Source organism: Balaenoptera acutorostrata, chromosome 9, assembly GCF_949987535.1.
Source record: "Balaenoptera acutorostrata chromosome 9, mBalAcu1.1, whole genome shotgun sequence".
Classification (NCBI taxonomy): Eukaryota; Metazoa; Chordata; class Mammalia; order Artiodactyla; family Balaenopteridae; genus Balaenoptera; species Balaenoptera acutorostrata.
In genome coordinates, this window is record NC_080072.1 from 65,158,237 (window position 1) to 65,443,769 (window position 285,533).

The 285,533-nt window shown below is 38.7% G+C and overlaps 1 protein-coding gene, 1 long non-coding RNA gene and 1 other non-coding gene across 17 annotated transcripts; 1 reads left to right on the plus strand and 2 right to left on the minus strand.

Annotated features, from left to right (window-relative positions):
• Positions 1-6,896: 6,896 nt before the first annotated feature.
• On the minus strand, positions 6,897-114,736 carry PICALM (phosphatidylinositol binding clathrin assembly protein). Of its 13 annotated transcripts, none has more exons than XM_007168495.3 (23): positions 114,180-114,736; positions 82,133-82,275; positions 78,721-78,796; positions 75,422-75,524; positions 59,639-59,732; positions 55,031-55,142; positions 53,307-53,413; positions 50,945-50,986; positions 47,543-47,628; positions 45,547-45,670; positions 45,138-45,274; positions 42,853-42,956; positions 37,451-37,600; positions 33,620-33,700; positions 29,088-29,195; positions 27,409-27,525; positions 27,286-27,316; positions 27,006-27,105; positions 23,584-23,607; positions 22,138-22,197; positions 20,539-20,643; positions 8,960-9,062; positions 6,897-7,689 (listed from the first exon to the last, which is right to left on the minus strand). In XM_007168495.3, the coding sequence occupies exons 1-22, from the start codon at positions 114,307-114,309 to the stop codon at positions 8,970-8,972; spliced, it is 2,127 nt and encodes a 708-aa protein (XP_007168557.1). In that variant the 5' UTR covers positions 114,310-114,736; the 3' UTR covers positions 6,897-7,689; positions 8,960-8,969. The 13 variants fall into 13 exon arrangements, with proteins under 13 accessions (XP_007168557.1, XP_007168569.1, XP_007168563.1 ...); XM_007168507.3 differs by having other exon boundaries at positions 27,409-27,540; XM_007168501.3 differs by lacking the exon at positions 37,451-37,600 and having other exon boundaries at positions 27,409-27,540.
• On the plus strand, positions 114,720-203,009 carry LOC103001869 (uncharacterized). Of its 3 annotated transcripts, none has more exons than XR_009009164.1 (3): positions 114,720-114,859; positions 117,794-117,904; positions 199,870-203,009. It is a non-coding gene; the product is annotated as an uncharacterized LOC103001869 (long non-coding RNA). The 3 variants fall into 3 exon arrangements; XR_009009162.1 differs by lacking the exon at positions 199,870-203,009 and adding an exon at positions 145,087-145,573; XR_009009163.1 differs by lacking the exon at positions 199,870-203,009 and adding an exon at positions 121,164-121,278.
• Positions 198,079-198,151, minus strand: TRNAA-UGC (transfer RNA alanine (anticodon UGC)). Its single transcript has one exon. It is a non-coding gene; the product is annotated as a tRNA-Ala (tRNA).
• Positions 203,010-285,533: the final 82,524 nt, after the last annotated feature.

The window sequence follows — 285,533 nt, forward strand, 5'->3', positions numbered from 1 at the left end:
TCTTAAAGAAAACTCTTCCTTGGCCTGTATGCCCTCTGCTTATTGTCCTTTACCTTTTTTAGTTCATAACCAAGCTTCTTTGATACCTCTACATTCTTCCCACCTCCTCGATTCCATGTAATGTGTCTTCTGTCCCTGCAATGCCTGGGTATAGCTAGGGGTAGGGTTTAAATTCCTACCTGCTCAGTCCAATGGGCAGGTCTGAGGCTTTATTTCACTGGAGTTGACTATTCCTGACTTCAACTATGTCCTTGACATCTCTTTATTGGTTATTCTCTAGTTGACTGTTCTTTCCTGGTCTCCATTAATTCTTTTTTTAAAAAAATTATTTATTTATCTATTTATGGCTATGTTGGGTCTTCGTTTCTGTGCGAGGGCTTTCTCCAGTTGCGGCGAGCGGGGGCCACTCTTCATCGCGGTGTGCGGGCCTTTCACTGTCGTGGCCTCTCCCATTGCAGAGCACAGGCTCCAGACACGCAGGCTCAGTAATTGTGGCTCACGGGCCTAGCTGCTCCGCGGCATGTGGGATCTTCCCAGACCAGGGCTTGAACCCGTGTCCCCTGCATTGGCAGGCAGATTCTCAACCACTGCGTCACCAGGGAAGCCCCCATTAATTCTTTACTACCCTTTAATGGAAATATTCTCTGGGACTCATCACTGAACTTACCCTTACTCCACACAGTTGTTCCTTTGGTAATCTTGATCACTGTGACGTATTCTTCCACATAAAGTATTTTCCATACTTTGGGTTAATTTCTTTAGATTTCCAGAAATGGGATAACAGGGCAAAGGGTACAAATATTTTTATGGCTTTCTGAAAGGACTAATTTACAGTGCCCCTAAGAATGATGAGTTGCTAGTTTTCCCTCCCAGGAGTGATAGGATTTGTACAGTGAAAGGGCCCCTTTCGTGCAAAGGGGCAGAAAACTCGAGTTCTATTCAGTGAAGAGAAAATGCCTGAGCAGAAGTACCTAGAATAGAGGTATGAGAAAAGCTGAAATTGTTGTAGACCTTGAATACTTGATGAGCATTCAGCCACACAAGCACACTGAAGGATTCCAGTAGTTAAAGTGCAGGACTGAAGGGGAGGGGCTGGAGCCAACCAGACAGATGAATCCAGCATGTGATGGATAATCCCCACCCTTCTCTGGAAGCTACAAATTGAGGAGAAAATTGTCAAGTGTGGAAACTTCGTGAAACATGTATGGTAAGGCTTGCGATTGAGAAACTATGCCTGAGAAGCTGCTTGTTAATTGTGAAACTAAAAATTCCTGTGGGTCCTGTAGTTTCCCCTAACACAGGACAAGTTTCCTGGTGATTTCCACTTACCTTCTAAATTTCGTATGAAAGTAGAACTCCTGCCAATGAGTGGGAGCCCCTCTTCTCTACTGGGTAACCGGTAAGGAATCTTGTTCTCCTAAGCACTTCAGATCAGTATTCCTCCTGTCTTCAGTGGAGACTCCTTCCCTCCACCTCATTGTCAGCAGACCAACCCTTCCCTGAGGGTTGAAAACATCTCTTACCTTTGGTTGGCTTGGGAACTGGCAGAGCTTGGGGTAGTGTACACTGGCTTCTAATCTGGAATGATAACAGTAAAGATCTGAGTCTCTAATTGTCTACTATCTGCTGACGTAAACTAATCCATGAGACTCACGTTGCTTTGTGTTGCAGGGATGGGGCGGGGGTGGCTTCAGGGAGGAATGCATTCCATTAATCTGACTTCTTAGTCTCTGATATGAACAATTCCTATTTTTAAACTTATGTGCTATACAACAATTGAAGTCCCCTAGCTAAAACCCAACACCCAGGTTATTTACCTGGGTAAATTTTCTAAAAGTATAATTACTGGGTGAAGGGTAAGAACTCTCAAGTCTTCTGACAACCTATCACAAAAAAAAAAAAAAAAAAAAAGGGGTGTACAGGTTTATATATACTCACTTCAGCTTTAGATTAGCAATCAAAACTCTGTGTACAGATGCTGTTTGACAGGCAAAATGGCATCCTCCATAACAGTATACAGCACAGTGGTTATGGCAGACCTGGAGCCAGACCACAAGGGCTCAGGACTGCAGCTCAACCACTTAGTTGTTAAGGATCACACAGTAAGTGACTTACCCCAGCTGCTAGACCTGTACCCTTATCTATAAAATAGGTATAACAAAGGTGCCTCCTTCACAGACTTGATTAAACGAACAATCTGTCCAAAAACACTCAGAACAGCCTTACACTTGGAAAGCACTGTTGTTTTCATTTGAATTTTTCAGTTACTACTAAACTCTTTTCATTGGTCATTAGTATTTCATCTTTGGTGAACTGTTTTTTTAATCATATCCTTCCCCTTTTTCTATTTGACTGAGATAGTCACCCGTATTTTTCTTCATCTTTATAGTTTACATTTATACTTAACTCACTTGGAATTTATGTTGGAGGGAATTCCATCCCCCTTCCCCAAATAGGTATATGATGCTAGTAAAACTGGCTTATATAAATACTCTTTCGAAATGCCATCTCAATCACAGAAACACCTATTAGGTTTATTATTTGTATGAGAAAAACACTTGTGTTTCTCCTTTACTCACACTTACAACATACATCAGATGTGTGGGTTTTCCACACCAATTTTAGCACAAACCCCATAGGTTACGGGCTCAGTCCCACAAGATTGCCTCCCCCCACCCGACTTCAGAGGCCAATTACAAGTCCGGGTTGTCACCTGTACTCCTGACTGATCAGCTATAAATCAGGGCTCCTGCGACCAACCCCCTTCTTGGTTTTGATAATTTGCTAGAATGGCTCACAGAATTCAGGAAAACACTTAAACTTTACCAGTTTACTGTATAATAAAGGATATGATAAAGGATACAGATGGACAGCCAGATGAAGAGACACTTAGGGCAAAGTCTGGAAGAGTCCCGAATGCAGGAGCTTCTGTCCCCATGCAGTTGGGGTGCAACACCCTCCTGGCACATGGATATGTTCACAACCTGGAAGCTCTCTAAACTCCTTAATATTAGCATTTTTATGGAGGCTTCACTCACAAGGGCACAACTGATCATTAACTCAAGTCTCTAGCCCCCTCCCTCCTCCTGGAGAATGAGGCTGTGGCTGAAAGTTCCAAGCTTCTAATCATCTCTTGGTCTTTCTGACCGGCCCCCATCCTGAAGCTATCCAGGAACCTATCAAAAGTCGCCCCATTAGAACAAAAAACACTCCTATCACCCAAGAAATTCCAAGGGATTTATAAACTTTGCGTCAGGAACTAGGGTCAAAGACCAACTATTAGAACAAAAGATGCTCTCAGTGCTCGCCTATCGCTTAGGAAATAATAGGGGTTTTAGGAGCTCTGTGCCAGGAACCAGGGACAGAGACTATGTATTTTCTATCATTTCACATTATGCTATTTCGTTCGTCTTCCTTTTATGTCAATATGACACCAGTTTATCGTACCTTTATCAGATGAAGCAAACTGTCATTCCTTGATTTGTACTTTGGACCCATAGTGATGCAAATTCTGTCCACCATGAATTCCAAATTCTACATTTCAATATAGTTGTCAAAAGGTCAGCTCCTAGCAATAGCTGTTCTGAGCAGCAAACACTGGCGCGGCCATTCCTGCACCTGCCTCTGAAGACTGCTGGCTGGGCTCCTTGGGATCTCTCCCTGAGTCTTTCCTCTCCTACAGCAGTGCCTCTGCCTCCTCCAGGTACATGGCATCTGCCATCAATGAGTAATCACACAGAAGTGAAGAGCTTTTCAGTTGCTACCCTACTTCAGGACAAAAATGATGAGAGAAACGCAGATTTCACTGCCTTTTAGGACGCCACTGAACTAGATGGCAGTGCCAGTGCAGTGTGCTTGATACTTCCATTTGAAGTGTTCTCGAAATGTCAAGCAAATCAACTGCAAGTTCTGCACATCAGTGCAGACCCCGGAGTCCAGGTTCATGAAGGAGAGAGGGGGCCGCTTACTTCTCTTTTGATATTTCTTTGCCTACACTCCAAGCCAAGGTCACAGTAACCCAGTGCTTATTTATCAAGAGTACAGGACAGCTGCCAAGTGCCCAGGATCAAGGCAGACGGGCAGGCGCCTGACTGCAGAAGGCTCAGACAGGTTGAGGTTTAGCTCCCCAGGTGATTCTCGCACGGAGACTTTTATTTCAAAACCAACTTTGGGATTAGCTTTTGTAGCAGATAAAGGAAAAGCTCTTTGGAATGAGAACTTATTAGGAAGTGAAGTTTCCATAAAGCTTTCTCCTTGCTTTTCTCTCCTTCCAGGTGTATGCCTAAAACCAGTTCAACCTACTCTGCCTCAGAACGGTCACACCTGCCCCAACAGTAACACCACAGAAAGACCTTAACTTTTGACAATGTGGGTAGTTTCATACAGCATAAAAACTACACCTGCATGCTACATCAGTAACCAAGGGGACATTTCCTAAGTGCTTATATAGCAAAATTAGACTAAAATACTAGCTAGAGACTTAGAAAACATTTCTGATTGGTGACACACTAAATAGAATGCCACTTCTTAGTAAAAGCAAGGAATCAGCTTGAGGTTTTCTGAGAGAGACTGCATGGAAGATGATACTGCAGCCTCTCCATTCAGAGCCTATTCAGACTGCAGAATTCTAGGTGTAGTCAGACCCACGGAAGGTGGCAAATGTGACAGAACAAAGATCTAAGCTAGATGCAAAGGCCACTGATGGAAGCTGTGGAGCCATCTTTTCTCGAGGATAAGACAGATGAAGTTCACCTGGCCGAATGCTGTGGCCTTTCCATACACTGTGAGCTAGCCACTGCTGAACACACAGGAACCACCTTCCCCGGAAGAGACAGATTCTGTTTTTCTCCATGGAGTGCTGGAGAATAAGCATTTACATCAGTACTCCGAATTCTCAAGAATTTGGAAACATGTTTATTAGTGACAATAAACAGGAGAAGAGCCTTGGAATTACTTTAGTTCAAGGAGAAACTTATCCCATAAAGTCCTGCTTTCCAGGGGTAATGTTTTGTTGGCTCGTGGAGAAGTAAAAGATTCCTGCTCTAACATAAGGCCTCTTCCTAAATATGGACTCTCACAGTCAATGGTTAAGAAAAGTATATCTTAAAAATACAATGAACAATAATAATGAGATGTTAAAAGAAAAAATTTTGCAAATGATCTGGGATGGGTTCGCTGCCCTCTGCTAACAATCTTAATCTCTTTCTGCAGCCACTACCAACTTGTTAGCTGGGTAGTAAGACGGTGGGGGCATACACAGGTTTATAACCTGATTTAGTTATGTATTTTTTAATGTATTCAACAGCTGACTTACTTCACTTGTTACATTTTGATTAAAGTTAACATGCTCATGTGTTTTGTGTTTTTCCCTGTCAATGATGTCTGGGCATCAGAGCAGGAGGTGGGAAGTATGCTTCATAGGAGAAGACCATCTGAGAATAGAGAGTGGTCATCAGGCTAGACCACAGAGGGAAATAATTCCCTTTTTCAGTTTATGCACAGACAGAACAATGGACCATGAAACAAAGACCTGACTCCAATGTCTGTTAGCTTGTCAACCTGAGCAAGTTCCTTATTCCAATCTGTAAAATGGGTAAAATGTGGATAATACTAATCCAACAAGCCCAAAAGTTTGAACAATAAGATGGAAATGTTTATGAAGGATTTCACAAACTTGAATATGTTGAAAAAAAAAAAATGTAGTATAAAAGGAACAAGCCATAGACCTCAAATATAACATCCACTCAAACATCACCAGGAGAGACAAATCAAAATCTGTGATGATGTTAAGGAAGTTAACTTACAAAAGTACATTTTCCAGTCTGTATGAAAATGGTTTAATAACAGTGAAACTTAAAAAGTGGTAAAATTAACAAGGTATATTGGTTAAAGACTATTTTTTCCAACCATGGCAAATAGTATGCAGACATTTATCAATGCAAAGCTTTTAGTCCCTCTATCATGTACTCTGAATCCTACTTACTATTCAACATAAAACACGATACAGTCAGAGGTTTCTTTGGCAGACATAATCACATGCATCAATATGTCAAATTCAAAGCATTTTCTCCCTTAAACTTACCTGACCGAAGGCATCTGATCAAAAGACAAAAATGAACAGTTTTAATAAGCAGTTCAGTTTATCAGTGTCTAGAAGGTAACAAAAGTACCAAGATCAAGCTTTGTGGAAGTTAAGTTAAAAGAGAAATAAATTTTACATTTTATTAAATCATCAAATATAATCACTTGGGTATACTTTTATTAGCAAAAAAATAATAATACCAATGATAAAGAAAAGAGGAAAAAAGTAAATGTGCCTCAGACCAGAATACCATAACAAAAGTTTTGTGGAAGCTGCATTTTATTTGAAAATCCACCCATTTTTGCTAACATACATTTTAATATTGTAAACAAAAATAGAATCTGCAGAGACAATGCAACAAGTATGCTTAACTCATGTACAGAATTGCTTTCCTACAACAAACTGTCCTTCTTAAGGCCCCTCTCAACCCAAATGTTAAGATGTATTTACACAAAGCACCGATCAACAGTGCAGCTTAATTCTTCGTTAACTAAACTCTTGGCTAGACATTAACTTTAAAGATACTATTTCCCCTTTTTTAAAAGGTACATGATCATAACATGGCATGAGCCAAATAAAAGGTTCAAGGATTTTGTCCCCTCCCCTCCCCCCCATTAACACCTCCTAGAGTTTTACTGAAAAGAAGGAAAGTCTTGAAGTGAAAGCAATTCCTCACATTCATTTTGGAAAGGCCCTAATGTCAAATGGAAAATAATGACATGCCAAGCACAAAGCAGTAAAGTTCCTTCCCAATGCACTAATGCTGAATTTAAAATGTAGTGCTTTTCCCAGTTCTGTGAACTGTTCCCTTGCAAAATCCTAGGCACAGAATTGACTATAAGGATTAATGCATTTATAATGCTTCCCTAAATCCCATAGAAACTGAGAATTCTTAAGCGATTCAGACCTATGGACTTGCCTTAAAATATTTAGTGCTCTGTATGTCAGCTGAAAAGCATTCTGAATCAGATTCATTCTTATGGATAAAAATCAAACATACTGTGTACATCCATACTCATTTTCATAAGGAGGTTTGATACAATATTAATGTTACGTAAATTGATAATCATAAATAAATACAAATACTTAAGGAATGTCTACTGCAAACTGAATATATAATTTTTTAAAAGAAAAGTTAATTTTAGTTACTGTTTCTGTATCTGTGAGGACTGGAGAAAAGAAAGATACTGTATAATTAAGAATTATGATTTGATCCCCCCAAAAGAGTCCTGTTGCATTACAGTAAAGGACACAGCTCTTCTCTCCAGGCAGCTTTTCCAAATACAAATTTCACTCTTTCCAAATAAGGGCTTTTCTTGGTAGGTTACTGATTATGGGTATTAATAGGAGATGAAAGAACTGAAGAATTAGTCACCAAAAAGACAGTCTGAATTCATGGCAATTCTTGGCTTTATAAACTGTATTGATACGTTCTCCTATAGACTAGTCCCAATTTCCTTCATGGGCCTTCATTGGGTTACTGTAGCATTCTAATGAGAGTTTAAGAGACAGCAGTTTGGATTTTGCTGGAAGTAAGTATTTGCTGCTTGAGCACTTGTCTTTTTGGAATAATTCCATTCTCTTCCATCTAGTTACATAAACTGTATCTGGGGGGGAAAAAAAAGAGTGTAAGTTAATTCACTGCATTGTAGAATATCTTCTCATAAGTAAAAATGCTTTGTGTCTCTTACTATTCAACTTGCCTGAAGTGTTCATGGCATGCTTATCACAAACCCTGATTACAAAACGAAGTTAGTATTATCAGCTTATCGTGAGCCAGAATTCAGTATTTGAAGCATAATTACAGGAACTTCCAAATATCTTTCTAATTACTAAAAACCAAGGGGTATGGGAAGAAAGAAGATGAACGAATGATTTTTCCATGACAAGTTCAGAAAATCTCTCCATGAACACAAATATTCCACATAAAAATCTCATTTAGGCAACAAGCAAAATTTGAAATATTATTTCCAAATATTATAATAAAATCAGAGATAATTAAGGGAACAGTAATATTATGTTTACTAAAAATTTCTTTTCTAATATAAATCAAAATCGGAAAGATCTACAAAAGAATACTTTTCAATAGGGTGTCAACTAGTCACTCAGATATTTCTTCACTCATGATATCTTTATCCTTTAAACTGCTCATCCAAAGACATTACTGAAATAGATGTGCTAATAAACTGTTGTCAAATCAGAAGAGTACACTCTCAAAGATCCAGAAGGTGTATCTACACTGGGGGCTACGGCATCAAGAAGAACAAATGACATTGTCTTCCAGGAAAAGAGGCAGTGTGGATCAAAAGCAGAATCTTTCTATCAAAAAGGGCACTAAGTATTCACTTGCCTTTAATTTAAAAATATATATAAGCTGTTTTTTTGGAAAATACTACTGTTTTAAGATAAAAAAGGCATACATAAAAATATAACCCTTTAAAGAAATTGTTAAAATGGATTCTTCACAATGAATCCTGGCCATTGAATCCAAGATGCTCCTAATAAAGCTTGAATCCAGTGCGTAAAATTGTGTTGTTCTCTATAAATCTTTTAAGACTGAATAAAACACCCAGTTTTTAACGGGTGGTGTTTGAGCTCATCCATCTGTTGTGCACAGTGGATGCTTATGTGTACATATGTGAGACGGTCCTTTGGTTTCACATCTTCTAATAATGTTAAAGATATTTTCCAAAAGTTCTTTGTCCTTATGCCCTGTCTTGATCTATTCTTCACCTAAAGAACAGAGGAGGAGGAGGAAGAGAGGGAACCTAGAGTCCTTTAAAGAAACAAAGGAGAAGAGTAAATTGTGCTTAATGTTTGGTAATTTTAAAAAGTATTGATATTTAAGTCCCCATCTCCCCCAACAAGCAGCAATACCTAAAGTGATTTATAAGAAATCCTCCAAAGAGAGCTCTGCAAAAGGGTCCTTTCCTGAAGCTCTGTGAGGACTGGGACTGGAGGGGCTGGATGCTGCCGACAGCTGGGGGAAAAGAAGACAGAGAGAGGGGGAGAAAAAAAGATCTCAGAATGACAGAACATGAAAGCAGGAAATGTAATGAAAGAAGAAGTGGTTTTTGTTTTGTCATCTTTAATAAATATAATGGCAGCCCTTGCAGAAGGTGGAATTATTAAAACAAAAGTTTCAGTCACACATCAAGTTAAAGGGTATCCAATGGCATGTGTTTTTCAGAAAACAAATTCTTGTTTCTGAATTCCAAAGGAATAAAGTCTTTTACCCGAAAAGGTCGAAATAAGCTGACCCATGGTTAAGACTGTTATTGCATGTGTGTGTGGGAGAGGGGAAGACGGGAACCACAGCCTAACTGTGAGACACAGAAGATGGCTTCCTGTGTCCAGGCTGTCTGTCAAACGGTGTGTCCAACCTGACCTCAGTCCACACCCAACACATCTAGCTGCAATACCCTTTCCTTCCTTCCTCATAAGAGGTGGAAAGTCCTGTTCTCAGTGTTCACACTTTTTTGACATGGAGTTGTCTCCTGCCTGTTTATCTGGACATGCCACAGCTGATGCTTCTACTCTGGGAGGTAGAAGGAGCTTAGAGGTTATCTGGTCCAACTACCCGCATACTGCCCTGAATATATGGAATACTTAAGATGTTTGGTTCAGCTTCCTGTTAGAATACATTCACTTGATTCTTGGAATTTGCTCCTGTTGTTTAATTTGAATATACAGTAAGGCAAGTAGACTGCTGAACTCCATAACATATCTTTAGTATCCCTAAAGTACCAAGATGTTGACTTCATATATGTATCTCCTTCACCGAGCCTACTTTAAAAGTATGTTAAACCAAATATGAGCCATTTTAGTTTGGAACAAACTTTTAATTTTTTCCTACTCCTCCTGCATCAGATTGCAGAGGCATGCAAGCACAGGAATGTTCAACTGAGCATTAAATCAAAGTTAAGACTAAGTAGAAATAGTTTCAATTCATACCTCAACATTTGAATTCCTATAAAGGATTTCAAGGCTCAAAATCTGTCTTTGCTGGGTCAAAGTGATCTCATTTCTACCTTTTTATTTTCTTAAGAAAAGCACTATAGAGAATGAAGAGCCAATGAGTTTCCAACAAATATTACACCCCACGTATATGCAATTTGTTATTTTGGATGCCAAGATTCATTTACAGGTTTAGAAATCATCTTCAGTTATATTAGTGGTTGAGTCATTTTCTTAATCCACACCTTGTTCTCAGAAATAAATGTTCAAAGACAATGGGAAGAGACAATGGAAAAGTTGATGGAATTACACAAGCAGTTACAGATGGGAGGACAGGACAGCAGGTCTGGGTTTGGAGATTCAAGTATCATCCGTGCAGAGACAGAATAAGGTGCAACTTAATTAGAAAGACACTTCCTCCTCACCTTTCAGACCAACCAGGATGACCATTCAGAAGCGAAATGATTTTAAGTAAAGTGATCCCTGAGCCGGAGGGAGTTTAAGATTAACTGGGTTTTTCTCCAAAACAGGTTTTTTCATTTGAAGTTAAAAAACAACAACAAAAACCCCCTGCTTACTGCAGATAGATAACCATCCAAAATCAACAGTCTCCCATGAGAGCCCCACACTAACACATCTTCTTAAATCAAATTTTCATGAGGGCAGCAGTCTGAAGACCTGACAGTCTCAGAGGAAAATGCCCCTGAAGAATATGGTCAAAGGGAACACCATAATTCTGTTCTTTTCCATATGTGTGCATACTGCTGGAGAAAAGTCCCGGAGGTTTAAAAACAATGTTGAAGAGGATCAATTTTTCTTGAGGGAAAAAGTGCTAGTTTCTAACTAATACTTCTACTATTCTGTTAAATTGGCAAAATAAACACATACATATGTCTTCTACCTATAAAAAACATGTAGCTAAACTAAAACATGAGAAAACAAGACTTAATATCCCTGCAGTAAGTTTCGTATCATCAACACCCATTTCAAGCAGACGAAACCTTGGCCCAGAATGGACTGGCTGACTGCAGAGAGTGCCAAGGACTGAGCCATGGAGCAGCCCTTCACCAGCTGGTCCCACCCCTTCCTGGCACCTGTACCGAAGCATAGGCACATCATGTACTGGTGAGAAGGCAGTCAGCTCAGCGAGTAAATAAGGAAGCAGAAGGAACGGAAATATACTGCAATGGCCCAGTTAATGCTCAAGGAAAGAAGGAAGAACAAAGTACACAAAGGAGCAACAGGATCCTGGTAGGTGAGAGGCAGCAGGATTTAAAGAGCCTGAGAAAGTCACGTTAACCCTCCTTTACTTGTAATTCTTGGGAGTAGATTAAAGAACACGCAGGGTTGCTATGTACTGGAGGATAAGGAATTTAAAAAAAGAAAAAATCCAATGACCATCATTAATTACAAAATCACCATATTTTACAAGCCAGCATAAGACAAATTGTACCTGACCATTTCAGTAAAATTGTACTACAAATATGCCAACACACAAACACACACACACACACACACCAAACAAAAGAAAAAGACTTTCACTCATTTATTTCAAGTAACATTCTCTATACCAAAATTCCCACAGAGCTTAAAAATTAGTACAGCTATCAGTTTGTTCAAATTAAATTGACCTATCTCACAACTAAATATGCCATTTAAACAAAGCAGTCAGTCTCACTAGTCTAATACAGACATACTTAAAGTCTTCTCATTTTATAGGAAAATGAAATACTGAGAAGCAGTGAAAGAAGAGTCGCATATAAATAAAAATTCTAAAATGTACAAGTAATTGATGATGGCAACCCTCAGTTGACATTCCTTCACCCCCTCCCGCCACTCTAATCAACCTTTAAAAAAAAAAAGGTTGAAATAGAAAAAAAAAAAAAAAATCTAATGTTACCAAAAATCTTTGTTTTTATCTCCAGAGCAAAGATTTTTTTTTGGCTGTAGTGTGTGTTTAGTATAGTAAAGACGAGAGTACAGAAATCATAAGTTAACTTTATAAAAAAGCAAACATACGGAGAATAAAGGAATTTTTTAAAAAGAATTCTATCAGTACACTAAAAGATCATAAAATAAAAATGGTTACTCCTTCATTCTACTCCCATTCAACACCAAAGAAAGAAAATTTCATGTTAGAACAGGAAAACAGCATCAGTCTCAGAAAGTGAACCTAGTGCAATTGAAAGCTTATGGGAGAGTAAAAGACTGGGTATTTAAGGACAAACTTGGCTGTGCTTAAAATTCTTAGAGAAGAAGCACCTTTGCCACATCTTTACATTTGAGTTTGAATTCAAAAGCCTGGATAGCAAATAGCAATGCTGGAAAGACTCATTTTGTCTTTGTTGAAGAAGCAAAGTTAACATCTTAGGAAAAAATGGGTATATTTCCTTTGCCTGGGATGAGAGAGCACAATTTTATGGAAAGATGGAAAGGAATCTAATCCTGGCTCTTTTGTAAAATGAGGTTAAGAATATCAAGACCCAATACCCACATCCCCGTTAATGGCTCTCTTGAGGATTAAAATATACAAAAAGCACCCTGGCATATGTTAGTCACTCAAATATTAGTTCAACCTTCCTTACCACCTACAATCAAATGCTCATCTAGTCTTACATAATAGGACCCACTCTGTCTTGTCTGTGTTGCTCTTATAAGAGTTCTTATTTTACCATCAACCAGTCACTTGTGCTTCCATTTTATACTCACCTTTAGGCTCCTCAGATGTAAGAAACATATTCTCCCTGTCTCTTGTTCAGCAACTAGCAGTGACTTACACATATTATAAGCATTCTATAACATGCTAAATTAAAATGTTTTTTGGTGATAAAACAAGCTCTGTATAAAAATGGTCACCAAAGTGGGATATTAGAAGTATTAGAACTTCCCTATTAATTTTTACCCTTTTAAAATGTCTATTTTTACATGTTATTTAATGTACATAACATACTGTTATAGGGATATATAAATATAAATACACTGAGGGTACATGCTTAAAGAATATTTTCCTGGTATTGCTGTGCAATGGAAACATTTTAGAAACCTCAAGCCCTACTTAATATGATTTCACAGAGATGTCAGATATAAAACTGAGCACAGAAAGGTATGTTGTTTTTGAATAATGTTAGACCATGGCCAGACCACTGAATCCAGATGCATAGGGATATAAACATATAGTGCTGCATTCCAAAATTTTATACTAAAGATAATGCTATTCTCAGCTGCCTCTGTAAAGTATGGCTAAAAGAGAGGACTTCTTTCTCTACTGCATAAGGTAGAGGGCCTGTCCTGTACGCTGAGTCTAGTGCCTTTTGATAACTGCTTCTTGCGTTTATGCTTAACACAATCCATCTTGGGCTTCTGCCCATCAATAACATCACAAAGTTACGCCAACCTTACTCCTGTCACCTTCAAAGCACTACTTCATCTTGTCTTAGGGACACCAGACAGTGACCTAAGAATGTATGTTGTTTCTAAACCTCTCTACTGCTAGAGTCCACATAACTTAAAACTATTAACATAGGAGTGACATTATTCCAAAATGGCATCTAAGTCATCTCCTTAGAATTATGGCAACCTAAACCGACAAAGAGTTAAAGAAGACCAAATTGGAGACAGGGAAATAGATCAAAAGATTTCCTAAACTCATGGGAGGAAATACTATTAACTGACCTAAGCCAAAAATGAACAACATTTCTGTATATCAGAATTATTTGCAAGGGTAAGAGAAGTCTGTTTAAAGTTCCATTTGATGGATGGAAATCATGAAAACTGGCTCAGCTTATCTGAATAAAATGTTCACTGCTCATTCATATTAGACTCTTACCCCTTGAAAAATAAAGAAAATGAAAAGCTGTAAGGTTTATGTCAACTGGTACATAAGGAGACAAAATAATAATTACATGTGCCTACAATGCACCACTTATTTGCTGTTTATTGAAAATATGGCACTTTGGTTTGGTTAAAAAAAATTTCCAAACTGTGTTCCATCTATGAGCTTGAGGCTACCTGCTTTTACCTGATTTATCTATTGGGCTTCCACTAAAAACGTCTAAGACAGAGTTCCTTAGACTTAGACATTTTCAAAAGAGGTCTGCCCCTCCCCACAAAAAGAGACTTATAAACTGTATTAAATTGGACCAAATAAAAATTTTAATTATTATAAAATAAAGCTTGGTACTTTAGGGTAACACCACCTCCACAAATGCTGAGCCAATTCAGGTGCTGCTGATAGAGTCCTCAAGAGCGGTGTGTTGGGTTCCTGTAAACAATGTCCAGCGTCTACACCTCACGTGGATGATTCAGGCCCTAATGCAGACCGTGCTCAACCAGCCTGCCCCATCCCCACACCCCAGTGACCACCCTAGCCTGTGGCTCTCTGTGAGTTTATCTGATGTCATCAGATAATAGTGAGTCATGATTAAGGTTTCAAAATAATGAACTATGAATTATTATATTTACAATAAAGATAATTTGTAACACATGGGAAGAAATATAAACTGTATTATTATAAATCAGAAGTTGGGAATAGGGACGCCTCATGGAATAGAAACAATTTCTGAAAATAGGGCAACCTTGTAACATTTTCTTCTAAAGACAAAAAAGGTTCCTTATAATCATCAATAAAAAAAACATAAACATCCACATTCTTAAGTCAGTTACAAATATTTTCATTTGGACTGTTCAACAAACTTATAAAGTACACAAGGTAAAAATCACCATTCTATAGATAAAGAAACTGAGGCTCATCGAAGTTACATAGACAACTTTCTCTGAAACACCTGGTTAGTGAGGAGTCGAGCTGAGAGTCTGTTGAACTGTATCCCCTAAAAAGATATGTTGAAGTCCTGACCCCTATGAATGTATTTATGAATGTGACCTTATTTGGAAATAGGGTCTCTGCAGTTGTAATCAAGTTACGACGCGGTCATTAGGGTGGGCCCTAGTCCAATGACTGATGTCTTTGTAAAAAGAGGGAAATGCCATGTGAAGACAGAGACACAAGGAGGACGCCATATGAAAGAGGCAGAGACTGAAGTGCTGCAGCTCTAAGTCAAGGAATGACTGGGGCTACCAAAAGCTGGAAGCGGCAAGGAAGGATCCTCCTCTAGAGAATTCAGAAGCAGCATGGCCCTACTGACACCTTGTTTTCGGACTTTAAGTCTCCAGAACTGTGAGAGATTGAATTCCTGTTGTTTTAAGAAATCGAGTTTGTGGTACACTTTGTTACAGCAGCCCCAGGACACTAATGACAGACTCGAAAGCAGATCTGCTGATTCCAAGGCTGGTGCTTTGCTTTCTCTCTAAACTCTGCTATCTCAGTCTCAACTCAGCTAGAATTCATGGCTATATTTTAATGTACAGAAAAAAGTTTAAGAGTAGAGAAATAATTTTTTAAAAAGGACTTCTCTAGTAAATGTTAGACAGTCTGTTACACCTGTGTGCTTTCTATATTCACAGTGCTGTACACAATCACTGATGTTCATCATGAAGATTTTGCAGAACTTCACAGTCACCCAAGATTTTATGAATATGTTCTAAGTTTTGTTTAAAACAAGAATTAGATTTCCACCTTTTAGAAAAAATGTTCTCAGCAAAAATCTAGTGAAAAGGCCTGGTCGTACATGTTGTCTTATTAACAATAATGGTAAGCAGACGGGACTCCTCGAATTTTTGTTTTGACTGATTTGGGTATGCCCAGGGGACTGCAGAAACATTCTCACCTATGGTTCTAAATCCCAATTCCCAAAGTAAATCCCCTCATGGGATCTTCTACTAAGCAAGGACGAATGAGCACAACACACTGCTGACAAGGCAAAAGGCCTTCACAGAAATGCAGCTGGGCAGATCAGCTGACAGAGAGGCACTGCCAACACCCACAGTTAACATACCAAGAAAGTAAAAAGAACAAAAAACAAACAAAAGAAACTAAACTAAGCCTAAAAGCAAAGAGAGCTATTAGTTCTTATACACAGGAAAGTCATTAAAAAGGCTTTTTTTTTTTTTTTTTGGGTAAGACTTGAATTATTCCAATATCCAAAGCCAACAGTGCCCCCATTTAGATCGGTAAAAAGCACTCACAACTAGCCCTTGTGTCCTTTCAGACACTTAACTGATGTCATACTTAAATTTGGCCGATACAAACAAAACCCAGCAGCCATTTTACATCTTTAGCCACATCCTCCGTTAAAAAAAACCCTCAAAGCCCCCCAATACCAATCAAGAAAACAGTAAAACTTTTAATATGCTTATTTTAAGAATTAAACCCCCAAATGTAACACTCTACTCTATTTAAAAATTAAATCCCCAAATGTAACACACTAACATTCTACTATGGTTTTCATATTGCCTTTGGAAAAACAGATAAGGGATCAGTTTGAGTTTCTCATATAAATAAGTGATAAGAACATAATAAACACAAGCCTCCCCCTCAAAAATCTTCAACATCTAAACTGTCTTATAAACATTCATTAAGAGAATGTTAGTTCATGTCACAGTAACTTAAAAAAAGCAAAACTAACTAGGTTAACTGTCTTCATGCTTAGTAACATAATAGCTGCATAATGCAACGCAGAATGAGTTTATAAAATATTGACCAGCAATGGACATTTCAATTTATATACCAGTAAGTACCAGTAAGATTTATACAAAGCATGAGCGAGAGGGCGTTAAGAGTCCCCACTCTCCCCAAGTTAATAAACACATTAGTAACCGGTAACAGGCAATCAAATAGTGTGAGGAAGCACAGAAGAGAAAAAAAAAGCACTAACCATAGGTATCTAGTGTTTTCCATGTAGTCAAACATCTAGAAAGATGCACTCATGTAAAACATTTAAAAAAAAAAAAAAAAGCTACAACGTTAGGCATGAAACACAAGAATATAATACCCATCTTTAAGCATCTAATAGTTGTGTTAAAATATCTTAAAAAATACAGAATAAGCCAGCACAAAAAATGGGAACAGAATAAGTGTATAGGAAGGCATAATTTCAACACTACAGTGTAGTCTATTAGATTAAAGTTATACTGAAGACCATTTCCTAAAGAACAAAAAAGTCTGAGCTAACAGCCATGTGGAAGGTATTAGCTACTTTCTCGCTAGCAGGCACTAACACAGCACTAAGAGTAATCTAGATACAATTTAGAACACACAACACATTGTTTGAAATACCTCACTAATGGTAATATGATAAATATATGTGGGAGGGTTGAGGTACTCTCAAGAATATTAACTTGGTTCAATGGTAAGTAGGCAAGAGACCAGGAGCTACAAGTTATGCCTTTGGTAAGTAATGGCTCCCAAAAGAAATACTTCAAGGAATAGGAAAGAGCTGGAGAACTGGGAGTTGATTAAAAGATTCTATTTTGATGGTATTTGACTTATATTTAAACTATCATTTACTTTACAATGTACAAAGAGACGTCTCTGCCTCAAGGAATTTTTATTGAAAAAAGAGCAAAACAATGAGAGAACAATTAAAAGGTAATTCATTAAGAAAAATTATTTTGGTTACTACTACCACTGGATGGACAAAATTAATGCAAGGGACTGGCTAAGAATCATTAAAATACTAAAGCATGAGAAAATCTTTCCTACTTCAAAGATAAATAGTTTAATTTTTAAATGATTAAAAATATTCAATCATGAAATTAAAGATGTCTTTATTCTTCAGGTGACAGTCATCTAACATTTTAACTTATGGTCTATTAGCCATGAAATTAAACCAATTTTGAACACTGCTATAAATTATTACAATGGTTATAAGTAAGTAAAAAGATATACCGATGAGAAGCAGAGTAAGTTATGAAATGGTAAAGGTAAGTTTTCAACCAAATTCACTTGTTTGACAAATAATGGTCAAAAACTATTATGAATCAGGCACTGTTTTAGGAACCATGAACACAGAAGTAAACAAGCCACATATAAGCCTGCCTCTATGAGGGTTACCATCTAATATAGGAGCCTCAGATGGATGGATGGATGAACGGACAAATGGACAGACTGACGGACAAACAGATGTCAAGTAGTGGTAAGTTCTATAAAGAAAAATAATGCAGAATAAGGAAAAGAACTTCAGATCTCAGAAGAACTGAAAAGGGACAAGACATGACTAAGAATGGGTAAAGAGTAAATGCACTTTATGACAGACAAAGGACTTCTGGAAAAGACAAACAGCAGCAGAATACTGGATACTTATCGAGAGTCACAAAGGCATGGGAATTGAAGAAGCTGAATATTCTGTTTATTCATTATTATTCTTACAAAGAGGGAGATTCTGTGAGGTAGTTTTTATGACAGAAGGAAAGCCTTACATTTCAGTTATATTAGATTTGTCTCCTCAGATTTCTGAATATGGAGCTGAGATGATACAAATTCTGCCTATAAACGTTTACTCCAGTATCTACAAAATGGATTAAGCTAGAAAGGCAAGAAAAGTTCCAATCTGGGCAAAGGATATAGACTGCAAGAAGGGTGGAGCTAATAATAGCAGAGGAACAATTAATGGGACTTTGTGACAAGACATATGGAAAACAAAGGGGGAAAAGGAATTAAAAGTAACATTATAAAATTTAAGATTCTGACTTTCAACTGATTCAAATAACTGCATAAGGAGAAGACCAAAGCCTCTTTGAGCCACTTTACTGCCACCTGATTTTCTTTTCCTAGTGATCAATTTCCTTCCTTCACAGGTTTTTCTCAATCAGTAATATTTAAAATTAAGTACTCACTTCAAATTTGATTTCTCAACTAGAAACTTATTACCTTAATGTTCTCATTCTCTTCTCTTCTGGTATAATTAGAAAAAGGCAGTTCTATCACTCTTTCATTTAAAGAACCTGGAAATTCTTGCACTATTTTTGGTGTTTCAGTGAAAGTTACATGGATTTCAAAAGGAAACAGGATATAAAATCTGTGTTAAGAACACATGCCAGGGGGCCAGCAATTTTTTTAAAGGTAGATTTTTTACTAAGATTTTTTTTTTTTACCATATTAAAAAAAAACCCCTCATATAAAATGTTTCAAGGTTAAAAGTATTATCCAAAATTGTATAGGATGCTCTTGACAACTACAGTAGTTATACCCCAAATACATAAATATAGTTTATAATCCAACAGGAAGCCCAAGGAATTAGCAGAGTGCTTCGTTGCTGACAAAAGGAAGACAGTACTACTGTAGTGGCCACAGGGGCTGAGTTGTACTAGTAGAGAGGCAGTGTGGCACAAATGAGCATTCGACCAGGAATCAAGGATTCTGGGAGCTAAGCTGCATTTCACCACTTAGTTAACCTTTCCAAGTCTCAACTTCCTTTATCTATAAAGATAAAGGATGATGACAATAGTGATCCTAGGCCCATCTACCTTAAAGATTATTTCGAGAATAAGATTAGATAATGTATGTGAAAGTGCTTGGAAACTGTCAGGCAGCATCCAAGCTTAAGGTAACAATACATTCTGTTTCTGAGACAGAAGCTTCAACTGGATCAATACAAATAATTTTGGCAATGTAACACTGTATGCACTGGCAAGTGTAATACTTATATCCATTCAAGTGGAAAAGGAATAAGTCCATTACCAAACGCTCCCATGAATGTTTTCAAATAGCATTAAATACATTAAGTAACCAATCAGCTGGCATCGGAAGCCAAGAAAGGTGTACTTTAACAATCACATGTCATTATTTCTAACTGTTAAACGATATGGGCACAGCCACAGATATAGAAGGACAAGCTGTCCTATCACTTTACAAGGATCTCGTTCCATAGTATGCCGCCAGAGAAGTAAATAACAGAGAAACTTCGTATCTCCTCTCCTAACCAAAATGAGGAGAAGCTTTTTTCAGATAAAAACAGATTCCCCTGATGCTAACAATGAGATGAAAAAGAAAGTGAGTATTTAGGTGAATTTTCTTGAACTGGAAGAAGGCCTTAGAAACATTTGAAGAGGAAAGTCTTTCCTGTGAAGACATTAGGTCAGCATGGCATTTCAAGCTTTTGTGCCCTTTTGGGGGGTTTGCTTTTAAATATGATCTTTAGCAGCAGGAAGTTATCTAATGAAAAAATAGCATTCACAACTTTTGAAGACTTGTCAAGTTTCACAAACATCTCAAAGGCAACACCTTTATTGTAGCACCATTCAAGCCAAGGCACTGAGTTCTGAGTTCAAGGTTTCTAAGGCCCACAAAGGAGAGCATGTCAGAATCATTATCAGAAAAAAGGTTCCTTAACCTCAGAAAAACGATCCTCTGAACCCACCAACTGTAAGTTATGAAGAATTTTCCAGCTTTAATATTTGTAATCTGCTTGTCCTTTCTTTCCAAATAATCAATATTCCTAAAAACTCTTAGATGAGAAAGATACGCGAAGAAAATAACATTCCACAATGAAGGGGAAAAAATGCTAATAACCTGCTTCTCAAGTTGTATAAAAGGATTTTCTGCTATTATATTTCTTCCACATCAAGCACATTAAAACAGTTACGTGTAGCATGTTAATTAGTACCTGTGCTCCTGATACAGGGCCAAAAGGGTTTGGTGGTCTCATGACAGGCTGGTTGTATATTAAGGTTGGTTGTGTCATTACAGGTACACTTCCCATTTGAGGAGGCTAAAAAAACAAAAAATGTCAAGTTAAAGGATGTTAACTCACATTTTCCTTATTATGCGTAAGTAAACAAGAAGGATGACAGGGATGAACAGTACTAGTACTTTTGCATTAACTCAAAGGGAAAATACCTGTAAATGCAAATAAGACTGACAGCTACAAATTTTTAAGAGTATTTTTTCAATACGGAAAGTCTTTAATGTGCTCATCTTTTAAAGTTTGCAAAAAAAGCTCAACTTTTTCTATATGAGTTGCAAAATTCAAACTATGACAAACAGACTAAATAATTTAGACCAAAAAAATTTCCAAATTTGCCAGCTTTAGACATGGGAAACTTGAAACTACAAAATGGCTAAGACATTTCAAAGCAAACTGCCTTTGTATATCAAATCAAGTTCTTAACGCCATTATGCAAATAAGCACAAGGGAAAATAGTTGATTGTTTGAAGAAGTTTACTCCCAATGGTTCTTTCATTTTATTTCAGACATTTTCAGGGAAAACCAAGAGGCTTAAATTACACACAAAGAGGTTAGTTCATTCTTAAATAATTGAAAATAAATCTCAACCAACCATCTCTTTAAAAATTACCACTCCATGGTATAAAATTAACGTAAGTGACAAAATAGAGTACACACTGACCATATTATTTTGGTTAAAATGCTATATTCTAAAACCTTATCTTTCTGCAAGTTCTATTTAACCTTTTAGGATGACTCCTATTTGTAGTGAGAGATTCATTTTGAGTTTTTTGTGCAGACACCTTTTTTATGTAATGACTACTAATCCAAAAGCTGTGCAACTCCTTCATATGCAGGAAAAGAGCTACAGATGTATAATCAATGAAGCAGCAGAAGCAGCCACAGTAGCAATACCAACGGATGCAGTGCTGCCTCCCACCAGCAACAGTTCCGCCAAGTGTGTGGTGGGCTGAAGCCACTACCTTCATTCTTCTTTATGTGAGTCTATGTATTAAGAGAGTTGGGAGAGTAAGGGCAGTCTAGAATGTGGGTTGTGGGCAACTTAAAGGTTTAAGGACTGTTTCTGTACTATACCAATCATGTCATAGGAAAATTTCTGCAGCCTTTACTAAACTAAATTTACCCCCTACACAATTCAAGAAATATTAATTCCCCCTTCCCCTAAAGTGGTATTCAGGTTATAAGACCTCACTGGTATTAATGTAAGGTCATAGCAACAAAGACTTGGAGTTAACTCATTAATGTTTAAATGAGTTCATAATGAAGTATAAAATGCCTAGCAAACTTATGAGAGGAAAAATAAGCCAAGTAAATACAGTGAACATTAATAAACAGTATTTGTTGTATAATGACTATTCTAGAAATACTTATGAAACCTATGCTACGGTGCAAGGTTCTGTGTTAGGCATTAAGGATATATGTGGCACTAAGTTCTTTCTTCAGTTAAATTGGGAAATAAATGCATGTTAAATGTGAGTCAACCTATTTTCAAAAAGCTGTGTTGGGAAAAATACTTACGATTCCATATCCTATCATGCCTGTTGGTGTAGTAGCAGGATAGGCCATTACAGGGGGTGCCTGACATGATGAAAGAAAAAATAAACAAGGAAGTATAACTCATGTATGTCAACTGAGTTCAAGGAATTAAAAGCTGTAGTTCCACTAAAAAGAATTGCTAAGACAGCTGTGATTAAATATGACATTTGTGTTTGCTAATAATTGTGTCAATTAAAGCTCAATGAAAAAAAGTGTCTTGAAATCAGCGGAAAAGCAGAATTATCAGAAAGAAAAAATACCATTTAACGTTAGATACAACAGTGATCTAAGATTTCAATGTGCTTTTACAAGCTTTAAAAATATTCAGATTTTTAAAAATATTCAAAGTTCTAAAATTTAAAGTCTATCACCAACATAAAAAATGTTTGCCTAGAAAAGTAGCATTACTGAATGTTTTCCTAGGTACTTCATTTTTTGAGCAAAAAAAACCGTAAAGATCCCAAATCAATGAACAATCTGATCTTCCAAAAAATTAGTTTCTAAGGACCTCATTCACTCTTTTCAAATAACTCCAAAGATTTCAAACCACTATGGAGTTATGACTACTTCTAAGAAGCACAAGTTCCTACATAGAGTGTGTATACTAGTATTCCTTCTAATTTATTCCGTAAATTATTTAAACTATCTTCTGCAAAGCACCAATTCGGAAGAGCAATACATTTTTAAGTCTGTTTATGCTTTAAGTCCTAAAAGAGCCATCTACCACTAAGATGTTTAAGGTCCCTTCCACCTCCCACGTTAACTCAAAATATACAATCTCAGCACAGAATCATTTTAGATATATCTGCTGTCTTAACAACATTCCCTGTGTGTGTTATCTTATAATAAAAACTGAAGCTGAGTACAGGCGAAAGACCAATAACACTGTTAAAACATGAAAAAATAACAAATTATATGGCAATTTGAACATACACATGGAGAAGTTAAATGAAGCATAACTAAAGTGAACAGTTAAAAGTTTAGTATTTGGGTGAGCATGTAGGACTTATTGGTCTCTCCCTACTTAAAAACCAAGAGCTGCGAGAGCAGTAGACAAACTGCCAAGTTCAGCAGAAGCCTGTAAGATTTCATGCAATTGTTATTTTCAACATTACCACAATCAACATTTCCCTTCATTCAGAAGTCATCAAGTGCATAGTGGCAGCACAGATACAGACACAGACACCCAGCCATCTGGCAGCAAATGGCAGAATATTAAGCAAGAAAAAAAATTTATATTTCCCATGCCACCATCAGAATCAATTCTGCAACAAACCCACAAAATCAGTAGATGCTAGGAAGAATTTTTGGCACATTGAAAATCTGAATGTGAAAACAAGTAATAGCTAGAAGGTTATGAGATTCTGCTACAGCATTGGTTAACAGCATGCCAATTTATTGCAAAAAGGCTAGTTTTTGGTCACTTACGTATTGTGGAAAATGCATGCCATTCTGTTTTTCCCAGGGAGAACAATTACATAATGCAATAACACTGGATTAGAACAAGTACTTACACAACAGAAAATACATACAGAGCATTTTAGTTCACATGAACATTCATTAACTACCTAAAATCCCTTGTATTTCCAGTATCTAATGGAAGAACATCTATACTAAAACACTATCAAGGTTGACAAGGGAAATTTAGTCTTTGGCATCATCACCTTACTTACATAATAGTTTATCGATTACAAGTGTCATTAAAACATAAAATCTATCAGTAGCATCAACAGTGCAAAATTCAGTGCATCCCATAAACAGGGTTGCATTGTATAATGTCTACCACAGAAAAAAAGCAAGCAGTAATGAAAAGAGTTGGTAGTGTAACATCATTATATATTTTAATAAAACATCAATGAATGTTTAAAATTTTTAAAAATTTAAAAACCTTGACAGTGTTTAAGGATTAATAAAAAGGTTAGAAATGTAAAGAAATGTCAAAAGCAGCAGTTTATCTAAGTAGTGAATCACATCACCAGCCCTAAATGTTAGTCATTAAAAAGAACCTCTATAAAATACATACATAATGTTTTAACAAAATCCTTAAGAGATGATGTACCTTACCATATACAACACAGCACCATAGATATTGCTTCTTATCAACAAATTTTAGATGGTTAGATGCCTATTACATGCTAACAGTCAATCTTAAGTCAAGTGCTATTCGCAAACTTCTAATACTTCATATAGATTAATACTAATTTAATACAAAATAAGAAAATATTCATTGTATTTTTATATCATTTGGATTTATATCATTCCTCATATATTATCAATGTATAATTCACTTCTGAGGCTATAAAATCTACTAACCTAACCTCCTGCCATCCCTAGTCAGAGAGGTGTGTCAGAGTGGGAAAAACACTGGATTCCGAGTCAGAAGGGATGGATTTCAATTTAAATCTGCTTTCTAGTTGCTTTGCACTTGAGGGAAAAAAAAAATTGCATAACTTTATCCTTACAGTTGGGACAATAGCTGCTCAAACTCCCCCAAGAGTGCACTATTTACAGACTCAGGATAGTGTGTGTGTGTGTGTGTGTGTGTGTGTGTAAAAATGTAAACTATTTAAATGCAAGGTTTTATTATTGGTGACGGTAGTGACCACTACCAGAGAAAAAGTACTGATTTAAAAAGGTGGCTAAATTTCAATACTGTTTTCCATTAATGAAGACTGAAACTAATAAAACTCTTTAATGTCATGTAAAACTTTAACAGCACACTATTTTTAGCTCAGCCCTATTAATTTTAACATACAATTAACCCAAGGAAACAGCGAAACAGCACAGTGCTCTGGAAGAGATTTAATAACAAAAAGTAGTTATAACAAGGATAATGTGGGGAGATCAGCTCTGTGCTTTGTAACGACCTAGAGGGGTGGGGTGGGGAGGGTGGGAGGGAGACTCAAGAGCGAGGGGATATAGGTATACATATAGTTGATTCACTTCGTTGTACAGCAGAAACTAACACAACATTGTAAAGCAATCATAACCCAATAATGATGTAAAAAATAAATAAATAAAATGAAAAAATTTTTTTAAAAAAAGAACTAACGCCCCTGAAGGTATATTAAAAAAAAAGTGGGCAAATGGGGATATATGTATACGTGTGGCTGATTCACTTTGCTGTACGGCAGAAACTAACACAACATTGTAAAGCAACTATACTCCAATAAAAAAAATAAAAAATTAAAAAAAAAAGGATAATGGGGGTCTCTAACAACAATAGAAAGGATACAATGTGTGGCTTGTGTAATCAAATGCTGCTTATTAGCACACTGTTGCAAAAAAGCATGTTTCAAATTTTTCTACAAAAAGAAATTGGTTTTCTCTGACCCAGGGAGACTTACTGGATTGGTAAAACAGCAGCTGACCAAGAACAGGGGTACAGCCACAAAACTACTCTGGGGCGACCATACCTTATAGTAATTAAAACCATTAGAATTTCTTCAGTACTAGATGCTAACTCATTAATTATCATATACAATTAATTTTCATTATCATGGATTCTGTATTTGCAAATTTGCTATGCACTGAAATTTGTAATCTCAAAATCAATACTTGTGGTACTTTTGAAGTCATTCATATATGTGCGCAAAGTGGTGAAAAATTTGTCACCGGATGCATTCATTCCCAGCTGAGGTCAAACAAGGTGGGGCTGTGCCTTGTTTCAGCTCTGACATGACGATGACCAGAAGATGGAGAAGTAGGGAACAGTGTCGTGTACTGCAAGAAGCTCTGGCTCTGGGGCCAGTTGGATAGGGCAAGAGTCTCTCAATTCAGGCACCCATTAGTGGGGAGGCCTCAGGCAAGTCACTTAACACCTCTGGCACTCGTTTTCTCTTTCGTAAAATAAAAAAATATATAATCCACTAGAATGAGTTTTTTTGTTTTAGGATTTAAGATTATAATCTATGTGAGATGTGTATGTGTATAGGCATACTCAGTTAAAACTATACTTGCTTGGCTTTTGTTAATACTGTCATATAATTTATATAGTTGATTCTCCTTATTTGCTGCACTTATAGTCTTAAAAGTCACCAGAACACTGAATTAGTGAACACTGCACCATCAGTGCAGCGGTCCCCAACCTTTTTGGCACCAGGGACGGGTTTCAGGGAACACAATTTTTCCTCGGGTGGAGGAGCGGGGAGAGAATGGCTCAGGCGGCAATGCGAGCGATGGGGAGCAGCAGATGAAACTCCGCTCGCTTGCCCGCCACTCACCTCCTGCTGTGCGGCCCGGTTCCTAACAGGCAGCGGACCCATACTGGTCTGTGGCCCCAGGGGTTGGGGAGCCCTGCACTGGTGAACACTGAGCCACTGTTGGGGGAAATATGTGTATGTGTATGAATCTAGCAATTGGTTCAGTGTTAAGGTTATTTATTTATTGTAGATAAATAAATAATAGATTTGAAACCAGCAGTAGAGAATAGTGATTAAGAGAATATGCTCTGAGGTAAGGCTGCCTGGGTTCTAAAAACCCGCCCAATCTCTGTGATCTGGGCGTATTACTTAATAACCCTGTGTTTTCATTTCCTCATCTGTAAAATTGGGATAACAATAGTTACTACCGTGTAAGGTTAATTTGAGGATTATATAAAACAAAACCACATATTATTTGTTAGAATGATGCCTGACACAAAGTAACCTTTAAATAAATGTTAGCTACTAAAATGTACCTGGCAAACACAGTAAACCAAGCTTCCTTTAAAAGAAATACAAATTACTTATATTTCTAAAACTTGGTAACAATCTTTCCACTTATGCCTTATCACTATTTTAAAAACATTTTCATGTTACACATTTACCTAAATCATTCATGTTAGTATATAATGAGCTTTTCCAACTCACCATTGTTGCAGCATTCCAAGCAGTTGTTGGTGCAACCTTTGGTTGCCAGTTAGACCCTCCAGTTAGCTTCTTTTCACCTGGCTGACTCCAATTTACATCACTTTAAATAAATATGAGTGAGAATATTAAGTGTGTGTAATTACGAAGTTTCTTTACTATACATTCAGATTGAACAGAGCATTTAAGATGCAGACGACACGTGTACACATACTTTCTTGAGAGGAAAGCCTAATCAAGCTCTAAATGGCACACAGGGGAAGAATACAAATAAAACACTCACTTCTTAGTGGTTCCATTTCCAATGCCAAGATCTAGGACAGGAGAAAAAGAAAGCATTTAAAAACTAGACTAATTTTTATAAAACAACTTATTTTAAAGATTAAAGAATCCAAAAAATACTTACTGCCAACAAGGTTGGCTAAGGATGAATCCAAGTCATCAGATACTAACTTGTTAGGTGGGAGTTTGGCAACAGGAAGACTCTGGTTCTGAGAGGCCACTGTTGGTTTGAGAAGTCCACCTAGTTCATCAAAGCCTTAAAGTTACAAACAGACGAAATAGGATTTGTAAGGAACTTTATGGTGCTACAGCTTTCTAAAGGAGGTCTCTGCCTTTTCTCCTTGTTTGTTTACTGGAGAAGTCCTCCAGGAAAATGGGCACTAATAAATGCTCTTAAGTGGAAAAAGGAGAAATCCACCATTTCAAATCCCTTCTCTGTGAAAGAGAAGGGAATGGAATTAATCCTTCCCCTCAGCTGACAAAATTTTCTGAAGACTCACTTACACCTGAAGCAATACAGGTAAAAAATATATCTCTGTAACTTTGAAAAAAAAGTTCCTTTTAAGAAATAATATTTTATAGACCTTTTTATACTCTTCAAAGTGGAGAATGTAAGGTATATGTAAAACAGTATATTAGAAGCAAGTGAAAATGAACTACTAGGTTATCTCTTTTCCTGTCTAAAAACAGCTAGCCTAAATTATACATAAGAAATAGCTAAACTACACTCAAACTGCATAAAACCATCTAGTAAAGTAGAACACTGCTTAAAAATAAAAAAATAAAATAAATAAAATAAAATCCCTTAAGGTTCTCTACCAAACGGTAGAAGGTAAAACAAATCCAATCAACCAAAACACCAAAGGACTGAACGGCACAACCCAGGAATACTAGAGAATATGAAAAAGAAAGTCACCAAAAACGGGGGTTTATAAAATATGAACAATTGGTTTCTATTTCCTTTATCCTTTTTCCCAGCAAGATAAACTCAAGAGGAAAAAGTCAAATGCATCAAAAAATATAATTATAAACCTACTAGTGCACAGGAAAAAATAAATTCCTAGTCCATACACATTCTTTATAAGTTTGCTTCTTACTTTTGTATGTATACTTATGAAAACTAATTGTATATTATAAAATTAACAACACCTCAATGTATTTCTTTAAATGGCTTGAGTTTAATTACTACACTTACCACCTCATGATTAAGAATATAATTTGGTGCCAACTTTATAGGAACTCAATCTTTACAAAACTTCAAATTACCAAGATGTTAAATGGAAATTTGGCTCTACAGATTTATAAAGTTCTCTTAAGATGACTAAACAAGCATACTATAAAACAATAAAAAGCCCGTGAACCCACAACTCTGATATTTAATTATTCTAGCTGTTCATTACACAGACTACCTCAACGAGTCAAGGTACCACAGGTCATATTTTCCTAGTTTTCAAAAAAGCCAATTTCATTTCAGTAAAGGTAAAAATTAGAGTAAAAGGTACAGCATTCTACACACAGTCACTAGCAATCTAGCAGTCTAATCTGAGTAAAATCTCTTTTTTTCTCTCTTATTTAATAGCTCTGGGAGAAACAAAATCTACCCAGATTCAAAATTGCCACTAAGAAAAGAGTAAAGGCTAACAGTCCCTTGAAGCTTTCTTCTAGTGGCTGGGGGAAGAGGGACCACTTCTTTGGCTACCCCAATTTCATCTATTTACACATGTTAAAAGGACCATTATCTGTCCTTACACAGACTCTAAACTAGAACATTATAGTAATGTTAATAAAGCAATTTTTTCTTACCCCCAGAATCTACAATAACGTTGGTAGATTTATTTCCAAACACAGATTCAAAGTCAACATTAAGGCCAGCTGAAGGATGTGGCTGTGCAACTGGAGAAGGAGTGAATCCTAAGAAAAACCAAAATGGAAAAAGCTCAATTCTTTAATAACTACATCTACAGCTCTTTAATAATGATGACAATAGAATGGAAAAAGCAGTAAATTCCCACAACAAAAAACAAAGCCAACCCTTCAAGCAAAATGCTTCCTAGACTACCACATCTCTTGTGATTACATTTTCCAAAACAAAATCATCCCACTAAGAAAACTAACAAAAGAGCAAGTGAAGTTGAACTACTAGTTTGTTTCATTACAGAAATAACATTTTTTGCTTATTTTTTACCTTAAATTTGTAAGCTGATGTTAAAAAACCAAACACATCTAAAATTCTAGGATTTTGCATGAAGCCAAATTTAATTTAAGGGATCATTTGGGAATTAAATAAGTATTCTGTGGTGCTTTAAAAAAATATGAGTCTACTTAGTATCCCCCAAGAGGCTTTCTCCCTCTACCTACTCACCTTCCGTATTTCTCTCTCCTTCCTTCCTTTCTCCCTTCCTTCCTTCAATGGTTAATCAAAAGCTATATGGTTTAAGTTAATTTGAGAAGTGACAGGATTCTGAAAGTTATAACCCACTAATCCTTATGACCCACCCCGTGTCCAGATGTTTTTTTGAATATTAAAAAAACAAAAAACAGACTATTTTCAACACCCAACCACCCTCTAACTTCAACTTAACTACTTCCAAAAGTGGAGCTGACATGTATAATCAAATATACTAATTTACCTAACTGCTCTGAAACACCAGAAAATTTATTCTTTCCTGTCCATGTTACACTGATGGTAGTGGCAATAAGCCAACAGACACCCAGCTCATGTTGCTGAAACCAGACAATGCTGAGGTAAACGTTAAGATTTTCAATTGTGTGAGGTTATATTTTGTGAGGTGAGGCTCTGAATTTCCAGAGGCTGACAAGAAGAATTAAAATCATCTAAAACCATTAGGGCTGTCACATGACTTGGGGAGCTTTCAATCACTGAGTATATATCCAAGTAGAGAACAGCCTAGCAAGGATCACAAAGAAGGAATTCTTTTGCTTTGTGGAAGGCTGTAATAAATGGCTCCTGAATTCTCTTCCATTTCTAAATTCTATAAAGTCAGAATGTTAAAAATAAAAAAAGTCTGGTATTAGAAGATTAACAACTATATCATTAAAGAGAAGTTAAACTTTTGAGCCCTAAACATAGACTCTCTCTCTCTTCCTGTCCCAACTTTCTGCTAAAGGACTTTCAGCCTGTAAGAATCTCACTTTGAACTCTTAATGTATACCACCAGGATATAAAGAAGTACAATAATGCTGTACTAAAAGGACTGATCTTAAAGAAAAACAAAAAGTAGGACAAGATTTGGTGAGAAGTTCAAGAAGGTCCTCAAAGCCAGAGAAGCCAAAAAGTAATGACTTATTATTAACAATGACCCACACAAGCTGGTATACATCAATGATACTACTTTAAAAGTAGCATTTTACATCATAGTATGAATTTTTTAAATGTACAAGTTTGATCTTATTCCATAATTATTTAACCCTTAGAATACTCTTAACTCAAAGACACTGGTCATACAATGAGAATACAAGCACTATCAAAACATAAAGTAATTTAGTAAATAAATCTGACCATTCATCAAAAGGTTCCTAGAATTCTATAGATATACCGATTTAACAGCTCTTTGAAATGTATGAACTGTTTAAGAAATATACCATGGGCTTGATGGTTCTTCTGGTAACTCCTTACGAAAAGAACAGATGTATCTACTCAAGAAAGACAAAAATCTATCATGCTTAATTATATGCCCATGCTAAACCACCACACATAGCGTTCTTTAAATCATCTTGGAAGTAATATCTGAGCTATGATATCATTAAACTTTAGAAAACACAGGAAACAATAATTTATAAAGTAAGACAGCATACCAGTTTCTCTTTTCCCTTGCTATCTTGTCCCAAATTCTTTCTAGAATTTGACTGATATCAGAGATGAGCCTATCCTTTATAATAACACAAAAACAACTTCATTACTTTCTGTAAAGAGAGGAGCCATCTCCTGAGGTCCCTAGGGGCACCAATCTGTGAAATTATATTACTGCCTAAAAGTATAAAAGATTTGAAAAGATATAAAGTAATCCAGAGCTAGTACCTCAAATTTTAAAAGCTTCTACATAGCAGAGGAATAAACTAAAAGGGAAATTCTTAATAAATTATAATAGCTGATTAGATTGTCAACCTTTAATTGTTAAAAGTTACTTAAGGGGCTTCCCTGGTGGCGCAGTGGTTGGGAATCTGCCTGCCAGTGCAGGGGACACGGGTTCGATCCCTGGCCCGGGAGGATCCCACATGCCGCGGAGCAGCTGAGCCCGTGCGCCACAACTGCTGAGCCTGCGCTCTGGAGCCCGCGAGCCACAACTACTGAAGCCCGCGTGCCTGGAGCCCGTGCTCTGCAGCAGGAGAAGCCATCGCAATGAGAAGCCTGCGCACAGCAACGAAGACCCAACGCAGCAATCAATCAATCAATCAATCAATCAATCAATCAATTTATATATTAAAAAAAAAGTTACTTAAAGCAAAGCTACAGAACTAATATCACCATTTCAAAAGAGCAGATTTAGGGACCCCCCCCCCCAAAAAAGATGAATAGGCTATCAAAGTTAAGGTTAATTTTATGAAATAATCACTACATTGAACTGCCTAACTCTTTCATTTCACAAAGCCCAATGAAAACGCTGTCACTGAACAGCTCCAGTTCACAGATTAACATTTAGAAACCACTGTACTACAGGGCAAATCTTGAGAGGACAATAGTAAGATGACTGAGAGGTACAAGATGAAAAAGCTTTTGGGACAGAAACGCAATCCAAACACCTTTGAGAAAAATCGGCTGGGTTGTTTAATAGATTTTGGTGGTAGTTCTGTAATAAATAGGCCTCATACTTTTTTGAGAAAATTACTGCTACTATTTATTAAACATTATGCAAGGGCTTTATAGATAGGTTATTATTTAAACCACACAATAACACTATGAGACAGTTATTATTATCCTCATTTTACAGATGAGGAAACTAAGAGATTAAACAACTTATCCAAGGTAAAATAATTAGTAAGTGGCAGAATCAAGACTTAAACCCCAATTTCTTTGATTCCAGAATCTATTAAGGGTTTTTGGTTTATCCTGAGTATTTCATCTTATATAAATTAGTAGGTAGGAAAATTAGTTTTTATTATTATAGCTATAAGAATTATATCTATTTATCAGGACTCTTCAAGTTTTATGAACTTCTTGAGCTTTGAAATAGCAAATACTGGGCTAAAAAATAAATAGCCCTTGGCAATTTAAAAATCTATAAGCAATACAAAAACAATGAGTTTTCAAGATTATATCTGATGATTAAATAATTTAGGTAAGAAGTATACTCCAAGTATGAAATGATCTGCCTACACAAGATAATTGTTTTTTTTTGGCCTCGTCCTGCGGCATGCGGGATTTTAGTTCCCCGATCAGGGACTGAACCCTTGCCCCTGCAGTGGAAGCGCGGCGTCTTAACCACTGGACCACCTGGGAAGTCCCCACAAGATAGTTCTCAATACAAGTAGTTTTAATGATAATTCTGTGTCAGGCATTGTGCTAGATGTTATACAGGCATATTTGTACACCTCATAACAATCCTGCACGACATTATTATCCCAATTTTCATAGTCTTAGAAAAGTTAAATACTTGCTTAAAGTCACACAGGTAAAGGAGTGTAATTGGAATTCACACCCAAGTTCACTGTATTCCAAACATTTTCTTTCTGTTAAATGCCCTCAACAATTCCATTTTTAAACACTTTTAACCATGTCTAATTCTTACTGCCAGTCAAGAACCTCAGTTCTTCAGCTGTGTCAAACTTACTTTTTAATGCCAACTTAACTAAGGTAACAACTCCTATACACAAAAAAATTCAGCTGGATTTTGAGGTCTTATTGCTACTGCACTGGCCTAGACAGAACATATTTGGAAAGATACAGATCAAATTGGTTACACCTTCCTGGAAACTACTTCCCATTTCTATGGCCTTTGCATAGCGCTGGAAAAGCATGCTTCTTTCCAGTATCATCTCCCTTCACCTGTGCCACAACTGTTCAAATCAAAATTATCTGCCATTCTATCAACTAAGATCTATACACAGAGCTTTAAATTCCATAAGCTTGTAATAGTAAAATGTTATAAACTCTTCTGAAAATTTGAAAGTTTTGAGAATGAATAAAAGCAGGAAGATGACAGGCATCCATTCATAAAACAATCATGTGTTTAATCAAGGAAAACAAAATTAAGCAACTACCTGTTCTTCAAAACCAAGTATTTTTTTTTCTTACCAACTCATTTTAAGGAAAACAACAAAAAGAAACCCCTCTTGCATAAATAAACTGATAAATTTTAGAGATTATTGTTACCTACCTCCAAATAAACCAGCTACAGTAGAAGGCTCATGGCACATAAGGGTAGTATTACGATAAGCTTGAGTACCACAAAAAGAATCTGACAAGGCATATAAGGGGGGAAAAGAAAGGACAGGAAAAAAAGAAAAAAAGAGAAAAGTGAGAAAGTGAGGAGGAACAGTTAAGAGTGGAATGGAGTAATTAAAAACAAACAGAAACAAACAAAAACAAACAAAAGAAAAAACAGAGGAGTCCAAGCCCTTGGTGTTCTTCAAATTACAACTTACTAAAAAAAAGCACTTAAGCCTCCATTTATAAGTACTATATTTAAAATATATATAAATAGTATTCACAGCAAATTTTTTAAAATAACCACTACTGTATTTCTTTAGATAAAGAGATATGAACCAGTTGGATTTTTAGTCAATACCAACATGTCTTCCTTCTCATGTCTTCTTTTGCAGATGAGGAAGCAGGCCTAGACAAGGTCACAAACATGGTATAGCTGGAACCACAACCCACTCCCCTTGACTTACAAGCTTCAGTATTCTTATAGCTTTAATGAGGACAAGCTACCAAGTACACTGAGAATCATATCATCAAATCAAGGTCCTCCCCTGGAAGGGTTGGAAGGTATCTACATAGCTAACTCTGATTGTTCTTGGTCGTTCTTAATCCTATAGAGCAGGGGTTGGCAAACTACAGCCTGGGGCCTATTTTTATATGTCCATGTGAGCTAAAAATGGTTTTTACCTTTTGAAAGGGTTGTTTTAAAAAAAAAAAAAAAAGCAAGAAAAAAGAAAAGATGACGACTCAAAGATTTTATGCATCCTATAAAAGCCTAAAGTATTTACTATCTGGTTCCTTACACCAAAAGTTTCCTGACCACTGTTCTAGAGCACTATCCAACAGAGCTTCCTAATAACAGAAATGTTTTATAAATCCGCACAATATGCAGATATATGCATATGATACATTATGGTAGCCACTAGGCACATGTGCCACTGAAGAACGAAAATGTGGCTAGTACAAGCGAGGAAGTAAAATTTTAATTTTATTTAACATTTAATTTTAATTAACCTTTGAATGATGACATGTGGCTAGTGGCTAATTAGATGATGCAGTGCCAGGAATGGCACACCTTGGGTGGTCCTCTCATGCTCTTACTACTCTGAGTAAGAAAGTATTGGAATTTTTATTATACAACTCTACTTCTCAGGAACTTTCAACTTGCACTGAAAGACTTATTAAAAAGTCTACTCTAGGACAGGCATCAACAAACTACAGCTGCTTGTCTTTGTAAATAAAGTTTTACTGGAACACAGCCAAGCTCATGTGTTTATGTCTTGTCTACGGCTGCTTTCATGCTATAATGTCAAAGTTGAGCAGCTGCGAAAGAGATCGTGTGGCTCACAAGCCAAAAATATTTACAATCTGACCTTTTAAGAAAAAGTTTGCTGACCCCTATTCTAGACTAATGCCTAATGGTTTGACATCAGTGGTTTTTAATTTCCCCTTCTGCACTCATTTTCATTAAAAAAAAAAAGTATTTAACAAATTATTTTTCTCTAATGACAAAACTTGGCAGATGTGATTTTTTTAAAAAATATACATCATACTTTCATTTGTATTATTTGCCCTCAGAAAGAGGAAGATAAGGGTTTAAATGAAAGTCTGGGGGCTTCCCTGGTGGCGCAGTGGTTGAGAATCTGCCTGCCAATGCAGGGGACACGGGTTCGAGCCCTGGTCTGGGAAGATCCCACATACCGCAGAGCAACTGGGCCCGTGAGCCACAATTGCTGAGCCTGCGCATCTGGAGCCTGTGCTCCGCAAAAAGAGAGGCCACGATAATGAGAGGCCCACGCACCGCGATGAAGAGTGGCCCCCACTTGCCGCAACTAGAGAAAGCCCTCGCACAGAAACGAAGACCAACACAGACATAAATAAATAAATAATAAATAAATTAAAAAAAAAAAAGAAACATTTGTTTCATTAAAAAAAAAAAAAAAAAAAAAAAAGAAAGTCTGCACTTCCATAAGGGAAAGAGCACTGCAGAGCAAAGCTGCTGTCTCTTGCTTTAGGCTTTGCTCCCACTAGCTGGGTTATCCTGATTAACTTTTCTAGCACTCAGGTGATGCATCCATAAAATGGTAATAATGTTCTGTTACCACTATGAGAGTTGAGAGCTGGATCAAACATTTTCTGCAGGTTTTTGCAGACACTAAATCACCAATTCTATGATTTTAATTTTCAAATGGACCGACTGACCTTGGAGTATATAGCCATCAACTTTACTAATCTGCTTTGCTTTCTGGTCTTCCTCTTGCCCAAATCATAGGCCTTAAACTTAAAAAACATTAGGAATATGACATTTCTAGTATATTCCTCTTATTACAGGCTTTCCTTGAAAAGTCAAAATAATAATTAACTCTCTCACATGACTTTTATATATTTTTACTCTGTTTTTGTTTATATGTGAAATAGCTACAACCTTCAGCACTTAAGGTTACTGCCCTCCATTCTGTCCCCCTTCAGGGGATACAGATGTGACATCCTGAAGCCCATGCACTGTGCTCTGACCTAAAAGATCTAAATATATAGTCCCAAAGCAAAGACGTATCTGTTTCATATCCCCAAATTAAGGCAACTGACTTAAAAAGATACAAACAGCCATATTTACAATATACAGACTATTCATATTCAGTAAATACGAAGAAAAGATAAACCTAAAAAACCACCACTCCAAAGATAACTCTAGTTACCCCTTATTACCAAGCAAAAAGGCACTCCATTTGACAAATTTCTAGAGCAACAAAATGTATAATTTACTTTCAATTAATTTTTATATAATTTTTAAATGTATTACAATATAATAAAGGAATTATTGCAACCAACTATTACACTTTAGAACTATTAGACTAGTTGTATAACTGGAGCACCTGCCTTGAAACTTTCTCAGATCTCCAACTACTGCTTTCTAGTCACCTTCCATCCTCCCCTCTCTCAGATATATCTAACAGAATATGGCCACATGATCTACCTAGGGTACACAGATGACTTTCTGCATGCTGCTTTAACCAAAGATTTAAATTTGTGTCACCTTACGTTGTTTCTTTGAATTGAATAAAAGCAGTTTTCATCATCTTTTAAGGGGGTTTAGCATCTTTTTAGCAGGATTCAAAAACATTTATTTCAGTTTAGTATGTACTTAAAAACTTGTTCTTCCTTGTACAACTGTGGTATGAAATTTTGCCTTTTTACAGATTTTTATACCACAATTAAGGCTATTCAGTCAAGTTGCTTTTCATTTTCTACTTTTCATCTACCTCCAGGCTAACAATGAAATGAGACCCTTAAGATTGGACAGAGGGTATAGTGGGTTTTAGACAATATAAAGTTGTACCATTATTTGAAATTAAAAAGGGGAAAAAAAGAAAGATTCAGAAAGCTAAGAGTGATAATCACCCTCTTTCTCAAGCAGAGAGGGAAAAATATAAGCACACATAAACACGTAACTAAGTTTAAGAGATGTTACTCCTTCAATCAACTCTCCTAATAACCACCTCTCTGAACTAATAAACAGGATGTAGCATGTGATGCTACAGTATGATAGAGAACAAAACAAAGTCCAATTTCAAAGGAAATTTTCTTTCCTAAAAACCTGCATTAAATAAAATTAGGGATACTGGCATAAAAAATCTCACTACACTATTGTTATTTAGTTTACTTTAAAATTTGTTATTAAAATACAAAGTAATTATTGCAGTGCTTTAAAAATAATGGATACGTTAAAAAAAATACTTAGGCAGTATAAACATTAATTGGAAAGAAAGGTTAAATGGTACTTTACCAACAAACATTTCATGAGTAGGTGTCCTAGTAGTAAAAGTGGATACATCTGAAGAAATGGGAGGGTGAACATCACCACTACTTTTTGTGAGGAAAGGATTTAAGCTTGGAATGGCATCATCAACAGCATCTACAGTAGCAGAGAAAGGATCTGTGCAGTCCAAGTGCATTATAGCAAAATGAAGAAAGGAAGTAAATTAATTAGTATTGTAATCAGTCAAAAGATGCAAAGTGAAAAGTAGTAGCTATATTATTATTAATCTAAATGCAAATGATCAAATCTAATCACCAAGATAGAAGAAATGCATTTAACATTATTTTAAAATGAACCCTCAGAAAAAAATACTTATGTGTCCATAACAACAGTAGCATACGAAGGCCAGATCTGCTTTACATCAGAAAGCCAACAGTCATGTAGTTAAAAAAGAAGATATGTAAGAACAAAAATGTTTCTATAAAAGAGCCATCTACCCTGAACTGTGTTCCCCACCCAAGGTGGGGGTGTATCAGTTCTGGTGGCATAGCTACGTTTACTCACATAATTGATATAAATAATTAATTCAAATGTGGAATAGGCAGTATTTCAAAAACCAAAGGGAATTAGGGGTTTCTAACATGTGAATATAAACTCTTGTATAGGTTCAGATGTAGGAAACAAAATAATAAAGACGAAGAAAAGGTCTAATGATGGGAAAGGAATTTTAGAAAAATTAAGAACAGAGACAAAAGACTGGCCATCCCAGCAGACTGGGATTAGCTTTGAAGGCCTAGCTATGAGTTTTAAAGCCTAAATGATTTGGAAGGAATAACGAAAGTATTGTTCCCTACTAGAATGGTACCAAATATGTACTTTATTATCAAATTTAGAATCACATATTTACTATACCTACACCTCATTCAAGATAACTGTCACTGTAATGACTGAAAGCCATTCATCATACCTTAAGTAAATGGGGAGAAGAAAAAATAAAGAGCAGCGAAAATATAGTGTCATAATTTTTTCTCTTATAACACAATTAAAAATGAGAAGATACTCCTGTACTTCCAACCAGTGCCTGTTCTTGCCTCTTCTAGTCTAGTTTCTGGTCCTTACTTAAGAATACAATATTAAGCACTGTATTTTACTCTAAGACTGTATGATAAAACAATAAGGAAGCAATGGCCTAAGGATCAGCTTCTGCAAAACAATATAGGCACACTTTATCCTTAAAGTCAATAAATTCAAAGCTAGTGTTCTACAAATCATGCAACTGCAACTTTAAAAAGAAAAATATCAAGATAATATTGAGGTCACTGTATGAAGTCCTACAAACATATCAAAACTCACTGATGTACTATTCTAACTCAAATAATCATGTTAAACATCTTTCCCACCCCTCCACTTCTCAATAAATGGAACAATGGGGGAAAAGAATCAGAAAAAAATAATTCAGAAATAAAAAGCAGAAAATAGTCAAAAATAAGATTCATTTTTTTGTACTAAAATAAAAATGTAATGATGACCGCTCTAACTCCTTCTTGTATCAGAAAGGAGTTGCGTTAAGTTTAGAGCTGTCCAGTTTGGTTGAAAGTACTACTTTTAAATATTTGATACAGGCATGGAGTTTTTAAAGTACATCATACTTTGTTGGACAAGTAACACAAAACTTCTCTCTGGTTTTCCATGCAAAAGAAGTCATGAGAGAAGTCATTCAAAAAGAGTACACACATTTCTACAACAGATCTATTAGGTTCATGAGAAAAGACATGTTTGGAAAAAGTTACTAGTTATCTGCTATTCTATTGATTGACATTTTTTACCTAAGCGCTTGATATCAATTGATTGACACTTTTTACCTAAGCGCTTAATATCAACTGATTGACACTTTTTACCTAAGCGCTTAATATCAATCATTTCCTATTATTTGAAACGTCCTAAAGAAGAATATGCAGAAATGTATAAGTGAATCTGTATATTTAGATCAGTCAGACAATAAGAAAAACCAGCTCTTAATCTACCTTGACAAAACACTACTACTATGGGTAGCAGATTAACATCATTTAGATTAGATGATGATTTTTAAATCATCATCATCATTTTAAATGATGTTAGTCTACTATACCATAAATGATTAATTCAAATTCATTAAAGACAAAAAAAAGTAGTAATAATGTTCCAGCTGTTCCAACTTAAACTGTACTTATCAGACTGGCAGCTCTAAAATTCCTTATACTTTTAATAAATACTTTTTTCCATTATTTTTGTCATTATTCACTTGAAAGTTTAATTTTATGTTACATTAGAGTCATAGAAAAATAATCCAAAAAATTAAAACAAAAATAGTACCAGTCATATTACAGTCTTGAGGTAAATATTTGATATCTACATTTATTCACAGAAAATTGAGTGTTTTCATAGTGTTGTGTGTCTCATGCCAGCTGAGAGTAAAACAAATTCAACTTCAGAATGCGTCATTCTTTTTTGCCTGAATTAAATTTTGAAATCTTGCTTAAAATATACAACAGTGTACTTAACCTGGTAATACTGTATATTTTTAGATTTGCTGTAACTCAAAGTTTTCATGGTGATGAAAACTGATATCTCAAGATATTAGTATTCAACACCAAGTGCTTGTTTAGATTCCAGACCATTTCTTGAAAAATCAAAGGCTCACTAATAATGCAATGACAGAAACAGGAGAGCTTGTGTTCTCTCTCTTCAACGTTCATTTTTAGGTGGAACCTTAAAATGCCTCTCACATAAACATACGAACTTTACCTCCTCTTAACTCTGTATCACCAACCTAGCTGTGATTGGGAATACACGTCCTTTCTGTGGTGCTTATGATAAGAACTAAATTAAATACCAAATCTGTTGTTAACACCCATTTTTAGCAAATGAGAGCAAGGAAAGCACAGAAAAAGATTTTAGAATTATCAAAAAAAAAAAAAAAGCATACCTTTGTTTTGTCACATACTATAAAAGCATGATGTAAAATGCTACATATTTCAAACGTTCAGGTAAATGGTTAACATCAAAAAAAATGCCTTTTAGAATTTACTGTTATGATCAAAGCTTTTTATATAAAAGATTTATTTATTTATCTTAGTAACTTTAATTTTAAAAATAAAGTAAAAAGTCTTAATCTGAATGTCATGGGTATGAACAATACAATGACTAAAATTAGGAAGTATTCAAAGTTCTTGGCTTAAAATACTCTTCCACTATCCAATTATGGCACAAGTCAAAACTTTGAAATTATCACCAACTCAGAAGCCAAATATCTTTATATGAAATATAAGACAAGATTTCATTCTTCTTAAATTGAGGGGTTTATATAAGATCACTGTCCTTTCCTCATATATAATTGTAAGCTTTTGGAAAAATAGTAGTCAGTTGCTACTGCCTCTGCTCCCAACTTTACTTGATAATACTTCTTTTTGTTTTAACCAGTTTAACAGTGTCACTTGTACATAGCAAGCCTAATGTTAAAATATGGGGGAAATTTTGATGAAAATAGTACACAAACCAAAATAACCTAAAATAGAAAAGGAAATCATGATTAAATGTACTCCCACACTGTATTCACACACAAATTGCCGTGGAATATTTCTTCTAACAGAATATAAAACAATTTTTACAGGCTGAAATTACTTAAAATTATTCTCCCACAGTAACAACAGTCTATCTGCCTTCATCTACGAGCTCAATAATTCCAAGCAGAAACTTTAAATTGTCATTGTTAGAATTAATTGTACATGGTATCCAGACAAAACAGTTTCATAGCTCAGTTTCATTGAAATGTTATATTAGTTCTCATTAAGCCTTCTGTAAAATTTTTCATCTACCTAAAAACACAACTTTTCAGCCTTAATTTTAGAAAAACCGGTTTGTTTTTTTAAAAGGTGAGCAAGCTAAAACTGCTTAAACGGTCATGTTAATCCTACTAACGTTTCCTAAAGCAATTCACAATAAGCAGGAAATAAGCATGTAAATTTTGGCAGATTAAAAATCCTAAAATTGTAATGACCGTTAGGATATTAAGAAACTGCTTTCTTAACCTTAATTTGCTATCTACAGATAATTCAGATAAATAATTCTAAAATATTTACTGACTTTAAACTAGCTTATCATTTTTAGAAATTACTCCCAGATCTTAAGATTTAGCTGAATTAAACTAGCTTTCAAAATCAATTCGTTTTAAAAATCAAGTTATGGCTCACAAAATTAGTCTAAAAATCTAGTATTTTAGTGTTTCACTATTCCTGTTCCCTGCTCTGTCTTGAACCAGAAATAAACTGCCCCCGCAAAAAGAAAATGTCTACTCATTCAACAAACATTTACAAAGTACATGTTATATATCAGTAAGTGTTCTAGGCATCAGGGATATATCACTCAACAAAATATTTTAGAGCTCCTCCCTTCACATAGTTTACATTCTATTATATAAAATATAGTCTTAAGAAATAACTATTAAAAAACCCCCAAAAAGTTATTAACTCAAATCATTAAAATAAAGATGAAAACGTCTAATACACCATAAAAACTCACTAGAACAATGAATCCTGCTATGAGAAGTAAGCCAATCAATTCAGATTTTACATGTGAGCCAACATAAATTTTAAGGTAGCTTGCCATTCTCTAACGGTTCTCTAGACAGTGTCCTTTCTCAGAGTATCTTTCCCTCCCAAATAATTTTTCAGTGTTTATAAAATAATATTGATACTTACATAAATACAAACAGAAGTACCAAAACCAAACAAAGGAAATGATTTGAAAACATACTAATTGTCTAAGCAAAACTGCTTAAAAATTGACATGGACTAGGTTCATTCCTTCAAAGATGCCAGGTCATGATCATAATACGGTCACCTTAAGATCAAAGAACTACTCAAGGTCAGCAAACTTTCCTGTTGGTACTAGGGGAAAAATTCTTTGAATACCAAAATCTTACAGGTCTGAATTAAATCAACATTTTAAATACAAGTAGCATAAAGTTTGTCATGACATTCCTGCAGAGAAGATAGTGCACTGCCTGATAACACCATCAGAATTTTATTAGAACTTTATTAGATGAGTTTTCCCCTCTGCAAGTAAATTTTTTTTCTATACCAAAGGTAAGATAACCATTACACATTTTCCAGTAATAGAACAGAAATTCAACATTGAAAGAATGATTTCACAATTAAACATACATTTGGTCCTTTTTCATCTTCATTAAACTTCATTTCATAATTTAATTGGACATACATTCCAAAATTGCACTTATAAATGAATGGAAATGTCTTCAAGGGGCAAAACAACTTCACTGTCATATTAATATTTTTCAAGTACTCATGTATCAAGTGTAAGGCAAGTAAACCCCACAGAATGGGGAAGGGAGATGCCTATACAACATACAAAGTAGGTTCATTAATGCTTACCTCCCCATGTACTTGCTACCTGAGAAGCAGCTGACATAGGAAGTACAGATGGGTGAAAAGTTGGCTGTTGCAAATCAAGCAGATCATTTGGTAGCTTTGATGTGCTAGGAAGATATTTTGAAAAGATGCTTTATTTATTAGATAAACTTTGCTACATTAGCCACTCCCCTCATCCACTCCAGTAAATAAAAACATTAAAAAGAAAAGTGAAAAAAAAGTCCCAATAATATAAATCTCCAAAGGAAGAACAGGTGCAGCAAGATAACAGTTGCATACCCCTCATGTAACAGCATATTTCTAAGGAAGCCTGGAAAATTATTCAAATACCATATCTGAAGTTTACATAGGATTCAAATAATAATAGCCCTTCTGGAAAGAATCAATGACTTCCCTAGGAAAAAACTAATTTCTTTATTGAAAAGAACCTAGAACCTAAACAACATAATTTTAAAATATGAAACATCATGGCAATTAATTTTTTTAAAAGAAATTTGTTTTCTTACTCTTAATCTTCAAAGAACTTCAATTACATTTGCAACACCAATACCCCTAACAAAGTAAAATACCTGTTAACCTTACCTTTATTGCTTCAAATATCAAACATATCAACAATACATGGAAAAAATTATACATGCATATATGATATAAATTTACAACAAAGCCACCCCATTACACAACTCCAGGGGAGTACTACTTACATAATATATTTCCTGTTATGTGATTAAGGAACAACACAAAAAAAAAGATCCCAGTTTCCATGAATTGAGGCATTATGTGTATCTCAGCATAGATTATTTTTAACTTACACTTATTCAAAAACAAAAGTTTTGAAGACATATCTTTCAGATGTAAAACATAGTTTTATAAGTAGATAAATCAAAATACAAATGCATTTAGTGCTTTGGGGAAAAATACAGAATATGCAATAAGCATTCTGTAATAAGCTGTACGTTTGTCTTCAATTACTATTAAAAAGGTGAAAATGTTGAGGGTATTAAGTGAAATAAAAAGATTAGTTCTTTATCTAATAATTTGTTTCATCCTCAAACCGTCAACATTCTTTTCCATTTACCCCCATCCCGCTACCCAGCTAAGACAGACTTCTTTTTAAGGTCCCTAAGTGAAAAACTTGACACTTAATGGGTTCAATGTTATTGGGGACTAAGGAAGTATTATACAAAAATCAAAACAAACAAAAAGATAAAGCCGAAAGAGAAACACATAGCTAAATTCAACATCTACTAAGACTTTAGGGAGCAGGTAGCAGCTGAGTTAGTAAAAGTTACACTGAGCTGTGAAGGGAGTCGGTAGGTGGAAGGGAACACCATTTAAGGATGAGTTAATAAAATAAACAGCAACAACAACAAAATCAAAGAAAAACAAGCAAACAAAACACCCTATCACTCTCTATGTAGCATTTACCATGCACTAAGCACTGTGTTAAACCCTATACTAGTGATCCTGTGACCCTGGCAGAAATGAAAATTCTTGGGCCTTACCCTACAGGCGGGCTCAGAAATCTGTGGTTTAATAAACCCTCCAGGTGATTCTAATGTTAGGTAAAGACTGAGAACCACTGACCTATACCATACATTATCTTGCTTGGAAACTGAGGTTTAAAAAAAAAAAAAAAAAAAGATTAAGAAATAAATGAACCAGGATTCAAACCAGAATCTGAATTTCAAACTTCTCTAAACCACTCTGAGGTAAAACATAGGAGGAATTTAGAAAAATCCAGTTATTCTAATTTGCCTGGAAATATAATATTCCTATTGTTAAGTAGCTTGAAGTTGGGCTGGTAGGCTTCAATACCACAGAAATCTGGCAACTAAACTCTAATTGTGTTCCAGATTACTGAGTTTAACACCAGGGACTAGAAATGAAAAACATTTAACATCCAGTGAAAGGATATCCTGAAATACATATCATACATACATATCCAAGAGTTATACACAGGGTCTTGAACCATTAGACACTTCACAAATGTGTTTAACTATAGTTAATTTTTTTTACAATGAAACGTTTGCCCAGAACTAACCCACCACCTTTCCAATTGGTATAAGTCTATCATTTAGCCATATCCCATTTCTTAAACATTCGAAATATAAAGTCTATCACTTTATATTTAGCTATTATACCACTACCACCATTTATCACTACCTCCTTTGTGTGAATTTATGATTACAAAATCATGTATCAAACTAAACCTGAAAAACTCTGCAAAATTTCTGTTAGAAGTCTTTAAGCCTAAGTATTCAAAGGTAATCATTAACCACTCCACCTACCTGTTAGAAGAACTAGGGGTAGAAAATATGTCAATGGCTGGTGCAGTCATTATACCTCCTGCTGAGGTGGACACAGGAGAGGCTGCAGTTGTTAAAGAGGTATGAGGTTTCTTTGCAAGTTCTTTTAGGCGCTGTTCCTGTTGAGAAAGGGAACTACCATAAGGAATCCAGAAGCCAGATTTGTTTGTATGGCCTCTGAAAAAAAAAAGCATTTTCTAATTTTGTTTTGATAGCAGAAAGGTATTCCCTGTTTTGCCAGTCATTCAATGTCAGGATGAAAAATTAGACTACTGAATTTCACCCCATTTGTACAAATATTTATTAAATACTGTTAGTCTGTACAGAAGTCCCAATTACTTTATAAACTCCTATACTTGTTTCCCCAAATAAAGAGAATGCACACACCTACCTTTAAAGCTTTTAAACGAGCCTGTTCTTCCTCTAATGCTGCCTGCTTTTCCCTTTCATCCACTTTGGTAAGAGACAGGCCAGTGCTTGCCAGGGAAGAGACTGCGTTGGAAAGTGTTGTCGCCCTAGGATAATCAGACAAAGGTAATTTGGTTTTTTGCCAAACATTTATTTCACTGGTTATGAAATGGTCTAGCAAGCTAGCCATAGAGAGGCACCATAATTATGAACTAAACTTATGGAGTCAAAACGTGTACTTCAGATGAAATATTCTACCCACTGACCTAGAGGATTATTAGAAATTAGTTGATCTACACATACATTCATTTACTTTCTTAAAGTAAGTGTTAGACTTTGGAAAGGGTTCACAGTAAAGGTGAGGGACGTTGCCTCTTCCAAGCCCCAAGGTAGGGAACCAATGCAATTAGAGAAGAGCTCACATACTTCTAGGAAAACCCTGACGGGTAAAAGGTATTGAATTTCTCATAGGAAATGATCTTCTGCTAATTTACAGCCTGGGTTTGGCAGTACTACTACAGAATACTAAAACATAAGTACCAGCAATAAATAATGTATGTCTAGGTATGTTTCCCTTATAATAACACCCAAAGATGTCATTCCCAGAGGACCCACAGGTTCTCTCAAAGGAAGATCAGTTTCATTCCAGTCACTGGTCCATCTGGCATCCCCTTTCTGTCTGCTACCCTTTTGCCAAGCTAGAATATTCTTTTCAAACATATTATATATGCACAATGCATCATCCCTTACTGGTGGATTCACAGCAAACCACCTCACTTCCCTTATATCAAAACCTTATCCAGATCATAAACCCCAACATTTAATTCCCAAATGTTAATTCTAGGCAAAATAAACATGTGTGGTAAAGAATTCTAACAGGAAACTACTCCTCAGTGACTGCTATTAATTTTCCTTTTCTCACACACCAAACACCATTAATTTCTACTCAAAGCACACAAGTGGAAAAACTAAATTTTATGTAAAATCAATTTTATAAATGAGCCAATATAAAGATATAACTCAGAAGACAAAGGAAGAGTAATACTGTTGTGAAGAAATACAAGAAACTCAGAAAATTTTATGTTAAAAAATGTATGAGGTATATCGGTGTACCTGAGCTACCTGGCTATATTTTTCATTACTTTCCCAAGTAATCGGGCCTCATAACTTGGCTTATACTTCTAAAAACCTACTAGAAAATTCAAAGAACAAATCTGCAATTAAAAAGCATTAAAATCCAGTAATGACATTTTCCTTTACAAATTAAATTTTGTTGCTAAAAAAAAAAAGTTCCAAAACAACAATCAAAAAGGAGAGTTCTCATTATACTTCATACAAATTTTTTCTTCATACTGCTAAAAGGAAATCTTCATAAGAAAACATGAGAATTACTCAAGTTACTAACCAAGACAAAAATAACATTACAAGGTCAATAAGCGATGATCTATATTACTTTCAATTTGCTGGTCTTGGTCTTGGAAATCAGCTAAAAGTCTAACAGAATGACTAAAATATGTCCACAATCAACCCCATGAACTGGCATTAGAGAAAGATGATGAAATCTTATGTCAGACATCCTAGGATTGAGTCCCAGAATTACTACTGCATACTTCACAGGGCTATTGTGAGGGTTAGTCAAATCTGTAAAAAAGGCATCTTGTAATTATAATACACCATATGAACCTATGCATTTCATCTTTAAGAGAAATACTGACACTGTGAACACCATTCTAAACCACGTAGTTTTCACTGCCATCATCTTAACAGATGCTGACATTTACTGAAAATTAGGAACTATCCCAAAAACTTACGTGTTAATCCTTAACAGCAACTCTCTGAGGTTGATACTATTATTAAACCAACTTACAAATGGTTAAATCAAGATAAAGGGAAGTTCAATAACTTGGAACTTGCAGCTAGACTCATCTACTTTCTCAGAAACATCACTACTGTTCTTTGCCCCACAAAGAATAATGTACCTGCTTGCAGCTGTAGAATCTTTGATTTTCTTTCCTTCCAAGGAAGCTAAATGTTGCTCCAAAGCATCAAGAAGACTGCTGGGGGCCTAAAATTGTACAAATATTAAGACTTTCCTTTGTCAAAATAAATCAAGTATCGTCTAACACACGACAGCAATAAAAATAAATAGGTATATTCTTCATGATCTAATTAACATTGTAGTTTCAGCCACCTAAGAATGACACTATTATTTTTATTACATAAGCATGACCTGGTAAGGAGTATTAACAAACATAAAGATATAAAAACTAAGATTATGTGAACATGAAAAATTAAGAGAATCTTAGAATTTTCTATATTTAACTTAAATTTTAAATAGAAACACAACCCTAAAAAACATACATACTGTTGAGCATGGTCCTGGTACTTAATAACTACTCACTGAGTAATTGAAAATGTCCAAACACTATTTCTGAATAGTTATTGACAAATGAAACTGAAGACTAACATCAAGGAAACACAAATTGAAATCACTGTGAGATATAACTTCTTACCCACTAGAATAGTTAAAGTTAGATAGACTAGTAATATCAAATGTTGATGAAAATACAGAACAAATGCAACTGTCAATGCTGGTGGGAGTACATCCACCCTTGAAAAAAGCTATGGGTTTTAAAAAAAAATAAAGTTAAATATACAACTACCTTAATTACCCAATTCTATTCCTAGCTATTTATTCAAGAGGGAGACAAACGTTATCTCCACAAGACTTGTTCAAGAATGTTTTAAGCAGCTTTATTTAAGATAGTTAAAAAACTGCAAATAATCTAAAAATTTCCAAATTTTCCAATTTAGAAAATAGATAAACAAAATTGTGGTAAATTCACATGATGGAATACTATTCAGCAATTAAAAAGAATTAATCAATGGTACATTCAACAATATGGACAGATCTCAAAACATTATGATGAGCAAAAGAAGCCAGATATGAAAATAGTTGCATGATTCCATTTATATTAAATTCAAAATCTGATACAAATTATTCTATTAGAATTCAAAATAGTGATTTGTGTGGAGCGGATTAGGGAGTGACTGGAGGGGGACAGGAGGATTGGGGTGGTGGAACTGATTTATATCTTGAATGGGGTGTTGATTACACAAGTTTTAATGGTTATCAATCCTCATTCAAATAGATATTTACCTCAATTTTTTTTAAAGACTAGCTTTAAACCCTCAGTCTACATGTCAAATCTCAACTTAATATGAACAGTTAATTACTTTCAAAAGGAAATCTTTTCTGTGATCTGAAAAGGAATTGTTCACTATTTTTAAGTGAAGCAAATACATCAGTGGCATTCACTTACATCAAATATTCTTTAGGATTTCAGATAGAGTTTCTCAATTACAGGGATCCAAAAACAGTTGGAAGAGACAATACTAGCCAGCTTCTCTGCCAATTATGACCTGAACAATTTCCTTCATCCTATATTTCCTCTCTACATATCAAGACCTTAGCACAAGAAAGATATGGTAGAAAACATTGACTTCTTCGTTGATCTGAGAACACATGTGCACTCCCTCAACCCCAACAAATCAGCAGGCCAACTACTGTCCCAAGAGCTATTGTCGGAGATGATGATGAGAATGTTAACAATAGCCGTTAACATTTTAAAAGCTCCTGTAACAGCACAGGCACTGTGCAAGCTACCTTGTATGTAATCACTGACTCTATGGGAAAGACACTACATATCCATTTTACAAATAAACAACCTGAAACTGAAAATTAAGCAACTTGTCCCAGATCACATATCTGATACATAGCAGGAGCTAACATAGTGTGCAAGGTTTGTCCGATCTGAAAGCCTAGATACTAACTACTATGCTACAGAATCCTAAATTAAAACTGTGGTCATTTAAACTGTACTTTATTTTTTTCTGAAGGGTTTAAGCTGTGCTTACAAATATTAAACTACCTAGTTATGATAATTAATAAACTATTTCCCAAATCCCTTCTAAATGTATCTGGCTATTCTTTAAAAGTCAAACCCACATTACAAAGAGTGAAGGAAATGTGATGCTTCACATCCTAAAAAGAGCTATTTATAACAAACAAAAAAAGAATAAATAATCTCAAATTTCCTCTCTTGTGTTTAACTACCATCTTCCCTAAAGTATAAAAAGCTTTGTTTTAATTCACTTGAAAATTTTCTGAATCATTCAGAGATCATCAATGAAGAGGGAGGGACGGAGGGTCACAGGCTGGCCAACCCTACCCAATCACAATACCATGAATATTAAAGTACAGACACATGATAACAGTCTGGCCTGAGGCTGATGCTTTTTCAACAAAGACAGGTGAAGCTCACATGACAAATGGGGTAATGGCATATCTGAAACTGCCAAATCAGCTTATACTACATATTGTTCAAACAATGCCTCTTCTCACATTTAGCCTACAGTAATGTGCTTAATCTTAATGACGTCAATTATCTCATGTGGGCATATGCAGAAATTTTTTATTTACATACAATCCATAACTAGATCTAGTGCATACTCTTAGCCTGGTGATCAAAGGGATGAATCAGAACAAGTGAGTACAGAGAAAAACAGTAAGAACCTTGATACATAAGGATAGTTTATGCCAGGTACTTTCATTCTTAATACTCAGTCAACAAACACCAGAAAAGGCCAGAACTTCAGGTTTAAAGTTTCCTTTCCAGAAATTTTTAGAAGATAATGATGATAAAAATAATATTATAATAGCTAACACTGAGTACTTAATGCTCTAAATGTTTTTTAGGTATTAACTCATTTAATCCTCCCAACTACCTAATGAGATGGGTATTGTAGTATCTGCATTTTAGAGATGAGACTGAAGCATAGAGAGTAACTTCCCCAAATCACAGGGCCAGCTAGTGGAACAGCCAGGACTCAAACTTAGACAAAGCCTGCTCTCTTAACCCAGCATCATGTTTTGAGGTTTATCCCAATTTAATATATTTACCTGAGTCAAAGAGCCAAAGTGGAAGGTTTAAAACAGGAAAAATAAATCCTGTATAAGATAATTCTCTACCAATAGTATACTGAAAATTTTGTTTTTAAAATACCATTCTCTAAGTTCAGTTCTTTCTTTCTTTCTTTCTTTTTTTTGATAATGATAATGATGAGAAACAAAGAGAGATTAAAGAGAATAAACTAAAGGAATAGTAGAGTAGTGGCTAGCTCCACCAATATAAGAGATGAGTAGATTTTATACGGTAATAGTGTTAGAACAATTGTCAGCAATATATCAAAATGTTAAAATCTGTCAAGAAAAATTACACTGATCTCCTTGACAGCAGGGGCTGCATATTATTCATCTTTGTACCCTTCATACCTAGCAGAATATAGCAGACAGTGATTGGTATTATAACAATACTTACCTGTGAAAGGTCTGGTATATCACCTCTGTCAATTCCAACTTGCTGTAAGAAGAAGCAGCATTGTATTTAATAGATAAAATTACAATAGGGTGTTTTATAAGTAAAATTTAGAAAATGACATTTATGACTAGTACTATGAGCAATATTTTAGAAAGAATTCTTTAAAATTAGAAGAATATTTAATCCCCACAGATATCATTCAGTACTTCCAAGGACTCAGATGTTGTCTGATGGCTCTAAAAGTTCTAACAGGAGGGGAACAAGAGTTGGAAATTCAACAAGGCTATTAAGTTACCATCTCCACATCTTCTAAGCACCTATATAAACTACCTTGTCACAATCTGAAAAATCCATCACTTCTATGACAAAAACATTACACCAAGAATGAGAAAGGCTGACCATGAACAAGTCCCCTGGGGCATAAGAAGAAGTTAAGGAACAAACCTAATGACAATGACTCTCCCTCCATATAGTATGCTTTCCCTGGCAATCACCACAGATAACAATTTTTAAAACCTATGTTCACTCAAGCAGGTCAGGTTTTATACAAATACCAAGTGATATTTAACCAGGATATAACTGTCCCCACAAAGCAATCTCCATACACTTTCATGATGTTCAGGTACTAGGTAATTTCTAGCAAAAAAGATAAAAACCATTCCTATTTATTCCAACACCCAAATTTAAAAATTCTTTTCCCTCCCATGACTATATGACTATTATTTCATTTTCTAATCATTCTCTCTTCCTTTTCTCAACCTCTCAAGGGCCAGTCCCAGAATGATACCAGTAGAAAATTTGATAAAATAATTCATACTAAGATCTTAAGAGCTAATCACTGATTGATATATTTGTCCTCTTCAAACACATTTGAAAAGGTTACTTGCGTCTTTTTTTTTTTTTAAGTATCATTTTAACTTTATTTATTTTTATTTATTTTTGGTTGTGCTGTGTCTTCGTTGCTGTGTGTGGGCTTTCTCTAGTTGCGGGCAGCGGGGTCTACCCTTTGTTGCGGTGCGCGGGCTTCTCATTGCGGGGCTTCTCTTGTTGCGGAGCATGGGCTCTAGGCACGCAGGCCCAGTAGTTGTGGCTCGCGGGCTCTAGAGCGCAGGCTCAGTAGTTGTGGCACACGGGCTTAGTTGCTCCGCAGCATGTGGGATCTTCCCGGACCAGGGATCAAACCTGTGTCCCCTGCATTGGCAGGCATATTCTTAACCATTGCGCCACCAGGCAAGTCCCAGTTATTTGTGTCTTTACTCCAAGAACTAAGGTCTCATAATGAAATTGCTAGCCCAAAGACCACCTCATAAAAGAACAAAAGAAGCCAAAGGGAAAAGCCAACAAATTAAAACTTTATTTAAAGAATTTACTAGAATCATAGCATAAACACTACTTTTTTCTGGTTTTAGTATGTGACTGACCCTAAAGAAATGGGGAAAAAAACACTGATTTCTCCTTGAGAGATACTTTAAATCCAAAATAAATTTCAGTACACTTCATAAAATAGCTGATTAACACCACAAAGCTATTTTCTTCAAAGGTCTTATCATTCCCTTCTATCCTATTCCATCTGCTGCAGAATAAAACATCACTATGGTAATAGAGCTAGGATCACCAACTTGCTAGCTTCAGATTAACTACTTGGATGTTATTCATCAGTTATATGGTCTATTCATCTTCTAGAATTATCCTAGCAAGACACCTCTGGTGGTAATGCATAGAGGGCAGAGAAAGGGAAAACAAACAAAAACACTTTAAGTGCTGCCTCTGTGCAAGCAAGATAATGCCCACAAGCATTACCACAACTACCTTCTGTGACAGTCTCAGAAAATTATTTTTAAACAGATTTGTAAAATTAGATTATTCTATAACCTACGTGAAAACCTACATGGTTTTCATAATCAATGACAAACAATAAATGCACTATATTCACTTCCGAAGGGAACAAAACATTTTGAACCACGTGGCTCCAGCTGCCACTCTCGCTGGAGAAAAGAGACGTGCACTAACATAGAATATTCTCTACCATACTGAATAGAGTAAACCTTCTACAATACATGGCCAATTCCAAACATAAAAGTCACTGCCACCTACCTGATTTCATAGAGAAATAAACAATTTTAAAATAGATTACCTTTCAGTATTCAATACTGAATTAAATATACAGGATATTTTTTATTCAATATTATATCATATTCATACCATAGCACAGAATTCAATATAGCATAGTGATATAATTGAATATATACCTTACTATACTTAAGAAACTTCTTTCACTTGGATATAGACTGATTTCTTTGAAATGCACACTTAAAGACAAAAAAAGCAACTTAAGAGATACAGTCATTTAAAGACAGTTTACCTCTGCAACTTTGAGAAACTCTGAGATTCTTGTCATCCTAGTCAGGAACTTCTTATAGATGTCAAGACCTTCTTTGCACTGGTTCTTTTTCATATCGAAATATTTTTCTGCCAAAAGTAGATGTAAATATACTTTTATTCACTTCAAAATATAACACTCAAAAAGGAAAAAGATTTAAAACAGCTCCAAAGAGATTATATTGATGTCTCAGAGAACACATTCACCCTACAGAAAAAATAGTGTTAAATAAGCTTAGATGTTTAAAGCAAATTAAAATAGAGATGCTGTTATATTAAAAATTAAGAAATTATGACTTTACTCATATTACTAGTATGTTCTACAATATTTCTTCCCTCACAATTCCCTAAATATATACTTGCATGTTAATACAGATCACATTTGACTCCATTTAAAACAGTGCTAACATCTATTTCCAAATATTCTTACTAATGATAAAGAAAGATGGGGGCTTCCCTGGTGGCGCAGTGGTTAAGAATCTGCCTGCCAATGCAGGAGACATGGGTTCGATCCCTGGTCCGGGAAAATCCCACATGCCACGGAGCAACTAAGCCCGTGAGCCACCACTACTGAAGCCTGCGCTCTAGAGCCCACGACCCACAACTACTGAGCCCGTGTGCCACAACTACTGAAGCCCACGCTCCTAAAGCTCATGCTCCTCAACAAGAGAAGCCACTGCAACGAGAAGCCTGCGCACCACAACAAAGAGTAGCCCCTGCTCACCGCAACTAGAGAAAGCCCGCGCGCAGCAACGAACACCCAACGTAGCCAAAAATAAATAAATTAATTAAAAAAAAAAAAAAGAAAGAAAGATGGCAACTTTTCCATGTCCAAATGTCACTTGGAAAGCTAATTTAACTTAATATATAAACAGCAGTAAAGAGCTTAATTTACACCAATCACAGGGTGGGAGACTATGCCTTCCAAAACTTTGTAGAAAAGAAAACTTTCCATTTTTCACTTGTTAAAAAAAAAAACCCTATTTCCCTATCTCCATAGATTAAAGCATCCCTGAATGAGTCTGTGTTAAGCCAGCCTATGAAAAACAAATTTAAATAAATTCTAAAAAAAAAAGTACTGAAAAGGGAGAACAATTACATTGGAATATTTGACATCTGACATTTGATACTCTGGCACACTTTGCAGACTGTTAATTGTCTACTCCAACCAAATCCCATTAAAAAAATCAGCATCTCTAGGCAAAATTAACTGCATTCCATATATACTGAACACACAGTAAAGCACCACATTCCTAAAATGCCTCAAAAGTAAAAAGCATCCTTAAAAATGCGTGTTTAATTATTTTAAAATAATTAGCAATCTGAAAATTAAGTTTAGAAAAAAATACCAATTTTACAGTTAAAGTTCATTTTGGAGTAAATTGTGAGGAAATGATTTTCCTGAGACAGAAAATTCCAACTTAATTTTTATGAAATTTTTGTACTTCTAAAAATAATAAAACTGATAGAAAAAAACAGATATATCTAAAAAATACAAAACTCATCTAGCTGAACATTCTAGTTGTATAAGTATTTAATCACTTAGCATGTGTAGTCAGATATAAAACTCTTTTCTCCAAATTGTTACAATGAATGACTATATCTCAGTGGATTTTTAGGCAGCTTTAAGTAACAACTTAGACAATATTATTTACTATATGACACAAGATAAGAAATAAAATGTTATTAAACTACAGAAATATTTACCCAACAGGTTAATAATTCCTTCATTGTATGCTGCAAACAGTCTAATGGCATCTTTGAACAGGAGCATGAAGGCAGCATTTATTACCCCATTTGTAAGTTCATTGCTATTAACCTGGAAAAAAAAAAAAAAGAAAGATTAGCTAATGTTTTGTTTTAAAATGACAATTACTTCCTTCAAATTAAAGTACAATGAATTCAAACATTTAGGTGTATGAGAGGAAGACACTGATCTCTAGCAATCAGAGTTATAGCCATATAGTGCAAAAGTCTTGATCAAAGAGTTCAGATTTATTTAAAAGCTACAAACACAAATCCTACAACATTCAATTTAGTTCAGAAATAAGTCACTGAGAACAAAAGTACCCTTTAACTCTTGAAATTCTTAGGCTACATCTCAAAAGTCTTTTAAGTTCATTTCAATATTAAATACTTCTAATTGCAAAATAAAGCCCATTTCTAGGTAGAAGTTCACTCTGAGTCATGAAGAATTTACTGAATATTTTTAAATCAAAAAGTATTTATTAAATGGCTACTACAATCACCAAGGCACTGAGTTAAGCTAGGCAGAATATACTTTTTTTTAAAAAAAATATAACTTTTCCCAATATTACAAACAAGCTCACCTTCAAAATGGTTATAATAATATTTCTACCTCACACGGTTACTGGGAGAATTAAATGATATATTGAGTGTAAAGAGCCTGATGCAGTACTTTACAAATAAATGATCAATATTTATTATTATTAGTGAATTATGCTTTAACAAAAAAAGCACTTATTTGTTTACCAAGAAATACAAGAAATACCTTTAGTTTTATCTTAAAGAAAGAATCAAAAGGATAAACCAAATTTATCTTAAATTCCTTTTTAGATATCTAAGTACATGATAGTTACCTTGTTAGGTATAGAAAAATATAAGCACAAAGCTGAACGGTAAGCAACCAACTGGTAAATATTTGCAGAATATCTGACAAGGTTGACTTCCATTATAGAGAGAATTCTATAAGACAATTCACAAAATAAAAAATACATATAGCTAATAACATGTGAAAAGAAGTTCAACTTCACTGATCAAGTAAATTAAAATAATCAAATTAAATTACTGAACTATCCTTTCTTGAGCACCAGACTAGTAGGTATCAAGATAATCAAAACCAAGGTATTATTCTATACAGATAAGGATGAAGAAAAACAGGCACCTATTGACAAGTGAGTGGCTCAACCCTTTTGGAGTGTTAAGTTGGCAATATTTAAAATTTAAATTTCTTAAAAATTTAAATGTTGGGACTTCCCTGGTGGCGCAGTGGTTAAGAATCCACCTGCCAATGCAGGGGACACGGGTTTGATCCCTGGTCCGGGAAGATCCCACATGCCGCAGAGCAACTAAGCCCACGCGTCACAACTACTGAGCCTGTGTTCTACAGCCCACGAGCCACAACTACTGAGCCCGGGCACCACAACTACTGAACCTGTGAGCTGCAACTACTGAGGCCACACTCGGCAACTACTGAAGCACACACACCTAGAGACAGTGCTCCGCAACAAGAGAAGCCACCGCAATGAGAAGCCCACGCACCATGACGAAGAGTAGCCCCTGCTTGCCCCAACTACAGAAAGCCCCCGTGCACAGAAGTTGAGACACAGATGTAGAGAATGGACATATGGACACCAAGGGGGGAAAACTGCGATGAGGTGGGGATGGTGGTGTGCTGAATTGGGCGATTGGGATTGACATGTATACACTGATGTGTATAAAACTGATGCCTAATAAGAACCTGCAGTATAAAAAAACAAACAAAACAACTAATACTAAACTTTCATTGGGTTATTTGTATGGAAATATGTTAATATAAATGTTTCAGACATTACATGAAATTTCTAAAAATCTTATATTTGTATTTGTATGGAAATATGTATGGAAATATGTTAATATAAATGTTTCAGACATTACATGAAATTTCTAAAAATCTTATATTTGTATTTGTATGGAAATATGTATGGAAATATGTTAATATAAATGTTTCAGACATTACATGAAATTTCTAAAAATCTTATATTTGTATTTGTATGGAAATATGTATGGAAATATGTTAATATAAATGTTTCAGACATTACATGAAATTTCTAAAAATCTTATATTTGTATTTGTATGGAAATATGTATGGAAATATGTTAATATAAATGTTTCAGACATTACATGAAATTTCTAAAAATCTTATATTTGTATTTGTATGGAAATATGTATGGAAATATGTTAATATAAATGTTTCAGACATTACAGGAAACGTCTAAAAATCTTATATGTTCTGGTATAATGTTATAAGTAATAATCCTAGTTATTACTTTAAAATGTATATCTCAGAAATAACTACTTTTCTTGTCAACTGCATTATTATGAACTTTCATCAAATCTTTAACCATGGTCATTTTTAAGTCTTTTGTCATTTACAGACAGTTCTGGGTGTACTCTGATGATTTTGCAAATATGTTCCTATAAAAGGGTTTCATCTTCAAGAAATTCATGGAAAAGACTCTGACAAGTACAGGTTTCTGGTAACTGACTGTACTGCTGAACTGAATGAATAAGCATTTTCAGAACTCTAATGAAAAACTGATGAACTCATAAAAGTGCTAACAAAAGATCAAGATGAAAAAAAAAGAAATTAATTACATGGGACTGAGTGAACTGATGAGGATGAGTATAATTTTTGTGACTTTCTGTCTGAATTAAAAAAAAAAAAATCCCACAAGGACTCAGAGGAAAAGAATATACAAATCAATTTTCACTGCAAAGTAAAGGAGCTGTTACAGTGGAGGATTACTGGACTGAATGTCAATATTATGACATAGTATAACTGTGTTTCATGTTTGGTAATTGCAATCATTGTTGCTTTTGTTGTGGTCATCCATGTACAATGCTTGGTGTCAGTCTATTTATCTCTTGTAAAAATAAAATACAGTGTGTGTGTGTGGAAAAAAAAAAAAAAAAAAAAAAAGAAAGCCCTCGCGCAGCAATGAAGACCCAACGCAGCCAAAATAAATTAAAACATAAATAAATAAAGTTAGTATTCCTTAAAAAAAAACATTTAAATGTTTATGTCCTTGAACCACCAAATTCTTTTTCTAGGCATTAACCCTAAAGAAATAGGTTTATAAATGTGTAGATACACTATTATCTAACACACATAGAGTTATGTAGTGTCCCTCCCTCTTCTGTTTTTTTTCTCCATTTATTTTCTGAATTAAAAAACCAAAATACCCTAAATATTTATCAACAGGAGGATCAGGTAAGTTGTTACACACAATGCAGTATAATAGACACTGAAAAGAATATGCAATTTTATAAAGGTACCCACAATAAATTAAGTGAAAAAAAAATTCATGGTTGGACCCTTTCTCTATAAAAACCAAAATAAAGCTCAGTAGTTACATTAATCCCGTCATCTAGACTAGGGGCCAGCAAACTTTTTTGTAAAGGGCCTGATCGTGAGTATTTTAGACTTGCAGGCCATATGGTCTCTGTCACAACTACTCAGCCCCGTTATTACATCAAAAAAAGCAGCCACAGACAACATGTAACCAATGAGCCTGTTCTAAAAACACAATTGTGGACACTGAAAAATAAACTTCATATACTTTTCACCTGTTAAAAATATTCTTTTTTTTTATTATTTGCAACTATTTAAAAATGTAAAAATATTCTTTTTATTATTTGCAACCATTTAAAAATGTTCTCAGTTCACAAGCCTATAAAGAAATACTAGTTTGAGAACCTGTTCTAGTCTATAAAGCACCTTCAGGATTCATTTATTGAATGTTTACTGAACACTATCTATGTGCCACACACTACCGACAATGGGGACACAGCAGGGAAAAAGAAGACCTGGTCCCTGCCCTCCAGAAGCTTAAAGACTACCAACTAATAGCACACCATTAAAGGAAAATCAATTTCAGCATAAAACTGTCACAGTTCCAATCACTAACTTGCACTTACAAGCTCTAAAATACAATGTCTTTAAGCTAGATGCACCAAAAAAGAAAAGACTTGTAAATGCTAACACCTAACATATTACAAACAAATGACAAAGCTGGCAACTTGGTTCAAGTAACAGTCATTAAAACAAAAATCCCAGGGAACACAACATCCTTGGGCAATAGCTATGTAACATGTTACAAGTATATTTGAACTTCCCTTTATTTCTCAATAACTGTCATGCTTTGAGTTCTACAATGCAGACAAAAAGTGAAATATTAAGTTAGCTCATCATAAAGAAAATCTTTATACATTTCTAATATCTAAAAACCATTATCAAAAGGAAGTAGATTTTCACACCAATCTCTTTATCTCTCCATCACTTTCTTTAGCTTGTATACCCTATAATTTGGGCGTTAGAGAAGCACCACCAAAGAAATCAGAGTAAATCTAGAACAATTATAAAAACGGAAAGTAATCTGATTTGGGACCACATTTATAGAAAATCCTTAGGCAAATAGGATATTAGTGTGAAAAAATTAGTCTACGATAACTTGAGAATAAAAACTCTGACCAATTAAAATGATATAATTTTTAAAATCTCAAATTATAAAAGCATTTATGCAATCAACTTACATTAAAATCAAGAAGGGCATCCATTTGATTTTGAATAATTGGTACAGTTTTTAGGAGTTTTTCTGTGTTCATTGTTCTCATAACTCCATCAGCCCTGTTTAAAAAAAAAAACAAAAAACAATTGAGTTTGTTATTAAATCTACATTTTGAACTCCCATCTGGTTCTCTACGTAAACAGAACAAGGTGCTACAAAACATTGCACGTTTTTAAGTCATTATTGAACCTGAAACCTCAAGTATCAATAGAAATCATATAGAAAAAACAAAAACAGGAAACACCGTTATGTCCAATATCAAGGTGCTCCTTTATAACTAAAAAGAAGATGTAAAGCATGAGACATAAAAATAAAAGTTTACATTATATAGCCAAGTTTATACTACACTTTTTACATGAGAAAATCATCTGATCCTCACACCACTCATGTGTGTAAAGGGCAGTTTTACAGATTTTTTTTTTAAATTATAAATTTAAAAAAATCATTTCCCTCAAATCACTAAATAGGACACAATGGAGTCTGCAGTTGAACACAAGTCTTGGTGAGCACCACTTTATTTAAGGTAGTTTATTTGTGACTCAAATCAAAATAAAATTATTTTATTATAAAATAAAGGACAATTTTACCAAGTCATTCTAATCTGGCCATTAAAGTAAGTGATAATTAAGAGGAATGGTTTTTAATAAAATGTTCTGTTAAATATTTCCAAAAACATTTCTTTAAGTATTTCTTTAGATATTTCTAAAAATAGAGAAATATCAGCAGTACCAAATAAACTAGAATTTTACAAAACTGACACCAAAAGCACTAGATAAGAGGTACTGGGGTTAAGGCGCAGAACTAACGCTAAGTGTTTATTATATATCAGGCTCCATATTAAGGGCCTGATGTATGTTTTTCAAATCCTCACAGAAATTCTGTGGACAGCCTTGTCCCATTTTATAGACAATGAAATTTTAGGTTCAGGGAGGTTATGACTATCTAAGTTCAGAAAACGAACTCATTTTAGGGTCAGTATGTAAACCCAGGTGTATGAGACTCCAAAACAGTGCTTTTCGTAACCTTTTGGCAGAGGAACAAGACCCTTTCAAAAAATATACAGGCTTTCCCTAATTTACAAATGATCCATACTTATAAACAGCTGTTCTACCCTAAGCTACCCCTTCAACCACAACTCCAGATACCAGAAAAACAATTAAGCTATGAAAAGCAAAAACAGTGCTTTGCAGGATAAAACAAGAGTTTGAAGAACAAACACTGGACTGCCTTACATAGGCAGCTATTGACCAGCTTGAGTCCAACAACTCTCCCACATAAGATGTGTTAACCCGCGGACACCTATATCCTCTCAGGTATTAAACTACATTGACTGGAGTTTGGGGATAAGGACACGACTCCCTCTTTGTAACCCTTTCTTTATTCTCATACACATCACACTCTTGTTTTATCAGTCACTGTTAGTCCCCTTTTAGTTCTTCCTCCCTCTCCTTGCTGAAGTAATTTTTGACCTCCTGGTCACTTCCCCTCCATCACAGAAGACTTGAATACTGGCTCAGTTTTTCTCAATTAACTTCAACATCTTAACATGCACAACCAATCCAACATCTTGATCGCAAAATCCCTTAACTACAACCCCTATTCCCATAGTCAGATCCTGACCTTAACTGCCCATCCCCACAAGAAACAACATTATTCCTACTCCCACTCCTACTCCCTTACCCCCACCTTAAGAAAAAGACAAAATTCAGACACCTTATCCTGACAATAACCTTTTAACTTTCCAGCTGCCTTGGTCAAGTGTCCCATGGCAAAAACTATTTGACTTTATCATAAACTTCAATGCATCAACCCCACCACTACCCTCATTGATCCCTTTTCATTTTTCCTTCTTCAATCTAGCTTATAATTCCACAGATCATTACTATAATCACTCCCTTGATAATACCCTCTCTTACACCTCTCATTCCCTGCAGTCACCTGGCAAATTCACAATCCTGGGTGAACACACATTTATCTTCTCCATGCCTGTACACATGCAGCTGAGTGCTAGTGAGGAAAACTGAGTAAACTGGTAAAACTACAAATTCTTGATCATCAGCCTCAAATGGGGACTCAGCATTGCCAGCAGTCCTCTTAGCCTCTCTAGTGAATCCCTCCCCTGAGTACTTTCAAACCACCTTCTCCCACCTGTCCTTCTCCACCACTCCCCCACATCCAACACAAACTCTCAGCTCATAACTCTCAAAATATTTCAAACAGAAATAGAAAATGACAAAAAGAGATTGTCTGATTATCTTGCCACCAAAACTACATTTATCTGATCTGCTCCTATTACAATGGAGGAAGTCTATTTCTTTCTATCAAATGTAAATATCACTCACACAGGTCCTTTGGATCCCACTCTGTCACAATCTTTGGTTATCCTCTTTCTCTCTAACACAGCAGTGTCCAATAGAACTATCTGCAATGGTAGAAATGTCCTACACCTACACCGTTCAGTATGGTAGCCACTAACCACACGTGGCTACTGAGCACCTGAAATGTGGTTGATGCAACTGAGGAAATGAATTTTTAATTTTATTTCAGGTTAATTTAAACAGCCACATGTGGCAAACAGCTACCGTATTGGACAGTGCAGATCATTAATCTCTTTTACACTAGATCCTTCCCATGAACATGCAAGCGAAGTCTACCACACTTTAAAGATTACCACACTTTAAACACAAACACACACACACTTGCACTAACCCCATATTCCCATTCAGCTACCACTTCTATTGCATAGTCAAGCATACTTCTTAAAAGAGTTGCCACTTCCTTGCTTTTCATTCATTATTTAATTCACTCCAGTATGAGATCCACCCTTGCCTCTTCATGTTGCCTCTCCAGTGGGTACTTGTCTAACATTACCTGACTAGACTTCTCAGCATCATTCAGAAGTTTCTCTCATTCTTGTAATACTCTGTCTTAGCATCCCCTATATCCCTCACTCCTTGTTTTCTTCCTACCTCACTATCACTTTTTTAGTCTCTTTCATTGACTCCTCATCCTCTACTCATTCTCTAAAATAAATGCTGTGTATCTCAAGATTTTTTTAGGCCCTCTCCTCTCATTCTCTATTTATTCCCTAGGATACTGTCATTCCCAAGGCAGAAATTACCAAACTGCCATTGATATGTTTATATTCCCAGACTAGAAATCTCAAAGTTCCTAGTTAGTATTGTTGAATTGCCTAATTGAAACCTTAACTTATAAAAATCACAGGCATCTAAAAACTAATATTTCAAATACTAAATCCTTAATTTTTAACCACTATACACTACCCTACCCTGCTCCCAAAAACCTTCCCAGTAAAAGGTAACATCTCCCCAGTGACTTAGGCCAGAAACTGTGGGGATGTTTTTTTATTCTTCCCTCTCTCACTAGCCTACACATCATTTCATCCCAGAGAACTTTAAATTTTTCAATTAAGAAAAATCCTAAGTTATCACATGCTTACATCAGACTTCAAAAAACTCAACTCACAATACCAAATGCTTAAATATGATTGACCAAATGCATGACAATTCATACTCCATGTAGAACGCAAGTTTTTATTACTTCTTAAATAGATTATAATTAAATTCAGATACTTGCTTCCCAAATATAAGAGCAATGAATTAAAGGATGATCATCCATATCCTTACTCACAGACAATACCTCTATTATTCTTTCTTTTGCTTGTTATGTAACAATGTCTTGTTACTTTGAACCGTACTAATTTAGAATTCAAGATAATTCAACATGGTAAGTTAACACTATCAAAAAATGGAATGTTAAACAAATAGAAAATGAAGGGACCAATCTTTAACACAACGAACTAAAAAGATACATCTACAGGCAATTTATTGGATCCATTTTTCATAGAACCGTTTAATGTACTATTTAGAAACACCTAGTCACCTTTTCAAAAACTATTAACGTATCTACTATGTTTAGATACTGTGGAAAGTCCTGAAGATATGAATCTGAGTAAGACTATATTGTCTTCATGGACGGACAATCTCATATAGAATCTAACAGAAATAAGGCTTCCTCAAAAACATGATGTTTGAGTGAATTCTTGAAGAATGACTAAGAATTTGCCAGAATAATGAATAAGGGGCTAGATAAAAGAAGTATATTTAAGTGAAAAGTCATTTAACCATACAAGGGTAATAATTCATTTTGATTTTGAATATACTGTATTTCTATTAAAAATTACAGTTAATCTCCACCTCAATTTCTAAATACCAAGATATATTCTAAATGAATCAAAGATTTAAATATAAAATACTGGATCCATAAAAATATCCAATGAAAACATAAATAGCTAGTTGATCACTTTGGGGTAGAAAACCCCGCTCCAAGTTTGCTTAAAAGACAACAGCCATAAAAATAAAGATAACAATTTTTATCACATAAGATTTTTTTTAAGTTTCAATACTGCTAAAAAAAAACCCAGGAGCAGTATTTGTAACCTGTGACAGTTTACTTTCCCAATAAAACCAAAAGCTTATTTGTTAGTTTGCCATGTGCTATAAGCATAACATAAAATATATCATTTAATCCTCATAACAATCCTAATAGATAAGTGCTATTAAAATCACCACTCTACAGATGAAAAAATATTTACAGATGAAATAACGTGGCACTTAAGTCAAGGCTTCCCAATTGTGCCACAGCAGACTACTATGGTACAAATGGGTTATATGTATGCCAACACATTAATGGCTAACCCTTCAGCCTCAAGCGGTCTTCTCCATGTAACCCACTGTCCTGTACAAATAACATAAGTTTGTGTGGCATGATGTGGAAATAGTTAGCAAACTGATGGATATGTAAAAAAAAGATACTTGTTCTTAGGAAACAGACACTGAAGTATTAAAAGCTATACAATGTAAAAAGGAATGAGGTATGTAATCCACTTTCAAATGGATCAAAAAAAGAAGTATACAAACACACATACACAAAGAATGATTAAACAAATGTGACAAAATGTTAAAACCCAGTAAATCTGAGTAATTCTGTATTATCCTTGCAGCATTTCAGGAAGTGAAATTATTTCAAAATAAAATTATTTTTTAAAACTTAACAAGCTGGCAGAAGTATCCTACTAAAATCTTTCATCTAACTGGAGTGAAGCTAGAAATCAAACCTAAATTTATCTGACTAAACAGCCAGTTAGTCTTAAGACAACAGAAAAGAACTGTAAAAGCCCAACAGAGAAGTGGGCAAAGGACATTGAAAGGCAATTAACAAAGCATGAATGGCATTTTTAAAAAGAGAGAAAGAGGCTCAATATCACCATTTAAAAATTAGTTGATCAACCAACATAAAATGAACATCTAATGAGATACATTTTCATGATGATGGAAGAAAACAGAGGAAGAGGTATTTATAACTGTAATTAACTCAATAATCTGGTACCACTTTTATCCAGGGGAATTTAGTATTTTCTAATAAAATGGTAAACGTCTATAACGTTTGACTTGTCAATTCTAAGAATTTATTCTACAGGAAACTTTACTTAATGCAACCAGAGAGAGGACAGACGGAAGAAGAATTACAATCCTGCAGCCTGCAGAATGAAAACCACAATCACAGAAAGACAGACAAAATGAAAAGTCGGAGGACTATGTCCCAGATGAAGGAACAAGATAAAACCCCAGAAAAACAACTAAATGAAGTGGAGATAGGCAACCTTCCAGGAAAAGAATTCTGAATAACGATACTGAAGATGATTCAGGACCTCGGAAAAAGAATGGAGTCAAACATCGAGAAGATGCAAGAAATGTTCAACAAAGATCTAGAAGAATTAAAGAACAAAAATCTAGACGAATTAAAGAACAAACAGAGATGAACAATAAAATAACTGAAATGAAAAACACACTAGAAGGAATCAACAGCAGAATAACTGAGGCAGAAGAAAGGATAAGTGACCTGGAAGACAGAATGGTGGAATTCACTGCTGCAGAACAGAATAAAGAAAAAAGAATGAAAAGAAATGAAGACAGCCTAAGAGACCGCTGGGACAACATTAAACACACCAACATTCACATTATAGGAGTCCTAGAAGAAGAGAGAGAGAAAGGACCCAAGAAAATATTTGAAGAGATTTTAGTCAAAAACTTCCCTAACATGGGAAAGGAAATAGGCACCCAAGTCCAGGAAGCACAGAGAGTTCCAGGCAGGATAAACCCAAGCAGAAACACGCCGAGACACATAATAATCAAACTGACAAAATTAAAGACAAAGAAAAATTATTAAAGCAACAAGGGAAAAATGACAACATACAAGGGAACTCCCATAAGGTTAACAGCTGATTTCTCAGCAGAAACTCTGCAAGCCAGAAGGGAGTGGCACAACATATTTAAAGTGATGGAAGGGAAGAACCTACAACCAAGAATACTTTACCCAGGAAGGATCTCATTCAGATTCGACAGAGAAATCAAAAGCTTTACAAACAAGCAAAAGCTAAGAGAATTCAGCACCACCAAACCAGCTCAACAACAAATGCTAAAGGAACGTCTCTAAGTGGGAAACACAAGAGAAGAAAATGACCTACAAAAACAAACCCAAAACAATTATAAAAATGGTAATAGGAACATACATATCGATAATTACCTTAAATGTGAATGGATTAAATGCTCCAACCAAAAGACACAGACTGGCTGAATGGATACAAAAACAAGACCCATATATATACTGTCTACAAGAGTCCCACTTCAGACCTAGGGACACATACACACGGAAACTGAGGGGATGGAAAAAGATATTCCATGCAAATGGAAATCAAAAGAAAGCTGGAGTAGCAATACTCATATCAGATAAAATAGACTTTAAAATAAAGAACGTTACAAGAGACAAGGAAGGACATTACATAATGATCAAGGGATCAATCCAAGAAGAAGATATAACAATTATAAATATATATGCACCCAACAAAGAAGCACCTCACTACATAAGGCAAATGCTAACAGCTATAAAAGAGGAAATCGACAGTAACACAATAATAGCGGGGGATTTTAACACCTCAACTTACACCAATGGACAGATCATCCAGACAGAAAATTAATAAGGAAACACAAGCTTTCAATGCCACAAAAGACCACATAGATTTAATTGATATTTATAGGACAGTCCATCCGAAAACAGCAGATTACACTTCCTTCTCAAGGGCACACAGAACATTCTTCAGGACAGATCACATCTTGGGTCACAAAACAAGCCTCAGTAAATTTAAGAAAACTGAAATCGTATCAAGCATCTTTTCCGACCACAACACTATGAGATTAGAAATAAATTACAGGGAAAAAAACCGTAAAAACACAAACAAATGGAGGCTAAACAATACATTACTAAATAACCAAGAGATCACTGAAGAAATCAAAGAGAAAATTAAAAAATACCTAGATACAAATGACAATGAACAGACGATGATCTAAAACCTATGGGATGCAGCAAAAGCAGTTCTAAGAGGGAAGTTTACAGCAATACAATCCTACCTCAAGAAACAAGAAAAATCTCAAATAAACAATCTAACCTTACACCTAAAGTAACTAGAGAAAGAACAAACAAAACCCAAAGTTAGTAGAAGGAAAGAAATCATAAAGATCAGAGCAGAAATAAATGAAATAGAAACAAAGAAAACAATAGCAAAGATCAATAAAACTAAAAGCTGGTTCTTTGAGAAGATAAACAAAATTGGTAAACCTTTAGCCAGACCCATCAAGAAAAAGAGGGAGAGGACTCAAATCAATAAAATTAGAAATGAACGAGGAGTTAAAACAGACACCGAAGAATTACAAAGCATCCTAAGAGACTACTACAAGCAACTCTATGCCAATAAAAAGGACAACCTGGAAGAAATGGACAGATTCTTAGAAAGGTATAACCTTCTAAGACTGAACCAGGAAGAAACAGAAAATATGAACAGACCAATCACAAGTAATGAAATTGAAACTGTGATTAAAAATCTTCCAACAAACAAAAGTCCAGGACCAGATGGCTTCACAGGTGAATTCTTTCAAACATTTAGAGAAGAGCTAACACCCATCCTTCTCAAACTCTTCCAAAAAATTGCAGAGGAAGGAACCCTCCCAAACTCATTCTATGAGGCCACCATCACCCTGATACCAAAACCAGAGAAAGATACTACAAAAAAAGAAAATTACAGACCAATATCACTGATGAATATAGATGCAAAAACCCTCAGCAAAATACTAGCAAACAGAATCCAACAATACATTAAAAGGATCATAAACCATGATCAAGTGGGATTTATCCCAGGGATGAAAGGATTCAGATACTATAAAACTCTTAGAGTAAAACATATGCGGAACAGTCTCTGACATAAATTGCAGCAATATCTTTTTTAATCCACCTCCTTCAGTAACAAAAATAACAACAAAAATCGACAATACTTAAAAGCTTTTTCACAACAAAGGAAACCATAAACAAAACAGAAAGACAACCAACAGAATGGGATAAATATGTTTGCAAATAAAGCAACCGACAAGGGATTAATCTCCAAAATATACAAACAGCTCATGCAGCTCTATGTCAGAAAAACAAACAACCCAATCGAAAAATGTGCAGGAGATCAAACCAGACATTTCTCCAAAGAAGACATACAGATGGCCAAGAGGCACATGAAAAGCTGCTCAACATCACTAATTATTAGGGAAATGCAAATCAAAACTACATCGAGGCATCACCTCACACTGGTTAGAATGGGCATCATCAGAAAATCTACAAACAGTAAATGCTGCTAGAGAGGGTGTGGAGAAAAGGGAACCCTCTTGCACTGTTGGTGGGAATGTAAATTGATACAGTCACTATGGAGAACAGTATGGAGGGTCCTTAAAAAACTAAAAATAGAACTACCATACGACCCAGCAATCCTACTACTGAGCATATACCCAGAGAAAACCATAATTCAAAAAGACACATGAACCCCAATGTTCATTGTAGCACTATTTACAATAGCCAGGTCATGGAAGCAACCTAAATGTCCATCAACAGATGAATGGATAAAGAAGATGTGGTATATACATACAATGGAATATTACTCGGCCATAAAAAGGAACGAAATTGGATCATTTGTAGAGACGTGGAAGGACCTAGAGACTGTCATACAGAGTGAAGTAAGTCAGAAAGAGAAAAACAAATATCGTATGTTAACGCACGTATGTGGAATCTAGAAAAATGGCACAGATGAACCGGTTTGCAAGGCAGAAATAGAGATACAGAAGTAGAGAACAAACGTATGGACACCAAGGGAGGAAAGCAGCTGGGGGTGGGGGAGGGTGGGATGAATTGGGAGATTGGGATTGACATATATACACTAATATGTATAAAATAGATAACTAATAAGAACCTGCTGTATAGCACAGGGAACTCCACCTCGCTGTAGAGTAGAAACTAACACAACATTGTAAAACGACTATATTCCAATTAAAAAAAAAACAAAAACAAACAAACAAAAAAACTGCCCAGTCATATGGTTTGGCCCTCTTTAAGCAGAAGAGTGGATCTTCTCCAGGAATCTCTGATCAGATCCCTGGAAGCTAATTTATAACAAAGCCCAAAGCTAATGGCTCCCTATGAGGGCCACAGCAGCATCCACATACAAGGTGTCAAGATGAGGAGTGGGCCTTTGGTAAATCATAGAACTACTATGCTGATTAATCCTTCTGCCACAGTTTTCTTGTTGAAAGCCCTGCCATACATTTTGATGCTGTGTAAAGTTTCCTTATTCCGTATGTCCATTCCTAGGGAGTAAGCCCAAATCTAGTTTGTTATTCCCCCTTATTCTCTAAAACAATAATACTTGTATATACATCTAACATAATTAAATAAATGTTAGTTACATAAAAAAAATGCAACCATATGTAAAAGAATGGTCAGTGTGTTACTTTTTTAAGATAAAGAAAATGAGAATAAATCAAATGTACATCCAGAACATTCTAAAGCCATTCAGAAGAATGAGATGGGGATTTCCCTGGTGGCACAGTGGTTAAGAATCCACCTGCCAATGCAGGGGACACGGGTTCGAGCCCCGGTTCGGGAAAATCCCACATGCCACAGAGCAACTAAGCCCGTACGCCACAACTACTGAGCCTGTGCTCTAGAGCCCGCAAGCCACAACTACTGAAGCCCACGCGGCCTAGAGCTCGTGCTCCTCAACAAGAGAAGCCACGGCAGTGAGAAGCCCGCGCACTGCAACGAAGAGTAGCCCCCGCTCGCCGCAACTAGAGAAAGTCCGTGTGCAGCAATGAAGACCCAACGCAGCCAAAATAAATAATTAAAAAAAAAAAAAAAAGGATGAGATGGATCTATGTGTACAGACATTGAAAATACCTAAAATATATATTAGGGGAGGGAAGCAGTCTTCAAATAATGTGATTATGTAATTTTCTGTGTCCCTTCATACATGTATTTACACACAGAAAACTGATTAGATACACCAAAATATTGTTTCTTTAAGTCAGAATGCTATGTTGCCTGAATTTTTGTAATAGTTTATTACTTTTGTAAACATAAAAATTTGTTACCCTAGTAAATAAAACTTTACTATTTACTACACAAACCCTCTCCAAAACTGAAACAGTCTACTGAGGTTTTTGCCATCATATAATAAATTTCACGCCTTCAATTTATACTCTTATGTTCTATATTTTTCTTTCTTATTTATACTGATATATATGTGTATGTGTATGTATCTGGGTATTTTATACACCCAGATACATACACAAGTTGTGCTATTCTTGAGTCCATTCAGTCACAGGTCCTCTTTGATTCACTTTCCTTTTCCTTAGCATTAAATAAGAGTAATTTCCTTTAAATCAGTGCTAATTACATCGTACATAATCAAGGGCTGTTCTCATCCAAATAATAAAAGTTTGCTCTATTAAATATAAAAATGCAGCAACACTCCTCAATCGCGAAACTGGCCCTTCAGATTAGAAAAAAAGTTATAATTTTTAAAATATATTAATCTGGGACTTCCCTGGTGGCGCAGTGGTTAAGACTCCACGCTCCCAAAGCCGGGGGCCCAGGTTCGATCCCTGGTCAGGGAACTAGATCCCACATGCATGTCGCAACTAACAGTTCACATGCCACAACAAAGGAGACCGCGTGCCACAACTAAGGAGCCAGCAAGCCGCAAGTAAGGAACCCATGAGCAGCAACTAAGATACAGCGCAACCAAATAAATATTTTAAATATATATATATATATATATATATATATATAAATGTGAAATCTACAAATATCTTGATCAGTTTTAACTGAACACTCTTTACAGGAAAGTATTAATATAAACCCAGCTGGAAAGTGGTTTACTGGACAGAATACTGAGGGTTAAGAATCAGACTTCTAATATGATCTCCTCTATCATAATCACCTACAAAGTACCTAAATATATGAAACAAAAATCTGTGGAATTCAGTTTTGGTAGGTTCCAAACTCATCACCTTCCAATTAATTTGAAACAGTGACACAGAAACATTTAAATTCAGCTTTAAAACTTCTTGAATAACTGAGAGGTTACTTTACATTTGTATTAAATTTTTCATTTCAGTCTAGTAATTTAACATGTCAAGAGAACAATTTAAAAGAACATATTAATTGCGTAGATCTTTGGGGTCTGTAAAGAGCAAGGAAATTCAGAAACTCAGAGTACTTCCGCAGAAGCCAGATTCCCCTCAGGGCAGGCCTCCATAGTTACAAGGGTCATCGATGCCCCTTAAGAATGTCTTCTTTCCTGAGGACTCATCATATATCCTAAAAAAAGCCTGTACACCAGACTTTTTAATCAGGTATAGAAGCACCGATTCTATCATTCATGAGATTAGTCCTTATGACAAAAAGACTGTGATTTATAGGGCATAGCAAGAAATAAATTCAACCTCTGCATTCAAGATTAAAAAGAACCTTAAATACAAAACAGCAATGAAAGAAATTACACAAGATAAACAGAAAGACATCCTGTATTTATGGATTAGAAACAATGTGTTAAGACACTTAACACTTCCCAATTTGATCTACAGATTAAATGCAATCTTTATCAAAATCCAGCTACCATTTCTGCAGAAACTGATATGCTAATCCTAAAATTCATACGAAAATGCAAGAGATACATAATAGCCAAAACAATCTTGAAAATTAAGAAGAGAGCCAGAGAACTCACACTTCTCAATTTCAAAACTTACTACCAAGCAACATTCTTCAAGACAAATGTGGTACTGGCATGAGGACAGACATAGATCAACAGAATAGAACTGAGAGTCCAGAAATCAGCCTTTACATTTATGATCAATCCATTTTCATCAAGACCATTCAATGGGAAAAGAAAAGACTTCAACAAATGGTGCTGGGATAACAGAATATCCACATACAAAAGAATGAATTTACACCCATACCTCATACCATATACAAAAATTAATTCAAATGGATCAAAACCTAAATGTAAGAGCTAAAACTACAAAACAGAAAAAACGTAGGAGCATATCTTGGATTAAGCAATGTTTTCTTACACATGATGCCAAAAGTACAAGCAACCAAAGAAAAATAAATAAATAAATAAATTGGAATCCATCAAAATTAAAAACTTACGTTTTTCAAAGGATACCATTAAGAAAGTGAAGACAAGCCACAGGAGGTGAGAAAATATTTGCAAATTATATATATGATAAAGAACTGATGTCCAGAATATATTAAAAAACTCTTGCAATTCAACAGTAAAAGGACAACCCGATTAAAAAACAAGCAAAGGACTTGAACAGACATTTTTCCAAAGAAGATATACAAATGGCCAATAAGCACATAAAAAGACACTCAACATTATTAGCCATCAGGAAAATGCAAACCAAACACGATACACCACTTCACACCCACTAGGACGGCTATAATCAAAGACAGAAAATAACAAGCAATGACAAGAATGTGGAGAAATTGGAACCTGTATACATTGCTGGTGGGAATGTAAAATGGTTCATCTACTTTGAAAAACAGTTTGCTACCTAAGGAGGCAAAAGACCTGTACTCCAAAAACTATAAGACACTGATGAAAGAAACTGAAGATGATGCAAACAGATGTAAAGATATACTGATTGACTGATTGATTCTTGGATTGGAAGAATCAATATTCTTTTTTTTTTAAATTATTAGCACCTTTCTTTAAAATTATTATTTATTTATCCATTTTTTTTGGCTGTGTTGGGTCTTCGTTTCTGTGCGAGGGCTTCCTCTAGTTGCGGCAAGCGTGGGCCACTCTTCATTGCAGTGCACAGGCCTCTCAGTATCGCGGCCTCTCTTGTTGCAGAGCACGGGCTCTAAGCGCATGGGCTTCAGTAGTTGTGGCTCACGGGCTCTAGAGCGCAGGCTCGGTAGTTGTGGCACACGGGCTTAGTTGCTCCGCGGCATGTGGGATCTTCCCAGACCAGGGCTTGAACCTGTGTCCCCTGCATTAGCAGGCAGATTCTCAACCATTGTGCCACCAGGGAAGCCCAAGAATCAATATTCTTAAAATGACCTTACTAACCAAAGCAATCTGTGGATTCAGTGTGATCCCTATCAAATTACCAATGGCATTTTTCACAGAATTAGAACAAAAAATTTTAAAATTTGCATGGCAATACAAAAGATCCCAAATAGCCAAAACACTTTTGAGAAAGAAGAATGGAGCTGGAGGAATCATGCTCCCTGACTTCAGACTATAAAACAAAGCTACAGTAATCAAAACAGTATGATGCCAGCACAAAAACAGACATATAGATCAATGGAACAGGACAGAAAGCCCAGAAATAAACCCATGCACTTATGGTCAATTAATCTATGACAAAGGATGCAAGAAGATACAACGGAGAAAAGACAGTCTCTTCAGTAAGTGATGCTGGGAAAACTGGACAGCTACATGGAAAGAAAGAAATTAGAACATTCTCTAACACCATATACAAAAATAAACTCAAAAATGGATTAAGCACCTAAATGTAAGACCAGATACTATAAAAACTCCTAGAAGAAAACTCAGGCAGAACACTCTTTGACATAAATTGTAGCAATAATTTTTTGGATCCATCTCCTAGAGTAACGGAGATAAGAACAAAAATAAACAAATGGACCTAATTAAATTTAAAAGTTTTTGCACAGAAAAGGAAACCATAAACAACTCAAAAAAACAACCTATGGACTGGAAGAAATGATTTGCAAACAATGCTACCAACAATGGATTAATTTCCAAAGTACACAAACAGTTCATACAACTTAATATCAAAAAAGAAAACTCAATTGGGACTTCCCTGGTGGCGCAGTGGTTAAAACCTGCCTGCCAATGCATGGGACACGGGTTTGTCCCCTGGTCCTGGGAAGATCCCACATGCGGAGCAACTAAGCCCATGCACCACAACTACTGAGCCTGCACACCCTAGAGCCCGCACACCACAACTACTGAGCCCACGCACAGCAACTACAGAAGCCCGCACGCTCTAGGGCCCGCGTGCGGCAACTACTGAGCCAGCATGCTGCAACTATTGAAGCCCGTGTGCCTAGAGCCCATTCTCCACAACAAGAGAAGCCACCTCAATGAGAAGCCCACACACCACAATGAAGAGTAGCCCCTGCTCGCCACAACTAGAGAAAGCCCTTGTGCAGCAACGAAGACCCAACATAGCCAAAAATAAATAAATAAATAAATTATTTTAAAAAATCCAAAAATGGGCAGAATAAGAAAAAAAATTTTTAAAAAAAGGGCAAAAGACCTAAATAGACATTTCTCCAAAGAAGACATACAGATGGCCAACAGGCACATGAAAAGATGCTCAATATCACTAATTATTAGAGAAATGCAAATCAAAACTACAATGAGGTATCACCTCACACCAGTTAAAATGGCCATCGTTAAAGTCTACAAACAATAAATGCTGGAGACGGTGTGGAGAAAAAGGAACCCCCCTACATTGCTGGTGAGAATGTAAACTGGAGCAGCCACTATGGGGAATAGTATGGAGGTTCCTTAAAAAATGAAAAATAGAGTTACTATATGATCCAGCAATCTTATCCTGGGCATATATTCAGAGAAAACTCTAATTCAAAAAGATACATGAACCCCAATGTTCACAGCAGCACTATGTACAACAGCTAAGACATGGAAGCAACCTAAGTGTCCATCAAGGACAGATGAATGGATAAAGATGTGGTATGTATATATATATGGTGTCTCTATATGACAGAATATTATTTGGGCATAAAAAGGAATGAAGTACTGATGCATGCTACAACAAAGATGCTACAACTTGAATACACTATGCTGAATGAAAGAAGTCAGACACAAAAGGCCACATATCGTATGATTCCACTTATATGAAATGTTCAGAACAGACAAATCCATAGAGATATAAAGTAGATTTGTCGTTGCCAGGGTCTAGAGGAAGAGGAAAATGGGAAGCAATGAAATGTCTTGGGATTAGATAGCAGTGATGCTGCACAACTTTGTAAATATACTAAAAACCACTAAATGTACACTTCAAAAGGGTGAATTTTATGTTGTGTGAACTGTCTCAATAAAGCTGTTATAAAATTCAAATGAACTTTGAAAATCCTAGTACAAAAAGTATCTGATATACTTCTTCAGAGAAAAATGAAGTTCACCTTTTAAAACTGGCCTGAAATTCCGTAATTCATAATCAATAATGCCTATGACTTATATTTTAAAATATGCAAATGCATCAGATGTCAAAAAAAAAAAAAAGCAAGCTTAACTCACCCTCTTTTCACTTTTGTGAAATCAAATGCAACTTGTCTGTATGAAACTGCTTTTTCATTTAGATATCTACTATACCGCCTAATAAAGGTAGACATATCATATCCTGTAAGAAAAGAAACAGAAAAGGGTTTCATAAATTATTAAAATCCCAATTAGCTTAGAAAACCAACTCATTTCATCCAATGGTCATATTGTCTTGTTATCCCACCTTCAATTTAGTGATGTAAATTAAGTGACATTAAGATCTCTAATACTTAACATTTTTGAAGTCAGTTACATCATATGTGGCTTAGAAAAATCTTCCCCCTTAGAATTTCACTAAAATAATTCTGTTTTACTTCTGACCAACATTCCTATCTTTTATTTATCAGGAACTGAAAAGCCTGTTTTCTTATACTACCTGACAACCTCGTAACTCAAATTTAACATCCTCTGGAACCACAACCCCACTCCTTAAATCATCAATCAATTTAATAATTTTCATACTTACCAATCTTTAGTTGCACATGATTTAGAACAACTATAACTTATGTGTGCCAACCTTATAAGTAGGAGAGGAAATTACTGCATAGTACAATGAAAGAAATGGCAATACGCAAGTTTAAGGCCTAACAAAAAACAATTATATGAATGTTTTCAACTAAACTTTCAAAATGAATACCTAAATCATTCTAAGATTTTGTTTCATCACAGCCATGAGATTTGAAAACTTCAGCACCATAAAATCTAATCAATATTATTTAAAAAAAAAACAAACTTGTGTTTTAGCTATTGCCTGGCTCAGTGAGGTCTATAAATTTTTGCTTCTCATTGTAAAAGCAGGTCCATTCTATTTTAGTTCATCTTCATCTAACACATTCAACTTTAGTTGTTGATGGTCTCTGCTACTTTAAAAAGATAATACCAAAACAAGCAAAAAAAAAAAAAAAGGAAGAAAAAAAGAAAGTAAAGTAAAGTGACTGGATTTAACGTAATCACCAATTCATTTATTCAGCAAATATTTCTTGAGTGGCTACTAATTTGCCTCTGGAGAAAAATCAGTAAATAGAAAAAGAAAAATCACTGCCCTCAGATATTCTCATAGCTACTAGTGCATTTTATAAGGTGTTACATACTCACATTCTTCAGCTCTTTAGTTAATATTGTTCCCTCTAATCCACTCTACTCCATCCTTGCTAATGGGAGAAATCTCTCTTATCCTTCAAGGCTCAATCTCTGAAACTTTCCCTGAACTCTTTGTGCTCCCATATTATTCTTACTCCAAGTACAGCTCAAAGCTATTACATGTACACAGTGTCTATCTCACTCACCAGACTGGAAGTTTATATTATATACACCCAGTATATATTTAAGAAAATATACCAGACTCCAACCAACAAAATACATCAGCAATCAAAACTACAAAAACACCACTGAATTATATACTTTTAACTACCATTTCAGTCTTACCTTTATAATCTCTTTAGAATATGAGCTTTAAATAAAAGGCCTAAAAACTGTTCTCTACATAAAAGGAATGAAAGCCTTAAAACCTTATCACTAGAAGTGCTTAATTTCCATCTTAAGAAAGTAGAAAATCAGTAGCTAATAAGACACAAAAAACCCACTTGGACATATGCATATTTTCTGCTCTAGAGTAGTGGTTTGCATAATGCTTTCCACAGACTCTTATAGTTCAAATGAACTGAATAAGGGGGAAAGTAGAAACAAAAAGATGAGCAGGCAGAGTTTTTTGCATGTTCCGGAAAACATAGCAGCTCCAGTTTCATCTGTTATATATATCTAGCTTCTATTTAAGATGTTATTTGAAAAAGGGATTCCACTGTTTCATTTTTTTTTTTCCTTAACTATTTAAGGCATTATATGTCCCATTAAAGTAAAATCAACCTTGTAACACTTGGTCCTATGTATAGATTACTGACCTTCCAGAATCTCTGGAAGACTGGGTATTCAATTCATTCTAATTAATACTTCCATCTGCCAAAAGTAAACAAGTATTGAACTGGACAGTTCCTAAACACAAACACAGTTAGTCACTAAATTCCATTGCTTTTTATTGCCACAAAAGCCACAATTCAGGCCCTCATTAACTCTCTACTAGATGACCAAAATCACGACCAGAGCAGTCTCAAGGTCTTTAAGACTTTATTCACTCGAATCCAACCTGCACTGCGCTACGGTGCTTTCTTTATAACACACACTCCCTCTCTCCTCCTCCCTCAACTCAAAAAAGTTTGATGGTTTCTCGCTGCATTACAAAATCCCAACTATATCAAAATCTTTTGTGCATGGTTTTGGCCCCAAACAGCTTCTTGAGGGCTATCTGTCACTACATGTTCTCTAATACCTCATCCTACGTTCTATTCACATTCATTTGCTCTATAAATCTTAAACACCCCATGCTCTTTCTCTTTCACATCCACGTCCATCTGTGTACCTTTGCTTAAGCCAACTCCATATTCTCACCCATCTTTCAAAGCGCAGCACACATCTCACAGATCTCTAAAGATACTTCCCAGTTGAACCTTATTGCTGAGTATTCCTTTAGTATGTCTTAGTACGGTCTTAGTATGTCCTTTATGAGGCTCTTCCTAGAGCTAACATTCTATAATGCTAACACCCTAGTTCTGGAACTAAGTATAACAGATCCCATTAAGACAGAATGTACATGGAGGGTGAGAATACCAGATTACAGCAATTTCAAGTTACTGAATTAAAAGTAAAATAAATAACAGGTAAGTATCAATGAACAATTCATCTGAATAACACATTATGCTTACCTTTGCTACTAAAATGTATGATATTCCCAACCACATTTCTTGGAATAAAGCATAAAATAATAAGAACAACAACAATGAAAGCAGATACTTACATAGTGTTTCCTATTTGCCAGGCATCATTCTAGGCACTTTACATGTATAACTAGGTTAAGCCTCATGATAATCCTACAGGGTGGGTGCTATCATTATTCCTGATTTAACAGATGCAGAGAGTTGAAGTAACTTGCTCAAGTTTATGCAGTTGGTAAGTGTTAGAGATGGGATTTGAATGCAGGCAGTCCAGTTCCAGAACCCATGCTCTCAAACTGCTACCTTATGCTACTTTTCAAAAAGCTCTGGGTGTCAAGTAGTGAAGTCCATCTTTATCTTCACATGAAAATACAGTTTTTCCTTCCCTACAACCCTCACTAAAACATGAGATTCCTCCATAGCACATGTTCTAAAGGAAAGAGTTCAACTCTGCAGTAATCCTCAAATGGGGTCACTCTTGATTTTCTATAATGAATAAGTTGTTTTTACCTTGCAATCCACTTTTATCCAAAAAATTGCTTAAGTTAAACAACGTGTTTCTTGAAGCCAAATACTGAATAAAACGCTGGGGAAAAAAAAACAAAAACAAATTATGTCAAATAGTACTGCCATCTAAGAAACTCTAATTTGAGAATTAGGGGAGAAAGTGGTGGTTAACACATTGCATTAATCTTATCTAGTTTAAATTTATCATCCTCAATCCTCCTAAAAACGTAAAATATATTTTTCACTAGCATGCAGGAATTTATTAAAGTCTAATGCCCACAGCTATGGTATTAAAGTTAAAATAAAAGGAAACAGGCACTTTTAAACTAGAAGCAGTAATTTTGGGCTTTACTATACAGCATATTATGGCTACAGTTAATCACACTCAGATGGTGCCTTTATTTTACACAGATACCTGGTGACAAAAATTTTTATGACTTTTTTTTAAAAAACAAAATATCTGTAATCATACTGGAGTATAATATTACAGACATCCTCTTACCCACTGTCCAGATTAAACACATTACCATAATCACTTCAGACCCCTTACAGAATCAAATTACAGACTACTGAAGACACACGCCTTCAAAACCATTCCCTTCCCTCCCTCCCTCTTCAGAGGCAATGACTTTTCTGAAGTAGGTTTACATCATTCCCACAAATGTTTTTACAATTTTACCACGTATATAAGTATCTATAAACTGTACCTAATTTTGCTTTCTATTTTAAATTTACAGAAATACCATACTGTACTTATTCTTTTCCAATATGATTTTTAACAACTTCTTCCCAAGTATTATCCATTTAATACATGTACATCTAGTTCATTCATTTTAAACAATGTTTGAGCATTTAAATGAACTACTATATCATTATGTATCCATTTCTATATAGATATTTAAATTCTTTGCAATTTCACTATTATTAACAATGTTTCATTGACATCTTTGTACTGGTCTCCCACCTGCAAACATACAAGAGTTTCTCATGATATATACTTAGGGTTGAATTGTTGGGTCAGTATGTGTATGAAAGTTCATTTTCTCAAAATACTGTCAAAACCCTCTCCAAAGTGCTTACCACAGAACACTATCTTAGCTTCCCTTTACATACAACCTCTCAAATAGCTAAAGAAACTCCTTTCGATTTCCTTTAAAAGGTTTACTTTTTTGTAAATGTATGCAGAGGGTTATTATCAATTTTATGTACACCATCACTTGTCTGACTCAATCTTGTTCATCAGAGATCACACCAAACAAACCAGGATTTTGAAAAATAATTTGTAAATCAAAGACTCCTGTTTCATCATTTATCCTAAAACAACCTGTTTCAAAAAGGTGTTAAAATATCCTAAGAAAACATTACACTCTACGATTTTTTATAAGTTCTGATCATTCTTTTTTGTGGGGGCCTGTCCTGTGCATTATAAGATGTTTAGCACGCCAGTAGCATCCCCTCCAGTTATGAGCAACGTCCCTTGGGGATGAAAATCACTCTCCGCCCTTGCCCTATTTGAGAACCACTGTTCTGTGTAATTTGAAACACCATAGTGTAGTGAAATCCTATGCATACTCTCTCACAGACTAATAACACCTGCCAATGCAAAAACCTGAGGGTTGTACAAACTAGCACCAAAAAAAGAGCAGAGCATTGGATTTCTCTTAGCTGCTGAAGGGAAACTAAAGTTTATCTGAAAACCACTACTGAAATGCTACCTTTCTCTTTCTGTCAGTCAACTGTAAGGAATGACAGTCAACTTTCTGGTTTTTTTGCCTTTATAAAGTTTTTGCTTCTGGTATTATCACCTTATGTACCTCTGAAAGTCACCACTGATAGTGTGCCTCTTTAACCAGCATTGTAGTTGGTTATATTTGTGGCTTTTTCTTTTTAAAGAATAAACTATATATATTTTTTAAAAAGGTAAAAAATACATACAAGCCTGAAATTCTTCTGAATAAATGATCATGATCTTAGACAAACACATTCCTGATAAAAATAGAAACTAATATCCTAGTTAAGATCAAAATGCTTCAAGTTACACGGAGGCTAGTACATCCAAATTTTTCTATTGACTCTATATACTGCTTATAATGAATGAGAAAGCAACTGAGTAACATATGTCCTAAAAATGGTCACGTCTGTTATCTAAGTAATCATATTTCAGGTAACGCTTCTGGAACAAATTTTTAAAACTTAAGAACTACAAATAAAATCATTCAATGTGGTACTGTAACAGTGAATCATCAGAAAACTAAATTTCCAGGAAAGAGAAGAATTAAGAAAATGATGGACTATATGATCAATTATGTAGTCATTAATGATGATAAATAGAAAGAACATAGAACATGGAGATGCTTCCTATGGTGTGATATATAAAAAAGGTTAAATATAATATTTTATATAAATTATGATTATAGCTATAAAAAATACTTTGGACAGGACCAGAAAGGAACACCAAACATGCAAACAGATCTGTTGCAATGTAAGAGTTATGGGTAAATTTCTGCTTTAATTCTGAACTCTAATGATGTTCTCTTTGGTATCCGTCAAAGATAACAGCAGAGTCTCATGACTGAAAAACCCAGAATAATGAGTAAAGTGATGGATGTCAGAAAGTCATGTTTATAAATCTGATACCAATGAATAAAGTCCCTCCCCATCTCTGTGGGAGCTATCTCCCAGCAACCAGTGGTCTGCATTTTTCTAAGGCACATACCAAGGTACTAGATTTATCTAGTTCCATTCCAATTTTCTTTTAACACAATTTAAAATATTCCTTTTGACACAATTTTACAAGTATACTAGGCTGGGAAAATCACCTAAGCTAAGAACTCAAAAATTAGCTATCATGGAAAACAAGATGATTCTCTCCAAACATTAAATTGCAAAAGCTTATGCATCTTATTTGTTACCCTTTTTTGGGAAACAAAGGCTTCAGACACAACTCTCTGCTGAAGAAGGCATTCTTCAATCAGTCTCCTCAGCAAAATGCCATCTTAGTCCTTAATATCACAGCCTTGAACTAGGCAAAGAGCGCCTATAGACAACTACATCAGATCAGACAGAAATCTGATTGGGCTATGATAAAAAAGCAAATGAAAATAGACAAACATACAATCTATGCACAAAGGCCTGCAAAAATCAGTGATGCTTACAGAACCCATTTCTAGGCATTAATCTTTGCTTCTTGATTCCATTACTGAAAGTGCCCTGTGCTCTGACCCATTTTCTGCTTTCTGACTTAAAGGCCATCTTTCCTCAAACTGTAGGGTCTACAGTTATATTTCTGTATAAGCACCTTGCCCTTTTTACCTGTATTATTCAGTTGCTCTAGCCATTTCTGAAGTGTCAGTGAGAGAAACAAGCTGAATCAGTCAACTCCCCAGTATACTTGTTAACCAAAAATACTGCTTACCTCATTTCCATACACCATCAAATGATGAGTTGTAATGAGAGATTTGAAGACCACCACCCAACTACTGTTAGTAGTTCTTTCAAATAAACTGTCTGCCAACTGCGGGATGTTCACATTCATCTCATTTGTGCACTGAATTAAGTCTGCAATAAAAAAAAAAAAGATTAATTTACTCTGGCTTTCATTTATTTTTAATGCTAGATCTGCATACTAACAGGGTAAAGATCTAAAAAGAGTGGAGCAACAATGGATAGTTTGCAGAAGTTGTTAAGAATCTCTCAAGAGAACAATTGAGACAGTACTTCTACCTGAGAAGTAAACAGGGCATTGATTAATATCACACAATTGATCAATAATACCAGAAAGTAAATCAAACTCCTTTCACCCTGAAGTATTTTATTTATCTCAAAAGGAACCATTTCAAGGCCTTGAGTAACACTTTCAGTTCTCTTACTACTCATAAACCTTCAGTTACAATACTAATATTATTCATTCCTACATTTTAAAAAAAAGTTTAAAAATTCATACATATGGAAGCATAAATAAGCTGAAGTTCAAACACCTTCATTAATATCCGCCCCTAGAATTCTGTGTTTGCACTAATAGAAAGAGCAAATATGTGATCTGTGAGTGGATAGGATTCTCAGTTTGTTTATATAAAATAATTCTCATTCTTTTCTCCCTTCAGTTCTACTGAGTTAGCTCAGTTTTCACTTGATATCAACTAGCTAACACTGACAAACAAAACTGAAAATGAACTGAAAGTTTCTCAATGCAATAAATTTCCAAAGAAATGATCCAGGAATTCTACTCGATTATTACTCTGAACAGTTAAAACAATGTAAGTTCTAATTTTATATTTTAGAATATAAATAATTGGAAAGCATTACCATAAAATCATCTAATATACAATTGTTTTCGCACCAAAACTGAAAAAAAAAGTTAATATACCTCAGAGTTTCACCTCCAATCTGCTTCAGAGATATTACTGGCAAATTCAATGAAGAAAATACAAAATATGGTCCGATTTAGAGACTTAATGAAGAGGAAGACCAAGAAATGAGTTGTTTTACTTTTACAGTATGCATAAAACAAAGTGTATAAATACCTGTTGTAACTACCATAAAGGGGAAAAAATTAGTTATCTGTGACTCATCAGCAGTTTTGTCCACTTTTAACCTTTAGTACCTAATGATTAAATATGAATTCAAGCGACCTAACTTGGCCGTGATTGCTAGTAAACATCAATGTAACTATGATCATTTATCTGCTTATAATCTTTCAAAAATGTTTGTTCTAAAAGGTCTAATTACTATACAAAGTAACATTTGATAAGCAAATGCATTTTAGATAAGCAGATGCATTTTAGATAAGCAGTTACCCTGGCCCACAATTCCTGAAGAACAAAGAACAAGAGTCAAACGGAATGCCCGTGGAACAGGAGAATGACACAAGGTTTTCACAACTGAGACTACCTGCAACAAAAATTAAATAGTACATTCAACTTGGTCTGTATGGCTCAGCTTCTGATATTTTACTTCTGGTATTTTATAATTTGACCTCTGCCTTCTCTGAAACTTCTTGAATAGTACTTTATACCTGTCCTATGGCACTGAATATATTGTACTTGCCTTATTCCCGAAGATAAATTTTCTGTCTCTCTCAAAATATAATTTACTGGGGGCAAGACCTATCCACGTCTTGCTCATTCTGAATCCTTTAAAACTTCAAGCACAGTGGTCAAGTTCTGAACTTTATAAGAAGTTATATTTCTAGCTTCCTTTTTTCCCATGGACTTATCCTTATATATCTATATTTTTCTATATCCTTCTAGAAACTACCTTGATAAGCTATTCAGTTCTTAAATATACTTTCTCACAATGACATCAATAGTCATTTTACTCCTCAGAATCTTATTTCAGTTTCCAAAATTGAATGTCACAAAATTTCTTGTCACAATACTTGCCCAAAGGTGCTCCTACCTGTGTGTGTGTGTTTATAAACACTCCCTAGAGCCAATCAGTAACCAAGTCTCTTAAACCTCTAGCAATCCCACCTTCTCCTCTCCATCCCGTTATCACTGCCAAAGCCAGAGTTCAGATCCTATTTTTCCTTAACTAGAGGTCACCACTTGCGGAAGCATTCATAAACTGGGGAGAGTGATTATCACGCTGAGGAGTTTTACTGGCATTTAATGTCAAGGATGAGGGAGACTGTCATGCAATGCACAATTAACACTCCACAATTAAAAATTACCCCACCCAACACTGTCCCCACTGAGAAAATGCTGGACTGGTCTCTTCACTTCTAACGATACCTAATTTGGGGTCTTACCACAAATTACCCCTTACCCCTGTGCTCTGAACTGGCCATAAAATGACCTGTAACACAACACTGACTGTCACTGCCTAACCTCAATGATGTCCCAACTGCTTACAGGATTGGCATACATTTCATCTTTGTCCATACCCTCCTTCTTGAACCTTAGCTTCCAACACAGAACCACCTTCCGGTGTTCCGTAATGTACCTTGCTGTTACACAACCAAATCCTTCCATTCTTGCTCATTCTTCAAAATGAATGACGTCTTTTCCTTTGTGAAATCTTCTCCTCCACAGACTAAGGCACCCGCCAAACAGACACTAAAGCTGGTACATAATTCTACATTTTCATTATTTACTTCCACATCATTCTCTTCTTCTAAAAGGAACCTGCAAACACTTTTGTTAGTAATTTCCATACTCTTAATCAGGGAGGTAAGTAAACTGCTAGATTAGTCAGATAGAGCCTGATCCTAAATGAAGCCAATAGTATAGATTTCAGTTTCAACAACTACAGTATTTTGTATATTAGAATATATATATTCTATCTATGCTATATTCCCTTTGTGATCAGCTCTCCTCTCTGCAGCACTTTGCTTCAGTTACACTAATGTCTCCTTTGCAATGCCTCCCACAAGCCAAGTACCCTTACCTCAGGAGCTCAGTACTTCTGTTCCTTCTGCCTAGAATACTCTTCTCCCAGATATCCACACTTCTCTTACTCCCTGGCTTTATTCCTATAGATCTTTGCTCAAATGTCATCCATCAGAAGAACATCTCTAAATATTTATAAAAAGTAATAAAGCCTTAAGGGCACTCCTCTACCTCCATACCCTCACTATACCCTCTTACTCTGCTTTATTTCTCTCCAAAGCACTTATCATCACCTAACTCATTTTAATTTGTTTAATGTCTTTCTCTCCCAATTAAAGTATAAGTTCCATGTAGGTAGGGCTCTATTATGTGCTCTGCTGTATCCCCAAAGGCCTAGAATAGTGCAACGCATACAGTGGTCACCCATACTTTTTGAATAAATACACTTATTTTAGTATGCACAAGGACAGTCGTAACAGGACCATCCAAAATGGTATTTTTTACGTAGACTAAACCAACGATCCACAACTCTTTGCACAATCTGCTGTTCCCAAAAAGTTGAAAAACAAACCTGAGCCCATCGCATGTGAAAATTTTCAATTTCAAGTTAAAGGGGATCTAACAAATAATGGTTTATTGTAATGCTATGAGAACTATATAGTATGCTTTAGAAATGACCACATAAAAACTGAAGGAAAACTCCAGAAGCTGAAATGTAACACTTCACATATAACAGGAAAAATGAGATAAGAGTTCATGTATGAATTCAGAGTAGACCAAAAGCAAAACCAAAGATATACAAACATTACTGGGAGAAAAAATACTGCACGGGTTATACAAACTCTGCAGAACACACTTCCCCATAGTACTTTAACTCAACCAGTCATTTTCTCCAGGTGTAATTTTTCCTCTGAACAATGTTTCTACTATAGTAGTAACCTGAAAATGCTTTTAAGTCTGAGCTCCAACAACTCAGGAAGGAAAATGTTTTCCCCACCTCTGACTAACCAAAAGCAAATTGTTTCAAACAAAAGTCAAGCATATCATGGGAATCTTGATAGCTACTGCTTTTCTCATTCTCAATCCAGATTACATTTCTTAAAAAGCACAAACTTGGTATTAAACTTCCTTTACCAATCAAAAGGCTTCCAAAGTAGAAACTCATATTTTCTTTTAGCTATTTACCTTAAGAATATTAAAAACTGAAAAACCTTCTTTAATATTACATTAGTAACAAATCCTAAACCCTATACTCAAAAAAATAACTACTATATGGCATATAGGTTCTCTGCTTTAGGTAGGTGAGAATTCATGAGGATTTCTAGTATTTAAGGGCAGGGAGAAAATAGGCCCACTATGGAAAGGAAGAGCATTTTTCCATACAGAGACAGCAGAAGGAACCAATCCCTACTATATTAAAAAAATGTTCTCACTTTTATTATTTAATATGCCTCTCCAACAAACAAGGTCTGGGGTAGGTAAAATAAATGTTAATTGTATTAACACAGGTTAGGTGCTTACCCATAGGTAAGGTCACAGGAACTCACTACTAAATATAACAGATTTATTAATAGAATTAAATTTTTGTAAAAGATAAGGGTGCTTGAAAACATATATGAAGTGAATATCCAACCAGCCAATTTAATGCAAGTTTTAAATTTCTAGCTAACTAAAAACAAAAAACAGAAAGAAAAGTAGTGAAATGCAAAAAAAAAAATTTGTATTCAAGGGAAAATGTTCAGCAAAGTACAAAAATTCAGAAATAACTAGTTACCAGATGGTTTCATTAATCTTACAGCCATATTCGTAGAACGGGCCACACGTCTGTATAGACCTCCCCAGGCAAAGTTCACCAACTTTAGAAACTTACAGGACTTGGGGCTGACTTCCACAGCAAGTCAGGCAACCCAGCCAGTGGCATGCACCATTAGCAGAACGCAGAGGTCTCAAGTTTCCATCTAAACAGGCACTCTCTAGGCTATATCAAAACTATGCCTAAGACTATGAGATTGCCTAAAACTCGTCTTTAAAATAAAAAAAATTATATATATATATATAATCATTTAGCCACATATCATTGTCTCTTTCAAAATCACTTCGAAAGATACTCTTTTTGCAACTGCTTTCATAATTGATTTTAGTAACATAAGACTGATTTCGTCAACCATCCAGAAAACTGGAGACACACTCAGTTTGGAAGGCAAATTAAGTGGTTCATCAAATGTTCCTTCACTGATCAGATCTCTGAAATTTCTCCTGGGTAGGAGTACAAATAAAAAGAAAAAATATTCACCAAATATCCAGTAACTAGAGGATAAAGAAAACAGTTTCTGAACTTTTGCTATAAAGTATTGGCACAATTTTTTTCACTTCGCAAAAGTTTGAAAGTATTTAGAAAACATGCAAGCTGAAATCAGACCTCAGCCAAAAGATGTCTGGGAAACAAAATGAACAGTCTTATATCTTACTCCATTCAATTTTTTGTGTAAGGGGTCACAAAACACAGTCCAAATTAAGATGTAACTGTTACAATTTTATCTTTAAAGTTTGTGGGATCCTCTGTGAGAAACATGTTACACTTCACATAACTTCCACTAGAATTCACTCAAAAATACAGTCTTCACAGACTGATTTATACCTTAAGAAATAAATCTAACCAACATTTTAGTTGCATGTTAAAATTAAAACTAGGGAAAGACTCATAAAATATAGAATGCTCAGTACAAGTAATAAGGATTGAATTAATTTGAAAAGAGGAGAGAAAGGAGCATTCAAAGTACTAAAAAGAAGTGACAAAGGTATCTAAAAGGCTTTGATAAAAGTACTATGACGCTAGGATACCTAAGTCACAAAGTGAGTGGACACGTCCAATAATGGAGCAATAGTTCATTAAATGGCAGCAGTCTGACAGTGAAATACTGTGAGTCCAACAAATACATGGCAAGAAAAGCTGAGTGGGGAAAACGCTCACAGTATATTATATCAAAACCACGTTAAAGGGACTTCCCTGGTGGCACAGTGGTTAAGAATCCGCCTGCCAATGCAGGGGACACGGGTTCGAGCCCTGGCCCAGGAAGATCCCACATGCCGCAGATCAACTAAGCCCGCATGCCACAACTACTGACAACCCCGTGCCTAGAGCCTGTGCTCTGCAACAAGAGGAGCCACCGCAAGGAGAAGCCCACGCACTGCAACAAAGAGTAGCCCCAACTTGCCACAACTAGAGAAAGCCCGTGCACAGTAACAAAGACCCAATGCAGCCAAAAATAAATAAATAAATAGATTTATTTAAAAAAAAAAACACGTTAAAGAACAATGCAGAGTAAGATTTCATTTTTTAAAGTCATAGATAATACTACATTTTCTGATATATAGTGTATTTGCCCAAATATGGGATGATGCAAAAAGAATTGAACACTTTCAAAATTACTCAGCAATTAAGTTACATATGAACGTGTAGTTAAAACCAGTATGTAACAGAACTATATCACTGTTATTTCCATAATTTCACAAATTTCAGTAAGCACCTCTCATGTCACACAGCAAACACCAATCCTGTACTGTAATTCATTCCAGACCCTTTGGAGCATACTATGATCAATGGTTGAAAGGACAGCACTGACATGTTCCTTTATTTCCTCAAGGATGTGAGGAAGACGTGGTACAAGAGTTGCATGGTGTAACAGCTGGAAATTCGGCAGCCACTCTTGCAGAGGTAGGCCAATATTTTGAATACAAGCTCAATCTCTCACCATGGTAGGTGAGTCTTGAGGAATCTCCAGAACCCATAAAGAAAGTAAGGCAAACTCCCATCTTACTAAAAAAAAACAAGTTGCAGCTGTAGGAAAAATCAATCTGCTAGCACAACTAGATATGCTATTTCTCTCACCGTGTTTTCTGCAAAATGAATGGACTAAGGATTCACATGTGAAAACTAAGAAATGTAAAGATAACTCTACAATTTGATAATCATATATTAGTATACTTATATTAATAGTATGATAGTATAGTTTTTAACCTGGTTATTGAGTAGTAAGTTTTTCTTTAACTGTTTTTTTTTTAATCACCGTGTAAAAGGAGAGGTTTTTTTCCCCCTTAGAAACTATTCAACAGAAAAGCTGCTATAAATCTTCACAAATTCTCTCATTACCTGGTTTTCTGTTTTTTTTAAACAAAGTTTTTTTGAAGAAGATATTAACCTGAAAACACCTCCATCAGTGCTAATTTCAGGTGCTTATGGAGGCCACCAAAAGAAATCAATTTTTTTAGAAAGAGGAATTAAAAACAAGAGATTTAGGAAGTGTTCGGTGCCTTCAGAACACTTTAAAAACCAATAGAAGAGAAAGGATTGACCTCCTTTACATCTGTAGCAGAAGAAAGAAGTAGAACTAGAAAGAGAATTCCTAAGAGAAGAAAGAATTCAGATGGAACTAGGTAAACAAAGCCATCCCTAAGGTACTCTACATTAATATTTCACTGAAATTTAGCTCTTATGTCACAGATTAACATAAGCCGTTTGCTGAGTTGTCCATACTTTAATTTTAAAAGTTCAAAATAAATTGTTTTAGTTAATGGAATCATCACGTAGTTGCCGTAAAATTTTAATCACACACCAAACATCTTCTTCAAATCAGCTCAACCTGTCTCTTAAAATTATCTATTATTATTTATGCATCTGCCTCTTTACCAAACAATCTGTCACACATAAAAGTCTTACAACAAGAGCAGAAGAAAGTTTAAGTCATGAAAGCGCTACACAGAGAAACATATACTCCTGGAATACTCTCAGAATTCACTGCCACTACCTTCTTTTTCAAGTGAAATGGTCGTTTCCCCCCACCCCACTATCAAAATGTTTTAGCCTACTATGTAAAAGCATTCTTAATATGAAAACCTCTGAAAACCTAAAGCTTTCTTCATGGTGTTGTGGTGTATTCTGCATTCCTACCACTAGATGGGAGACTGTACAGAGAAACAATAGGACTGGCAAGAACAGACATGGGTTCAAGCTTACCTATAAACAGACCCCTTAATTTTGAGACTGCTTAGGATTCCAGGTAATTTCCAAAACTAGACAAGTTTAGTCCCAACCCAGATTCCAAATAAGATCTTAGAGGTGAGGAGAATCACATTTTGGTAAGCACTACCTCAGAGGTAACTATTACTTCTGTGTTAATGTTTAATTTACCAGATAATGTAAGGTAACAATAAAGTTACTTAATAGAATACAAACACATCACTTAATATAAGAATAAAAAAATTTATTTAAATTTAAACAAAATAAAAACATTACAGTGCTCCAACTTTAAAAAAAAAAAAATCACATGTCTATGGTATAAGCACAAGGCATTCTCCTTCCCTTCTTTGAAGATCTGAAGTTTCAGAATTACAATCCCACCTGGAGAAAAGAAAACAAAATACGGATTGAGTAATTTAAGAGTAAATGCCAAAATTACAAATTCTCTTTGTATTACATTCTAGGAACTTAATAACAGTTCATCAGCCCAGTTAAGGAGATATAACCAGGATTCTCAAAAACAATCGAACACTGGATCAGAATCACATAAAACCTGATTTCCTAAGCAAAATAAAAGGTCAACTAGCAATACATTACAAGTTCTGTACTTACCTCCACCAATGCTGTAAACCAGAACAGTCCAGGGCTGCAGAAAATATGGAAAGAATTCTTTCATTCCACTGAGACCAGGAAAAAGGAACCAAAGCTTGAGAGACTCTATGAGTGCAGATCAGAGCTGTCTAAAGGAGGAAAAAAATTATGTGGAGAGGTTCAAAGAACTGGGACTAAGTCTGTAGAAAAGTATGTTATTAGTAAGGGGTGACCAGTGTCCTGATTTTCCTGGAACAGTCCTGGTTTACACCTGTTGTCCCAGTGTTCCATTCAGATAGCATATACACTTCAGATAGCACATACTTTCACTCTTGAAAGTGACCCAGTTTGGAATATAAGTCATATGTCACTCTAGTTATAAGTGACCTAATAAAAGTCTACATGTAGGGCTTCCCTGGTGGCGCAGCGGTTGAGAATCTGCCTGCCAATGCAGGGGACATGGGTTCGAGCCCTGGTCTGGGAAGATCCCACATGCCACGGAGCAACTAGGCCCATGAGCCACAATTACTGAGCCTGCGCGTCTGGAGCCTGTGCTCTGCAACAAGAGAGGCCGCGATTGTGAGAGGCCCGCGCACCACGATGAAGAGTGGCCCCCACTTGCCACAACTAGAGAAAGCCCTCGCACAGAAACGAAGACCCAACACAGCCATAAGTAAATAAATAAATAATAAATAAAATTAAAAAAAAAAAAGTCTACATGTAGCTAAGGAATTAATAGACAATCACCATCTACTCCGAGTATATTTGCATTTTTCTTTCTCTGAGGGCTATACCATTCTATTTTGTCCTCTCATCCCCAACAAAAAACTATGCAAATGATTCTCAAGTTTCTTCTCTGGGGAATTGGAAATACTAGAAATTTTCACCTCTATGTCCAAAAACATCTTTTGCTTAAAAAACAGGAACATAATCTTAACTGTAACCTGACTGTCCCACCATTTTTGTTTTAAGTGATCAAGATTCATTCTTTGCTTTTTTAAAACAAATTCAGGAATCTTTTGTTTCCTTTTATCTTCCACAACGTGTGGCATGGTTCCTTGTACATGTGTTGATATGATGGTATAAATGCTTGTAGAGTTACAGGTGAAACAAAAGTCCATTTCTCCACTCTAAGATCCAGAGGGAAGAAGAGAGAATAAGAGGCAAAAAGTCCTCCCCATAGCTAGGTTAATGTTATTCAGTAACAGCCAACCCCATGTCTAAAAAGTAGGAATCCAAAAGAATTTTAATGGCTTCTCTTAAGAATTTAAATCTGCCTAGACAGAGGGAATAACAAATTGAAGTTAGCCTCTGTGCCAAAGTCTACTCACCCAGAAAACACAAATTCCATGTCCCCAATGCAATTAGAACAATAGAATCTTTATATTCCATCTTCCCACAACTTTGCAAACTTCAGTACGAACAAACAGAAATCCCATTTCTTCTACAATACTCACTGCATGCTATAATATGCCAAATAGTCTTACGAGTTAGAAATATACAATAGTGGACAAAGTTCCTGCCATCATGAAGCTTATATACTAGTGGGAGAGACAATCAATAAACAAATGAACAAAAACATGTCAGATGGTGAGAAGTGCTAAGGATTTGTTAGCCCTTAAGAAGAATGGGGCAGGTGCTTGGGGGAGGTTGCTATTTATACATGATAATCAGGAGTCTTGCATAAAGAGACTTCTAAAAATTAACAGCAACAATGGTAGGGTGTCACCAGTGGCTTGGAGGCCTATGGAACTGACCACCATGATTAATTACCATCTTCCACATAGTAGGGAAGTACGGAGGCATCCCAGTCATTCCACATCACCTATGTGTGCTTCACCCTTACCAAACCAAAGTCAGGCTGAACAGCAATCTTGTTGATTCTGCAAAGCCTCTAGTTTTACGTAGTTAAGTAGAGACAGTGGGAATCTCATTTATTCACACACTTCACAATTAAATCAAAGCAATACGTTCATCTTCAGTGAGTCAAAATGGTACCAGCCATCTACTACAGTTCATGAAGTAGGCATCAAGAGACCCCTCAAAGCCAGTGGGTAACAAAGTGAATGCCATTTCTGAAAAACCTTTTTTCAAACTGATGTAAACAGTAATGACAGATAACCAAAAATAGTAAGCACCAAACAATAACCCACCTACATGGCTTTAAGTTTTGAAATGATGCTAAGTGGAAAATGTGAGCAATTAATATATTATTAACAAATCCCAATAAACTAAAGCCAAAGTATTTTTCCTAGTAAGTTTAAACTTGACCCTTTAAGTTTCTACAGGAAAAAATAATCACTCGGAGTATTTCAGACAAAACATCTCCATTCTCACACATTTCGTCACCATACAACTGTTCTTATAAAATTCACTATAACCCATGTTTGCCTATTTCTCAGCATAAAAAAAAAAAGCTGAAAATTTCATGACAAATGACTTTCTTGAAAGGCATAATATCTTCCGAGATAAAAATCTGCTTTATAAGATGTCAAAATTGAAGATATTACTTTTTTTAACTTAAAAATTCCATGTAAATTATGCAATAATATTAAAGAGAAAAACACCAGTTTGAATCTAAAAATCCAAGCTTTGGCCATTAAAAATTGTTGTTGATCTGAAAACAACACTTTTTCAGAATTATGCAGGAGAATAGGGAAGGAATTTGGTACATTTATTTAAATTCCAAAACAAAGTTATTTGAGTTGTTTAAAAGTCATCAACCGATTAGCTCTTCTATTAAAAGTTGACAGGATCACAACTTATTCTACACAGTTAGTTACGGATTTATTTCCCCTAAATATAGGCTTTAAGTATTTCTCAATACAAGACATTTTGATAAACAGATCTCCGCTGCTAGAGAATTTGGAAACAATTAATTTGACACAACATATATTGTACATAGTACTTACAGTGGGTTTTAATTTAGTTCTGCTTTTATGTACCAACTTCAATAACACTAATAATAAAAGACTAAGAATAAAAACAGTTGATTCTTTCATGCAAATATCTGTATTTAGGTAGATAGATAATATCACATATATTTTCAAAATCCACATTCTGTCTATGGATGGATATCTGAAGAGTTCCTCAAATTTGAAAGAATGTATCTTTCACTTGGTTTGTTATGGTAAGGTAATACAAATCTTAAATGGTCCAGACAAGTAGCAGGGAAAATTTAACCACCTTTCTCCCTTCAATTTACAATACCACCCTTTCACCAGTTTCCTTTTTGCTACAGTGATAAATGCTCCCCAAGTAGCCTTCTACCCAACCAAAATGCTACTACTTTGAAGACTACTATTTTTAGGGTATGATCCTTGCCTAAAGACAATTTTTCCCACCGAAGGTGGGGGGATGGTTCAGGCGGTAATGCGAGCGATGGGGAGCGGCAGATGAAGCTTCTCTTGCTCGTCCACCGCTCACCTCCTGTTGTGCGGCCTGGGTCCTGCTAGGCCAGGAATCCTGGTCTAGCAGGACTGGGGACCCCTGCTATATTGGATACCTTCCAGAATGACTGGGATTGGCCAGTGAGGAGAAGGCATGTCTGTTTTTAGTTCTTTCTATTCCTTTAAAGTTCACTTCTCCCTATTAGAGCTCTTCTCTGACTCCACTTATTTGACAGTCTATCCTAAGTGCTATTCATTTCCAAAATGCGTCGAACAGTAATGAGGGGGATGCTAATTCCACCAATCACTAAAATTCTGCTCTAGGCTCTCCTTCCAACACTCCCATGCATGGCTGAATCCACTTCCATGTGCTAGGACTGTACTGTAACAGGATGAAGTGACATCAGAATAACCAAAGGATCCAGAACCAAATTCTAGATTCACTATTTTACCATTATGACTTCAAGCATGTTAATTAGCCACTCAGTTTCAATTTTGCCATTTTAAAAACAGGGATAGCAGTAATTAATTTTCACAACAAAATATACTGTAAGACAACATACTTAGAGTACCTTACAAGCTTTAAAGCACGATTAAATATTAGATATCATTCATTTTACTTAGTATCATATTTTACTGGTGAGTTTTCCCTCATTTTAGTAGACTATTCCTCCATCACTTTTCCAATACAATACCATGAAACCACCTCAAATTCAAGAACATCTGCAAAACCTTCTTTAGAATGTTTATAAAGCCCAACTTCTTCCACTGAGAAGTGTTAACCAGTTACTTGCACTGGATCGTAAGAGGGGCAAAATCTTTATACATAGGGATTTCTTCATACTTTATAACAAAGTTCTTTCACATCCTTAGTCTTTTGATTTTGTATTACAATAGCCTTGTGACAAGGCAAGGGATGCTTTCTTATTTCCATTGTAAAGATTTAAATACTTGCTTACCTTGCCTACCTAAAGTAACACAAACTAGTAGCTGTGCTGGAATTAGAGTCTTTAAAACAGTATTTTCCACTAGAGGAATGGATGAAGATCTATACATATTTTCCTCTCAATTCTCTCTCTCTTCATTTCACATGGTTTGAGTCTTGCCTTCACCTTCTCTAATTATTCTAAAATTCACACATTTCTTTTTAGCCCTCACAAATCTAATTACTAGCACAGACAGTAACCACATCTTATCTAGTATAGTATATTCTGCTCTTTAGCATCCTCGTTTTCATTCTGACTACAATAAACTGAAGCTGACAGGGTATAAGGAAGGAACCATATCATTCAACTGAAGTTCACAAGGAATGGGTTTAAAGAGTTTTGGCATCCCCATCTCCAAGTGACTCAGAAACTGCAAGCCTTAATTTATAAGCAAGGTTTAAAAAGCCAAGAATGTTACAAAACAAAGTCAACTCACCAGATTTTAGGTGAGTAGGGCTTACATGATTTTACATGAGAGGAACACATAAGGCAGTTTTCCAGTCATCTACCAGAGATGTAATCATTCCCAATTCTAAGTAATAGGAGAAGAGGTAAACTATGTTAAAAAGGGCCTCAAAAACTACCATACCTTCTGGTTGGTCACTGGCTAAGTTAGGAAAACCTAACTCTGATGAAGAAAGTCAAAGAAAAGGCACTTCTAGATTAAGTCTACAAGCCCAAGGATAGGAAGCAGCTTAAGCTTGTCTTAAAAAGGTTTCCAGGGCTTCCCTGGTGGCGCAGCGGTTGAGAATCTGCCTGCTAATGCAGCAGGGGTCACGGGTTCGAGCCCTGGTTTGGGAAGATCCCACATGCCGCGGAGCAACTAGGCCCGTGAGCCACAACTACTGAGCCTGTGCGTCTGGAGCCTGTGCTCCGCAACAAGAGAGGCCGCGATAGTGAAAAGGCTCGCGCACCGCGATGAAGAGTGGACCCCGCTTGCCGCAACTAAAGGAAGCCCTCGCACAGAAACGAAGACCCAACACAGCCAAAAAAAAAAAAAAGAACCCTCAAGATCAATAAAAGAAAAAAAAAAAAGGTTTCCAGCTCCGGATCGGAAGAAACGGTTTTCTCCCAGCAGTTAAACAAGGAGTGTCTCAGCCTCTTCAGCTGCTTTATAAATATCAATAACTTTCTAACTTAGCTGCCAGTTGCAACTCTGTAACTAATTTCTTTTTCTGTAACTGATTTTTAAGTCAGTACTTATGGTTGTTGTTTACTGCCACTCAGCTATGTTTATGCAGTGTTTCTGGGATGTGCTACAGAAATCACCTGCAAATAATGCCTTGGTCCACTCTAGGTCACCAATTCAAAACATTCTGCAAGAATATGAAGAACAAAAATAAAGGAGGGTTTATACCATACCATGCCGAAAATCTCATACTGAATTAATACCTAACACAAATTCCAAACCTGATAACTAATACACAATTACATAGTTCTGTGAAAAGTTACAAAAGTTAATGCTGAGAAAAGAAAAATAAAAAAGGAAATACTGCCTGCTAAACCTTAACTTCTCAGTCATTGAAAAGCTGGTGTTACTTCTAAAAAGAAATGTACAAATGGGAATAAGGATAATGTGGTTATACCTTCCAGATCTGAAAACTGAAGACAATGTGATCATGTAAAGAACAAACCAGATCTCTCCTCCTTGAGTTTCGTACCAAGAGATAAAATGCAGCTATACTGTATCCCTCTTGGATATGCAGTTCTTAAAAACAAATTCACTGTAGAGCAATCCATTCAATTTTGTATTTATACCAATAAATCTTCACACAGGCCTTATAAATCAAAACCAGACCCATTTCCCCACATCTCATCTGAAATAAAGCTAGTAACTGCAATTAGTGAGATGTTTTGTTTTCTAGTCACCTAATATAAATGCTACACATTTCCAAAATCTTGCCCCTCCCTCCCCAAAAATGCTACCTGAAGATAGATAAACTTAGCAGTTAAAAAAGATACCAACAAATATTAAAACAAGTTTCCTAAGTATAATTCATATCGTATACAACTAAAGATTATTCTAAATGATATCAATAAGTTGCTTACTTAAAGTCACAAAAGGTAAAAAGACTGCCAAAAAGACAGATAGCTCACACTGTATTTGACAAGTTAACTCAAAACTAGAACTACACATACATGTACCTGCAAGTAAAACTTTTTTTTTTTTTTGGCTGCGCTGCATGGCTTGTGGGATTTTAGTTCCCTGACTGAACCCGGGCCCTCGCCAGTGAGAGCGTGGAGTCCTAACCACTGGACCGCCAGGGAATTCCCTGATCTTCTCTTAGTGGTGGTCCTAAGTACACAAAAGGTTGCAGGCCAAAAAAGAGTAGGCAGCTATACTCGGAAAAACGGATGTGGTGTTGGTCTGTTACAAGTTCCAGCATTAATAAGTAGACATATGCAACCCCCATCCACAATATATATCCATAGTATACATATACTTCAAGAAACAGTCTCCCCAACAAATAAATAATCTTTGAAACAAAAATAACGCTTAATTTCTATGGTTCTATGAAATTAAAATAAGGGATAAAAATAAGGTGTGAGGCATTAATTCACAAATTCATCACTTAACCAAATAATTTTAAATTACTGTGCAAATGAACACAAGGGGATGGATTGGTGATGCTCCATTATATACCCTCAACTGATCTCCCATTATAACCAACAGCCAATAAAAGCAAGACAATCGCCAGTGTAGATCATTTAGTCTGTGGCAATAGTTAAGGGACCACCACCATCACTGCTTTTCAGGTATCAAATTCATAATCCTAGCATGAACACTATGAACTTATCAGGTGAACCAACTAGCTAAAGACCAAGATCATATCTGAATATTTGCAATAAAGATTCTGTCCAGGAAATGCACATTTAAAAAATAAAAAACTGTTGACTAAAAAAAAAAAAAAAAAAAAAAAAACTGTTGACTAAATAGTTCATTCACCAGCCCAGTATATTAAGTCCATTATCTTCATCAAAGATTTATTAAATATTTACTAAGATATTATTATGCACCAGGCATTCATTATATTCTAGGTATTGAGGATACCAAGACAAAGCAGAGTCCCTGTTTTCAGGAGAAATAAACATGCTCAGGATGCTCTGAGAGTTAAAAAAAAAAAAAAAAAGAAGAAAAAGAAAACAGAAAAAAGAAAATGCCTCTGCAGAGGGATAGAGGAGCAATTTGATTACAACTGCTACTGAAGGCTTGACAGATATGGCTCATCTGACCAACCAGGGAAGGGGGAAGAGGGGAGAAGAGTACTGTTCTCCCTCACCAAATAAGAGCATCCAACTCAAACATACGTGCCCCAAGGGGGCAAACATGAAAGGAAGATAAACATCCTGTGGTCCACCTGGCTGACTGAAGTGAAAAATTCAGAAAAGAAAGCATTTGAAAAATGGTTGGAAAGGCTAATAGGAAGTATTTTATTATCAAGTATTTTAATATTTTACATAATTCACATATTTTTAATTAGAAGAAAATTCACATTTTTGTTGGCCATTTTCTCCTAAAACAAAGTCACAGAAAACAATGCTACCCCCCCCCAATGACAGTAAAATATGTAAGTTAAAATTGTTTTTCAAGGAAAGATGATATATTGGTAGGTGAGCTACTCTAATTAATGGAGAATGAAGCAAAAGCTCATCAAGAAACCATGCTTAATCTTAGCTTCCAAAGCACCAAGCCAAGAACAAAAAAGCTAAAGGGGCACAAATACAGCATCACAGAATAGCAGAGCAGGGAGGCAATTTAGAAAATAAGCGGGCTTCCCTGGTGGCGCAGTGGTTGAGAATCTGCCTGCCAATGCAGGGGACATGGGTTCGAGCCCTGGTCTGGGAGGATCCCACATGCCGCGGAGCAACTAGGCCCGTGAGCCACAATTACTGAGCCTGCGCGTCTGGAGCCTGTGCTCCGCAACAAAAGAGGCCGCGATCGTGAGAGGCCCGCGCACCGCGATGAAGAGTGGCCCCCGCTCGCCGCAACTAGAGAAAGCCCTCGCACAGAAACGAAGACCCAACACAGCCATAAATAAATAAATAAAATTAAAAAAAAAAAAAAAAGAAAGAAAATAAGCAATTTCAGTGAGTAAGGGATTTTCCTAAGGTCATATGGAGCTGGGGCCAGCACCCCACGTTCCAGTTCAGGGCTTATTCCTCTAAAAGCGTAAGAAGTATAAGAAGTTGCTGTTTCCAAATGTAATCTTACATATTTACAGAAATTATATTTCTCAAAGAAAGGCTTTCTCCTAACTATATCCCATTCCCTAAAAGTTCTCTGTGAGCTAAGAGATTCCCCAGATTGCCTGACTTCCACTCAAGGTTCTTCATTGCCATTTAAGTGCTAAATTTATTCTCTATTTCCTTTTATTAGTAATGTTTCCTTTATGTATCTGTATAATAGAGCTAATAAGACTACATATTCAATAGGTTTTTTTAATAAAGATTAACTGTGTTAATGCATGTCAAGTGCTTAAGACAGAAAGGATTCTTTAAATCTGAGCTATTATCCCCACCATGCAGGTTGTGTCCTTAAAAAAAAACTGATTTGATCAGATTTTGTGCAACACTGAAGAACTGAAAGAGTTTCCTTAAACTTTAATAAAATCTCTATCTTCAGATCAAAATTAGGAATATATTATTACTGTTTAGAAGACTTCTTCAATAATTCATTCCTGTGCAATCTATAGACTCAGAAATCCCCAAAACCTTAGATATTGCCACTATTAATACAGTCTACAACCAAGTTAATATGAGATATAAAATCTCATTCTCAGCTTCAAGATCAGCAAAACTTCTTGCCTTCCCTATTTTAACACTGGCAGCAGAAAACAGAGTGCAACTTTGAAAATCAGCTCTAACTATGGTTCAACTTTACCTACAGCAGCCAAAAGCTACCAGGAGATGAGATATATCTAAAAGTCATATGATTAAAATCCATACTCCCTCCACAATCTCACCTCAGACAACTGCTCCAACTATATCTCTCCTTACGCCTAACCTGTCCTTCCTCTGGCCTCAAAGCACCCCATTTACCATCTCCAGTTAAACAGATTCCTTTGTTCCCCAAGCACAGTTCCAGCTTTCCTACCCACAAATGTTTGCTCAATGCTCTTTCCTCCACCTGAAATGCCTACTGCTCCTCCCTAATTATCATTTAAGGTCTATTTCTCCCCCTTATTGAAAGCAGTTATCTCTCTCTCTCCTCTAATTTTCAATGACATCTGATCTGAGCTTATCTCACACTGTCTGGTAACACAACTATCGGTATATGTCATCTTCCTTACTAGACTGAGGACATGATCAGCAATTTCACTTTTAGATTTCTCAAAAATCTCAACACGGTAACTTGTTTATATAATAGACACTCAATATGCAATTGCTAATGAGTATATTAATTTCCACTAGACTAATAAAGTCTTGTTTGGTAGAAATCAGGCTTTAAAAACCTAAAGAAACTAATAATTAATGTATCCTTTGTAGATAAATTGATAGCAATTGTTAAACCACATAAATCAAACATGCCCCCAAGAACCTTATCAAACTTTTCCTCTTCACGCTGACCATCGTCAGATGATAAGATAGTTTGTGTTTAAGTTCATTCATAAATTTGGAACTCAAAAAAACTTCACTTGCACCCAAGCCCACAAAAGCCATGAGATCAGTGTACCTGATTTTATTTATTCAGTGAGCCAAACCACCACGTATAACAACATTCAGAAGTACAACTTCAGATGCCAAAGCTCATCTAGCCCCCTGCACAAATGGCAACAGGATTGTAGATTCCTATCTTCCTTCCCTTTCAATAACCCTACCACAAATTACCAGGAAAAAGGAAAGCGTACTTCTCCAGTTCCGTAACACTGGCATCTAAAGCTAGGAAAGCAGCTAATAAATGGAAGCAAAGGGGATCCTAAAATCAGGATCTGGGGAGAAGAGACCAGTCTATCAAGATAACTCCTGTCCTTACAAGACATTTAAGGGCTCTCTCTCCAACCTCATCTCCCTCTTACTCTCATTAACACTTTACATTCCACCATACAGCACTACTTAAAGTTTTCCCCAAACACATCAAAATGCTTTCTTGCCTTTGTGTCCCTAAATGTGCTAATCTATTTAGGAGGAATCCCTTTGTCCATCTGGCAAATCACTGTTCATCCTTAAAATTCTTGTTACCTCCTCTACGAAGCTGTCATTAACTCCTTCAAAATTACTCCAGCCCCTACTTTGATACTTTATGTAAATAATATTACACATTTATCTCAATTATTACAATTATTTGTTTACACTTTCAACATCAGATCTCACGTTCCTTTTAGAGTAACGATTAAGTGGCATTCATTTTTACATTACTTTCTAGACCTTGATCACTTTTCCTTAGCACCCCATTTAATGCTTCTAACCAGGGTTTTTGCCAGCACTGTTCAATTCAACAGAACTCAATCTCAGAACTTTCACCCCATATTCTTGCTCATAGAACAAGCAAAAGATTTTAATACAGTTTCCTAGATAATTTTACTAAAATAACGTGAAATTTTAAAAAAAGATTTGCTCTTATAATTCTCTTTTTTCCACTCAGGCCTTCTCCAAGAACTATAAAGTCACACAAAATAATAAACTCTTGAGTCTGTAGGTACACAAATGAATTAAGATTTATCTATATTACACATTCAAAAAAAATTAATTTGGATTTCCATAGGCAATTCTCCACAGAGCCCTAAGACGAGGACAAAAAGGGCATAGGTGAAGTAGGTAGTAGGAAGAAGCCAATCAAGGTCAACATCCAGTTCATTCATCATAGCCTATTAAAGACATATACTTCATTTCTATCTTTCTTTGCACTTTACAAGTTTTGCCAATATCTTACAACAAAAAACACAAGCATTTAGCAAATAAGGCCTATAGCATTCTGCTCTCAGGTGTGAACTATCACAGATAACACAAAGTCTAAAATCAAAGACTGCCTGGAATTCACTTACAACACCCATACATTAGCAAATAATACTCATAATAACAGGGGAAAAAAAGAAAACAAAAGCAGAAGAAACATTTGAAATCAAATATACCAATATTAAGTAGGTCCTGGAATAAAAAATATTTTAAGTGTGTCAAACTACCCTAATTGTATATAATCTAACTCTGGAAATTTACTTCTTAACTTCCATAATTCCTCACATTTTCAACCAATAAAGAATAAAAATTTACCTCATCATGGAAACAGAAGTTTAAACAAACAACTACTACTTACAGCAAAGGCATTAATTACCCCTACAGTAATCTTTCTCTTCCTTTATGGAAAAAATCCTAAAACGTTCTTTGATAACACATTAGAAACCCCTCATGAAAATTTCATCCCTCCTTCATTCTTTCAGCATCTTTTTATTACATACTTGCTATATGCTCTATTTAGCACAGTAAAGAGGACACACAAGGGTTTTCTGTAAACACTTACAATTATAGAAGCTATATGTACCCCAATGCCCACTGCAGCACTATTTACAATAGCCAGGACATGGAAACAACCTAATGTCCAACGACAGATGAAGGGATAAAGAAGATGTGGTACATATATACAATGGAATATTACTCAGCCATAAAAAGGAACGAAGCTGGGTCATTTGTAGAGATGCAGATGGACCTAGAATCTGTCATACAGAGTGAAGTAAGCCAGAAGGAGAAAAACAAATACCGTATATTAACGTATATATGTGGAATCTAGAAAAATGGTACAGATGAACCTATTTGTAGGGCAGGAATAGAGACATAGACGTAGAGAACAGACATATGGACACAGGGTGAGAAGTGGAGGGTGGGACAAATTGGGAGATTAGGTTTGACATAAATACACTACCAAGTGTAAAATAGATAGCTAGTGGGAACCTGCTGTATAGCACAGGGAGCTCAGCTCCATGCTCTGCAACGACCTAGATGGGTGGGATGGGGGGGGGGTGGGAGGGAGGTCCAAGAGGGGGGATATAGGTATACATATAGTTGATTCACTTCATTGTACAGCAAAAACTAATACAACACTGTAAAGCAATTTTACTCCAATAAAAAAAAGAAGTACAAGTCATTATGGAGAAGTACAAGATACTATAGAAACATACACACCATTCTGTGTAGACAAAAATAACTGCTTATTGATACCCATGCAACTATGTATTATCTCTTCACACATTTAAACTATACCGAGAACTTTAAAAAAAAAAGTTTGTTGGATTAATTAGTCCATCCAGTTGAAAAATGTTTGCCTCGAATTTTCCATAGTCAATGAACTATTACCAGTACTGGAGAATGCCATCAAGGAAAATTTTTTCTCCCTCACTAATCTCTATTTCCACATTACACAGAGGTAGCAGAGTTGTACCCCATGTAAACCTCAAAAGAAGGGGAAAAACTCAAATATCCTTCATTTTCCTCAACGTCACCTTGTGTCCACACACCATACATAAAATTTAACTCAAAGTTGATCAAACCTAAAAGAGCTAAAACTCTTAGGAGTAGGTGAGGTGTAAATCTGTGTAACCTTGGATTAGCCAATGGTTTCTTAAGATATTATACCAAAAGCACAAATATTCAAAGAAAATATAGACAAACTGAACTTCAAAATTAAAGACTTTTGTGCATCAAAGGACACTATCATTTATTAAAAAAATTATGAATCACTATGTTGTATACGTGGAACTAATATTGTAAATCAACTATACTTTGATTTTTAAAAGGGCGGGGGGGCTTCCCTGGTGGCACAGTGGTTGAGAATCTGCCTGCCAATGCAGGGGACACGGGTTCGAGCCCTGGTCTGGGAAGACCCCACATGCCGCGGAGCAACTAGGCCCGTGAGCCACAATTACTGAGCCTGCGCGTCTGGAGCCTGTGCTCCGCAACAAGAGAGGCCACGATAATGAGAGGTCCGCGCACCGCGATGAAGTGGCCCCCACTTGCCACAACTAGAGAAAGCCCTCGCACAGAAACGAAGACCCAACACAGCCATAAATAAATAAATAAATAAATAAAATAAACCCAAAGTTTTAAAAAAAGGCAGGGGGAACACTATCAAAAAAGTGGAAAGACAAGACACAGGATGGGAAAAAATATTTTCAAGTCATATAAGGATCTAGTATCCAGAATATGTAAAGAACTCTTCCAGCATTCCAAATAATAAAGAACCAAATTTAAAATGGGCAAAGGATCTGAACAGACATTTTTTCAAAGATATACAAATGGTCAATAAGCTCAACATTATTAACAAGATGTTTAACATCATTAGTCATTAGGGAAATGCAAACCAAAATCATGATACATACTGTATATACATATTTAACTAGGATGACTACGATGAAAAAAAATTTTTTAAATACCCTGAAAATAACAAGTGTTAGCAAGAATATGGAGAAACTGAAACCTTTATACATTGTTGTTGGGAATGTAAAATGGTGCAGCTCCTGTGGGAAACAGTCTGGTAATTCCTCAAAAAGTTAACATATAACCACCATATGACCCAGAAATTCTTCTCCTTGGTACATACCCAAGAGAACTGAAAACACATGTTAACACAAACACTTCTATACAGATGTTCATAGCAATACTATTCTTCCTGGATTTAAAGGGATAAACAACCCAAGTGTCCATCAATGGATGAATGAGCAAAATGTGGTATATCCATACAAGGGAATATTATTAGGTTATAAATAGAATGAAGTATTGTTACATGCTACAACATAAATAAACCTTGAAAACATTATGCTAAGTGAAAAAAGCCAGCCATGAAAGGCCATGTATTGTATGATTCTACTCATATGAAATGTCCAGAATAGGAAAATCCATAGACAAAGTAGATTACCGGTTGCCAGGGAATGAGGGTGGAGAGATGGGGGAGTGACTGCTAACAGATAGGTGGTTTCTTTTTGGGGTGGGGGGAAACGTTCTGGAATTAGATACTGGAGATGGTTGCACACAACACTGTGAATATATTTTATGTTATGTGAACTACATCTCAATTTAAAGATTGCATTAAAAAAATCACTTTGCCTCACAATCCCTCTTTTCACATTAGCTTTGGATTAAATGACAATATCTCAAATCAGTCAATACCATGCATGATAATAAATTTCTGCAAACAATTGTTTCTAATACACCAAAAAGGTCTGCAAATCCTCTCCGGTGTGAATACCACCCTATTTACTTTTTGGTATATACTTGAATCACGATAAGATTTTTGCATATTAGATGTACTTAAAATGTTACATTTGTATTTCTCAAGCTTCCACAGGATAACTAACTCTATTACCAGCACATAAAAATTTTAACATACATACACGCACATACACCATGACCCTTGTTCTCAGAGCTTATAAATCACATGAGGAGATCTATAATCAGCAGAAACATGTACATTAAAATACAGCAACTGAGTATACCCTATGAAAGTCACTTGTAAAGTATACCTGCAATCTTTAGTGAGGGAAGAAGTTTGGAAAGCATATCTAGCTTCCTCAACCACGACTTGAAAGAAATGTCCCTTGAGTAAAATCAGGGCCCCTAGCAAGCTTTCAAGTACTAAGTTTACGACTATAAATACCAGCACCAATTTCAGTAATCACTGCTGGAATTCCAAGCATTCAGAGAAGACTTGCAGCAACTCCTACCAGCCCCTGGAATGAACTGATGATCTGGATTTAGTGGTCTTACTATCATGGCCATCACTACTTACCACTCCAACCTTTGCTTACCCTACAAGGCTTCGTTCTAAAACGGTCATTTCTTTTCTTTTGCATCTTGACGTTATCTATTACGTGTACTTTAGGCCATCACTACTACTACTCCAACCTTTGCTTCATACCTCACAAGGCTTAACTCTGAAACAGTCATTTCTTTTCTTTTGCATTTTGACATTATCTATTAAGTGTACTTTATCCTTCCTTATATCTAAAGTGAGGCTGCCATACAGTTATATACTGGAGGCACCCTACACATAGACTATAATGTGATCAGCACCTCCTAGAGTTGTACAAGGAAGCAGCTCTGATAAACATTTCAAATCTAATTCTGGTCCCCTGTTTAATTCTTAAAATTAATTTCTACTTTTAAGACCATATCCTCAAAAACATGCATTTGAATATAGTTTTCAAACTGAGTTGCTGTAACCAAGAAACTTTTTTTCTTTGCTATAACAATACTTTGGAAAAACCACATAATATCTAAACAAAACTAAACCTCAATGCCTCATGGGTGCCATGAAACATAGCAATTTGTTATAATCTTTTTTATCAATGCTACTGAATGACTTCATATATAATTTTGTAACCAGGTGATTACCATTCACTGCAACTAAGATAATGGCTATAAAAACATTATTAAAATATCTACTGGAATAGATCTCTACGGTGTGTCCATACGTTGTTCATGGAATAGCCTGAGCTGTGGCAGGAGATTATGTGTAATCATTCAGTACTTACTGGGCACCCAAAGGGTCACTGATTAGATACTTTGAGAAGAGACATAGAATAGTACAAAAAAGAACAGTTACTATTCACAGAGAAAACACCCATGAACCCAATATATATATAAAAGCATAATACTAAGTACAGTTTAACCAAAAAAAAAAAAAAAAGATATATATATATATATATATGTAAACTTTAAATGGTGATAATAACGTTGGACTGACAGAACCAGGGGGAGTTATTCAGTAACGTCTTTATGAAAGAGGTTACTTTAAATGTGAATGTTAACAAAAGCAAGTTAGTTTAAAGAAGGTTTAAAAGGAAGGATGCATCTGTACTGACAGAGGTGAAGATATTTTGTGTCCAAGGAATGGGATTTGCAAAGGCTGGCTAATAGTTTGAGGGTCAAGAACTTATTTTGGCTCAACTGGTACCTAACCTGCTTGGCTGAAAAGAAATAGCTTAGATATATTTAAAACAAAACAAAACAAAACAGTTGAGAAAAAATAGATCAAGAGTCTCAATTAATGATGGACTCTATCAAGGCCTTTTAGGAAAAATTACATTATTACTGTTAGAGACTCTTTTAGCCCCCCAGCAGTCTCCTTTCCAAGTCATACAGCACATTCTTTCCAATCTACTCAACAGTATGACATAATCAAAAGATCACGTCACATCTCTTGATCAGTCCTACAATGATTGGGCCACTGTTACACATCAAATCAAATCAAAATTACTCTGAGAATTTAAAGGACCACTTACATCTAGTTTCTCTCTAAGTATTCTTTTCTCCCCTCTTCTATACATCATTCCTTAGAGTTGCATTTTTTTACTCTCAGAACCTTTACAATCTTAAAAATTGAAGACCCCAAAGAGCTTTTGCTTATGTGGTTTTTCTCTATTGGTATTTACTGTGTTAGAAATTAAAACTGAGAAATTCTTAAATATTAATTCATTTTAAAATAATAAAGTTCATCATATGTTAGCATTATTCATAAAAAATAACTGTATTTTCCAAAACCAAAATTTAGAACAGTAGCATTGTTTCACATTTTTTCCAAAACTCTTTACTATCTGGCTTAATAGAAAACAGTTAGATTTTCGTATCTGCTACTACATTCAATTTGTTGCAGTATCACATGGCCTCTGGAAAACTCCACTGTACAATAGTGGAAGAATGAAAATGGAAAAGGAAAATAATGTCTCAGCATATGAATATAGTTTCGATTTCACAAATACGCTGAAAGGGTCTTGGGGACTCCCAGGAATCCCAGGATCACACTTTAAGAAACAGCCATGAATAGATAAACACGGTCTATTCATTCTCTAGAATAGACAACCATTACATTAAAAGTTACACTAAGGTGAAAGCCAGACCTGATGCTAGACTACCTGGGTTCAAATCCCAGTTCTCCTCTTCCTGGCAATGTGACCTTGGGCAAATTACTAAACTCAGTGCCTTAGTTTCCTCTTCAGTAAAGTGGTGATAATAATAAAATCTCTTGGACTTCACTGGTGGCACAGTTGTTAAGAATCTGCCTACCAATGTAGGGGGCACAGGTTCGAGCCCTGGTCCAGGAAGATTCCACATGCCGCGGAGCAACTACTACTGAGCCTGCACTCTAGAGCTCGCGAGCCGCAACGACTAAGCCCACATGCCACAATTACTGAAGCCCGTGCGCCTAGAGCCCGTGCTCTGCAACAAGAGAAGCCACTGCAATGAGAAGTCCACGTACTGCAACGAAGAACAGCCCCCGCTCGCTGCAACTAGAGAAAGTATGCGCGCAGCAACAAAGACCCAACGCAGCCAAAAATAAATAAATAAATTTTAAAATAATAATAAAATCTCTCACAAAGTTGTTGAAAGGAATAAACAAGTTTATAAATGCAAAGTGTTCAGTAATGTGAGTGCCCAGCACAAAGCATAAATAAACATTTGTTAAATAAATATAAACACAACCTAGGCATAAACACAAAAAACACGTCTAGCTGTGAGTATTGCCACTATATTCTAATGTAACTTGAGAAATCCTTAATATTCTGATAACCTGGCAAATTACAATTCTGAACATAATTTTTAATACAAAGGTTTAAGTTCATTAAAATTCCCTTTTAAAGGAATATCATTAGTAAATTGTAACTGCCTACAAACAATTCTCCATGAAAAGAACCATATACACAGTGAATATACAAAATTCTGAAAGATCAAATCCAAAAATTTCAATTCTCTAGAGAAATATATAAAGCCATTTAACTGGGAACATACTGAGACAGAACACAAAGTAACGGAAATGCCACTTCAGCCACCAAAAGAACAGGAAAAGCAAATATTAAGTCTTTACTTTGAAAATCTAACCCTACTTCTTCTTGGTAGGGCTCTAACCTCTTGCCAAGAAGTCTTTAAGTTTATTTTACTTGCTTCTTTGACTTTAAGGGCAAAATCACGGAACTAAGCACTTTGAAACTGAAGAAAACAGAAGAGACTTTCTATGTATTAGGGTGAACTTTCACATTAAATATTCTAAATGATAATCAGAGTCAAAATAAACTATTTTATTCAAATTAAAGCAATTCTGATGACTAATTAAAATCAATTATTTTAAACAAATTGGTGAACTTTCACATTATTTAAATTAAAGCAATTCTGATTAATTAAAATAAATTAAACAATGTATATTTAAAACATCTAGGGAATTCCCTGGCGGTCCAGTGGTTAGGAGTCCACGCTTCCACTAAAGGGGGCACGGGTTCAATCCCTGATCAGGAAACTAAGATCCCGCAAGCTGTGCGGCACGGCCAAAAAAAATAAAAAATAGGGACTTCCCTGGTGGCGCAGTGGTTAAGAATCCACCTGCCAATGCAGGGGACACAGGTTCGAGCCCTGGTCCAGGAAGATCCCACATGCCGTGGAGCAACTAAGCCCGTGCACCACAACTACTGAGCCTGCACTCTAGAGCCCGCAGGCCACAACTACTAAGCCCGCAACTACTGAATCCCGTATGCCTAGAGCCTGTGCTCCTCAACAAGAGAAGCCACCACAAAGAGAAGTCCACACACCGCAACAAAGAGTAGCCCCTGCTCACTGCAACTAGAGAAAAGTCCGCGCACAGCAACGAAGACCCAACACAGCCAAAAATAAATAAATAAATAATAAATAAATTTTTTTTAAATTTAAAAAGTAAAGTGGAAGAGCTTAAAAAAAGTTAAAAAAACCCCATCTAATTAAATATCATATAAGTGCTTTACAACTCAAATGAGAGAAAAAAAGCAAGTCACTTCATAATGAAGTTTAACTTCTTACTTTTCAGTTGAAATTAAATTCTAAGACATCTTTAAAAATTATTCAGATATATAAAATATATAAACATAAAAAGCACTGCTACAAGGATAAAAAATAGATGACTAAAGTCTAAACAGTATTTCTTAAAGTAACAAGTCCACCAGTGAAGCCTAATTACTTTACAAAGATATTTTAGAATTAATTTGCTAGTTACAAATAAGGCAGCTACTGAAATGGCTATAGGTAAAATTCTCTTCAGGGTTTCTCTTTTAAAATACATACTATTCATAAACATAACTAAATATGTCAAGGAGGAAAAACTTACATTTGTGGAGTTCTACTATATACCTCCTGCATTTGACATAAGTAGTCAAATCTTACTATTACCACTTTGATGACTCAATTTCCGTTTTTTTTGTATTTCAGAACTATTAAAGTAGTAAGGGACAGAATAGGTCAAATAATGAAAATGAAAATATAAATCATACGATTAATTCTTATGGGAAAGAAGAGTAAGCCCAAACATAACTACGAAATAATTGTCCATTTGGAAAGCCCCAGTTACCTTATTTCTAAACAAGCGCCATCTAGGGGCAGATCTTCTACTTACTATCTTCCTCACAGGTACCTTCTTGCAAATCAGATCCCAGTTACCAGATTTATTGACAATATGCAAACTAAGCACCCATTGGATATCATTGACTAAGACATTAAAAATCAATAATTTTCTTAGAAAGATAATTATTGTGGGTGCATGTCAATATTTTATATGTATTTTCAATGGTTATACAAAACACGAACCCAAATACAAATTCCACCCTCTACATATTCAAAACATTCACAAATTCTTACTTTAAAAAAAAATGTTTCCACAATTAAAATTAAGCAGAGTCTAGAGCCAGTACACAACACACAAATACCCACACTGTATCTACCTTAGAGATATGCTTATAACGGATACTTAATAAGAACATGATCTTGATTTTGTTGTACAGAATGTAAGGCAGATGGTGGCTGGAATGAAGTGTCCCTTGAAATTAACTGGAAAAAATATGGATAAAAAAGTGAAAACATTAGAGCCATTAACATAATATTTCATCTCAGTGAAACATGCCCCAACATAAATGCCCAAGGAAAGTAAACAAGTATAGAAAAAAGTGTTCTTGTCAAAGAAACAAGAGTAAAGGTTGTGAAATCAGGTAAGAATGTTTTTACTTTAAGAATTTATAAATTTTAAAACTCTGTTCTGTCTGTACTTCAACCAATAACGTTTTAAGTATTCTATACCCTCTTTAAATTTAGTTAGAGATGACCTTCTATGCATATGACTTGCCTCTCCCATAGCTATGAGAAAGGATTAAATTAGATAATGGTTAATAAGTGCCTGGCAAACTGAAGTCCTTCAAATACAAGGCTGCTATTCTTCTATCTTGATTATGGCCATTAGAGGCCTGAAGTTAAATGCAAACCATGTTTATTTTTAAAAATGTGTTTCAGGTTTGACAACTCTTTTCACACTAGGGACACTACTTAACATTATTATCTACTGACCCCTGTAAGCAAAGCAAAAGCTCTTTCTTAAACAAGTATACAATGTAGTATGAATTAAGCCATAATTCATGGATTACAATAATCATTTCCCAATATAGACAGACCTTGGCGAAGTACACAGAAACCACCTCCACACTCTAAAGGCTTATAGGAAAAAAAAGTCTTAAGCATATTTTTGTTAAATACTAATATTTAAAAAATGAAATCATTTTCATTAGGGTCAACTAATTAGGCAACAGTTTCCCAGTATATTAAATGGCGCAACAGAACTAAGCCTTCACTAGAAAGAACAATTCCTAAAAGACGAAAAATTGTATCTACATTAAAGACTTAAAAGTCCATGATGTCAAAACCCAGAACTGTTTGTGAAAGCCTTTTCAATTTCCTCAAAGTATTTTAAAGTGTGTGGGGGAAGAAGGTCTTCACAAAAACCACTCATTGGTCAGACTTAAATTTATTTCATTAGTGGAACTGGTTATAAGGGTGTTTTAAAAAACAATATAAGGAAAATAGTATTACTGTATTTTAAAAACCTCATAGAGTAGTGGCTCCTTATTCATACAGATTTTTTTAAAAAATCAAACATTACCAGGAATATTCAGGTTCTAAAGAAGTGGGAATTTATTAACACAGCAGCGGTAGAGAAAAAGACTACAAATGAGAGATTATCCATACCAAACTTAATCCCAGTTCTTATCTGCAGCAGCTTCCATTACAAGAGAAAAGGCTAACATAAAACCACAAGCCAAGTCTCACTCTCCTAAATTTACCTAGCCTATTTTCTGACCTTTTCCACAACGTGTTAGAACTGCAACATTTGAATTAAGACAAGAACCTTTAAAAAGACTTTTAAAAGCGGTATCTATTCGTGTTATAATTTATCATTTTGAAGGGAGAGATGAGGATAACAGTTCACAAAGTCACAAGTAGTTTCTTCAACACCAAAAACAAACAACAAAACCAACCTAACAAAAGAATTAGAAGTTTTAGGGCAAACCATAGATTGGGTAGAGCAAGCCAAGTAGTCATTTGAAGAGAAGTAAACAGTAGAAATGTCTACTCCAAATATCAGACAATCAAAAAGGCACTTACGGCTTCATAATGTATTTAAAAGAACTTTCCATTTATAAATGTGTCACCATTTAAATATATTCTGAATTCTTTAAAACAGTCAAGGATTGATAGTTAACAAGCAGCCTCCATGAACCACACATCAAACGAAGAACCAAGCAATAATGATGCTTTTTAAAACTTTTCCACAAGGAAGGAATAAGTCACAATGAATAATGGGTTTGTCTGTAGCAGTAACTTGTTCTAACAGTACTTCATGAGCAAAGTATCTTGGAAGAATTCACATTTTGTACATTTTTTTTAAAAGCGCAAACCTTACGGCCAGAGTCCAAACGAGAACTCAAAACAGGACTCCCGTCAGTGAATTCCCTTTCAGGACATGCTCACTCTTGCTTCAAACAGTAAAGCAAAGTAACTTTCATGTAGGATGAAGTCAGTCAGGCTTATGTGTCCAGTAGCCATTTAAAAAAGGAACTTATCTATTACAATGCCTTTTTCCCTATGTTTCCCTGAAAAGTTTCAGGTCAAAGCTCCATTGAGTCAAAGCTTGAGTAATCCACTCATTTTTGTACCTTGAGGTAAAGGAGTGGAATAAAAAAGGAGGATATTACAGGTGGCTTCCAGGTTTGGAAAAAGTTGGGAGGAGTTAGCTCTAGTAATTGTAGCTAAGTTAGTGAATGGTGTAATATCATGCGTGTAAGAAAAGCTAGTTCCTCAAAAGATAACCAGCATAAATTAAAACGGAGTCCAAACTCAAGACTCACCAAATATCTTTTTACCAGTTTTTTAAAGGATGTATGTTATTTGTGGATTTGATTATTAATCTATTTTGAATTCCAATAGTCTATGCTTCACTCAAGTTTCTGAATTCAAACCGCCAGGCTTAACAGCTCTAGGAACTGATACCTAAATCAGCAAACCCTTTTCCATACCTCCATTAGAAAAAAAAAAGGGGGGGGGGGGTGACTGACATTCACAAATTATCCCAGTCAAAAGCATGAAAATACAATGATTAAACCCCACCAGAGGTGATTAAAAATCCCGACGTTCCACAAAGCTTTCCCCACACCAACGGAATCCCTTTACTTTCACGCCCACGAAGAAAGTAGTCAGGGGAAAAAAGTCGGCTACTGAGTATGATATTTACAATGAGACGAAGGAACTTAAGTGAAGCTACAGGGGCAAAGAAAGGTAACCCAAGGGCGGGGGGTGGGGGGAGGAAAGGTGGACGAGAAAACCGGGAAAGGAAGGGACAGAAGAGGCTAGTGGAGCAAAGGAAGTGGGAATCACTTCAAGGGAGGAGGCCCTCAGGGTTGCGGAGAAACAGGGATCCGGGCCCACGGAACCGGGCGTTTACGGAAACCCGAAGAAGGCTAGTGGGGAAACAATAGGGCGGTGAGGCCGGGAGCAAGCGGGGAGACGCTCAGGAGAGGGCGGCGAGGCAGCACGGGACGGGTGGGAAGAAAGAACAGACAGAGGGCTGCAGCAGACAGAGGAGGCCGGGAGGTGAGGGGCTAGGTGGAGAGGCAAGTTGGCCGGCTGTGATGTGTATCGCGGAGCACCGGACAGAGAAGCCAGGGTCCCCTAGGAACCCGGAGGGGAGTGGCTTGTCAGGGATTTTTAGACAGGGAACGGAAGCCGTGAAGGCAGGTGTGATGGAAGCAAAAAGAACACAGCTCGGATGAGCACAGGACCCGCCGCGCCGGAGAAGACGCAGGGAGGGAAGAGGCAGCTGAAGCGGGGAAGAAAAGAGATGGGGAGAAGGACGCGGGTCGCGGGGGCCGCGGTCGGCTTCACTCACAGTCCAGGTGCTTTTTCTTGGGCCCCATGATCTCGTGGGTCGTGGCCTTGCATACTGTCTTGGACACGGCGGAGCCGGTGACACTGTGTTGGGCGGCGGTGATTCGGTCCGTCAAGCTCTGGCCGGACATCTCTGCGGCTCCTCCGCCACCCCTCCCGCTCGGCAGCCGGCGGGGACTGGGACCCCCAAGCGCCGGAGGACCCCCACCCCCCCTACCCCCACCGGCTCCTTCTCCGCCTGCCGGCCTGGGGCGGGGCTCAGGGCCGCGCGCTGCCACCCAGCCCGGAAAGAACCGGCTCTTGTCACCCGCGGGGTCAGGCACGATACCGGGCACTCCCCTGCCCCCGCCTCAGCTCAGCCCACCCCTTCCCTGGTCAGCTGAAGCCGGTCAGGGCAAAAGGGACAGGCAGCTGCAGGAAAATGGCGGCGCCAGGCTCCTCCTCGGAGCTTTCCGGGCTGCCCCGGGTCACGTGACTCGGGCACCGCCCCTCCTTCTCCGTCTCCCGCCCCTTTTCCCTTCTCTTTCCTCTTCGACGCAGGCCCTCCCTCGCTCGGCGATGGAAGAGCGGGGAGGCGCCCGCGCGTTACGTGATGAAACCCGCCTGGCGGGCGCAACAGGAGGCTCCCCCGCGGGGGGCAGTGCGCGGTCCGCCGCGTCACGTGATGCTCCCTGCCAACAGGTCGCCCGAGGCTGGGCTCGCTGGGGTCACGGGGGGGGGCGGGGGGGCCGCGGGGGCGAGGGGGGCGGGGCGAGGGACGTATGGCTTCACCCTTCTCTCTCGACAAGGGTGTCCTAGTGTCTGTGGTTGAAACCAACGGCTTCCCGAAGAGGAGGTGCAGCTACCTTCACAGCTCCCCCTGAGCAAGCGGGTGTCAGAGCTGCTTGGGCTTTCCTAGCAGAATCAAGAATGTGTTTAGGGAGGCCCCCAAAACCATCCTCCTGGCTTTAATGAAAGGGAAAGGCTTCCGTCGGCCCATTTTCGGAGACTGTCAGCAGGCCTCTCCCTACAGTGGGTATTGAAGCTCTCCCTGCTTACTTACCCCAGAAGGCTTGGGGTTTTTTTCCCCTTTTCTTGAGAGGCTTGGAAATGTCACCTGTTTTTGTTTATGTCTTCCCTGAAAACTTGACACATTGCTGCCAGTCTAAATTTGGATACTAATGGGCCAGTATGTTTTCTCTAGTGTGTCAAATAGGACAGGAAACACATAGCTTCACTGGAATTTGAAAAGGGAAGTAGTACGATGATGTCAACAGAGATTAGCTGACCCTACAAGGCTGACTGCTGTGGTGATTAAAGGTCCAGACCATAGAAGGAAGTGAGAGGGTAGTAAGTGGAGAAGTCCCATTCAGAGAATCCAGACATCACTACCTGCCATCTCCCCTGGTTTAGTCTTTGTTCTCTTTGGCCTCTTTTTCTCTTGAGTAAGCCAGATTTTCAGGGAAAGAAGACCCTTGAAACTGTCCTGTGGGCATTTTAGAGGAATTATTATATCCTGTGAATCTGTTCTATGAGATCCAGATCTATTTCACAAAGTCTTTTAAAATGTTAAAATGCCCCACTTTCAACACAAGTTTAAGGATAAATTTTAAAATCTCCATGAATGTTAAATTACCATGATAGTCCTATGTAATCTTGCTAGTTTCAAATGAAATGCTAACATACTCAGAAAGTCTGTGTACACCATCTGCCAGCGAAGTCCAAAATACTGTGCTTCAATCTGGTGACTCTCAAAAGATGCAAAGCTAATGGTTAACATTTTGTGTATCATCATGAATTTTATGGTCCCCTCCCATTCCCTTTCCCCCCTTTTTTTTCACTATGGCTGGTGAAAATTTGCAACACCATGCTTCTGCCAAGAACATAAAGTGCTTAAACCAGCAGGCTTCATCTTTGTCAAGCCAGCCCCAAATTTCTCAAAACTGTAATGACTTCCTTCAGTGCATCTGCAATCCATCTGCAGTTTGGTGCCCAGTTTGCTGCCCTGTGTCCATTGGGCCGTGGAGTTACCCAATCCTTAAGACATCCTTACCATTCTGTGGGTTCCACTTAATAAGTTACCGGGTGGCCTGAGCCTCTGCATTGGTAGACCCCTGCTGAGGTCAACAGGAGCTAAATCAGTAGCTAAATATTTCATCTTTAGGGAAAATGTAAAAGTTATTCCTAAACACACAGAAGGCAACATGTATTTTTTGCACTACTATGAATGACATTCTAGGAAGGTATTTCACCATTACTTTTACCAAAGAGATTCTTACAAACCACCATTATTCAAATAACTGTAGACATGTTCACCTTATAAATAAACTAGCTTCTGTTAGAAATACAACTGTACTTTTTTTCAAGGGTATATTTTAGAGGTTTCTAAATATGTAAACAATTAGTGTCAATTAATTGTTAGGGTCCCCTAAATTAAAAAGTATATTGTAGAGAGGTGTGAGGTACAGGGGAGGGAACAACCGTTTTTTGAATGCTTTCTATGTACTAGGAACACTACATGAATTTTTTCATTTAGTTCTCATTACTATAACTCTAAAAAGTATTGTGCCACTTAATACAAGGAAGAAAAAAGTCTTAGAGGTTAAATGCTTGTATAATTTTTCTCTATTGCTTAAAAAAAAAATTTAAGTCTTAGAAGTCCCAGAATCCCACACATACTCAAGTGATGGAAGCAAGATTTAAAAACTCATTGTCTTTCCATTACTTTATCTAGATTCTTTAGGCAAGACTTGAAGCAACTACCATATATATTAAATTCATTCAACAAATACTTCTTGCCTGCATACCCTGTGCTAGGCATTGCTAGGTGCTAAGATATAATAATGTGTGAGGCAAACATGGTCTCTGTTCTCAAAGTTCTTACACTATTTTAAATGGCAACAGAGGAGAAAAATAAGTGGGGAGAAGAAAATATGCTGCACCTGAAGAATCTTTATGATGTCTGTAACTTTAAGGTAAGAAAGTGAGGGAGAAAAAGAATATGGAAGAGGGGATTGATCAGAATATTTACCCTTTATTATTTCAGTTAAGCCCATTCCCAAATCCAAAGAGTCTACCAGTTCCCTATTCCCACTCTTCTTAGACATTAGGGTATAAACTTTTGATATTCTGTTAGCTAAGCTGACATGAACACCTTGGCAACCCCTTCATCCCTCACCTTTCAATGTTTATGTTTCCTGATGCTTCCAAATCAGTTAGGTAAGGACTTTTCTTTGAATGTAGCTGAGTTCTCTTGGTAGAACCTCCGAGCAAGGACTTCACTTCCTTATTCAGACTCTCAGCATACACCCTTGTGATAATAATAATTACATGTAACTGTGTTGATTACTTACCCTATGCTAAGCACATTACATGCATTATCTCAGTTAAACCCTAAGACCACCTCATGACCTGAAGTGGCAGAGGCACCTCTGAATTCCCCAAAGTCTGTTTCCTTTTCTCCTGAGCACACATACTATGTTTCCCAGCCTCTCTTGTAATTAGTTGGGGTCATGTGACTGACAATACACAATGGACTGTGGACAGAAACAATGAAAGCCATTTAAGTTTTGGCCCACAAAACCTCTAAAACCTCCTACACATGCGCCATATTCTCTTTCTTTCCCTACCTACCAGCTGAATGAAGATTTCAAAGAATCTAGAGGAAGTCAAAACTGCAAAATAGAAGAACATGGGGCCCCAAATTAGTCCTTGAAGGAATCCTGCCCCAGAGAACTGCATGACCAGGTACATCTGTATTGGATTTTACTTGTTTTATTAAATTATGCCTCTAAAATTTTAATGCTGTGTGTTATAGTAGTAATTAGCTACCCTACCTAATACCCTTCTTTTCTCTCCATTTTACTGATGAAGAAATTGAGGCTTAGGAAAAGTTAAGCAACTTGCTTAAATTTGCTCAGCTATTAGGTAGGGGAGCAAGGATTAGACCTCAGGTCTGTCTGACTTTAGAGCTTGGGCTCTCACTGCGTGAGATTCTCGCGATACTATTTTATGTACTTCTAAAAACTTTATTAAAATTTTAGTACGCACTGCTTCACCTAGCATGCAGAAAAGACACAAATCAGGGTGACCACCAGGTTCTCTCACATATGTGAGACTGTCTTACTATCTTTAACTCATTCCTGCCACATTTTCCTTTCTTCCAGGTATATTAATTCTATAATTTCAATATGACTTTCAATGTATTTGGGCCTTTTATACCTCTTGAAAGATGACATGTGGACTAGCTCTTAAATATAATCCTTCTCTTAAAAGGAAAGACTAACCAAACCTTGACCCTGAATCATCATCAAAAACTCTTTAATTATGAAGCAGATTAAAAATAGGATACCTGTGCTGTTAAGGTACCTGGGGTCCATTCTTCTCTGTAATATAAAGAGGCTGAATCAAGTAAAAATGTATTAGAGCATGCAACACTGAACTAAAAGATCAGAGTTTCAATGTTAATGGTAAAATTAGGATATTAAATTTTGACCAGTAAGTATCACTAAAATTAAGGAGATTTATTCATTCATTTGAGGCAATGGGAGAAATACCAGTTTGGAGTCAGACACACTTAGGTTCAAAACTCTGGGCAAGTTATTCAGTTTCGTCATTTGTAAAACAGGAGTAGTAGCATATATCTTACAGGTTTCTTGTCAGGATTAAGATAATGTACATTTGTAGCCTTTTTTTAGATTCCACGTATAAGCGATATCATATGATATTTGTCTTTGTCTTACTTCACTCAGTATGACAATCTCTAGGTCCATACATGTTGTTGCTAATGGCATTATTTCATCCTTTATTATGGCTGAGTAATATTCCATTGTATATATGTACAAATGAACTTATCTACAAAATGGAAATAGAGTTACAGATGTAGAAAATAAACTTATGGTTACTGGGGGTAAGGAGTGGGGGAGGGATAGATTGGAAGATTGGGATTGACACATACACACTACTATATATAAAATAGATAACTAATAAGGACCTACTGTATAGCACAGGGAACTCTACTCAATACTCTGTAATGGCCTATATGGGAAAAGAATCTACAAAAGAGTGGATATATGTATATGTATAACTGATTCACTGTGCTGTACACCTGAAACTAAAACAACATTGTAAATCAACTATACCCCAATAAAAATTTTAAAAAATAAAATAATGTGTATAAAAAACTAGTACAGTGCTTGACACACAGTTGTCACTCAATGAATAAAATCATTCAACAAACATTTGCTCAGAATTTACTATGGGCAAAGCCCTCTACTAGAGTCTCAGGATACAGACATAGATTAGACAAAATGTTAATGCAATGTACAATTGACCCTTGAACAACAATGGATTTCAACTGCACAGGTCCACTTGTACTTAGACTTTTTTCAATAAATACGTACTATACTGCTACATGATCCCTGGTGGTTGAATCTGCAGATGCAGAGGTCGGACTGTAAAGTTATACATGGATTTTCAACTTGACAGTGGGGTGGGAAATGGGGGGTAACTCTTGCCTTGTTCAAGGGTCAACTGTATTAAGTAATATGATAGAGGTATGCCTAGAGTACTATTAGAACAAAGAGAGATGACACCTAGTTCTTCCTGATGGGATCAACGAAGGTTTATCAGGGACAGTGACACATAAACAGACTCTTGAAGGATGATTAGGAATTGTGAAGGAATCAAGGAGAAGTTATTGCAGGCAGAGGAAAACCACATCTGCAAAAGAAGGAGCCATTTGGGGACTGCAAATTGTTATATATGGCTGAAACATAGTGTATGTGAGGTTTTTATTTATTCAGTCAATCAGCGAGTAGTCATTGAGCACCTACATATGCTGAATAGTGTTCTAGGTCCTGAAAACACATCAGTGAACAAAATAGAAAAGTTTTCTGCCTTCTTGAATGGTGTGTATATTCAAGTGGGGCATATAACAAATAAATATGAAACAGATGCAGGGAGAGAAGAGTGCTATGAAGCAAAATTAAGCAAGGTAAAAGAATCGAGAGGACTTTAAATTCGATGATGACAAGGGAAAGCCTTTCTAAGAAGGTGACATGTGACTTGAGTGGATTGTGGGAGTCAGCGGTGCAAATATTGGGGAGATCATTTTGCATAAAGGGAACAATGAGTACAATGTCTCTCAGACAGGAACAAGATTAACTTGTTTGCGGAACAGTAAGGACAGTGTGGCCACCAAAGAGAGAGTGAAGAAGAGAAAAAGATTTAGGAAATGATCCCAGAGATATGACTAGATTATGAAGGGCTTTATAAGGCATGTTGAGGAATCTAGGTAACATCTAGAGGTAGATGTCCCATGAGAAGAGACAGCCCTAGGTCCTTGGAACAACTAAAGACTGCATGAAGTAGGCTGTTTCCAACCAAGTCAGCTGGAACAAGACCCGATTTGTTGCCATGTTCTTCTTTATACCTGTATCCCCTTGGGTTTGCATCTTTATCTTCTCAGCTATTTTCTTCCCCCACTTCAGGATTAAGGTCCTAGATAGCTAATGGACATCGGCGTCCTTTACTCATGGTATCCCCAAGACCTGTATTCCTCATACACTAGTAAGGTTGAATAAACCCTACCCAAATTAAAGGGAAAAAGAAACTTGATTACATAAGGGAAGTCCAAATAGATTGTCACATGCTTTCATTGTTCAGTTTTCAAAATCTAAGAATATGGCTTTCAAATGCCTTTCAGACTCTAATAATTTTTGTCTTAGAGTCAAATGCCTTTCAGACTCTAATAATTTTGTGTCTGTCTGCATAGCAGTTACCAGGTATATGTTCTTCAGAGTCTTAAATGCTGCTGCACAGCCACTGCTAACACTAGATGATTTACAAATGATCATCCAACAGAAAGAACAAGAAAGCCTGATACTTATAGAGGTCAATATGACTACCATGAAAAATTCAATACGTAATTGCAACTTACTAAATAGCAGTGCAGATCTGGATTGATCACCTCCCCAGAAAAATAATAGTCTTTCTTTCGGCTTAGGTTGCAGATTGACCAAAAGAAGGGGGACTGAGAAATGAAGCAAAAACTAATGATTTGCAAAATGAAATGAAGCAAAAACTGAAATGATCCACTGTACCATTCCATGATATGTAATAAAAACTATTTAAGCTCTTATTGTTTTAACACCAGCTTATTTAGGCCCATTTGTAACAATATAAGACCACAAATAAACTGATTTAACTGTAACTCTGCACAGATTCATAGGTTTTAGTAATTCAGTTACTTTATAAATTCTAACCAATTCCTGCCTAGGCTACTAATATCCACCACAAAGGCACCCTATGGTTAATCCTATAAATATCTTCCCCTTACCACCCCCTTTTGAGACATTATTGAGACTCTATTACTGTGATGCTTCCCCTTATTAGCAACTTTAACAAATCCATGTTTTTATGATGAAATATTTTTCTCATGATCTTTGTATGGAATGTGGCAGACTAAATCATATGCCCCACAGAGGTGTCCATGTCCTAATTCCCAGAACCTGTGAATTTGTTATCTTACATGGTGAAAAGGATGTAGCAGATAAGATTAAGTTGAGGATGGGGAGATTATTCTTTATTATCTGGGTGGGCCTGATGTAAAGGGTCCTTACAGAGGGAAGGAGGAGGTCAGAGGGAGAAGAAGGCTATGTGACAACAGAAACAGAAATTGGAGTGATGTGACCACAAGCCAAGGAATGCCAGTCACCTTTAGAAGCTGGAAGAAACAAGGAATGGGTTGTCTCTCAAGCCTCTATAAGGAACCAGCCATTTTGTCACCTTGAAGTGAATTCTGGAGGTTACAGGTCTAAAATAAGACAACAGAGTACATTTCTATTATGCAAGTCACTGAGTTTGTGGTAATTTTGTTACAGTAGCAATAGGAAACTAATGCAGAGAACTTTGGCAGGAATTTGGATTTTATTCTAAGTGAGATGAGAAGTCATCAGATGGATCTCAAAAAATATATATATATATTATGTACATTCTTGCTGTGTGGAGAACGGAATTTAGAGCAAGATAGAAGCAGGGACAGTAGGAAGGAATTGCTTTAGACAAGAAGAGCAGTCAGTGACAGTGACTTGGATTAGAGTGGAAGGCATGGAAATGAACAGTAGATAGATTTAGGTATATTTTTAATGTAGAATCAACAGAATTTCCTGGTGGCTCAAATGGTGGGGAGAGAATCTGAGGACAGTGACTCAAGAGAAAGAGATTATACAAGGATGACTTCTAAATTTTGGCCTGAACAAGTGGGTGAATGCAGAAAGGGGCAGATGAAGCTGGAATGAAGACAGTAGGCAGGTCATGAAGAACCTTGTATGCTGTGTTTAGGAATCTGGATATTGTCCTGAAGGCAAAGGGAATGCATTGAAATATTCTAAGTACAGGAATGGGATAGAGGTCTAATGGACCTTTGTGTCCCTTTCATTTTCTTAGTTCGATTAATACATTAAAAGATGTCCCAAAGCCATAAACCATTATTCCATCTCTTTCCTCATTCTCTACCTGTATAATGCTTTGGTTTTTAACTTAATTAGAGCCTTGTTATGAGAAAAGTTATCAAGAAAGTTCTGAACAGCTAAGCTTTGCATTTTATGGTCTGCACTGGGCCTGATTTACAGAAGTCTGATAGATTAGAAAACAAAAAGCTTATAAAAATAGTTGTACTTGTTCATAACACTTAGCCCAAGGGTAGATCAAGGGAAAACTGGTTGGTGGGTAGAGGGCATTGTAGTAGTGGCATTAGAGAGGGGAAGAAGGAGATAGATTCTAGAAATATGAGGGAAAATGCATAGAAGTTGATAAAGAGATTGCATGAAATATGCAAGGGAAGACACAAAGTAAAGGTTGATTCCTAGGTTTCTGATGGGGTTCATCTGGATACATCATGATTCCAGTTACTGAAAAGGAGGAACCTAGACGGAGAGGAAGTTGGGAAGATGACAGGGAGAGAATGATGCATTCAATTTGAATATAATTTATTTTTTAACTAATAAAATTGATATTTTAAGAGCAGTTTTAGGCTCACAGCACAATGGAGTAGAGAGTACAGACAGTCCCCTTACACCCCTGTCCCCACACATGCACAAACTCCCCCACTATCGACGTCCACAGTGGTACATTTGTTACAACCGATGAACCTACACTGACACATCATTATTATCCCAAGTCTGAAGTTTACTTTAGTGTTCACTCTTGGCGGTGTACAGTCTATAGGTTTGGACAACTGTATAATAACACGTATCCACCGCTGTAGTATCATAAAGAGTAGTTTCTGCACTAAACATTTTTGTGCTCTCCCTTTTTATCCCTTCCTCCCCGCCCCCAACCTCTGTCAACCACTGATCTTTTCACTGTAGGTTTGCCTTTTCCAGAATGCCATATAGTTGGCATCATACAGTATGTAGCCTTTTCAGATTTTCTTCTTTCACTTAGTGATATGCATTTAAGGTTCCTCTATGTCTTTTCATGGCTTGATAGCTCCCCTTTTTTGGTCCTGAGTAATATCCCATGGTCTAGATGTACCACAGGGTATTTTTCCATTCACCTACTGAAGGACAGCTTGGTTGTTTCCAAGTTTTGGTAATTATAAATAAAGCTCTATAAACATCTGTATACTGGTTTTTGTATTTTGTATAGACATAAGTTTTCAATTCATTTGGGTAAATACCAAGGAGCACAATTGCTGGATTGTATGATATTAGTATGGTTAGTTTTGTAAGAAACTGCCAAACTGTCTTCCAAACTGGCTGTACCATTCCCACCACCAATGAATGAGAGTTCCTGTTACTCCACATCCTCACCAGCATTTAGTGTTTTCATTGTTCCGAACTTTGGCCATTATAATAGGTGTATAGAGGTATCTCTTTGTTGTTTTAATTTGTAATTCCCTAATGACATATGATGTTTAACGTCTTTTCATATGCTTACTTGCTATCTGTGTATCTTCTTTGATGATGTACCTGTTCCGGTGTTTTGCCCATTTTTTTAAGTGGGTTGTTTGATTTCTTATTGTTCAGTTTTTAAAGTTTTTTGTATGCTTAAAAAGGGCATAAGCCCTTTAATCAGATGTGTCTTTTGCAAATATTTTCTCCCAACCTGTGGCTTGACTTCTTTCTCTTGACATTGTCTTTTGCAGAGCACAAGTTTTTTATTTAATTAATTCCAGCTTATCAATTTTTTTTTCTCTCGTGGATGATGCCTTTGGTGGTGTATCTAAAAAGTCATTGCCATACCCAAGGTTATCTAGGTTTCCTCCTATGTTATCTCCTACGAGTTTTATAGTTTTGCATTTTACATTCAGGGCTATGATTCATTTTGAGTTAATTTTTGTGGTGGGTGTAAGGTCTCTGTCTAGGTCTTCTTGTTTTTGCATGTGGATGTATTCCAGTACCATTTATACAGAAGACTAGTTTTGCTCCATTGTATTGCTTTTGTGCCTTTGTCAAAGATCAGTTAACTATGTTTATGTGGCTGTATTTCTGGGCTCACCATTCTGTTCCATTGATCTATCTGACTATTCTTTAGCCAATACCACACTGTCTTGATGACTGTAGTGTTATAGTAAGTCTTGAAGTTGGGTAGTGTCAGTTCTCCATCTTTGTTCTTCTCCTTATATATTGAGTTGACTTTCTGGGTTTTTTACTTCTCCATATAAACTTTAGAATCAGTTTGTCATTGTCCACAAAATAACTTGCTGGGATTTGGATTGGGATTGCAATGAATCTATAGATCAAGTTAGGAAAAACTGAAATCTTGACAATACTGAGTCTTCCTATTTATGAACGTGGACTATCTATTTATTTAGGTTTTTTAAAAAATATCTTTCACTAGAGTTTTGTGGGTTTCCTCATATCAACATTATACATATTTTGTTAGATCTGTACCTAAGTATTTCACTTTTCTGAGTGCTAATGTAAATGATAATGTGTTTTCAATATCAAATTCTGCTTCTCTGTTGCTGGAATGTAGGAAAGTAGCTGACTTTTGTTTATAGGCCTTTTATTCTGCAGACTTACTATAATCACTTATTAGGTCCAGAAGGTTTTTTCTTTTGTTGATTCTTTCAGACTTTCTATATAGACAACTGTGTCATCTGCAAACAAAAATATTTTTATTTCTTCCTTCCCAGTCTGTATATCTTTTAATTCCTTTTCTTGTCTTCCTTCATTAGATAGTTTTTTTTTTTAATCTCCACACTTTAAATATTCTACTCCACTCTCTTCTTGCTCACATGGTTTCTGAGAAGCCAGATGTAATTCTTATCTTTGCTCCTCTATAGGTAAGGTGTTTTTTCCCCTGGCTTCTTTCAAAATTTTTTTTTCTATCTTTGATTTTCTGAAGTTTGGATATGATATGGCATGATGTAGCTTTTGTTTTGTTTTATTGTTTTTTTATTTGGCATATATCCTGCTTGGTGTTCTCTGAGCTTCCTGGATCTGTAGTTTCATGTCTGACAATAATTTGGGGACATTCTCAGTCATTATTGCTTCATATAATGCTTCTGTTCCTTTAGCTCTTTCTTTTCCTTCTGGTATTCCTGTTACACATGTTATACCTTTTGTAGTTGTCCCACAGTTGTTGGATATTCTGTTTTGTTCTTTCAGTCTTTTCTCTCTTTGCTTCTCAGTTTTGCAAGTTTCTGTTAGTATATCCTCCAGCTCAGAATCCAGTCATGGGCTTTCCTCTGCCATTTCCAGTCTACTGATGAGCCCATCAAAAGCATTCTTCATGTCTCTTACAGTGTTTTTGATCTCTAGCATTTCTTTTTTATTCTTTCGTAGTGTTTCCATCTCTCTGCCTACATTATCCATCTGTTCTTGCATGTCGTCTACTTTTTCCATTAGATCCCTTAACATTTTAATCACAGTTGTTTAATCATAGTCCCCAGTCTGATAATTCCAGCATCCCTGCCATATCTGACTCTAGTCTGATGCTTGTTCAGTCTCTTCAAATTGTGTTTTTACCTTTTTGTATTCCTTGTAATATCTTGTTGAAATCCGGATGTGAGGTACTGAGTGAAAGAAACTCCAGTGAATAGGCCTTTTGTGGTGTGGTGTTAAGGTGTCAGGGGAGGAAAAGCGTGCTCTAGTCCTATGATTTGGGGTCTCAGTCTTTTGGTAAGCCTGTGCCCATGCACTGTGAACTTTACCAGTGCTTCTCAGTTTTTTCCCCACTTAGGTAGGACAGGATGGCCAGAGGGGGCCTGAGTTGTGTATTTCCCTTGCCCCAGGTAGTTTAGGCTCTGATAAAACCAAGCAGGTTAGACTCTGCTAGTTTCTCCTGAAGATAGACCTTATTAAGAATAACAGAATGCTCTGGTATATTTCAAAATGGTTCCTTTTCTCCTCCCTCTGCTGGAAACACCAGGGGAATTTTCTCTGGTATTCGCTGTGAGGGCCTGGAGGAGCTCCTAGAAGTAAAACTCACAGAAATGGGGGGCCCCTTATTCCTGAGTTCCCCTGGGGATTTTAACTCTCAGACTTGTCCAAGCTGAGATACCAGCATTTTTTTTTAACATCTTTATTAGAGTATAATTGCTTTACAATGGTGTGTTAGTTTCTGCTTTATAACAAAGTGAATCAGCTATACATATACATATATCCCCATATCTCCTCCCTCTTACATCTCCCTCCCACCCTCCCTATTTCACCCCTCTAGGTGGTCACAAAGCACCGAGCTGATCTCCCTGTGCTATGTGGCTGCTTCCCACTAGCTATCTATTTTACATTTGGTAGTGTATATATGTCCATGCCACTCTCTCACTTCATCCCAGCTTACCCTTCCCCCCACCCCATGTCCTCAAGTCCATTCTCTACGTCTACATCTTTATTCCTCTCCTGCCCTTAGGTTCTTCAGAACCAATTTTTTTTTTTTAGATTCCATATATATGTGTTAGCATATGGTATTTGTTTTTCTCTTTCTGACTTACTTCACTCTGTATGACAGACTCTAGGTCCATTCACCTCACTACAAATAACTCAATTTCGTTTCTTTTTATGGCTGAGTAATATTCCATTGTATATATGTGCCACATCTTCTTTATCCATTCATCTTTCGATGGACACTTAGGTTGCTTCCATGTCCTGGCTATTGTAAATAGAGCTGCAATGAACACTGTGTACATGACTCTTTTTGAATTATGGTTTTCTCAGCGTATGCCCAATAGTGGGATCGCTGGGTCATATGGTAGTTCTAGTTTTAGTTTTTTAAGGAACCTCCATATGTTCTCCATAGTGGCTGTATCAATTTACATCCCCACCAACAGTGCAAGAAGGTTCCCTTTTCTCCACACCCTGTCCAGCATTTGTTTTTTGTAGATTTTCTGATGATGCCCGTTCTGACTGGTGTGAGGTGATACCTCATTGTGGTTTTGATTTGCAATTTCTCTAATGATTAGTGATGTTGAACATCCATTCATGTGTTTGTTGGCAATCTGTATACCTTCTTTGGAGAAATGTCTATTTAGGTCTTCTACCCATTTTTGGATTGGGTTGTTTGTTTTTTTGATATTGAGCTGCATGAGCTGCTTGTAAATTTTGGAGATTAATCCTTTGTCAGTTGCTTCATTGCAAATATTTTCTCCCATTCTGGGGTTGTCTTTTCATCTTGTTTATGGTTTCCTTTGCTGTGCAAAAGCTTTTAAGTTTCATTAAGTCCTATTTGTTTATTTTGGGGTTTTTTTTCCATTTCTCTAGGAGGTGGGTCAAAAAGGATCTTGCTGTGATTTATGTCATAGAGTGTTCTGCCTATATTTTCCTCTAAGAGTTTGATAGTGTCTGGCCTTACATTTAGGTCTTTAATCCATTTTGAGTTTATTTTTGTGTATGGTGTTAGAGAGTGTTATAATTTCATTCTTTTACATGTAGCTGTCCAGTTTTCCCAGCACCACTTATTGAAGAGGCTGTCTTTTCTCCATTATATATTCTTGCCTCCTTTATCAAAAATAAGGTGACCATAGGTGCGTGGGTTTATCTCTGGGCTTTCTATCCTGTTCCAATGATCTATATTTCTGTTTTTGTGCCAGTATCATACTGTCTTGATCACTGTAACTTTGTAGTATAGTCTGAAGTCAGGGAGCCGGATTCCTCCATCTCCATTTTTCTTTCTCAAGATTGCTTTTGCTCTTCAGGGTCTTTTGTGTTTCCATACAAATTGTGAAATTTTTTGTTCTAGTTCTGTGAAAAATGCCACTGGTAGTTTGATAGGGATTGCATTGACTCTGTAGATTGCTTTGGGTAGTAGAGTCATTTTCACAATGTTGAGTCTTCCAATCCAAGAACATGGTATATCTCTCCATCTGTTGGTATCATCTTTAATTTCTTTCATCAGTGTCTTATAGTTTTCTGCATACAGTTCTTTTGTCTCCTTAGGTAGGTTTATTCCTAAGTATTTTATTCTTCTTGTTGCCATGGTAAATGGGAGTGTTTCCTTAATTTCTCTTTCAGATTTTTCATCATTAGTGTATAGGAATGCAAGAGATTTCTGTGCATTAATTGTGTATCCTGCTACTCTACCAAATTCATTGATTAGCTCTAGTAGTTTTCTGGTAGCATCTTTAGGATTCTCTATGTATAGTATCATGTCATCTGCAAACAGTGACAGCTTTACTTCTTCTTTTCTGATTTGGATTCCTTTTATTTCTTTTTCTTCTCTGATTGCTGTGGCTAAAACTTCCAAAAGTATGTTGAATAATAGTGGTGAGAGTGGACAACCTTGTCTTGTTCCTGATCTTAGAGGAAATGATTTCAGTTTTTCACCATTGAGAAAGATGTGTTGAGCCACCAGCAATTTGTCATTTATAGTTTAGGTTTCCCTACCCTGGTACTGGTTCCTGTGGAGGTTTCTGCTTGTGGGTTTCTGCTCCAGCAAATTGTGATTCACTGTGTTCACCTGTGTGTCTCTCCAATTTTAGGGGCAGTTTGCTCTGTGACCTCACTTTTCTGACATATGTATGAAGAGTTCATTTTTCAGTTTGTCCAGCTTTTTACCTGTTGTTATGACAGAGTGCTGACTTCTAAGCTCCTTATATTTGGGACCAGAAACCAGAAGAGGGGATTTTGAAGTGCTCATGAGACACCCAAAGTATACCAAGGGATAGTAATGTGGCTTTCAATAAGCTGGAGATACAGGCCCGAACGATATGAGGGTACAAGTACTGCAGTTGGTGAAATCACAGAGTATATGAAGTCTACCTAGGAGTGAGCTCCCAGGAGTGAGACAGAGTCCTGGGGAATTCCAACATTAAAGAGGCAGCATACAAATTTGAAGGAGCACTGAAGATATAGCCACCCTCCAATAAAATTAAATTTTCTCTGGTACTTTGTTGTTGCTCATATAAATTTATCAAAGTTCATTACCTTTTATTCTTTTACACCCACACCTCCCACACCCCAATTAACTGAAGCAATTATATTACATAATCTTCTCATCCTGGGGCAATTTTTAACGTGGAGACTTTTAAAAAGTATAATAAAATATTTTAAACTGCCTTTTAAATTATGATCTATAGATTGTCCTATAAATTTTTTGTTTAAAAATATCACTGTAAAGAGAAGATATGTTATTCCAATTGGCAGGCCACAGAAAGTTTTGAGTACCAAGTTCTGAGCCTCCAAAAGTAGGATTAAAATTTTAGATACTGAAAGCTTCCAGGAAACAGCAGCATTCTGCCTGCTACAGTAAAATGAAGACAGGAGGGATACATCTGCCAAACTTGACATTGTAACTAAATCACTTCGTACTGACATAGCTTTACTTTAGCAGAGAATGTTTGTGGGGATTTTTAATCAGATAAAAATAGGGCTGCTGTTTTCTCTATACCAATTAACATAGTTGACATTTAGCCAGATCTGCCCTGGACACAGCAGGGGATGTACAGTTTGTCCTGATTCTGTGGGAAATGAAAAATGCAGCACTTGGCACAAGAGAAAATATGTGAACCCAAAAAATGTTGTCAAATATAGCAAGTCAAATTAAGAAAATTGATTTACTGAAGGGCAGTCTATGCTTTCTAGAGAACAAAGGAGGAGGGAGGACTCTCTGGACTTCTGAAAAAATTAGGGATCTTGAGTTTAACTATTAATATTACATATTAATGAATAAACATATTTAGTTAAAGACTTTCCTACAACCTTATTAAATATGCAATTTGTCTTACTGTGAGTTTAAGAAAGGAACTGGTAGTGGCTCAAGCATAGCATATAAAGACTTATTTAACATTTCTGCACAGAAAGTCAGCCTAGATGTCATCTAGTCAAATTCTTTCATTTATGGATGAGGAAAATTGGTCCCAGAGATGTTAAATTACTTTTTATGAAGTCACTCTGATACAATGCCCTCACAGACCCTTAGACTCATGGACCTAAAACTTTATGGGGGCATCAATTCTATAGTAACATTTCAAATAACCAGAGTGTTTGAAGAACAGTTTATTCTAGTTCATTTAAACTGATGGTTAAATAATTGTTTGAAAGAAAAGTGTTTTTATATTTATAACTGCTTAAACACTGATCTAAGGTATCTTAGTTCATAGTCCTACCTTTATAAGTAGTGGGTTGAAAACATGAAATTGCTGATATTGGATAATTATTTACCCACAAAAATCACAAATTTCATATGGTTCAACCTAAAGTAGGAAAGTGAACTGAACTGAATATTTAAATAACTTGTAGTAACTCAAGTTCATCACTCCAAAGAGTATTTTGTATAGTTTATCATTATGGCTTCAAATATAGATGGTTCAAGTGGCTGTATAAGAAATATTCTGGTCCCCTAAATACCCTGAAAAATTTGGGACCTGTGCTAGCCAGCCTCTAGGATGGACTTCAGTGATCCTCACCTCCTGGTATTCATGTCCCTGTATGGTCCCCTCTCACAATGAACAGGAATGGCCTGTGTGGGAACACTGAGGAAATGATGGCGTGTGTCTTTTCAGGCTTGATCATAAAAACTATGATCAAGCCTTCACTTGATCTATGGGCAGCCTTCACTTTGCTCTCTCTTGGCTCACTCACTCTGTCAGAAGTCCATCACCGTGTTCTGAGAACACTCAGTCTAACGGAGAGGTGCACGTGGCAAAGAACACAGGCCTCCCGCCCCCAGCCTGCATGGACTTGCCAGCCTTGTGAGTGGGCCATCTTGGAAGCAGATCCTCTTGCACCACAGCCAAGTCTTCAGAAGCCCTGACCAGCATCTTGATTGCAACCCCAGGAGAGACCCTGAGCCAGAATCACCCAGCCAAGCCGTTTCCAAATTCCTGATCCGCAGAAACTGTGTGAGGTAGTGTTTTAAGCCACTAAGTTTTGGGATAATGATAACTAATACAGGGCTTTAAAAACATATCTCTGCCCTATGTATTAGTTTCCTAGGGTGACTGTAATAAATTACTACACGTTTGGTGGCTTAAAACAACACAAATTTATTCTCTCACAGTTCTGGAGGCCAGAAGTCCAAAACCAAGGTGTTGGCAAGGCTGCACTCCTTCCTAGGCCTCTAGGGGAGAACCCTTTCTTGCCTCTTCCCGCTTCTGGTGGTTCCATGTGTTCCTTGGCTTGTGGCTGCGTTAACTTCATTCTGCCTCCACTTTCACATGGCTTTCTCCTCTTCTCTGTGTGTCTCCCCTTTGTGTGGCTCTTACAAGGGCACTTGGATTTAGAGCCTATGCAGATAATCAAGGATGATCTCATATCCGGATCCTTAATATAATTGCATCTGCAAAGACCTTTTTTTCAAATAAGGTCACAGGCATATGTTAGAGAATGTGGACGTATCTCTGGGGGGGCCACCATTCAACCTACTACATGCTATGTGAGTTTACATGTAATTTAATATATAATTTGCTTAAGTCACCTAAAAGAGTCATGAAAGCGAAATGATAATAACAGTAATCAGTAATAACAGAAGACCTGGTTAATTGAGTGCTCTAGTGAATGGGTTTAATTCTCAAAGCTGCATCATATCATCTTTTTGTTTTTATGAAGAGGAACAAGAATCCTGGGTTCTAGCCACCACTGGTTGTATGGCCTTGGCAAAAAGCTTTACTTCTATGATCTCCCTTTCTTTTTTTTTTTGGCCACGCCGCGGAGCATGTGGGATCTTAGTTCCCCAACCAGGGATCGAACCCGTGCCCCCTGCAGGGTAATCACGGAGCCTTAACCACTGGACCACCAGGGAAGTCCCTCTGTGATCTCTTTTAAGGGAAACTCCTTTCCCCTAGCCTTTTTCCATGTGCAGATACCTCCACTAGAGTAACCCCCCCCGGCCTCTCTTTTCCTCCACAGTCACTCTCCCTAGGGCAAGAGGAGGGATTTACCTAACTGGTGAGTTCAGGAAAAAGAAGTGGACATGCTGGCTAGGGCCAGGATGGTATGATGCCAGGGAGGCATCTGGGGCACAAAATTTAAGAAGGCGCTCACATTCAGGGTCATGAGACAGACATGGTCATGAGCCTGAGAATGTGGGCCTCCTTGAATTTTGCACCCTACACACTCTAGTCCTGTGCGTAGCCTTCACCTGTTTGGATCTGCCTGCCTGCAGAGGCCTTGTGTCTGGTCTGTCTCTGCTAAATGGTAAGGGGCCTGGGCCTGCTTAGGGAGGCCTGGTGTCTCCAGTGGACCCATGTCTAGATGAGTAAGTCTACCCAATTTGGGGGTGAAATGTATATCAGATTGGAAGATACTTGGTCCCATATCAAAGCCATATCTTCCCATTTAGCTTTTCACCACTAATAAAACTGCTATTTTAATCTTCAGTTATCTGAATCCTATATCTGTCTCTCAGCTGATTCCACAATCAGGTAGAGGAAAAGAGCGCTATTAATGACATTCACACACACACACATCACAGTTCCCTCATCGATAAAAAAAAACAACAACTAGATAACACTAGGAGCCTTTATAGCATTGCTATGGAAGAGGAAGGAGACAGAGGGATAGCATTTTGTTTGTTTGAAAATATTGTTTACAGCTCCATGTGATTTCCCTGGACCTATAAGGCCCTAACTCCATTCCAGGGATTATATTATTGGTCTCATTCCAGTGCCCCTCTGTGAAATCCTCCCTGCTGGATGATTCAAGATCACACCAATCTTTCTCTACTTTGGTCCTCCATAATACTTGTTTGGACCTCACTGTTCACAGTTCTTAGTATCTAGTCTCTAATTTTTCCAAGTATACATCATTTACCCCTTCAATTAAATTTTAAACCCTCCATGTTGGCCAACTATGTTGGGGCACATTACATGATCATCATTACCCATTTATTGATTGACCAAATTAATAGGAACACTTCTTCAAGAAAAACCCACTTCTCATGCTTTTCCTCCATGAAGATCATTTTGTCTCAGAAATCATTCTTTTTTTTTTTTTTTTAATACTTATTTATTTATTTATTTACTTATTTTTGGCTGTGTTGGGTCTTCGTTTCTGTGCGAGGGCTTTCTCTAGCTGTGGCAAGCGGAGGCCACTCTTCATCGCGGTGCGCGGGCCTCTCACCATCGCGGCCTCTCTTGTGCGGAGTACAGGCTCCAGACGCGCAGGCTCAGTAATTGTGGCCCACGGGCCCAGTTGCTCCGCGGCATGTGGGATCCTCTTAGACCAGGGCTCGAACCCGTGTCCCCTGCATTGGCAGGCAGATTCTCAACCACTGCGCCACCAGGGAAGCCCTCAGAAATCATTCTTTATTTCAGAACATAGTACAGAGATTTTCCACATGGACTATTTTCCCCAAGAAAACTGTATAGTACTTAAAACACCTAAATCCCTTATGCAATCCTCTTTAAGTTATTCATATTTCAGAAATGTGCTAAATTTTTTGCTGTTAATTCGCTTTCCCAGTTTCTTAATTTGTGACTCTACTTGTGAGGCTACTGATTTAACTATATTATTTTAGACAGGCCAAAATACCAGTTAGGCCAAAATGAGCTTGCTGTGTATGGACTCTGCCCAAAAGGCACACCCCTAACACATGTGCAGGTGGGACCAGACAGTACATAGAGGCCCGCATATCATATGTCTACATGTTTAAAAGTTACATATCAAGTTCTCAGACTTTTAGAGAAAAAGAACACCCTATACTTCTACCTTGACATATTTTCTCTTTTCTTTTCTGAATTTCACATTTACATTTTTCTATTTCTATCTTGGCCTGAACTTGTATTCACTCTTAATGCTCTAAAAGACTGAAAAACAAAATGTAATTGTATTCAAACTGTCCAAATTTTGAATATATTTTCCATCAAAAAAATGTAAAGTAAACAAGAAAACCTGAAAAATTACAATTATTTTTGGATTAAGGTGGTCAAAAAGTACAAAATTTCAGTTATAAGATAAATAAGTTCTGGGGATATAAAGTACAACATGACAGCTATAGTTAAAAATACTGTCTTGTATATTTGAAAGTTGCTAAGAGAGTAGATTTTAAAAGTTTTCACCACAAGGGGAAAAAAATTGTAACTGTGATTTAATGGATGTTAACTAAGCTTATTGCAGTAATCATTTTGCAATATATACATACAGTTAGCCCTCTGTATCAGCGGGTTATGCATCCATGGATTCAACTAACCATAGATCAAAAATATTTGAGAAAAAAAAGTTCCAGAAAGTTTCAAATAGAAAAGCTTTAATTTGCTCCATACAGGCAAGTATTTACATAGCATTTATATTGTATTAGGTATTATATGTAAGCCACAGATGATTTAAAGTGTATGGAAGATGTTCATAGGTTATATGCAAATACTACACCATTTTATATATGGGACTTGAGCATCCATGGATTTTTGTATCCAAGGGGGTCCTGGAACCAATCCAGAGATGACTGTATCAAATTATTATGTTGTACACCTTAAACTTACACAGTGTTATATGCAAATTGTATCTCAATAAAACTGGAAATAATTGCAATATTTTATATGTTATTTTTTTTAACATCTATATTGGAGTATAATTGCTTTACAGTGGTGTGTTAGTTTCTGCTGTATAACAAAGTGAATCAGCTATTCGTATACATATATCCCCATATCCTCTCCCTCTTGCGTCTCCCTCCCACCCTCCCTATCCCACCCCTCTAGGTGGTCACAAAGCACTGAGCTGATCTCCCTGTGCTATGCGGCTGCTTCCCACTAGCTATCTATTTTACATTTGGTAGTGTTTATATGTCCATGCCACTCTCTCACTTTGTCCCACCTTACCCTTCCCCCTCCCCGTGTCCTCAAGTCCATTCTCTACATCTGTGTCTTTATCTCTATTCTGCCCCTAGGTTCTTCAGAACCATTTTTCTTTTTTTTTAGATTCCATATATGTGTGTTAGCTTATGGTATTTGTTTTTCTCTTTCTGACTTACTTCACTTTGTATGACAGACTCTAGGTCCATCCACCTCACAACAAAAAAATCAATTTCATTTCTTTTTATGGCTGAGTAATAGTCCATTGTATATATGTGCCACATCTTCTTTATCCATTCATTTGTCGATGGACACTTAGGTTGCTTCCATGTCCTGGCTATTGTAAATAGTGCTGCAATGAACACTGTGACTCTTTTTGAATTATAGTTTTCTCAGGGTATAAAAAAACTTTTTTTCTAGAGAATTCAAAATTCTCTCCCTAAAAATTGAAAAGGGAAAAATAAATTGTAGTTATTGAATATCAAAATTTTAAATCAAAATTACAGAAAAAATTTTTGAAAGTTTCTTTGCATTATTTAAATGTTTTAATTAAAATAAAAGTATTCTTGATTCTCACATTGACCATCCAGTGGCCAATGTGAGGAACTGATATCACCGCTTCATGTATGTTATGTTAGCCTACATATACACACATGTAAGAGTAATATGAATTGTTTTATGTTGCAAAATGTCCCTCAGCCATCATGTTCAATTACTGCATATAATATGCTAATTCACAAGTACGTCTGGAAACACAAATTAAAACATGAAGAAAAGCAAGAAAATGGATGCTTGATACGCTAGAAAGTGATACCACGCTATGAAAAATCTCTTGCGCTCACACTATCTGAGAGGAGGGATCTGAAAAGGTAGTCTTTTATTCTTCCTAGGTGTTTCTACTATCTAATACCCAAATTGCTGATGTACATCTCCAAGTTTGGTGACGATATAATCCAAAGGACTTCATAGCATTTAGACGCAGTTGCCTTTTCACTCAAGGACATAGGAGAAGGAACATAAAGAAGCATTACCCTGGGGCCTGAATGCTGTTAAGCATGAAAGTGAATGTTTAAGGACATACTGTGCCAATACTGAGCACAGAACTCAAGTGCCAGAGGTGCCCATGTGCTATTTAATAAATTTTGTGTGTGTTTTTATGATAAGTGGGGCCTTCTAAAACACATGGTCTAAGGCAGGGCCACCTTGCCCAGGGAGCAGAGTTGGTTGCACTACTGCTCCAAAAGTCAATCATTGAAAGTTAGAAAGTTCGTTCTAGTCCCTTATATGATTCATGGATTAATGAATTAAGTTATTTGTAGTGATACAGTATAATAGTGAGAGCACACAGACTCTGGAGACATAGTGCTTAGGTTCACATCCCAACTTGGCTACTTAGTTTTGTAACTTTGGGCAAGTCACTTAACCTTTCTACATCTCAGTTTTCTCATCTGTAGAATAGGGGTGCTAATAACAATAACTACCTTGAAGGACAGTTGCCATGCTTAAAAACACCTGTCTCATTGAGTAAAGTGTTGAGAACAGTACATGGATTATAGCAAGTTATATATATGTAATTATATATTAATATAATATTATATAATGATTAATACAATATATTAGTAATTACATGATATATTATTATTATTATATATGATTATTCTATGTTTTAAACCAATTCATTCTTGGAAATAACACAATCATTAATAATAATTATAATAATTACAACTAGTTTTTGAGTGCCTTCTATGTGCCAAGCACAGCATTTACATTATATCATTTGAGCCTCAGAACACTCTCGAGAGGTAGGCATTATTCTCAGTTTTCAGAGGAAGAAACTAAAAGTAAGACTAGTTAACTAATCTGCTCAAGGGCACAGGTAGTAAGTGACTGGGCTGAGCTTCAAATAGATGTTTTCTGAGTCTTCAGCCTGTATTTTTTTCACTTTGTTCTTGGTGAATCAACCATGTCTCTTAATCCCAGATTCCAAGTTCACAGGGTACAATGTTACTATTATTCTTAAGGATGAAAATTGTAAGTAACTTGTCATCACCAAACTTTGAGCTCCTTGAGGGCAGAGATTGTTTTATTCAGCTCTTAGCACAGTGCCAGGAACACAGTTGACACGCAATATATGTTTGTCAAACTAGAGAAAGACAAATGTCATATGATGTCACTTATATGTGGAATCTAAAAGATGATACAAATGAACTTATTTACAAACCAGAAATAGACTCAAGGACACGGAAAACAAATTTTTGGTTACCAAAGAGAAAAGGCAGGGGTTGGGGGTGAGAGGGACAAATTAGGAATTTGGGATTAGCAGATACAAACTACTATATATAAAAGAAAAACAAGGTCCTACTGTATAGCACAGGGAACTAAATTCAATATCTTGCAATAACCTATAATGGAAAAGAATATGAAAAAGCATATATATGTATATGTATAACTGAATCACTTTGTTGTACAGCAGAAACTGGTGTACATTGTAAATCAACTATACTTCAATTATGTATGTGTGTATATATATATATATATATTGGGTTAGCAAACCAATGATGATTAATCTGGAGCCAAGAACAGGCTAGGGAAATTAACAAACGTAATATTCTGTGACTTGAGAGTCTAAAATAGATTCATTGAGCTAAATGCAGTACTACCTCTGCTTCATGTAACAAAATTTTATATGATTAAATAATGATTTTTTAAGTTCAGTCATTTCTATACCCTTAGTTCTTGTTTTGACATGTTTTACCCAGGGCATACAGGCCTTGACTCTGCCATGAATCTTTTTGAAGTGAAGACTAGGAACATTCAAATTCTTTTCTTTCCACTATTATTCTCATGATCCTTGCTAGAAAACAAATTACAGGATGTTTAGAGAGATGTTTTCCTTATTTAGATTTGAACTGCATGTGGCTATCTTTTTCTCAGAAAAATCTCATGGTACACACAGGTTCATACCAGCTTGGGATATTGTTATTTGTCTGCCTGCCATTTTAGATAACATTTAAATTTAAGTTCGTATATTTAGGGATACAGTGATGATTCTATAGAGTTTTATTCTGAGTTTCAGTTCTTCTGGAGTTCCACAAGGAGCAACCTGCATCTAGTACTGAACAACATCCTAAAAGGCATTTCCTAGCAATTTGTAGGAGGAAAAAAATGAACCACCTCCAGTCCTTCTACTGGACCAGAAGCAACAGCTATTTATTTACACTTTAGTCCAAACTGGGAAAATGGGATTTCAAGCAGACTCAAGCAGCATAAGCCCAAGTGAGTGGCTAACCAAAATGGTGATGAAAAAAAAAAAAAGACTTGTGTCAGACGTAATCCCAAATATCCACTCCTTCATCCTTGCTCGGTGATGGAAACTTGAGTTAAGCTGGGTTTATAGCCACTCAAAGAAAAAAAAAGTTTCTTTTGCAGTTAGATATGTCTATATAACTAAGTTCTAATCAGTGAGATGTTAGTAGAACTGTCCTTTGCAATTTCCCGGGAGACTCCTTAAAGGGAAATCGTGCAGCTTTCTTCTTCATCTCTATCTTCTTCATTTGGACTGAAAACAAATTGTGATGGCTAGAGCTCCAGCAACGATTCTGGATCATCAGGTAGAAGCCACGCGCTGTAGGTGGCAGAGCAAGAGGGTAAAAGAATCTATCTCTTTGATGATCGTAGATCTGCTTTACCAACCCCGGACTGCTTACTTCCAGACTTCATTTATGTAAGAGAGAAAGGAATTTATATCTCATTTAAGACACTGTTACTTGCTGCTTTCTGTCTTTCTCATCTGTACCTAATCCTAAGAGACAGAGGGATCTATTACAGAGTCCGCATATATTTATCTCTCTTGGGCAAAGCAAAGAGAAGGATTTGACCTTATCTCCACAATCATTTTCTTTTTCTATTCCCCATCCCGAATGATTATGCTATTTCCATCTGGCCCATAGAAGCTGAAGACAGCTAAACAACTTCAAGAAGATTCAATTTGTCAATTAACCCTAGCTTATGAATACAGTAGCAATTTTTCAAATAATATGCTTATATTCTCCCAAGATGACTTAATTAAATATTCTGGGTTTTGTTCTATAAAATCAGTTTAAATGATTTCCCTGCTCTTTACACAGTTCATTAATTTTACACCTTTAAAATTAGAACCATTTCCTAGAGTACTAAGCCTTAGAACCTTTTCCTAAAGTACTAAGAAAGGTAAACCAGCCAAATGTGACTTTTAACCTCAAACTTCAACCTGGTTTATATATAACATTGAAAAGAACCACACACTTGTTTCTCCTAAAAGCTTAGCTTTTCTTTTCAAATGTTTCCTCCCTCATTTTTATAATCTAATCTCTAAAATCTTTCAATCTATTATAATATAGTGAGTCCTATGTTGTAAGGTTATAAATTCATTTCTTTTAAATTTTCTTTTTATCCTTGAAAAGATATTTTACGTTTTGAATAGTGAATAATTATTAGGGAGGTAGATAAGAGTAGAGGATAGGAGGAGAAAAGAAAATGAAATAAAAAAATTAGACTTTAACACAAAAGAAAACTTATCTAAGTGTACATTAAACATTTTGGCCAAGAAAATTCTAACAAGAAATACCAAAAGATTTTTAACCAACAGGAACAGAAGAAGTCTGACAAAACGAAAAGGCAGGTTTCCTTATGATCTAATAAGATAATTTTGTCTTCTTATTAGCAAATGGATGTTGTTAAAATAACACATGGAAAAGTATGCTCAGATGTTCCCCCAATGGTAACAATGTGCATGATTCAGTCTGTGAGCAATGGCGATTTACCGTGACGTTGGGGAAATGCACACAATTGCCAAATCATATCCTCAGGCACCAGAATATGTGTGAGTCCTCTACCCTCTACCAACTCATGTCTTTAAGATATGTTGACACACTTATTTGTCATGTGTCTGTCTTTAGTCAGCAGTGTAGTGTAATACAAAGAGCACTGGGTTCAAGGTCAGAAGACTTGAGCCCCGGGTCAGACTCTCACACTTCATGGCCTTGTGCATGCCGCTTGACCTTGCCCAGTGTCACTTTCCTCATCTTTAAATTGGGGTTAGTAACACCTGCACTGCTTGCTCAGAAGTCTGTTGTGAAGATCCAACGATACGTATGTGCTAGTGCTTTGTAAATTATAAAAGTTAAGCATTCTCTTACTGCAGGCTTTTCTGCCTATACCTTCGGATCTACCTTGACATTTCTTTTCCTGAAAATCTGTTTTTGAAAATTAAGAGCGAGTCTGAATCCTTCAGTTACCTCTTTCGAGAACAAATCCCTTATCCTCTTCAGCCTCTTTATCATAAATGATGACTTGGACTAGATTGGTAGGTCAAACTTCTATTCAGCTGCAGAAAAAAAATTTTAAATAAATGTATTCAGAAGATCAGCATGTAAAAAGGACAGAAACAGTTTTGCTCTTAGTTGAGATGGTTGAAGCTGGAATGAGGAGAACTCAGAATCCTGTCTAATTCGACTTTCCCCCCGCTATACCCCGCTCGGGCAGCTCCTGAAGCCTTCCCAACAAAACTCAGATCCTTCCCACTCTAACCTACATTGTTGATGTTATGATTCCAGCCCTTATGTTTCTATGATTCTTCATGCAAACTCTGTCTACTTTAAAGGGGTAAAGAAAAACTGTAGTATGTTATGGACAGATAGATGTCCTGGCATCTGAACTCTTACTAGCTGACCAACAAATTTGCTGAAATACAGCCAAATCAATTTAACCAGATAAGTACCAAACTCCTCGAGACAGAAGATGTCTTTAAGAAGCTACGTGAAATATCTCAGCAGTCCCCATAGAGCCGAGAGCTCTGCCTGAAACTATAAAAGAAAATATTGAATGGTCAGTTCTCCAAGCTATTCTACACTAAATACACAGCAATTCTGCAGGCTCTTTGAAACTGTTTTCAGTAAGAATGACTCAGAGATGAAGAAGCCACTTATAACAAAGCAAGTAATGCAATACCATATCTCAATGCCCCAAACAAGAGAGCATGCTTAGGGAAGTTGGCTTCAGAATACACAGATCATATAATCGCAGAATGTCAGACCTGGAAATAATACTAGAGAACAACTGGTCTATTTTACAAATGACAAATCTGAAATCCAGAAAGACTGTGAGCTGCCCAAGATTAGGAATTCATTCAAGCTTCATTAAGTAAACATTAGCTGAGTACCAACTATATGCCAGGTGGTAAGAATAAGTAGGCAAATAAAACACAATCCCTGTCCAAGTGGTGAGAAAAGCCAAGACAAGTAAATCCATAATTGCAGTTAGATTGTTGCAAAACCAGGTTTCAAACTCTGTGTTCAAGTTCTGAATCCAGTGTCTGTCCCACCACCTCACACACTACTTCTCAAATCAAAAAGCTTGAGAAACTCGTAGTGGGGAACTATGGCCAAAATGATCCAAAGATAAATTAATGTCAACTAAGCCTCAGTCTTTGGGGTACACAGGTACTTATCCCCATTTCTTAAGGACCTATGAGTAATAAAGAGGGCTCTATCCTTAAATGAAAGAAAATTCTTATGACGATCGTTCACTCATATTTATAAGGACTTCTTAGAACACTGAGGAAATCACGAATGAAAAAGTCCTACAAAGAAAACTAATGATAGCATGGCCTTTGCTCAACTTTTGGAGAAGATGCCGTCAAGGTCAAAGTCATGAAAAACTCCATTAACTACTGGCCTACTTTTCAACCTACTTAAGCAAGAAAAGGAGACTTTAATCAGCTGTTTTCGTGGGTTTATTATTTTTCTTTAGTATGTAAAATACTGAAGAAATGTACAAGATTTCAAAGACCTATGCCATCATCCACAAAGAAAAACAAAAACAAAGCCAAACAAAAACCTATGGCCACACCTATAAAATCTCATTTCTTCATTACTGGTAAGATGCTAACATGAATTCTTTCTTCCAATTCCTACCTATTGTGTCTTTTCTAAACTGCCTTGTGGTTTTCAACTACAGTAAAGTAAAATCAGCACATATACCTAAACAAGAAAACTTTAGGAAACAACATCAATATCCCTACATTTATTTGGCAAAAGCCTAGCATTAGTAGCACTGAGGTCAGGCCCCTTACAAGGAATCCATCATCTATCCATCTATTGTCCATTCATTCATCTAGCAAGCATTTATTGAGTGCCTTCCTCATGAATACTATGACATCAGAAGCTATGTGAAATACGACACAGAATAGTATTTCTCAAAATGTAGTTTGAGGATCCACCTGCATCAGAATCACTTGGAGAACTTGCTAAAACCTAAGTTCCTAGACTTCACTAGCATTAATCATTTATATTGGTTATAGCTCCCTATAGTTCTGCAAGCAGCAGAAACCAACTCAGGCTACCTTAGGCAAAGAAGGAGCTGATGGGAAGGGTATCGGGGGTTCACAGAATTGACCAGAGATTGGAACCAAGGAAGCTTTAGAGGAGTCACAACAAAAATCATAAGGCAGGAACGATGTGGTCTGCATGCTGATGCTGTGACTATCCCCAGTTCTAATGTTGTCATTGCCTCACTGCTCTAGACTGAAAGTTCTGAAAAAGAGCCTCCAGATGATGGGGCCTGCAGCCCAGGCCCAGGGGACTTTTCTGAAGACTACACAAAGGGAGATTCCACTAAAAAGAAATTAGGAAGAAAATGGGAAGTGGAGTTAAATACCAGTTAGTCAAAACTGACAAATGACTGGGTAGCTATTAAATCAGAATCTCTGAGGGTTAGGCTGGGAGTTTTCTACATTTTTTTAAACAAGTTTCTCAGACAATTAAACAAGCTTCTGCAAAGTCTGAGGAACAATGATGTGAAGGATAGGATCTATACCCTAGAATGCATTTAAATTGATTTTAATCGAAGTAGAAAACAGAGACATCTTATTTATGAAACTGAAGAATAATTCCAAGTTTCTTATCAGATGTCTCCCTGTAGACATTGCCCCCCATGTCTACCTCTTGCCCTCATCAGCCATTATCTCTTCAGTCAAAAATGAACATCTTTATAAAAAGAGATATTATGCTTATACAATAGAATATGCAATTACAATAGAATATGTGTACACTCATATTTTTATGGAAAAAAATGTATAGATGCATAAAAGCAGGTTTGGAATACTACATATCAAAATGTAAACAATGAAAAAAGAAAGAATAATTCCAAAGAAAATATAAAATGCATGACAGGTACATAGAATATACAGTACACACAAGTAACAGAAATCCTTTATTTCAAACTCTTATGTATTTCAGTATTTTCTAATTTTTCTGGAATGAAAAAAAATACTCTAATCCAATGCATTTGGACTGTAATTGATCATTGTTAGTGACCATCTTTAGACTTTCATATGGCTGATAGTTTAGGACTTTCTAAAAGCACTACATGTCAAATTTTTTAAAGTTATAGAAATTTTCATCAGTCTCACTTATTGAATGTCAAATGCAGAGAAATGGTCACCAACAAGACACTACAGTGCAACTAATTTATTCATTCCAACTGACATTTGAGTACTTTCCACATGTATAGTGTTATCCTAGGCTCTATGTTATACAAAAAAAAAAAAATGTAGAAGGGAACTAGATAAAGAAAAAAGATTATTTTAGTAGGAGACTACTAAAAAACAATGTGAAAGCAACTTATAAACAAATACGTGATGGTATAATCTAGGTTCTAGATAGTGTCTAATGTCTGGTTGAACAGCCCTAAAGCATGCTCCTCTCAAACTAACTCCAGTGGATCAGAGCAGGATAAACCATCAGCTTTTCTTGTGTGTTACATTGATCTGAGATAGGCGTAGTCATAAAATAGAAGACTTACAGGCAGTTCTGAAATACAGCATCAAACACTGTGTGGTAGCTGCCTCCTAGGGCAGCTGAGAACAGCCTGGCTCCTTTTAACAGAAAAGTATCCACTAGTCCCCAACAATTACCTTGCCTCTGGCTGATCACAGGGCTCGGAGGCAAAACTGAGACCAGGGAACCAAAAGGGCAGTTAGTAGCTGTGTTCAGGCAGTTAGGACAGTAGCTGGCTCCTAAGAGGAGCTCAGTGAATGCTCCTTGTTCAATAGTCATTTATTTGGAAAGAGCTGCTGGCATTACATGGATCTATCCAACTCTTCTCTCACCCTTTCCTCCTCATTTTCTCACTCCTCTGGGTCCCCCTGCCACATACAACACAAAGAGAGAATAATCACCATCCACATTCAAAGTGCTATCTTTGAATGAAATACAGAAGTGTTTACCTGGATGCCAAACACTTAAAACTACAAAAGTATCTCAATGCGTTGCAAAACATAACCTAAAATGTATGTTTAGCTAGAGGCCCCTCGAAAGAAAGAAAGAATAAAAAGTAATTTGGGTTCAGGCAAGAAGGGATGTTTCTGCTGTTTTTATGCATAATGTTTTAAGCTTTGTCTTTACAAAGCTTAGAGAGACTTGTTAAAAGCACATTAAAATGCAGCTAGCTGGTTAACTCACAAGTCAAGTCTTGTAGGTGTAGATCTTTATTATTATAATTATAAGTTAATAATTATTATAATCAACATTTATGTAGTGTTGTACGTTACCAAATGCTTTACACTATTCTTGGCTCTTATTCTGCTGATACTAAATCAGTTAAAGCCAAGAGCGTTTCATTTTTATTCACTAATGATGATGAAGTTTGAATGTTTTGTGGATCTTACAGAGAAAAAGACAGCTGGACTAAAAGTTTAAATATTTGGTGTAAATTACAGTTAAAATATTCAATTGTGGGGACTCCCCTGGTGGTGCAGTGGTTACGAATCCGCCTGCCAGTGCAGAGGACTCAGGTTTGATCCCTGGTCCGGGAAGATCCCACATGCCGCGGAGCAACTAAGCCCATGCGCCACAACTACTGAGCCTGCACTCTAGAGCCCACGAGCCACAACTACTGAGCCCGCGTGCCACAACTACTGAAGCCTGTGCACCTAGAGCCCGTGCTCCGCAGCAAGAGAAGCCACCGCAATGAGTAGCCCGCATACCACAATGAACAGTAGCCCTCGCTGGCTGCAACTAGAGAAAGCTGGCGCGCAGCAAAGAAGAACCAACGCAGCCAAAAATAAAAATAATTAATTAATTAATTTTTTAAAAAAAGTAAAAGCAAGGATTAAAAAAATATTCACCTGTGTAATTTAATTATGAGCATAATGAAGCTTCACACATTACAAAATCAATTATTAAAGTGGCTATTTTTAAAATTTATGTATTTATGTATGTATATATTTATTTATTGAAGTAGAGTTGATTTCCAATATTGTGTTAGTTTCAGGTGTACTTTTATTTTTTATTGTTTATTTATTGAAGTATAGTTGATTTACAATATTGTAAAATAGTTATTTGATTTTGATTTTGCTTATATTTACAGAACATAACAGATACTGATAGTCTATATCAGTGTTTCCATAACTTTTCTAATTATATGAATTATAAAGGAATATTTATTAAAAATACAATTCCTTAGCTCCCAAGCCTTGGAGTTTCTGATTCATTAGGTCTGGGATGAGACCAAGAAAATTGTAATTTTAACCAATACTGTAAGAAATTTTTATTATCAGGGAAATTTGGGAAACAGTAGTTTCTGTTAACTGGTATCCAACTCCCAGACCCCATGGGAACTTGGAACATACAAACTCTACTTGTATAATCAATCTGTCAGGCACTGGGCTCAAGGCTTTCCACGTCTCTTTTGGTCTCCACAACATTCCATAAGATAGAGAGTGTTACCATTTTCGGGAATCAAATTTTGAAAGGTTGAATAACTAGACCAACAGAAAAGTTGAATAACCAGACCGGGAATACAAAGCCAGGTCTACCTGGCTCCAAAGGCTATGCCCAATCAGTCTGTATTTTCTTCTGCACGTTGCCAAGTCTTGCATCTCAGAAAAGGAAAAAAAAGAGAGGAGGAAAAGAAGGAAATAGAATTCCAGTAAGCGCACTTTAGCTTTTCAAGAGATTATTGAATATACACAGTAAGTCAAGAAGTTAAATACACCTTAAAATTATCCAACTGAAATGTAAAATTGTTAAAAAGAATCATGTAGAAGTTCCAGGGGAAGACCAAAGGGAATAGATGGTCATAAAATAGATCTAAGATGATAGATGATTTCTATATTAGTGTTCAGGTAGTTGTTATTTCGTTGGGAAGTAGAGAGCCCCTTCTGTTTGAGGAAGGAGAGGAAAGAATAACTAGGTTATGATACTTGAGGGGAACTGGTTTATTGTTTCTCTGAAGTTGGCAATTTAAACTATAAGGAGAACATTCTTTTCCGATGGCTGCAACCATTAATCTTGACTGAAGGAACGAAGCAAAAGTAATGCACAGTCTGTAGCTCTGATCTTTGATCTGCATTAATGATGCTGAGAAAGGAAATTCTCCAAAGTCTCTTGATAAGCAATCCTAGTTATAAGAATCAGATTATTTTATAAAAATGCAAGACCTGAGTTGAGCTAACTTTTTCAGAGAACACAAGCTGAGTTGAGCTAGTTTTTGTGCAGAACGCAAGCTCTAATGTTACACTGAAAGGCCCAGCAAGCAAAACCTTCAGGCCTTTGGTGCAGAAATGGGACAGTTAGCCCATGACGAGAAAGGGTGGAATATGCCAGCAAGTTGTTATTGAAATAGCACCGCCCCTCTTTGAGTTTGTGGTATTGGTCTGAATGCAGACAATGGTGATTATTTTTCAGTTTTGTTATGGATGTGGTTGCTTCCTTGGCTTTCAAAAAATTCTACTTCCTTGGTTTCTCTGTTTCAATGTGTCATAATATCTCTGCTTTACAATTAGGGGAGGTGGTCTTGGAAATAGACTAGTATGCGGGTGGGATTTATAGCTTAGGGGAGACTACAGTATGGTAATGAACTTAGCTCAGGGGAGCTTCCAAAAAGGTAACAGACCCATTAACCAGTAAGAGGACAGTTATAGGAATGAGTCTGAAAGTGAGAAAGCCATTATAAAAGAGCCTGATAAGCTGAAAGGGCCTGGCTATAAAGCAACATCAAAAACCCTGTTAATTCCCACCCTTCTTATATAGTTGATATAGATCAGAAATTCATCTAAGAAATTTGTGTTAGAAAAGCAAAGTAATATCCCAGGGGAGATGTTTAAACACTAGGGCAGGGTGTTGTGGTTTTCACTTTCAAAGCACAGTTTGCATATAAGGAAGCATCCTAGTGAATATAAATAATTTTATTATTTTGTCTATATTGAATTTATTTCATTTACACTTAATTTTTTAGCTGAAAATAGGTTTTAAAGACCTGAATGTGTAAAGTAGGGATGTCAAAGAAAAGGCCCAGTTCTCAAATGCAGAAAACTACTACAGAAAGTGGTGTGATTTGTCTAGGCATTTGCTGCCTTGATGCTTTGCGTGCCTGAGATAAGGGGTTAAACCCATTGTTCTTTGAGATCCTCCCAATTCTAAGAGCTATAAATCTATGAACCAGAATCTGAAGGGGAATAAAAATAAAGCCTTTTCTCATTAGTATGTCTAAGAAACATTTCCCAACTAGATTGTATTATATCTCTGTACCATGTCATATACTATCTACATGCCAAGTGGAAAATATAGTTGGAAATTTTTTTTTTTTTTTTTTTTTTTTGCCAAATATAACTCTGTTCTGGGAAACTACTTTCTTTACCAACCATGACTATTCAGTCACATCTTAGAATGTAGTATAGGTGTCCAAGGAATACCCACCATGGTCTTCTGAGTCACTGAATCAACTCTTAGGAAAAATTACAGATATATTACAAAGGCACCAGGGACTGGCATAGTGTCCACCTGTTTTTCTTGCAGATGTCTAACCTAGCCAACCAATTGGTTGTGCATTGTGAGAGGGGAGAACAGAAGCATCCTGTAATAGCCAAGCAAGTTGGTCTCTTAGACATCTCCATATGACTGTCTCATAGGTCTATCGTACTTAACATATCCAAATCAAACCAAATCCCCAAAAGGTGTTCTACATGCAATCTTTCCTATCTCGGTAAGTGGCACCACCGTACACCCAGGAATTCAAGTCCAAACCTAGGACTCATTCTAGTTCCTGCTTTACCTCACTCCCCAAATCTAATTCACCAACACATTCTGGAAATTCTGAACAAATTCTTCTGAAATAAATCCTGAATTTCACCATTATTACTCTTATGATCCTACTCTAAGCCACCACCGTCACTCATCTGGACTGCCATAAAAGCCTCCTGTTTTCACGGTTGCTCCTCTATATTCCATTCTCTAGCCAGAAAATAGAATCATCTTTAAAAAACACAAATCGGTCCATATCGCTCCCTTGTTTAATTCAACCCTGTCCATGGCCTTTCACTATAACTAAAACATAGCCAATAGATCTACCCTATAAGATCCTACATGATCTGGCCTCTGCCTACCTCTACGGTCTCACCTCCTACCTCTCACCCTTTTCTTCAATTCACCCCAACTAAATTGTCTTTTTCTTCTGTCCCATGAACCTGTACACCAAGCTCCGTTGCACTCAGTGCCTTTGGGTTACTGTTCTCTATGCCTGATATGCTTTTCCTGGACCTTTTTATAGCTGTCTCCTCATAATTCAGGTCTCAGCTCAGGGATCACCTCCACAGAGAAGCCTCCTCACCTCTCCCCTCCCTATTAGATTTATTTGGGGATTTGATTTTTTTAAAGCTATATTCATCTATTACTTTGATTTTTTAAATTAAGGAAAAATAAATATATAAACAAATAAAATAGCCTCCCTAGTCACTATTATATGAATTTGTTTTGTTTTCTTCATTATAATCATAATTTTCTCAAATTAATATTTTTATTTATGAGTTTACTTGTTTATTGTGGGTTTCTCACTATAATGTAAGCTCCATGAGAAGGGGGATTTGTTTCAATGACCCCCATGTCTGCCATATCAACCAGTGTATCGCAGCACCTACCAGGTCTTTTGTACATCGTAGTCTCTCAATAAATATTTGTTAAGTGCATAGATTTCAGTTGCCTAAGAGAGAGGTAGTTTTCTCTTGGCTGAGAATGGTCACATGCATTCATTTAAAAAGAATGTTTTAATGAAATATTTTGTTCAAGTTGGGTTCTGTTTGCATGTTAAGATACTATTGCCAGGGACTTCCTTGGTGGTCCAGTGGTAAGACTCCATGCTCCCAATGCAGGGGGCCAGGGTTCGATCCCTAGTCGGGGAACTAGATCCTGCATGCATGCCGCAACTGAGTCCACACGCCGCAACTAAAGATTCCTGAATGCCGCAGTGAAGATCCGGCATGCCACAGCTAAGGCCCGGAGCAGCCAAAACAAATAAATAAATAATAAATATTAAAAAAAAAAAAAGAAAAAAGAAAAGCAAGAATCCCCATTTATCTCTTTAAAAAAAAAAAAAAGATACTATTGCCAATACTCCTTCACATGGAATGTGATACAAATGAGAAATTGTCAACATAAAGGTAGAGCTTAAAACAAAGATGGCAAATAGTATCTTTATCCATTTCAGCATGTCAGTGGTGAGGTTCACATCAAAGTAAAAACTGAAAAGCAAAGTTTATGTTGACTTGGATCTGATAGCTAATTTCTGAGTTCTGCTTTCTAGGCAGTGGTGAACTGGACGGAACTGCTAATGTTGGAAGTGAAACCAGAATATGAGAATGCTCTAGGCTGGTTTGCAGCACAGTGAAAATGGAAGAATAAGAGGTAGAGGCAGCTGCCTAGAGACTCCAAAATGAATACACAGTTCTGAGGAAGAGATTAGGACAAGTGATTTAGAATTAGGGCTTTGAAAAATAAGGCTCTCGTTCATTGAATGCCTATTATGTGCCAGGCCATGGCCTGTAATCCTTACAGGAACAACTTAGGTAGGTATTATTTCCCCATATTACAAATGAGTAAACTGAAGCTCAGGGAGTTAAATGTCTTGCCAAAGCCACACAGCTATGTAAAAAGTAGAGCAATGACTTAAATTAGATTTTTCAAATCCCAAAGTTGATGTGCTTTCCACTGCACCACACTGTCTTCCTTCCATTTATCACTGTGATTTCTGGACAGTAAACGCTCCTGATGCCAGGGGATGTGGCCACCTAAGTGAAATGTCCAAGCTGAACTGGGTTCAAGGTTTGCTGACCAAATAGGTTTCAAGCCTCGTGCTCACCCCTGGTCCTCCAGCATCCCCTCGGCAGCTCACCTCTACCTCTGTCCGCTGGGGAAAGCATCTTCCAGGTGCTAATAAGAAAGCTACTCTGGCCATAGCGTGAGGGGAAGAGGCAGCTCAGCGAAATCACTGCTGAGAGCCTGGGCAGGCTTAGGCCATGTGACCTGAAGAGCTGAAGTGTGCAGCCCACAGAGAGAAAGAATTGGGTAAAATGCAAAATTGAAGAGGAGGATAAGTGAAAGAGGAAAATCCTCCTGACAGAGGTGAATTAGTTATGGGGCTAACTCCCCACGGGAAGAGCTGTGGCTCGGTTTTCCAACTCCCGAGCAGAAAAGACGCTGCAGAGGGCAAGGGGGAGACTAGGGGGGAACATCAGTGACTAACAGGCACTTTCCACCTCTGAGTTTTATGAAGATGAGTGAAGCACTTTTGAATGGAGGTAGAAATAAAAAAATATAATAAAAATGGAAAGATGGAGTTGACTAAGGCACTGCAAAGATCAAGAGGAATGGAGGCTTCTGGCCCTCATGCTGAGGGAGGAAAATCATTTCTTCCAACCAGGAGATGCAGAGCTGAGCGGTTCAGAGGTTTGAATTCAGAGTTCAGGCTCTTCCACTTGCCAATTTTATGAACCTGAGCCAATTACTTAGCCTTTCTAAGCCGCAAATCAGGAATAATACCCTATTTTATTGGCCACTTCTCCATATAAAATAAGGCTAACCTCATTGCAGAGGGTTCTTGTGAAATTTGAATGAGAGAACTCATGTAAAAACAGTGCCTAGCACGTGGTAAGCACTCAATGAATGACACTCATTATTATTGGTCGTGGCTCTGTGTGGAGGGGGAAATATAGCTGGATCATTATTATCAAGGTCAGATTGTAGGGACAATTCCTCCCTTTATTCTTAACAATGGTGCCTCCTTGGTTTAATTATTTGCTATGCTGTTAGCTCACACCCTCACTACTGACTTGGCTTTCCCTCACAGAGAAGATGAAGCCCAAATATGGTAGACCCCACCTCTCTTCTTTGGCAACCTTGCCTAAGAGAAGCTCAATCCATGTTGGTACTCCATATCATTCAGAGGATAAAGCCATCTCTCCATGGAAGGGTGTTGTGCACAGAAGCTAATACTAATGACATTTTCTATTTATTCAAACTTTTACAGTTTACAAAGCACTCGTACCTTAGAAGGGTTACTATCTTCATTTTATAGATGAGGAAACACAGACTTAGAGAAGTGAAGTAATTTGATTAAGGTGACATAGATAATTGGTTGGTGGAGCAGGGATCCACACACAGCTTCTCTGACCCCTAGTCTGGAGGTCTTTTGTGCCACAAGATGCTATATAGGACACGAGCAGCTAGCAGATTAGAAAGCTAGTTGCTTCCAGTGATAAAACCATTGAATTTGGAACAGGAAGGAACTTTCAGATTACCTAATACTGTGGTTTTTAGACTGTGTCCAGGGAATCTGGTAGGAGGTGGGGAGAGTCAAGCAGGAGGTGGGATTGTATGCAGCTCAGCTTTTATTAATTAAATTTATAATGTTACAATGTACTTTGAATAAATGTTTAAAACATTAAGACTTTCCTTAAAAAAGAAGAAAGTTTGAAAATCCCTGATCTAGTTCAACTGTTTCATTTCTCCAAGTAGGATACTGAGGCCCAGTCTGGTTAAGTAACTTGTCCAAATCTCTTAACTACTCAGGGGTAGGGCTAGAACCAGGACTCTGTCCTTGTCATCTGCTTATTTAATTAGTGTGCCATAATATCCTCATTCTTCAAATATTTTTCTTTGATTACCTCAAGCAAGTCACTTACTTGTGACAATCAAATCATCAAGAAGAAATTAGCCCTGGGGTTAGTTTCTCCTGACTACTCACTACATGACCTTGGATCAGCCCACTGATCTCTGAACCCTCAGCTTTTCCATAGGTTAAAATGGGACGATAATTCCTGTCTAGGCAACTCTCAGTGGGAATGTTGTGATGACTGCAAAAAAGAACATGTGGAGGTTCACAGAGTTCTTGAGGGAGGGAGACTCAGCAAGTTCAATATGGTATTATTTACAAATGCCTACCAAGTATGCCACTGCTTGTAAGCCAGTCTCTGCAATTTACCATCCTTATTTATTTGTTGTTCCTCAACTGAGAGGGCAAGATAGTTTATTTTTGTAACCATGTCAAGTACTACTGGTTTGTGAAATAGCCTCAGAAACTTCTTATCACACTGGCTTTCTGATAAGACTTTGTGATTTCTTACTACTTACACGTGGAAAGTAATCTTTTAAGGTTAAATACCTTTCATTCTAGACAAGTTACAGAGGCAGCTGTCACTGCAGCATTCTCAAAAGCCTGGGGAGCCCAAAGCCAGATGAGATCAAAGGACTTGTGTGCAAGTTACAGGGTTTGGAAGCCTTCCACTTAACTGGCAGTTTCTCCTCCTTCAACAAGGAATACTAAGAAAATACTATCACAGACCTTCAGACTGATCTTGAAAGTAGCCTAATTTACTTGTGACTTTGGCCAAGTTTTTAATCTCTCTGAGCTTGTTTTCTCACTTGTGGAAGGCAGATATTTATTGCCTTCCATTTCCACCTCATAGGGCCATCAAGGATCAAAAGAGAGAGCACAGGGTGGCATGTGAAGTATTTACTAACTAAAAGCATTGTTATTTTTAAGAATTTGTAAAATGTTACATTTATTTATAATGTGTTTTTTTTTAATTTATTTATAATATTTATTTATTTATTTATTTTTGGCTGTGTTGGGTCTTCGTTTCTGTGCGAGGCCTTTCTCTAGTTGTGGCAAGTGAGGGCCACTCTTCATCGCGGTGCGCGGGCCTCTCACTATTGCGGCCTCTCTTGTTGCGAAGCACAGGCTCCAGACGCACAGGCTCAGTAGTTGTGACTCACGGGCCTAGTTGCTCCGCGGCATGTGGGATCTTCCCACACCAGGGCTCGAACCCGTGTCCCCTGCATTAGCAGGCAGACACTCAACCACTGCGCCACCAGGGAAGCCCTATAATGTGCATTTTAACTAAATCCTCTCAATTTGTTAGAAATACCCACTTAGAATGATCAGCCACTCAGGTTGAAGAGAGATGTTTCAATTTATGCTGACCTCTGTGAAGAAAGTAAAGTGTCAATACTGAGCATGGCTTAGTTAGATCTAGGGAGTTATCTCCTTAATTGGCATTATCACAAAACAAGAAATATTTTTATATTTTCAATTAAGAACATTTTAAACTAAAAAAACAAAAACAAACAAACAAAAAAACAAAAAATGAAACAGATCTTTACCAAAATTCTATCCTGAATCTGCCAAATTTCTAACTACCTCTCTTGGAGAATAGCATTTCTATACTAACCCATGTTGATTATTTTAAAAATCTGGACCTAGTTTCCATTATGCAGACAAGCCAGACACAGAAGCCATCCAATATTTTAAGACTACAACATTTACTAATGGATGTCTGGCTAGAAACAGTGTTGGCAGAAGTCTGGCAGAGGCATTTACTCTCACTAATGATGTGGAACAGGGCTGCGTAATCATGTCTGCTTGAATTAAGTCTTCCCAAGACTGTCATATTTTACAATGGAACCACAAACAAGCACCACCCCTAAAAGTCTTGGGATTTTCCTGGAAGAGGCATTACGTCAGAACTGGTTCAGACCTTCCCAAAGTCATTGCCCCAGCCAGTCATTTCACTTAGGACCTTCTTTACAAAAATGACTTCACAGAGTACAGTGGACATGAGACTGCTTCACACAATGTTTAGAGACATAGACAGTATATCCTATAAATGGGCCATCCCAGACCAGGAAAAGTCTATCAGACATTTCCTCAGAAACCACATCAAAGTGCTTCCCTTGCGGATATATTAACAGATCCCTAAGGTAGAAGGACATTCAATCCATTCCCCCAACTCTGCCCCAGGAAAGCTATTGCTAGTTGTGCATTATCGTTGTCTTTCCTAGCTGGACCTGGGATAGAATCATCAGTAGTTATTCATCAATAAGGAAGAAGAACAATGACATTCATTTTGACTGCCTGGGCATTGTTACTGTATCATTCTTCTGGGGGAGAGTAATTTCTGTCTATTAAAGGAGACAGATTCCAAACTTAGATATGTGAGAAATCATTTGGTATTTAATAGAATTCAAGTCATGCACATAGCCCTAAAAATTATAATCAACAAAGAGCAAGGAAAATGAATAACAGCAAGCCTTTAAAATGGAAATCCTTAGACTAAAGGAGTAGCTTTGTTATCATATTTGTATTACTCAGTATTAAAAATATCAAGATACTGTCATCGGATTTCTTCCCCTTCTATCTAGTTCCTAGACCTCCAAGGAATCTTCATTCTATTTTCTGAAATTAGATGTTGATTCAAAGATTTTAGAAGTAAACCATGAATTGAAGACAGTAAAGAAGCATTAATTTTTGCAGATTACTATTAAATAACATCTTTACCCCATATTAATAATTTAACCACAGTGTTTGTCAAATATTCCAAAGATTTACTTTAGAAATATCCCGTATTATCTGAAACCAAACCTGGTTATTTCAAATGGATTGGAACTTGGCTCTGTGTTTAAAAAGGGTCCTATGTCCCTCCTCCTTTCTTCCCTTCCTTCTTTCCATGCTCCCTCCCTCCCTCCCTTCCTTCCTTCTTCCTTCCTTCATTCTTTCCTTCCTTCCCTATGGCCTTATGGTGCTCCTTATCTATATCTAGGGCAATATTTCAGTGCAAGGTGTACCTCAGGAAACAATGTGCTAACATGTTCACATAGTGGCATTGAGACAAAGAGATGTATTTGCAAGGCATGATGCTGTCTGTAGTCATTTGGGCTCCGATACAGCCTCTATCAAGAGGTTTGTGCCTTAATTGTTGATGAAGATGTAAAGATTATCCCTTTAATTTTTAACATTGTCAAAGTTAATATATACCATTTACTTTTCGACATTGCCAATGTTAATACAAACCTTTTAATTTTTAACATTTTAAAAGTTAATATAAACTCCATTAATGCTTCTCAGCTGATCAAACACAGGAATGATCACTATGCACTAGTTGTATCAGTAGTTTTTACAGTAGGGAGCCAGTACATTTTTTTGGTGATGATATTGTCAACAGTCATAATGATATCTACCTATATTTAGATTATTTAAAGTACTATCATCCTCAGTCCCTCTTTGAGACTCTCCTTGGACCACTGCTCGTAGCTCCAGGCTTCTCCCCCAATTGCCTCTGTAATCGCATGACCTCTTCTCCATGCTGCTGCTCCCCCAATCCCTGGGCCGTCATTCTTTAGATGTACATCAAATCTATCCTTCATTCTTCCAAGTGTAGTTAACATAGGCTATGATGTGTGGTAGATTTTACTGAGTATATTCATTTCCTAGGGCTGCCATAACAAAGTACCACAAACGGAGTGGCTTACACAATAAAAATTTATGGTCTAAAAGTTCTGGAAGCTAGAAATCCGAAATCGAGGTGTTGATAGTGTTGTTCCTTCTGAGAGCTATGAGGGAAGAATCTCTTTGGAGACCTTTCTCCTTGACTTGTAGATTGTTCTATTCTGCCTGTGTCTCAGCATTGTTTATGCTTTATGCCTAGTTGTGTCCAAACTGCCCCTCTTATAAGGACACCTATCGTATTGGATTAGGGTCCATCCTAATGATCTCATTTTAACTTGATTTCCTCTGTGAAGACCCTATCTCCAAATAAGGTGACCTTCTGAGGTACTAGATGTTAGGACTGCAACATATCTTTTTCTTTATAGTTTTAGTTTTTTATAGTTTTCTTTATAGTTTGTGGGGGACACAATTCCACCCATAACACTAAGTCTTGGAGGTAATACATGGGAATACAGCATAGAAAAGAAAAACTTAAACTGAATCTCAAGTGTCATTGTCATGGAATCCATTGACTATGTTACAAGGTCTGATTCTCTCCTTCCTTCTGTCCAATCTGCTACCACGTTTCTGGGCCCAGCTCATCATCCTAGATGGAAATACTATTATGCACATCTCTCACTTCCTGTGATGGTTAATTTTATTTGTCAAATTGACTGGACCACAGGGTGCCCAGATATTTGGTCAAATATTATTCTGAGTGTTTCTGTGAGGGTGTTTTTGGATGATATTAACATTTAAATCTTATGAGTAAGGCAGGTTGCTTTCTATAATGTGGGTGGGTCCCACCCAATCAGTTGAAAACCTAAACAGAACACAAGGCTAGCCCTCCCCTGCCTTTTCCTGTCTGATGGCCTTAGAATGGGAACGTCAGCTCTTCCTGGTTCTATAGCAGCTTCCAGCTTTAAGACGCAAACTAGGACACTGGCTCTGTAGAATGTACACACACACACACACACACACACACAAACACCATTTGTTCTGTTTTTCTGGAGAACCCTACCTGATACACTCCCTAAGACCTACCTATAAAGAAAAATCACAAATAACATAAGTATCCCTTCACATTCACAACCTATCTGCCACAAAACCAGCCCTTTATCTTACTAAATACAATATCCAGCTCCTCTAATCTTAAGCCTTTACAACTGGGTTATTCTCCTGGGTTTTTTAGTCATCTTTATGACTAAAAATGCTCCCAATTGGTCTCTCCAAGAATAAAGCAAGAGCCTACCCTGAAGACAAAATCCAGCTGCCAATATTAGTGCACCCCTGGATTGAGAAATACTGAGGTCCAAACCTACAGCCCTCTGATACGTTCACAAAACTTCTCACATATTCTTTGTGTACACTTCAAGTCACTGAGGACTTTCTCAGGTTCTCCTCATCTAATTTCATCTAAGGTTTTTCATGCAACTGGACAATTCCTTTATCAAACTGCCTTTTATAGTTTAATATTGTATGTGTGTGAGTTTGTACAGAATTAGCCTTGTCTAATTAGGACTTAGCACAAAACCCTCCAAAGTTTAAACACATCAGAGCTGAAGCAACTCGGACTTTTGAAAGAGTGTTTACAGGTTGGAAGGGGATGAAAAACTCCCCCTGACTCTGTGGCTTGACTTCCATCTTTACTTTGGGTCTCTTTTCCTGACTCTCTATGTCACCACATCACCCGTTCATGCCGCATCCAAGGCTGTGTGCGTCCACCTTTAAAATTTTCAATGTGGGGCTTCCCTGGTGGCGCAGTGGTTGAGGGTCTGCCTGCCAATGCAGGGGACACGGGTTCGAGCCCTGGTCTGGGAAGATCCCACATGCCGCGGAGCAACTGGGCCCGTGAGCCACAATTACTGAGCCTGCGCGTCTGGAGCCTGTGCTCCGCAACAAGAGAGGCCGCGATAGTGAGAGGCCCGCGCATCGCGATGAAGAGTGGCCCCCACTTGCCACAACTAGAGAAAGCCCTCGCACAGAAACGAAGACCCAACACAGCCATAAATAAAATAAATAAATAAAATTTGAAAAAAAAAAGAATGCTCCCTATTAAAAAAAAAAAAAAAGTTAAAAAAAAAAATTTTCAATGTGGACAAAATTGTTTCCCTTGGCATAACTGAGACAGGCTGGTATTTTCAAGAACAGCTTTACTAAACATGAGGGAAAACAGAAAAGAAATAATTACAGAAAACATACACAGGATAAAAATAGCCAAATTTCCAACTGCAGGTTTCTGTTTCTAAAAATTCCATTAGAAGTAGGAAAGCTTTAGTGGGCCTCAATCTCGTTCTCCCTTAGTCAACCACATCCCTTAATTTTGCCATATCCTGTCTGGACTCCTCTCTCACCTCCGACACTTCATCAGCCCCTGAGCCCTGCAATCTTGAGCTGCTATTCTGATTTTTTGAATCCACATCTCAAAGAAAGAATACCCAATAGCTTACTTTTTAAATTAGCATTCTCCTAATAAAAATAGCCTGGACTCCCAAAGACCAGTCAAAATGCCTGCTTACAAGAGATTTTCAAGTTTTGAAATTGAAGATCCACTGAGTCTCAAACATTACCTCTTCTCAATACTGATATTAAACCAGCATAAAGCAAAGTGTATTCTAGGAAATGATCCCTGGGATAATGAATATTCTCTACAATGGCAAGCAGGGTTCTGTGGTCAAATACTTTTGAGGAATGTTGGGTTAAATTAAGTTTTGCAGCTTTCTCTACTGCATAATTTCTCAGCTCATCATGCAGTCAACAACTATTTATTGAGCACCTATTACATAATAGGCACTGCTCTAGGTACTGAGAAAACCTTGGGGAAGAGTGAATAGGACAGGTAAGATCCTTGCCTTGCCTTCATAGAATTCACTTTCTAGGTGGAGTTCACCAAGAAAAGTGAACAAACAAACAAATAAGATTTCGAATAATCTTCACAGCCGAGGACTGTGAAGACCTCAACGGGTGATGTTATAGGGAAGGACGGGAAGTGGGGAACCCGGCAGGCAGAGGGAACAGTGAGTCCACAGACCTAGCAGGACAAAGGAAGGACAAACCTAGCATGTTGGAGGAAGAGAAAAGAGCCTCTGTGGCTGGAGCTGAGAAACTGCAGGTGATGAGGTATGATCTTAGAGAGCACGGTAAGAAGTAAGGTTTGATTGTTGTGCAATGGAAAGCAGTTTGAAGTGTTTTAAGCCTTGATTCAATCTAATTTACAATTTGGAAAAACAAACAAACCAACAAACAAAGAAACAAACAACCTCTCCTTGGCTGTTGGGTAGAGAATAGAATCTAGAGGCCAAGATTACAAGCAGAAACCAGTTAGGAGGCTCTTGCAGGCTCTTGAGATGATGACGGCGTTGTCAGTGCAGATAGAGAGATTGTGGATGGCTTCAGCACACTTTTGAGTAGAGACAACAAGGCTTCCTGATGGGTTAACGTGGGTAATAGGGACCAGAGGGACCAGAGGAAGTTGGTAATAACTTCCAGCTTTGGGGCTTGAGCAAATAATTACATGTTGGTAATATTGACTGAGCTGGAAAAGACTAGAGAAGCAAAGGCTTAAAGACATGAAGGAAATAAAGAGATTGTTTTACTCAAGGTAAGTTTAAGATACCTATTACACATGTAAGAAGTGCTATCAAGTAGACAGGTCTTACATATCTATGAGTCTGGAGCTTAGGAGGAAGGTTTGAGATATAAATTGGGAAATCATTAGCATACAGATGGCATTTAAAGTCCTAGAACTGGATGAGATCACCTAGGGAGAGCTCAGAGAGGAGTTAAGGCTCACAGCCAAGCCCTGAGGCACTTCAAATTTAGAAATCTTGTACAGAGGAGAAGCCAGCAGAAAAGACGTGTGCATCAATGACTCTATGAGAGGCAATACAAAAGGCAATGTTTCCCAAACTTATTTGACCTTGGAACCTTTTGTCACATAGCATCACACAGGCCTAAGATTCCAAGGACAACCTTTTGGGAAATACTATTCAAACCCTTCTAGCAGCACTCCACTGTGGCATAATAGATTAACTTCTAAGGCGACATAGGTAAGTCTTCTCCCTCTAAGCAGAGAGGTGTTTCAATAAAAGCCCATCAGTTCCTAAACAAAACAGTTCCCTGATGATCTAGGCCAAAAAATACACCTACAGGAATCACACAGGTGCCAAAGGCAGTAGAAAGGAAAGGAGGGCTGTTCCACCATTGCTTCATAGAGCCAAACCCCACATGCTGGCAGTTTTTAGCCTTTTTACATTAATTATAGTTATTTTGGTGGAGAAATGAGATTGAAAGTCTGAGGAGAGCACCAGGGAGTAAATGCTCTCTCTCTCTTTTTTTTTTTTTGGTGTGCATTATATAACTTTTTCCAGGATACTAGCATTTTGGTGTTTCTATTTATATACACTATACCAGAGTATAATATGATGCTCTGGAAAGAGTTATTTGAAAGTGTGGAGTCCTAACCACTGGACCAACCAGGGAGTTCCCAAGGAAAGAGTTAATTTAGAAAAAGATATATTTCTCTTTTTTCTAGTTAGTTTCTTTTGTTTTTGTTATAAGGAATAGAAACTCACTCAGGTATATTATTGGGATCTGAGGCAGCCCTAAGGACAGATTTCTCTCTACAACACATTTTCCCTCCTCTTCTCTCTCTCTCTGTGTCTCTTGTGCTCTCTCTGTCTCTCTCTCTCTCTCTCTCTCTCTCTCTGTGTCTCTGTCTCTGTGTGTCTGTCTCTCTCTCTCTCACACACACACATACCACATACATGTAGGCTCAGAGGATGTATGTTCTTTCTCTCATAGGACCTCTGAGACCTCTCATTTTTTTAGTTACGCACTGAAAGATCATAATAAAATTCTCTATATTTGCATACCACAATCTAAGTGAACCACATATGTTATGAACTGAATGTTTGTGTCCCCACAAAATTCATATATTGAAATCCTAACCCGCAATGTGATGGTATTAGGAGGTGGGGCCTTTGGGAGGTAATTAGGTCATGAGAGTGGAGCCCTCATGAATGGGATTAGTGCTCTTATAAGAAGAAACACAAGAAAGATGATCTTTTTTTTAAAAAAATTATTTATTTAGTTAGTTAGTTAGTTGCTCCGGGTCTTAGTTGCGGCAGGTGGGCTTCTTCATTGCGGCATACATGTGGGATCTAGTTCCCTGACCAGGCATCGAACCTAGGCCCCCTGCATTGGGAGCGCAAAGTCTTGACCACTGCACCACCAGGGAAGTCCCAAGAAAGATGATCTTTCTCTCTCTCTCAGCTATGTGAGGATACCAGGAGAAAAATAACCATCTGCAAACCAGGAAGTATGTCCTCCCCAGACGTCAGATCTGCCAGGGCCTTGATCTTGGACTTCTAGCCACCAGAACTGTGAGAAATAAAAGTTTGTTGTAAGTCTATAGCCTTATAACATCTCACACTGGCTAAGACAACACACTTGGTCTTGGAGGTTTGTTTTATGAGGAGACCAAGGTCCAGAGAGGAGAGACACAACCCAGTGGAATGAGCCCTTGATGGGTTTGATAAGCCTGAATTCTGCCCTTCTGTGACTGTTGGCAGGTGGCTTCATCTGGGTCTCAAATTCCTCGTCCGCAAAAGGAGGAGATTGGGTGGAGATAAGATCTTCAAGATGCATTTTTCAGCATTCACAGTCTGATTTTATGATTTTGAGATGGAGTGACTTGGCTGAGGTCATACAGCTTGGTGGCTCATGGCGGAATGGGAGCCACGTCTTCTATCACCTGTTTTGTTTCATTACAGCAAACGGCGTTTCCACTTAAAAAAATGTGTAAACATCAACTCATTTTTCTCATCTCATCTATTTGGATAGCTGTGAAAACACTGCAAGAAGGCAGCATTGTACAGTGAAAAAAGTATAAATTTTGAAACCAGTGAGACCTAGGTTTTGATCTAGGTCCACTTTCAGCTCCGTGACCTTGGAGCAGTTACTTGACCCCTCTCAGCCTCAGTTTTGTCATCTGTAAGACAAGTGTATATGACACCTGCCTCACAGGGTTGCTGATCAGATTACAACTGTGGCTATAAAGCATCACAGCCATAGTAGGTACAAATATTCTGCCTTAGTACATTCAGGCTGCTATTACAGAATACCATAGACTGGGTGGCTTAAACAACAGAAATTTATTTCTCACTGTTTTGGAGGTGGAGAAGTCCAAGATCAAGGCGCCAGCAGATCCAGTGTCTGGTGAGAACCCACTTCCTGATTTGCAGATGGCAGAAGAAAGACTAGCAAGTTCTTGGCCTCTTCTTACAAGTCCCATTATGAGGGCTCCACCCTCATGACCTAATCACCTCCTAAAGGCCCTACTTCCTAATATCATCACATTGGGGGGTTAGGATTTCAACATATGAATTTGGAGAAGACACAAACATTCCGTTCATAGCATATGCTATCTCATATTTCACATCTCCCTCCCTCTTAATTATTTGGGGAGATAAAGAATTATAGCACAGAGTTCATGAACCAGGATGAGGGGGAGGCATGTGGTGGCTTCATTTTATGTATAAGTAATATTTATTAAAGAAATCATTGTAGGGACTTCCCTGGTGGTCCAGTGGTTAAGATTCCACGCTCTCAATGCAGGGGGCCTGGGTTCCATCCCTGTTCAGGGAACTAGATCTCGCATGCCTCAACGAAGATCCTCCATGCCGCAACTAAGACCTGGCGGAGCCAAATAAATAAATAAATAAATATTAAAAAATAAAATTAAAATTAAAAAAAGGAAATCATTGTAGTTCTATCCCTCTTGTTGAGAATCTTTTCAAAATATTAGTTTGTGTTCCTCCTTTGGAAAGCACACACTGAATATAATTGAATCTTTCTTGATTGAAAATCTTGCCATGTTTCGGGCTTTTTACTCAGAACTTGAATTCAAATTATTCAACTGCCTGGATAAATATGTAGAAGGTGCAAAACTTAGTTTGAATATGTTGAACTCAGGAAATCTTCTAGAATTTTGTTGTTTGTTTTGAACTGAAATCTTTGTTAACAATTTCTTTGTGGTTCAGACTTCTAAATAGTGCAAACATTCCATTTATAGATGAGGATCTTGGATATTGTGTTCTGGTTAAACAAATGATCAACAGATTTTTTTTTTTTTCTTTTCCATTATGGTTTGTCACAGGATATTGAATATAGTTCCCTATGCTATACAGTAGGACTTCTTTTATCCAGTCTTTCTTTTTTCTTCTTTCTTTCTCTGTAAACACACATGTACATACATACATATGATCTACATTTTTCCACACCGCCCGGCTTGTGGGATCTTGGTTCCCCCCACCAGGGATTGAACCCAGGCCCTTGGCAGTGAGAGTGTGGAGTCCTAACCACTGGACTGCCAGGGAATTCCCTGTTTATCCATTCTTATATAATAGTTTGCATCTGCTAATCCCAAACTCCCACTCCATCCCTCCCCCACCCCCTCTCCCCACCTCAGCAACCACAGGGCTATTCTCTATGTCTGTGAGTCTGTTTCTGTTTCATAGATAAGTTCATTTGTGTCATATTTTAGATTCCACATATAAGTGATATATAGTATTTGCCTTTCTCTTTCTGAATTACTTCACTTAGTATGATAATCTCTAGGTCCATCCATGTTGCTGCAAATGACATTATTTCATTATTTTTATGGCTGAGTAGTATTCCATTGTGCATATATACCACATCTTCTTTATCCATTCATCTGTTGATGGACATTTAGATTGTTTCCATGTCTTGGCTATCGTGAATAGTGCTGCTATGAACATAAGGGTGCGTGTATCTTTTTGAATTATAGTTTTGTCCAGATATATGCCCAGGAGTGGGATTGCTGGATCATATGGCAGGCAACTCTATTTTTAGTTTCTTGAGGAACCTCCATACTGTTTTCCATAGTGGCTGCACCAATTTACATTCCTACCAACACAGATTTTTTTTTTGTTTTTTGGAATGCCTACTTTGTTGAAGGACCTGAACCAGGAATCATTTTGAATGTGAGGAAGTATAAAGATTAGTTTGAGGCCTTAAGAAACATATACTGTCATTGGAGAGGCAAAACATAAACTCATGGAAAAGTAACTATAACAAGATCCTGATAAATGAGTGAAGTCTTTATAAAGAAGTCAGTACTTGAAATGGGACTTGAACTGTGGTTTGATTTGGACCAGCAATGGTCCGTGATAGTGTTGCAGGAAGGAGGACCCCTTCCAGGGCCCGAGAGTGGGCTCTTGTCTAACACTCGGAAATGAATTGTCTGAGGAGACACACGTGCTGACAAAGCAAGAGACTTTATTGAAAAGGGGCTCCCGGGCGGAGAGCAGCAGGGTAAGGGAACCCAGGAGAACTGCTTTGCCACGTGGCTTGCAGTCTCAGGTTTTATGGTGATGGGGTTAGTTTCTGGGTTGTCTCTGGCCAATCACTCTGACTCAGGGTGCTTCCTGGTGGCACATGCATTGCTCAGCCAAGGTGGATTCTGGGAGGTTGGTAGGACATATGGACGGGCGCCTCCTCTCTCCTTTTGACCTTTCCCAAATTCTTCTGGTTGTTGGTAGCTTGTTAGTTCCGCCTTCCTTACCAGGACCTCCTGTTGTAAGATAACTCATGCAAGTGGTTACTATGGTGTCTGGCCAGGGTGGGCAGTTTCGGTCAGTGGCTCCCCTAACAATAGGAAGAATGTTTGCTAGGGAAGGGTTTTTAAAGTAGAGAGAATAATTTGAATATATGCACAAGGGGGATGGGAAAGCTTGGGTATATCCAAAGGACCATAGTTGTTCGTTTCAGAGAAAATTCAGTCTAATGCAAGATATTTAGTTGGGATTTTCCTAGTTTCTGATACCATGTACTGAAGATACGGATCTCTTGAAAAGTGTTTCTTAGGTCCCTGTAGTTGTGGGAAACTGTGATCTACTGTACATTCTTTTGTAAATTAGTTTATCTCTGTGGGCTGATAATATGTAGGTCCAAGAGAATTCACAGGGCTTCGAATTTGCCCATTGTTAGATGCCTAGACCCATCTCTTAGACACCAGACAGCCCTACCAAGACCCGTTCTCCTTTGTAGAAAAGAACCCTTAGAGCCACAGGATAGGTCCTGGATTTGGATCCCCGTTGTCCCTCCTTAAACATCTCAAGCCAGGCGTGTGGAAGAGGGAGAGAAACAGGTTTCTCTAATCTCCTCACTTGCCTCACCTGCCTCTTGTTTGCCAGCCAGCCCTGTGCCCACCCCCATCCCACACTGGTTCCATAAAAACAAAGTGAGTTTCTTCAGAGAGGACGATAGCATTTCACCTACCTGGTCAATGGACTTACACACAACTTCTTTTTGAAAGTGGAAATAATAGAAAAGTGGGAAAAATCTGTGTAAGACCCTGACATGACTTAGTCAGCTTTGTGGAAGCCATCACTTCCAGAAGAGGTTTAAAAAAAAAAAAAAAAAAAAGCATGACATAGCCATGTGTATTCCACACTGAAGTATCTAGGCAGTGAGCCTCTCATTAAAAATTGCTGGATGGATAACCTCATCAACGTTTCCAAGCCTTGATTGATTCTGAGAAGGAGAGAAAAGAAAGGTTGTGATTCTCAAACTCAGCTTTCCACGTGTAAAGCAAATCTAGACTATGCCAAAGAACATGACCTTTTTGCTTTTTAAGAAAGCATTTTATCCTGAACACCAAATGAGGAAGGCCCTTGGTCTAAGGCCTCCCTGTCTAAGGCCAAGGTTCCCTTCTAGTCTTCTTTTTTTTTTTTTTTTTTTGTCATTTTCCCATATCTGGCCTCTTTGTTCCTGCCCTCTACCTTCAATCATAATGCAAAACTGCTTCCCGTATAGTGAAAAATTCCTTTCCTAACAAGGCACAGGGCCAAAGTGGTAGAAATGGAAGGGAACTAAGTACTACTGAATTCGCCCTCCTGGCTTTTGAGATAAGGAAAATGAGGCCCAGAAAGATAAAGTGGGCTTGTTGAGTGTAGGGATGGTAAGAATGGAAGGAAGTGGTGGAAGTTTATAAGATTATTCATATAGTGTTTGATGGTTTACAGAGTGCTATCATACATGTGACCTCATAAAACCTGTGATGTAGATGATATTGTTATGTCCATTGTACAGGTGAGGAAGCTGAGACCCAGGGAATTCTCCTATAAGGGGAAAGAGCACATGCCTTTTCATCAGGTCAACTGGCCATGACAAAGCCTAGTGACTCTGCAATACCAAACTCTGCTCTGAAGGGCTAGGCATACGAAGATGAATGACACTGCCCGTGTGCTCATATCTATTAGGAGAAGGTTGTCAGTCTCCCCTAAGGCCGCCCACAGGGCACCCTAATGCTGTCAAAAAATTATCTAAACCCTAGAGGGTCTGAGTCCCATACAGCCATTTGACTCCCTTCTAAACATGGCTACGTGGAAACTTTAGAAAGGAAGGGCCAGTTTTTCTGCAGAGGAATCTACATTTTAAATTGCACAAAATTGAGAGTCTCTGAAATGTGAAAAGTAATAAATTAAAGTTGGCTCAAGATTATAGAGGGATTTGGAGTTTAACTGGAAATAGAGATGAGGTGGGGATGAACTAAGGGCTTTCCGCCGCCCTCTTCTTAACCAATCTTGTACTGTTCTTTGTGAAGTCACCCCCTCTGTGGCCCTGCCTTATCACAGTGACACTGACAAGCATATCTTTTTTTTCCCTTTTGTTCTTGGTAAAAGAATCGGATCAACAACTAGATCATACCCTTCATGGATGGTGAAAAAAATCATCTGAAACCTCTGTTCATCTAAGATTAGGGTCAGCAAACTGCTGCCTATAGGCTAAATCCAGCCTGCTGCCTGTTTTTGTAAGCTCATGATTTAAGAATAGTTATTACGTTTTTTAATGGTTGAAAAGAATCAGAAGAAGAAGAATATTTCATGCCATGTGACTACAATGTTAAATTTAAATTTCAACGGGAATGAAGTTTTATGGCAGCCACTTTTATCATTTGCATTTTGTTTATGGCTGCTTTTGTGCTACAGCAATGGAGCTTGGTAGTTGCAACAGAGACTATATGGCCTTCAGAGCTTAAAATATTTACTATTCAGCCCTTAACAGAAAATCTTTGCCAATCCTTGTCTTAGAGCACTAATCATACTGTATGAGAATTGGTTCTGTTCACATCCATCTCCCAAGCTAGGCTTTTGAGCTTTTGAAAGCCTCCACTTTGCTTAGAATGAGGCTTCACTCCTGGTTGGCCCTCTATAAATACTTGTAGGATGAAAGAGAAAACAAATGAATGCTGTGGGTTTAGGAAATTCAGTTCCCTTTTCTGGGCCTCAATTTCCCCTTTTGTGAAATGAGAGTTGCCTAAGGTGAACTTGGTCCCTTCTAGTTCCAACATTCTATATTTTACATTAAAGTTACTGTAGCCAAAAATCAATATATCACATTTAGCTCATTGAATCTTATTTTACCCAACTTTGTGTTTTCCTTTAGTGACCTTCTGAATATTGGTTCGTTTCCCAGGTCTGTCAGTATCATGAAAGGGATGTCCTCACTAGCTAACTTCAGTGGAGCGTCTGATGTCTGTGTGTGTAGTATGTGCATTGCATGTAATGTGAAAATTCGTTATAAATCAATAACTTCCTTTCTTCAAGTCTGTTTGTCTTGTATGAGTCTAGTGACACAAACCATTTTCTCACGGCATGGTCACCATTAAGAATCTGAAAACAAAAAAGAATCCAAATGTGTGGAGTCCAGAGACCACACTGTGGATTTATGGCCACCCCTTCACCTCCATCAAGATACATCTGTGTGATAGGCCCAGAAACTAGCCATCTGCTCTTAGAAATTTTCACTACTTAGAAAAACTTACTACTTGAAAAGGCCTCCTCTAAACCTCACAAGCTCACAGGGCCATGCCCTCAGCTGGTGTTTGATGGACACCTTCATGCAAAGTTAAGGCCTGATGTGTTATTAATGTGATTTGATTTAAATCTTTATCCTGCACTGTTTCCTCCTAGAAGGGTCAATGCCTCTCTCTAACCCCACCATTGTCAAGGGGACAGAATCTTAGAATTGAGCCACCTGTGACAGGAGGACACATGCTTGCCTGTCACTGGGGCCTGATGAAACCTTCCTGTATGGAAGTCAAGACCAACCCTCATACATTAGGTGAAATTTGTCTTCTGGACTCTTCTGTTCCCTTTTCTACCCCTCCCCCCAGGTTTCTAACACTGTCCACTGTTTATCCTGGGCCTCTACTATGAGGCAACCAGCGTGCAAAACACTCAAGCTTTCAGTTCAGCATCTCCTTTCCCTTTCTCTTCTAAACAACCAGTGGAGAGGTAGAGTGGAAAAGGGTAAAGCCCTTAGAATCAATTTAGTCTGAGACCCACTTCCTCTACTCATTGGTGGAGCTTCAGTTCCTATTATCTGCTAAATGGAGATAGTACTTATCATCTCCCTCCGCTAATCACTCAGAATCCCTTACAACAAAGACCATGCATTATTTTTTTTTTTTCAAATTTATTTTATTTATTTATTTTTGGCTGTGTTGGGTCTTCATTGCTGTGCGTGGGCTTTCTCTAACTGTGGTGAGCGGGGGCTACCCTTCATTGCGGTGCACGGGCTTCTCATTGCGGTGGCTTCTCGTTGTGGAGCATGGACTCTAGGCACATGGGCTTCAGTAGTTGTGGCACATGGGCTCAGTAGTTGTGGTTCGTGGGCTCTAGAGCACAGGCTCAATAGTTGTGGCGCACGGGCTTAGTTGCTCCGCGGCATGTAGGATCTTCCTGGACCAGGGATCGAACCCATGTCCCCTGCATTGGCAGGCGGATTCTTAACCACTGAGTCACCAGGGAAGCCCGACCATGCATTATTTATTCTTTTTATCTCACAATCCTCAAGTACATAGCATGTGGCAAATAATTGACATATGCCTCATACAAGCAAAATGGAACTGGCTTTATGTATAACCATGCATGATCATGAAATGTGGAGTGTTGGAGCTAACAGGAACTCAAAGACCTATCCAGTTCAACATCACCAAATGAGAGGCAGATGTGCCCCACCTCCCACTTCTGTGCTAAATGGGCAGAAGCTGTCAATGTATTCTTTCCAGCTGAGTATCTTTCCTGACCTGAGCTTCATAATCTTCAACAAAGCTCTTTGGGAGGTCACTCTCATTGACCATTGGACTCAATTATCATTGGAGGGGAAAAAACCTATATACTCTTCTGAGTTCAACTTCTACCTTAGAAATGAAGAAACTTAGACCTCGGGAGATGATATAATTGGCCAAGGTCACAGAACTAAATTGCAGGGTGAGTTGGAGCTAGAATACAGGTCTCCAGATTCTTCATCCAGTGCTCTGTCCACTACATATCAATTAGGTTCTAATGAAAGTCTCAATGCCTTTAAACCAAGGAGTGAGCACTGGGGGATATTTCTAGCAAGGACGCATGTTTTGTTTTGCTTCCTTTGTTCCTGTTTTGTTTTGTTTTTTTGGAGATGGGAGGGCAGTTTAGGAGGCAAGTAAATTATTCAACACACTTTCACTGACATTCTCTTCCAGGCAAAGGTGCAGAGAGGCAAAGGTCTCCAGAGAGCTAGTTAGATAAAATGAGGACTCTGCCCAGGCCTTGTAGACCCATAAACAAACAGTGAAAAAAAAAAAAAAAAAAAAAGCAGGCTGATAAGTGAGCTAACAGAAATATACTTATCTCTGTTAAGGGTCAGGGGTCATGACCACTCAATAAATAGAGAGGTCTAGGAGGGCTTAACTGAGGAAGTAATTTCCAAGCTGATTCTTCCCAAAAAGAGTCAAAGTCAAAGAACGGAAAGGGTGTCCTATCAGAGGGAACTGTGTACACAAAGGCATGAGCTGGAAAGAGCCTGTGCACATAGGGAGACTCACAAAAAGTTTGGCATGGAAGGAACGTTGGATGAGGTGAATTGGAAAGGAGAAGGGAGGGGAATAGGGTGGTGTCAGAAGAGGGATCTGGAGAGATAAGCAAAAGCAGCCTGCTTTGAAAAAGTCTACAAAGGCTGATAAGACAGATATATATATATATATATATATATATATATATATATATATATATATATATATATATATATAATTATAGTGCCTGATAGAATGATCCAAGGTTTTTCAGCAGGGGAGCTCAGGGATAATTTACCACTGGGGGTTAGAGACTATATCCCTGATTAGTCAGGCAGGGTTAGAATTGGTCCTTTTGAACTTTGGGGATTCAAATAGAAGTTAAAGATCTGCAATGTAATTACCTACCCAACTGTGTTCTTTTTGGATCATATCTTTAACTTAATGGTCCAGATCCTAAACCTCAACGCACTGCCCAGTGGGGTGCCCATTCCCATTATGTAACATGTTGTCTATTTTGTTCACCCCTCACCACCAGTGCCTGGCACCTACTAGGTGCCAAATAAATATCTGTGGAATTAGTCTTTTAAATAATGTATTTTTACCAGGGCAAACACGTACTCTAGATTTTTTTCAGAGTATCTTTAAAATATCCTGTCCCTTGGTTGCCATTAGTACAACTGTATCTGTCATGCACCTGGAGTTCTGACTTAGAAAATATGGTAACAGAACCCATAGACACAATATAAGAAAGCTTCATTCTCATTTTCAGAAACTCTCCCTATACCAGCTGGTGTGTTTCGGAGGGAGGTGGGAAGAGAATGTGGTTTTGTGGAGACACTTTTTCTGGCCTGGAGGCTGCAGTCACTCCCTTCTGCATGGTTGGCTGCCCATGTGGGCTCAGACCAGGGCAGCCCCTCTGTCTCGTTCTTTGTCCACCGAACACACAGACTTTGGGACTCTTGGATGAAAGTGGAAAGTATTAACATCTTGGAAAGGATGTAGTTGGGTGCTTGTGGCCTTGTTTGGGTCTTTCCAAACAGGTTTCTGGCTGTTCTACTGGGAGAGGAAAACTTCCACATCTGCAGAGATGAAAGACTATGCTATGTCACAGACTTAGCATCTGCTCCACCCTCCTTGGAATGTAACATTTAATGTGCTTGATTATCATTGTCAAGTGGATCATCAGTGAAAATCATTATCAACCCTATATGTCCCCCCCTTTTTTCTTGTTTCATTTTAGGTTCAGATGTCAAATTTTCTAGGTACACATAGATTTTTTACAATATTTAATTAATTTATTTATTTATTTATTTTTTTCGGCGTTGGGTCTTAGTTGTGCCATGATCTTTCATTGCGGCGTGGGCTTCTCTCTAGTTGTGGCACGCAGGCTCCATACACACAGGCTCAGTGGTTGTGGCGTGCAGGCTCTGTAGCTGTGGTGCGTGGGCTCTGTAGTCGCGGCACGCGGGCTTTGTTGTCCCGCGGCTTGTGGGATCTTAGTTCCCCGACCAGCGACCGAACCCGGGGCCCCTGCATTGGAAGGCGGACTCTTAACCACTGGACCACCAGAGAAGTCCCTAGGTTTTGTTTTGTTTTGTTTTTTTGAGTTAAGGAAGAGGCTTGCATTATATTCTGACTTTTCACAGCCTATCTCTTCCTCTTCTTGAAAATTTTGAATCCCTTCCGTATTTAGAAAACAATAGAGAAGGCTGCCTTTCTTTACCACCCTCCCATTCACCCAAAATAAAAACTTTTAGAATTATCTTCTCCACTTGTCTCACCACTTCATTCCCAAGCCTTCCTAATTCTATCCCCAAATTATTCTCTCATGTATCCCCTCTTGTCTGAGTCATTCTAACAGCCTCTTAACTGATCTCCCAAACTCCAAGATCCCCTAGTCAGGCCAGCCTCTGCATTGCTTCCTAACCTCCTCCTCTGAAGCCTATGCCACTCTCCTCCTCCAAAGCCATGGGCAGCTCCTCATCACACAGGGAATAAAATACAAAATCCTGGGTATATTCAAGACCATGCTGAGTCTTGACAATGCTTTATCAGTCAACCTTTGGAAATGAAAAACAAATAGAAGAAAAATTAGTTTATACAATAAACTGGACATATTGCATAAAAACTGTTGTCCAAAAATCCACTGCAAATGTGTGTCTATATGTGTGTATATATACATGTAGATAGATAGATAAACAGATGTGTATATGTACACATAGTGTTAGAGTGGTTATTTGGTTTTCTAGGCCAGCTGACAAAAGTCTATTCACTGTGTAACTGTAGATAAACTACTGTGTGTGCTATTAAAACAAATTACCCAACAATTCCAATAAATAAAATAGGAAAGCCACTAAAATTTAAAATTATTTTTAAGAAATATAGCTTGACTACTGGTCGTAAAGGTGACAGATGGACAGACAAGTCCATTTGTCTTAATAGCTAACTTTTACTGCATGCTTCCAACATGCCAGGTCATGTTCTAAGACCTTTGCAAGCATTAGCGTTACAAATATTTGTTCTCACAACAACCTTATAAATATTATAGATATTATTTTCTCCATTTAACAAACAAGGAAACTGAGGCACAGGGAAGTTAAATAACTTGCCCAAGGTCACACAGGGAGTGGTAAAGGTAGGATTGAGACACCTTGGTTCCAAAGTTCCTGCTCTAAATGACAACTCCAGATTAAGAGCCACTGGAGAGTTATCAGGAAGAGTCAGGGCCAGTTAGTTCACAGGGGAGGATACACAGCAAGTGTCTAAAGCCATCAGTAAGAGACTTGCTGGGGACAAGGCTGGGTAATCAGGATTGGGGACTGGGTATATGATGTTTGGTTGAGGTCATTTTGATGCTAGGGATATTCTGACATTCACACTTAAGTCATTTCTATAAAGAGTAAAGCGTTCTGTTTTCAACTTTTAAAAGAGCATCATGTACTCTGTGCAGAAGAAACTCAGTCTAATGTCAGGATGAAGTGAGGGTCAGATGGGGGATTCAAGGAAGGGGCTGAGTCAGAGATGTGATGGGAGATGGTAAAGCTTCGAAAAGGGGTAAGGTTGTTAAACATGTTTGTTCATTTAAAAAAAGTGATTGGTTGATATTTAGGGTCACAGAATGTCCATGGTGTCAAAATGGGCTAAACAAAATATTCTGCTTCAAAGAGTGACTTGCAGGAGGAAGAGGTTAAGCAATGAGTGCTAACTGCAGCCTGCCTTGGGCAGAAGCAGAAGGAAGCCTCAGGCCAAGTGATGGGAGGAAAGCTGCCTTCTGTTCTGGTCGTCAGAAGGGGCAAAGAATTAAAACACCACCTTTGCAATGGATGAGTTTACAGAATTACACGAAGTGTGACATGACTGGAAAGATAAGACACATTTTGGAAACATCTTCATGTGTTATCTTTTTGCTTTGGAGTATTTCCCATCGGAAAATTGGGATTATTTGATGAAGTGGCATCACCTCGGGTACACCCATGGATCAAGACAGAGTATTGTGAGAAAATTGGTATATAGAACCAGGTTCAAATCCAGGCTCCATCACTTGCCAGCTGTGTGTCTTCAGGCAAATCTCAACCTCTCTGATCTCAGCTCCTTCCTTCATTGATTAAAAGGCAATAACAACCCTACCTAAGTCTAAGGGTTGTTGTGGGCCTTAAATTGTGCCTCAGCTAGTCAGCATTTAGTAAATATTCATCAAACAGCAGGAGTGGTTAGTGGGATTACAGCTGAGTCTTTGTTTTACTTTTCTACATTTCTTAAATTTTCATGAGCATATATTGTGTTTGTAATTAGAAACAAAAACAATAAAACATTCTTTTTAAAAGGGACAGCCATAATTTCTATTTTCACATTTGTTTCTCCACCTTTGTCCCTTTCATGTCTCTTTCTACTTTGTAAAGCTTGGGTCCTCTCTCCACAGCCATATTCAGAGGACTCCATGGGATGCCGGGTATTCTCTGGACTCCTGCAGGGCTTTGCTGGGGTCAGCTCACTGCACCCAGGCCTGCAGGACTTAAACGAGGCTGAGATCAGTTGCAGCTCAGTGCCCGTGGGGAGCTCTCTTCTCTCCATTATGCATCGATCCTTGTCCTGCCATCTCCTCTGCCACTCAGCTAGCTGCTCCCCGCCACCCCCAGCCCTCAGAGAGCTCCATTTTCTTCCTTCTTCTAGCTTCATTATTCAGCACCGAGGCCTGGAGGTGCTGACACGGGCTGCGGGAGTCCAGCCTGCAGTTGGTCTTTGGAAACCAGAGAGAGTGTGGGCAAGTGCATTAAACAAAGAAAAACGCTGGCAGGAAACCAGCTTCTAGTCTTGAAGCTTCCCCTGGTTCTTTACTTTTTCTTTATAATTTTAGGGTTGTGGTTCCCAGCTCTCCAACTTGCCTTCCGGAGCTGCCTTAGCAATAAGAGAAAAGACGGATGTAAAGATTTGAGGCTGAGTTACACTAGCCCCTGAAGCATTGCAGCACCAGAAGACATAACCGGGGGCCCTGTCACATTTGGAGCTACCCGGTCTACGCACCCCCTCACACAAAGGCCTCATCTCAGTCAGGGAGGCAGGGGAAGAGCCAAAGGGCCAGGATCTCTCTGAGTGTGTGGCTTCTGAGAGCACAAGGTGTGGTTCGTCATCTTCCTCTCAAACCCACTCCTGCTGGCAAGTTCCTCTCTCTGCAAAACATTGCTGCCGTCCACCCAGATGCCTAAGTCAGAAATCTAGGTGTCATCCTTGACCACTTCCCCTCCTTCACATCCCACATCAAATTACACATGCCACCCTACTTACTCCTTTAAAATGGCCCTTAAATCCATCCACTTCTCTCCATTTCCACTGCTACCGACTAGCCGAGACAAGCATGGTCTCCTGCCTCTACAACTGGTAATCTCAAATGGGACAGTTGTTTGAATGCCAGGTAACCCCAGATGACAGCTAGAGAGGATAAGGAATGTGCAAGTGTCACACAGGTAGTCAGTGACAGACAGAGCCAGAGGAGAATCCAGGCTTCCTGGTCCCAAGTCCAGCACTGCCCTGGACATCACAAGGCTCTATTTGTTCATTCATTCACTTTGCTGGATTGAGACCCTAATAGGTGCCAGACACAGTGCTAGACACAATCATTGTCTCCCTCTGGGGGTGACTCCCCATGTTGGATTATGGTTTTCTGCCTGTTAATTTATGTCTTGCTCCTGCCTATTCTCAACGGCAGACAGAGCAGGGCATCTCACAGGCCCCTGCCGGGCTTCACATTCCAGCATTCCACAAGTGGGTTTCTGCGTGTTCTACTCAAAATAGCTTCTGCGCTAGTGAAGCCAACAGAAAATACACACACTGAGGCACTTCATCCAAGAAAAGGACTCTACAGGAGTCCAACATTTAAAGAGAAAACGTTTCCCTCTAGACCAAACTTATAATCTACGTAGAAAAGGGGAACAGGAAAGTAGATCTGGTTCCATTTTCATTCCCTAACTTTCTGGGAAATCAGTGCTCAGAGCATGATAGTTTCCCCAGTGTACTCAGGATTCCAGCTGATTCACTTAATGTGTGTTAATAAAGGTGTACTATGTGCCAGCACAGTAATGGGTGCTGGAAGCACAATGCTATATCACAGAGACAGATATCCTGCCCTAGGGGACCTTATAAGCTAATGGAATCTGACCTCACCTATTACTTAGTTTCCTTTTAAGTATATTCATTTCTAGATACCATGTTTACAAATTTCAAATACAGGATTATAGAATCATAGATTCTAGGAGACATAAAGGAGATATTCCAATGCCTTTCAGCCCTGAGCCAAGGTTCAAATGTCTTTTACAGAATCCCTGTCAAGTGATCACGTGGTCACTCCTTGGACACAATCCAAGCAGGGGATTTCTTGCCTCTAAGGTGATCTATTCTATTTCTAAACAGCAGAAGTTACAATGCTCTTCCCTGTGTTGAACCAAAGTCGGTTTCCCTAAAACTCACACTGCATTCTGCCCTCTGAGCCTACACAGGTCAAGACAGTTTCTTCTGCTCTGAGTTGGCTCTGGGATACATGACCCTGGGTATAATGTCCCCAGGCATTCTCTTCTCCAGACAATATATCACCATTTGATTCCACCTTTACCCATACACGTGGTTTCAAGCTCCTTCTCTAGTCAAATGGCCAACAGAGCTACTCTCTCCCACTCTCTGGAAATATGAAAAGAATCTTCACATAAACAGTATTACTCTCCTTGATTCTCCCATATTAAGCTCAGAGATCATGTGACCGTAGAGCAAACTTCTCCCACCCCTGCAACACCCCATCACATGCATAGCTCTGTAGATAGCTTTGAAACGAGCAGGTCAACTTTATTATTCACCAACTAGAGCTAATAATATTGAACTTTCAGGGTTGTTGTCAGTATATGCATGTTGAGTTAAATACTTCAACAAGTACTGATTGAGCAGCCATCACGTGTTGGCTCTGAGTAAGACACAGTCCTGAAGAAGACAGAAAAGACCTCCACCCTTATGGGGCTTACAGCCTCAAGTCTGAAGATAAGCAGCTCTCCAAGGGTCACAGAGTTCTAACTGAATCCCAGGGGTCCCCATGACCTAAGCTGGAAGCTCAAAAATGGTACCCACTGTTAATGAGTATCATCATGATGAACATAGGTACAACCAAATTAATACCAATTAAACCCTTAGGTGGTACAATTTCCTTACGAGAATACTGCTTTTAGAAACAGAAGACCATAGTGGTATTTCTTAAGAATAAAAACTATTATATCTCAGATTGTCTCATTTTCTTCTCCTAGAAACCCTGTTTCCCATATATCAAAGTGTTTTATAATAAATGAGCTGAGTTAGTTTCCATGCAGTTTCTGTTTTCGTCAAATCTGCATCTCTTTCCTAACTTGGTCAAACCGAATGAGAGACCCTAGTACAGAACAGCAGCTTCATGCAGGAAGGTGCAGCTGCACTTAGAGGTACGCTACCAGGCTCCCCTCCTCCATCTGGCTGTGTGCTAGGGCAGTTATCCTGTCCATGAAGTAGTCTTCAGCCATCATCTTATTCAGCATGCTATGGACAACAGAATGTGCTTCTAACATCAAGGAGACTTTCAGCTTTTACAAAGCTGTGTCTTGGCTTCCTTATCATTCCACGTCACTTAAGTGTTTGGTCAAGGAACTGATAGAAATGGAAGAGTTATTTACTGTAAAACACGCAGTCTCTTTGCTCAGTTGAAACCACTGATCTTCCTGTTTCTCTGTTACCATCAGATAATCCACCATCTTAGGTGGGGTGTGTGTGAAACCACCATCTAATAGTTCACTAGGGGAGGGGAGTGACCACAGGATGTCATTACCTGTGTCAGAAGAGTGGAAAATATTTAGCAGAAAGGACTTCACATTTGCATATCTGAGAAGATGTTCCACGTCCACCGTGCTGCTGGGATGGGCGTAAAGATCTCTTTCATTTAAGCCCCTTCCACTGGCCCTATATGCTGACAAGATTTACAGATAGTATCTATGTATTGGTATATTAATCATAATAATATTTATAATGGCTAATATTTATTATCTCTAATTAGCCTAGCATCACACTTGGCACGTGATGTACTTTATCTCAGTTAATCCTTACAACGATCTTCTGCGGTAAACATTATTCTCCTTTTTCACATGAGAAAACTGGTTCAGAGAGGGCAAATGGCTCGCTCAGGGTAATTTAATACAAATGCCAGGATTCAGGCCCACTCCAGCGCCCATGACCTTTTTATTCCCTTAACCTACCACCCCCTACACATAAATCCCCATTCAGAATAGAGGGTCTCAGGACGTCCTTCCTCCCCTACTTGTTTATTCCCTTCCATTGTTTGTGTCCTTTTCCATCTCCTACAGAGGATTTAGTTCCTATGAGGAAGAGATAACTTATTCATCTTTGTATTCCTCCCCCAGAGAAGAAAACACCGTAAGTTCTCAATAAGTGCATTTTAAGTGAGAAACACACAGACAAACCAGAATACAATGCTATCGCTAGAATTTCTGACTCCTACTTCAAAATTACAGTAAGTCTCTCTTTTTTAAATTAATTATGAATCAAATCACCTTATAGAGCCTATGTGGTAGAAGCCGTGAAATGACTGAACAGTAAACCCCCTTTTCACTGTGGCTCCAAATTGTACATCTTTTTACTGTGCAAAGCCAGAGAGAATGAGATCCTCCCATCCTTACTATGCCACTCAAAAGGAGTTGAGCATAGACATGCAGTTGTTCAAATATGGTTACAGGAACTTGCTGCTCTGCACAAATAAAGAATCTTCCCCAGAAATACAAGAAAGTGGTAGGACTTATTGTGCAGAGTGCACGGGAGGAAAGCTCTCGCCTTCATACAAGCTTGGCTTCACTTAGACCGGTTGCAGATTGAGAGGGTTCTTGGCATTAGTATTTAAGACTCTGACACCTGAAAGTCGTCATTCCAATTGGAATGGAAGAAGCATGGAACAAATAGGTGTATAGGGACCAGCAAGCCAGGAAAGAAAGCAGACTGGGATGGTAATAATGACTCTCCACATTGATAGAGAGTGTTTCCTAAGTTCCAGGCACTTACTTACATTGTTTGTTTCAGTTCTTACAACAGTCTGAGGGGTAGGTACATTTTAAAGATGAAGAAGTGAAGCTTAGAGAAGTTAAGTAACTTGCCCAAGCCCTCCTTGTTGGTAAATGTAGAGCTGAGAGAATTGAATCCAAATTTCTCTGACTCCAAAGTCTAAGCTCTTAACCATTAATGCTAATCATTAACTACACTTACCTAATCATTTCATCTGGGTGATCAAGGACTAGAGGTTAAATACTAGAAACACACTGCATATTATTTATTGTCTTTATATGTACGTAAAAGCTAAATGTATAATTCTTGTTTTGTAAGATGGATGGTATCATTCTAAATTAATCTTTTTGTTGTCAGTATAAGTCCAATCTAACAACCTCCTCTAGACAGTATACAAGGACAGATGGATTCAGTGTCTCCAGCCTGACAATTTTATCCAAGAAACTGATGCCCAGAGTGGGCAGACCGGACAAGCAGCAACCATTACAGACTCAAGCCTGATGAAAAATGCTACCTGTTTCACTTATGTTTGCAGAGGGGATTATGATCTACCAGGGATGTCATGTATATTATTTCATTTGATCCTCTAAGAAAATTAGGAGGTACATAAGGTAAGTAATATTATCTCTATTCTACAGATGAGAAGAATCTCCCAGAATGATAAGCCTATAAAGAGGTAGAACTGGGACTCCAGTTCAGGTCCTGAGAATTCAAATCCCAAATAAATGAACTTCTAACCCTTTTAGGCTTTTAATAATGCAGATGGAACTGTGGTCAAATCTTGGCTCTACCATACATCTCTCTGAGGCTTCTCCTCTCTCAAATAAGGGATGAGGATGTCTACCTGACAGGATTTGAAACTAAATGAAATGATGTAGGTAAAGCCCCTTTGATAAAGTAGTGAACAGAGCAGATGCAGAGCCCATCCCCATGGACCTTATAGTCCGGAGTTAGGAGGTGAGGAGTGAAAAACAAACATTCAGTAATTACACACTTAATGATCAAGTTACAATAATCCTAAGTGCTATAAAGGAAAAACACAGAGTGCTTTGCAGGTGGAGAATAGGGTAAGCTGGCCTCCTGAGTGGCCAAGGGAAGGCCTTCCTTGGCAATGACAGCTACACTGAGACCTGAGAGATGAGTGGCAATTAACCAGATGACGTGGGCAAGGTGGGAGGCGGGTGGGTGGGTTGCACCAGAGGGTGCTCTGGGTGTAAGGAGCGTCATTGATGAGGAAGCTTGGAGCCCTTGAGGAACAAAGAAATGACTTGTGTGGCTGAAGTGTAAAGAGCTCCAGGAAGAATGATGTGTAAGAATGCTGGTGAGGTAGGCGGCCCCAGGCCATGTGGAGCCTTGCAAGTCAAGTTAAAAATTTTGAACTTTATCCTAAGAGCACTGGGAAGTGATCAAAGGGCTTTAGGCAACGGGGCAACATGAGATTTGAGCTTTAAAAACGTGCAGTTCCTCATTAGGGAAAGCTGGGGTCTTTTTAAAAGCTTTCCATTATTTTTTTGAACAAATAATTTTTTAGCACACCTTATATTGTGAAGAGAAATATAGGCTGTGTGTTTGAAACACAGAATGAGAAGACCTAGACTGGGGCAAGTACCAGGTCCTCCCTTTCTTACTTTCAGGATCTAGGACATGTCACCTCAAAGACTATTTTTGCTCTTGCCACCTAATTTAGCTGCTTCTCTCTCTGAGCAAGATTGGCTTCCAAATTCCCAAAGAACATTGAAAACCAGTGTACACATTTCCGAGAAGCTCATTTATCCATGCTTCATTTATATTTTTAGTTTTCCTAATAAATCTTTTATTTTTCTAATTTTATTTTATTCTTTATACTTTGTTATTGTTCTCTCCTTTTGGCTTGTCCCCCCTCCCTTTTTATTTCTTTTTTCTGTTGTGGTTTTATTTTACCTTATTGCAGTTGTTTCAATTATATTTTTATTTTTCCTGACATATTTTTTATCTCTCTAATTTTTTTTTTAAATAAAATTTATTTATTTATTTTGGCTGTGTTGGGTCTTCGTTTCTGTGCAAGGGCTTTCTCTAGTTGCGGCAAACGGGGGCCACTCTTCATTGCGGTGCGCGGGCCTCTCACTATCGCGGCCTCTCTTGTTGCGGAGCACAGACTCCAGACACGCAGGCTCAGTAGTTATGGCTCAGGGGCCCAGTTGCTCCACGGCATGTGGGATCTTCCCAAACTAGGGCTCAAACCCGTGTCCCCTGCATTGGCAGGCAGATTCTCAACAACTGCACCACCAGGGAAGCCTATCTTTCTAATTTTATTTTGTTTTTTATTCTTTGATATTGTGCTGCTCCTTTTTTTTTTTTTTTTTTCCTGCCATGCCATGCAGCTTGCAGTATCTTGGTTCCCAGGCCAGAGGTTGGACCCAAGCTCCTGTGGTGGGAGCTCTGAGTCCAAACTGCTGGACTAACAGAGAACCTCAGACCCCAGGGAATATTAATTGGAGTGAGGCCTCCCAGAGGTCCTCATCTCAGCACCAAGACCCGGCTCTATCCAACTGCCTGCAAACTCCAGTGGTGGTCGCCTCAGGCCGAACAACCAGTAAGACAGGAATACAGCCCCACCCATCAAAAAAAAAATGAAACAACAAAAAAATATAGTACAGACAAAGGAGCAAGGTAAAAACCTACAATACCAAATAAATGAAGATGAAATATGCAACCTACCTGAAAAAGAATTCAGAGTAATGATAGTAAAGATGATCCAAAATCTCGGAAACAGAATGGAGAAAATACAAGAAACATTTAACAAGGATCTAGAAGAACTAAAGAGCAAACAAACGGTGATGAACAACACAATAATTGAAAATAAAAATATTCTAGAAGTAATCAATAGCAGAATAACTGAGGCAGAAGGACGGATAAGTGAGCTGGAAGATTAAATGGTGGAAATAACTGCCAGGGAACAGAATAAAGAAAAAAGAATGAAAAGAATTGAGGACAGTCTCAGAGACCTCTGGGACAACATAAAACGCACCAACATTCGAATTATAGGGGTCCCAGAAGAAGAAGAGAAAAAGAAAGGGTCGGAGAAAATGTTCGAAGAGATTATAGTCACAAACTTCCCTAACATGAGAAAGGAAATAGTCAATCAAGTCCAGAAAGCACAGAGAGTCCCATACAGGATAAACCCAAAGAGAAACACGCCGAGACACATATTAATCAAACAATCAAAAATTAAATACAGGGCTTCCTGGATGGCACAGTGGTTAAGAAGCCACCTGCCAATGCAGGAGACACGGGTTCGAGCCCTGGCTTGGGAAGATCCCACATGCTGCGGAGCAACTAAGCCCTTGTGCCACAACTACTGAGCCTGCACTGTAGAGCCTCTGAGCCACAACTACCGAGCCTGCATATCACAACTACTGAAGCCTGCATGCCTAGAGCCCGTGCTCCACAACAAGAGAAGCTGCCACAATGAGAAGCCTGCGTACCGCAATGAAGAGTAGACCCCACTTGCCACAACTAGAGAAAGACCACGCACAGCAACGAAGACCCAACATAGCCAAAAGTAAAAATTAATTAATTAATTTAAAAAAATTAAATACAAAGAAAAAATATTAAAAGCAGCAAGGGAAAAGCAACAAATAACATACAAAGGAATCACCATAAGATTAACAGCTGATCTTTCAGCAGAAACTCTGCAAGCCAGAAGGGAGTGGCAGGACATATTTAAAGTGATGAAAGGGAAAAACCCACAACCAAGATTACTCTACCCAGCAAGGATCTAATTCAGATTAGATGGAAAAATTAAGACCTTTACAGACAAGCAAAAGCTAAGAGAATTCAGCACCACCAAACCAGCTTTATGACAAATGCTAAAGGAATTTCTCTAGGCAGGAAACACAACAGAAGGAAAAGACCTACAATAACAAACCCAAAACAATTAAGAAAATGGTAATAGGAACATACATATCGATAATGACCTTAAATGTAAACGGATTAAATGCTCCCACCAAAAGACATAGACTGGATGAAGGGATACAAAAACAAAACCCGTATATATGCTGTCTACAAGAGACCCACTTCAGGGCTAGGGACACATACAGACGGAAAGTGAGGGGATGGAAAAAGATATTCCATGCAAATGGAAATCAAAAGAAAGCTGGAGTAGCAATTCTCATATCAGACAAAATAGACTTTAAAATAAAGACTATTACAAGAGGCAAAGAAGAACACTACATAATGATCCAGGGATCAAACCAAGAAGAAGATATAACAATGGTAAATATTTATGCACTCAACATAGGAGCACCTCAATGCATAAGGCAAATGCTAACAGCCATAAAAGGGGAAATTGACAGTAACACAATAATAGTAGGGGGCTTTAACACCCCACTTTCACCAATGGGCAGATCATCCAAAATGAAAATAAATAAAGAAACACAAGCTTTATTTTTTTAAGTTTTTTCAGTTTATTTTTTATTTTAAAATTATAGATACAGGGCTTCCCTGGTGGCGCAGTGGTTGAGAATCTGCCTGCCAATGCAGGGGACACGGGTTCGAGCCCTGGTCTGGGAAGATCCCACATGCCATGGAGCAACTGGGCCCGTGAGCCACAATTACTGAGCCTGTGCGTCTGGAACCTGTGCTCCGCAACAAGAGAGGCCGCGATGGTGAGAGGCCCGCACACCACGATGAAGAGTGGTCCCCACTTGCCGCAACTAGAGAAAGCCCTCGCACAGAAACGAAGACTCAACACAGTCATAAATAAATAAATAAATAAATAAATAAAAGAACGTGAATTTCTAAAAAAAAAAAAAAATTATAGATACATAGATGAATATATCCATATTATTAATACCAGTTTTGCAGTGACTCTATAAACACTTTCCTTTAATGTGCATATAAATGTAGTCTACATTTTTGTGGAACTATTGCATAAGGAAACACAAGTTTTAAATGACACATTAAACAACAGGGACTTAATTGATATTTATAGGACATTCAATCCAAAAACAACAGAATACACTTTCTTCTCAAGTGCTCATGGAACACTCTCCTGGATAGACCATATCTTGGGTCACAAATCAAGCCTTGGTAAATTTAAGAAAATTGAAATTGTATCAGTATCTTTTCCAACCAGAATGCTACAAGACTAGATATCAATTACAGGAAAAAAAACTGTAAAAAATACAAACACATGGAGGCTAAACAACACACTACTAAATAACCAAGAGATCACTGAATAAATCAAATAAGAAATCAAAAAATACCTAGAAACAAATGACAATGAAAACATGATGACCCAAATCCGATGGGATGCAGCAAAAACAGTTCTAAGAGGGAAGTTTATAGCAATACAATCCTACCTCAAGAAACAAGAAACATCTCAAATAAATAACCTAACCTTACACCAAAAGCAATTAGAGAAAGAAGAACAAAAAGACCCCCAAAGTCAGCAGAAGGAAAGAAACCATAAAGATCAGAGCAGAAATAAATGAAATAGAAACAAAGAAAATAATAGCAAAGATCAATAAAACTAAAAGCTGGTTCTTTGAGAAGATAAACAAAATTGATAAGCCATTAGCCAGACTCATCAAGAAAAAAAGGGAGAAGACTCAAATCAACAGAATTAGAAATGAAAAAGGAGAAGTAACAACTGACACTGCAGAAATACAAAGGATCATTAGAGATTACTACAAACAACTATATGCCAATAAAATGGACAACCTGGAAGAAATGGACAAATTCTTAGAAAGGTATAACCTTCTGAGACTGAACCAGGAAGAAATAGAAAATACAAATAGGCAAATCACAAGCACTGAAATCGAAACTGTGATTAAAAATCTTCCAACAAACAAAAACCCAGCACCAGATGGCTTCACAGGCAAATTCTATCAAACATTTAGAGAAAAGCTAACACCCATCCTTCTCAAACTCTTCCAAAATATAGCAGAGGGAGGAACACACCCAAATTCATTCTACGAGGCCACCATCACCCTGATACCAAAACCAGACAAAGATGTCACAAAAAAAGAAAACTACAGGCCAATATCACTGATGCACATGGATGCAAAAATCCTTAACAAAATGCTAGCAAACAGAATCCAAAAACACATTAAAAGGATCATACACCATGATCAAGTGGCATTTATCCCCGGAATGCAAGGATTCTTCAATATATGCAAATCAATCAATGTGATACACAATATTAACAAATTGAAGTATACAAACCATGTGATAATCTCAATAGATGCAGAAAAAGCTTTTGACAAAATTCAACACAGATTTATGTTAAAAACTCTCCAGAAAGTAGGCATAGAGGGAACCTACCTCAACATAAAAAGGCCATATAAGACACACCCACAGCCAACATCATTCTTAATGGTGAAAAACTGAAACCATTTCCTCTAAGATCAGGAAAAAGACAAGGTTGCACATGCTCACCATTATTCAACATAGTTTTGGAAGTTTTAGCCACAGCAATCAGAGAAGAAAAAGAAATAAAATGAATCTAAATTGGAAAAGATGAAATAAAACTGTCACTGTTTGTAGATGACAAGATACTATACATAGAGAATCCTAAAGATGCCACCAGAAAACTACTAGAGCCAATCAGTGAATTTGGTAAAGTGGCAGGATACACAGTTAAAGCACAGAAATCTCTTGCATTCCTATACACTAATGATGAAAAATCTGAAAGAGAAATTAAGGAAACACTCCCATTTACCATTGCAACAAAAAGAATAAAATACCTAGGAATAAACCTATCTAAGGAGACAGAAGACCTGTATGCAGAAAGCTGTAAGACACTGATGAAACAAATTAAAGATGATACAAACAGATGGAGAGCTATACCATGTTCCTGGATTGGAAGAATCAACATTGTGAAAATGACCATCCTACCTAAAACAATCTACAGATTCAATGCAATCCCTATCAAACTACCAATGGCATTTTTCACAGAACTAGAACAAAAACTTTCACAATTTGTGTGGAAACACAAAAAACCCCGAATAGCCAAAGCAATCTTCAGAAAGAAAAACAGAGCTGGAGGAATAAGGTTCCCTGGCTTCAGACTATACTACAAAGCTACAGTAATCAAGACAGTATGGTACTGGCACAGAAACAGAAATATAGCTCAATGGAACAGGATAGAAAGCCCAAATATAAACCCACGCACATATGGTCACCTTATCTTTTTTTTTTTTAATAAATAAATTAATTTATTTATTTTTGGCTGTGTTGGGTCTTTGTTTCTGTGTGAGGGCTTTCTCTAGTTGCGGCAAGCGGGGTCCACTCTTCATCGCGGTGCAGGGGCCTCTCACTATCATGGCCTCTCTTGTTGCGGAGCACAGGCTCCAGACGCGCAGGCTTAGTAGTTGTGGCTCGCAGGCCTAGTTGCTCTGTGGCATGTGGGATCTTCCCAGACCAGGGCTTGAACCTATGTCCCCTGCATTGGCAGGCAGATTCTCAACCACTGTGCCACCATGGAAACCCCAACCTTATCTTTGATAAAGGAAGCAAGAGTATACAATGAAGAAAAGTCAACCCTTCAATAAGTGGTGCTGGGAAAACTGGACAGCTACATGTAAAAAGTGAAATTAGAACACTCCCTAACACCATACACAAAAATAAACTCAAAATGGATTAAAGACCTAAATGTAAGGCCAGACACTATAAAACTCTTGGAGGAAAACATAGGCAGAACACTCTATGACATAAATCACAGCAAGATCCTTTTTGACCCACCTCCTAGAGAAATGGAAATAAAAACAAAAATAAACAAATGGGACCTAATGAAACTTAAAAGCTTTTGCACAGCAAAGGAAACCATAAAAAAGATGAAAAGACAACCCTCAAAATGGGAGAAAATATTTTCAAACGAAGCAACTGACAAAGATTAAGCTCCAAAATATACAAGCAGCTCATGCAGCTCAATATCAAAAAAACAAACAACCCAATCCAAAAATGGGCAGAAGATCTAAATAGACATTTCTCCAAAGAAGATACACAGATTGCCAACAAACACATGAAAGGATGCTCAACATCACTAATCATTAGAGAAATGCAAATCAAAACTACAATGAGGTATCACCTCACACCAGTCAGAATGGTCATCATCAAAAATCTACAAACAATAAATGGTGGAGAGGGTGTGGAGAAAAGGGAACCCTCTTGCACTGTTGGTGGGAATGTAAATTGATAGAGCCACTATGGAGAACAGTATGGAGGTTCCTTAAAAAACTACAAATAGAATTACCATATGATCCAGCAATCCCACTACTGGGCATATACCCTGAGAAAACCATAATTTGAAAAGAGTCATGTACCACAATGTTCATTGCAGCACATGGAAGCAACCTAAGTGTTCATCGACAGATGAATGGATAAAGAAGATGTGGCACATATATACAATAGAATATTACTCACCATAAAAAGAAACAAAATTAAGTTATTTGTAGTGAGGTGGATGGACCTAGAGTCTGTCATACAGACTGAAGTAAGTCTGAAAGAGAAAAACAAATACCGTATGCTAACACATATATATGGAATCTAAAAAAAAGAAAAAATGGTTCTGATGAACCTAGGGGCAGGACAGGAGTAAAGACGCAGGCATAGAGAATGGACTTGAGGACATGGGGAGGGGGAAGGGTAAGCTGGGATGAAGTGAGAGAGTGGCATGGACATATATACACTACCAAATGTAAAATAGCTAGCTAGTCGGAAGCAGCTGCATAGCACAGGGAGATCAGCTCGGTGCTTTGTGACCACCTAGAGGGGTGGGATAGAGAGTGTGGGAGGGAGGCGCGAGAGGAAGGGGATAAGGGGATATACGTATGCATATAGCTGATTCACTTTGTTATACAGCAGAAACTAGCACAACATTGTAAAAGAATTATACTCCAATAAAGATGTTAAAAAAAAAAAAAGAGAGAGAGAGAGAGAAGGCAGCATCTTGAACTCAGCCAAACCTGCCTGTTATCTTTCCCCTCAATCCTGGTATGTCCTTTTACTTGTTCATTTTTACCCATCCCCCCTAGCTAGAAACCTCAAGATAATACTAGAACAAAGCTGGTGTGGGGGGGGGGGATCATTTTTTGGACTTTTAAGAACTAAACTTTTTCTCCTCCAGGATCCTCAAAAGAGTTTTTCCTCTCATTCACACATAGAAAGAAGTAGGTGATCTTAAGATCAAGTGATGCCATTTCTCTGAATCTACTCTAGAGATACACTCATACAGGTACATAAAGAAACATCTATAAGCATGTCCTTTGTAAGAGAGAAAAAGTGGAAACAGCCTAAAAGTCAATTAATAACAACACAGGCTAAATAAACCATGGTATATTCATAACAAAGAATACAATGCAGCAGCCAAAATGAATGAAGTAGTTCTATAAGTATCAATACAGAAAGCACTCCAAGACTGATTGTTTAGTGAGAAAGGCAATTCGAAGAATGATCGATATTGTAACATAGCACTGGTATAAAAAAAAATAACCACCAAAAAATCAACAACCTAAAATGGTAAATTGTTTCCTATGGCTACATATATATGCATTAAATGCATAGAACATGGTCTGGGAGAATACACACAAAACTGGTAACAGTTGTTACCTCTCAGAAGGTGGGAAGCGAACGAGGGCTGAGAATGATGGTCAAAAAATTTAGTGTTATCTGTATTTAAATTTTTTCACAGGTGTAATAATGCATTCATGTGTACATAATCAAAGATTTTAAGGTAAGAAAATCATTAAGCATGTACAGTACTGTTTTTTTTGAATTTTATTTTATTTATTTTTTATACAGCAGGTTCTTATTAGTCATCCATTTTATACACATCAGTGTATACATGTCAATTCCAATCTCCCAATTCATCCCACCACACCCCCACGCCCCACCCATGGCCGCTTTTCCCCCTTAGTGTCCATACGTTTGCTCTCTACATCTCAATTTCTGTCCTGCAAACTGGTTAATCTGTACAATTTTTCTAGGTTCCACATATGTGCATTAATATACAATATTTGTTTTTCTCTTTCTGACTTACTTCAGTCTGTATGACAGTCTCTACATCCATCCACGTCTCAACAAATAACCCAATTTCATTCCTTTTCATGGCTGAGTAATATTCCATTGTATATATATACCACAACTTCCTTATCCATTCGGCTGTCAATGGGCTTTTAGGTTGCTTCCATGACCTAGCTATTGTAAATAGTGCTGCAATGAACATTGGGGTGCATGTGTCTTTTTGAATTATGATTTTCTCCAGGTATATGCCCAGTAGTGGGATTGCTGGGTCATATGGTAATTCTATTGATAGTTTTTTAAGGAACCTCCATACTGTTCTCCATAGTGGCTGTATCAATTTACATTCCCACCAACAGTGCAAGAGGGTTCCTTTTTCTCCACACCCTCTCCAGCATTTGCTGTTTGTAGATTTTCTGATGATGCCCATTCTAACTGGTGTGAGATGATACCTCATTGTAATTTTGATTTGCATTTCTCTAATAATTAGTGATGTTGAGCAGCTTTTTGTGTGCTTCTTGGCCATCTGTATGTCTTCTTTGGAGAAATGTCTATTTAGGTCTTCTGCTCATTTTTGGATTGGGGTGTTTGTTTCTTTAATATTGAGCTGCATGAGCTGTTTATATATTTTGGAGATTAATCCTTTGTCCGTTGATTCTTTTGCAAATATTTTCTCCCATTTTGAGGGTTGTCTTTTCATCTTGTTTATGGTTTCCTTTGCTGTGCAAAAGCTTTTAAGTTTCATTAAGTCCCATTTGTTTATTTTTGGTTTTATTTCCATTACTCTAGGAGGTGGATTAAAAAAGATCTTGCTGTGATTTATGTCAAAGAGTGTTCTTCCTATGTTTTCCTCTAAGAGGTTTATAGTGTCCGGTCTTACATTTAGGTCTCTAATCCATTTTGAGTTTATTTTTGTGTGTGGTGTTAGAGAGTATTCTAATTTCATTCTTTAACATGTAGCTGTCCAGGGCTTCCCTGGTGGCGCAGTGGTTGAGAATCTGCCTGCCAATGCAGGGGACACGGGTTCGAGCCCTGGTCTGGGAAGATCCCACATGCCACGGAGCAACTGGGCCCGTGAGCCACAATTACTGAGCTTGCGCGTCTGGAGCCTGTGCTCCGCAACGAGAGGCCGTGATGGTGAGAGGCCCGCGCACCGCGATGAAGAGTGGTCCCCACTTGCCGCAACTAGAGAAAGCCCTCGCACAGAAACGAAGACTCAACACAGTCATAAATAAATAAATAAATAAATAAAAGAACGTGAATTTCTTTAAAAAAAAAAAAACAAACATGTAGCTGTCCAGTTTTCCCAGCACCACTTATTGAAGAGACTGTCTTTTCTCCATTGTATATCCTTGCCTCCTTTGTCATAGATTAATTGACCATAGGTGCTTGGTTTATCTCTGGGCTTTCTATCTTGTTCCATTGATCTATGTTTCTGTTTTTGTGTCAGTAGCATATTGTCTTGATTACTGTAGGTTTGTAGTCTGAAGTCAGGGAGGCTGATTCCTCCAGCTCAGTTTTTTTCCCTCAAGACTGCTTTGGCTATTCGGGGTCTTTTGTGTCTCCGTACAAATTTTAAGATTTTTTGTTCTAGTTCCGTAAAAAATGCCATTGGTAATTTGATAGGGATTGCGTTGAATCTGTAGATTGATTTGGGTAGTATAGTCATTTTCACAATATTGATTCTCCAATCCAAGAACATGGTATATCTCTCCATCTGTTGGTATCATCTTTAATTTCTTTCATCAGTGTCTTATAGTTTTCTGCAGACAGTTCTTTTGTCTCCCTAGGTAGGTTTATTCCTAGGTATTTTATTCTTTTTGTTGCAGTGGTAAATGGGAGTGTTTCCTTAATTTCTCTTTCAGATTTTTCATCATTAGTTTATAGGAATGCAAGAGATTTCTGTGCATTAATTTTGTATCCTGCAACTTTACCAAATTCATTGATTAGCTCTAGTAGTTTTCTGGTGGCATCTTTAGGATTCTCTATGTATAGTATCATGTCATCTGTAAACAGTGACAGTTTTACTTCTTTTCCAATGGGATTCCTTTTATTTCTTTTTCTTCTCTGATTGCCATGGCTAGGACTTCCAAAACTATGTTGAATAATAGTGATGAAAGTGGACATCCTTGTCTTGTTCCTGACCTTAGAGGAAATGGTTTCAGTTTTTCACCATTGAGAATGATGTTTGCTCTGGGTTTGTTGTATATGGCCTTTATTATGTTGAGGTAGGTTCCCTCTATGCCCACTTTCTGGAGCGTTTTTATCAGAAATCGGTGTTGAATTGTGTCAAAATCTTTCTCTGCATCTATTGAGATGATCATATGGTTTTTATTCTTCATTTTGTTAATATGGTGTATCACATTGATTGATTTGTGTATATTGAAGAATCCTTGCATCCCTGAGATAAATCCCACTTGATCATGGTGTATGATCCTTTTAATGTGCTGTTGGATTCTGTTTGCTAGTATTTTGTTGAGGATTTTTGCATCAATATTCATCAGTGATATTGGTCTGTAATTTTCTTTTTTTGTAGTGTCTTTGTCTGGTTTTGGTATCAGGGTGATGGTGGCCTCATAGAATGAGTTTGGGAGTGTTCCTTCCTCTGCAATTTTCTGGAAGAGTTTGAGAAGGATGGGTGTTAGCTCTTCTCTAAATGTTTGATAGAATTTGCCTGAGAAGCCATCTGGTCCTGGGCTTTTGTTTGTTGGAAGATTTTTAATCACAGTTTCAATTTCATTACTTGTGATTGGTCTGTTCATATTTTCTATTTCTTCCTGGTTCAGTCTTAGAAGGTTATACCTTTCTAAGAATTTGTCCATTTCTTCTGGGTTGTCCATTTTATTGGCATAGAGTTGCCTGTAGTAGTCTCTTAGGATGCTTTGTATTTGTGTGGTGTCTGTTGTAACTCCTCCTTTTTCATTTCTAATTTTATTGATTTGAGTCCTCTCCCTCTTTTTCTTGATGAGTCTTGCTAAGGTTTATCAATTTTGTTTATCTTCTCAAAGAACCAGCTTTTAGTTTTATTGATCTTTGCTATTGTTTTGTTTGTTTCTATTTCATTTATTTCTGCTCTGATCTTTATGATTTCTTTCCTTCTGCTAATTTTGGGTTTTGTTTGTTCTTCTTTCTCTAGTTCCTTTAGGTGTAAGGTTAGATTGTTTATTTGAGATTTTTCTTGTTTCTTGAGGTAGGCTTGTATAGCTATAAACTTCTCTCTTAGAACTGCTTTTGCCACATCCGATAGGTTTTGGATTGTCGTATTTTCATCATCATTTGTCTGTAAGTATTTTTTGATTTCCTCTTTGATTTCTTCAGTGATCTCTTGGTTATTTAGTAATGTATTGTTTAGCCTCCATGTGTTTGTGTTTTTTACATTTTTCTCCCTGTAATTCATTTCTAATCTCATAGCATTGTGGTCAAAATAGATGCTTGATATGATTTCAATTTTCTTCAATTTACTGAGGCTTGATTTGTGACCCAAGATGTGTTCTATCCTGGAGGATGTTCTGTGTGCACTTGAGAAGAAAGTGTAATCTGCTGTTTTTGGATGGAATGTCCTATAAATATCAATTAAATCTATCTAGTCTATTGTGTCATTTAAAGCTTGTGTTTCCTTATTAATTTTCTGTTTGGATGATCTGTCCATTGCTGTAAGTGAGGTGTTAAAGTCCCTCACTATTATTGTGTCACTGTTGATTTCCTCTTTTATAGCTGTTAGCAGTTGCCTTATGTATTGAGGTGCTCCCCTGTTGGGTGCATATATATGTATAATTGTTATATCTTCTTCTTGGATTGACCCCTTGATCATTATGTAGTGTCCTTCCTTGTCTCTTGTAACAGTTTTTATTTTAAAGTCTATTTTATCTAACATGAGTATTGCTACTCCAGCTTTCTTCTGATTTCCACTGGCAAAGAATATCTTTTTCCATCCCCTCACTTTCAGTATGTATGTGTCCCTAGGTCTGAAGTGGGTCTCTTGTAGACAGCATATACATGGGTGTTGTTTTTGTATCCATTCAGCAAGCCTGTGTCTTTTGGTTGGAGCATTTAATCCTTTCACATTTAAGGTAATTATCGATATGTATGTTCCTCTTACCAGTTTCTTAATTGTTTTGGGTTTGTTTTTGTAGGTCCTTTTCTCCTCTTGTGTTTCCCACTTAGAGAAGTTCCTTTAGCATTTGTTGTAGAGCTGGTTTGGTGGTGCTGAATTCTCTTAGCTTTTGCTTGTCTGTAAAGCTTTTGATTTCTCCATCGAATCTGAATGAGATCCTTCCTGGGTGGAGTAATCTTGGTTGTAGGTTTTTCCCTTTCATCACTTTAAGTATATCATGCCACTCCCTTCTGGCTTGTAGAGTTTCTGCAGAGAAATCAGCTGTTAACCTTATGGGAGTTCCCTTGTATGTTATTTGTCGTTTTTCCCTTGCTGCTTTCAATAATTTTCCTTTGTCTTTAATTTTTGCCAATTTGATTGCTATGTGTCTCGGCGTGTTTCTCCTTGGGTTTAACCTGCCTGGGACTCTCTGTGCTTCCTGGACTTGGGTGGCTGTTTCCTTTCCCATGTTAGGGAAGTTTTCGACTATAATCTCTTCAAATATTTTCTCTGGTCCTTTCTCTCTCTCTTCTCCTTCTGGGACCCCTATAGTGCGAATGTTGTTGCGTTTAACGTTGTCCCAGAGGTCTCTTAGGCTGTCTTCATTTCTTTTCATTCTTTTTTCTTTAGTCTGTTCCGCAGCAGTGAATTCCACCATTCTGTCTTCCAGGTCACTTATCCCTTCTTCTGCCTCAGTTATTCTACTATTTATCCCTTCTAGTGTATTTTTCATTTCAATTATTGTATTGTTCATCTCTGTTTGTTTGTTCTTTAATTCTTCTAGGTCTTTGTTAACCTTTTCTTGCATCTTCTCGATCTTTGCCTCCATTCTTTTTCCAAGGTCCTGGATCATCTTCAGTATCATTATTCTGAATTCTTTTTCTGGAAGGTTGCCTATCTCCACTTCATTTAGTTGTTTTTCTGGAGTTTTGTCTTGTTTCTTCATCTGGTACATAGCCCTCTGCCTTTTCATCTTGTCTATCTTTCTATGAATGTGGTTTTGTTCCACAGGCTACAGGATTGTAGTTCTTCTTGCTTCTGCTGTCTGCCTTTTGGTCTGCATTACTGTTTTTAATAGTGAAAATTTTGAACTACCTAAATATCTAGCAAATGAAGTATGATTAAATCAATCATGGTACGATCATATGGCAGAATTTAATAAAAATGATGCCATTCATTTTTATATGCACAGGTGTAAAGAAGTTAATTTATAGTTCCATTTAAAAGGAAGTATATAGTAATTATTGTGTTCTGCATTATCCCTTTTTTGTGAACAAGTACATTCACAAAAAGGTTTGAGATAATTTTATATAAAAGGTTTGTAGGTGTTTCTACATCAGTGGGATTCTTGTGTTTTCTTTTGCTTCTTTATTTCCTAATTTTTCTATAAGAAATAAGTAATAAGAAAAATCCTATTTTTAAAAATGTAAATAAAATGAGGAAATTGAACTAGGAATGATGAGAGAGAGAAAAAGTTAAGAGGAAGAAACACATGATGGTAGATGGGGATAACAAAGTAGAGAAAAGATGTTATTGGGATTTTTTTTTTAAGAGATTTTCTTATTTTCAAGAGAGTTAAGGGGAAATTATTTTTGTTCTCAGAGTCTTTCAGTGTACTTTCCAAGCCATCAAATTCCTAAATATAACCAAAGATGATGATTTTACAAGTGAGCCAACATAAACATAGTAGATGTTTATACTTCTACATTAACAACATGGCATTAGAGCTGCAAAAGTTCTTTCAAATTGGCTCTTTTATTTTTCTAAAAATTTCCATTTTGAGCCCCCCTTTAAAATATAGCATTCCTCCACCCCCCTACCCCCTACCCCCACCACCCCTGCTGTGGCTTTAAAGTTCAAGATGAGGCAGAAGATTAACATAGCAACATTTAGGAGTGAGGATGGAGCAGGTGGAGGAGCAAGAGGGAGGTAGGAGAACGTTAAGCATTTGGGTAGGAAAAGGAGGGGAGGACATTTTTTTAGTGTTACCCTCAAGTAGGACTACCCAAAATCTAGTATGTATTCAGGTCATCTAGGGATCTTCTGAAAAGGCAGGACTGGGGCAGGACTTCCAGATGATGCTCATGCTACTGGTCCATAGACAACTTTGAGCAGCAAAGCCTTAGAATCTGGGAATTTGCTATTCCACCTTGGTCCATCTGCATTTCAAACTGGAAACGTCTATTGTGATAACTTCTTCCTAACCTAGTTTTTTTTTTTGTTTTTGGTTTTTTGTTTGTTCCATCAAAATACCAAATAGTGGAAACTCTTCAGAAAGTCATTTTATCATATACAAGGTACAGTTTAAGGCCCTATGCATGGAAGTGAGTAAAATGGGAAATAGAACATGGAGTAGTCAGGAACCCCTAATATACAAATGTTACTTGTTATAAAGGGTGTGGTATTATGGAAAAAGCCCTGGACTGGACGGCAGAAGACCTGATTTCTATCCTAGTGATCGTTACCTAGCTGTGTGCCTCTGTGCCTATCATTTCTCTCCAGTTCTCTGTTTCCTTTTCTGTCAGATAAAAGAATTGATCCACATGGCTTCTAAAATCTTTTCAGCTCTGACACTTGAGGAATCTATAAAGGAGATCTTATATCAACAGGAAGGGAAGAAAGGAACGATGTGCTCCCACACACAGAGCTGCCAAGGATCCTGTACATGTGATATTATAATGGAGGAATTTTCCCCTTGTCTGCCCAGATGCAAACATGTTATTGGAGTGAGACACTGGGAAACTTGCCTGGTATGAAATTCTAGTACCCCGACTTCCCGGTTTGGGCAATTTAGTGGCTTGGGAATCTGTCCTCACCCCTGTAAAGTAAAGCAGACCATGTAAACAGGCTCTCCAAGAACCTCAGTGTGGCTCTGGCAGCTTTGATTCTGAGGTTCTCCATCTTTGGGGCCACCCTCGGCTTTCACCTCATTCCTGTACACTGATCATCAGCCAAATTCTGAAGGCCCTTGAGCTTAAGGTCCCAGCCAAATGGCCCTACAGCCTTCCTGCTTGAGAAAGCCTCCAGTTCCCAGCCTGCGGCCAAATCCAATTTTCCTAGCAACTCATACCTTGCCCCCATAGCACCCCACTGGATCCCAAGTCTCCCAGACACTGCAGACTCTACTCAGGCCTGTAGCAGCCAAGCCTAAGGGAACTGGGCAGGCCTACAGTGATGTCCTCAGAGGCAGGCCTATCCTCAAAGTGAGGATCAGCCCTGAGTCTGATAAGCACAGGGTAGGAAAGGGACCTGCTGCAGTGAGATTACCCAGACTCTGAGGCCATCTCCTGCAGCTCCGCCTCACGCCTCAACAGACCTGCCCTCCTTTCCTTTTAAATTACAGGCCTGTGGCTATTCTAACAAAGACTCACAAGTCACCCATAAACACGCCTGAATCACAAGCTTCAGGCAGCTTCCTGTGGTTTGCCTAAGCTGGCAGTGGGAAGGCAGCCAGACTCCCCGCCATGTTCCTGAGACCATGTCCTCAGCAGACACTCAGGGCATGGCCTCCTGAGGTGGCCACTTGGGAAGTAGTGACCCTGAGGGCTGCCGAAGGGTTTATTTTTTCCCTCTAGTCCCAGCCTAGGCTGGGCTGAATGATGGGGCTGCTGGTACAAAGGGTGCTTTTTATAAAGTTCTTCCTTGGTATTTTTGGTGTCTGGAAAGGGCTTCCTCTCCTCCCACGGTTAATTAGCAGCATGAGAGCATTACCCTTTCCTCAACAGAAAGTCTGTTCCTGGCCCCGAGGCCAGGCAGAGGGGGCGGCAGGTGTGGCCAAATGCTCCCTGAGGTTAACCTCAAACTTAAACTTAGACGTGGTTAGAAGCAGTGTGAGAGGCAGGGTTAGCTTACATTTGGGGCAGAGTGGGCAATCGGGCACAGGTCCCTGACAAGCTAGGGAATTGTTTTCTAGCAACTCAGTCAGGTGAGGGGACAGGAGAAGGGGGTGGGGAACCAATGGGTGTTGGACACGTTTGTGAATTGTTCCTACAACAAAGGCTTTTTAAAAACAACAGAGTGGAGCTTTATATATTTGAATGAGAAGCCCACAGAAGGACCTATTGTCAGGAGGAAAAATTGCATGAGTAATTGTGCATGACTTCAGTCTTCCCAGTTGAAATGTTAGGCGTGTTAAGGATGACTGTGGACATTCCATTGTTTTCAGTGTGGGGAAGAGGGAGGAAGGAACTCCTGGGAGGTGGGGAGGTAAGAAACTTAGAAGCTCTCCCCCACAACTTTTCCTTGCTGGGTCCCATGTTTCTTCTACTTAATTGAGCTACCACCTCCTACAGGAAGCCTTCCTTGATACATAACTCCTATCTTTTCATTATTTATTAGACTCTGATACTGTTGGTAGGCCACAGCACAGTGGGCCTGGATCCAGGACCAGACTCCACCACTTCCTAAATGTATAACCTTGGGCAAGTTACTGATCTTCCCTGTGCCTCAGTTTCCTCATCTATAAATGGGAGTAATATCTACCTTCTAGGGTTGTTGAGATCATTAAATGTGTTAATACATATAAGACACATAGAACAGTGCCTGATGTATAGTACATACTCAGTAAATATTAGCAATTATTATTTTTTATTTGTAACCACAGTGGCTAGCAAAGTTTGTAATATATCATGGTTCAGAGGTTTTTCAACCCTCATATGCATCATAATTGCTTGAGGAGCTTTAAAAATACATGGACCTGGGCTCCATTGGTCTAGCAGTGAAAACTGGTCATGGTATTTTAGAAAAGTTGCCTGGGTGGTTTTATTATGCAACCAATGTTATAGCTGCTTAATGAATATTTGTTGAATGAATGTATGAATGAACCAAATGGGATTAGAACAAATAAGCTCAGGTTACCCCTTCCTTAGGAACATCAAGACATGATTCTGTCTCCTTCAGAAAGTTGTCTCTTCCTGAGACAGGCTTCAAGCAAACAACATGACAATGAATATAGTGGAATATACGAAAGAATCACAATTCTATTCATCTCAACATATTGCAATATTGAAGAAATAGGGAGAAAATGATTGGCGCTAATATTAGAGATCAATAGGTATTTCCTCTTGTTCTCCCTTCTGTTGAGGCAGACTTATTGCTCAGACAGAGGCCATAACAACTCTAGCCAGAAGGTGAACTTTGACCTTTCCTCCAGCTTTAATTTTGATTTGCAATCCAATCGTTAATTTAGTGGACATAATGAAACATTTAAAGACCTCAAATAAAGCATTTGCCCCACTCTAATATGTAATTATGTGCAGGATAATAACACAATTGTAATAAACTGCTTTACCTAGATGGCTTACAAAGTTTAAACTGACTGCTGCTTGTAGAACATTATGTCAGGTATCTCACAATAGAAATAAGAAACTATAGCCAGGGCCTAACTTATATATTAGTGGGGGAAATAAAGATAAACATTCTGAAAGCTAGAGAAAAATAAATAGAACAGAAACAAATGTAACATTTAAACAGTGTATAGCAGCATAAAGAGGGCTTTGGAGTCAGACTTTAGGCCTATTTCTTATTAATTGTGTGACCTCAATAATTCAATTAACCTTCCAGAGTTTCAGCTTGCTCATTGACCAAATGTGGACGTTTTTATTTTTTTATTTTTTTGCCGTGCCACACGGCTTGTGGGATCTTAGTTCCCCGACCAGGGATTGAACCTGGGCCCTCGGCAGTGCAAGTGCAGAGTCCTAACCACTGGACCGCCAGGGAATTCCCCCAAATGGGGATTTTGCTGCCTACATCACAGGATTGTTGTGAGGCTTCAAAGCAACAATATATGCAAGTGTCTAGTGCTTTTCATTAAATAAAATTATGTTAATTAACAAAGAAGCTGTATTCCAACAGCATGCTTTATTGTCAGAAATTTCATTATCAAGAGGACAGATAATATGTAACGGGGGAAGCAAACAAGATGGAGAACTAAGCATAAACATACACCAGCTCTCTCACCCCAAATCCCTTGAAAGACAGAATAATCAGTAAGTCCTGACCAGTAGTGGCAAACGAGAGGAGGCAAAAGTGAAAAATCTGGATAGACAGCATGGGGGGGTCCGACTGATAGAGAACCCAGAGCAGAGTATTTTTTAATTAATTAATTAATTATTAATTATTTTTGGCTGCATTGGGTCTTCGTTGCTGCGCATGGGCTTTCTCTAGTTATGGCGAGCAGGGGCTACTCTTCGTTGCAGTACGTGGGCTTCTCATTGCGGTGGCTTCTGTTGTTGCGGAGCATGGGCTCTAGGTGCACGGGCTTCAGAAGTTGCAGCACGTGGGCTCAGTAGTTGTGGCGCACGGGCTTAGTTTCTCCATGGCATGTGGGATCTTCCCAGAGCAGGGCTCGAACCCGTGTCCCCTGCATTGGCAGGGGGATTCTTAACCACTGCGCCACCAGGGAAGTCCCAGAGCAGAGTATTAACACACTCCAAAACACTCTCGAGAGACAATTTCAAGCAGAGGATCTCCAGGCTCCGAGGAAGGAGAGAGAAAGAATGAGAGGGGATTGTGAAGCAATCATCAGGGTTGTTAATCTTTAAACGGCTCTCTGAGCAACAGACCTCTCTCCTCCTTTTCTCCACTTCAGGCAGCTGCAGGTGGGGGTGGGGGTGGGGTTGGTTAACCCCAGATAAAACACAGAGCTTCACCCTAAGAAAGGAAATCACCTGTCCCAGGAGGGCACCTGCTGGGGATAAGGCCTGTGAGAAAAGCACGGCTGAAAGTAACCCCAACCACCTTTCACAGACACAGAAAGAAGAAAAAGAAAAATTGTTCCTGTCCAGTTTGTCAACTGTGGCTTCATTGAAGTAAATGCCTCCTTATTTTGTCATCTGGGGATGGATGAAGTGGGAGGGGGATGATCCCCAGGCCTGCCTGCCTGCCTGCTCCAAGCACCTTACATGGAAAACTGTAGTCAAAATGTCCTACTTACAGAGTCCTAACTAACCCTCTAGTGGTCAGCGGAGCCTGTAGAGGAAACAGCTCAAAACCGAAGGAGAGGGACTTCCCTGGTGGTGCAGGGGTTAAGAATCTGCCTGCCAATGCAGGGGACACAGGTTCGAGCCCTGGTCTGGGAAGATCCCACATGCCGCGGAGCAATTAAGCCCGTGCGCCACAACTACTGAGCCTGTGCTCTAGAGCCTGTGAGCCACAACTACTGAGCCCGTGTGCCACAACTACTGAAACCCGCGTACCTAGAGCCTGTGCTCTGCAACAAGAGAAGCCACCACAATGAGAAGCCCACGCACCGCAATGAAGAGTAGCCCCTGCTCACCACAACTAGGGAAAGCCTGCACGCAGCAACAAAGACCCAAAGCAGCCATAAATAAATAAATAAATGAATGAATGAATGAATGAATGTATTTTTTTAAAAAAAGAACCGAAGGAGAAACTTAAACAAGATACCTACTAATTAACCTCTCCTTTAAACATAGATATGAATGGAAAACCACGTATCACCAGTTCTTGAGGAAATTCAACAGCTCTAAAGAAAAGGACTAACAATAACAACAGAAAGATGAACAAACTGAAAACTGACCCCAGAGAAAAGACAGATAAAAGAACAGAAAAAAAAGTTGTAAAAATTCTAAATAATATCATCCTTAGAAAGACACATGGGGATATTGCAGGAGGCTGCTGTGAAAAGGAAACAAACAACTGCTAGGATAAAGGAAAAACAACAAGCAACCAAAATGGAAATTTTAAAAGATGATAGTAAAATTAAGTAAAACAATGGATAGAATAAATAATAGGATGTATATGGCAAAAACTGGGGATACTTTCCAGAAGCTAAGTGGGGGTATATCTCCCTGAGTATACAAAAAAGGTCAAGAATGGAAATTTTGAGAGAAAAATCAAGAGACTGCCATGGACTGAATTGTGTCCCCTTCCTCCCAAATTCACATGTTGAACCCCTAACCTCAAGGTATATGGGGATAGGGCCTGTGAGGAGATAATAAAAGTTAAATGAGGGCAGAAGGGTAGGACCCTAATTTGATTGAGCTGGTGCCCTTATAAGAAGAGGAAGAGACACTAGAGCTATCTCTCCATCGTGTGAGGACACAGTGAGAAGGCAGCTGTCTGCAAGTCAGGAAGAGAGCCCTCACCAGAAACTGAGTTGGTCAGCACCTTCATCTTAGCCTTCAAAACTGTAAGAAAATAAATTTCTGTTGTTTAAGCCACCCAGTCTATGGTATTTTGTTATGGCAGCCCAAGTTGAGTAATATAGAGACACAAAGGATTGATTCACAAATGCCTCCATTCATTCAAAAGAAGTATCAAGAGAGAACTGAGATTCGGTGGGGAAGAGGTCTACAAAAAAATAAGAAAAGAAAATTTCCCCAACTCAAAGAAAGGCTCAAGACTTCTTAGGGCCTGCCAAGTGTCAAGCAAGGTAAAATTTCAGAGCCAAGAGAACAAAGAAGAAAACAAAGAGAAAAAGAATTCAGAGAAGAAAAACAGGTTTCCTAAAAGGAACAAAAATGAGATTGGCTTCCAGACTTCCAAAAGGTAACTGAATGCTGGGCAACAATGAAGCAATAACTTCAAAATTTGGAATTAAATACTTTTGAGCCTAGAATTATGTTCCATGCTAGCCAAACTAGCATTCAAGGGAGAGAGCCAAAAAAGACATTTTCTATTTCCCCTTCAGATTGTCAAAAATGAGGAAACTTGATTAAATCCAGCAATAGCAAGGTTTCAGGGGAAATGGTACTCTCAGACTCTGTGGGAATGTCAATTAGTACAACAATTTTTTAGAGAGCCACTTGGAAGTGTGTATCAAAAATTTCCATTTCCAGCTATCTAATCTGGAGAAAAACTTGTACAAATGCGTGAGAGGCTCACACAGACAATGAGGTCAAGAGTGCAGATCCTGGAGTCAGAGTCCTGGGGGTCGAATCCCAGCTCAGCTCAGCCACTCTTAGTCATGGGACTTTGGGTGAGATTAGTTGCCTCAACAGTGAAATAGGGGTGATAATACATAGTACCTATTTCACAGAGTTTTGTTGTTGTTTTGATTCATTTTGTTTTTTAAGAATTGAACAAATTACAATGTGCAAAGTGCTTAAAACAGACCCTGGTACAGTAGTCACACTTTATTGCTGGGGGATACATTCGAAAACACCCAATGGCTACCTGAAAACTTTGAGAGTACTGAACCCTATATATACTATGCTTTTTCCTATTCATTCATACCTATGATAAAGTTTAATTTATAAATTAGGCACAGTAAGAGTTTAACAACAATAAGTAATAATAAAATAGAGCAATTGTTACAACAGAGAGTTGACTCTTGAAAAACGTGGGGATTAGAGGTGCTGATCCCCACTGTAGTCGAAAATCCACATATAACTTTACAGTCGGCCCTCCGAATCTGTGGTTCTGCATCCCAGATTCAACCATCCACGGATTGTGGAATACTGTAGTGTGTATTTATTGGGAAAAAAATCCACGTGTAAGTGGATCTGCACAGTTCAAACCAGTGTCATTCAAAGGTCCGCTGTTCTAAGATAAAAGTTATGTGAATGTGGTCTCTCTCTTTCAAAATACTTTTTTTGTACAAATGTAATGCCCTTTTCATCTTAACTAATAAGCACTTTCTCGCACTGTGGCCATAACTTTTGCAGTTTGAGGTTCAACAGCGAAACTAGCACGCATTTCTTTTTCCTTCTTCACAATTTCATGGCGAGTAGATTCATTCTTACTGTATATCTTTGCAACCTCAGCGTGCAATTGTTTTCTTTCCTTAATAAGTCAAGAACTTTTATCTTTTCACATTAAGGAAGCATTTTATGGCTTCTCTTTGGCATATCCGGATTGCCAGCATCACCGTCCTTGAGCTTTGAAGCCATTGTTAAGCAAGATGAAGGTGACTTGAACACAAGCACTGTGATACTGCAGCAATCCGATAACCTAGACAGCTACTAAGTGACTAAGGGGCAGGATACATCAGACAAAAGGATGATTCACCTCTCGGGTGAGACGTTCGAGATATCATCACGCTACTCAGAACAGCGCACAATTTAAAACAAATGAATTGCTTATTTCTGGAATTTTCCATTTCATATTACAAACCATGGTTGACCATGGATAACTGAAACTGCAGATAAGGGGGGATGACTGTACAGACTAAGCACTAAATAAATGAATATTATTATCATAAAGTGGATATTAGATGTCATGAAAGGACATTAGATATTAAATTGCTTCCAATTTTGAGCTATCGGGGCATTTACAGTGACACAAAATTGGATGACCTAGGGCTTCCCTGGTGGCGCAGTGGTTAAGAATCCGCCTGCCAATGCAGGGGACACGGGTTCGAGCCCTGGTCCGGGATGATCCCACATGCCGCGGAGCAACTAAGCCCGTGCGCCACAACTACTGAGCCTGCACTCTAGAGCCCACGAGCCACAACTACTGAGCCCGCGTGCCACAACTACTGAAGCCCGCGTGCCTAGAGCCCGTGCTCCACAACAAGAGAAGCCACCGCAATGAGAAGCCCGTGCACCGCAATGAAGAGTAGCCCCCGCTCGCCACAACTAGAGAAAGTCCGTGCGCAGCAACGAAGACTCAACTCAGCCAAAGATAAATAAATAAATAAATAAAATTTATTAAAAAAAAAAAAATTGGATGACCTAATATCTATTAATAGGACAACGGTACAGCCATAGTGTGGAATACTATGTAGCTGTGAATAAAAAGGTTATAGAATTATACTGATTGTATATGCTGGCACAGAAAGATCTCAAAGACATGGTTAAATGGAGGTGAGGGAGAGAAAGCAGATTACAATATGCAATATGTACAGATTATCCCATTAAAAAATACAAGCATGTTATACTGGATGTATGTTCAGCAGCATACCACAGGGGGGAAAGCAGGAGGAGCTCTCTGCCCTGGGTGTAGGCAGTAAGTGGACGTGTCAACCGAGGATAACATAAAACAATAATTTTAAACAATAACTTGAAAACAATGATAAATAATAGTAAAATCTGCTTTTTATTATCACCATGAACAGTGAAAATAAACAGAGTCAGTGATAAAATACTCTCTGTCGGAGAGTTTCCTTTTCCCCCAACCTGTAACCCTGTATGCTCCTGCATCTTCCTAAGTGCCTGGAAAAACTTAGAACAGGAACTTATTTACGGTACTTACTAAGTAGGAGGATAATTTACAGAAGGAAATGGGGTTGAGTGAGGGTGTGTAAGATTTTTTTTACCTTTTACTTGCTAGCTTGTTTATTTCTTTAATTTTTTGGCAAAGAATATATTCCTTCATTTATGATTACTTGCTTGTATAGTTAAAACATTTTTAATTTGGAAAAAGGAAATAACATGGTAGGCAAAAGGATTTATTCTAGGAAGTCAGAAAAATGGAGTGCAATGGTAGAATATAACCAGTCTTCCAAATATTTTAGTTCATGGAATACGGATTAGGTATAATGATTGCATTTTCAGAACTAAAAATCAGAACCCAGGACCTGCCAAAGAATTTTTGGTGCAACTTCTGAATAGGAGAGTCAGCCTGGGACATCCAATCTGGATGCCAAAATAATAGAATTTTCAGGACATTTCAGGAATTTTTTCTGATGGTTTATTATCTCAAATAAACTGTTTGAACTGGGCCTGTCCATAAATCCCCAATCCCACTTCATTTTTGGATCCTGTTGGAACTGAGCTCCTGATACGATACCCACTTAAAACCTAGCATTCAGCTTGCCTTACCTTAACTCCCCACAAGTCCTGGGCCTCACAGACTTTGCTCCCCCTGAGAACTGCCAAGAGCCCTGACAGAGCACTCCTAATTTCTCGATTGCCTCAGCAGTATCCACAGGCATACTGTCTGCCCTCACCTAACAGGGTAACTGTTTTCCTGACTCTCTATCAGTCCCCCTGGTTCCCCACTGGCCTTCTGTACCCCGAGCTTGGTCTCCTTCTGCACCCCGAGCTTGGTCTCCTTCTGCATCCCCACCTTCCCAGCTATCCCCCCGGCCCCCTGCCTCCCTTTGCATGCAGCGGAGCCAGCCTGGTCTGAGCTACTGATACCCATCCTGCTGAGGCTAACTCAAACAGTCCCAGGCACAGGGTAAGCTGAGGCCGTGGAAATGAAATTTCTGGGTACAGAAAGGAGGAGGGTGATAGACCCAGAGAAACAGGAAAGAGTTTGCCAGGAAACCAGACTGACGTGGGCTGAGTGGAAAAGAGAAGTTGGAGCAGGACCCGCAGAACAGCTTGGGGCCAGTAAAGGAAGTGGGAGAGAGGTAAGAACTGCACATGCACAGCAGTTTTAGTTTTAAGTGTGAAAAAGGATGTCAAGGTAAATGCACGGATTCATCACTGAGAAGGAGAAAATGGAAATGTTCCAGTGGGCCCTAGAAGATTCTGCTAGGGAACAGGGTAAGGACATGTGTCAGGAAGACCTGCTCCCCGTCCAGGCTGTGCGACATCAAGAAAGTCCTTTAACCTCCTGAGATTCACCTGTCAGTTGGGGGTCCTTCTAAACATGAAATAAATACAGGTAAGTAAAGCTCTCGGGCCGGCATTCAGTAAATCTGAATTTCCTTCTCCTTCCATCAAAATGTGGATGGTCGTGATGCAAACTCACCTGCAGCCTCTCACTACCCACTCCAGCCTCAGTGTCGAGCAGTGGACACAGCAAATAATCGCCAATTATGATAGTTACCATAGAGACAGGGCATCTTATTGCAGGTTCTGTTCTAAACACTTTGCAGCATTAACTCCATCCTCACAGCAACCCTATGAAGTAGATACTATTACTCCTAGTTTACATATGAGAAAGTTAGGGCTCAAGAAATTGAAGTAACTTGCCCAAGACGCATAGCTGATGAGAAGCAGAACCAGGATAAAAATCCAGCTGTAACTGCAAAACCCACGCTCTTTAACGCTGCACTAGATTCCTTCCAATAGTAAGGCAGACAAGAGAGAAAAGGTTAAACAAGGAAAGGTCCTATCAGAGGCATCCATGGAGATGAGTAGGAGGGCTCCTGTGATCCTGTGTCCTTGTGTGGGGACAGCTGCTATAGGAGGATTCCTAGGGAGCTCCCATTTGACCGTGGGATCCAGGGGAAAAGCTACTGCCAAGATGAAGTAATAATCCCCTCCACATCTGCCACAGATGGGTGATGGCATCCGAGAAGAAGCCAATCACATATGTAACCAGTGCAAACAAAGCTGTAGACAGGGGCATTGCCTCATGTTTTGAAAGTATCTTGCAATAAGGGATGGGGTAATAAGTCCAAAGAGAAGGGTGATGAGTTGGCAGGCAGTCTAGAACAAGCCGAGTCAAAGTTTGCCTACGTGACTATAGCTCTGTCCACTCTAATTCCAAATGTTCCATCCTGGTTCTCCAGGCAAAAAGCCTTGGGATGAGAAGGGCCTGAAGGAGACGCCACCTGGGGAAGGTCAAAGCACAAAACAAGTAATGTCCATTTAGCAATGCCAGTGAGAGGAGGTTTTCATTAAGGTTATAATCATCACCACCACTTCATTTATTCACTCATTCAGGTATATATCCAGGAAATATTTATAGAGAGCCTACCGTGCTCCAGGCCCTGTGCTAGATGTAAGAGGTCCCTAGGAGCTTAAGGGTAGTCAGGAAATGGTAGAAAGCAGGCTCTTTCAGCACAGTCAGGTAAAAGCTCTGCTATCAGTGAGGGCCTACCACAGGCTACCACCTAGTCCTCCCTGAAAGGAGGCGACTGTGCCCTTGGAGAGTCAGGAAATGCCTCCAACAATGTGAAAGCCAGATAGGGTGTTTGAGAAGAAGTCCAGCTCCCTCACTGTATAGAGAAGGAAGCCATGGACCTGAGTTATAAAATGGATAAACTGCAAATCAAGACTACATATGGTACGTATCAGCTGAAGGCACTATCACAAATGTCCCAGGAGTTTAAGGGAGGCAAGTATCGCTGTGAGTTAAGAAGACTTCCTCGAAGAGGTGAGACATAAGCTGGGCTTTCCTGGAAAAATAAGGGGTGTGGTGTGCGTGTGTGGGTGTGCGTGTGTTGTGTGAAGGCGAGAACCTGGTTTTAGATACTGATCAATTATTCCTTTAGTCTGTCTCATTTTCTTTTATCTGGTTTGCTAATCACCCAAAGTCCTTCAGATCTGCAATTTTTATTTTTGTTCTTTTGTTTGAGAAGATCTGCCACAAGATGTGATATGAATATTTGCACAGGCTTTGGATCCAACGGACTTGGAGTCACATTCAGGCTCTGCCGTTTCCTAATTGTGTGACCTTAGTTTCCTCATCTGTTAAGTGGGAATAGTAATACCTACCATAGGGTTGTTATGAGTATTAAATGAAATAATATATGTAAAGCATGTAGCATAGGGCCGGACACTCAGGAAACATCTAGCATAGTTCCTTAAATGTTGTGATTATTACTTACCTGCATGGACCATATGACATTTACAGTGTATTCATTCAGTTTCCATTAATTCTTTTGTCAAACAGTTAGACGTAGTGCCAGGCACCATGCTAGATGTTGAACACAGCCATGTACCAGGCAGACATTTTCCCTGCCTGCTCAGGGCACTCTAGAGGAATGTCAGACATGTAAACACATGCTTGAAGTACAATGTGAGGTGCACTGCTAATAGTGCATGGCAGGTAGTAGTTATTAGTGGTCAGTTCTGGGTAGGCTATGGCCTTGAAAGGCCATACCAGGGCCTGTGGGGCCTGACTTCATCAGGGTGCAGCAGCCCTGGAGACCAAGCTGAAAGGTGCCCCCACTAGCAATGTCATTACCACTTCTTGATAGCTCTAAGCTTGCTTTATATTTTCTACAATGTCATTTCCATTTATTAGCAGAATAATCTGAATAGAAAAGAAAGTTCCCTCTTAATAGTCCAGCATCCAGCAGAAACTACAAGAAGCAGTAGAAATGCACCTGAGCTTAAGCTTCGGAAACTTTTCTCGGTTCCTCTTCTCTTCCAGTATGCTGAGTGCCTGTGGAATCAAGCATCCAAGATGGCTCCCAACAATCCCCACCTGTGCACATCCCACCCCTGTGTATTCCCCTCCTGCATCGTACCATGGTTAGTCTTTGTGACCAACAGAAAATGGCAGAAGTGATAGCATGGCACTTCCAGGGTTAGGTTATAATACTGGGTGCTCTCTCTCACACAGGCTCTCTCTCTTGTATGACTTGCTTTAGGGAAAGTCATGTCTTGAGCAGATCCATGGAGAGGCCTACATGGCAGGGAACTGAAACTTCCTGCCAACAGCCAAATGAGTGAGCTTAGAAGTGGATTCTCCAGCCCCAAATGAGTTTTCAGAGACAACAGCCCTGGCCAACAGCTTGACCCCATGAAAGACCTTGAGCCAGACCAGCCAGCCTAGCCATTCCCAGGTTCCTGACTCTCAGTATATAGTTGAGATAATAAATGCTTGCTTTAAGCTACTAAGTTTTAGGGTGACTTGCTTTGTAGCAATAGATAACTAATACAGTGCCCCCCGCCTCCCGTGCTTCAGGCATTCTGCTCCTCCCCTGTCATGGCACTTACCACACTGTGTTGTAATTACCTGTTTACATATCTGTCTCTTACTCAGTCTGTGAGCTTAATGGAGGTTATGTCTTATTACCTTTGTACCCTCACCACCTGGCACATGCCTGGCCCGTAGCAGATGGTCAAAAAACTTTGTGGGATGAATAGCTTGCATTTGTATGGCACGTTAGGATTGACAAAGTACTGATATCTTGTAATAACTTATAACGGAAAATAATCTGAGAAAAAAATATATATATAACTGAATCGCTTCCCTATATACCTGAAACTAACACAATATTGTAAATCAACTGTACTTCAATTTAAAAAAAAGTAATTGACAGAGCATTGGTGCATTCATTCTCTCATAGTCTTTCTTTTTTTAGTGTTTCATCTTCAGTTTTGATTGACACTTGATGCTTGCAAATTTTGAAACAAATTTTGAGATCATGATGACTATTCTGAAGAGGTTTCAGCACCAGCACTAAGATTTGGATATTCAGTTGGTTTGCAATTGACTTGTTAGCCATTTACATAGTGTGTAGTACAGATCTGTCACAGGTCAGATCACAGTGTTGAAGGAAAGAAGTACCTTCCTGTAATTAGAAAGGATCCCCTAATCTGCACTCAGCTTAAGACATCCAATGTACAAGAGCACGAAAACCATCATAATATTGTGGCTCCAAGGAACATAGTTTTGATAAGGAAAATAACCTAAGCTTCTTTTTCCCGTTTTAATTACCGAGATCGCTAACAATCTCATAGAGTCTTCATGACAACTCCAGAAGGTAAGTACTAATATCACCCCCATTCAACAGGTAAGGAAATTGCAGCTTGGCGATTTGCTTGATTATCTCACAACCAGTAATTAATAAAATCAGGACTCAAACCCAAGTCATCCAATTCTTTGTCTATGTTTCCTCCTCTACACCAAAACTGCTCTTCATTTAGCTTGAGGGGTGGGTGGGGTAGGAGAAAAATTAATCTAGAGAATGGAGTGTTGTTCGGTCATGGATGGAGCTTCGTAGAAGGGACAGCAGACAAGAACATGGCTCACTTATGTGTAGGCCAGCTCTCTGTGGGCCTTCCCCACACCCCACATTCAATATTTCATGTAGTCCTCACAAAAATCCTAAGATAGGAAATCTGTTCTTTTCGTTCGCACTTTACAGATGAGAAAACCAAGGCAAGAGCTCACATATGTTAGGTAATAAAAGCTGAGACTCAGGAAAATGTATTCAAACTCCTAGTTCAAGCTTCTTTTTGTAAAACTCAAATTGCTTCCTCTTCCCAGTACTGGACAAATGGGTTCTTTTTCCCAGTCCAGATAGAATTCCTGATTCCAGCCAGGGACACCCGGGGCAAGATATCACAGTCTCAGACAATGTGCAGACGTGACTAACACAAGGATCCTACCTGTGCGGCCGTGTCCCATCTCACCCCCATGCTGAGCTCCAATCATGGATTCTCAGGCCCAAGGTCAAAGGTCTCACAATATCCCTTTTACCAATAAAAGGAAATACGCTGTTGTGCTTAGAGAGAGTTTCAGTGTGCACATCTTTAAAATGGGGGAAAGAATTACAGCGATGATTAAATGAGATGATGTATGTAAAATGGCTGGCATGTAATAGGTATTCACAAGCTCGTAAATACTCTTCTCCCCTCTGGCTGTCTCCTATATCCTTCGGGATATTTTAAAGACTAGGGAACACAACCTCTTGTGAGCCTCTCTTCGCCCCCTAAGCTGAAGGCTTAGCAGGGGTAGTGGGAAGTGGAGGGAGCAGCGGAAACTTCTGAGGATTCTGCACAGAGTCTCCAGCCTGGAGGGAGCTCTGCAGTGGATTTCTGCTTCATGTCAGCTGCGCAGTGGGGCTGGAAGCCCTCCATCTTTGAGGGCAGGTATCATGCTGAGGGGAAGAAGCCGCAGCTGTTCTGTGGGCCCCTAATGGAATGTGGCTCAGGGGGCTGAAGCCTTGCTGGGTTGGGTAAACTTGGCCTGTATGCTTCCATCCAAGAGACCTTTCACATTGAGGGCTTAGTGACCAGAAAAACATTGCAGAAGCCAATAACTTCCATTCTCCAGGGAGGCAGGGAGCAGACAGTTTCTGGGCTGGACATCAGGGACAAACCCATGAACTGTGAGAGGGCCTCTGTGCTCGGGGCTCCATCTGATCCCCGGGGAGGGAGGGCTGGTTCCATGTGCTAGCAGACACAGCTTCCTGCCGGGGAGAGGATCTGGGCTTTGTCTCCACATGAGCCAGCATTTAGATGTGACCGTCTAGGGTTTCACGTATGAGCTGTGGCAGTAGCCAGGCTCCAGATGCAAGTTGGAGTGAGCCTGACTCTTGCAGTTCTATTCAATGCAGTTCAGAGCATCTATTCAATGCAGTTCAGAGCAATTAAACAACCAAGTGACAACTTAACCAGATACAGGCCTTTGAGGAAGCAGGTGATGTTGTGGAAAGGCCATGGGCTTTGAAATCTGAGAGCCTTCAGTTTCAATCCTAGCTCTACCACTTACTAACCGTGACTCGGGAAAGATACCTCACCTTTTGGGGCCTCAGTTTCTTTATATGTACAGTAATAGTAATGCCTCCTTTGCAGGGTGGAGATAAGGATTAAATGAAGTTATCCTGTGTAAAAGGTAAAGCATAGTGCCTGCTGCCTGATCAATGCACAGCAGACTATTCTTTTTTTTTTTAATTTAAAACTTTTTAAAAAAATTTATTTATATATTTATTTATTTATTTTTGGCTGCATTGGGTCTTCGTTGCTGTGCATGGGCTTTCTCTAGTTGTGGTGAGCGGGAGCTACTCTTCTTTGCGGTGCACGTGTTCTCATTGCGGTGGCTTCTCTTGTTGCGGAGCACGGGCTCTAGGCGCACCGGCTTCAGTAGTTGTGGCACATGGGCTCAGTAGTTGTGGCACATGGGCTTAGTTGCTCGGCAGCATGTGGGATCTTCCCGGACCAGGCATCGAACCCATATCCCCTGCATTGGCAGGCGGATTCTTAACCACTGCGCCACCAGGGAAGCCCTACAGTAGACTATTCTTTAATTATCAGGTTTCTTGGGGAGATGGAGGAGAGGTGAATAACAGCCACAGTTAGGGAGACAGTACATGTAAAATGCAATATAACTCATTTGATTTTTTTCAGACAGCATATATCGGAGAACCTCCTAAGTGCTAGCAACTAAAGGATAGATATAAGAATCATGGCCCCTGACCTAGAGGAACTCAGTTTTGCAACTGAGCTGGATGAGTAAGCAAATCATTTCTATCAGGATTTTAAGTGGTCGGAGATAAACAAGTGCAAATGCTATGGGAGAAGCTGTTTATGTTGTCTGGAGCTAGAAGAGACCTTGCTAAGGAAGCAACTCTTGGGCTCCACTGGTTGAGTCTTAAAAGATGAACAAACAGGAACTCACCAGGTGAAGCGAGAGTGGAAGGTCATTGCTGATATCAGAGACAGCGTATGGAAAAAACACAGAGGCACAAAAGAGCTTGTTTAGAGCAATGGGAACCATGGAATAACTGGATGTGATAAAAAACCATCAGCCTTGAGAGATATTGTGAAAACTTGCTCTCCTGTTAAAGAGTTGAGACTTTGCTCTGGAGGCAACAAAGGGTTTTTACAAGATGATTAATTTGTTTTCAGGAAAGATAACTGGGTGTAGGAGGGAGAGCAAAGGGGAAAGCCTGGAGACTAGAGACTGGAAGCACGTGCAGATAAGAAGCCCATCTGGGTTACATAATCAGGAAGTTGGTGGGGAATCAGGAAGAGAGGCTGGACCTCCTGGCTCCTGGTTCAAGCTTTTTTGATGAGATTGCTCCTCCTTGCACATCTTTGAAACCTGCCTAATAAGCAGACCTTGACTTAAGATTACGGTGCTCATATGAACAGGAAAATAAAGCACACAAAATTGCAACTAGGTTTGAATTGGACCAAGGCACCTGTATTTTACGTATGATTTGCCACAGCATTAAAATATGTTCAGCACTTTTCTGAGCATCCATACCCTGAGGTCTATATTCCCAAGAAGAATACAAATCCTTGATGATTTAGGCCAATCATTCATCCACTTTTTCAATCCATCCATCCATCCATCCATCCAGAGAACCACAGAACCATCCACCATCCACAGATACGTATTGGCAGCTACTATGTTCTAATCTGGCTACTTCCTGGGGCTATGGAGATGGAAAGCAGTCTCTGCCCTCAGAGAGCTCACAGCCTAGCAGAGGGGGGAGACAGAGAAGTAAACAGACAGGGACAATCCAGTGTGGTGAGCACTAATCCAATGGGAGGGATGTGTTAATTGCTCTGGGAGCTTGAAGCAGGCACACTCAACAGTCTGAGCCACCAGGGAAGGAAGGGACACTGGTGACAAGCCTTGAAGGGCAAAGAAGAGGCCACAGATGTGCTCTAAGTAGACAGAAGAACACATGCTGCTTGGGGTTATGGTGCCGTGACTAGAATTCGAGAATTCAACAGTCTTCCCAGTCCTGAAGCCAAACACATGCTTTGCCTGTTTTAACTACATAAACCACATTAATTCTGATTTAACTTATGGCTTCCCTCTGTCACTTCACTGTACAAAACTAAGCCAGTGCCTACTTTCACCCAAATTACCAAATAGGCCAAGTCTGCTTGGCCCTTTCTGATCTCCTCTTTCAGCACATGTCTCAGGGGACCTCAACCTCTGGCCTCAGTGCCCTAAGTTGTTCCTCCAACACCAAGAGCTCACTTCAGCCCCTCCTGGTCAGTAGCGCAGGTTCCCAGTCTCTGTTCTCACTCACTTCCCTATCAAGTCTTAACTTGTGAGTCAAGTTCTGCCCGGCTTTAAGATGGCTTTACGTTGGGAAACTAGAAGTCTACTGTTCATTCCTCTTTGTTGGTAACTACTAGCCAGCTTAAAGCATTCATCCTGACAGAGGTATCTGTACTCAACATTTTCTTCCCTCCCCTAACTTGTCCTAAGGTGCATGACTTCATCATTCTTCCACTCATGGTTTTCTGTGACATTCCATTCTCTGGGGTCACCTCCTACCTCTCTGGCAGCCCCACAGGTAAAGTTCTCTCATGACACGTGTCAAACACACAGAGTTTTAACCATCTCCCTATTTTGGTCTTCCCACTAGTCTAAAAGCTTTGCATCCTGTTCATTTTTCTCTCCCCAGTGCCTGCACATAGTAGCACTAATTAACATTTGATGAATGAATGAATTAGTGAAGGGATGGACAGAAGTCTCTAGAGCAAACTTCTGCCAATGGAATGCTACTCTGGAGGTAGGAATGCCAAGCATTAGAGGCGGGTTGGAGGACCGCCTTTTGAGACCTTCAGCACCCCTCTATGCTACAGGCCAGTGCCTACTTTGCCTGTGTCTAAGGTTAGTTGTGAGAAAAGAAATGCTGCTCCTGAGAGCAGGGAAAAGGCAGCATCTTATACCTTAATTTCTTTGAGCCCTGCTTGGCCTAATTTCTCCAGGCCCATTTCTGTGGGCCTGTGCTACTTTGTAAGGCTCTTATTCATGAACTAGGAACTATTAATGACACCCCAGGAGCTGATATTATACTTGACCTGAATTATGCTTTAGCATTAATGCTGTGAAGTTTCACAGAAGAGAACTAAATTGAAGTTAATGCTCCCTAAAAAGAAAATGAGTAGTCCCTGGTTTATTATTAGAAAAATCCTGGCCTTGGGTCTGAATTTTTTTTTTGTATTAAGATCCAAAAATATTAAAAAAGTTGGACTGACTAGCCATGTAAAGCTTATGTTGAGAGTCCTCAGCTAAATCCAAATATGAGAAAAGTCAAACAGTGTATAGAAAACAAAGAAATGAATCACAGTGTTGGGTAAACTGCTGGTTGGCACAAATCCATAAACACAGACCAAGAAGTGTCTCTGCAAAGATGTGAGAAATATCTGTGGAAAATATCTCAGAAATAGATCTGACTTTGACCTGAAATGTTGACTATGACTGAGCTTTGTCCCACAGCCATGGGAAGCAAAGGTAATAGAATCTGGTACTGGGAGTAGCGGAATGGGGCCAGGACTAGGTGTCGGGAACCCTGGGTCAAATAGCTGTACACCACATGTGATGTTCGTTAAAAAGCAGCATAGCACAGGGAGATCGGCTCGGTGCTTTGCGATGACCTAGAGCGGTGGGATAGGGAGGATGGGAGGGAGGCTCAAGAGGGAGGGGATATGGGGACACGTGTATTCATATGGCTGATTCACTTTGTTGTGCAACAGAAACTAAAATGCTATTGTGAAGCAATTATACTCCAATAAAGTTCTATTAAAAAAAAAAAAGCCCTGTCCTTGCCACATGTACTACCATGCAGCTGACTATAGACTGTTTAGTCTAATGTCCAATTTGACATTTAATTACAATAAACTTTTAAAATTCATGGAATTTCTTATTTCATGGTTAAAGTCATCTTGTAAATATTAGGGATAAAAAGGGAAGAAGGACTTGGCCTTAGTTTTCTAAAACCTGTCAGATAACTACTTCTGTGTGCTAAGTTCTAGGCACAAAAATGAGCTACCAAAAAAATGAACAGGCACAAATCGGTGTGTTCTCAACGAGTGTAGAGTCTAGGCAGAAGCATGAGACAGGAATATTTTATTTGTAAAATAAGGTAGAAGGAGAGAAGTAATGATAGCTAGCATTTATTAAACACTCAATAAGGCAAGGCGCTATTCTAAATGCTTTACATCTATAGGCTCATTTAAACCTAACAAAAACCTTATGAGGTAGGTACTACTATCAGCTCCATTTTACAGATAAGAAACCTGAGGCAAGGAGAGGTTTATAGCTTGCCCAAGTTCACAGCTAAGGGGCCAATAGGAATTTGAACTCAAGTGGTGTGACGGCAGATCCCGTGTGCCTAACCACTAGACTATTCTGCCTGCCGAGGATCACCTGAGAGATACATACCAGAAGTGTTCTGGGAACTCAGCTGAAGGAGGTATTCACTGCATCCAAGGAGAAAGATTACCCACACTTTGTGGGAGAGGTGAACTTCACGCTAAGCTTCAAAGGATGGGGAGAATTTGGACATATAAATGTTGGCAGTCAGAGTGGAGGAAGAATTCAAAGAAAAGGAGAGAAGTGTTTCCAGGTTGAGCACAGCATTAGTAAAACATTGAGTGGTAAACACACAGGATCTAAGGAAATAGCCAAGATCAGTCTGGTTGTATTAGAATGTGCCAAAACAAAGTAGTGGGGAAAGGGCTCGGGGCTGAGCTGGAGCTAGACCTGAAAAGTTTGCTCATAAAGATGATTTTTACTAACCTACTCCCAGTACTTTGTCGAACTGATTAACTTATCACCAAAAGCCACTCTCAGAGAGAAACTCTGACAATACAAATGAACAGACAAGAAAGTTAAAAAAAAAAAAAAAGCTTTCCCCCAAGGAACAGCAAGTGCAAGGGGACTCAACCTCCAGTTCCAGTTTTCTGTTTCTCAGCTATGACCATTCTTCCAGATGTTCCAAGTCAGCTGTACACTGTCAAACCATTTGATAAATAAGGGCATACATCACATATTGGATGGTAATCAGATTCTTGGCACCGATCCTTAGTAATCATGAAGAATTCTAGAGCTTCTTTAGAAATAGTTTGGGTTTGACTTACTGTTATAGCCATGCAAGTAATATGTAATTAGAGTGTAAAATGAATTCGTGTATTTATTTTAGAGTTGGTAAAGCCTTTAGAAACCATGCCCACTTATCCTGCAGTGGAACAAACAAAGCTGAAAATGTTAAATGGGCTTCCTTGAAGTCATCCAGCAAATCAATAGCAAAATCACTTTTGATCACAAAATTTTTGGAAAGTAGAACAAAAGCTCTTATTGCACATTTATAACATCTGCACACAGATATGTATCCAATGTTCTCCTGTTCCACCATTCATCCATGAATCTTTAAAATTTGGTTAAAACACAATATTCAAATAAGAGGCTTTAAAAATGTTGAACACAGATGTTTTATGCTTAGGAAAGTGATCTTTTTTTTAATACACCAAGCTACAAAATAATTCCGTAGGGATATTAAAATTAACAATAGCTGACCCTGCTTGAGCACTTGCTCTGAGCACTTAAAATGCTTTATCTTATATCATTAGGACAACAACCTTCACAAAAGAACTACTACTGTCCCCATTTTATGGTTGAGGAAACTTAAAGAGATTTAATAACGTGCTCAAGATTACACAGGTAGAGAGTAGCAGACTGTACTCAAACCCGGGACCACCTGACCCCAAATTCTGTGTTATTAACTATTATAATACATGACCTCCATAGCTAGCAGTGGATGGAACTTACCTTTTTACCAGGAGATGTTAATTATCCAGACAAGGTATAGAAACTAGAAGTCTTAATCTTTAAAAATGTTTACCCTTAACTGAAAACCTCTAGGTAGAAAACAGGACTTTATGTGTGACACAACCAACCCCCTTTGCTGCACTTTGCTGGAGAAATAGACACCCTGGTTTATTACACAGTCAGAATTTCAGTGGCTACTGTGATTTTTAGCAGCCTGTGGCCTACCCAGTACCATGGCCATCAAATAGCTGCCCTGCCATGAGTGAAACCTGGGACCCTGAGCAGGAGACTAGGGTCTTGAGAAGTTGTGCTTTGGCTACGTAGGGCCCAGCCTTCAGCCCCTTCCAGACCCACCTTTCTTTCCACTGACCACAGGCCCCATTGGCTGCACTGAAGACATGGCCTTTGGCTCTCCTGCTTCCTCTCTGTCCTCCTGCCACTGCCCTTCTTTATTTTATTTCATTTTATTTTATTTTTTGCCACACTGCACAGAATGTGGAACTTCCCTAACCAGGGATAGAAGTCGTGCCCCCTGCAGCGGAAGCACAGAGCCACCGAAGTCCACCACTGCCCTTTCTTAAATCTCCATCAATCATCTCTTGCCAGGACTACTCTAAAAGCCCCCTATATCCTCGTGCATCAAACCTGACACCTCCCAATCCATCCTCCCCTCTGCAACCAGAATGATCTCTCTCAAATCATTGGAATGATCATATCAGTCCTCTACTTTGAAATCTTTGATGGCTTCATGTTGCCTGCAAAATAGAATTCATACTCTCAAGCACGGCATTCAATACCCTTCACAATCTGGCCTTTCCTTACCTTCCGGGATTCAAAAAATATTAGTAAATGCTTAGAAATCTCTCCTGCTTAGAAATCCTGTTAGCAAACATTCCCTATACTTGTTATTCAACAATCAAATCTATTGAGTGTCCACAATGTGTTGAATTCTAATAATCACTATTTTTTCACAGTTATGGACATAAAATCTAGAGACATGGGTTTAGGAGCAGTTCTGGCCCTTTCTCTCTACATGGATTTGGGCAAGTCTTTTCCTTCCTCCAGGCCCCAGTTTCTCTATCTGCATAAAAGAAGGTAGAATGATCTCTACGGCTCAAACAGCCCATGTCTATACTGGTCCCTGATACTAGATTCCCCTTGAAAGAAGAACCAAGAATGTTAGCCCTTAGCTAGCCAAAGATGTGTGTCCCTCAGCTGATTCCTGTGCTAAGCAGCTTGGGGACATCCTTTCTTTACCCTCTCACCATTTCAGCACTGTCTCTTGGAATCTCCCCACTGGCCCTGCCCTGAATCCCAACACTGGCATTTACATCTTCAACGTAATAGACCCTGAAGCTGAGACAATGGAGCTCTTAGAGCCTTCAGCTATGATCTCATCTTCTGAGCTAGATTTTTCTTGGCCTATGATTGCTCAGCCCCAACCAGGAAAAAAAAAAAAAAGCGCCCCTACTCCAGGAAGTGCTAGTGCTGACTCAGCATGCTGTAGATCTGGATTGGAGCAGAAATTTGTGTGGACCAGCCTTGTAGGCTCCAGTAGTAGAGAGAGAAAAAATCCAGGCAATCCTGAGGGCAAAGAGACTTCAAGGTTTGGTGTGAGGGAGAGCTCCTTTATTGAGAACCTTCTGTGTACCAGGCACTTTCAATCTGGGCTACAACTTTGCAAAGCAGGTATTATTATCCTACTTCCAAAGCTCAGAGAGATTAAGTAACTTTTCCAGAATCCCATGACTAGTAAGTAGCTGTGGAATTCAAACCTAGGCCTCCAAAGACCTGCATTCTTTCTTTCACACATCCTGAGGAGCATCTGGGAAGAACTTAGGAAGTCTTGAGAGTAAAGCTAGTTGCTCAGGGAATACTCACTGGATGGTTATTCTAAGGAAATGGGTGAAATACTGGTAGGATAATATTGAATCTGAAATTCCCAGCGCTAACCATAAGAAAAGGTAGAATGACAATCACCATACTAAATTGCTTTAGGTCATAAATGAACATGGTCCTTTGCCAGGGTTGGGTGGTGTGAGGGGCACACAAAATGATGCTGTTAATCCCTTGAACATGAACGTGACTAATAAGCTGGGTGTGGCATCAGTCATCTCGTCCACACAGCTGTCTGGGCAGGCTAATCTGTGGTTGGAACCTCCAGCTCTGTCTGCCCAGTGGCGTGCTGCACTCTAATCTCTTGGCTTCACAGCTAGCTTGACATTTCTGCTGAGTCTGACTCACTCCCTTCCAGCCTCAATTGTTCTGTGCCAGTGCAGACTTCTTTTACAGTTGGCCTATTTAGAAAGACAGGATGTTAGTGTTGGAAGGGAACAACCCAAGTAGTCACCTAGCATAACCCCTTCATGTTACAAATGAGAGAACGGGCCCCAGAGGAGGTTTGGTGATGTCTGAACTTGGGTGGGTTGAAGTGTGAGGCATGATGGGACCCCAGCCACACAGGCCTGTCGGGCAGCAGGAGGAAGCTGTGATCAAGCAACACTGAAGCTGGCAATACGAACTCTGCTGCAGGATTACTGGGGCCCGGGTGGGGCACAGGGAGTGGACCCAGCCCCTTGGAAGAATGGGCTGGGATAGGGAAGCAGAGTGTCAGGATCCCAGCCAAGCAAGTCTGGAGTTCAGGGCAGGGCTTCTGTCTCAGCTGGAAAATATGGGGTTGGGGAGGAGGATTAGGCTGAAGGTTAGTTGTGAGGACTGGACCAACATGCCCAGGAAGGTGATGGGGTATGAAGAGTCATAACCGAGAGGCTATCGCGGAATGCAGAGGTCACCAGGAGCACGATAAAGCCCAGATTAGTGTCAGCACACCCCAACCCCATGGTGGGCTGTGGCTGATGTACTTCTTACCCTTTTCAGGAAGGCTTCAGCTTGCAGCTGGAGGGAGTCAGCGACTCCAGATATGGCTGGGGAGCCGGGAAAGATAGCACTGAAGTATTCCATCCATTCTGCCTCCCAAACGTCTCTGGAATGTCCCTTTCCTCCATTTCTATTGACAACGTCCTGAGCCCTGGTCATCGCCCACCTGAATTATTACAATAGAGTTTTGGTTCAATCTCTCAGCCTTTGCTTCTACTAAAACATCCTTCTCGTTGTCACCAGAGTAATGTTTCTATGATACATGAGGATGTCACTTGCTTTCTATAAATGTTGGGTGGCTTGCCATTGTGTCACAGCCTTTCTCAACTGGGAGAGTCAAGCCCTACAGAAAATTACTGGAGTGACTCTTTTCTCCGTTCTCTCTAGGATAGTACAAAGCTAGTATCATTCTAGGCATACAGGGGATAAATTGATTTGTACAATGGATACCTTAAGTCTAGAGGGCTTAAAAAGTCCAAATGTCTAAGCCTGGCTTTCCAGGTCCCACACAACCTCAGCCCAACTTCCCCTAGCCTCATCTCCCGCCCTCCCTGCCTCACATCCTGTGCTCTGGTGGCACCAAACTCTTCCCATTTCTTTATCACACTATTTTTGTTCATGTCTTAATGCTCTTCCTTCTACCTGGCCTCCCTATTGACCTTGTAAAATCTTAATCATCCTTCAGATGTTACCTCCTCTTTGGTGCCTCTGTAACCTTCAAAGGTCGATTAAATTATTCTTCCTCTATGTACCCATATGATTTGGTATGTGTGCCACTGTACAGAACGTCCTTCATAGTTGGACGTTTACTTATCTTTGTGACCTACAAAATCTTGTGCACAGCAGGCAACATTCCTGCCCCACCCCCTGCCCAGACCTGAATAGATGTTTATCGAACTGAACGGTCCAAAGCTCCCTAGGTAATCAAAAACAGTGGTAATTCTGGAACATAGGACGCTTGACTCTTAGTCCACCAGTATTTGGGTTTCTACATGTGACAACAACTAGATCAAACATTAAATATGCAGGTGTGCATGGTGACAGTGTGGGCTGAGAGGAACCTTCCTGAATAATTCCTGACAGAGCGAGGGGGTAAGAGCTGGTAGACTCCACTGGGAAGGGAGGATGGAGCCAGAAAGAAGTTAGGAAAGGTTTAGGAGTAGACCCCATCAGGAATATGCATAGGACTGACTTTGTAATTTCTTCAGGAAACAAAAAAAGAAAAAGAAGGAGAACTAGTTGGTGGTGGGGTTAAATGAAGGACACCTACTATCACCTATCAAGAACTGATGCCTGAAATGACTCATCAAAGCTGAAATCTGATAACAGAGAACTTACATTTGCATGGTGCAGAGCCCCATCGCATATCTGATCTCACCGAATTCTCAGAATAACCCTGTGGCGCAGGTGAGGGGTGAAGTTTTGTGTGTGTGTGTGTGTGTGTGTGCGCGCATGCGTGCTGTTGTTACACGCCTCCCTTTACAGAGGAGATGATTAAGGTTCAGAAAGGAGAAGTGATGTGTCCGCTGTCCCTAAGTAACGCAGCTGGAACTGGAAGGCAGGCCTGCCTGTCTCTGGGTCCAGAGCCCCATTCACTTTATTTAAGAGCAAGGAGGCAGCTCCTCTGGCCTAAAAGCTGAAGGTTTTTATAAAATCAGATAGGATGACATATAGAGGTTTTTCTGAGCCATGACTCAGAGGGACAATCCATAAACTCAAGACTTTTCTAGGTTGTTTTAAAAGGAAGATAGAAACCCATTGGTCAGCTGACTTTCAGGGAGCTGGCTGATACAGAGTGATTCTCGGCTTGAAATGGGCAAAAGTCTGACGACTACAGAATCTGGGGCAGGAGACAAGGGAAGGGGGTGGTTTGTTTTTTGATCTGCCTGCCGCTCCAGTGGGTATACAGGACAGCAGATGAGGGCCCAACTGCTGCTCTTTTTGGTCGGCTTCGGATGGAGGGAGAGAGTCAGGAAGATGGAGTGGAAGAGTTGGAACCACGTGAGGTTGCTCAGTTGGTACTTGCCCTCTCGGATTTATCCATGAACCTTGGAACCTGTGAGACCTTAGAATAGAAGTACCACTAACCGGGCTCTGCAGACAATCCCTTCTGTTGTCATTTAGTGTCTTTGTTATACATTTCCTGTCGTCCAACGAAAGGGTGAGACCCTCAGGGGCACAGAGTTGGTTTAAATAACTTTGTACCCCACTATCTAGTGTTCTGAATGTATGAAACAAATCTCAGGAGATGGCTTTTTGATTACAAGAAAGATTTCAAGTTTGTCAAAAACATCTTTTATATGACTCCATGGGATAAAATTCCTTGATTTCTCTTCCCTCCCCTTCAAAAGTTACCTAGATAGTTTTTAAAATCCTCCTTTATTCATTCAGTGCTAGTATTTATAGGGTCCACTTTTGTGTGCTAGGGGCCTATGCTATGTCGGGCCTATGCTAGGTTCTAGGTACCAGAGGTAAACAAGAGGAGGCCCACCTTCACAAAACTTAGAGTTTAAGGTGATGTAGACTGGTGTGACTGAAAGAGACCCCAGAGACTGTCTAATTCAACTGTCTCATTTTAACAATGAGAAAATGAAGGCTCAGAGAAAGGTAGTATCTCGCTGAAGGTCACACAACTAGCCCATGGCAAAGCCAGATAAAGAAAATAGTTCTACTTTTCAATTAAGATCCTGATCTGAAGTTATCCAGGAGGCCAAGAAAAGCATTATCTCTTCCTTGGCTTCTTGATTATTGGAGAGAGTGAATGTTTTCCTACCCTGTCTTTTCTGGAACCAAGCATGGTCTGTTAGCAATAAACCACAGTTTCCTCATTCTCTGGAACTCTATCTTCTATGTCCTTTGCAAACCCCCTCTCTCCACAGAGGCTCTCAATCTTATTACTGGAGCCCCAGGACCAGGGAAAACATACTGCTTGAGTTTTACTTCTTTATTTTTTTTTACAAGAAGCAGAATATGTTAACTCTCTGTCAGAAAACACCATGAAGTTCTGTTTCACTGTTGTCTAAAAGATTCCGTAAGAAATACTGATAATATTTGTATTAGTTAGGGTTCTCCAGAGAAACAGAACGAATAGGGGAGAGAAAAACAGAGACAGAGAAGGAGAAAGACAGAGAGAGAGAGATTTATTTTAAGGAACTGGCTCATGTAACTATGGAGGCTGGCAAGTCCAAACTCTGCAGGGTAGGCCAGCAGGATGGAGACCCAGGGAAGAACAAATGTTGCAGTTCAAGTCCAAAAGCCATCTGCTGGCAGAATTCCCTCTTGCTTGGGAGAGGTCAGTTTTATGTTCTAGTTCTAGTCAGGACTTCAACTGATTGAATGAGGCGCACCCCCATTATGGGGGTAATCTGCCATGTATTAATTATGGGGGTAATACATGGTAATCTGCCATGTATTAATTTTATGACCTTGAATGGAGTCAAACTTCTGAGTCTGCTTCCTTAACTGAAAAATAGAGGTACTACCCCTACTTCAAATGTTTGTTTTCATTCACTTATTTTAAAAATAATTTTAGGGACTTCCCTGGTGGCGCAGTGGTTAAGAATCCGCCTGCTAATGCAGGAGACACGGGTTTGAGCCCTGGCCTGGGAAGATCCCACATGCCACGGAGCAACTAAGCCCGTGTGCCACAACTACTGAGCCTGTGCTCTAGAGCCCGTGAGCCACAACTACTGAGCCCGTGTGCTGCAACTACTGAAACCTGTGCGCCTAGAGCCCGTGCTCTGCAAGCCCCTGCTTGCCGCAACTAGAGAAAGCCTGCGCACAACAACGAAGACCCAACTCAGCCAATAAATTAATAAATAAATAAATTTATATAAAAAAAAATAATAATAATAATTTTACATTTTTTTGAGATGGGCACTAAGCTAGGCACGAGAAATACAGAAATAAAAGTTATAGCCTCTGCTGCAGAGATGTCCACAGTCTAGTGAAGGAGGCAGGTAAGAAAGCAAGCTCCTTTTCTGATTAACATAGCCAGAGTTGGACTTGGTGGTCCAGTGGGTAAGACTTCTCGCATGCTATGCAGGGGGCCCAGGTTCAATCCCTGGTCGGGGAACTAGATCCTGCTTGCATGCTGCAACTAAGACCTGGCGCAGCCTAAATAAATAAATAAATAAATATTTTAAAAATAAAATAGCCAGAGTTGGCTTCTGGTATTTGCAACCGAGAGCCCTGACTGATAACAGCTGGTGAGCCCACAGTAGGTGGTCCTGGATCCTGGGAAGCCAAAGGCCAACAAGTAACTCCCTGAGGCAAACCCGAGGCAGAGATACAGCAAACCCTCAGTCTGCTGTGCTTTTAGCTTTCCACATCCATTATCACATTTCATCCTCACAACAGCTGTACCTGTAGGCAGGTGGAGTAGGTAGTAAAACAAGATTTTAAGACAAGAAAGGTGAAGCTCAGTGAGACTAAATGGCTTCCTTGATGTCCCCAAACTAGTGACAGAACCCAAACTACAATCCAAATTTCTTGATTTCCAGACAGAGGCTCTTTCCTCCTGATAACACTGAATGAGTAACTTGTATTGAATTTTTAAACATTCATTCACAAATACTCAATAAAGATCTATTAGTCATTGATTAGGACAATGAGATCCCTCTATTCTAGGCTCAATATTACGTTCTCTGATACGTACTATAATTATCAGTAGGAGGGAATTCCCTGGTGGTCCAGTGGTTAGGACTTGGTGCTTTCACTGCCAGCGACCAGGTTTAATCCCTGGTCAGGGAACTAAGATCCCGCAAGATGCATGGTACAGCCAAAAAAAAAAAAAAAAAAAAAAGTATCATTAGGAATATATTTATTAATAATACTTTACGTTTGGGAAGCAGTATGATGTTGTTAAAACCTGAGCCAGACTGCCTGGGACCACCTGCATCTCCCCCACTTACTACTTGTGCATAGCACATAGAGCCTTCACATCTACACCCCAAAGTCTCCTTACGGAGAATACCTGTGACTCACTGCATGAAGAGCATGCTTGGCCCTCGTGCAGGGGAAGCTAGGAAAGCTGGCTATTTTAATCAGAAAAGGAGTTTGAGAGATATCAGGAAGATCACAGAATTGGTAGGAAGACTACAGATTCAAGCTTCAAAAACAGACATGAACCAAAGGAGACCATCTCAGGAGACAGAAAGACCACATCACAGAAACATCTCAGTCAAGACACTGCTGCCAATCCCACTGAGCAGTGGACACCAGTGCTGCCACCAGCACAAATTCTAAACTGTCCTTGTTTATTGGGTCATTTGCTTCAAATTCAAGTTCTGTGCCTGAGTATCAGCAGGGCCAAACTTAGGTGATATGCTTGCACCCCAGCTGCCAGGGATCTGGGAGGGCAAATGTCTGGTCCTTTTCCAACTTCCATAAGGGGAAGACACACTGTGCCTCCCGTGAGACCCATGTTTCATGCAGTGGCAATTCCCCCAGACATAGGAAGGGGGCTCAGATGCTGGGCAGCCAATAAAAAATATAATCCCTGACAAATGTCCTAAACTAGAATCCTCAAAAGTCCCGTCCAACTCAGGATGTGGGGTAAGTGAGGACACTGGTTCAAAATTGGAAAACTAAGACTAGGAGGTCATGATTTACTGAGTAGCAGCAGTGACTTGAGCCTTTTATTTACCAGGAACTGTTCAAGGCGCTGGGTACAAAGATGACTAAGACACAGGTGCTGGCCTCAAGGTGCTCCTGCCGGGTAGGGAAGAAAGATAAACAAAATACTAAAATAAAATGTGATAAGAAAAGGCTGTAACTGATATACAACAAAGTAGAAAGGGAACATGGAGGAAAGGATTAATGCTGGGGGCCATGGGGGTGGTCAGGAAAGCTTTCACAGAGAAGATGGGTCTAGAAGGATGGAAGGGGAGAGGAGGAAAGAGCATCAGAGGCAAGGCAACATCTGCTATGAGTTAATCTTCCTGATTAGCCAGAATCTGGTCCTGGTATTTCCTGCTCAGTTCTTTCCCACTGCCACCAACCACAGCACATATGCTACTATGATTAAGGTCTAAAATTAGTATTAGTAAGGTCTAAGTGTTATTGGGGTATTGTTAGATCCTGGCTCTTCTTCCCCTGCTCTCCCCCAGATCTCTAGTGCATAATGGTATTGGCACAGGCTTACTGCTGCTTCTGTTGTTTTTAGCTGTTTCAGTATACAGCATAGTCAGTCAGACCCAGGTTTAAATAATGGGTCAGCCACTGACTAATTATAAGACCTCTCCAAGCCTCGACTTCCTGGAAAGTAAAATGGGAATCAAAATTACTTGTCTTCCAAACAAACAAACAATCAAACTCATAGAAAAAAGAAATCAGATTGTTGGTTACCAGAGGAGAGAGGAGGAGGGAGGGGGAATTGGAGGAAGGTGGTCCAAAGGTACAAACTTTCAGTTATACATAAGTACTGGGTTTGTAATGTACATGATTAATATAACTAACACTGCTCTATGTTATATCTGAAAGTTGTTCAGAGAGTGAATCCTAAGTGTTCTCATCACAAAGGAAAGAATTTTTTTTTCCTTTTCCTTAGTTTTATATCTCTATGAGATGAGGGGTGCTCACTAAACTTATTGTGGTGATCATTCCACGATGTATGTAAGTCAAATCATTGTGTTGTACACCTTAAACTTATACAGTGCTGGATGTCAAGTATATCTCAATAAAACTGGGAGAAAAATACTACTTGCCCTTCAGGACTGTTATGGGGGTCAACTGAGAGAATGTTGGCAAAGTGCCATGGCTCAGCTGTTAGTAGGTGCTGTGATTGCTGGGTTGAGGCAATTCTCTGCAAGTCTGGTGAAGATGACAATATCTCTCTGCTCTTTCCCTTTGACCTAAAGGGTTTTGTAGGGTGGCTGAGGAGATCACAAGGAGGAAACGTCTTCCAGGAGAGAAGGGGCCCACGTTTTGTGCCAAAAATGTAAGAAAACTGAGGTGAGGAGGGAGTGGATGTGAAGTTTATTGTGAGCTCTGAGCCCCTTTCAAAGCTTGACTTCATGATGGGATTGTGAGCCTGGTTCCTGGAGTTGAAGAAGGTTTTCCAGTCCCACAAGAATGATTTCAAAAACAGTCCTACTGGCACTAAGGATGTTTGCCTCTGCCCATTATGAGGAGGAAACGATTTACCCAGATGCAGGCCTGGTCAGGCTCCCTTCTCTATCAAGAACAGGAGGCAGAGCTTGGAAGGGTAGATGATAGCAGATCCATTACCCAGCCATTTTCACATACTGTTCCCACACAGTGTTTGAAAATGTGTGCACTGTTAACAGGTTGAATAACACTGGTGGTGTAACACTGTGTCCCTTCAGAATAATAAGCATGATATTTGAGGGGAATTTGCTACAGGCTGAAGCAGCTTAATAAATGGGGGCATATCCACATGTGAAAATGCTGTGTGGCTTGGAACAGACACCCAATTATATGGAGTATGAATTTAGATCTCCTTTCTGAAATTCCTGGTGGTCAATTTATTAGTCTCTTCTTACCAATAAACCATGCTATTCTATTCCAACCTTGGACTTCTAGGTAAATTCTGATCATTCATTCACTACACAACTATATATTGAGTACTTACCACATGCCAGGCATTGTGAGGAATTTACTGCGTTTTGATTCTGATTCTGAAGAAAGGAGAGAAGATTGTTTTGTAAAAATTCAGAGGCCTTCTCCCTTCAAACATTATTTGTGAGGGAAGTGTGAATGTCCTCCCCAGCCGCATATGGAGAAAATAATTTCATGCAGAATGGCTTCGTTCCGGTCTTCACTGGGCTCCTCATGTCATCTGGGGGCAGGCTCAGGAATGAGACTATTGCTATGGTAACTTGGCATTAACACACCTGAGCTCCATTGTGTCGCCCCCAAATTACCTTTACAGCCAGCATACATTTTCAGAACATGGGAAGCTTATTTTAATTTCCACACGGCCAGTTATAAAGTATTATCCAGGGCACATAGACAAAGGGAGGGTCCTATGTTTCTGAGGCTGAGGCTATGCTGATGCTGTTTCCTAAGCTACAAGTATAGAATCAGGATCCAGACTATCGTTTCCTTTTATGGAAGATTTCGCTTCCAAATCCCTTTTACATATGTTGTCTCACTTTTTATTGCCATGTTTGTTAACCTCATGCTTAAGCAAATCAAAAAAGCAAAAAAATGACCCTACTTAACATTTATGCCTAAAAATAACCATGTGAGGTAGGAATTAATATCCCTATTGCACAAATGGAAGAAGTAAGACTCAGAGAATTTCCATGGTGTGTCCAGGGTCACATGGTTAGAAATGGTAAGATGAGGAAGAAAACTAGGCCTTTAGTTTCCAAATCTGGTGTCTTTCTGTTATATCTCTACCGACTTCCAGTCTCTTGCAGCCTTTGTTGCTTTACAAAAATACAGATGTATACAAAAAAAAAAAAAAAAACAGTTTGTGCTTTGCCTTTTTGAAAAAAAATGGCTTTATTGAAGTATCCTGTATATATATTTCATAAAATTCACCCATTATAAACATACAGTTCAATGATTTTTTTAAATTTTTCTGCAAGAGCTTTATTGAGATATAATTCATATACCATACAATTCACCCACTTAGAATGTACAATTGAATGGTTTTTAGTATATTCACAGAGTCATGCAGCCATCACCACAATCAATTTTAGAATACGTTTATCACCTCGAAAAAAACCCTGTACCCTTTAGCTATCACCTCCCAGTCCTCCCATTCTCCACCGCACCCCCTAAGCAACCACTAATCTACTTTCTGTCTCTACAGATTTGCCTATTCTGGAGCTTTCATGTAAATCGTATCATATAATATATGGTCTTTTGTGACTAGCTTCTTTCACTTAGCATAATGTTGTCAAGGTTCATCCATGCTGAAGAATGTAACAGTACTTCATTCCTTTTTATGGCCAAATAATATTCCACTTTGTGGATATATACCGCCTTTTGTTTATCCATTCATCAGGCTATGGACATTTGGGTTGTTTCCCCCTCTTGGCTATTACGAATAATATTGCTATGAATATTCATGTACATGTTTTTGTGTGCATGTAAGTTTTCATTTTTCTAGGAATGAAATTGCTGGGTCAAATTTCATTCCTATATATCTAGGAATAATTTTAAATTTCCATCAACAATATGCAAGGGTTCCAGTTTCATCACACCCTCGCCATCATTCGGTGTGCTTTGCTTTTTTCACTTAACATTATTTCTTAGATACATTTCTGTATCCATGTGGTTGTCAGTTTTAATGGTTACATAGTGTTCCAAAGCAGTTAGTTTGACACTGTTTAAGCATTATGTTAAAGCTGAGGGTTTGTATTGTTTCCAGTTTTATTCTAAGTAGTGGGAGGAGGCTCTGTATCACTTAACGACTTTTTTTCCTTTAGTTTATTTCCTTGCGGTGCGCTCTGAAGTGGAACAAAGGGCACACACAGCTCTTTGTTACTGCTTCCCAGGTTGACTGTGTGTGAAATGCCACCTGGAGATCTCAAGCCTGCCTACTTCCCCACAACCTCCGTTAACATAACTCTTGATTGCTTTATTCACATGCGCTAATAATATAATATATAATAGAACCTTAAAGTTGTTTCTATTTGCATTTCTTTTGTTGTTGGTAAACTCATAATTTTTTTAACAGCCCTCAGTCAGTCTGAATCCTTGATCCAAAGAGTCCAGGAAGTGCAGGCGAATCTACAGGTCAAAGCAAAGGGTCGCAGATGGAGCTGGGTTTGGAAACATGGGTTCAGTTATGTTCAATAGGGTGTTGTAGCCTCAGCCATAAATGAAAAGAATGCTGCTGGAATGCTGTGATTTAGGCAGCTCCTTTTTCAAACTCTTCCTTCATTTGGCATCTCTCTTAGTTCTGCTCCTCCCTCTCTGACCTTTCCTACTCAGTCCCCTTTGACAGTTTCTTTGCCTTTACTTGCCTCTTAGAGATTGGTATTCCCCAAGATTTCATTCTTGGGATTCTTCTTTTTTCACTTAGTACTCTGGGCAATCTCATCCACTCCCATGGCAGTAATGACTATGTAAATGCTGACCACTCCCCAGCATTTATCTCTAGCCTAGACTTCTCTCCTACAGTGTCCAGATGCACATATCTAACTTCCTACTGTACATCTCCATTTGAATGTCCCCTAGGCATCTCAAGTGCAGTATTTCCCCTTCCAACCAACTCCTTCTTTTCTCACATCTTTCTGATGGTGGCAATATCTACCCGATCACCCAAGTCAGAAACCTGAAAGTCACTCCAAACTCCTTCCCCACCCTACATATGCCTAAATGTCTCTCAAGTGCACCTTCTTTTCTCCAAACCTATTACACTAATTTAATTCATGTTTTCATTACTTCCTATTAGTTAGGGTTTTATTGGTCATAATTATGTCATTTTAGGAAGGAAAAAAAGATATACTGAACGGATACATGCATGGAATGAAAGGAGGAACTGAGCAATCACTGGAAAGGCAGCTTCAGGGCTGTTCCAGGGACCTCGGCAGCAAGCAGGTGGCCCGTGGGCTATCTCTCGAGTAACTGCTATGAATGTGACTTGCTTCTGAAAATGCTTAGCCTCTGCCTCTCTCGGTTCAAAACACTAAATTTCTGGGAGAGTCTGGAGACCAGTGAAGATCAAGAGGGTGGAGGGACTGAGTCCCTCACCCCTCACATGAGAGAAACACAGCTGTTGGAGGATACATGAAGATGTATCGGAGGCAATTATCAAAGAAAAAGAGAGGGCATGAGATGGACAGACTTTCCAGAAGTTGTCTACTACATTGTCACAATTTCAGGACTGTTCTTCCTGCTCTAGTCTTACCCTTCACCAACCCCCTTCTGCCACAATGATCCTCCAAAATACAAGTCCAGGAGAAAAGAGAAGTCGTGGGGAAAGTATGGGCATGAAATCCTCATTCAGCACTTACTACGATTGGGCCTTTGAGCAATAATAACTATCATCTGCTTCAGTCCCTACTGTTTGCCAAAGCTGTGTAGGCACTTCACATATATTATTTCTTCTTGTGACAACTCTACAAGGTGAATATTATAACTGCTGTGCAGGGGAGAGCGGCCAACACAGCAGAGTAGAAAGCCTCTGAGCTCACCTCCTCTCAAGAGCATACCAAAATCACAACTATCTGCAGAACAACCATCGATGAAAAAGACTGGAACCTACTAGAAAAGATCTTCTACAAGTAAATTTCATAAAGAAGGAACCACAACGAGATGGGTAGGAGGGGCAAACTCATGATATAGTTAAATCCTATACCCCCGAGGTGGGCGACTGACAAACTGGAAAATAAATATATTGCAGTTGCTCTCCCACAGGAGTGAGAGTTCTGAGCCCCACGTCAGGCTCCCCAGCCCAAAGGTCTGGCACCAGGAATGTGAGCTCCCAGAGCATTTGGCTTTTAAGACCAGCGGGGCTTAATTGCAGGAGCCCCATAGGACTGGGGGAAATAGAGACTTCACTCTCAAAGGGCGCACACAATATCTCCCACGCGCGAGGAACAAGGGCAAAAGCAGTCATCTGATAGGAACTTGGGTCAGACCTACCTGCTGGTCTTGGAGAGTCTCTTGGAGACGCGAGGTGGAGGGGGGAGCAGCTGCGGCTCAGGGACATAGACACAGGTGGCAGACCTACTGAGGAGCATTCCTTGGCTGCTTACCACCAAGATGTAGCACCAGCCAACAGCCTGCAAGCGCCAGCGCTCGGACGCTGCAGGCCAAACAACTAACTCAGGGACACAGTCCTACCCATCAGCAGACAGGCTGCCTTAAAGACTAAAGAGTCCACAGCCGCCTCTGGAAATGGCCCTAGACACAGCCCAGCCCACCAGAGGGTCAAGACCCAGCTCCAGCCACCAGTGGACAGGCACTGGTCCCTCCACCAGGAAGCCTGCACAAATTTCTAGACCAGCCTCACCCACCAGGGGGCAGACACCAGAAGCAAGAAAGCTATGCTCCCCCAAAGCAGGCCAGACCCTACCCTGGGACCAGCTGGGCCCCGGCCCTGCCCACTAGCAGGCCTACACAACCTTCGGGGTACCCTGGGCCCCATACCCAACTGTATCAGGAACCACCTCCCACCCCCACCCCAACCAATGAGCTGAAACAAGCTCTGGGATCCCTGGGCCCTGCAGCCAGACTCCAGGAACCAGCTCTGCCTGCCAGTACTCTGGCACTAACCCCAGGATCTGGCTTCACCCACCAGTGGGGTGGCCAACAGCCCCAGAGTCTTCAGGACCCTGACTCCACCACCAGTGAGCCAGCACTAGCCTGGAGCCCGTGAGGGTTCCAGAACCAGCTACCTCATGACCAGGTCCCACAAAACAGTGACCAGCACCATCTGTACAAGACAGGGTCTGGCAGCCAACCAGACTAGGGGCTCACCAAGCCTACCAGACCGCCCACATAGTCAGCCCGCCACAACAGAAGGACACACACAGCCCTCTTAGGGGGAACCCCTAGAGCATGTAGCTTGGGTGATGAGAGGGGAGTACGTGGCTGGGATGCATAAGACACCTCCTACAGAGGGCCACTTCTCCAAGGTCGAGAAATGTAACCAACTTACCACATATGTAAAAATACAAATAGCAACTTAGACAAAATGAGGTGGCAGAGGAATATGTTCCAGATGAAGGAACAAGAAAAAACCACAGAAGAAGAACTAAGTGAAGTGGAGATAGGCAACCTATCTGAGAAAGAGTCCAGAGTAATGATCATAAAGATGATCCAAAAATGAAAATGCAAGATGGCCTCTTGATAAACAATTATTAGAAGTTTCAAGACAGCACCAACAGAGCATTAAACCAAGGGCAGGTCCCTTCTAAGTGGGGGGGTTTGTGTGACTGCACAGGTTGAACACCCATGAAGTTGGCCCTGGGGTTAGGATTAATGTGCATAAGACACTTTGTACAGAATAGATGCCCTTTAAATTGTAGCTATAATAATTGTATTAGCTTCCTCTTGCTGCTCTAACAAAATTACTACAGATTTAGTGGCTTAAACAATACAAATTTATTATCTCACAGTTCTGGAGTTCAGAAGTCCAAAGAGATTTTTATGGGGCTAAAATCAAAATGTCAGTAGGGCCACATTCCTTCTGGAAGCTGTAAAGGAGAATCCAGTTTCCTGCCTTTTCCGGTTTTAGAGGCCACTTGCATTCCTTAGTTCATGGCCCCTTCCTCCATCTGCAAAGTCAGCTGCATAGTGTGCTCCAATCTCACTCCCTTTCTGACCTCTGCTTCCCTTGGCACACTCCTGTCTCTGACTCTGACCCACTTGCCTTCCTCTTAGAAGGAGCCTTGTGAACACATTGGACCCACCCAGATAATCCAGGAAATCTCCCCACCTCAAGATCCTTACTTTGTCACATCTGTAAAGTCCCTTTTTTTTCTTTCTTTTTAAAGGGAGGTTTTTATTTTTTTATTTATAAATTTATTTATTTATTTACTTACTTATTTATTTATTTATTTATCTTTGGCTGCATTGGGTGTTTGTTGCTGCGCGGGCTTTCTCTAGTTGCGGCGAGCAGGGGCTACTCTTCGTTGCGGTGTGTGGGCTTCTCATTGAGGTGGCTTCTCTTGTTGCAGAACATGGGCTCTAGGTGCACGGGCTTCAGTTGTTGTGGCTCGCGGGTTCTAGAGTGCAGGCTCAGTAGTTGTGGGGCATGGGCTTAGTTGCTCCGTGGCATGTGGGATCTTCCCGGACCAGGGCTCGAACCTATGTCTCCTGCACTGGCAGGCGGATTCTTAACCACTGCGCCCACATCTGGGAAGCCCACATCTGTAAAGTCCCTTTTGCCATGTAAGGTAGCATATTCACAGGTTCCAGGAATTAAGATGTGAACATCTTTGCGGGACCACTATTCAGCCTACTAAAATATGATTATTATTGTTATTATTATTTTGTCATTGTTGTGTTGGTCTCCTTTTTTTAAAAAAATTTATTGAAGTATAGTAGATTTACCATGTTATGTTAATTTCTGTTGTACCAGCAAAGTGATTCAGTGTGTGTATATATATATATATATATATATATATATATATATATATATATATATATATATATATTCTTTTTCATTTTCTTTTCCATTACGGTTTATCACAGGATATTGAATATAGTTCCCTGTGCTATAGAGTAGGACCTAGTTGTTTATCCATCCTATACATAATAGTTTGCATCTGCTAATCCCAAACTCCCAATCCTTCACTCTGCACCCCCCCCCGCCCTTAGCAGCCACAAGTCTGTTCTCTATGTCTATGAGTCTGTTTTTGTTTCATAGACATGTACATTTGTGTTGTATTTTAGATTCCACATATAAGTGATATCATATCATATTCGTCTTTCTCTTTCTGACTTACTTGGCTTAGTATGATAATCTCTAGGTCCATCCATGTTGCTCCAAATGGCATTATTTCATTCTTTTTAATGGCTGAGTAATGTTCCATTGTATATATATATATATATACCACATCTTCTTTATCCAATCCTCTGTTGATGGACATTTAGGCTGTTTCCATGTCTTGGCTATTGTAAATAGTGCTGCTGTGAACATAGGGGTGTATATATATTTTCAAATTATAGTTTTGTTTGGATATATGCCCAGGAGTGGGATTGTTGGATCATATGGTAATTCTATTTTTAGTTTTTTAAGGAACCTCCATACTGTTCTCCATAGTGGTTGTACCAATTTACATTCCCACCAACAGTGCAAGAGGGTTCCCTTCTCTCCACACCCTCTCCAGCATTTGTTATTTATAGACTTTTTATTGATGTCCATTCTGACCGGTGTGAGGTGGTACCTGATTGTAGTTTTGATTTGAATTTCTCTAATAATTTGTTGCTCTCCTTTTTAAATCCTTCAGCAATTTCAGGATAAAGTCCAAACATTTGCAGCACATGGCAGCTCAATGTGATCTGACCCATGCATATCTTTCTAGCTCAACTCTATTCTCCCACGTACACGGAACACTCCAGGAACATTGAACCACTTCTAATTCTTCAACTGCAACCTGCTCTCACTTACTGACCAGCCCCTTTCCTACTGTTATTTATGCACAGAATATGCTCTCCCATTTCCCCTCTTCAACATCCTTCTTCCCTTTCAAATTCTTTTTATTATTATTTTTTAACACTTAGCCCAGATTTTCTCCTTGGGAAATGTTCAATCTACCACTTACCTTGAGTAAGTTACTTCACTTCTCTGTCTCAGTTTTTGTACCTAAACAATGAGAATAATAAAATAGTACTTACATTATTGTAAGGATCAAATGACATAATCCACGGAAAGTACTTAGCAGACTACCCGACAGATGGTAAGTACTCACAAATAAGTTATCTATAATTGTCATTATAAATATTTCTCCCAATGGGATTTAAGAGCTTCCTCCTCTGTCTTCTATTAGCAACCAGTACATAGAAGGCAGCAGTCTTTCCTATAATTGCCTGTTGATTTGTAAGTCTCTTCTGCTATACTGACCATTCTTTGAGATCCAGGATCTATCATTTATTTCCGTATCCCTAGTATCTAGCACAGGGTTTGTACCTATAGGTTAGCATTTACTGAGGCAAAATAGGAAAATAACTCTTAGGAGGACACATGCTAATTCTATTCTCAGAATATTTCTGTAAAGCATTCGCTCCATTCTTATCTTCCTGAGGTACCTGTCTGAAAATATTTCACTTGCCTAGCTTCAATTTAAATAAAAGTTCAGCCTTAACAAAACTGACCCTGTTACACCAAATTTCTTTTTTTTTTAAATTAATTAATTAATTAATTTATGGCTGTGTTGGGTCTTCGTTTCTGTGCGAGGGCTTTCTCTAATTGTGGCAAGCGGGGGCCACTCTTCATCACGGTGCGCGGGCCTCTCACTATCGCGGCCTCTCTTGTTGCGGAGCACAGGCTCCAGACGCGCAAGCTCAGTAATTGTGGCTCACGGGCTTAGCTGCTCCGCAGCATGTGGGATCTTCCCAGACCAGGGCTCGAACCCGTGTTCCCTGCATTGGCAGGCAGATTCTCAACCACTGCACCACCAGGGAAGCCCCCAAATTTCTTTTTGTCTTCCTTTGCTTTAGCCACTCCCTCCATTTTTCTTTCTACTTCCTCCTGGTCAAAGTCATCTCTTTCTTGTCATGATCCCATCTTTTTATTTATTTATTTTAATTAGTGACAGTCTTTTTCCTAAGTTTGCTTTATTGCAAGTTCCCCAGAAAGCTGTGGAGTGTTACCCATAACAAGGGAAGTCCATCTTCCTTTCACCTTTTGTACTGCCCCTTCGCCTTTTGTACTGCAGCCCTTTGAATCACCTGGGTATCTGGAACCTTAGCACGGAGTCAGTACACGCTTCCTGTCCCTGAAGGTTACAGTCGTGCTAGAGTTAGACATGGGGCTAGAGTATTCCAGTCACAGACTCAGGAATTATTGTAAAGAACAAAGTGCTCCGTGAGCTCAGATTTGACGAGGGTGTTGGGACTATCTCATATATTCATGAAATCATGCTCACAGAACTCTGAATCCCATCCTTTCACCTGGAGGAAAGAAGCTGCATAGTTCAGTGGAAAGAGTGCTGACTTCAGATTCGGGACTTGACTTTGAGCCCAGTTCTACCACTTACCTGGCTGGCTGCTCTTCTGGCAAATCACCAATATCTGCAAGCTTCTGGATCCTCAACTTGAGGGTAACACAAGACCTATTCCACCTACTGTGTCAGGTAGGTGTACATTTTAATTTTTTAAATTTTATTAATTTATTAATTTATTTTTGGCTGCGTTGGGTCTTCGTTGCTGCTCGCGGGCTTTCTCTAGTTGTGGCGAGCGGGGGCTACTCTTCGTTGTGGTGCGCAGGATTCTCATTGCAGTGGCTTCTCTTGTTGAGGAGACACGGGCTTTAGGCGTGCGGGCTTCAGTAGTTGCGGCACACGGGCTCTAGGGCATGTGGACTTAGTTGCTCCGTGGCATGTGGGATCTTCCTGGACCAGGGATTCTCAACCACTGCGCCACCAGGGAAGTCCCTCTAGTCTTTAGTCTTTGTGAGCAATTGGGGGGTAGAGCCCGATGGCTGGCTCACCCATCATCTACTCCTAATCTGCTTATCTTTTGTCTGCCTCCCCTTTAAATGCTAGGAAAACTAAATTCTCTTTTTCCAACCTCCTTTGCAGCTATTAGGGACTGTGTGGAAAAACAGTCCTGGCCAATGAGATATAAGCAAAGGTCTTTTGCTTTTTCTCATGAAAGGGCTAGAGGGACTGGTGCAAACTATCTTGCCTTCATCCTGCCTTGAATACCAACATGATGCTGGTGCTGGAGTGGCACCATGTTGTAACCATAAGGGAAACCCCCAAAGGATCAATGAGCCTCTCTCCAGATTTTTGTTATGTGAGAGAAATGAACCCCCACTAATTCAATTGCTGTTGTTGGGTTGTCTCTTACTTGCAGCTGGAAACATCCCTAAATAACTGATGAATTAATAATATTGGTTGACCAGAAGAGGAAATTTCTTATTGAAATGATTTTTAAATGTTTAGTTTAGTGTCAGAAACCTCTCCTTAAGAGGACTTTTATATATTATGTGCTCAATAATTAATATTAATCAAAGCAGATGTGTGCTGATTGAAGAGGGTAAGAGACTGTAGTGTGGACTCCCACCTTCTTTCCCCCAGATGACCCCTAAAACAACTGTTAGGAAGCCTGATGATCTCTAACACTGTTGATGGGAGTATAAATTGAAACAGCCTTTTTAGACACAATATGGCAGTTTGAGGGCAATTTCTATCATATTGTTAAATTATGTAATTTTTGACTCAGCAGCTCCATTTCTAAGAATCTATCCTATAGAAATACTATGTTTTTGTACAAAGATATATATACCTATATAATGTATAATGACATATATCCACCATTATAGTTTCACTGCCCTAAAAATGTATATTCATTATATACATTTTCATTACAGATTCATTACAGATGAATTCATTACAGATGGATTCATCACAGAATTTCTTTAACGTAAAAAAAGAAAAAAAGAAAGAAAAAAAGAAAAAAAAAAGAGACAAGTTAAACGTCCATTAAGGAACTGATCAATTGCTTTATAGCACATTCATCCTCTGGTATATTCTGCAGCATTTGCTGATATTGAAAGATCTCCAAGATATACTAAAAGAATACATCTTTAACATATATATATATTTTTTAATGGATTAATTCTTTTTTAAAAAATTTATTTATTTATTTATTTATTTATTTATTTATTTATTTTTGGCTGTGTTGGGTCTTCGTTGCTGCACGCGGGCTGTCTCTAGCTGCGGCGAGCAGGGGCTGCTCTTCGTTGCGGTGTGTGGGCTTCTCATTGCGGTGGCTTCTCTTGTTGCAGAGCACAGGCTCTAGGCATGCGGGCTTCGGTAGTTGTGGCATGCAGGCTCAGTAGTTGTGGCTTGTGGGCTCTAGAGCACAGGCTCAGTAATTGTGGCACACGGGATTAGTTGCTTCACGGCATGTGGGATCTTCCCGGACCAGTGATTGAACCTGTGTTCCCTGCATTGGCAGGCAGATTCTTAACCACTGCGCCCCCAGGGAAGTCCCTTTGACATATATTTTTAAAGTAACTCACAAAATGCTATTAAAAGAATAACTGTATGGTTGTGTAAAAATATACATATGTAGGTATGTATATATGCATAGAAAAACACCTTGAGGAAAGAGTTAACAGTGATACTTTTGGGTAGTGAGATTGAGGCAGAGAAAACTTTGACTTCTTTTTTGCAAACTTATGTATTGTTTGAATAATTGACATCTATTTATTTTTATTATCTAGAAAATAGAAAGTAACACTCCCCCCCAAAAGATATACAGATGGCAAGTAAGCATATAAAAAGATGCTCAACATCAAATGTCATTAGGGAATTGCAAATTAAAACAATGAGATACCACTACCCGTTAGAATGGCAAAAACCCAAACACTGACACCACCAAATGCTAGTGAGGATGTGTAGTGGGAAGGCAAAGTGGTACAGCTCCTTTGGAAGATAATTTTGGCAGTTCCTTACAACACTAAACATTCTCTTACCATATGAACCAGCAATCATGGTAAATACCAAATTTACCCAGATGAATTGAAAACTCATGTCTACACAAAAACCTGTCCACGGATGTTTACAGCAGCTTTATTCATAATTGCCAAAACTTGGAAGCATTCAACTTCAGCAAGTGAATGTATAAATTGTGGTACATTCAGACAATGGCATAGTATTATTCAATGCTAACAGCAATCAACCTGTGAAAAGACAAGGAGGAAATTTAAATGTGTATTGCTAAATGAAAAAAGTCAATCTGAAAAGGCTACATACCATATGATTCCAATTATATGCCATTCCGGAAAAGGCAAAACTACAGAGACAGTAAAAAAAAAAATCAGTGGTTGTCAGGGCCTAGAGGGTAGGGAAGAATGAATAGGTGGATCACAGAGCATTTTTAGGGCAGTGAAACTATAATGGTGGACATGTGTCATTATACATTTGTCAAAACTCACAGAATGTACAATACCAAGAGTGAATCCTAATGTAAATTATGGACTTTCGTTGATAATGATGCGTCAGTGTAGTCTCATCTATTGTAACAAATGTACAGCTCTGGTGAGGGATGTTAATAGTGGGGAGGCTGTGTCTGTGTTACTGAGGGGATTCTCTGTAATTTCCGCTCAGTTTTGCCGTGGATCTAACACTGCTCTAAAAAAATAAAGTCTGTTTTTTAAAACAGAAAATTTAAAAACTACACTAATTCAAGACTTAGCCCAACATATTCAATTTTTATTATGCACAACACAATGGCCTAGGTTCTATGAGGGTACAGTGATAATTAAAACATAGTTCCTTTTTTAAAAATTTATTTTATGTATTTATTTTTGGCTGTGTTGGGTCTTTGTTGGTGTGCCCGGTCCTTTCTCTAGTTGCGGCGAGCAGGGGCTACTCTTTGTTGTGGTGCGCGGGCTTCTCATTGCGGTGGCTTCTCTTGTTGCAGTGCACAAGCTCTAGGTACGCAGGCTCCAGTAGTTGTGGCCCTCAGGCTCAGTAGTTGTGGCTCGCAGGCTTAGTTGCTCTGCGGCATGTGGGATCTTCCCTGACCAGGGATCGAACCCATGTCCCCTGCATTGGCAGGCAGATTCTCAACAACTGCGCCACCAGGGAAGTCCCTCTAACATAGTTCTTTTCTCAAAGAACTTAAACATAATATGGTGAAGCTATAGAACTACACCATATTATAAAGTAGAATTTCTAAAGTGCTATAATAAAGACATTAAAACTGATTATGAGAGTCCAGAGAAAGGAATGATTGGCTCTATTCTAATTAGGGGGGACCTTAGAATATCTGACTGAGGTGAGAGCATATGTGTTGGGTCTTGAAGCGTAAATAAGATTGTGTCAGTCAGATATAGAGAGGAAAGAGAACAGGAAGAGCACCCTAGGCAGAGAGAAATAGCACAAGCAAAGACATGGGGACATGAAAATGTATCTTTTATATGAGAAATGGTGGCTGCCAGTGTCGATGTAATGTAAGATAAGTAAAGAGATCCAGCAGGAAATAAAATTGGGAAAGAAAGTTTGGGTAAAAGCATACAATATCTTGTATATTTCATGGTAAGTTGTTTATGTTTATAGGATATAGGATATCAGCAGGGATTGGCTGGTAGATTGGGTCCACTGCCCTGCAGCTAGGACGGGGTAAAGAGGTATAGACCTCAGTCCAAGGGTCTGGGCCAGTATTCAGGAAGGATGGGCTCTAGCAAGGCAGCACTCAGGAGCCTGCCATTGGGGCTCCCAGGAGAGAAGCATGGCTGGGGGTGTACCAACAGCCAGTTAAGAACATCTACTGCCTTTTGGCTCAGAGCAGCTCTGCCCTTCCTGCTCAGCCTCTCTCTGGATGGCCAGAACGACTGTAATTAAAAATCAGGCTTACGGGTAGGGGGTGGGTGAAATGGGTGAAGAAAGTTAGAAGTTACAAACTTCCAGTTATAAAATAAACGTCATGGGGATATAATATACAGCATGCAACTCCAGTTAATAATACTGTATCGCATATTTGAAAGTTGCTAAGAGAGTAGATCTTAAAAGTTCTCAACAAAAGAAAAAGAAATTAGGTAACTATGTATGGTGACTGGATGTTAACTAGAATAATTGTGGTGATCATTTTGCAATACACACAAATATCAAATCATGATGTTGTATACCTGAAACTAATATATTGTTGTATGTCAATTATATCTCAATTTTTTAAAAATCAGGCTTTCTCATGCTTGGTGTCCTCTTTTAGGGTCACCTTCTCTAGGTAGACAGGAGAGACTTGTGGGGATCTCTGGTGAGAGTCTTTTTTCTTTCCTCCCCTTTATTCCTCCTATTCTAGGAGTTGAGTAAGGAAATTGTAACTCTCTGATTACCTGTAATTCAATCAAGGAGTTGGTACTTTGGAATCACCCTAAAATCTCCTGACTCTAGTCTTCTAAGGTCCTCACCTTAAATTACTATCTTACTTTTTCTCCAATGTTCTATTTGTTTTCCTGACTGATTCCCAACTGTTCCAAAACTTATTGGTTTAATGGTTTAGCTCTGCAGTTCAACCTTACTCTGAACCTCGGCCTCAGAAACCTAAAAATAAGGGCTTGTCACCTAATATGGACTGAACTCAGTATTCTTAAGCTACTTGTAATCTAATCAGGGATGCATGATTTATAAACATTAAATAAAGTGAATGACTGGATAGAATTAAACTCTAAAATACATTAGTTGGTAAAGAAAATGCACTAAGGTGTAGTGGAAAAGAAACTAAAGCCAGGACACCTGGGTATCTAGTTCTAGCTGTCACTAACTGGTTGCAGGATTGGCCAAGTCTCTGAACCTCAACCATGAAATTGGATTCTATACTATTTAGAACTTAGAACTTTGTGACTAAGTGCTCTGTGGGTGGAAAAAGAGAGAGAGAACTGTTTGGGTGGAATTTGTTGGGTAAGCCTCCCGAGGGAAAAAATGGAATTTAAGATGAGTCTCAAGGATGGGTGGGGTTTCTGAGTGGGAAGATACAAGTGAGCACATTTACCAAGTTAGAAGTAAAATCATTAATCAAGTAGGGAGGTGTAGGAATGAGTGGAGCGGTTATAGCACAGCTAACATGCAGACCTGAACACAAGAGCTGGGAGGGCTGGATGGGCACACTATGGAGGGTGCTGGACATGAGACTGAGGATTAGGAGAGGATTCTTGAGGAGGGAAGAGTGGTCAGGGACCAGTGCGCAGGATGGATTGGTAAGGGAATATATTGGAGGGGAGATTAGATGGTGACAGTGGTCCAGGTGTTAGTTAAGTAAGTTTGGACTAGGATAGCTGAGGTGTGAGCTGAGTGCATTTTGAAATCTGAGAGGCATTTTGAAGAAGCGATCAAATAAAACAAGAAAAGAAGAGGAAGCAATCTAAGGTCACCACCAAGGGTGGAAGGGTATTTCTTAGGGGGAGGGTTGGTGTGCTGGGGAGTTTCATAGTTTCATTTTTAGACATGAACATGTCTGAATAGTTTTACTGGAAACCCTCTAAGATGAGCACATCTTTGTAGGCAGTTAGAAATGAGAATATGACTGTCAGGACCAGATACATAGAGTTGTTAAAATCATTCACACAGAGGCAGTAGTTGAAACCATAGAAGTGGATGCTGTGTATGAAGAAGAATATTACAAAGAGAGAGATATACAGATAGAGTATTAGAAGACAAAAAAAGAACCATACATCTCTTTTTTTTAACATCTCTATTGGAGTATAATTGCTTTACAATGGTGTGTTAGTTTCTGCTATATAACAAAGTGAATCAGCTATATGTATACATATATCTCCATATCCCCTCCCTCTTGCGTCTCCCTCCCACCCTCCCTATCCCACCCCTCTAGGTGGTCACAAAGCACCAAGCTGATCTCCCTGTGCTATGCAGCTGCTTCCCACTAGCTATCTATTTTACATTCAGTAGTGTATATATATCAATGCTACTCTCTCACTTCCCTTCCCCCTCCCCATGTCCTCAAGTCCATTCTCTACGTCTGCGTCTTTATTCCTGTCCTGTCCCTAGGGAACCATACATCTTTTACAATTCCCAGATATTCTATTTTATCTTTCATTGTATTATTTACATCACTTATGGTACTCCTTTGACTTGTCTCACAAATCTCTTTTTCATTTTTTTGCATACATGTTAGCAAGCTTTTCATCTCTGGGTACTTGTATTAGTAAAATAGGTTAACTTATACTTACACTCAAAGTCTCAGTTGCTGAAAAAGTCTTTCTCATTCACTGTACATGCTTGTCACTTCTTTTTTTTTTTAAATAAATTTATTTACTTATCTTGGTTGCGTTCGGTCTTCGTTGCTGTGCAGGGGCTTTTCTCTAGTTGCAGCAAGCGAGGGTTACTCTTCATTGCAGTGCGCGGGCTTCTCATTGCGGTGGCTTCTCTTGTTGCAGAGCACGGGCTCTAGGCGTACAGGCTTCAGTAGTTGTGGCACGTGGGCTCACTAGTGGTGGCTCGCAGGCTCTAGAGCACAGGCTCAGTAGTTGTGGCGCACAGGCTCAGCTGCTCCACAGCATGTGGGATCTTCCCGGACCAGGGATTGAACGCGTGTCCCCTGTATTGGCAGGCGGATTCCCAACCACTGTGCCACAAGGGAAGCCCCTGTTTGTCACTTCTACTCACATTTTATTGTCCAAAGAAAGTCATGTAGCCATATCAATCTTCCAAAGAGGTGGGAAGTGCAAAATTCCCATGTACATTAATGGAGAGGGAGAGTAAATGAACAGTTCTAACAATGACCGTGATAACAAACTTTTTTTCTTAGACTTATATCTACAAATATGTCTCCCCCACCCTTTATGTATATCATCACTAAAATGTTCCTGGTATCAACATTTTATAACCAGTGGTATCATAGCATAATTCCCATGTGAACAAGTTATTTCTGCTTCTGTTCTCTTTGTTTTCTCCTTATTTTGATGCTAAGCCGTCCTTTGGTTCTATGGTTGGCTCTTTTTTCCTTCCTTTCCCTATTCTTGGAACAAAAGAGATTCAAGAAAATGTTACACCCAGGTTCCTCAAAAAGATACAAGCAAGGCTTCCCTGGTGGTGCAGTGGTTAAGAATCCGCCTGCCAATGCAGGGGACACAGGTTCGATCCCTCATCTGGGAAGATCCCACATGCCACGGAGCAGCTAAGCCCATGCGCCACAACTACTGAGCCTGCGCTCTAGAGCCCGCGTGCCACAACTACTGAGCCTGCATGCCACAACTACTGAAGCCCGCTTGCCTAGAGCCTGTGCTCCGCAACCAGAGAAGCCACCACAATGAGAGGCCTGCGCACCACAACAAAGAGTAGCCCCCACTCGCCACAACTAGAGAAAGCCCACGTACAGCAACCAAGACCCAGGGCAGCCAAAAATAAATAAAATAAATAAATTTTTAAAAAATTAAAAGAAAAAAGATACATGCACCCCTATGTTCATTGCAGCACTATTTACAATAGCCAAGGCGTGGAAACAACCTAAATGTCCATCAACAGACGATTGGATAAAGATGTGGTATATATATATACAATGGAACATTACTCAGCCATTAAAAAGAATGAAATAATGCCATTTGCAGCAACGTGGATGGATCTAGAGATTATCATACTAAGTGAAGTAAGTCAGACAAAGACAAATATCATATGATATCACATATACGGATCTAAAATATGACACAGAAAAACATATCTACAAAACAAAAACAGACTCACAGATATAGAGACCAGACTTGCTGTTGCCAAGGGGGAGGAGAGGTGGGGGAGGGAAGAACTGGGAGTTTGGCATTAGCAGATGTAAACTATTATGTATAGGATGGATAAACAACAAGGTCCTACTGTATAGCACAAGGAACTATATTCAATATCCTGTGATAAACCATAATGGAAAAGAATATGAAAAAGAATATATATATGTATAACTGAGTCACTTTGCTGTACAGCAGAAATTAAACACAACACTGTAAATCAACCATACTTCAATAAAATTTTTAAAAATATATATAAAAAAATAAAAGTCCTTTAAAAAAAAGAAAACGCTACACCCATAATCAAAACAATCTTTACCCCTTTTCTCTCCTGCCTGTGGTTCTGCTTCCTTCTTTCACAAGAATAATTCCTTCCCTCTGGGTCCTGCCACACTTCCTTCTTTTACTCACTCACTTCCTTATCACTCAGAGTTTAAGGCCATCAAAGAGCAAAATAACCAGCTGATGAGTAATAGATATTACTCAGTCCACTATTTAGTCTGTCCAACATTAATTAGCGGGTTGCCCTGATTTTTAGTCTGTGCACATCCCATAAACTGCTGACTTGATTAATTCTGATCGGAATTAATCTTGTTTTCCATGAGAATCCCATAGAATGCTGTTTGAAATGATATGATTATCTAATATGATTATCAGTCTGCCTTGTCTCAGGGTTATTTTTTTACATGTATTCTCCCTCACTAAATTGTGACCTTCTTATAGATTAAGCTGTGATTTGCATGTAATAGATACTCAATAATTGTTAGCTCGCTGATGAATCCTGTACTTGACTGAATTGATCATTGGTTTTGGTAACATTTGGATATATCTTGATTCAGCAATGGACACTTATTTGACTCTTGCTCATGTCTAGGAAAAAAGGAATAGACATGATTTTTCAATTGATGACCTCTCTACCTCTCACCTCTCATATTGAAGTGTAGTATTATTGTTTGTTTACAATTCATACCTACATCTACCTCCTAGAAGGCTTTGAAAAATAGGTGTATTAGGCAGTAAATTCATTTATTCACTTATTCATTCACTGATTTATTCAATAGTCACTTAACAAGTGCCTATTATGAGCTAATAAGACATAGTGACCTCTTTCAAAATCTGGGAGAAAGTGGGAGACAGATAAGTAAAACAATTGCTACAGTGTGATAAATGCTATGGCTTAGAGCAGTGGTCCCCAACCTTTTTGGCACCAGGAACCCGTTTCATGGAAGACAGTTTTTCCATGGAGGGGTGGGGGGATGGTTCAAGCAGTAATGCGAGCAATCGTTCAGGCAGTAACGGGAGCGATGGGGAGTCGCAGATGAAGATTTGCTTGCTTGCCAGCCGCTCACCTCCTGATGTGGGGCCTGGTTCCTAACAGGTTGTGGACCGGTACTGGTCTGCGGCCCAGGGGTTGGGGACCCCTGGCTTAGAGGAAAAGCATCTAAATCAGACTGGGACTTCTTCGGAGGTGGGACCCTTGAAACTAGCTTTGAGGTTAAGAGAAAGAAATAGCTAGGGAATTGGGGTAAAACATGAGCTATTTATGAGAAGTAAGCATGCCATATGCAAACACTGAGATGGGAAATTAAATTACTTGCTCTAGAAACTGCTCAAGAAATTCAATATGACTGAAACGTAACATACAAGTTGAAGGATGGCCAGAGACAAAGCTAGAAAGATGAGCAGGTGACAGATCTAAAAAGGGCCTGTGTGCTAAATTAAGGAATTTTAATTTCAAAGCTGTGGAACATGTCTGAACTCTCCCAGGCTAGTGGGATCTAGGATGTCATTCTGGGACTATAGTTCTAGAAGCTGGGTCTGGTTATGGGTGGGGTTAGGTTTCCCTATAACGTACAGGAAATAGAACTGAGAGGATTTGAAAGCGAGGGCCCCGGGGGGAATCCCAGATTAATTCAAAGCTGAGAGGAAAAACCAGGAATAATTAATATGGGACATGAACCAGAGGTACTCAGACAGAGCAAAGAGGTCAAAAGAGAAGACCAGAGGCACAGCCTCGTGTGATTTCTTAAAGCCTCCTCTCTCCTTTCCAGGCTCCTTCAGCCTTGGACCTGAGGTCCTTCAAGGATTTTAAACAGAAGAGTGATAGGAAATGTTGCTCTCTTCTTAACTCTAGGCACGCAGCGTCTTGCGTGTCCTGTGAGCCTTGACCCACAGTAAGTCCTCAATAAGAATCTAGCAAAGGATACGGACTTGCTGCTAATTGTTGAGTACAGGAATGCTTTTGTTTAGATATTCATATGTTACGTGAGTATAATGCCATGAGAAAACTGATTTCGTACAAACCCACAAGAATTCGCTCTTCTCTTTGATTTATTTTAATAAATGTCAACTAAAATCATACTATTTATAAGCCATTCAAATGTAAAACAAACTTTTTTCAAGTGTCTCAGACACACAAATTTAAATCATATGCACTAAGAAAAAAACAATAGAAAAGAAACCCCCAAAAGAAGAACCAAATAAAACATAAGAACAATATAACACAAGTATGACATATACACACTACTATACATAAAATAGATACCTAATGAGGACCTGCTGTATATCACAGGGAACTCTACTCAATACTCTGTAATGAGCTATATGGGAAAAGAATCTAAATAAGAGTGGATATATGTATTTGTACAACTGATTCACTTTGCTGTACACCTGAAACTAACACAACATTGTAAAACAACTATATTCCAATAAAAATTAAAAAAAAACACACAAGTCGTTTAGGAGTAATGTGGTATAAGTGTCCATGACAATAGAAACAGTGGCTGAGATGATTGTCAAACGTAAGTTTAAACCATACAAAGCTGCTCACGCATCTGTATATATGTATGTGTGAGTTACCAATTTTAACTGAAGATGAGTGGCTAAAATTAATGGTGGAAATAACAGAAGCTGGAATCTCCTGGGGAGAAGTCTCACTATCCACCTGCCGTTCTAAAGTCAGGGGGAATCAGGTAAGCTTTGGGCTGGTCCACCGGGACAGAAGGCTTGAAATACACGTAACAGTTGAACAGGGTGTGACCAGCCTGTACACATGTCACAATGGTGCCATCACGAGACAAGTCCATGGAATATAAAAAGCAAGGGAGGAAGTACAAACGCCACGTGAAGACTAAACCGCTAAAAGTTGCAGAGCCTCTTGCATTACCCTTTTTCCACAGCACAGGCAGCAAGTATATCTTGTGATGTGATGTGTACCATAAATTGGATCAACGGACACTTAAACCTGTACTATGATTTCAGTGATTTATATGAACTTTCTGTCTCAGGTTTCAGGATGATTCCCTCATATTTAACATCACCAGAGAACAGAAAGCAGCACTCTTTCTCTGCAGTGGTATCCCTTGTGGTATAATAACAATAATAATAATACCAACAACAACAACAACAATTAAAAAGAAATATTTGGTCTTTGTCCCCAGTTCCTGGCACACAGCTCCTTGGAGAGTTGAGTGTCTTTTATATGCTAGTGAAATGACTGGTGTTTGGGAGCCTGCAGAAATCTTCAGGATAGGGGTGGTGGCCAGAAAGACCAAGCCTTGATTAGAAGCTTGGAACTTTCAGCCTCAGTCCCCAACCTCCAGGCAGGCGAGAGGTCTTAAGTCTGAGTTCAATCACCAATGGCTGGTGATTTCATCAATCGTGCCTACATAATGAAACCTTCCTAAAAACTCCTAAACAATGGGGTTTAGATAACTCCCAAGTTGGTGAGCACATCGAGGTGCTGAGAGGGGCCTCAAACTCCATGGGGACAGAAGCTCCTGCCCTCAGGACCCTTTTGGACCTTGTGCTATGTACCCCTTCATCCGGCTGTTCATTTGTATCCTTTATAATAAACCAGTATACATAAGTAAAGTGATTTCCCGAGTTCTGTGAGCCATTCTAGCAAATTATTGAACCTGAGGAAAGGGTAGTGGGAAGCCCTAATTTATAGCCAGTTGGTCAGAGACAGGTAATCTGATACTTGTGACTGGTGTCTGAAGTGAGGGCAGTCTTATGGGACTGAGCCCTGAAACCTGTGGGTCTGACACTAACTGCAGATAAGTTAGTGTCAGAATAGAACAAATCATAGGACACCCAGCTGGTGTCCAGAGAGTTGGTGGGTGTGAGGAAAAAACCCATACATTTCATGTCAGAAGTGTTATGAGTAAAAACAACTCACCCTGATTAAATATACCTTTCTAATCTTACTATTCTATCTATTTGTTGAAAAGTTAGTATCTAGCAACATCTCACAGGTTCTCTGTGTGTGTGTGTAATCATGAGAAGTTTGGAGTAAAAGCTTTGGTAGATACAGAAGTGAATCTGAGGGGTTTTTTCCCTCAAACAATCCAGGTCTTGATTTAATGTTGCTCTGTTCTTTCTCCTCCACAGTCTTTACGTTCTTGAAGTAAATTTCAAGTTAACTTGCTGCTTTTGGAAATCAATACCACCCCACCCCACTCAATTACCTCTTTACTTTGTTCTGCCAGATACTCCATTTCCTAACACATTCCTCAAGGTGTTGGAGAGCCAAGGAATTGTTTTAAGCTTTGAAGACATGGTAAAATTTGCCATGATTTTAGGGAATCACTTAGACCAGAGGCTATGTAGAAGATGGATTTGAGGAAAGGGGCTATGTGGTGTGATGCACAAAAGCACAAGTTCTGGAGGCAGCCAAACCGGCGTCCAAATCTAGTTTCCAACACTTATTGGCTGCATAACCTTGAACAAGTTACTTATTCTCTCCTAGATGGCATTCCTTTATCAAGGGTGACAGTAATGGTTTTCAATTAAGTCATTTTTACGAAGTGCTTAGTGTAGAGGCTGGCGCGTAGTAAGCGCTCACAAATGGCAACCATTCAGTTTAATTGCTGTGTTGTTCCATGAACGTTTTTCAGTTGGGTGGGGCAACCTTATGTCAAAGGAATATAGATCAAGCTGAGTTGACTTTTTTTTTTTTTTTTTTTTTATGGCTGTGTTGGGTCTTCGTTTCTGTGCGAGGGCTTTCTCTAGTTGCGGCAAGTGGGGGCCACTCTTCATCGCGGTGCGCGGGCCTCTCACTGTCGCGGCCTCTCTTGTTGCGGAGCACAGGCTCCAGACGTGCAGGCTCAGTAATTATGGCTCACGGGCCCAGGTGCTCCGTGGCATGTGGGATCTTCCCAGACCAGGGCTCGAACCCGTGTCCCCTGCATTGGCAGGCAGATTCTCAACCACTGCGCCACCAGGGAAGCCCTGAGTTGATCTTTGACACACGTCTTTCTTTCAGTGCCCTTGAGACCCTATTCACTCTAGACTTCCTCTTCTGGACTCATACCTCACCTGATGCCATGCACCCACACCACTCTTGTCCTGCCCTTCTAGAGAGAGTCCTTCATTAAAACTCATTCTGCCACATCAGATATTTTCCAGCTCTATCTGCTAACTAATTCATTCAATATATTCAACAAACTTTTACTGAGTGCTTACAACATGCTATGAGCTGGGGAAACAAAATGAAAGCAGTACAGCCTTTATACTCCAGTGATTCATATTCCAGTTATGTTATGATACAATAAATGCTATGATCAGACAGTCTCAGCTCCAGAATTAGAACCATTGGTGAATTTTTTAAAACTACAAATTCTTATGTCCTACCTAATTTAGTAAATCTGAGTGGGACTCAGATATACAAAATTTCTATAACTTCCTCAAGGATTTTACTGAAGAGCCAGAGTAAGATGAACAAAAGGAGTGCTGCTGAGTGTGAAAAGATGGTAACAATCTGGAAGTTTTGGGTGGACTTCATGTTGGAGGTTTAAATTGTATGCGGAAGGATAAGTAGTTTTCTAGGGGGAGAAGAGAATTCCAGGAAAAGGAAAAGCATAAAGCCTAAACCTAAAGCCTTTGAATTTGACCCCTATAATTTTTATTGATATTCTAGTGGAAGAGGGTTGTAAGACTCATTTATGAAAAACATTTATGCACATTAGCTACAAATTTCTGGGGGGAAAGGTCCTTACTTTTGTTCATCAATGCAGTTAACACATAGCATAGTAACCCTTTTGTTTTCATGGTTAGTTTCTTCTATAAATTATGAGCCCTCTCGGCAGAGGAACATATGACTTAGGCTTTGTAACCCCACAAGTGGTGCACGGTAGGGTTCTCAATCCACGCTTGTTGAATGAATGAATGAATGATGATCTCTATGTCATGATCTCTTTTTTTGGCCACACCGCACGGCGTGTGGGATCCTAGTTCCCCAACCAGGGATTGAACCCACACCCCCTGCATTTGAAGTGTGGAGTCTTAACCACTGGACAGCCAGGGAAGTCCCTGTCATGATCTTAATAATAGGAATTTCAAGTTAAGCGAGAGAGGAGATGTTTGGGGGTAAGCCAACCTCTCAATTCCACCTTGCAAAGCATGAAATTGATCACCTGTTCTTTGTCTATGGGTTGTGGCCCTGTTTTGAAATATCCAAAATTTATACATTTACTTGACAAGAATTTATTGAGTTTCTATTATATACTAGGCACTCTACATACTTATTTTCAAAGAGATATGAATTAATTTCTTGTTTTTTTGAGGAAGTATAAGTTAATATTAGGGAAGGGAGGTTTGCATTTAATGAATACCAATCATATGTACTTTATCTACATACCTGATCTATACACTATTGTGTAATTTTTAGTCCTCCCATCAATCTTGAAAATAATCTTCCCCCTACCACCACCATTTTTACAGTTAAGGAGACTGATGCTTGAAGGTGCAAGGTCCAAGATCATGGGGTTAATGGGTAGAAGCACCAGTATTTGGACATGTTAGAAGGAGTAGAAGTTCCAGGGGGGAGAGACTTTCCCTTATCTCTAGGTAATGACCCAGATGAAAGGACTCTCCTCAAGTCAGAAAAGGCATCAGATGTTCTAGCTCAGTCCTAGCACAGTAGTTGACAATTAATAGGGAGGAATTCCCTTTAGTCAGACACTGAGTAGAGCAACTCAAATATTCTCTAGCTCAGGCTGAAGGGAAGGCCACCCCAGTTCCTTGACCAAGCTCTCTGAGAAACTGAGGAAATACACCTAATAAAAATCTGACTGTAGGGAGGCTATGAAAGCCCAAACGCAAGATGAGCCGGTTTGTGAGAACAGTAGTTATAACTCTGCCTGCCCAGCACTCCCCACTACTTCAGGGCAAGCAGCCTCAGCCAGCAGGACTGTGTGGCTGGGGACAGGAGGCCTGAACTCAGTTGGTCAGTGTTAAAGCCCATGACCAGAGAGTGTCACTGGGAGCCACTGCAGGAGAAGAGAGCAGAGCCTTCGAGGCAGTGAAATTGAGAGATGGGCACCCTAGCTTCTGGGCATTTCATGAAGACCTGGGATGAGTGAGTCCACCCTAAGACTCTGCCTGGGAAGAAGAGACTTGGGAGCCAAGATTCCTGATTTTGGACTGGGTACCATTTTGCTTCCTTAAAGTGACTTTGCATTGATTTGTTCTCATCCATTACATACTAGGTTACTCTTATTGTTGTTGTTTTTAATCAAATCTGAGTTCTGCTGGTATCTGTGTTCTATCCACATTTACTCCTATTTAGTGAAGTTGAAAATAAATACTTTAACAGGTATTTATTTGGCGAGGCAGTATAGCAAAATGGTTAAAGTTTGGGCTCTGGACGTAGAAAGGTTCAAATCCCCACTCTACCATTTACTATCTATATGTCCTTGGGCAAATTCCTTAACCTTGATTTCACACAGCGTCAAGGGAGAAAAAAAAAAGAGACAACAACCCAGAGGGAACTAAAGTACAGATTTTGGCCTTCTTATCAGTTTAGAGTTTGAGTTCTGCCTGTAGGCTGTAAGGTTACAAAATTTTTAAGTTGCTGAACGTTCAATGAGAGTGTGATTTAGATGGCATAACTAGAAGTGGAGCCCACAGCTGTGGTCCAAGGCAAGAGCCAGGGGCACAATAAATTGTTATTAGGATTAAATGAGATGAATGTAAAGTGCTTAGGTCAATAATTCTCAATAAATGCTATTGATTATTACTATTATGGCTTTAAGCTCAGAAAGCATTATCACATATATTTTCTCATTAGAATTACTTAGTGTTGACATAGAATGCAAGTTAGGGATGCAAAAGTAGGTAATAGTGAAACTGAGCAGGACCTTGTGGGGCTCCTGGACACAGAAGCCTTTCTGTGTCCCCAGTTTCTTGTTTGTAGGGAATAGATTCCAGCCTCCATACCTTCCCTGAGTTCCAAAGGCCAGATTAAAGGAACCAGAGAAGCTCATCAGGAGGCTAGATTAAGGGCGTGCAAGCCCTGCACACACCCTGATCATTATCAGCAACCCTGCCCTTGAACCACTGCTATAAAACTCCTCACCAAATCCCCCACCAGGTTGGGACACACAGTTTTTGAGGCACGAGCCTGCTATGCCTCCCTTTGCCTGGCAAAGCAATAAAGCTATTCTTTCTAATACTTCACCCACAACTCTGTCTCCGAGATTCAATTCAGCACCGGTGCACAGGGGCCGAGTTTTTGGCATCAGTAGGGGAAGAGAGAGATTGGTAAAGGACAGATCCCTTCCTCTTCCTTTCTCTAGCATCTAATGTTAGATGAAGTTCATAAACTGCCCCAAAGCTCTGTGTCTCCTTTGTCCTCTTCCTCTTCCCTCCCAGTGGCTGTCAGCTCCCCTCTTCTTAACTTCATGGTTGGAATGTCCCAACGTGGGGCCCGTCACCATCACTGCCCCCTTTCTGCTTCACTTAGTCATCGAATCTTTCTCCATCTTACTCAGGAAATACCTGAGCCCCTTTGAGGGCAGCAAGAGCACAGCCCACAGTGCTCACTCTCAAAGCAGGGCCTCTGTCTGGAGGAAATGCCCAGTGCAGGGGTGAGACCTGGGCGAAAACCTCAGTGTCACCTACAGAGTTTCGCCCTTACCCCTCACTTGAGGCGCCTCCTGTCTGTGGCTGGGGAATTCCAGCTCAGTCATCTCTGAAGACCTTTGAATTAAGAGTTTGAGCTTCCACCATGGTTCCTTTTGGTGGGGAGAGGTGCTGAAGCAAGTGTCCCCACCCACACCCAACCTTTCAGGCTCATCTACTTGAACCTTCCCAAATTCTCTATCCTCTCAGAGAAAAATATACCATCCCTATAAATCCCCCAAATTAGTCAGATGCCAGACTTAACCTTCAGAAGGGTGTACACATGCAACAGTTATATTTGGCATACTCTTTCCATAAAGTCCTCTAGTCGCCAGTCACCTATTAAAGATTATCACCCCTATCAGCTTACTTCCCCTCCTACACTCCTGAGAATAGCACATGAAGAGACAGGCAGGTCTGGCTCAACCCCTTGCGAGGCCACTTAAAACAAGGTTATCAAAAAGCTTAATTGGTAGAATACAATCAATAACTAGCATTAAATCAGTAGATAGACTGTTAAACCTGAAGATTCTCTGTGCCACCAAAGTCCCTATCTTTTGAATGCCCTCCACTTCACTCATGGCTGTTGGCAAGATTAGGAATCTTTCTGCTGGAACTTCTATCTATGGCCTCTGCCAGTGGCCTCTGATCCACTTGTGCCTCTAGCTTTTGTCTTGGACCACAGCTGTGGGCTCCACTTCTAAATTCTGCCATCTCAGGCACATTCGCAGTTGAGTATTCAGCAGCTTAAAAAATTTGTAACCCACAGTCTACATGCAGAACACTCAAGCTCTAAACTGACAAGAAGTCTGAAATCTGTACTTTAGTTTCCTCAGGGTCATTGTCTTTTTCTTCTCCCTGATCCAGTATATTGACTCCACCTATCGTGGTGTTTTCCAGGAAATGGAACTGACTTGAGGGTTGGTGCCCTTGGAAGATTCTCCCCATCTCTTCTTCCTATCGATTCAGGGAAACTCCATCCTGCCCAATGATGCTGCTCTAACAGGCTGGATAACGGCTGCCCAAAGATATCCCTGGAACCTGAAAATGTTGCCCTATTCAGAAAAAGTTTCTTTGATGGTGTGATAAAGTTAAGGATCTTGAGATGAGATTATCCTGGGTTATGAGAGTGAGTCCTAAATTCAATCACAAGTGTCCTCATAAAGAGAAGCAGGGGGATATTTGACACACAGAGAAGAAGGTGATGTGAAGATAGAACAGAGAGATTTGAAGATTCTGGCCTTGAAAATTAGAGTGACACAGCACATGCTCAGGAATGTTGGAAGAGGCACGGAACTGATTCTCCCATGCAGCCGGCTCCCACAGGGAAAGTGGCCCTGCTGAAACTGATTTCAGCACAGTGATATTGATTTCAGACTTCTGGCCACCAGAACAGTGAGAGAATAATCTACTCTCTGGGAGATTCTTTTAAGCCACCCAGATTGTGGCAGTTTGTTATAGTAGCTACAGGAAACTAATACAGCAGCCATGCGCAAAACACCTTTCTACTGCTTCTCACTCACTGCTGCATGTTCAGTTTAATTCAAGTAACTCTGATGACCACCCCTTCTTCCTCTCTCTTCCAGGAAAGGAAACCATTTTTGCCAACAACATATGACATTTTCCAAGAATTTTTTAGAAAGTTTAGGCTTCTGGAATGTTACTTTCTCTTCTTTATTTTGTTTTACTCTAAATAGTTAATGGAAAAGAAAGTATTGTAAAAACTAGTGTGCTTGATATTCTCTCAACCAAAACTCTCCATTAATTAACCAATATTTCTAAGGTTTTCAGTATGATGACGGTCTTCAAAATGATGTCCTTAAGACTTTGCAAAATCCTGAAAAGTTTCCCTAGATACTGAAAGAAAGCTTAAATTGACCAGTTTCTCTATATTTTTAGAAAAAGCATAGCCATTTAACCTGTCTGGATCGTTGGACTCTCTTTAGTCTACATAGAAAGGGTCTCGAAGCCAGAAGACTGACAGATTGAAAAGAATTGGAAGAATCAGTAAATTGTAGATCTTAATGAGATAATAGTAAAAGCCAAGGAATGAAGCTGGAGTGGAAAGAGATGGTCAGAGGAGTTTAATACTTGACGTAATGTAAGGGTTGGAGCCATTGTGGGTGATGTCAAGGTCCCGAAGGAGGACTCAAGTAGCTTAAGTAAGGTGATGGCAAAGGGCATTGGTGTCAGGAGTTCATGGAACTGGGAACTCAGGATGTTGGGTTGATCTTCTGTATGGGAGCCGTTTGCCTAGGATGCGTGAATTTAGGGCAGAAAGGGGAGGGAGGAGAAAGAAGTACTGTGACCAGGATGAAAAAAGTCTCAGTAAATGAGGATGTTGAAGGATGCTAGATTGAGGGAGGCGGGGTGGGGGATTCAAGAAGGGTTTTTAAATGATGTGAAATGAACTAGAGAAATGAAACTAAGGAGAATTTAAAAGGAGACTGCTGAAATTGTGGTAAAGAGGTTATTAGTGAACTTCAAAAAAGCAGTTACCCCACAGTAAGAAAAACCAGTATTCTAGAGAATATCCTCTAAATCTTTCCCCCTTCCTTTGCATTTCTGAAGTGGTTCAGGATTTTGCTGCCTTGTATGAAGATAGGTTTCCCTGACTCTAACTTCACTCCATTCCAGTGCAGATTACCACCACCAGACAAATCTTCCCTAAATGTATTATGAGTATGTCACTCCTTTGGTCAGAACCCTACAGGCAGAGAGTCAAGTCAACTATCCAAAAGAAAGTGATCCAAGACCCTTCTTATTTACCTAAGACTGAGGAGTTTCCAGGAATACAGGACTTTCAGTGCTAAAACTGGGAAATTTCCCAGCAAATCAGGATGAGTCGGTAACCCAGAGAATTCATTCCAAGAGAAAAAGAAGTCTCTATTATTATCCAAAGATCCAGTGAGTTAATAAAGCCCATTAGAATACTTCCTCATACAAGGCCCACATTACCAGTAAATTTAAGATCAAAACATAAACACAATGAAATCACAGAACCACATCACAGACAACAGTCAACATCTTACAACTGCCTAGCTGCCATAATAGAATTTCCAAAGCAAAAGCTGAATCCCCAGAATCCAATTTACATTGTATATTACAATCTAGAACCATATTGCTGTTATCAGTCACAAGGTGTTTAGATCACTAAAAGTCCCATGTCCCAGACAAACCGGGTTGATCAGTTACCCATGACGTTATTGGCTTTTTTAGAAAGCAAGAACAGAAGAGGAAAGGGAAATGTCTTTATTAATTTGTTTTCTCCGGATTTCCCATCAATCTGTGGTAGTTGTTCAGATTTCATCTTCTGTGAACCCAAAGACTATTTCTATCAAGAGATTAATTGTAATGGTGTTGGGCTGTTTAATGAAATAGAAAAAAAAATAACCATGAACACTACCAAAATAAGGTAAATCTTACAAAACTAAACATACTCTTACCAGCACTCACACTCCCTGATATTTACTCAAATGAGTTGAAAACTGATCTAGACAAAAACCTGCACAGAAATATTTATAGACATTTTATTTATAATTGCCAAAACTTGGAAGCAACCAAGATGCCCATTAATAGGTGAATGTATAAATAAACTGTGGTACATCCATACAATGAAATATTATTCAGCAATGAAAAGAAATGAGCTATCAGTCTGCAGGAAGACTTAGAGGAAACTTGAAAGCATATTGCTAAATGAAAGAAGCCAATCTCAAACGGCTGCAGGTGCATGATTCCATGGTCGTAGATTCATGCCATTTCACCTGGTATTTCCAGCTCCTTGCTCCTAAATTAAGTGAGGGCCAGCTCTGCACAAGAAGACAGACTGTTTTAGAGAAGGTATGTGCGTCACATTTGGCTTTGCATTTCTTCAAATTCCAGGCTCCTGCTGGTGAGACCATTCTAGTCCCAGAAGTGAATGCAGACCGAGGCCAGGTCCTGCTGCCACCATGAGGAATGGAGTTGCACCAATGTGCAGCTAGGTGTCTTTGTAGTCTCAGCCTTTTCTGCTGCCAGAAATAGTTCTCCATCTCTGCCTATTGGTAATCACCAGCTGAAGCTTTGAGCAAGATCCCTTCTCAACAAAAATCCCACCCATGAAATCCTACTTCCGAAATCTTGGTCCCCTGTGTGACCACACCAGATGCTAATCACATACAGTTAGGTGAAAGCAGTCTGACCAGGATCCTGCACCATGCATGTGGCTGCACAAAGCTTCTCACCAGACACATACACAAAGGACCCTTGGGGTAAATGCCCACTCTTTATTACCAGCTCACGCTGGCCCCAAATCCTAGCAGGCCTCTTGCTCAGCAGCTGCGACGGACAATGTGGACCCCCCCACGGATACTTTTGACTTTCTGACTTAAGAATGTCCCAGACACTAATCACAGGCATAGAAGGGGTGAAGAGATAAGAGCATTACAAGAGCTAGCCAAAGCTAAGAGTCGCCAGAGATGACTGATGGGGAAAATATTCTCTCAGCCACTTTCATTTATAACAATTTCAATCCCGCGACAGAATCTCCCACAGAATCACTGTTTCTGTAAATTCTCCATTTCTGTTCTAGTCACTTGAGTTCTTTTTACTTTGGAAGGAAGGATGGAAACCTTGAGCTCCCCCTGGAGGTAGGAGTGTGCTAGTAAGAGTCTCCTTGGACTGTGGCTCCTGACTCACCCCACCCAGTTCCTCTTAGCAGCGACCTTAGTTAACTTGGTTGCTGACTTTTGCCCGTTTCTAGTCAACTTCTAGGTGACCTGTCTACAACTTCCACGACATCTGACCGGGGCTTCCATGCTCTTTGTATTTTAGCTACTCTAATCTTTTATTTATTATTTTTTTTTAATTTATTTTATTTTATTTATTTTTGGCTGCATTGGGTCTTCGTTGCTGCGTGCGGGCTTTCTCTAGTTGCGGCGAGCAGGGGCTACTCTTCATTGCGGTGCGCGGGCTTCTCATTGCGGTGGCTTCTCTCATTGCAGAGCACGGGTTCTAGGCACACGGGCTTCAGTAGTTGTGGCACATGGGCTCAGTAGTTGTGGCTCCCGGGCTCTAGAGCGCAGGCTCAGTAGTTGTGGCACACAGGCTCAGTTGCTCTGCAGCATGTGGGATCTTTCCGGACCAGGGCTCGAACACGTGTCCCCTGCATTGGGAGGCGGATTCTTAACCACTGCGCCACCAGGGAAGTCCCTAGCTACTCTAATCTTGATGATAGAAAGGGCCCCTTACCCAGTTGCACAAACAGCACAGCTTGTTTCCTGGTCTTGTCTTCCATTTTCTCTTCTAATACAAACACTTTGTTAGGCGTATGATTCTACTTGACATCTCCCCAACGTGTTCCTTTCCTCTGTATCCTTATTACCCTTCATATTACCTAGAATTCTTTTCCTTACCCTCAGCCCTTATCTCCATTCTGAAAATCTTTTTCATCCTTTAAAAGCCCAAGTCCCAGGGCAGTTTCCCCATACCCATCTCTGAAATCCTGTAGAACTTGTTTATAATGCACTTATGTATGCTGCTTTGTATTTTAGTTATCTATGTATAGCTTATCTTACTGTATCCAACCAAATGCCCAGCATGATGACTAGTGTGCAGAAAATAATCCTTAGGTAAATGTTGAATTTGGTTGTTGAAGGATGATTTTCAAACCGTGCACTTCAGATTGGGACTTGAACCCATGCGGCCAGGACTCAAACCCAGCCTAAACCCAGATTGGGACTTGAACCCACATGGCCGGGACTCAAACCCAGCCAAAACCCACGGTCTTCCAACTGAGATCACACACCTGGTTTTAGGACTTAATGAAGCTCAGGTTCTTAATGTCTCATCACAGAAAGAATTCAGTGAGAGACAAAGCGATAGGTAAGAAGTGGATTTATTTAGAGAGAAACACTCCACAGACAGAGTGTGGGCCATCTCAGAAGGTGAGAAAGGCACCAGGGTATGGGGTTGTCATTTTTATAGGGGTGGGTAATTTCATAGGCTAATGAGTAGGAGGAGTATTCCAGCTATTTCAGGAAGGAGTGGGGATTTCCAGGAATTGGGCCACAGCCCACTTTTTAATCCTTATGGTCGGCCTTAGAACTGTCATGGCGCCTGTGGGTGTGTCATTTAGCTTGCTGAGGTGTTACAGTGAGCATATACGGAGGTTCAATGTCTAGTGGAAGTCGACTCATCTGCCATCTTGGACCTATTGAGTTCTAATCAGTTTATGTCATGTCCTCGGGCTAGGTCAGTTCCTTCAAAGGTTGTGCCCTGCCCCCTTCCCTCCTGTTTCAATTTCAAACATCCCATTTGCAAAGTACAGAGATAATTGCACTTTTAAAAAAGAAAGAAGGAAAGAGAGAGAAAGAAGAGAAAAGGGATGAGAAGATAAATGTCCTGAGAATCTCAGCCTCTTGTAGAAAGAGCATTGGATTGAACATCAGGGACCCTGGCTCTAGTCCCACATGGCTGTTAATAAACTAAATGACCGCTAAACTATCCTCTAAAGAACCAAAGCAGTGGGTTATATGAACTCTGTAGTTTAACACCATGCTGAAATTGTATGACCATCTCCCTATTTAGGCACACTGATAGCTAATTAAACAAGATATCATTCATTCAGATTCATCTACCACAGAGCCTAGCATAACATGTGTGCTAATAAATGGTATAATAGTTACTCTTTCTTCACACATAATGGGAACATTCTGCAACATTCTCAATTTTAAGAAAGGGAAAAGTTTGCCTTTATCCACTGAGGATGGATGCATACAGGACTATGTGTCTGAAAATATGGTAATAAAGAACCATACAACTTGTTTAATCAAAAATATTGCTGAAATATTTGTCTTCCCCCTGGATATGTACTTTATGGAAGAACTTTCAGTGGTTGGGTCTCTCATTAGGCTGAAATTGTTTTTCTTACCATTTTTTCCTCTAGGTCTTGCCATATGTCATTTTAGGTAGAAGCTTCCATTCCAGCAAATAAAGGAAAACTGAAAAAGAGCTATGCCAAAACAAATTCTTAGTCAACCATGTCATAGTCTGGGAAGATGTGGAAAATCATTTGACAAGATTCTAAATGGTAAGCAAGAAAAGAGAAGGGTAACACTTGGAAGCCAATAAAAAATGGGAAAGAATTTTAATAAGGTATGCCAGGAAAATAAACAGATTCTAAGGGATTAAACTATTCTAAGGGATTAAACTAAGTTTCTGGAACCTAGGACGATTGCAAAAATTCAGATTAATACATGTAGCAACAACTCTTTTATCAAGGATTTTATAGAAATGAGGAGATCTACCTATGGGACTTTTAGAGTTTGCTAAAGTTTAATTCTTTTGATTTCTAAAAAGCTGATTAAATTTCAATATTTTATTATGATGTTTTCCTGACTTATTTAAGAGAATTCCAAACTACCCGCTGTCCTGCAAATATGTAATGTTCTTTCAGTCCTCTGTGCCATCGTGGATGCTATCTCCTCCTCCTGGAGTCCTCCTTTCTCCCTCATCCTTCAAACCATATTTCAAATCTCTGTGAAGACATCCCAGACTCCAGTCAGCAAAGTACGTTGCTCCCACTGTCGTCCTACAGTCTTGACTCAGAGCTCTATTATTTTCATAATCACTGGGGCTCTGGCTGGGTGAAGGCAGGTGCACTCAGTTTGCATCAGCATGGAAAGTGAGGAGGAAACTGATCAGGACAGCAGTACTCAATTACGAGAAGTTAGGGGCCTTACTTTATTGAGCATCTAATATTACATACTATGATCTGTTTGTTTTTATTTTTTTAAACTTTATGAAATGTTTTTTCCTGATGCTGTTCTGAGTATATTCTGAGTGGCTCTTCATAGAAGCCAGATTGTGGGGAAAGAAATTTTGAGGAGGAGGGTGCTGAACTAGGAGGGTGGAGATAAAGAATGCTCAGTCTCAGAAGACTTTATAAGAAGCAAGGTCTAAGTATACCCACTCCCACATCTTCACTTAGTAATCCTCCTACAGTTCTTCAGATTTCAGCTTCCTTAGGGAAGTGTCTCATGCTCTTTCTGATGAGAACAATCATAGCATCTGTACCTCTCATTTACAGCATTTACCATAATTATAAATCTATCTGTATATGAGATTCTTTGATGGGTATCTGTTCCTACCACTAGGCTCATGAGAGTAAGGCCTCATATCTGGTTTTGTTCACCACTGTGTTGCAGGAAAGAGAGTGGGGCACAAGAGGATGGTCAGGTCCCAGGTCTCAGGCGAGTCCCTGGGACAGCTGCTGAGTGTGGGTTCTTGGCTTCGTTCAGGAAAGAATTCAAGAGCGAGCCATAGTAAAGAGAAAGAAGGTTTATTCAGGGAGAAACACACTCCATAGACAAACTGTGGGCCATCTCAGAAGGTGAGAGAGGCACTAGGGTATGGGGTTGTCAGTTTTTACAAGGCTGGGTAATTTCATAGGCTAATGAGTGGGAGGGGTATTCCAGCTATTTGGGGGAAAGGGTGGGGATTTCCAGGAATTGGGCCAGTGTCCACTTTTTGACCTTTATGGTCTGCCTTGGAACTGTCATGGCGCCTGTGGGTGTGTCATTTAGCTTGCTGATGTGTTACAATGAGCATATACTGAGGCTCAAGGTCTAGTGGAAATCGACTCATCCACCATCTTGGACCTACTTGGTTCTAATCAGTTTATGTCATGTCTTCGGGCTATGTCATTCTTTTAGAGGTTGTACCCTGCCCCCTTCCTGTCTCAGTTGTACCCTAGGTCCTAGCACAGAGCCCGGCACATAATAGGATTTCAATATTTGTGGAGTAAATGAATATTTTTGCATGAAAAGCAATAGGGTAAAGGGAGTTGAAACATAGATTTAAAGGGGCTGCTTAAAGTAACTTAGCGTACTGCTAATAATCAATGACAGAATCTTACAGGTATGAGGACTTGGTGAGAGGGCATGAGAGGCTTATTTCTTCCTGACTGTATATATGTTGATGTCTTTTCCAACTCTCTGACACCAACTGGGAGTCCAACAATTCAATTCAACTCTGACACTATCTACTTGGAGTTAGCGTCAGATCCCACAAGTTAAACGGCTCAGTCCCACAAGATTTGCCCCACTTTCAGATGCCGATTCCAAGTCCCAGGCCACTCAGGCTTCTGACCCTTTAGATATAAATCAAGGATTACCATGACCTCCTCCTCAGGTTCGATATTTTGCTAGAATGGCTCACAGAACTCAGGGAGCCACTTTACCTACATTTACTGGTTTATAATAAAGGATATGAATGAACAGCCAGATGAAGTGGTACGTAGTGTGAGGTCCAGAAGGGTCCCAGTGAAACAGGAGGGAAGGGGGCAAGACACAACCTTTAAAAGAATGACATAGCCGTAGGAAATGATAAAAACTGGTTAGAACCAACTAGGTCCAAGATGGTGGACGGTTCGACTTCCAGTAGACCTTGAACATATTCATATAATGAATACGTTCATTGTAATACATTAGCTAAATGACACACCCACCAGCGCCATGACAGTTCTGAGACCAACCATAAAAGGTCAAAAAGTTGGTGGTGGCCCAATTCCTAGAAATCCCCAACCCCTCCCCAAAATAGTTGGAATAATCCTCCCACTCATTAGCCTATGAAATTACCCAGTCCCTAAAAACTAACCATCCCATATTTTGGGGCCTCTCACCTTCTGAGATGGCCCACACTCGGACTGTGGAGTGTGTTTCTCTCTAAATAAATCCACTTCTTACCCATCACATTGTCTCTCACTGAGTTCTTTCTACTATGAGACATGGAGAACCTGAGCTTCATTAAGTCCTGAGACCAGGTGTGTGATCTCAATTAAAAGACCATGAAAAAAAAAAAAAAAGACCATGGGTTCAAGTTCCAAATCTGAGTTGCACGGTTTCACCAGTGCAGGAGCTTCTGTCCCTGTGCAGTTGGGGTTTGCCACCCTCCCAGCACCTTGATGTGCTCACCACCTCAGAAGCTCTCTGGACCCCATCATTTAGGGGTTTTTATGAAGGTTTCATTACGTTGGCTTGATGGATTACATCATTGGCCGTTTGTGATTAAACTCTGTCTCCAGCCCCCTTTCCCCTTCCAGGAGGTGGGGCTGAAAATTCCATACTTCCAGTCAATGTTTGGTCTTATTGGACACCAGCCCCCATCCTGAAGCTATCTAGAGGCTTCCCAAGAGTGGCGTCATTAAAAGACACTCCTATCGCCCTTATCACTCAGGAAATTCCAAGGGTCTTAGGAGCTATGCCAGGAACTGGGGATAAAAAAAAAATATCCTTCTGTGATACTACAGGGTGGGAATTAATTTAAGGGCATAAATTTAAGGGTATATATAGCTAATAAGTAGTTTGTAATTATGATGCTGGTGAAGTTGTTAACCAAGGTTTCAAAGGTAATAATAAGTCATTAGGTTACACTTGTATTTCATCGCAATTTATTTCCCACTATCTTCTTCACTGGGGAAATTAATGACATCAGCATGTCTTCACTCAGTAATTACAGCACTCCTCTCCCCACTTCATCTAGCCCCAATACCATCTTACTCTGAGTCATTTATCTGATAATTAGATGTCTTAGACACTCTTGAGAATGTGTGGCTGAATTAAATATTCTGGCACTGTGATAGCTTTTCTAGGAAGAGAGGGGTGGATGCCTTTTAATAACCTTAGGCTCCATACAAGATTCATGAATTTAGATCTAAACTTTCTTTACTTTTCCTATGCTCCAACATTTAACATATCAAAAGCTACTTTCCAGTACAAACTATAACTAAGCCGATAATTTAAGGGAAAAAAACCAGACCTTGTCAATTTACACACTGCTGCTCAAAATTGTTGCTGCCAGGGTAAGAGAAAGCAAATCATATACAACATACAGATTAAGACATTAAGTCATTCATTCCTTCAAGTTTATGTTGAATGCCTTCTATATGCCTGACTCTAGGCATGTAGGAGACCTCTATGATAAAACGAAAATAGGAGGCCTAGAGGATGTGATGTGAGCTCAAGCTACTAGCAAGAAGCTCCCAATTTTAATAGAACAAAAGATTATAGAACAAAATCTATAGTTAAATACTAAGATAAAAGAAGCATTCTACAGAAATATGAGGAAAAGACAAACAAATCAGATTGGGGATTAGGAAAGATTTCCCAGAAAGCTAAGTTTTGAAGGATGAGCTACATAAAAAGAATAAGGTAAAAAACAAAAAAACAAACAAACAAATAAAAAAGGGTAAGGTAAGGAGAGAGTATTTTAAGCAAAAGGAAACATACATATGAAAGAGCTCACGACTTAATCAGTAAACTACAATTCATGACAGATCTTTACATAAAAACATTCAATCTATGAACATTAATAAATACAAAACTCTGTTCCCAAGCAAAAGTACATCAATTCTTTCAGATATGCTGGAAGGAGTTAGTGGTCAGGTGAGATAATTTTAGTCCTAGTCATGTCTCGTGACGTAAATGGATTTAGGCTAGTTCTAAATCCATTTTCATTAATTCCTTTGTTTGCAGGGTGGCAAATTCAAATGGCTACCATGAGTGAAGCTGGCAGGTCAGGGACTGAGGTGAACTGGAGTGAGGGCTGAGGGGAGCTGTGTCCATCGACAGGGGTGGGCAGCCTGTGACATCAGCTGATTGTACCTCGCCAGAGGTAGCCTCAGTGCTGCCTTGCCTTTCTTCTCTCAAAGCAAACCAGAAACCTCCTACAACTTTGAAATGTTGATAACTAACTCAACATTTTTAAATGTTATGCAGGCCAAACAACTTCTGCAGTCCAAATTCAGTCTGCTGACCACCACTTTATGACCTTTGATCTTTGTATATTTGATGTGTTTGCTCTTAGCTTCCAATTTTTCCCAAAAACTACAAATGGTATTAACCCTTCATGTTCAGTAAGAACAAATGCAGCTAGAGTATCAACAGTGTTGGAAGGAAGAGACATACAGTTAGTATAGAAACAAAAATAGATGCAGTAAAAAATTGAAAGTGACAAACGTATGTACTTGTAGGATAAATTGTTCATTAATAATGACAATTCTGAAGGACAAGGATCCAATCATTCAATCATGCCTATTCCGATGCCATCAGCAATAATGAGCAAAAAGAATGAAAAGTGATTGTCAGAATGAAAGGCTTTAACAAGTGTGCAACCAGAAAAGGGAGATCAGTGCCAAACGCCTAAATAAAGTTAATTCTGGACAAAGACCAGCGTGTGTTTAGGAACTTAAAGAATGAACATGATAAAAATGCTGCTGTGAGAACTTCTGACACAGCCACAGTTAAGTTCCATAGTTTACGTGGATATTTTAGCTTCCAAGGAGTTTCCCACACTTGTAGCCCTCACCAAGGAGGGGAATCACCTCTCCTGGCATATGTTCAACATAGCCATCAGGCCATCATGTTACAGCGCCCCCTCCCCACCCCCAAGGTGAGCCCTGAGGGAACTTTGGATGGGAAACAGCAGGATACTGGCCCTAGAGAGCTAAGGTGAATATCAAAGGAATGATTTCAATGAGCCCAGACTCTTGCATCTTCCCACACATAGAAAAGTTCTAAATTCATTAACTTGAGATGTCTGGTTTTCTTTAATTAACAGTAACCTTTTGATGTTCCGATTACCTGGTTTTTGTTGCAACACTCCTATATATCCTGACTCTTCCCTTACCTCTTCAGAGCAGTCCCTCAGAGCGATCTGAGAGGCTGACTCGGAGGCTTGAAGTCCTCAAAATGTCCACCGAATAAAACAAAATCTTCAACTTTTAGATTGTACATATTTTTTTTAAGTTGACAACCCTGATACCGCGCAGGGCCCTGTGGCGCTCCTGGGCACAAAGCCTTTCTCTGTCCCCCATTTCTTTGATTATAGGAAACAGCCTTCATTCAGCCTCCATGACCTTCCCTGAGTTCCAATGGCAGATTCAGGCAGTTGCTAATTAGGGAAGGGAGGGGATGCGAGACCAGGGAGAAACAGTCAAGAGCAGCCTTGGAGCAAGGTCCTGTTTCGCCATCAATAGAACACACAACAATATCCTTGAGCTATTTTGCAGATGTTGAAACCCCCTCTAGGTGGGAGATGTTAAGGATTAATGATGGTATGCTGCCCACAAACATGTAGACCCCAGACCAGTTGGACTTGAAGGTTGATGATGTTGACTCCTACTCACCTCACCACCAACCCATGAGAAGAATGCAAGACTGTTACTGCCTTGATCCTTATCGCATACCTCTGACCACGAGCCCCGACTGTAAGACCTCTCCCTGTTCCCCAGGGAGGGGGGCACCGTTCTTGAGTCACTAGCCTACTGTGTTCCCCCTCTGCCTGGCAAAGTAATAAAGCTATCCTTTTCTACTTCACCCAAAACTCTGTCTCTGAGATTTGATTCAGCACTGGTGTACAGAGAAGCTGAGCTTTTGGCATTAACACCTTACCTTAAAACTCCAATTCTTACCAAAAATGACCTAAAACTCCAATCCTTTAGCATTCACAAGCAAAAAGGCATTAACGGTTTGCATACAAATATATGTGCTCAGAACATAAACTAAATAGCATCTTTTCTATATTATAATCAGTACAGCACAAACTATGGGACTTCTTAAGGCCTTGTTCTACCCCACACAATGTTCTTTATTTCATGCAAATGTACTGACCATGGAAGATACCCTCTGTTGTTTTCACTAGCATGACATGAATAAGTGTTAGAGATAAGTAAACCATCTCCTTATGTAACAGGGAAGAGCCAATTCTGACTCCATGTTGGATCAGTTTCTTTTACTTTAACCTTTGCTTTTCGTTGCTTTTGTTATTATAATCACTGTCTACAGCTGTAAGCATACATAATGGCCTGTCACAGGGAACCCTACCCCTCTCCCTGACTGTTAAACTAAAGTGTCTTTGTTCAGCTCACAGAGAGATATTCTGACCCTGCCCACCTGTGCATGGCTGCAGAAAAGAAGAAATTAACACATCCCCTCCCGGATGCAGGCCATGCGAGATGTTATGTAAGATAAATGGCCTTTTTCCTTTACTTCCTCACCTCCTCCCCCTCTCTGTTCTATAAAAGAAACTGGCAGAACAAAATCAATAAAGATAAACACAGAATCTTTATTTAATTTATTATTTTCTGTGTTTATCTTTATTGATTTTGTTCTGCTTTCCTTTGATTTATTTTATTTTGTTGCTCCTTTTCTAAATTCTTTTTAATTATTTATTTATTTATTTATGGCTGTGTTGGGTCTTCGTTTCTGTGCGAGGGCTTTCTCCAGTTGCAGCAAGTGGGGGCCACTCTTCATCGCGGTGTGTGGGCCTCTCACTATCGCGGCCTGTTTTGTTGCGGAGCACAGGCTCCAGACGCGCAGGCTCAGTAATTGTGGCTCGCAGGCTCAGTAATTGTGGCTCACGGGCCCAGTTGCTCCGCGGCATGTGGGATCTTCCCAGACCAGGGCTCGAACCCGTGTCCCCTGCATTGGCAGGCAGATTCTCAACCACTGCGCCACCGGGGAAGCCCCTAAATTCTTATGTTGGATATTTAGTGGATATTTCTATTACTAGTTATTGAAGTTTTTGCATATTTTCTTCTGAGTGCTGCTCTACGCAATCACACAGATTCTGACATGTAGTCTTTTTATTTTTTTCCCCCAGATACCCTAAAACTTGTTTTGGAGTTTTTCTTTTCCCAACAGTTGGTTAAGAGAAAGTGTTTGAATTTCCATCTAGTTTTCTGGTTTTGTTGTTTGTTCCAAGTTTTAATACACTATGGTCAGTGATTATACTATTTCTAAAAACTTTAGAACATAAAGAGGGTTTTTTGTGATTTAATAAGTTTTTATAACCATTCTATAGATTCTTGAAAAGTAGAAATGTTCTGTTTCTTGAATACAGCATTGATGTCCATTTTTATTGTTTTATCATTTGCTCAGTCATTGCCTGAGAGAAATATATTAAAGTTTTCTCTTATTAATATAAAAAAAAAAAAAAGAAACTGACATCCAGACCCCTTTAAGATGGTTTTGGGGGGACCCTAGTCTGCCATCTTCTCGGTCTGAAGGCTTTCTGAATAAAGTCGCTATTCTTTGCCTCAACACCTCACCTCCTGATTTACTGGCCAGTTGTGTAGACAGCAGAGCGAGCTTGGACTCGGTAACACTTATAAAGACATTAACACAGCATTATTATTATGGGCCTGCAAAAGCTTAGAAATATTTTCACTATAATCCACCCTGTGATAGTGAAAATTGTTTCCCTGGAATTTGACCTGAAAGAACAGAACTTGGTCATCAAGTTTCAGCACAGATCTTGTGGAAATGAAACAGGAGGGAAGGGGGCAGGGCACAACCTTTAAAAGAATGACATAGCCATTGAGGATATGACATAAACTGGTTAGAATCGGTTAGGTCCAAGATGTCAGAAGATGTGACTTCCTGTAGACCTTGAGCCTCATTATACGCTCATTGTAATACATTAGCATGCTAAGTGACACACCCATGGGTGCCATAATAGTTCCCAGGCTGAACTAAAAGGCCAGAAAAGTGGGCGGTGGCCCAAATTCTGGAAATCCCCGCCCCTTCTCCAAAATACTTAGAATAATCCTCCCACTCGTTAGCCTATGAAATTACCCAGCCCATAAAAACTAACCACCCATATTTCTGGGCCTCTTGCCCTTCTGAGATGGCCCACGCTCTGTCTGTGGCATGTGCTTCTCCCAGGGCCGCTCTTGCCTTTTGAGATGGACTGCATTCTGTCTATGGAATGTGTATCTCTCTAAATAAATCCACTTCTTATCTATCACTTTGCCTCTTGCTGAATTCCTTCTGCACTGAGACATAAAGAACCCGAGCTTCATTAAGTCCTGAGACCAGGTGTGTGATTTCAATTAAAAGACAGTGGGTGTGAGTCCCAGCCCATGGGTTCAAGTCCCAATCTGGAATTTGGCTGGGCTCGAGTCCCATCTGAGTTGTGCAGTTTCAGAAAAAGCACCTTTCTCCTGCTGATGTGAACAGGGATTTTTAAAAATTCATATATATTATAAAACCCAGTTATACAAGCGTGTCACAATTGGATAGGTTCCAAATGCAAGTTTGAACACAATTAGTTCAAGGTCTTTTTATTTATGTGGATTAGTGAGACTGTGGAAGAGGTCTCTGCCCAGAAGGGCCAACCTGTAAAAGTGGTTTCAGCTGGTCTAATTCTGCTCTCAACTGGTAAAGTCTTTCAATCCTTGTGATAACAACTCTAGGAGCTTGCTTCCCTTAAATCCTCTAAAGAAGTCAATATAAATTAGAGTAAGTAAGATAATATTGATTTCATTCATTCAGAAAACATTTATTGAGTGTGAAGGCATTGTGGCTATCAAGATGAATCAGAAATGGATTCTGCCCACAAATAATTTAGCCTGGGGTGGGGTTGTGGCACAGCTGATTAGCTGCATTAAGGCTGACACTTCTGTTAAGAGCTTGAAGTACACGATTTTGTATTGTTGATCCATGTTAACCTTTGCGGTATAGACCAATAAATAGGTGGTGCTGGGCTGCATCCCACAGGCCTACAAGACCTGTACTTTTCCCAGTTTCAAGACTGAAGGAAGAGCCCAGAGTCAGCAACAGAGACATCAATGGTTTAATGGATGGGGGGGATCTTACGTGTCTGAAGCAAGGTCCTGGAGTGACAGCCCACTGTATGCGGCAGACGGCAGGTAGGACACGGCAGCCGTCTTCGCTCCCGGGAGCAGGGGGAGGTTACCAGTTATATGGGGAATTGACGTCAGGTTGGCTCATTAGTTACCAGGAAACCAGCAGAGGGACACGGTCCCCACTGCCCCCTTAATAAGCTATCACGTGGCTAAAGTTAGAACAATCATTAGCTGGGGCCTGGGGCAAGCATGTAGGAAGGTCAGTCAGGTGAGGGTGTAGGTGAAGCAGGCACTGGTCCAGCAGGGGATGTACAGAGAGCAAGAGAACAGTCATCTTGAGTGGCCTGATCATACAGTGGCATGTGGCAAAGTTGGCATTCTGGTATGAAAGTTGAAAAGCTTGCTTAGTATTTTCTCGTTGTTGTCACTATTCTTCCTGCTCCCAGTGGAGGGATCTTTCCTTACAATTCTGGCAACCCTTTCAGGATCTGGCCCCTAACGCATTAGAGATCTTTTAGTCACCAGATGGTAACCCAATTCCACCAACAGTATTAACTGGTACAACTTTGCCAGAGTGAAACAATAACTTTGAATGAGTGATTTAGCTTCCTTCCCCCTTCCCTCTCCTAAGGAAACAATCACATGTGGATATAAACATGTATGTGTATATATATGAAAAAAATCAGAAACAATTTAAATGCCAAACAATTGGGGTGTGGTTAAATAAATTATGGATATCCTTATGATGTAACACTATGCAGCCATTAAAAGGATGCTTCAGGAAAACAAAGGAAAATATTCTATATGCTGTTGTAAAAATTGCTTACAAAACTGTAACATGGTATCAATTATATTTTCCAAATATGTGTATATTCATGTTTGTGCACAGAGGAAGATTAGAAGGCTCAGATATTAATAGTGGTTATATCTGGGTGCTAAGATATAAGAGAGTTTTCTTCTTTGTGGTTTCCTTGTATTTTCTAAATTATCCAAAATGTACATGTGTTACTTTCAATATTTGAAACAAATATATTTTCAAAAAGAAGAACCAAAAAGTGGTTTAGCTCTTCCTATTATGTAGCTCGTTTTGACAAAGAAGTTTCACCAAATTCCCCAAGGGCTGGAACGAAAGGCTATTTTAGTGATGCCAAATGTGCCAACTCAAAACATTACTCACAGAAATTTTATCTAGAGGCAAAGAAAAGAGTCACTTCCTATCCTGTCTGGGACACAGGCGCTGTGGGGAGCATCTTTCCTGCATCTTTTTTTGTTCGGGGTTTTTTAATTATGGTATCCCTGGGGCCTCATGAGTAATGCCAAAGTCTTTGCCATCTCTTCCAGTATACTAGGTGGCCATGTGCAAATAGGATTATTGATGGCCTTCAGTAGTACCCCAGAATTTCTGAGAGAGGCCGGCAAAATAGGCCCTATTTGGAGACAGGACATCATATCAGTCAGGAATTCAGACTCCATAGTCAAACAGACCTTAGTTAGAACACTAACTCTAAAATTGTGTTACCTTGGGGGTACATTATTTAATCTGTGTGTTGCAATTTCCTTATCTGTCAATTAGATAATAATATCTATCTATAATGTAATATCTACCTAAATAATGTTTCAATGATGATTAAAAATGATAATGCATGTTAAGTACAATGTCTGGCACATAATAAGTAGTCAATAAATACAAGCTGTTATATTACTATGATAAATGCAATAAAGAGATAAATATAAGTGTCATGGGAGAGCTAGAAAAGGCACAATTACTCCTGGTTGAGAAGACTACAAAAAGTTTTGTAGAAGGAGAAAATTTAGATATTCTAAGATGAGGGGTAAAGCCATTTCAAGTGATGGCAACGTTAGAGCACAGAGGTGAGGAAGCTATAGAACGTAAGTGTTGAACAGTTTTCCTGGCGTATCACATACATGAAAAAGTCTTTAGGAAACAAAAAAGCCAGGTAAAAATATTTAGTCTTAGCTTATGGATAACAAGGACAGGCCTCATCTATTTGTCATAATTTTCATCTCCAAATAAGTTTTGTAAAGTTACACAGAAATCTCTTTTTGCAATTCACCTGAGCATGTGTAGAAGTACCCCTGTCTACCCATCTCATGACCCTCTACATTGTCTAGTTAAAACCAAGTTTTATCCATTGGTAAGCCAAAGAATCTCCTGGCCAGAGAACAAAGTAGTCTCCTGGGACAGGGGAATAAACTAGAAATGGCAGAGTAAGGAAGGCATGATCCTTTCATTTTATGGCTTTAGAGACACTTAAAGTCATCAAGGGCTATGAAAAGAAACAAAGTTATGCTTGGTCCTGGTGAATAGGATCATCTCTCAGATAAACACTTAAATGGCATAAAAGATATACACAGAAAAGAACAAAAGTTCAGGGCTTCCCTGGTGGCGCAGTGGTTAAGAATCCACCTGCCAATGCAGGGGACACGGGTCAAACCCTGGTCCGGGAAGATCCCATATGCTGTGGAGCAACTAAGCCTGTGTGCAACAACTAGTGAGCCCACACAGCACAACTACCGAGCCTGCACAGCACAACTACTGAAGCCTGTGCACGTAGAGCCCGTGCTCTGCAACAAGAGAAGACACTGCAATAAGAAGCCCGTGCACCACAAGGAAGAGTAGCCCCAGCTCACCACAACTAGAGAAAGCCCACGCACAGCAATGAAGACCCAATGCACCCAAAAATAAATAAATTAATTAATTAAATTAAAAAAAAAAAAAAGAACAAAAGTTCAGGACAGATAATACCTGATTTCAAGATTCACTATAAAGTTAGAGTAATCAAGACGATGTTGTATTGGTGAAAGGACAGACATACAGATCAATGAAATAGAATAGAAGTAGAACTACACATTTATGATCAGTTGATTTTTTGAAAATGGTGCCAAGTTTTTCAATGGGGAAAGGAAAGTCTTTCCAACAAATGGTGTTGGAACCACTGTATATACAAATGGAAAAAAATTAAACCTCAGTCTTTATCTCACATCATACATGAAGATTAGCTCAAAATGTCATATAGATCTAAATGTAAAAGCTAAAACTATAAAACATTTAGAAGAAATCATAAAAGAAAAATCTTTGTGACCTTGGGGTAGGATTTCTCAGAGAACAGAAAAAAGAAGAAATTACTTAAAAATTGATAATCTGAAATTTATCAAAATTAAAAAGTTTTGTTCTTTAAGAGTTATCATTAAGAAAGTGAAAAGACAGTCATGGACTACTAAAAATATTTTGTGTATAGTAGGCAAAGGACTTGTACACAGGACATATAAAGAACTCATAACTCAATAAAAGAAAGGCAAACAATTAAAAAAAAAAGTGGATTGAAGACTTGGACAGACACCTCACCAAAGAAGATATATGGATAATCAATGTTTTCAGCATCATTAGTCACCAGAAAAATGCACATTAAAACCATAATAAGATACCATTACATACCCACCAAAATGGCTAAAATTAAAAAGACTGACAATACCAAGTGCTGAGAAGGATGTAGAGGAAATGGAACTCTCATACATTGCTGGTGGCAATAAAAATGTGGTACAACCACTTTGAAAATGGTTTGATAGTTTCTTATAAAGACGAGCATACATTTGCCATATAATCAAGAATTCCACTCCTAGGCATTTACCCAAAGAAAATCAAAACATACGTCCACACAAAAACTTGTCCGTAAATATTCATAGAAGCCTTATTCATAATAGCCCCAAACTATAAACAACCCAATTGTCTATCAACAGGTATATGGATAAACAAATTATTATGTATCCATACAATGAAATACATACTCAGCAATAAAAAGGAACAAACTAGGAGAGTGGGAGGGAGGGAGATGCGGGAGGGAGGAGATATGGGAACGTGTGTATATGTGTAGCTGATTCACTTTGTTATAAAGCAGAAACTAACACACCATTGTGAAGCAATTATACTTCAATAAAGATGTTTAAAAAAAAAAAGGAACAAGCTACATATGCATGCAACGACACTGATGAATCTCAAGAAGTGTATGTGTAAAAGACTACATACTGTGTGGTTCCACTTACATAAAATTCTAGCAAATGCAAACTATTCTATAGCAACAGGAAGCAAATCAGTGTTTGCATAGGATGGAGGTAGAGGAGGAAAATGAGTGCAGAGGAGTGCTAGGGAACTTTTGGGATAATGGAAAATTCTATATCTTGGTGGCAAGGGTTACACTGGTGTCAAAACTCATTGAACTGTATACTTTAAATGAGTGCAGTTTATTATATATAAATTACACCTCAATAAAGTGTAAGAGATACTATGCATGCCAGGTGCAATGTTAGGGCCTTGTGGAACACACAGATGATTAGATATTACAGTTCCCTAGGCTTCCCAGTAGAAAATGAAATGTGCATAGGGTTCAGTAAAGATAGAAGTTTGTTTTCTTTATACTGTCCCTCCTAATTCACCTATCCAACAAATATTTTTTTTTAAAGGATTTTTTTTTCTTTTTATTTATTTATTTATTTATTTATTTATTTATCTATTTTTGGCTGTGTTGGGTCTTCGGTTCGTGCGAGGGCTTTCTCCAGTTGCGGCAAGTGGGGGCCACTCTTCATCGCGGTGCGGGGACCGCTCTTCATCGCGGTGCGCGGGCCTTTCTCTATCGCGGCCCCTCCCGTCGCGGGGCACAGGCTCCAGACGCGCAGGCTCAGCAATTGTGGCTCACGGGCCCAGCTGCTCCGTGGCATGTGGGATCTTCCCAGACCAGGGCTCGAACCCGTGTCCCCTGCATTAGCAGGCAGATTCTCAACCACTGCGCCACCAGGGAAGCCCAACAAATATTTTTTGAAGTCCAATTACATGCCAGGCATTTGGCTCAAAGTTAGAAGTTTACAAAGTCAGGTAAACAATCTTCACAAGGTCCCTGACCTCCCGGAGCCTCCAGTTTCATGGGGAAATAGCAATGTGAACTACAATCTACAATGACGATTTCTGTGATTGGGAGAATATAGGATGTCAGTGAAGTGCGTTTGTGTGGTTAGCCACGACTGCCTGGAGCAATTAACATCTAAGCTCATGTTGAAAGAGTGAGTTTTAGTTAACCAAAACAAAGCTAACTGTCACCCCAGAAATGTCATCCCTTTCAGTATCAACAGTGACATCCAATTTTTTTGTGTATACTGTTTTGGATTAATGCTTCCCCAACTAACCAGTTTTTCAAAAAGTTTTTCAAAATTGGGGGTAATTTATCATTGCTTTTAGTTCAATACCAAAAATGTACATGTGTGTTAACCAAAACCCTAGTGGTTTCATGACTGAAGTCCTCACCCAGCTTTGCATAACTATGTATATAGTTGATTTACAATACTTTGGGTGTATAGCAAAGCGATTCAGTTATACATATATACAGCTATTCTTTTTCAGATTTTTTTTCTTTATAGGTTATTATAAGGTATTGAATATAGTTCCCTGTGCTATACAGTAGGTCCTTGTTGTTTATCTATTTTATATATAGTAGTCTGTATTGTTAATCCCAAATTCCAAATTTATCCCTCCCCCGCGGTTTATATGCTAAACCTCATTTTATATAGTTTAATTATAGATTGACACATTATTTACTGTGAAATAATTTGATACAATTAATTACACCGTCAAACCAGAAAAAAAAAAAGTAATAGTCTGCGTATAAGATATAGTAAAAGTAACCTTATTAAATCTATTTCTTCCTCTATAAGAGAGTAGGGAGTGGTTCCTAATGAAGAACCCTACCCTAAGGTGTTTGGAAATCTGAGGGATGGTTTTGTCACAATGACTGGGAGAGCTATTTGCATTCAGAGGTTAAGGCCAGGGGTGCTAAATGCCCTGCAATGCTCAGGACAATCTCCCACATATCAAAATTACTCTGCCATCAATGCTAATAGCATCTGCATTGAAAAATACCATTAGAAGGTCTCCAATGGCCTTTCCAGATCTAAAAGTTTTTTAGTGAATTCTAGTCATTCATTTCAACTGGTATTGCTTTATCATTCTAAATGTCAAATAAAATAAGCAGACAACATCAGCCAACTAGGCATCTGTGATGATTAATTTCACGTGTCAGCTTGGCTTGGCAATAGTACTCAGATATACGGTCAAACATTATTCTGGATTAAACATGTGAAGGTGTTTTGGATGAGATTAACATTTAAATCAGTGGACTTTGAGTAAAGCAGATTGTCCTCCATAATGCAGGTAGGCTTCATCCAATCAGTTGAAGGCCTGAATAGAACAAAAAATGACCACCCGCCAGAGAGAGAAAATTCTGCCAGCAAATGGCCTTCGAACTTGAACTGTAGATTTTGAACTTTCCAGCCTTCATAATTGAGTGAACCAATTCCTTTAAATACTACCCCCCATACACACACACACACACACACACACACACACACACCCTACTGCTTTTGTTTCTCTGGAGAACGCTCACTAATATAGCATCCTCGTTCTTTGGCATAAGATTTAGGAAATGCGGAATGGATAAATGAAGTTAAGGGAAATTATCACGTTTACCCTAGATATGGATGGCCATGGTCTCATTAAGTGCACACCTCAAATCTTAAATATTTCAAGTATTTGAGCTCTAGAATGCCCTTGAGCATTTTACTGAGCATGTTTTCCTCTACACTTTTAAACTCATGGGCACTTTGAGGAGTGTAATCCATATGTTTCTGATTCATTTACACTTAACTCATCAAAATCTCTTTTCACAGTTTTCACTCTGAGCTTTCTGAATGCTTTAGCTCTATCAAGTCTTTGTTCTAAGAACCAGAAGTCACCTTTTGCTCAAAGAAATGAAATAAAGTCAGAACCCAAGCTGGAGTAAAATTCAAAATGTACAATTTGTTTTAATTTAATTTTTTTTAATTTTTGGCTGTGTTGGGTCTTCGTTGCTGTGCACGGGCTTTCTCTAGTTGTGGTGAGAGAGGGCTACTCTTTGTTGCGGTGCATGGGCTTATCACTGCAGTGGCTTCTCTTGTTGCGGAGCATGGACTCTAGGTGCACGGGCTCAGTAGTTGTGGCTCGCAGGCTCTAGAGCACAGGCTCAATAGTTGTGGCACATGCGCTTAGTTGCTCCGCAGCATGTGGGATCTTCCCGGACCAGGGCTCGAACCCGTGTCCCCTGCATTGGCAGGTGGATTCTTAACCACTGTGCCACCAGGGAAGCCCGAAAGGTACAATTTTTAATTTAGTTCTTACTCCCTTTTTAAAAGCAGATTTATTTTTACTTATCACATCTTCACTAGGCAAAAACTGCCTTGTACCTAAAACCTATTGAAGGTTCTCTCTCAGGCATATTTTTAAATATACACAGATCTTCAAAAGCAGCAAGTAATTTTTGTATCAAGCATATTTACATTAAGTATATTTCTTTTCTTGCCTTGGTTATATATACTGATGGTGGACTGTTCAGTGAATCCAAGTATACACTGTTCTAGAGGCTGTTTTTTGTTTTTTGTTCCCAAGTGCTCATGTTTTTTGCAAAGTCCATGTAATTTAATCTATGTAATTACCCTTTCAACACAAAAACTTCCGTGATGTTGCCTTATTCCAACAAAAATAGCACTATCTGATCCAACAGATTAATACTCCTGAGGCATCATACAATAACAATCCAATGTGGACATGCGAAAAAGGAAAACCAAATACTGGCAAAGAAATTAGAAATGCAATTTTGCACCTCTAAGGTGCTAACTCACATTTCTAACTTAAACATCAGATCTCAGGACTGTTTGGGCACTGACTTTAACTTATAGATAGTAGTGAATTTCTTAAGGCTGATTAACAGTCTTTCAGACAATTTAAAGATTATAAATGTTAAAAAAAAAAAACAACTCCTGTTTCTCTGGCTTTGATAGCTAAACTTTTATTTCAGAATTGTGAATTTATCTCTAATATTCCAGACTCTAAGATAATGACAGTTAATTAACCTGGCAATAATTGTAGTTTATTTTTCACAGAATTAAGCACACAATATGAACCATGTGCCAGACAAAACTTGGTCTTCAAACAGCAAGGTACTTAATGCTTAAAATCAAAATTAGATACAGAGGTGTTTTTTTTCAGGGAATGAATGAGAATTGGGCTATTTAAAATAAATTCATTTAGCTGATTGCTTTTTAAATTAAAATAACCTTTTTTTCCAATCCCGAAGTAATACATGCTTATTACCAAAAACACAGAGAAGTAGAAAGAAAGAAATAAAGGATATACTCAGGTCCACCCACCCAGAGATAAACATGTTGACATTTCAGTGGGAAGCCATATGGTGCAGAGATGAACTCAAGTTCCAGCCTTAGGCTGTGTGCATTCAAACCTAACTCCACCACTTAACACCTCTGTGAGCTAGTAATTTAAGTTCTCTGTCTCATCTTCCTCATCTGCAAAATAGAGGTTCAAGGATGTGGTGAAGATTATGAGATAAATCATGCAATGTCCCTGGCATATAGCAAACTTTCAATGAATGTTAACTCTTTGTTCAACTTTCTAGATTCTTTTTGTCTTAACATTTTCATCCAGGGACATTGCTGGGTTTGATTTACATTTGAAAAGAGCACTGAGTGTCTCAGAAGATAGTCACTGAAGATAGTTATAATCAGTAGTGTCTCAGAAGATAGTTATAATCAAAATATATTTTTCTTCATACTTCTTTTTTATTTTATAAGGGGAAAATTGTAGATAAAATCTTGCTATTCCTAAAATCAAGGCTGGTGATTTTAAAGCACAAGCAAGCTTTTCTTTCATAAAACAAAATAAATTTATCATTCAACAATTTTTCATGCAATAACAAATATTTCAAGCTCTTCCACACAGATTGTCTCATTTAATGCTCATACAAAACTCTTTTGAAAGCACAAGACATTAGAATTATCTCCATTTTTTGAGCTAACTCTTCCCTTAGATTAATGATAGATCATTGTCATTTCCACTTGCCCTTGAAGACTATATTTAGATATGGGGAGAAGTAAAATTACATGTCTCCCTGCTCAACACTAAAAGTTAAAAAGTCCACCTGCTTTTCCTCCCATTTTTCTTATCTTATTTAGAGATACCACCACCCAGGAAGTCAGCCAAACTATAAACCTGTCACTCTATAGCCCTCTCTCTTCATCCTTCACAGTCCATCCATGAATTACAGAGTCCAGTTGATTATATTTCTTAAATACCTCTGGAAACAACCCTTTACTTTTCACCTTCATTGGCACTGTCTGAGTTCAGGTCTGCAGTGTTGCAGTGGCCTTGGAGTTCCCCTCCCTGCCTCCAGTGTTACCTGCTGATATCTGCCAAAGGGAAAACTCTTCTTTGACCACCCATTATCCACAGACTAATGGCAGAAGGCTTTTCATAATCCAGCCCCTTCCCAACTAACAAGATACCTATTTATAAACCATACACCCAAGTATTAACATTATGCTGTGAAATATACCTCTCCAATGACTAAAATACAAATATCCACTCTTTAGGGCACTTCCTTCCTGTTATCAAGGAAACCAGAAGGTTGAACTAGCGATCATAAGGTAGTACCTGCTAAGCAAAGTCACTGCATAATCACAAGGGAGATTTTATTCTGGCTATAATTGATCCCAATAAATTTTCCTTAACCAGATGTGGGTTTGAATTCTGATTCTCCCACTTACTTGTTGAGTGGCCTTTGTCTAGTCCCTTAACCTCTCTGAGCTACTGTTTCCTCATCCATAAAGTGTAGATAATATGGTACTAGCTGCACAGAGTTATTGAGAGAATTAAAAGACAGGCTGCATGGAAAACAATTTTCACAGTACTGGATGCATGGAAAACACTCAATAAAGTCAATCTTACTGATCATCTTTGCATTCAGCATGGCAGTGAGGAATCCTGTGTCTAGGATGGGATCGATTATACAGCCTTGCTTTTACTTTTAGTGGTTTATCGATTTGGGAAAGCAAGAGCACTTTCTCTTTTAAAATATTTTGTCCATTATTGAGTGAAGAGACTTTCTCAGACAGTTAGAAATATTCATTTGGTTTACCTCTGTCTTCTTACCAGACTGTAAGTTACTAGAGGAGAGGCAAGATGTTTTAGTTTTTTTTTTTTTTGAATCCCCAGAAACTAGAAAGTGCCTGGCACATACCACGTTCTTAAAAATATGTTTAATCAATGAATAGATAAATTTCTAGAAGCTGTTCATAAGACAGTTCTGAGTTTATCATCTAGACCAGTGGTTCTCAAAGGTGGTCCTTGAATCAGCTGCTCGGGCATCACCTTGAGTTTGTTAGAAGTGCACATGAAGGGACCCCACCTCAACATAGCGTATCAGAGGTTCTGGGGTGGAGCACAGCCAACTGTGGTTTAACAAGCTATCCAGCTGATTCTTATGCCTGTTACAGTTTGAGAACCACTGACCAGACAGTTAACACCATTCTATAAACCTCAAAAACATTATGCCAAACAAAAGATGTCAGAGCCAAAAGAATTATTCCTTTCACACGAAGTTCTAGAATAGGCAAAACCAATATAAGGTGAAAGAAACCAGAATAGTGGTTGCCCTGGAGGGTGGGGTAAGGGGTCGCGGTAGGGATTCGAATGGTAAGAGGCATGAGGAGAGCAGATGGCATGGGTTTATGCCTATGTCAAAACTCATCAAACTGTGTACTGAAGACCTGTGCATTTTGCTGTATTTAAATGCAATGCCAACAAAAAATTAAAGTAATGCCCTTTGAATTCTTTCTGTATAAGTCTTATCAGCAGGAGATCTATTTGTACATTGCAATCTTAAGATGATCTGCAAGGTCCTGCATGATCTGACCCCCTACCTACTTTTTCTAGCCTTATCTGTCACCACTGCTTCTGTCACTTTTTCAGTCTTTCATCAACATTGACCTTTCACTTTCCCAATGGCATGTATTCCTATACTGCTCCAGGGCCTTTGCACATGTTGTTACTACCCCCTTGAATGTTTCTCGTTCTTCCTTTTCACCTGGTTAACTCCCATTCTTCTTTGGTTCTCATTCTTTCGTCTGTTCCTCAGGGAAACCCTACCAAATCTCACTTTGTTGTATGTCCATGGCAACTTTTGTAGGGCTGCTGTGTACACCTGTGCAGGTTGTTCATCTTAACAATGGTTCCCAGCTGAGGTAATAGTGGCTAAAATCCAATTTGTACTCTACTTACAAAGACTTGCACATGGAGCAGGGCTGTGTTGCCTGGAAAAGGGCTGCCTTTTTCTAATTCATCAAAGGCATAGTCTGCTTGCCAAGCTGTGCCTACTCTAGGTTGTTTCTGTCTATGGAAGTGCCTCTTAAAAAATAGCACAAAGATACTACACAGGCTAGCAGCAGCCCTGGCCTTGTACTTCCTCTTCATAGTATTTCACAGTTCTAATTTTACATTTATTTTTGTGATTATTTGGTTAATATTTGTTTCCCCCACTAGACAGTAAGCTCTAGTTTTGCTTGTTATCAAGTATTTCCAGCACCTAGAACAGTGCCTGGCACAGAGTGAGTACTCAGTAAATATTTATGAAACGCTTGAGACATTTTTTACTGCTGGAAGAATATTATGCTTTTTGAAGGTAGAGTCTGTATCTTATTTTCGCTTTTCCCGTCCTCCCCCACTCCACCCCTCACAATTACCTTACTGCTTTGCACATAAATGGCATTCAGTAAATTCCTCCTGATTGATTTAAAAATGTTCAAAGAAGCCATAGATGTTCTATTCACAGAAAAGTGGATCTGCAAGCGTATGATTACACACTGCCTGGGTGATGATGAACAGCTGCTATTTATGAAGCAGAAGAGACAAAAATTGTTGAATGAATGAGAAATAGACTTCAATTGAAATGGTAAGGATTTAATTTAGCTTTTGAAACTCATTTCCTGATATGAAGCTTACAAGATACTAGAAGACAATACAAAGGGAGGCTGTGAATTTTCTTTTTCTTTAAAAATACATGATCTTTGAGAGTTTTCCAAGGTCCATCAACTACTTGTTTAAGGGCTAAGGGGTATTTCTTTTTTTTTTTTAATAAATTTATGTATTTTTGGCTGCATTGGGTCTTTGTTGCTGCATGTGGGCTTTCTCTAGTTGTGGTGAGTGGGGGCTACTCTTTGTTGCGACATGTGGGAATCTCATTGCGGTGGCTTCTCTTGCTGTGAAGCACGGGCTCTAGGCACACAGGCTTCAGTAGTTGTGGCACACGGGCTCAGTAGTTGTGGCTCACGGGCTCTAGAGCGCAGGCTTAGTAGTTGCGGCACAGGGGCTTAGTTGCTCTGTGGCATGTGGGATCTTCCCGGACCAGGGCTTGAACCTGTGTCCCCTGCATTGGCAGGCGGATTCTTAACCACTGCACCATGAGGGAAGCCCTAAGGGATATTTCTGACTTGAGTTCTCAACAATCTAAGATAGATTTTTTTTTAAATAAGGTTTTTCGTAGGGGATAATTTTACAGAATAGTTGCAAATTTTCTCTCATTAACATCTTACATCACCATGGTACATTTGTCAAAATTAAGAAATTGAAACACATAACTATTAACTAAACTCCAGACTTTATTTGGATTTCCCATTTCTCCAGTTATGTCCTCTTTCTGTCCCAAGTGAGACAGCTTTTTGATGTTCTTCAGTGGTGTATAAAAGATTGTGTACTCTAAATATCAAGTTCTGAATAGAAATACATAAATCTAGAGTGGCCTGGGTCCTTCATCTTGAGGCAAAAGTACTTTCCAATCAACCAAACTTGAATATGATCCCTAGCTCTGCCACTTTGAAAAGCTGTGTGTCTTTGGGCAAATTGTTTAATTACACTAAGCAAAGGTTTCCACATTTGTAAAATGGAGGTGGTAAGACCTCTCCAACTGCAATGGTTTCTGAAATCTTTCACAGTAAGGGAATTCAGTGTTGAAAAACTTACGACTTTTTATAGGTAACTAATCTTTTGTATTTATTAAACTAATACCATAAAAATAGCACTCTAAATAGTATACCTGCGATGTTTTATATATGTTAAATTAGAAGAGGGCTAGGGGAGGGATAAATTGGGAGATTGGGATTGACATATAACACTACTATATATAAAATAGATAACTAATAAATACCTACCATATAGCACAGGGAACTCTACTCAATACTCTGTAATGACCTATATGGGAAAACTATCTAAAAAAAAGTGGATATATGTATATGTATAACTGATTCACTTTGCTGTATACATGAAACTAATGCAACATTGTAAATCAACTATACTCCAATAAAAATTAAAGAAGAAAAAAAAAGGAAAAGAAAAACGAGGGCTCAGAGGATCCTGACTAAAGACTCCTTAACCAAACTTTAGTCAGGCTCCTCTGAGCCCTGTTCTCAACTAGACCTTATCCTTCGACCTGCTTAGTTCAGTTGTAGCAAGAATTCTGCTAAGTCAGTTTAGAAAGAATCCTCCACCTTTGATATCTGATAACACTGGCAAGTCAGTTTAGGAAGAATCCCCCTACCCTTGAGGTCCCCTCTAATAAATTCCCATCCACCAACCCCCCTGTAGGGGTGGAAAGACTTTCCCTCTACCGTCCTAGGTTTGAAAGCTGTATCTATGAAATAAACTAAAAACAGGCATGTTAACAGGAGAAACGGTTTACAAATTTACTAATTTTTAACATTGTACGCACAGGAGCATTGCCAGGGGAAAAAAGTGAATATCAAAAAAAGCAGTGATATTTGAGAGTTTATATCATCTCAGTAGGGAAAGGGGAAAGAGGATGTACGCCACTTAGGGGAGAGTAATGTTTTGGAAAGATGAATGGGCCCTTAGAATAGAAGGGAGACAATGGTCATTTGTGACAAATTTTCTCTGAGCGTGGTGCTGAGTTATGACTTCTAGTCTCCTCTTCTGTGATAAGAGTCAATCTTCCCTGGTTGATGAAACTGCTGGAGAGGAGATTTATCAGAGTCGAGTTCCTTCTGGAGGATCTATCTTTAGGCAGATAAGTGGAGCTCAGAAAAGTCTGTGTTTCAGGTGCCTTCAGCTCAAAATAATTAGTATGCCAGACTACAATCCTGCAGCCTGTGGAACAAAAACCACGTTGATAGAAAGATAGACAAGATGAAAAGGCAGAGGGCTATGTACCAGGTGAAGGAACAAGATAAAACCCCAGAAAAACAACTTAATGAAGTGGAGATAGGCAGCCTGCCAGAAAAAGAATTCTGAATAATGATAGTGAAGATGATCCAGGACCTCGGAAAAAGAATGGAGGCAAACATCGAGAAGATGCAAGAAATGTTCAACAAAGATCTAGAAGAATTAAAGAACAAAAACCTAGAAGAATTAAAGAACAAACAGAGATGAACAATACAATAACTGAAATGAAAAATACACTAGAAGGAATCAATAGCAGAATAACTGAGGCAGAAGAATTGATAAGTGACCTGGAAGACAGAATGGTGGAATTCACTGCCATGGAACAGAATAAAGAAAAAAGAATGAAAAAAAAAGAAGACAGCCTAAGAGACCTCTGGGACAACATTAAACACAACAACATTCACATTATAGGGGTCCCAGAAGGAGAAGAAAGAGAGGAAGGACCTGAGAAAATATTTGAAGAGATTATAGTTGAAAACTTCCCTAACATGGGAAAGGAAATAGCCACCCAAGTCCAAGAAGCACAGAGAGTCCCAGGCAGGATAAACCCAAGGAGAAACACGCCAAGACACATAGTAATCAAATTGACAAAAATTAAAGGCAAAGAAAAATTATTGAAAGCAGCAAGGGAAAAACGACAAATAACATACAAGGGAACTCCCATAAGGTTAACAGCTGATTTCTCAGCAGAAACTCTACAAGCCAGAAGGGAGTGGCATGATATATTTAAAGTGATGAAAGGGAAGAACCTACAACCAAGATTACTCTACCCAGCAAGGATCTCATTCAGATTCGACGGAGAAATCAAAAGCTTTACAGAGAAGCAAAAGCTAAGAGAATTCAGCACCACCAAACCAGCTCTACAACAAATGCTAAAGGAACATCTCTAAGTGGGAAACACAACAAAAGAAAAGGGACTACAAAACAAACCCATAACGATGAAGAAAATGGTAATAAGAACATACATATCGATAGTTACCTTAAACATGAATGGATTAAATGCTCCAACCAAAAGACACAGGCTCTCTGAATGGATACATAAATAAGACCTATATATATGCTGTCTACAAGAGACGCACTTCAGACCTAGAGACACATACAGACTGAAAGTGAGGAGATAGAAAAAGACATTCCATGCAAATGGAAATCAAAAGAAAGCTGGAGTAGCAATACTTGTATCAGATAAAATACACTTTAAAATAAAGACTATTACAAGAGACAAGGAAGGACACTACATAATGATCAAAGGGTCAATCCAAGAAGAAGATATAACAATTATAAATATATATGCACCCAACATAGCAGCACCTTAATACATAAGGCAACTGCTAACCGCTATAAAAGAGGAAATCAACAGTAACACAATAATAGTGGGGGACTTTAACACCTCACTTACACCAATGGACAGATCATCCAACAGAAAATTAATAAGGAAACACAAGCTTTAAATGACACAATAGACCAGATAGATTTAATTGATATTTACAGGACATTCCATCCAAAAACAGCAGATTACACTTTCTTCTCAAGTGCGCACGGAACATTCTCCAGGATAGATCACATCTTGGGTCACAAATCAAGCCTCAGTAAATTTAAGAAAATTGAAATCATATCAAGCATCTATTTTGACCACAATGCTATGAGATTAGAAATCAATTACAGGGGAAAAAAATGTAAAAAACACAAACACATGGAGGCTAAACAATACATTACTAAATAACCAAGAGGTCACTGAAGAAATCAAAGAGGAAATCAAAAAATACCTAGAGACAAATGACAATGAATACACGATGACCCAAAACCTATGGGATGCAGCAAAAGCAGTTCTAAGAGGGAAGTTTATAGCAATATAAGCCTACCTCAAGAAACAAGAAAAATCTCAAATAAACAATCT

Bases quoted from the DNA above. Each gene is read 5' to 3' on its own strand.
- PICALM (XM_007168507.3), bottom strand. From the start codon at position 114,309: ATGTCCGGCCAGAGCTTGACGGACCGAATCACCGCCGCCCAACACAGT. The intron at 53,414-55,030 runs GTAAATATTTCT...TACTTTTGGCAG, and splicing joins AGGAATTATTAACCTGTTGG to AAAAATATTTCGATATGAAA. The intron at 23,608-27,005 runs GTGAGTTGGAAA...TGGGAAAAACAG, and splicing joins CTTGGAATGCTGCAACAATG to AATGGCATGCATTTTCCACA.